This window comes from Natrix helvetica (genome assembly GCF_964273705.1).
Source record: "Natrix helvetica genome assembly, chromosome: 9".
Taxonomy (NCBI): Eukaryota; Metazoa; Chordata; class Lepidosauria; order Squamata; family Natricidae; genus Natrix; species Natrix helvetica.
Genome location: NC_138560.1, coordinates 18428011 through 18670064, shown reverse-complemented (window position 1 = coordinate 18670064; position 242054 = coordinate 18428011). Strand labels below are relative to the sequence as shown.

The following is a 242054-nucleotide window of genomic DNA, read 5'->3' as shown; positions in this document are numbered from 1 at the left end:
GGTAAGCAAGGCAAGCATGTTGCATACCAGGAAATCATCTCCACTAGAGGACCAGAATCAACTTTGTTGAGATTGGCTATAATAACAGCATTTGCTACACTCTTCCTTCTTCTTATACTGGTAGTCCTTGACTTACCACCGCAATGGAGCCCAAAGCCCAAATTTTTTGTTGTTAAGTGAGAGATTTGTTAAGTGAGTTTTGCTCCATTTTATGACCTTTTTTGCCATTGTAGTTAAGTGAACCACTGCAGTTGATTAGCTAGTAACCCTGTTGTTAAGTGAATCTGGGGTGTGGGGGGGGGGAATAGGGAAGAAAATAATAATATATAGATTCAAAAGTAAGATACAAAAGGGGGGGAAACACAATCGGGATAGATTTGAGAAGGAAAGAGAATAAGAAATGATATTCAACTATTTTTGGGTCTGCAGAAATACCACCCCAAGAAAATAAAAATTAAGAGCTGGAAGAGACACCTACAATAATAGAAAAGAGAAAGGAAAAGAGGAAAGAAGGAGATGAGAGGAAGAGGAGGGGAGGAAGAGATGGAAGGAGAAGGAGAGAGGGAAGGAAGGGGAAGAGGAAGAGAGGAGGAGGGAAGAGGAAAGGGAAAAAGGAAGTGAAAGGAGAGAGGAAGGAAGATAGAGAAGAGGAAGATGGAAGGGAGAAGGAGAAAAGGAGAGAGGGCAGGAAGGAGAAAAGGAAGAGAGGAGGAGGGAAGAGGAAAGGGAAGAAGGAAGGGAAAGGAGAGGAAGGAAGATAGAGGTGAGGAGAGGAAGATGGAAGGGAGAAGGAGAGAAAGAGAGAGGGCAGGAAGGGGAAGAGGAAGAGAGGAGTAGGGAAGATGAAAGGAAGAAGAAAGGGAAAGGAGAGAGGAAGGAAGATAGAGGTGAGGAAAGGAAGATGGAAGGGAGAAGGAGAGAAGGAGAGAGGGCAGGAAGGGGAAGAGGAAGAGAGGAGGAGGGAAGAGGAAAGGGAAAAAGGAAGTGAAAGGAGAGAGGAAGAAAGATAGAGGCGAGGAAGATGGAAGGGAGAAGGAGAGAAGGAGAGGGAGCAGGAAGGAGAAAAGGAAGAGAGGAGGAGGGAAGAGGAAAGGGAAGAAGGAAGGGAAAGGAGAGAGGAAGGAAGATAGAGGTGAGGAGAGGAAGATGGAAGGGAGAAGGAGAGAGGGCAGGAAGGGGAAGAGGAAGACAGGAGTTGGGAGAAGTAAGGGAAGAAGGAAAGGAAAGAAGAAGGAAAAAAGTAGAGAAGGAAGGGAGGGAGAAAAGAAAGGGAAAAGAAGGTGGTGTCAAAACAGGCGAGGGATGGTAAATAAAGCAACCCAAATGGTATATTTTGTAACCCTGTAAATGGAATGACAAATTTATAAGAATGATGAATATAAAAAAGAATAATAACTCTGTGAATGTATATCTATAATTGTATATAGAGAACACAAAAAAAACACTTTTCCAGAAAAAAGTGAATCTGGCGTCCCCGTTGACTTTGCTTGTCCGAAGGTCACAAAAGGGGACCACGTGACTCTGGGGACACAGCAACGGTCATAAATATGAACCAATTGCCAAGCACCTGAATTTTGATCCCATAATCACAGGGATGCTGCAGAGGTAAAATAAATGGTCATAAGTCACTTTTTTCAGAGCCGTTGTAACTTTGAACGGTCACTAAACTAACTGTTGTAAGTCGAGGACTACCTGTAACATTTTTTGTCAGCCTTGTGAGACCCTCGGAACAGCTCATTACCTGCAAGTCTCTCCCCCTGGCTCGTTTTACTAGGGTTCAATGTCTGACGTCTTTTACCACTTAAGCCTGTTTACCTGTAGTTCAATGAATGAGGAAGGGATCCTTGAATGTGATCCTGCTGGTTAAGCAATCTTCTGCAGCAGGGCTGTCAAACTCCCGGCCCATGGGCCAGATGTGTCACGTGCCGGCCACACCCACACCAGGGGTAAAATCCACGTACCTTTGCTACAGGTTTGGTAGCAATGTGAGCGCGTGCTCGCATGCACCAGCCCCACCCCCGCATGAGCAGGACCTTCTGCGTCAGTGGTGGGATACGACGGGTATGCCCCAGTATGGTGCCTGCTGGGAGCATAGGTACCGTTCCAGTACGGTGCTCCGGAGGGCCCACCCGCCCGCCTGCCCGCGCTCCTTAACTGTATTTGAGCTGTTCGGGGTTTCCACACACACAGATGGAACGTTTGGCACCTGCACGACGCTCCACCGAGCAGCTGGAGCGTTGTGGAGGTGTTGCGGAGCCTCACGGGCCCACCCATGAGTACCGTAAATACCCATGTACATGCTGCACGCGTTCATGTGGTGGATGCCCGGCCCTGTTGCACCGTACCGGTTGCACCAGGATCCGGAACTCACTACTGTTCTGCGCATGCACAGATTGTCAAAATGACATCCAGATGGGTGGGTAGAGCCTGCTACTGAGCACGCCTGCAAAGGTAAGTGAACAGCGAGGGAGGGGGAATCCGCTGTGCCACGCAATTTAGATTAGCTAGGAAGCAGGAAATCCTGCAATTTTTTTTACTACCGGTTCGGGCAAACAGCTGTCATCTTTACAACCAGTTTGGGGAAACCGGTCCCAACCAGTAGCATTTGGCCCATGCCCAGTTTAGCAAAGGTGGAAAAAGTCCCAATATGTCATGTGATGATGCCGCCATGACGACATGAGTTCTATAGGTAGTTCTCAACTCTACAGGTAGTTCTCAACTTAAAACCACAATTGAGCCCAAAATTTCCACCCCTAAGCAAAACATTTGTTAAGTGAGTTGTGTCCCATTTTTTTGTCATAAATACATGCCGGTTGCCAAGCGCCCGAATTTTGATCACGTGACTATAGGGATGCTGTAATGGCTGTAAGTTTGAAAACTGGTCGTAAGTCACTATTTCTTTTTTTAGTGCTATTGTAACTTTGAACAGTCACTAAGAGAATGATAGTCTTTACTTGGTTTCTGTGTCCTTGAGGAGCTGCAAATAAACCAAGAACTACTGGGAAAATAACATGCCGAAAGTATTATCGGTTATGAAAGATCAATAAAATTTCTGGCAATTGTAAGTTTCTTTTAGAAGGAACAAACACCAGATGTTTTGAAAGCATCACATAAATATGATGTCCAAGAAGGCAAACCCAGGCACACCAAAATAGAATCACTTTCCATGAGATGGGTGGCCATATAAATTTAATTAATACAAAGATAGATAGATAGATAGATAGATAGATAGATAGATAGATAGATAGATAGATAGATAGATAGATAGATAGATAGATAGATAGATAGATAGATAGATAGATAGCAGGCAGGGGGAGAGAGAGAGAGAGAAATGGTAGGCAGGCAGGCAAGCAGGCAGACAGACAAACAGACAGATACATAGATAGATAGACAGACAGACAGATGAGAGGCGGGGTGGCGATAACATATCTTTGTTGTTATTGATGGGAATATTCCAGTTTTTATTCTGGAAGATTTATGAACTGATCGCTACAAACGATTTGCTATAAATAATTCATTCTAACATACTGCACGTAGTGCTTCCAGAAGGAAAAATTATACTATTCAGATAGAGTAATATTTTACTAACTATCTCACTCTTTTATCTTCTTTGAGGTTTCAGTGGCTATGAATTATCCATCATGTCTGGAGGGCACCAAGTTGGGGAAGCTTAAATTATAAAAATGGCAGGCATTGTTTACTATGGAAAAGATGCCTCTTATAAAAAAAAATGTTGTTGTTGGTTGCAAAGTCATTTCTGACCCATTGTGACCCCATGGACAATGTTCCTCCAGGCCTTCCTGTCCTCTACCATCCTCCGGAGTCCATTTAATCTCCTGCCGACTGCTTCGGTGACTCCATCCAGCCACCTCATTCTCTGTCGTCCCCATCTTCTTTTGCTCTCCATCTTTCCCAGCATGAGGCTCTTCTCCAGCGAATCCTTCCTTCTCATTAGGTGGCCAAATAAAACTGAGGAAGGTGTATATTACAAAAGCAATCATATATTAAAAACATCTGTTTAATTCAGTTGGGCTCGGACATTTTCACAGACTAGACAAATATTCCCATCCATTAGAATAAGATTACGTTAAAGGAAAATAAAAGATAAGCAGTATTGTTTATGATTTAGAGGTTTCTGGAATATTAACTGGAACTGCATTCAGCTTATTTCAGTTTTTCATTTCACTTGCTGTTCCTCGTTTACTTGATAACTTTTTAATGGAATATGACAAGACGTAATTACAGAGCTTCTTCTTACAGCTTTAATACAATTAGCATATTCTGCTTATTTTAAATAGATATTTAAACCAGATATTATACATTTGTACTTGTTTTCAAGACAAATCTTTATCTTAAAGTTCCTGGCCTGGGCAATGGGTCATTTTTCAAATGAAACGGAAGAGTTCAAAATGCTGCAGCCAGCAACGTGGCCATCAAAAGGAGCTGGAGAAGAAATATGTGAAGGAATTTTTGGGGGGTCACCCAACTCTCCATGACCCATAATTCTTAATGCCGGTTGCACTGGAAACGACGTGTGAGAATAATGCTCGGAATGCATTCTGGATTAATGGGGTATTAAACGGATAAAGATCAACCTAGAAAGATTCCAGCAAAAATATCCAGATTGGACATGTTCTCAGTGGAGGAAGAAACGGGGCAAATATTTCGTATCTGATCCATGGGAAACGGTGGGATGCCCCAGGGGAACTTCACTGATTTTGGATAACTCGTCCCCGACAGACTCAATGAACGCTAAGGGACACAAAGTCACAGTTGCCTTATCATCAAGCATTCTACTTGGTCTACAGAAGACATGCCCTAAATTGTGAGCTGATCCTTTGCCGACCTCACATCTGTCAAAGAACAGAAAAGCATTAAACAGCAGCCAAGGTCATTCCTGTCCCAAAACAATGCCTCTGCCTCAAACCGGACGAACATTTCTGGGAAGAATGAGACTTCGTGGTATCCCAAGCAGAACAATTACTAGGTTCTGTAAGAGCTTTGTACCATATAGTATCAACATGATTCACTCTCAAGACTTTTTTCCCAGTATGTATTCAAAATGGACTGTGTGTTGTAGCCCGCCAGCAGAGCTGGTAGCAGATTCGGACAGTGAGGAGGTTGGGAAGGAACATGGGCCAGTTCTGGAATCTGGGGAAGGCTTTGATGAGGGCTCTGTGTCGGAGGCAGAGAGGGGGCCAGAGCCGTATGCCAGTTATCAGCTGCTTTCAGAGTCAGACATCAGTGAGGCAGACAAATAGCTGGAGCCTGTTTCCAGTGGGCGCATGTGCAGAGTTGCCAGATGAAGGGAACAGCTAAAGAACAGGGGTCGACTTGGGAGTAAGGCCACAGGTGGACGATGAATGGCCCCTCCCAGAGGAAATAAAAGAGGAGCGAAAGGGGAGTGGAGTTTGCAGGAGACAATTCGTTCACTTAATTGGCTCGTGACTCTCAAAGGCTCCTTGTCAAGTTTTGCAGATATCGGCCTGTCAGCTCCCCAAGCCAGATAAAGTCTGTGACTGTAAATCCTCCCTTGAAAGACTTTGCTGGATGTGAATGAGCAGAATTCACAGTAATAATAAATTACTAAAACATAATTAATAAAAGGGTTTTTTGCCAGGACAAGACCCCAGAATCAAATGAAGGACCTTGAATCTTACCATCCTTTTCCTTGTAGGAATAATTTTTCTAGGATTTTCAATAAAACATACTAAGGGCGATGTTCTTAAATCTCTGACTACAGGTAATCCTCAACTTACAGCCGATCCTTAGCAACTATTCAAAGTTACAACCGACCTTCCTGGAGGTACTTATGACCCAGATTCGGAGTTCTGATGGTTACCTCTGCCCTACTGTCATGTGACCACGCTTTGGGCACTCGGCAACGTGGTCACATTTTGAGCTGTTACATGACCGGGTTTTAAGATGGTTTTGCCAAAAACCGACATTCATTTTTGGCAAACCACTGATTCACTTAACAACCATAATGTTCACTTAATGACTGCTGCAAAGAAGGTCTTAAAATCAAGGTCAGTCGTGTACGTGACCTGATTTACAACCATCATGAATTATGATCATGACGGGCAGGCTCCATTACCATTGTAAGTTCAGAGCTGCCTGTATCTACACCTTCTAATTCTAGTATAGGGACTCCTGCTTGAATAGGGGGTTGGGCTAGAAGACCTCCGAGGTCCCTCCCAACTCTTATTCTGCTAATCTAATATTGAGCGAGCGATATTTGATACTTTCTTCCTTCTTCGGTGTGGACAACCTGCACACATGGACCATTTCTAGCCCTTCAGAGCAGGGGTGAAATCAACTTACCTTTGCTACCAGTTCGCATATGTGAGAGCATGCGCCAACTCCGCGCATGCTCAGGACCTTCTGCGCATGCACAGAGCATCAAAATGGGATAAGCCTGCTACCGAGCGTGCCTGCAAAGGTAAGTAGAACAGCGAGGCGGGGGGGGGGAGGGATTTAGATTAGCTAGAAAGCAGGAAATCCGACAATTCTAGCTAATAGAAATCGCGCATCACAGCTGATCGTCAGAAATATTGGTTCGCCCAAACCAGTAGCATTTTTATTACTACTGGTTCGAACCGGTAGCAATTCACCCCTGCTTCAAAGGCTCAACTCCCATTGTCTTCTCTCCCTGAGCTACCAAATTTCAGCTTCCCGTCACATGGAGCACAATCACAAAACCCACAGCATTGCTCTAAAATAGGATTAACAGAGTTGTTTAACATTCAGACCCACACTCCCTTCTCCAAAATTATACGGTGGAGATTAAGTTTGCCAGCCAGCCTTTTTTCACTCCTCCTGTCATATCTTGTCTTCATTGCACTTATTACCATATTCCTATTACTAATCAGATCTGCCATGCTCGCTTCAATTCTGGCTGAAAAGGCAATGTTTATTGCTTTGATTTCCAGCCAGCCTTGGATAATATTTCAAGTGTTGCTGAGTGTCTGATATTGGACATCAGGGTGGCTACGTGGCTGAGTGGATAGATTAACCGAGCTAAACTTGAGAGGGAAACAGAGCAGGAGCCAGTTGTACTTGGCAAGCTCGGGTCTTCAACTGGGTGGGAAAAGGGTAAGGAGCGGGGCAAGTTATTTAATTCTTTCCTATTTGTTTCTCACATTCTTAGCAGAGAAAGGAGTTCTCTTCCTACTGATTAGCCAGACTCGACTCCAGCTGCTTTTTCAGTGAAAAGGAAACAGGGATAAATTATCAAGATACCCTCTGCATGTTCTCTAAAGCAAAAAAAAATCTCCTAGAATCCTAGGGCTGGAAGGGACCTTGGAGGTCTTCTAGTCCAGCGGTCACCAACTGGTGCTCTGTGGACCACAGGTGGTCTGCAAGAAAATTTTGGTGGTCCGCAGAAAAATTATTTGCCTTTTTTATATTGCACTAAATCAGGGGTCCTCAAACTATGCCCCCTGGGATGGATAGATGCAATGAATGTTTGTGTTACTGCAGAGAGTCTCCCCCTTCAGGGTCTTTTTGTGTGGGTTGGAGGGGGGAAGAAATTCCGACTTGGGGTCTGCTTCAGCCTCCTGGTGGGGGGCTTTGGGCAAAGGCTGGAGGGAAGCACCATTGGTGTCGAAGAGCCGGAGGGCCTCATTCCAGTGGGATTGCATCAGGGCCTGGAACCGGCCGACCATCTCAGCCTGCTGAGCCTCCAGGCACCGGTACCTGGCCTTGCACTTCCACAGGTCTTCCCTCTGCTTGGAAAGCCTATGCTCGTAGTCCTCAGTGAGGTGCTTCTGCTGAGCCTCCTTCTCGGTCAGACCCAATTTGAACTGAGCTGTTTTGCCAACTCTTTTCTCGTGGTGGCTGCTTAGCTCCAGCAACTGCTTCCTGTTGGGGCCCTAAGGAGCCTGGGTGGGAAGGCGAGGAGGGGCTGGGAGGGGAGGGGCGAGAAGAAGCTGGTGAGGCACCCCTTGATGTGAGTGATATTGAGTTGGTCATGCCCACCCAGTTACATGACCACCTAGCTATGCCCACCCAGCTGGTCATTAGGCAGATCATATTAGTGGTCCAGGGGATTTGAAGTTATGAATTTAGTGGTCCCTGAGGTCCGAAAGATTGGGGACCCCTGTTCTAGTCCACAACTCTGCCCAAGGCAGGAGTCCTTATACCAGTGGTTCTCAACCTTCCTAATGCCACGACCCTTTAATACAGTTCCTCATGTTGTGGTGGCCCCCAACCGTAAAATTGTTTTATGTTTTCCGTATTTTTTCGAAAATATGTGTTTTCCTATGGTCTTAGGTGACCCCTGTGAAAGGGTCGTTCGACCCCCAAAGGGGTCCCGACCCACAGGTTGAGAACCACTGCCTTATACCGTCCCAGACAAATGGCTGTCCAATATTTTCCTGAAAACTTCCAGTGATGGGCCACCCACAACTCTATGAGATCAGCTGTTCCACTGCTTAAGAGTAGTTCTCAGGGTAAGAAAATTCCCCCCGATTTCCAGTTTGGATCCCCTTCAGACGACCTTCGACCTGCTTCTTCTTCTCCGGCTCTCAGATGCTTTGGAGAATGAAGCAATGCCTGCTTCCCTCTGACAGCCCATCTTGTATTGGAAGAATGCTATCATTGGGGGCTGTGCCTCGAACTGTTGCTAACAATGCAGCAGTAAGAAGGGATCTAACAAGTGCGGAAGAACAGGTCCATATGTTAAGGTTCAATTAAACTGGTTCATTGCTAAAGACCTACGCAAAGGAATCTTCTCAACTAATGGTCAGTAGAGTTGGATAAGGGTCAAATATCAACAACCCCAGATATGAAGTTGATACCACTGTAATGGCAGAAAGCGAAGAGGAACTAAAAGAGCCTCTTGATGCTGGCGAAGAAGGAGAGGGCAGAAGTTGGCTTGAAACTCAACATTAAGAAAACTAAGACCATGGCATCCAGCCCTCTCAATTCCTGGCAAATAGATGGGGAAGAAATGGAGGTAGTGACAGATTTTATTTTCCTGGGCTCCAAGATCACCCCAGATGGGGAATGCAGCCAAGAAATTAAAAGACACTTTTTCCTGGGGAGGAAAGTGATGGCAAATCTAGACAGCATCCTAAAAAGCAGAGACATCACCCTGCCAACAAAAGTGCCTATAGTCAAGGCTATGGTTTTCCCAGTTGCAATGGATGGCTGTGAAAGTTGGACCATAAGGAAGGCTGAGCGCCAAAGAATTGAGGCCTTTGAACTCTGGTGCTGGAGAAGACACCTGCGAGTCCCTTGGACTGCAAGGCCATCCAACCGGTCAGTCCTAGAGGAGATCAACACTGACTGCTCTTTAGAAGGCCAGATCCTGAAGAGGAAACTCAAATACTTTGGCCACCTAATGAGAAGGAAGGACTCCCTGGAGAAGAGCCTAATGCTGGGAAAGACTGAGGGCAAAAGAAGAAGGGGACGGCAGAGAATGAGGTGGCTGGATGGAGTCACTGAAGAAGTAGGCATGAGCTTAAATGAACTCCAGAGGATGGTAGAGGACAGGAAGGCCTGGAGGGACATTGTCCATAGGGTCAGACACCACTTTGCAATTAACAACAATAAAGGGTCAACAGCCCTCAAGTGGCTGGACTTAATTGTCTTGTGGCTACGTGGGGATTCTAGGCTGATGCCCCTTTTCACTCCTTCCTCCAGGTTCTGACATTCCTTCTCTTAAAGGATCACACCTCGACAGCCCCACAAGAAGCTGGCTTTGCCCTGACCTCCTCAAATCTTGTTTGGCAGAAAAAACCTGCGATTCGGGAAAAGGATCCACCCTCTGCCCATTTCAACAAAAAGAAGGGAAGTCTTCCCCCAAGGTGGTTTACACCCACCACTTCCCAGGGGACGAAAGCTGTGTGGGTACGGTTAAGCAGGAGGGAACTGGCAGCAAGCAGAAAGCAACCTTTCCAATCCGTTCATTGTTTGACATACTGGAAGGCGTTTTTGCCAAAACTACTGGATGTTTTCGTCTGGAGCTCCCTCCCTTTCCACCCAATTGGGTCCCTGGATAAACAGTGATTGAGCGCTTTGGGTTTGCCAGAAATTCAACCGAGCTCCTCGGGGACGTAAGGAAGACAAAAAGAGCGAAAGGCCAACCTGATCCTTTTCTATGGAAGCAGTAAGGCTGAGCTTCACGTCCATCGCCAACTCCTTCCCTTCGAGGCGAAGGGAAAAGGAGAGAAAAGCAGAAAATTTATCCAGCTAATTATCTAAGTTTCACACGAGGAAAGTTTCATAATAGTGGATGAAATGTGTGTGCCGCCAGCAGCTCTGGGCAGTTAGGAACAATCCAAACAAAGACATTTCAATAATTTCCTTTCAGTTAGACAGCACTACGCGGTTATGCCTTGCAGACGTTAAAGCTGAGAGCGGGGGTTAAACCCCGGTCAATCAGGGGACTGTTCCTTACGTGTAGAATGAGAGCCCCAGCATTTGAATCTTTCATGATCTGCCCTTCATTACAACCCCGCGGAAATGTACATTACTTAGGAACGGTCCCGCTGAATTCAGCCAGACGTCTGCAAATACCACTGACATCAGGAAACGATATGTATTTCCAAAAGATTCTGTGAGGTAAGATGACTAAAATTCTTCCAATTCCTATAAACTTTCAAAGCTGGCCTCGTTAATACAGTTGACCTGAATAACATCATGCAGATGGTTCCCTCGGTGACTTCCACAGCAGATCCAAGGAAGAAATTTGGGGGCATTAAGCACACTTGCCCCAAAGTTCTTGCGCAATTATCTGGAGAGCCCCAGTTTTGAAATAACCTACTTATTCTTACATGAAGCCCCAGCTCTCTGGGGGAGGCTCCAAAATCAGTGATGGTATTCTGCTGGTTCTTACCGGTTTGGGCGAACCGGTAGTGGCTGCTGCTGGAAGCTCCGCCCACCCGCCCCGACGTAATGCACGACCTTGTGTACACGCATGCGAGCACGCTCAGATTTGCAAACCTGTAGAGAAGGTAAGTGAATCCCACCGCTGCTCCAAATGCTGCAAAAAGCAGGAGGAACAAGAGGAGGAGGATCAGCAGCAAATATGGATGGACTCAGTTATTGGGGTGAAGGAGGCACCATCTGATAGACCAGGTGAGGGACAGATTGTTATGGAGAAAACCTGTCTAGGAGACAACAGTCGAAAACAAGTTAATGGTACCTGCAGGTAGTCCTCAAGCTTTCAAAATGACAACAGAGCTACCCTGGGGCTACTTACAACCTGGATTCCAAATTCTGATAGTTACTGTTATGTATTGAAATGAGTAGCTGAAACTAGTTGCTGAAGTTCTCATTCAGGTCCGATATCGAAGCGTAAAAAATACTTTAATCTGATTGGTTGACCGGCTGACAGCTTCCTATAAAAGGAACACTGTCAACCAGGCTGTTGCTGTTGTTCTTATGAGAGAGAGAGAGAGAGAGAGAGAGAGAGAGAGAGAGGGAGAGAGAGAGAGACTTATTGTGTCTATGTTTACAGATTTTAATGTATGAAAAAATCTGAGCTATTTTATGCTTTGTTGTTCCCATCCAAATATGACCAGGAGATCAAAAATAGCCCTATCTCGTGATGGAAAGATAGATATGGGTGGGTGGGTGGGTGGGTGGATAGAGAAAGAGAGAGAAAGAAATGGATGAATGGATAGATAGATGATAGATAGATAGATAGATAGATAGATAGATAGATAGATAGATAGATAGATAGATAGATAGATAGAGGTGGGTTGATAGAGAGAGAGAAATAAATGGATGGACGGACGGACGGACGGACGGACAGACAGACAGATATGGGTGGGTGGGTGGAGAGAGAGAGAGAGAGACAGAAAGAAATGGATGGATGGATGGATGGATAGATAAGAGAGAGAGAGAGAGGGAGAGAGGGAGAGAGCAGCCATGGGATTGAACTTTGGGCATTTGAAAGCATGGCTGCATTTACGGCCATTTGCACTGTCCTGCAGTCACATGACCAGGTTTTATGACAGTGTTGCTGAAAACCGGCAATTATACCGAGGTTTTGGCAAAATGGCAGCCTTAGCAAAACACTGGTTTGTTTTACCAACAAAATTGCAAAATCAGTTTTATGGTCATCACAACTTATGACCACAATGAGCCGCGATGGCGCAGGGGTTAGAGTGCAGTACTGCAGGCTACTTCTGCTGACTTCCGGCTGCCTGCAATTTGGCAGTTCAAATCTCACCAGGCTCAAGGTTGACTCAGCCTTCCATTCTACATGAGGAGCCAGATTGTTGGGGCAAGAGGCTGACTCTTTAAACCGCTTAGAGAGGACTGTAAAAAGCACCGTGAAGCGGTTTATAAGTCCAAGATAGTGCTACTGCTCTGATGGACAGGTTGCAAGTCAAAGACTAGCTGTAATCTTATCCATTTTCCCTTAGAATAAGGATTGGATTCTTTCCTCACTTTTGGGGAGCTCCAGATAATTAACTCTGAAGTTACTTCAGAAATCCGCTTCTTCCTAGGCAGCCTCTGAACCTCCCCCAGGGATGGACCCTCTCCCTGCCCACTTTTGAAACCTGGTCCTCAAATACTACACAGCGGAATTCCCAAATGTTTCTGCCTTTGTGGACTAGCAAGAGGGGAAGGGATGGTTTCTGCAAGTGGCTCGCAAGTGCGTGCGCAGCCCCATTTGCGCAAGTGGCATGTATGCATGCCAGTGACGTGCGGTGAGGTTTATGACTGGTGAGGCACTGACACAGTGCTGGGTTTCAAATATTTTTAGACTTGTGGACTTCAACTCCCAGAATTCCACAGCCAGGCATGCTCAGTTCCAATTTAAAGCGACAGCATTTGTTTTTCTCCTTTGCTCCTTCTTTCTTTTTCTTTTTCTTCTCCTTCCCCTCCTTCCTCCCTCTCTCCCTTCCTCCCCCTCTCTCAAACACACACACACACACACAGAAGTTGGATTGGACTATCTCTCCTACCCCTTCCCTCTCTCACTCACTCTCAAACAAACCCCCCCCACACAAAAGTTGGATTGGATATCTTTTCCAGTGGCTTGAAAGCAGCTCCTCTGCCATCCCCCCCCCCCCCCATTCCCCTGCTGGCTTTCCCAAAAACCTCCACCATTGCAAATGCAGCCTGCTGTCTGGGTGGGAAATGCCTGGAACACAATAAAGCCCACCCACCACCTCCTGCTGGCAGGCTGGGGTGAGAGGAGAGGCAGAGAAGCCGGAGGGGAGCCGAGCCGAGCCTTCCAAAAGAAAGAGGCTGGGGGGGAAGTGTGTGTACTACAGCATGGCTCTTTGCCTGGCTTCCTGCCTCCTCCTGTGGTCTCCTCAGTGCTCACTTGTGCTCTCCCTCCCCAAGTGTAGTTTGATTGCAGGTGGAGCCACGTTGCCTTTTCAAACTTGTAATCAGTGAAGCTGGGCTAGATTTTTATATAGTTTTATCCAGCTGTGTGTGTGTGAGAGAGAGAAATGAATGGGGGCCTGGGGAGGAAGTCACTACACTTGGGGAGGGAGAGCACCAGTGAGGTTAAGCAGAGTCATCCACGGTGAGGCAGCAACTAGCTCAGCTTTTTCCTTTTACTTTTTTTTTTCATGATGAGAGTGGTGAGGCTGTGCCTCACTTGCCTCACCTGACTGCACATCACTGATGCATGCCTGCCACTCGTACAAATGGAGCTCATACACCTGCGCAAGCGAGGATGCACAGGTGTATGCGTGTGCACACTCACCAGCTGTTTCCACGGCCCGGTTGCAAACCCCTCATGGCCCACTAGTGGGGTGTGGCCCACAGGTTGGGGACCCCAGCTGTACAGCTTTCATGCTGCTGGGAGCTGCAGGCTGCTGTTTTTAGTTTCTTTTCAGGTCTTTTTTGGACATAAAAAAGTCATTCTAGAGATTCAGCACTTGCTTTGCACGGTGCCAACTTCCGATTCCTTTCTTATCTTCAACTTTTAAATAGTCCAGACAAGAAAACCGGGTGGCCCAAAGACGTAGCGTGGATATCCAGGGAGGTGCCTTCGGGCACAGCGGCCTTTGCTGTCGTGCCTCATTCTAGATTTGGGGCTTTCAAACAGCAACGCTGGCAGAGCCTGACATTTTATCTTGAAATACTTTTGCTTACAGCCGGGCAGCCCTTCCAACAGGAAGGAAGTGTCTGTCGGCACTGCAGCAATTAAGAAAGGGAAGGGCTGAAGGAACATTTCCTACTTCAGGGGCCAGCTTGATAAGGATAACATGTTAAGCACAGAGCCAGGAAGACATTTCCTTGTAAACTAAACATGTCTGGACTGACGGCCTGCTTGTTCTTCTGTTTAAAGCCAAGAATCTCTCGTCTGTTTTCAAAGCTGGGAGTTTGTTTCGCTCTATCCAATACAGCCACGTGAATGTAGAATATCTCCAGCAATGAATAAAGCAGCGAAGGAATAAGCACAGCTCCTTGCAGACAGAAGTGTTTTGTTGACATTCTCCAGGTATCGACTAATCTCAAAGCCGGGAGATGAAAAGCCAAAAAAAAGCCCACTGATTTGAAAAACAGAAGGAAGAGGCTGAAGATTTCAATCCTAGAGATGACAGAGGCAACCATACACACATCCCATGCAGAGTTTGAGTCCTCTGTTTATTTTTGGTTTACAATAAAAGAGCGATGCTCGGATGTGGAGTGTCTGCCGTATAGTTTCTGAATTTCGGAGGAGGAGGAGGAGGAGAAATAGGAGGAGGAGGAGAATTCGTGGCTTTGAGGTGAACAGCAAGCATTTCTACTCACAGCTTCCAGCTGGAGTATTTTGCTTGAGAAGGGAAATGTGGGATTTGAAGTCCATCCACCTTCAAGTTGTCAAGTTTGAAAAATTGTTTTACTTTAGTTTGGTCGCGCTGCACTTTCAAATGCTTTGCCTGGTCTAAGTTAGTACCGTGTGTGAATCCACTCATTGTGGTTTGAATTACACGTGAACCTGTAACTTTAGGAAAATGGTAGTCCATACTATGGTCTGCAGGCTTTTTTCCTTGTTAAGTGAACAAAGCTGTTGTGGACAGAAAACTGCCACTGTTATAAATGGTTAGGAATTTGAGCAGGCAAATTTCTGTGGGATCATTGGTGCTCTCCAGGCTTGGCTGTTCTCTTGCAAACGTTTCCTTATCCAGCTAAGTAATATCATCAGTGTATGATGTTGGGTAAAAACATCTACAACCAAGCTCAGAGACCAAGGACTTCAACGTTCAACCCTGAGCTACAAATATTCTGTTCTAAAACAAATTTCTTTCCTCGTTTCCCTTCCTGCTGTCCTCACCTCCACTTCTTCATTACCAGTTGTTCCATAACCTACCAAACTACATTTCCCAGTGCGTATTGAAGGACAAACTATGTGTATAATGCATGTATGTATGTATGTAAGTATGTATGTATGTATGTATGTATGTATGTATGTATGTATGTATGTAAGAGGAACCGGCAGAGACCTCACATTGCTCCTGGAAGCACCAAGCCGGAAGCACCAACCTGAAGATGATGAATGAGACTTCACCAAAACGTCGTGAAGATACTTCCAATTCTACGCGGGGAAAAACCTGAACAACCAAAGAGGTATGTATGTATGTGTATACACACACATACAGCCCTGGTTCGAATCCCAGTAAGGGTATGGCTAGCTGATGAGAGCTAAATAGCTTGAAATGGATCTATACTAGTTTCCCTTTATTTATTTATCAGCACAAATACAACACAAATATAAAAAGACAACATTAAAAATAAAAATATGGTTTTCTGCCTGGATGGTCTTCTGTGATGAGCCGAATGACAGAAAGAGGGAGTAGTGAGCTCCCTCCCATATTTGGGCATACCAGGGGTTGTAACACAAATACATACCTATTTCCCTGGCTCAGCTGATAAGGAGGAGAGCCTGTGGCTTAGTGGCTAATATAACTGCCTAATATGTAATACAGCCCTGGTTCGAATCCCAGTAAGGGTATGGCTAAGAAAAAGAGATGAACACCATGCCGTAAAATTGGACACAGTTGGACAGGGGAAACCTTTACCTTTAGCCAAGTAGAAAGATGGAATATAAGTGGTGACTCAATTCATCAAACTGAGTTCTGTAACATTTTCCTGAATCTACATACCATAATTATTACATAAATCCATATATTTATGAAAAATTCCTCATTGCTGGAAGAATGGAAGACTATATTGGGGGCATTCTTCAAGTGACCAATGCTGAGAGACACTGCTGTAAAAAAAAATCATAAAGCCATCATCAAATCCCTGATGTGATAAGGGTCAACGGCTAACAGAAACATCTGTCCAACCACACCTTTGGCATGTGTGGACATGTTCCTCTGCCAGGCATGACCAACTCATTGCATCTGCCACTTCCTTCCTGCTATGGGTGAGACCAGGACATTGGTTTCTCTTCCCACAGATCTTTGAACCTCTAGATGTTGCCAACGCATCAGAGCAGATTCAGCTGAACCTCCATTTAGCCCAGCATCCTGTTTTCAACAATGCCTGGACAGATCAACCTACTATGAAGTCAACACTGCCTTCCTTGTTGAATAGGAGAGAGTCGGGGTCAAGCACCAAGAAGATGCTTCTAACCACACAGGTTATGGTACACCCAGTCTGATAAACTAGTGGTCTCCATGTTCTGGGCTGCATCTCCCACCACACCCAACCAGATGTCCATCAGGATTGTGAGAACCGTATTCCAAAGCTTCAGAACTGCCCAAGTGCCTTGTCTAGAACACAACTAGGTAATTGAACAAACAAAAAGTTACATCAGATATAATATCAGAAACCGGGAGTAAGCCCACCAGGGATTACTTAAGAACTCTGAACCCTAACTGCTGGATTGATGGCAGACTCCAACTTTCCCCCTTCCTCTCTGGTATCCACCCATTCATCTTTTGGGTTATCATATGTTGCATTCCTGTTTCATTGTTTATTTTATTGTTCTATTGTTTTACTTCCGCTCTGTTTACACTCCTTTCATGTTCTTCCTTCTTATTATTGTAAGCCACCTTGAGTAGCCCCATGGTGAGACACAGTACTGTAGGTGGGAAATAAATAAATAATATTTCTAGAAAGGAACGTGGTGGCTCAGTGGCTAAGACGCTGAGCTTGTTGATCAGAAAGGGTGGCAGTTCAGCGGTTTGAATCCCTAGCATCACCTAATGGAGTGAGCTCCCATTACTTGTCCTAGCTTCTGCCAACCCAGCAGTTTGAAAGCATGTAAAAAATGTAAGTAGAAAAATAGGAACCACCGAAAGAATATAGGCGTTTTGAGACTAAAAATGGAAAACAATGCCTCTTTTCCTTTACAAATACAAATTTGTATTTTGGCATACTTGTTAGCCATTTGGCTTAAATGTGCAGCATTTTGCAGGCAACAACCTCTTTTTCTCTATTATTTTCATGACGGTGCACATTTTTTTGGGCAGACTTTTCCCTTAAAGTGCATGATTACTTTGACTGACAAAGTGCATGGCAAAATCCAGAGGAGCACAGATGTTGAAAGGACAATCTGTTCCAGTGTGTGCTTTTGGTTCAAAAATGTAGAAGAGGTTAGCTTGGAACTTGAATGAGAAATAGATAATTTTTCCTCTTAGCTCTATAATATAGAACAATGTCACAATAGAAAGGAGCTCCTGCCCCTTTAAGCAAACTGCACATATTTAGATGGTTTTATTTGTCTCCTCTTCTTTCTTAGACGTAAATATGAATGCATTTATCCATGAATACATCACTTTTGCTCATAATAACATTTTTCTCTTAGAGGAAACTTCTCCACAATGTCGATGGCCAAAGTTTTGTGGTAATGCCACGGGGGGGGGGGTGTGTGTTCAAACTTGGATTTCCAGAGCCGCTTCCCTTACTTGCTCATCCCCAAAATGCTTTTAGTTCTGTAGAAAAGGGAACTGTGTTTGGATTGAGTCCAGGGCTCAATGCTCAGAACTGTGGTGAACAAAGAAATGGATAACTTTATATGTACCTCCCAGAACATCTCAGGAAAAAATTAGATTACTGCTACGGAAAAGTGATGCTTTCCACAACATCAATTTCAGGAGGAGATAGGGTCTCAGCTTCCCATGCAAATGGGTGGGATTGAAAAAATTTAGCAACCGGTTCTCTGCCCAGTTGCTGGGTGTGTGGCCATCGGGGCATGGCCTACTCGGCCTCCTGTAGCACGCTGGCTGGGGAATTCTGGGAGTTGAAGTCCAGGCATCTTAAAGTTGCCAAGTTTGAGAAACATTGGTTTCAATGGTTGCCTCTCTCAATCCACTGTCCTCTGAATGTATTTCCTGCCCTCCATCCAAGGGCCAAAATATTCCCCGTTTGCATCCTAGCCACGAGGCTTGCCAGGGCTCTGCGGAGGAGGCATCCTGCCTTTTGCCATTTGTTTCTGATCAAGAGCACATGGGATCATTTAGCTATGCGCTGAGAGCGCCGAATTCTGGGCACAGGCTCCCTCATCTGCCATAAAGCGACTTGTGAGAAGAGACATTTAATTTGCTTAATGTGCTTTGGGATGCTTATATTCTCCTTCCAAGAGCTGCTTTCGACCCACAAGTAAAGAATTCCGAAGGATAGGAATGGATGGGGAAAGCTGGCAGAAGGCAGGTGTGTGTGTGTGTGTGTGTGTGTGTACGCGGGTGCGTGCAAATCCTGTTTTCCATGAGAGAATGGTGTAAACCCAAGGCTAGAAGAAGAAAGTTTCCCTTGTGCCATCAGTCTGCTGAACACCTAATTCTCACAGTTCTAATGTCTGTATAGTGTGACTGTAGTATTATTACTATTATGCAGAATCTCCAAGACAAGCTCTGCATTTGGCAGACTACTGACCAACGTGTGGGACAGTGATGAAATTCAATTTTTTTTTACTACCGGCTCTGTGGGTGTGTCTTGGTGTGCCTTGATGGGTGGGGCAGGGGGAGGATACTGCAAAATCCCCATTCCCTCTCCACTCTGGGGCCAGCCAGAGGTGGCATTTGCTGGTTCTCCGAACTACTCAAAATTTCCGCTACCGGTTCTCCAGAACCTGCTGGATTTCACGCCTGGTGTGGGACCGTGTTGAAATAAGCCTTGCTACAAAGCTCGAAGCCTACCGAGCGGCAGCGCTAACTACCCTGATGTATGGCAGTGAGACTTGGACCATATACAGGAGGCACGCTAGGCAATTGAATCACTTCCACTCAACTTGCCTCCGTAGAATTCTGAGGATCCGGTGGCAGGACAAGGCGCCAGACACAGAATTCCTCTCCAGAGCAGGCCTGCCATCGGTTCACACCCTGCTGATGAAAGCCTAGACATGCTGGGCAGGCCATGTTGCAAGGATGCCAGGCCATCTCATCCCCAAACAGCTCCTCTATGGTGAGCTGTCTCAAGGAAAGTGATCGCACGGGGGACAAAGGAAGCGATGCAAAGACACGTTGGAAGCCTCCTTCAAGTCCCTGGAAATCGACACCACCTCCTGGGAAACCCTGGCACAAGATCGACCCACATGGCGCACACCGATCCACCAAGGCTGCCAGGCATCTAAGGACAGAAGGACAACCACAGCACAAGAGAAGCAAGGCACTCCGCAGAGGCAGAGCTGCAATGCTGCAACAATGGTGCCCATGCATGTTGACCCAACATATGGCAGAACATTTCGTGCCCGTATAGGTCTTACCAGCCACCTGTGGACACATTGTGGACAGCCCACAACCTGTTAGATGTCAAGGTCCTCTTCGAACACAATGGAAGAACATCATCAGTATTATTGTTTATCCTTTTTATTACATTCTTTACTTCCCCCTTTTATTGTTGTTGTTGTTGTTATGGTTCATCACATGTTCAGATTGGATTTGGCATTATTGTTATTATTAATATTCTCTCTGTTGCTTTGCATATATACTGAGAACTTTTGCACCAGAGACAAAAGTCTTGTATGTCTAATCACACGTGGCCAAATAAAGAAGTCCATTCCATTCCAGTAGATCAATGTTTGGAGACATCTCTGCATGTCTCTTTCTTTGCTCTTGATCTTGCTCTGCTGCTAGCTGCAGACTTTGTTTGCAAATAGAAATAACAACAAGGTCAACTTGTGACAATAAGGCCCCTTCAGCTTGAAATCTTGTGAGTTGAAGGTCCCTATCCTTGACATACTCTTTGGTAGCTCACCTTTGCTTACTTACTAATTGGGCTTATTATTCCCAATTGTCTCTTTGACTAACAGCAGTTCTGAAGAGCCAGTACAAAAATATCCCTTGTGCGCTGAGATTGTGTGTCCTATATATAAGGGGGTCATTGAAACCACAATTCCTGTCCTGCTATATTGTACCGTCTATAAGAATTCACGGAGCCATTTTATAACATGTTACTTGGTAAAATAGCCTGGGAATCCTAATCTCTTATGTAAAATAACAATATGCTATGTACAATGCTATGTACTTAGCTCAGTGGCTAAGATGCTGAGCTTGTCGATCAGAAAAGTCGGCAATTCGGTGGTTCAAATCACTAGCGCCACGTAATAGAGTGAGCTCCCGTTACTTGTCCCAGTTTCTGCCAACTTAGCAGTTCGAAAGCATGTAAAAGGCAAGTAGAAAAATAGGAACCACCTTTGGTGGGAAGGTAACAGCGTTCTGTGAGCCTTTGGCATTAGTGATGCTGGCCACATGACCTCGGAGACGTCTTTGGACAGCGCTGGCTCTTCGGCTTTGAAACGGAGATGATTACCACCCCCTAGAGTCAGGAACGACTAGCACATATGTGCGAGGGGAACCTTTACCTTTATGTACAATAGCTGTTACTATCAGACGCTGTGATATGGTGTCTTTGAACAGTGCTAAATTTTGCTATACCGTCAGCAAAAGTGAAAGAGACTGTGGACACCCATTGATGGCATCACCGCTATCTGTAATGGGCTATCTCGTTCAGTTGTGTTTTATTCTATTTTAATGCTTTAATTTTAAATTCTGTCCTGTGACCATAATAAAAGATTGATTATTCCCAATGGAAGGGGGGGAAAGCTTTGCTTTTTCATTTAATTGATCAATCAATCAATCAGAATAGAGCTGGAAAACACCTTGGAGGCCTTCTAGTCCAACAGCAGGAGATCGTATACCATTTCAGACAAATGCTTGTCCAGTCTCTTATTAAAAACCTCCAGTAATAGAGCACCTGGAGGTTTCTGGAGGCCAGTTGTTCCACTGGTTAATTGTCCTCATGGTTGGGAAGTTTCTCCTTGATTCCAAGTTGCTTCTGTCCTTGATTAAAAAAGATGTGGAGACTCTAGAAAGAGTGCAGAGAAGAGCAACAAAGATGATTAGGGGACTGGAGACTAAAACATATGAAGAACGGTTGCAGGAACTGGGTATGTCTAGTTTAATGGAAAGAAGGACCAGGGGAGACATGATAGCATTGTTCCAATATCTCAGGGGTTGCCACAAAGAAGAGGGAGTCAAACTATTCTCCAAGGCACCTGAGGGTAGAACAAGAAGCAATGGGTGGAAACTAATCAAGGAGAAAAGCAACTTAGAACTGAGGAAAATTTCCTGACAGTTAGAACAATTAATCAGTGGAACAGCTTGCCTCCAGAAGTTGTGAATGCTCCAACACTGGAAATCTTTAAGAAGATGTTGGATAGCCATTTGTCTGAAACGGTATAGGGTTTCCTGCCTAGGCAGGGGGTTGGATTAGAAGACCTCCAAGGTCCCTTCCAACTCTACTATTGTATTGTATTGTATTGTATTGTATTGTATTGTATTGTATTGTATTGTATTGTATTGATTAACATACAATCCAGAAGTGGATTCCACCGGATCGGACTGGTTCGCCTGAGCCGGTAGCGGAAATTATGGGAGGGCCAGCCCACCCGCCCTGGCTCTATGTTGTCTTATTTAGGGATGTTTTTCGAGCAAAGCACATGCGTGGAAGGCCGGGCGCATGCATGGATGCGCACACCCACATTTGCAAACCGGTAGGTAAATCAAACCCCCCCCTGGTATAATCATATACACTATAAAGCTAAAATTATTTACTTGATTCTTTGAGAATTCGAATACAATTCTTTCCATTAAAGTTTGAGAGTTCAATCGCTGTGCCCATAAAGCAGGGGTGTCCAAACTTGGGAACTTTAAGACTTGTGGACTTCAACTCCCAGAATTCTGGGAGTTGAAGTCCACAAGTCTTAAAGTTCCCAAGTTTGGACACCCCTGCCATAAAGCTAAAGTTGGGATCATCCTGCTCTCTAATCACCTTGTAGAGAAGATGGGCAGCATAGAAATTTAATGAATAAATACTCTTCCTAAAATTAAACACAGAATACTTACCATACATCCCCATAATCAGGACCCTCTTCCCCCCAAAGTCAGTAATACAGGTAGCCCTCAACGTGCAATTCTAACTGAGCCTGAATTATGGTCATGAGTCCAGAAGGTCATTAAGTGAGTCATCACATAACCGTGCTTGATTTTATGACTTTTGTGGTGGCCATTAACAGAAATCACTATTTGGCCCTGCTCCCTCAAGACTTCGGCTGCTTCAAGAGGAGCCGAGCGCGGGGAGGTGCTGCTGGCACTCTGGAGCTTTCCCTGCTCGAGTCAGGCCGAGCTCTCCTTGTCTGCCCTGATAAGGCAGCCGGCAGCCCTCCAAGCCAAGCAGTCCAGCAGCCAAGAGGAAGCAGGGCTGGTGATTTAGGAGGCGGCTCCAAAGCATAGCCAAACCAATAGACGGAACAGCTTTATCGCTCCATCCCACAGGAGCAATGGAGAAGATTTTTGGGAAAGCTTTGAAGGCGCTTCCTGGCCCAAGTAGCCAACGGTTGGCTCATCTGAAGCCTTGGCTCAGGGAGGAGAAACCTCAGCATCAGAATGGGCAGGGGAAAGTCTACAAAGATTATGTTAATATATATATATATATATATATATATATATATATATATATATATATATATATATATATATATATATATATATATATATATATATATATATATATATATATATATATATATAAACCTCAGCATCAGAATGGGCAGGGGAAAGTCTACAAAGATTATGTTAATATATATATATATATATATATATATATATATATATATATATATATATATATATATATATATATATAAATGTTTTCGTAGATTTTCACGGGTGTAGGTATGCTGGTTTTGTTGTATTCGGGTCTTTTCCCGTGTAAGGTTGAGAATGTCTTTGCAACGTTTCGGCAGGATCACACCTGCCATCTTCAAGCTGTGGGCTTAAAATGGGAATGGAGCTGCCGTCTTTCTGTAAGTCTTGGTGGGAGGGGATGGGGTGGTGGCTTTGTTTCAGTAAGTGGAATGATTGGTTGTGTGGTTGTATCATGATTGGTAGATTGGTGCTGATTGGTGCAGGTTGTGTGTGCATTGTTGTTTTGTATTTTAACGGCTTGGGTGGTGGGTGGTGTTCGTTTGTTGGCTAGGGCTGGTTTCCAGATGTTTGGTAGGCGGGAGGTATCATCACGTTTGTTCATGCTGTGGGGGTGTTTCTCTATTTCGATGGCTTCCATGATTATTCTCTTGTGGAGGTGTTCTGTTTTGGAGATTAACCTGGCTCCTTCAAAGTTGATTTCGTGTCCTGTAGCTTTAAGGTGCTGGAAAAGGGAAGAAGTTTTTTCTTTTTTTCTTACTGCATTTTTGTGTTCTGTGATGCGTGCATTTATTCTCCTGTTTGCTTGTCCTATGTATATTGCTGGGCAGATTTTGCATGGTATTTCGTAGACTCCTTGGTTTTCTAGCTGGTTTTCTATATATATAGTGTAGGTATGCTGGTTTTGTTGTATTCGGGTCTTTTCCCGTGTAAGGTAATCTCAACCTTACACGGGAAAAGACCCGAATACATATATGATTGTGTGTATGTGTGTGCGTACGTTCTAGTATAACTCTGGAGCAATTTCAATCAAACTTGGTACACAGATGACTTACTCTCTGGAAAAAAATACTATGGGGGTAAGACACACCTAACAGCCCGCTGTGTGCATGTGTGTGTCTGTGTCTGTGTATTCCAGCATAACACTGGAATGCCTGGCCCGTTAAGGAAAGTAAGTGTGGCATCCTAGAGCGGCAATTGTTTGTGATGTGAGTTCCTTCGCAGCTTCCTTTGGAAAGCCAGCCATGACATTCGCCTTCGAAGCACCTGATGGATTTGGGGCAATGTGCCAGGATCGTAGACAGGGTGGGAAAGAGGAACGGGAAGGAAGAGGGCAGGGATGATGGGCATGGGAGTAGGGGGAAGAAAGGCTCCTCTCAATGGCTCCCTGTCAGACAAACACTTCAACGTCTTTAAATACCCAGGCAATGCCGGGTTATCAGCTAGTCTTATAATAAAAGTAGAATTAGTTCATCTGGTCCTGTTTTCTATCTGGACTACAGGTAGCCCTTGGCCTATAACTACAACTGGACCCAGTGGACCTAAAATGTCCATTGCTAAAGAAGACAGTTGTTAAGTGTGTTGTGTCCTGCTTTATCGCCTTTTGTGCGACAGCTGTTAAGTGAATCACTGCAGTAGCATGATTGTTTTGTGAATCTGGCTTGCCCCTTGACTCTGATGACCAGAAGGTTACAAGAGGTGATTGCATGACCCCACAACACTGCAACCATTATAAACACATGCCAGTTGCCAAGCTTCTGAATTTTGATGCTTTAATGGTCTATAAGTGTGAAAAGGGTCACAAATCAATTTTTTCAGTACTTGTAACTTTGACTGGTCACTAAGTCAAGAATTACCTGTAACTTGTAAGGGTGACAGTAAATGGCAGATAATGTGGAAGGAAATCTGATTTAAACCCTTTTAACTCTTCCTCGTGCCAAAGAGTGGTGGCCTTTGAACTCTGGTGCTGGAAAAGACTCCTGCGAGTCCCTTGGTCTGCAAGGCGATTAAACCAGTCAGTCCTAGAGGAGGTCAACCCTGACTGCTCTTTAGAAGGCCAGATCCTGAAGATGAAACTCAAGTACTTTAGCCACCTAATGAGAAGGAAGGACTCCCTGGAGAAGAGCCTCATGCGGGGAACGATGGAGGGCAAAAGAAGAAGGGGAGGACAGAGAATGAGGTGGCTGGATGGAGTCACCGAAGCAGTCAGCGTGAGCTTAAATGGACTCTGGGGGATGGTAGAGGACAGGAAGGCCTGGAGGAACATTGGTCATGGGGTCGCGATGGCTCAGACACAACTTCGCAACTAACAACAACAACAAACTCTTCCTCAACACTCATCCATCCTCAACTCAAGTAGACCTGCTTAATTCAAAATATCGTAGCCCCAGCAACATTGAAAAGCCTGACAAAAATTGTGCCTTGCAATGTTTTGAGTTTTATGAGTGATGCTTCTGGCCATTCCTAATTTTGAACTGGCTGACTTTGAAAGTTTCTGGGTGTTCGACCAACTCTGAGCAGAGGGACCTATATCACAGACATGTTTCTTCTCACTGGACAGTGAAACATTCCCTTTATCTGCTGCAATGGCAGACGATGCAAGGGCACCCCCTAATGTTCCAATGAATATGTAAGCCATGAACCTTTTTGGAATAAGAGAATATTATTTTCAGTGTAAAAGGCTGCAGCAAAAGCTCAAAAAGATGAAGAGATGCCCAAACGATCTACCGCTTGGCAGAGTTTGAATGACGTGAAACGACTGCCCAATATTAGCCAGATTCTTTTGCTTTAGTAGTAGTACTTTAATGCCAGGAATGAGAAGAGGTGCTTGCAGGATATCTGTTTCATGGTCTTCAGTATCTCAATTGGAGTGGAGTTCGGACTACCTCGACTTCAGCAGTGGGTTAAGATCTAACTCTGGATCTGCCCAGGTCAGTAAATATTTCTGGTCAGCCCTGTTTCTTGGTACAAACGCAAGGGTAAAGGGTATTTTGTAGTGAAAAGTAATTTGTTTTTTAAAGTACATAGAAAACTATGCATGAAAAGCATTCCTGGACAGTGTATCTCACCCTTGGCATCTTGAAGATGTGTGGACTTCAACTCCCGGAATCCCTCAGCCAGTATAGCTCCACCACTGGAGGTTTTCAAGAAAGGACCGGAGAGTCATTTGTATGGAATGGTATAGGGCAGAGATGGTTAACCTTTTTGCTGCCGAGTGGCCAAAGCGTGCACGTGCATGCCCCAATCCACAAAATGCAATGCAAGCACACACACCTGCACATGCGCCATGCCCCCACTCATGTGCCCCCACCCCGTGCCCCATTTTGGCTTCCAGGTTGGTGCAGGAGGCTTTCCAGGCCCAGGGAAGGGCCTGCCCCCTGCACATGCGCACCAGAGACCTGAAGACCAGCTGATTGGTGCGGTGGAGCTGGACTGGGGCGACGGCTAGTGTGCCTGCAGAGAGGGCTCTGCATGCCACCTGTGGCATGCGTGCCATAGTTTTGCCATCATGGATATAGGGCAGAGGTGGGTTGCTCCCAGTTCAGCCCAGATCGGGCGAACCAGTAGTAGCGGTGGGGGGAGGCTCTGGCCACCCGCCTAGACGCTTCTGCGCAAGTGCGTGTGCGAGCGCCCCAAAATGGCAATCCACCACTGGTATAGGGTCTCCTGCTTGAGCAGGAGGTTGGACTAGAAGACCTCCAAGGGCCCTTCCAGCCCTATTATTCTATGTTGTATCTCAAAACATTTAGGCCTAACCACTTTTGGGGAATTTAAAACAGTACTGGTTGCATCCAATCAGAGATACTTAGGGCGTGTATGTATGCATTCTTTTAACCAAGCAACCCAACCTACTCCAGAGGTTTTGAACCAATGTATAAGACTTGTAAGTCAACAAATAAAGAAGACATCAGATAGTCCTTAACTTATGACTACAATTGGCACCAGAATAAGCAAGGTTCTTAAGTGAGTCGCACCCGATTTTATGATTTTTTTTTGACATGGTTATTCAAATCACTGGGGTTGTTAAGGGGGTCATGTAGTCATTAAACAAATCCAGCTTCCACCACTGACTTTGTTTGTTGGAAGCCGGCTGGGAAGGTCTCACATGGTGATGACCTAACCCTGGGACATTGCAACCGTTCTAAATATATGCCGGTTGCCAAGTTCCCAGATACTGATCACGTGATCACGGGGACGCTGCGACAGTCATAAGTGCGAGGACCAGTTGTTCTGTGTTGTGGTAACTTCAAATGGTTGATAAACGAATGATGGTAAATTGAGGACCGGCTATATGATCACTTTAGTCTTCAAACAATCCTGCCAGAGAGATAACCCATCATGATTTCCTACCTGACTATTTGAAATGAAGATGTCTTGGTCAACCCCCCCAAATTTTCTATACATGAAGCCATGGTCCATCCTGCAGGGTTCCTGGTGAGGAGTAATGGGAGTTGTGTTTTAGCATCACCAACCATTCCTGGCAGCCATCTCAAGAGGCCAGCAACAAGGCAGAGGCAAATCAGAGCCAGACCTTTTCTCCACAAGTGATACAGTAGCCCTTAGCCTATGACCAGTGGTGAAATTCTTTTTTTTTTTACTACCGGTTCTGTGGGCGTGGTGTGGTGTGGCTTAGTGGGCATGGTGTGGCTTGGTGGGCTTGGTGTGGCTTGGTGGGCGTGGTGTGGCTTGGTGGGCGTGGTGTGGCTTGGTGGGCGTGGTGTGGCTTGGTGGGCATGGCAGGGGAAGAATACTGCAAAATCTCCATTCCCACCCCACTCTGGGGCCAGCCTGAGGTAGCATTTGCCGGTTCTCCGGACTACTCAAAATTTCTGCTACTGGTTCTCAAGAACCTGTCAGAACCTGCTGGATTTCACCCTTGCCTACGACCCCAATTGAGCCCAACGTTTCTGTTGTGAAGTGAAACATTTGATAACTGAGTTTTGCCCCATTTTATGACCTTTCTTGCCACAGTTGTCAAATGAATCACCACAATTATTAACAATACATTGTTAAGTGAACATTGTTAAGTGAACCTGGCTTCCTCATTGATTTTGCTTGACCCCGGGACCCTGCAACCGTCATAAACATGAGCCAGTTGCCAAGTGCCATTTTGACTACATGACCATAGGGATGCTGCAATGGTCGTAAGTGTGAAAAACTATCATGTCCATTTTTTCAGTGCTGTTATAATTTTGAACAGTCACTAAATGAATGTTTGTAAGTCTATTTTCAGGTGGAAGGGAAGCTTTCCTTGGTGTACCCCATTCCACCCCAGAGAAAACTGGATGGAAGCATTTACTACAGGTAGTTCTCGACTTACAACAGTTCACTTAGTGACTGTTCTAAGTTACAACGGCATTGAAATAAGTGACTTATGATCATTTTTCACACTTATGACCATTGCAACATCCCCATGTTCATGTGATTTACATTCGGTTGCTTGGCAATTGGTTCATACTTACGACAGTTGCAGTGTCGTCCCTGAGTCATGTGATCCCCTTTTGTGGCCTTCTGACAGGCAACGTCAATGGGGAAACCAGATTCACTTAACGACGGTGTTACGAATTTAACAGCTGCAGTGATTGACTTAACGAAATGCGGCAAGAAAAGTTGTAAAATGGGGCAAAACTCAATTAACAAAGAAACCTCTTAGTAATGCCTGGGAAGGATGGGCTTGAACAAGCACTAGGGTTGGGTGTGCAAGTTGACTGCCTTTTCTATGCCAGGAAATACTGCCTTTTCTATGCCAGAATACGGCTTTTCCTCCCATTTTTCAACTTTCACAAAGGAGGCAAAATAGAAAGCAATTTTTTCCCCAGGCGTCTTTGAATGTGGAGCTTCAGCAGTGGCAACGGCGGCTGCCTCGCCAGTGAAGCAATGATGGCAGTTGAGCAACTGTTTTCTATCCTTTTCACAAGATCCCCACCAGAGCAATAAATCCTGCCTGCTCCTCCTATCTAGAGCCCAATTCCGCCTCCCTTCCTCAATTACATTTGTTTTGTATTTAAAACTTAAGTCTCTCCCTTCCCCTATATGGCCTGACCTTGAATAACCCACGGCAGTGGGATTTTTTGAAATGTTGGTGCCTAAGTGCTGCCGAAATCCAACTTGTGCAACAGCAAGAAGCTTTTTTTTTTTTTTTGAGATCCCCATTTGGTATGTGTGAGACAGGTTTGACAGTTGTCGAAGCAAGGCCAGTGTAGAAGAGACAAATCAATACGTTGCTCCCAAAACTGTTCCTTTCCCACATATTGAGTAAATCCAGAGGTGGTATTCAGCCAGTTCTAACACGTTCGGAGAACTGGTAGCGGAAATTTTGAGTAGTTCAGAGAACCGTCAAATAGGCTGGCCCCGCCCCTGCTGCCTCCCAGCTGATCTTCTTTTGTTGCCTTGAACTGGAGAACGGAGCTGGAAAGCAGTTAGTGCGTTGGGGACGGAAAGGGGATTTTGCAGTAACCTTCCCCCAGGAGTGGGGTGGGAATGGGGATTTTGCAGTATCCTTCTCCCGCCACGTCCACAAAGCCAGGCCCACAGAACTGGTAGTAAAACATTTTTGAATCTCACTATTGAGTAGATCTTGCCACAAAGGATTGGTTGCATAGTTCAGACTTTCCTCTTTCATTAATTTGCAATATTCATCAAGTTTGTTGATGAAGATTCTCAGTTCTCTGGCTGGATCTTTCTAGGAGTCGAGTCATGGCAATTGGAGCTTTCTTTTTGGTTTTGAGAAAAAGAAAAGAAGCCGTGAAATGCTTCAAAACAAAAAGGAAAGGAGTCCAGTTGTCAGGACTCAACTTCCAGATTCACCAAGACTGTTTTCCAGCACTTTACAAAACTGTCTTGCTTAAATTTCAGACATTCATACACTGACATGCAGTGGCATGAAAATTAATTATTAGTGTTTCATTACTGAGAAGATACTGTTGCGTTTCTGATAAGACAATAAATGTAGGATTCTGAAATTGGGGTTAAGTTTGGGGCATGTTAGATATTGTACTCTGATGTTGTACTCTGTTCTAAAATAGCTTTCTGCTTCTTCTCCGCTTTGCCAATAAGAGGATGGCAAGATTTCTTCCTTGGGCCAAACTCGAAGGAATAAAAAAATATGCAATTCTTTTTGAGAAATATGTCTATTTAGAACTAGTGGGAGCCATTTGGCTCAGAATTCATTCCACTGAAATGTTTCACTTCTAAATGATAGGAAACTCTACGGGGAAATACGTCGAGAGGATCAGAGATGATGTGGGGAAGTTTTCTGTAAACAGTTGACTTATTAATTCATTAAAAGCTGAGCATGGAAAAGCAGTGAGGTCCCCCAATAGGGTGTTCAATTTTTAAAACAGCATCAACCATTCAAAAATAAACAGCATATACTGTAATTGGACAATTCACCTCCCTCTTCTCAGTAAGCTACAAAGCACAGACTTCTGTCTCTATCACTGGACATGCAGGGAGTCTCTCCAGTTTATGCAGCCGGAACAAATTTGGTTACTATTAGCATCAACCATAAAAAGTTTAGCTATCCATCATTATTAAGGAAACGTCTTCAACTACTAGCTGAAAACCCAGAGAAGAAACTCAACTTACCGCCACCACAAAATGTTAATTACAATGAAGAAAGCACCCTAGTATAAGACATCACATCACATTATGTTTCATAGAAAGTACAGTAGTGGTGGGAAATCTTTTCCTACCGGTTCTACGAGTGTGCTTTGAACGCGTGCTCGTGCCTAACACACGCTTTGCACATGCGCGCACAGCACTCAAAGACCACCCTTGGTGTCAGCACTGGTTTTTTAGCTCAGCTGGGGCACGACAATCCGCGTTGCTGCACGAATCAGCTGAGCTAAAAAACAAGGGGAAATATGGGACGGAACGGCAGGGTGGGGCCAGTCAGAGGTGGTATTTGCCGGTTCTCCGAACTGTTCAAAATTTCCGCTACCGGTACATCAGAACCTGCCTGAACCGGCTGAATACCACCTCTGCAAAGATCCACCTTGAAGCTAAATCACTTTACAAAATACATTTTCTATGGGGAGATCTACAGAGCCAACAGAGATGACTTCTGGAAAGCCAAAATTAGACTGGTAACTATGAGAATATAAAATAAAACCTTAACGCTACAGTTTAAACGTCACCAAGCATCAGCAATTAGGAGTTTAAGTTGGAAAAGAAATGATCTAAATTAGAAACATACTCTGATTTTTTGTTTTATGTTAATTGAGACAAGTGAAGGGAGGGGGTGAATCTGTTTTACAGTGATGTTTTTGTTGTCCTGGCACAATCCAGCATGGCAGGGTTTAGGTTTCTAGCTTCCCCTGCTAAAAACTGGAATCTACAGAAGTATAAAACAAGAATACAGAAAAAAGACATGGCCCACTTCTTACTATCTGTTTCAATGGTGGATTGCTAGCTGGTTTACTACCGGTTCGCTCATGCGCGTGCTTATGCGCATGCGCAAAAGCATCCGGGTGGAGCCTCCCGCCACTGCCACTAACGGTTCCGCCTAATTTGGCCAAACCGGGGGCAACTCACCTCTGATCTGTTTGCATAAATAGCCACAGAGCTCTCTTTCCATCCTTTTCAAAGACAACAAGACCAGCTAAAAGGTTTACCGTTAGCATTAGGGACAACTTTATATTAACTGAATGGACATGACCTCCTCAGTGGGGATTAGGCTTAGAATAATAACCCTGAAACCATTTCTATCCACCTTGGCAAGTAACATCTCCCAAAGTTATCACTCCATTATTTACGACCTCTGATATGGATCTTTCAATTTTTAATGCATCTTAAATTTTAAATTGCGCAAAGAGGAGTACTGTAGAATGACAGAGAGTATACAAATAATGCATTCCCCTTTCTACCATTACCAGTTTTTTGAAAAAGAAAAGTAAAACTTCTGTGGTGCAGAGAGCAGCCAGCCCTTCCTTCCAAGTCAATCCTTCTAGATAACTAGGGACATCTAGTGGAAGACCTATACAACGAGAGAAAGAATTCTGCCACTGCTTACCCTAATTTACCCTGGCAAATCATGTTTTTGTGTTTTGGCCGTCCCAATTATTAGAAGCAGCCGAATGGTGTGCTACTACTGACCAACTTTTGGGATAACTAGCACACGCTTTCCACTTGTTTCCACAAAACCTGAGTGGCACAATCCAAAACTTGATTGTTAAAAAGTAGAACAATTAAATATCTTTTCTTGGTTCCCTGACTTTGGTCACCATTGTTTCTCAAACCCTCCCCAGGTTCTTGTACCCAATCAACCGAACTTCAGGGGAGGGGCTGGTTTCCTGCTTTTAAAGGCCGTGTCAGTCTGTAATAAAGCCTCCTTTGTGTGCAATCTAATCATTGATGAGAGGCTAACTTGGCATGCGCTGCCAAGATCTGGCTGGATCCAGGAGGGTGGTTGTGGTGGCTCTTTCAGAGACGTGCCCAGTTGGGTTTCGGGTATGGCATGAGACAAGACTAAGGTAGGAGTGCAAATTTGATTATCATCATCCAGCAATCTCTTATGTCTTCCAAGGGGCGCTCTCCACAGGTCACTGGATGTGGGATCTTGTCCATTAAGTTGGGCTCTAGGGATCCCTTGAGATTGTGGCCGTTGTACCAGCTTGCCTGCCACACACAACATCCCTGCCTGAACTCCATTTCAGCACTGGCAGTGGGATTCCCCAGTCTTATGATCTTGGAGGCTTCAATCTGTTTGAGAAAGTGGTTGGGTGACAGCTTCAAAGGACCTTGGAGCAAGCAGATTATCTGGAATCCTGGATTCAGGAATAGCTGTGGGACAGAAACAGCACTGGTTTTACTTTTGGAAGATCTTGGTAGTAAGCATGATGGTGGTAGTGTGTTGATCCTTGCTCTACTTGACCTCTTGGTGCTTTTCGATCCCATTGGCCATGGTGTCCTTCTGGAATCGCTCAGAGGATTTAAAGTAGATGACATGAGGATGTGCTGGTTTGCCTCCTTTCTCTGGGGTTGATTCCAATAGGTGGTGGTTGGAGAGGAGAGGTCCTGCTCTTGGCCCCTATTTTATGGGGTGGCACAGGGTTTGGTGCTCTCCTCTCCTTTGTATCATCTCTATGAGGCAACTGGGTGAGTCCATCTGTTGCCATGGGGTGAGGTATCATCAGGACATTGATGACACCCAATTATGTAACAGTGTGTCAAGCATGCCTCCTTCAATATCCAAGAAAGGAAAACCTCAACCCCATTTTAATAGAGATAAATTACTTTTACTAGATATGAAGTGAAAACAGCAAAAGGAAAGCAAGATCTGAGCTAGAAAGGTGGGAACATATACATATCAAATGATTGCCCAGCCCCCTCCCTCCAGTTACCCCAGCCCAGTGTCCAATCTGCAACTCCCTAAGGTGTCATGTGGGGTGCATCTTCAAACAGCCTCATCAAGTTGGTATGCGAAACGGTTGGCCTTGATCAAGTCCAAACATCAACCACCAGCATGCGCAGAAGATAGTGAGAACAAGACTCCTCCAGTACAATATAATTCCCTTCCCCATTACTATGCACCCCCCTCCCCCGTTCCTATGGCAGCCGATAGCAAGCAAGCGTAGCAAGCAAAACAGAGGCTGACACAGTGTCCCATCCAAATTAAGTAATGCCATGAATGTCTTATCCTATGGCCTGGAGACTTTGAGGGTCTGGAGAGGGAGCAACAGGCTTCAGCTCTACACTGCAAGACTGAGTGGCTTTGAGTTTTGGGGCCTAGTGGTTCTAGGACTATTCAATCTTTTGTGGTAGATGGAGTTGCACTGCCCCAGACAGATCTGGTTCACCATCTGGTGGTTCTCAAAGAGCAGGTAGCAGTCATGGTTAGAAGGGTCTTTACAGAGCTTCTTATTGGCTGCCAATTGTGCCTGTTCCTGATCAGGGGGCTTTGTTCAGTTACTCATGCCCTAATCACCTCCAAAAGAATAATGCACTCTACATGAGGCTGCCCTTAAAGAGTATTCAGAAGTTTCAATTGTGCAGAATGAAGCAGCATGGCAGTCATGTGTGGCCCCAGGACAGCACGATACGCATTGGCTGCCAGTTTGCTTCTCCAACCAATTCATGGCACTGGGTTTAACTTTTAAAGCCCTTTATGGTATGGGACCTCCCCCAATTATATCAGCCCATCCCACTAGACCCAACAGAGAAGACACGCAGCAGGTACCATCTGCCAGAGCAGAGGTGGGCAACTATGGTTCCTTTATGACCTGTGGACTTCAACTCCCACTCACATGGCTGGCTGAGGAATTCTGGGAGTTGAAGTCATAAAGAGGCCATATTTGCCCACCCTTGTGCTGGGGATTTATAGGAGGGGGAGAGCTTCTCTACCATGACATTTGCCTGGCTGGAATATTCTCCCATGCCTGAATTCAGGTTAGCTCCATCCCTCTTAGCGTTCAGGAAGATCCTTAAGGTCTGTTATGTCAGCAGGCTTGGGGGTCCCAGAGAACCAGTAAGATTGTAGGATGGCTCCACTAATGTGGTTGATATATTTTCTCTCTTTTACTCTGTTTTGTGGTTGTATATTTTAACGTTTAATAATGTTTAATTTTAATAATGATTTATATTTTTATAATGTTTATTTTTATATAGTTATTTTATTTGATTGCTGTACAGTATACCATCCAGACATTCCTTGTGAGATAGATGGCCATAGAAATACAATCAATCAATCAAAAATCTATGTTGAAGTGTGGAAAAAGAGAGGAGAGTGAAAGTGGGATAAAATTTAATAAAATTAACTATGAATCTATACACCTTAATTTAAGAGTGTCTTTAATATAAGAGATTCAAAACAATACCTTCAAAAATGAAGCACATGTCATACCCCATATACAAATAAAAAGCTGTAAATTGCATCTAACTAATCAATATTCACCAATCAGCTGTAGATCAGCGTAATTTTTTAAAACTATGAAAAATTACAGAAGGAACAAAAATGATTTTCTCAGGGCTAGACTCCTCCAACAGTCAGAATGAATTACTCCAAAACAGGTATGCTGAAATTTTTATCCATTATGATGCAAAAAAAATATTGTGTCTATGCTTCTGCAAAGCAACTGAGAAAAATCATAGAAGAGCGCGGGAAAATGTGACCAATATACCCTTAAAAATGGCCCCACTGTCTTCAGAAAGCAACTGTTTGGTTCTCATTTTCTTGCAATTAGGTAAGCCATTTCATTCTCCTGCTGCACATATTACCCAGAGCATTATTTACAAGACCAAGTCATCAAATAATTACAGCTCCCTTTGCCAACTTTTAAAATACCATTCAGTTGATGCCCACACAAGTAAATCATAAAGCCTCCCAACCACCAATTAATTTCTCTAGCGAATGAAGTACTGCAATCTTTTCACCAACATCAGCATGGGATAATGGATTCCATTATGCTTTAAGAAGACAGAGATCACTAGAAGCCTCTTGTGCCTCTTCAAGCGTTGCAGACATTTCTATGTTTGAAGCATACATTCTCCGTGGTATCCTCAGTTCAAGGGATTTCTGCCATTTAGTACAGATTTGTCCATAAAATGCAACAAGGGCTGTTCTGTCCAATAGAAAGCTTAGAACCTCATAAAATACACACGATGACAAACTCAGTGAATATTCACTTTTAAGCTCTGCTAAGATACTCTTCAAATTCCTTTCAATCATCCAGCATTTGATACACTGATCAATCTACCACACAAGGCTGTTTATACCCTTCTCTCTGCAATCTTGAGAGCCCTTTTTCTTAAGAAAAACTTGAATGCACGTGAAACATGCTACTACCATCTCTATCCTCTCAGCACGGATGCCCAATGACAATATTTTTGAAAACAAAGCTGATGTGAACAACTCTTCAATTAGTTACCAGAATCAAAGATGTGCTAAAGAAGAGGCCCTCAGAGTGAATATCATTTTTCTAACATTATATAAACATTTGAAACTTGAGCCCTACATCATTGGTTCATTAAAACTATTTCGGCCAACCAACTAGGAAGACAGACGAAACTGGAAACACCCAACCAACTGGGATTCTGTTGCGTTTCAATGGCCCACTTCCTTCAGGACTGTCAAAATGGATCCAGCTTTTGATTCAACATGAATTTTAATTGTTTTGTTGAATGGCAAAACTAAAAGGACAAGTCCAAATCCATTAGGAGCTCTCAATTCTTTCAAATCATAGAATACATTCTGTGCTATCAGGAATGGCTTCCCCATGAAGGAAAACTGACCAGCATACACACAGGACAATAATGCCGGAGTTCTTCACATACTGCAGAACGAAAGTGGCATCTGGAATTATTCCAAGGTTCAAAATTACAGAGTTTTAATATCCTGTATTTTTGCATGGAGCTAAGCGTGGTAACAAGGAAAAGGGTGCCTTGTTTTTCTGATGAATATGAAAAGAGTTCTACATCCTACAAAAGCTTTTAATAGAAATCTGTCGAAATAAAACAGACTATTTCAAATGAATTGACTTCTTAACCAGTCAGTGTCTCAAAGTACACAGGGTACTGTCTGCGAATGAAGCTCCGATTCAGTGACTTCATCCCTTCCAGTCCAGTATGAAGGCTGCTCAAGACTCACTCCTCTCCAACTGGGAGGTTGTCTTCGATCCGCCTGATAAACTTCATCCTTATTTCTGTGACTCCATCCCCTTTCAAGGTGTCCAGGAGAAATCTGACATCCACAGCCATCTGTACCTATGATGAGAGAGAGGAAAGTCCACACTTTTGAGATGTTTCCCTACAACAGCTCCATAAAGTGTCAAACCCCTTTGAAAAGGACAGGTATTCATGCCACGATACATCCCGTTATTTATGAAAAGTCACCCTTCTTCCACATTACAGCCTTTCTTGTACTGCCTTTATCGACCTTCCTGTCTTGTAAGCGATGTGATTCCCCCTTTGTATTGGGGGTTTGATGGACTCACGAATTGTTCTTAGGACACATGACGAAAGGTTCCAAAGTCATCCTCATAGATACCGCAGCTATCTGACTGTGAGCTACTTAGAATCCTTAAAAGAGATGGCCCACGAATGCAATACAAAGAGTTGATCCAGTCCAGATAAATGAGAACACTATTTTGGCCTTCACAATACTAAAGTGTTAACAGTCTGAAAACTAATCTTTTTATTAACACAAGTGCACTTGAATATATGGAGGAAATTTTAGAGAATTTTTTTTTAGATGGAAAAGTTGGAAAATACTTAAATTGTTTCAATTGATGTCCTCCGACTCACAGACCTAACGGAAATCTAATATTACCAAATGAATACTATCCATTACTTTAACATACTGTTGATACTTTTTAACATAAACCCATGTACTTAATGTCCACAATTTATTTTGAATTTTGCATTTCATTAAAAGCAGCCACCAGGGCCATTGGTTCAACTGGTCTCCCCTTCTTCTCACCATTTCCAGGGCTCCCCGGAGCACCCCACATAAGAGGTTAGAGTAAATAAGAGAGGAATGGCTGTCTGGTAATTCCACAAAATCCACCAGTGGATTGTTTTCCAAGATAAGGGAGAATTCGTCGCCTGCCGGACTCCAGTTTGTGATGCTTGGTGTGATACCCAAGTACATTTTAAATGCTACCTATTAAGTGAAACAGATATGAGAGAAGAACTGGATTCAAAGAGGGGAAGATTTAGCAAGCCTATTTTTTACACATCAACGAACAAACGACCACAGAGCAAACCCCAGCAATTCTTCAACATAACATACTTAAGTAAACTCTTTTCCACACACCAGATAAGACAATACTGAAGTTGTCAGAATCCTAACAACTGATTTCGATAAGTAATTCTCTGCATTATGTCTGATGCCTTCCCCTTCTAAAAACAGTGGTAACATTTAGACCAGGGGTGTCAAACTCAAGGCCCGGGAGCAGCATCCGGCCTGCAGGGCCGCCCTTGAAACAACAAAGGAACAGCCTGTGCAGGTGCCTCTGCCAATGAAAACCGAGCTCAATTTTAGCTGGCAGAGGGTTGCAGGAGGCCATTGCAGCCAAAAATGGAGCTCGGGAACCTGTTTTTGCTGGCAGAATATTTGGATCACCACGGGCACCCCCTTACACAAGACACGGCAAGCTGGCCATGACCACCCTGGCCACGTCCACCCCGGCCCCTCAAGGTCAAACACAACCCTGATGAGGCCCTCAATGAAATCGAGTTTGACATCCCTGATTTAGACCACTGTCTTACATTATTGAATAGGAGAAAAGCTGATTCTGATTCCTTTTTTTTTCCTGTTAGAAAATTATCTCATCTTACTTAGCTTCTTGGTAAAAAGTCAGAGATATCCAGCTTTGATAATAAAAACACTTTTAGTTTTTTTATTATTATTGATTCACTTCTGTTTTATTTAAAGGTAGGGACAATTCCAGAAAACAGCTGAAAATTAGCCTTATTTTCAGCTGTTTTCTGGAATTGTCTCTATTTTTAAATAAAACAGAAGTGAAACAATACTAATAAACTAAGAGAGTGAAATTTGTTTTGTGCTGAGAAAATTGTGTTTCTGACACACAGCTATAATAAGTTCAAAGAAAATAAGATTTAACAGCAACAGAAGCAAACAATAAACATGCAGAAACAAAGCCGAAGAGTCAAAAAGAGGCATCACCTTTGCAATCACATCTGCCGTTTCTCGAAAGTCATGGCATCTCCCAACATTGGATCGTGCTAGAAAGTCTTCCACAAGTCGAACACCTATGTTGTAGCCCCTATTAAAGCAGCCAAAAGCAAGATGCCATGAAACTGTGGTCACACCAAGCAGGTCAGACTGGAGGGAAACACTCTGAGGCTTTAGGAAGGAAATCCATGCCCATTTATTTTCCCAAACTCCAAGGAATGGATAAAATTAGTTTTATTCTGCAAAGCGAATAACCCATGGAAAAGGGGCTTCAGACATTTCTAACCTGTTGTTTCTGTTACTTACATTTTGTCAAGCTGCTTGTTGACATCTTCATCATTCTCGTAGTCCTTACACAGCTGAGTGACCAAAGCCCCATACGTCAAAGTGAAGAGCTCCGAGCTCTAGACAAATTCATAACATATTTAGCATATACCAGACAAAAAAGGGTGCAAATATTTAGGGGCTGACCCAGCCACAGCTTAGTCTGTCACAAGAAAAAAAAATGAACAAGAAGACTTGCTTCACCAGAATAGTGAAGAGCATGAATACCGCAAGGGCCATACGTTTTGAATGAGGGTGAGAAGAATAAATAAAACAACTCTGTCCTAAAGATATGAAGAAGAAATAGAAAATGGGGAGAGACTTCTGCTTTTCCTTAGCAGCAGTGATTCTGCTATGACTTGAAGATAGCTACCAACAGATAGCCCATAAAGTCTAACCCAATCCCTTAATATTCTTGGCGTAACAACTGCTCCTGTGTTCATTAATCAATACTTGCTTGAGTGAGAATAGAATTTGGCATACAAGTGATACTTCCATAAAAGAGACAATTAAGCTATTGGAACAATGGAGTCACATGCTCCCTGTGGCCAGACCTAATCAATAGTTTGGCCCAAACATTGGATCAGCGGAACTTTTCAGAGCAAACAATTTCACAAAATTGAATTCCTTGGTTTCAAGATGAAAATGGTCACTGACAAAAAAAGAAAGACATTTGGTAGATTCCAAGTGTCCAGTTCTTATAAGAAGGATTTTTTTACTTGCATTGTTCAATAATATTCCACTTAAAAACTCAAAGGAGCCACAAAGCTAATAAACTTTCAGCAGAAATGTAGACACCATCAACAAAGACAAAAAATATACTTGCTGTATTTTCCACCCATCCCTAAAACTTAAAGTTGAATAACCAATCCATCCGTTATTGGCTACACAAATGCCTTCCTATGAAGAGCTGAAAATGTAAAGGTTTTAAAAGGTACGGCAGTATATATTAACAAACCCTGCTTAAGACTTTAAGATTTTATTAAAATCTCATTTCATTCAGCAGAATGTCTAGTCTCAGATTAAGAAACCTAAAACCTACCATGAGATGCATAGATGCAGAAGGTGAAATGAATGGCAAATACCAATACTACAGAATGAAAGCAGCAGGCAAGCAGAAAAGGAGAAAAAAAAGACATCAGAGTTTAGTGAGACAATAGAAATCACACCACATTCTCACGTGCTGACACAAAGCAAAAGCACAGAAGAGACAATCAAGTCATGTGTGAAGTTAAGGTTCATTCAACATGATGCTATTTCTACAGAGTAGCAATATTGAGGGCAGCAATCCAACAATCCACACCTCTTTTTCTGAGGGGTTGCGTTTTGCATGGTTTTAGATGTTTTGCAACCAATGTCATCTGTCAAGGCAGCAAAGGGGGATTCAGGCTGAGAAAAGTAGTGCATGGCAGAAGCCTCATTCACCGCCCCCCCCCCTTTTTTTTTTTCATCTGTCACAATAACCCACAGTGGTAGAGCTTGCACCACAATACTGCTTTTATTATAGTGAGAGGGGAGGAAAAAGCAAGATCCTCTGTAAGCTACGGCTTGGAATCCTGGTATCAAATGGATCCAGAGACACCATAGCCATCAGTCAGCAGAGGATACCGAGAGTTGAAGGTTAATAGGAGATCCATACTGGCCAAAGCTGCTTTATAGAATTAGCATTATAAAGCTACATAAAGCTGTTTTGCAGAATTAGAAAGCTTGGAAAGGGAGCCTGAAGATTTCTGTAACCTAGCTGATAATTGCAGAGTGGAAAAAAAGTAAAAAGTAAAAGAAGGGTTAGTAACAACACCACATATTTTAATAACCATTGACAAGGCAAATGGGAAAAAAAACAGTGCATGGCAGAATGGAGAATGCTCAACAGCTAACAGTTTGTTTCTGAACAATTTGCCCATCTATAGCTATTAAAAAGAGAGAAATTGTGGTTATTGTTCATAAAGGTTCACTGTTTTGGAGTAAAACCAAATGGTGGCATTGACTTAGAAGCTGCCATTTAGGCTACTGATGTTTATTCATTACAGGAATCCAAATCAAAGCATCTGACCTGGACTTGAACACATCCAACAAAGGGAAGCTCACTCTTATGCAACATTATTGGTTCCATGGAGAAACTGTTCTTACTATTAGAAAGTTCTTCACTGCATTCAATTGCAATCTATCTTCCTGTAAATTAAATCTATTAATCCACGGCCTATTTTCTAGGATAATAGAAACCTAAACAATTTGGACTTTGAACTAGACACGCTGAAACCATTTTCCACAAGATAAAAATCTGTCATAATTAGTAGCAAAGAAAGCAAAGGAAGCAGGTTACACATGCTTGAGAGATCTGGTTGATTCTTATATGTCCTAATCCCATTATTGTTGAAGTATAGAAACACTTAGATTTTTATAAAAATGCACCTCAGCTCAAGAGAGGAGTCAATAAAATCAGCATTACACCTTAACGTTAAAGAACTAGAACGATCCCAACTGGCAGGACTGCCCACCTCACGATGGAAATCTCCCAGAGTATCCCAGAATCCACCAAATCCATCAATTCTCTCTCTGGAATCCACTAGGTTTACCAACCTTCCCTCCCTCATCCATATCCATGCAGAGGAAGAAGGCCCCACCAGGCCCAAAGTAACCAAGAAATAATGTGAGTTGGGAAAAATAGTTTTTACAAATCCCTGTTCAATCACTCTACAAAAATATGAAATCCAGGTGGGCCCTTCAACATTTGTGTTGAGGCAACTTCAGGTCTTAAACGGAGATGTGGACATAGCAATGACTAAGTAGGATCTGCCCAATTGTCTATCTAGTCCAGCATTTCATAGACACAGTGGCTGACCAAATGCATTCATGAAACACACAGGCATGGACAGAAAGGAACAGTCCCTTTCCAATATGTTTCCTCAGCTCCTATAATTTAAGTATACTGCTAGGATTCAGGAGGCACTACTTAATTCATAAGACTAGACGCAATTCATTGCCTAAATCTGCAATGCATATGTCTAAAACAATCTGAATTGGTGTCCACTATCATATCTGATGGCCTAACTATGTATTACATATAGAAGTTTCCTTTTACTGGTCCTGAATTCCTGATTTCTAATGCTGTGTGAGAGAAAAACGTATCTTGGTCTACATTTGCTACACCAAGCAAAAATGTTTATTCGTCTACAATGTCTACCTCAACTTGTCTTCACTCTGCAACATGTTAACACTTCCCCAGTATTATAGTTTTTCGATATGGGAAGCTGCCACATCTCAAGCATTTTGATCACTCTTTTGCCCCCTGATCCAGATGGCATTTGACACTTGACTTCATCTCAGTTTGATTATAGTTTGGTTTTCTTAATTTTATTGTATTCTATGTTTTCATACTTATTGTTCCTTGCGCATTGTCTCTTGTAAACTGTCAAGATGAAACATTTTATTTTATGCAGTCATACATCCTGCCAACATTTTCTTTCAGATTTGATATATCTGGTGAGTTTTACTTTGTAATATTTTATAATTTTAAAAGTATTTCTGCAGCATTCAGACTGTTCATCTTTTCATTATTATGAAAATGATCTTGTAAACCAGAAAAGTTAGGAAAACCTGCCTATCACTTTAATCAACATTTCTAACTGTATAAACCAAGTCACTAGGTTTCCTAGTGTAATTTTTTGCTTGATTTTATTGTATTCTGTTTGCTTGTTTTTGTGAGAGACCCAGCGTTGTTGAGATTGAAGGGGAGGGCGTGTTTAATAAATAATAAAATTAATAAATAAAATACCCTAATTACCTAGATGTGGAAAGGTATACAATATTCATATTTCATGTGCATCCATTAATAGGTGATAATGAAAATAATTGCAATTAAAAATAGGAAAAGGACCCCAATTCCATAAATAAGAAAAGGCATAGGGGATCAAGAAGAAAAATGCAAAATATACTATTATTATTATTACATGTTTGTAACAGTATAATAGGATAATATCATAAAGGACAATAATATCATATAACTACATATTAATATATAAATACAGCATGTAAGTCAATCCTATATGATGGATATGTGTGTGTGTGCGCGCGCACACGCGCGCAGGACGATATTATTATATATAAGGGATAATATAATATAATACATCATACAGGGCACTATTATTAAATATAGTAATATATAATACAACATATAGCACAATATGATTACATAAAGCTTGATATTTTTCCTCTTGACCAAATATGCTTTTCTCCATCTAGCTACCTATCTACCTATCTATCATCTATCTATCTATCATCTATCTATCTATTTCATCAAGCATGTATTAGATAACATATATAAGTATAAACATGATTCTGAATGCATGAAATGGATACCAATAAAAGGGGATGTTAGGACAGGGATGGTAGGCACATTGGTGCGCTTATGCACGTCGCCTTTACAGACCTCTTAGGAATGGGATGAGGTCAACAGTAGACAGTCTAAGGTTGAAGCTGTGGGGGTTTGAGGATGTAATGACGGAGTCAGGTAGTGCATTCCAGGTGTTGACCACTCTGTTGCTGAAGTTGTATTTTCTGCAATCGAGTTTGGAGCGGTTTACCTTGAGTTTGTATCTATTGTGTGCTCGTGTTCTACTGCAGTTGAAGCTGAAGTAGTCGTTGACAGGTAGGACATTGTAGCGGATAATTTTATGTACTACGCTTAGGTCAGACCGAAGGCGACGTAGTTGTCTAAGCCCAAAATTTCCAGCCTGGTTGCGAGCAGAGGAGTGGAGGACTCTTCTAGTGAAATACCTCTGGACTCACTCAATTGTATTAATGTCTGATATGCAGTGGGGATTCCAGGCAGATGAGCTGTATTCGAGAACTGGTCTAGCAAAGGTTTTGTATGCTCTGGTTAGTAGTACAGTGCTACCAGAGAAGAAGCTACGCAGGATTAGGTGAACAACTCTTGGTGCCTTTTTGAAAATGGGCCCTTTCTGACTTTTTAGGAGCCTCTGGGCTTCCTCGGGGTCAGCCTCATCCCCACCACCTCTTTTACGCGCCTGCTTCTTTTCCCGCCTGGCAAAGGCACCAACATTAGCAGGGAAACCCTGACGCGCAGCATCTACTCACGGTGGCCATTACAAACATAGCATATTTCCCCCTCCTTCAAGGCCCGCCAGGCGAACGCCCAACGCCCGCCTTCCTTCGTCTCCCCCGCCCCGCCAGCGGCCTTTACCATTTTCTTGCTCTCGGAGCCTCCTCGGCTGCCCTGACGTGCCATTTTGCCGTCGCCGCCTCCGAGCTGCTCGCCCGGCCGGGAAGAGGAGCTCCGGGAGAAGCAAACCGCCCTGCCTCAGCCTTGTCGCTTTCCTGAGGCAGAGGACTACGACTCCCAGCGTGCAGCTGGCGACAGGTAAACGCCTACGAGGGAGTCTGCGCGAGGGAGGCGGAAGACGATTTGTTGAACCACGCCTGCGCGGGCTTCCTGCAGCCACCATTCCTTCCTACAATTCCCAGCATGCTTGCGCGAGCTTATTCCAAGGCAGCAGGGAATCTTAAATGTAGGGGTCCCCCCATGGATGAGATCCACGTTCCTTGTGTCCCAGTAGGTGTCAGCACTTAGCTGCTCTCAAAGATCTGTTTTATTGATCATAAAAGAATTTAAATTGTTGATAAATTATTTATCTTAAATTATGAAAGATAGGGTATATTAATATAAGATAAACATAAATTAAGAGAGATGGTATGCGAGCAGGGGAATTGGCAATATTATTTCCAAACCACTTGTGGCTGAGCGGAAATGTTTGTTGTCAGTGTTTCTCGACTTTTAAGTTTGTCAAAAAGTTTAGGACTTACCCTCCAGATAGCAACCCACATGGACAATAACGAAATGGTAAAAATCAGACTCTTCCCACGATGCTGTTTGTATTCAAGTATATGGCATCTATGAAAAACTTAAAAATATGCTCCTTTTGAATGTGGAATGAACAGGGGTTGGGGGGGTGTATATGTGTGGGCTTCAGCTATACTCTAGTTCAGAAGTGTTCAAACTTTAAGACTTGTGGATTTCCAACTCTCAGAATTCCCCAGCCAGTGTGGGAATTCTGGAAGTTGAAGTCCATACATCCAAAAGATGCCAAGGTTGGACATCTCTGCTCATTAGTGAGTGCCGTCTTGCCAGTTTGGACCACTCCCATAAGGGCACCACTGTTCAGACATCTAAAGGGGTCCATCATAGTTGTTTAATACAAGACCACTGCTGAAGGAAAAGGAGATGTGGATCTGATTAGTATCCAAGATGTGGATGTGTGTTTGCTATGTTCATATGTGTGGCAGATAGTTTGCAATCACCAATTTCTTTCTGGAAAGCAAATTGGAATATTACCAGTTGCTAATTCCCAAGTACAAGAATGCCTCCATTTTTACCCATCTTCAGTTCCCCATGTGATATGGAATTTTAGGCTTCATTATTAGCATTTTAATAAAAGTGACACCAACGTTTTAGCATGGCATCCATGCCGCCTTTTGAACTTTAGCACACCATGTTTTTCCTGAGCCAAAGTGAATTCCTTTGATGTGCAAAAACTAGCCCTCCCAGGAACAATCAAACAAAACAGGGCTTATTCAGAAGTCCCTGATTAAAGTTGCAAGTATTGAGAAACAAATCCAGGTGCGAAAGTAAAAGATGCAACATATTTTAAGGATGTCTGTGTTTTTTCAAATCTAATAAAAAATCTCTTTATTATTTGATCTGTTGCTTTTCGATTCATCATATATATTGAATGTGCATATCTTTTGTTTCTGTACAAAGGTTTCATCCTAAATAAAATGGATTGTGCTTTGCCTGAAGCTCTTGAGGGGGTGTTTGGGGGGAAAAACACTTTGCATGGTTCTTTCCAGCTCTAGGCCAGGTTGAGTGCCTGAGTTTTATAAGCAAGACTCAAATTTCAAAGTATGATGAAATTCTGGGGAAAAAAGTTTAAGTACCTATGGAAGATATAAATAATGGCAGTTGGGTCTGGAAATACAATTTTGCTTTAAACAACTAGAAGTGAGATGATGGTCAGTCTATTTTTCTATACCTTAAAGCCAGATGCTTCTCTGCCTATCACTCTCCAAAGCAGGGGTGACAAACACAAGGCCTGCAATGTGATCAGATCTGGACCGCGGGGCGTCCTGGAAAATGTAAGGGGTCAGCCCCTGTCACTTCAACTCGGTCTACCCAATGAAAAGAGGAAACATCAGGCCAGTGTGGCTTTAACCCTAACCCTAACCCACTCTGTCACCCATGCCCACCTGTCCCACCCTCCCAAGGTCAACCACAGCCCTGATGCGGCCCTCAATGAAATTGAGTTTGACACCCCTGCTCCAAAGGAAGCTTTCCAGATGGGATTAATTTTTTTTGGGGGGGGGGGGTCCCTTACAAAAGATCAGATAGGAATAAAAGCTCGACATAACTTTCTTCAAGTATAACTTTCTGCAATTTGTGAGGAATGCTGGATGCTGCAGTACAGCAACAATTAGAAGGTCAGCAGCTACAAGTTAATTAAAAATATGCCCAATTAGAATACAGGTTTAGATATTCTTTTCAAATGTAACGCTTGTAATAATGTAATGATGACTCAACACGAGAGCAGCAACTAAAACCAGAAAAAAAGCTTCATGCTTCAGAAATTATTTTTAAACATACAAATTTGACTAAATGTGAATGTATTAAAATTTATTGGGTTGCAACTTTATTTTGACATGAGTTTGTCACTCAAATAGACACTGCACATTTAGAATTCTAATATTGCGAAATCACCCTTTTCTGTCGATTTAATAATACATTATTTCAACATCTTTATAAAAATTTGGACTTCACCATTTCATCATGGAGTAATGTGTGTTAGCATTTTGGTCCTTTGGATATTGTGATCAGAAAACGCTTATGTTCATTTAATATAAAACCATATCCTACCTGCTATTAAATACCCAGCAATGAGTGATCATTGGGAAAGTACAGTAACTGACCCATTCACAACAATATATGATCGAATTACTCTGAACTCAGACATCACAGTGCATACTGAACAATTTATTATTAATACATTGTTTTTTACATAAGGTTATTCAAAAAAAAATAATTACAAAATAGCAGAAATTAATGGGCAACACACATGTGGATTAAGGCAACAGGCCAAAATGATACTTGCAATAGACTCAAAGCTTCCATGACTCTGGAAAAAAAAATTAGTGGAGCTGAGTTCCTTTCTCCCAAAGGGAAGAAAATTGGCATTATGGGCATGGAGAAACATGGCTGAGCAGTGGGTAGATATACTTGCAGGCCACGACATTTACTCTTGCTAAACGGTGGCATAATCATAAACAAAAGTAGGCTGCTTCACCAGAAATCCAAATGTTTTCTGTTTTCTATGCTTAAGCATTTGCCAATGGCCCAAAAAATGAATTGGTCTCTTCTAAAATTCAGTGTTGCGCTGACAGAATCTGTCTCATCTTAACTGATGGCTGAATACAAAGATGTCCCAGAATGCCGAAAATTGATATTACATGGATTTAGAACACAGGTAGTCCTTGACTTACGATCACAATTGAGCCCACAATTTCTGTTGTTGAGTGAGAAATTTGTGAAGCGGGTTTTACCCCATTTTACGACTTTTCTTGCCACGGTTGTTAAGTGAATCATGATAGTTGTTATATTAGCAACACAGTTGTTAAGAGAATGTGGCTTCCCCATTGCCTTTGCTTGCCAGAAGGTCGCAAAAGGGGATCACATGAAAAACACCTCACCCACCCCCGGGTACACTGCAACTGTCATAAAGATGAACCAGTTGTTAAGCACTGAAATGCCAATCATGGGGATGCTGCAATGGTCATAAGCCACTTTTTTCAATGCTGTTGTAACTTTGAACGGTCACTAAACGAACTGCTGTAAGTCAAAGACTAACTGTACATTTTCCTTTGCCCTGGTAGCCTGTCCAAATAATCCTGGTTTGTGAAAGGGCAATTTCAATAAGACCAACCCCCAGCCTAGCTAAATTTCCGGCAAAAAAAAAAAAAAGATTACGGCATAAACACACAACATTGATGGCCAATAAACTAAACAAAATAGAAGTCAAGATTTCTCTTGAAAAATATGCTCCTGATATCAAAGATTGTTACCGGTTTGGTTCGATTTTGAGGCATTTACAAGTAACTTTTAGAGGGCGACCACAATGTTGTTAACGGTTATTTCTGCAGAATTACACCTGCTACTGAGATGCTTGGTATTAATTACTTCCCCGCTAGTAGAAACCTCAAAAGTAAATAGTATTGGAAAAGTTAAAAAAAAAAAGAGAGAGAGACAATGTCTCAGGGTTAATAGGCATACTCAGCACGAAAAGGCTTTTTTTTTTGCCATATTATATCTGCTACTGCAATCATTAGAATAATAAAAAAAAACACTAAGTAAAAGCTGGAATTTCGAAAATGTTACCCGCTTTGAGGTACACAAAACTTCAGGAGTGTATCTGCTTACCCCCAACTTCACCGTTGATGACTTTTGAAGTGACTTCCAGAGCTTACAGTATCTTGAGCTAACCTATCCTAAAATATCTAAAGTATAATCCACACAGTGGAGTTTTAATCATCTAACAGTACCATTCCTTTTCCCAAACATTGTATGGTCCATAGTTATTTGGTCCTGGTTTAAGGGAAAACGCCATGTAGTGCCAAGCACCACGAGGGATATTATGAAGAACTTGGCATGTTTTCACTGAACGTTTTGATTCTGCCGCCGCCCCCCCCCTCCCACCCCCATATACAACTTTGGGAACAACAAAAAATCATCTACAGCACCATCTTCTTAAAAGGCACTTTGAGGACTGTTTTGCTTTCAATAAACCGACCGCTTCAAGATGGCGGCACTATCCTGCGAGGAAACAGGTCTTCGGCGTGATCTATAGGCCAGAGGTAATTCAGACATAGTTCTCATATGGATATGAACTAGCAGTACACTGGACAAAGATCTCCTTTCTGTCAACTTTTTTTTTATTATTTACCTCCTATAGAAGTGGTTCTTCAATTTAGTTTAGTTTTTCCAAAGCTCTCCCACTCCATCTGTAAGCCTCGGTGATCTGCTCAGCAGATTCCCACTGGTTACTGAGTTCTAACTTCAGGATTATCAGCAAAACCAAGACCTCAGCATATCTATGGAGAAGTGATGACAGAGTGCCCCGAGTTATCCCCATTTCATTTTTATCTGACGGTGGCATTTTATCTTTAGGTATTATTCATAAATACGTATTGGTATATCTGCAAGAAGTCCAGGAGCTAATTGCCCAACTTTGCAGAAACGTTTAAGGTACACATTGCATATCTAAAAAGTAACTTGTGCCTAGTGCTTGACTTGGAATTTTTATATAGACCAGCCATTATTTGCATCAATCCAGCAAACACACACATGCTAACTGCTTATGGATAGGAAGCAGAAGTTATGGCAGGATTAGGTCCTGCCCTGACCATCCCCCTGCATACCAACAGCTAGCCCTATTATCAATGTCAATTTAAAGTGCCATATTTGGAAAACTGAAGATGATAAACAGAGCGCTTGGGGTTCGGATTGGGTTTATACAGATTAGAAATATAGCTTCCCCACCAACGCGCACACAAAATTAATTTCTAAAGCGACTTGTGGAAAAACCAGACAACATAATCATCAAAAAAAAGCAGTCCCCAGAAGAAAGTTACAAGGAGTTAAAAGTTAAAATCTTACCCAATGCCTCATCCCTAAACAGAAGAAACACAAGTTGTCCTCAACCTATGACCGCAATTGGGACCAGAATTAAATTGCTAAGCAAGGCAGTTGTTAAGGGTATCGCTGCAGTAAAGCGAATCTTAAGCAAATCCAACTTCCCCTGTTTGCCTGGGAAGATCACAAACAACGATCACATGACTCTCGGACACCGCAATTGCCATGAATGCATGCCTGTTGCCAAGTGCCTGAAATTTTTATTATGGAAATGCTGAGATGATTATAAGTGCGAGGACCGGTCATAAGGTACTTTTTTCAGTGCTTCCCCCCCCCCCCCCAGTGCCGTTGTAACTTTGAGCAGTTGCTAAATGAATGGCGGCAAGTTGAGGATTACCTGCATATTTATTACCTAGGCATTTATATTGCTCCAGTCAAACCATCTCCGAGCAACATACATTTCCTCCATATAATATTTCATTAAAAAAAACACAAAAAGGAAGTCTTCTCAACTTGCTTCCACAAGCTGGCCCTACGTCCTTTGGACCAGTGTTTCTCAAACTTGGCGACTTTAAGTCCTGTGGACTTCAACTCCCAGAATCCCCCAGCCAGCATAGCTGGCTGGGGGATTCTGAGAGTTGAGGTCCACAGGACTTAAAGTCGCCAAGTTTGAGAAACACTGCTTTGGACAAATAAGCATTCCAGGATTCCCTTCGGAACCAGACTTCCCATTCTCATTGGAAAAGGGAATAGAGCTGTCTTTATCTCTATTCCTAAGGAGGGCTGCCCCTCCTCAAGAAAGCTTATCCTCGGGACCCCTTTTAGGTTAACTAGCGCTAGTCCAGAGTTAGAACTAGTAAATCCTGGATCTTATTGGACAGGCAAGGTTCTATACTGAGTAAGCAGTCTAAAAACTATATCCCCAGTTCCTAACCTCAACCCTAAAGCTAGCCAACATCTTAAATTGCATCTGGAAAGTGACCGCAAACCAGGGAGTAACATCTTCAATAGATGTTAACATAGGCAAACCACGGTGTGTCTAATTATTACTCAATTGCCGCGTGGTAAATGGTCCTCAAGAGCAGCTCAGGCAGCTCCAATAGTTCTGAGAGAACTCTTGTTCCATATCCAATTGCAATTAACACACAAGATGAAGTTAGGCAACATCTCTCCTGGCCACTGCTTCTAACTGCTCGTTGAGTAGAAGCCATGATTTCAAGGAACCACCCAAACTTAGAACCCGCTATCCTATATTGCTACCCACTACTTCCAGAATCTGTTGGTTTCTGAATCAGCAGCCACTAATTTTCTTTTTATGGGATGATGTCTAAGCCCATTTCTTTCTATTCAGATTTTAAAACCATCTAGGAACTAAGACAGAACTTCAACAGCCCTGTGGGTAAATATATCTTAAGTATCCTCTGGATGTTGGATATTTCACCCAATATTGATAGGTGATTCACCCACAGCTTCCTACAGATATGAAGAGAGAACTGAGCAGTGTAGTTCCTCACAGCTTAAGACCTGAATACTAAGCCTCCACTCCAAATCAACTGAACCAGCCAGAAGTTTATTACACCGTGCCCCCTACTCCTAACCTTCAAAGGAGATTGTGATGTTGCCATCTCCTTCCCCAGTATCAGATCATCAAGTACCATCAATGCAGTGTCTGTTCCATCCCCTGCCCTTTGCCCCATCTCCTGAACACAAACAAAAGAAGGAACATTGACTCCCCACCAACAGTTATACCATAGTGGGGTCAAATAATGGCTTTCCAAGGAGAGGTGGAAGTGAATGTATCCTTGGAAGAGGGGGTGATGCCACTTCCTTTGGAAAGACAATGGTGCTCTTCTCCCAAGGATGAACTAGCCTTAACTCATACCTGCTATTTCCCTGGTAGCTTTCACCAAATGAATTCAGCCCACAAGAGACATCGCAGAAGAGCTAGTCCACTTCTTTGGGATCAACAGGGTTGAAGTGGCCCCAGATAACTTCACAAAATGATCTCCAAGTCATCGCTACTGGACACGGCCACCTGACACCAACCTTGAGAAAATGTGATTTTTAACCTTCCAGATGCCTTGCAAATTCATCATAGCAGCCTACTAACTGATCATCCAGCCCATTTTTCCCTTAAAAGACCCAGGAAATCTTAAAATAAGATTGCTGGAAGTAAACCACAGATTTGATCAGCAGAGATTATAGCTACGCTATAAGTTTGCACCTAACCTGATTGCCGTGTTGAGTCAGAACTGCTCTTCATTGCTTTTCAGTATTGTTCCAGGCATCTCTTCTGCCGCTTCATCTCCCAGAGCTGCTCAACATTTCAGAGAAACCTACTAGATCAGCAGAGAAGCTGTTGAGGCACAATCCCATCAAGGATCACTGCTACTGCCTTGTTCTAGAGGTTGACAGTGCAGTACCCCCCCACCAGGTCAGCACAACGACCGCCAAGTCCCTGAGGAAGTCCCCAAACATCCTCTGGAAACCAAGCAGACCCACCAGATCCACAGGGGTGATGATCCACAGAATAGGGACATACAAAAATAAAGACAAAGAACATCTTGAAACAGTTTCATTTGTAATTTTAATGCATTTTTGCAAGAAACTGTCTTGAGATGCAATCTAATAAAATAGACTTTAGGTGCATGAAATGCAAAATAACCACCACATTTTGTTTCAAGCCTACAATAAACCCACACATTCTGTGAGTTTTGCCCAACCGTTTCAGGTCAGCCACAGTCAACAGAACCAAATCCCAAAACGCTTGGGTTACTATGGATCTGGGGTAAAATTAACCAAGTTCGTTGTATTTAAGTACAGTGACAATAAAGATTATACTTATACTTAAATGAAGTCTAGACAGGGCAAGTAGAGCATAGCTGGTGTGCATCGTCCCCTCTTGTCCTTGGTCCCTCAGCAGGTCCCAGCGCATGGTCTCCCATCCCCATGCCCCCCCCCTTTTGTGTCCCTCATCTCTCCATTGCAGGCTCTGTCTAGAATGACCTATTTTACTGGCCTGAATTGTCCCCCAATTTTTTAATGCCCTCCCCTTCACCACTTTTTTAAATGAGCTGGGCTTTTCCTGTTCTTCCCCTCTTACACACACTTCTGCCTGAATCAGCCCTGTTTCAGTCCACCCTCCATTCAGTCCCTTAGGATGGCTGCCCATCTTAAAATGCAACTCTGGGAGGCTCAAGCAAAACAGTCCCATCTTGCTATATGCAGAAACTAAAACACCTCAAATATGCATGCTTCAAGTTTGGACACAGACCACGGAAACCAGCTGATCCAGGTGCCCCTCAGCTGTTAGCAATATTATTCATCTATGTGGTTTTTTCCTTCAATCACTCAACTTCACACAACCAGCTATTTATCTCAAATTCCATGCCCAAAAGATCCAACAGAATGGAGCTTTAGGATGGATATCTTTTGGTAGTACATCGTTCAGCAACTCATGTTTAGGTAATATCATGCTTGGCTGATGTGATCCTTTCTGCTTCTGACATTTTGGTCATCAGAAGGAAGGAAGGATCCCTTCTCATGCAGCCAAACTGGAATAAATGGACACTTTGCATGACCTATTGACCTATGGCACAGAGAGAAAACCCCTGTCCCCTATAGCATATTTCCTTAGCTATATTTTCTTGGTGGACCTTCCTTCTCAAGTATCTGGATTGGGTTTGGGGAGAGGACTGGAGACAGAGGCACTTGCATATACAGGAAGGATCCATAGGGTTCTAGAGCCACCATTTTCGCCAAAAAATATGCATACTAAAAACAAAAGCCAAATAATGGATATTGAAGACACTTACCCCTACACTCCCAGTTGTACACAGGTTGAACAGGCAGCTCTAAGACTCTATAGGCTAAGATTTCCATGAAAGCACATTAAAATTCAAGAAAGCTTTTAAAACTAAGAACATGTACAAAAATAAGTCCATATACTCCTGTGAAAAATATACTGGAAACTGCCACCACAGATGAGGTACCATTTATTCCCCACCCACCCTCCCAGCTCCATTGCAACGTCAAAAAATATCTTAAGTCTTTTAAAAAACAAAAGAATAATATCTGTTTTATAATCTTGGTTAAAACAGCACCCCTTGTTATATCATACCATTACAAAACAGAAAATCAGAATCTCACATCTTAAACACAAGCCTGAAATCCTGCTTTTCTCTGGCCTCGTGCAGTCATTGTCCACCTCCGTTTAAATAAATATAGCAGCTATAGTATTGTAAGAAGTGTGGCACCCAACGCCAATACATTGATATTGTACTATGAATGTTTATCGGCACTTTACAAAGATAGTTTCACAACTCTTAATGTTGCCAGGTTTGATTCTTAAATGAACAGATCCCCTCCACATGAAAACCATTTCACTGCTTTAGCACTCTGCATGAATTGAAAAGATGCTTTTCCTGTGGCCTTTGACTTGGCAGGAAGGAGGAAACTGACAGGCAAGGTTTGCAAATTAATCTGCTTAGCAGTGGGAACAGAATAAGAAATACATATCATACGGCATCAAGATGTAAACAATTTTTCCCCCCAAAGGAAGCAAAACTCAAGTGTCTAAAATAACCTTTTAAAGCGCTTCTAAAAAGCTAACTTGGAAAATAGTTAGGGCATGAATTCCCACTGAAGTGGCAATCCCTAAAACAGAAAAAAAAAGTTTTAATGTAAGCGTTTATGAAAACATGCTATCGCCTTACCATACGTTCACCCAGAACAATACAACTGTGAGATTCTTGGTGTCCTCTGAGCTTGGCTGTTTCCTTGCAGATGTTTCATGACCCAACTAGGTAACATTGTCAGTGCTAGAGAGGGAGGGAACTAGATGTGACCTAGTTGTGTCATGAAATGTCTGCAAGGAAACAACCAAGCACTAAGGACCCCACAGTTCAAGCCTGAGCTCCAGGTGTCCTCTTCTGTTGGTATAATAAAACTTACATTGAACTCCAGTGAGGTTGGACAGCCTGGGTTGATAAATGGGGCATGTCTTCTTTTGGACAAAGAGATGATAGACAAACATGAAGGCATGTCCCAAAACCTGAACTTCATAGGTTCTTCCCTGTGCTGACCCTCCCTGGAGTCATGCTGAGAACGCAAAGGTAAGCGCAGTATGTAACACATCCTCAGCTAGGACACTTTTCAGGCCTGGGGTTTACTTGTAAGCTGAGTGAGTTGCTTCTCTAATCAAAGTGATTTCAAGTGCATTCATATTGTGCCCCTTTCCTGCGAGTTGGAATAAACTCTGCTAGACCAGATACGTAGTAAATGCTCTTTGAGACACCATTCTACAGAAACCCAAACCTATCCTTCAAAACATGGCAGAAGGTTAAAGGATCGTGACTGGGGGAGCAAAATGGGCTCAGATTAATCAGCTCTCCATACAAGAGATTGGCAAAGAGTGGGTTCTTTTAAATGCAACATGGAGGTCAGTAAACATTCTTCCACCAGTCAAATGGTTTTCACGTGGAGAGTGCTTGGTTAGTTTCAGCAGGGCTGGGTTATTTAACAATGCCCAAAGGAACCATCTGCAGTACGCATCTCTGCATATATAATATAAAACCAGTGCAAATAAAGCAGACAAAAATGCAGTTTACGTGTTTACAAAGTGCAAAACGTTTCCCCAAACCCTGCCATTGAGTCAAAATGTTCACCTCCGACAATAAAATACTTTGCTTCGGATGTCAAGTGGAATGAAACAGAGAGAGGCCCACCTACCAGATTCACATCTAGTGATCTCGTTTCTAAAATGTATCCCACCAAGCAAAATAGCGCACTCAATTTCAAAACAAAAAGCCTACACAATCAAAAAAATAGCTTCTTAAAGACTCCCTTCCCACCCACCTGCATTTTAGGCTTGGCCTGATTTCATTGGGACAAGAGATAGACTTCTGTAAAAAGCTTTGCTGTAGAAGGAAAATACTCATAAAATAAAGGTTCAGCAAACAGAAGTCCTGTATTAAAAGGCAGCATTAAACGCTGGAGACAAAGAGCAGCACGAAGGAGCTTGCCTTTTTGATTTAAATAATAATAATAATACTCCCCTATTGTAAGGCTTTCCTTTCAAAATTGAGGCTAATTTTGTCTGTTTAAAAGCTCAGATACGTCCATTTTTCCATCATGAAAGGTGTAAAATGCTGCTGCAGCAAAAATGGACAGATTATTATTATTTTTTCCTTTAACGGCTTATTGCACTAAAAAGATAGCAAAAACAGGTTGTCAGTCCCTTAAACAAAATAGTTATGTCTCTAAACATAAAAAACCAGGTTGCCGAAACACCCACTTAAATTAAAGCATTGTTATTTGTCTAATAAATATAAAAGAGAGAGGGTGGGGGGGAAGTACACATATAGATATGCGCGGTCACATTAAAGTGAGAGGAAGCCAATCAACTCATCTGTCTCCTTTTTAAAAAAATACAAAACAAAAATAACTCTCTACTTCATCACGACGTGCCACCTAGAGAAACGAAGGAACATGTGATGTCGCCAGAAGCTCGGAAGATACAGGTAACAACACACAAGAGGGAAAATTAGCTGAAACCTCTGGACAAGCAGAAAGCAACAACACCATTAATCCGGCCAGCCTGTACCAGTACTTCTGGGAGAAAAGTACATGGCGAATTTAGTTCCATGATGGAAAGCAAATGGAGTGGTGCGACTCCCAAGCTACGCAGACAGACATGAAAGGCAGCAGTTGGCTAAACTACACAGGGAAGTATTAAGTGCAAGTACGCACACTCTTTCCCACAATAGTGATGGGGGCCCGTTCACGCAAAGTAACACTTGTTCTGCTTGCATTCAAGCACAGTCAACCATGGAGGGGGAGCCGGATGCCACCCCCGCAAGGGTACAAAACAGACAAAAACACTTTTGCACACCCATCAACCCACTCCCACCTCAACATCACTTGCATTGCTCCTTTAAGTTTTAATACCCTTTGTGTTGTTGTTGTTGTTGTTGTGGGTTTTTTCTTTTTTTTGTTTTGTTTTTTTGCAGAAAGAGTTGTGCTGCTGAGCAACTTGAGGTAAAGGCATAAAAAGGATTAGACTACTCCTCCCTCCCTCCCAACCCCCCCCCCCCAAAAAGAAACACAGAGATCCAAACGCACAAAGGAAAAGAGGATGACAACAGCACTTCCCATAGGAAGCTGCTCCGAAAGCAGTTGGCTGGTTTCATATTGCATAAGTGGCGTGTTCTTGGTGAAGTAAACAATCTTCCTTGCATCAGGACAAGGATAAGGCCTGCTCCCCGTTCCCACAAAAACAGAAATCAGCCTCAGCAAGGCAGAGCTGCTCCCTCCCCCATTCACCAATTGCTCTGGAAACATACACTGTATGTGACTTAATTCTGCAGTTCTTTCTTTCGTGAACAGGTTCCATCTTGTTTTTTTTTTTAATATATATATCTATCTATCTCTATTTTATATTTAGCTAAGCAAAGTACATGGTGCGTAAGGTGTCTTGGTGAATCTGTACAGCCTTAGCGAGGGCTTGGGGATCTCTTCCGTTGCTCTGTCCAGAAACATGGCTTCCTTCGGCACTGTAGGAAGAGGAAAAAGGGAAGAGAGGATGAATACATTCCTGAGGATCTGCAAAGCCCCAGTTCTGCTCTCTTTCCTCTTGGGTTTCTCAATGGACAAGGTCTGGAATCAAAGATCTCTAATATTTTGTCAAACAGACATTAGATCCAGTCGCCAGCAAAAGTAACATTTTTATCCAATATCCCTTTTACTTCCCCCAAGTTGTCAAAGGTGGCATTTTAATATTAGAATTATTGATGGTAGGTTAACAAATGCAAAATAAATCTCTAGAACCAGAGTTCTAAGTAATTCCTTGGGCTATATCTAATGTTTATCGAAATCTGTATCTAAGGTGGTTCTTTGCAGACATGGTGGGAAAACTTTTCATATAATACTGTTGATAGTGAAGGGCAACATAGTGTTAACTATGTAACATGATGTTAACTATGTAACACTAGCAATGTGCTTTCCTTCCTCCCTACATTTACATGCATATGCAATGCCTGTTTACGTATGTTGCAGATCTGTGCAAAGTACCTTGTGTTTGAAGGATCTGAAGCTTAAAACCAATTGTTCTGAACTTACATGCTCTTACAATGTGCAAACTTTACAAAAATGTTCTAATCTTGAAATGCCCCACTTTAAATAAAACTGGCTTCAAGGCTGGGGCAGCACTGAAATGGTTCAAGGGAGACGAGAATATGGCCTTTCAAAAGGGTTAGATGGAACCTGAAACGAATTTCACAGTTACGAGTCTGCTATAATCTATAATTAATCCTTGAATCCACACTGCTTGTCAGGAAAAAATGGTGTAATAGATGAAAGACTATGAGGGGTCCTACACATGCACACTGTGGAATGCCCCATGCTAGATGGGGAACTTTGGGAGTTGAAATCTACCCATCTTAAAGTTGCCAAGGTTGGTAAACACTGGTATATGGAAAACACAATCTCTATTTCAGTACTGATTTCCCAAAGGCCACAGAACCCAACTAAAAGAATGTGCAATGAAGCTGAGCGACTTCTATCCCAAGAAATCCTTTTAAAAAGCCAATGTTGCTCAGAAAATTCTGGAAAACAGAACCAACCTTTGGCTTTTAGGTAGTCATTTAGCTGAGGGAGCAAGACAGGCATTCATTCTTACCTGTCATGTTCTTTGTCCACAAGGTGGTATCTTGCTCTGAATGCTACCAGGTGAGCATAATAAGCTGGTGCAGGTATAGACACGGATCGTGTGCAGCGTACATAGGTGTGGCAGAGCTGGTAAGTGAGCAGCTGAAGTTCATCTGCCGTGAAACAATTGTCATCCCACAAGACGTGATAGTGTGAGGGGCGGCTGGTACCCTAAGAGAAAGGAAACACGACCGTAGTTCAACTCATTAATTTTTGACATCACATTTCTATAACTATGTTTCTCAATCTCAGCAACTTTAAGATGAGTGGACTTCAACTCACACAATTCCCTAGCCAGCAGAGTTGACGTCCAGATATCATAAAGTTGTCACGGTTGTGGTTGAGGTACCCTATTGTATAGCATTCCAAAAGTGCAAAACTGTTCTTTAAATTTATCAGGACAGGCATGGCAATTATAAATGATTCCGAGCCATCTGAGAAAGGGCTCTCATGATGTATTTTAGCTGCTGTGATGCAGTCTGGGTCTCTTCTCATCAATTGGAACTTAAAAGAAGACTCAAAAACTATCTAAAGCAGTGGTTCTCAACCTGTGGGTCGGGACCCCTTTGGGGGTCGAATGACCCTTTCACAGGGGTTGCCTAAGACCATCGGAAAACACATATTTTCGATGGTCTTAGGAACCGAGACACCAATTTTAGGGTTGGGGGTCACCACAACATGAGAAACTGTATTAAAGGGTCGCGGCATTGGGAAGGTTGAGAACCACTTGTCTAAAGGGGAAGGTTTCCCCCTACCCAGTCATTTCTGACTCTAGGGGCTGGTGTTCATCTCCACTTCTTAGTCAAAAGGAGCCAGTGTTGTCCAAAGATATTTCCATGGTCATGTGTCCAGAGTGACTATATGCCAAGATGCCAAGATGTTCAAAATCTATCTGCATCTCTAAAAAATGAAGAAGGTTTATTCTGTCTGTTATTTCAGAATAACCATTTAAATACAAACTTACAATACAATACAATACAATACAATAGTAGAGTTGGAAGGGACCTTGGAGGCCTTCTAGTCCAACACCCTGCCTAGGCAGGAAACCCTATACCGTTTCAGACAAATGGCTATCCAACATCTTCTTAAAGACTTCCAGTGTTGGGGCATTCACAACTTCTGGAGGCAAGCTGTTCCACTGATTAATTGTTCTAACTGTCAGGAAATTTCTCCTCAGTTCTAAGTTGCTTCTCTCCTTGATTAGTTTCCACCCATTGCTTCTTGTTCTACCCTCAGGTGCCTTGGAGAATAGTTTGACTCCCTCTTCTTTGTGGCAACCCCTGAGATATTGGAACACTGCTATCATGTCTCCCCTAGTCCTTCTTTCTTAAGACAACTGGATAGAGATACACGTGTTATGTTGAAATAACTATCTTTTTTTCTTAGGGTTGTTAGGGAATAGATTCCATTAGAGATCATCACTCTAGATAAGAGAAAGCTTCTGTTTTATAACAAATCAAGGTTTTAATACTTATTCTAATAAATGAATATGTATTTTTAAAAATAGCTATGATAAATTAGTAATTTTGCTTTAGGTCAGTCTTTGCTGATTTAATTTTTCTCAATCAAAAACTGGACAAATATGATTTTGTTCTAATCTACTCAGTGACACCAAATTTGGATAGGCATGACCAGAAACATTGGTCCAGGAACTGAATGCTTCATTTTTCACCTGTATTCCTGCATGGCTACAGAGGTAAAAATCAAATTCATAAGGATGCGTGATATCTGTATCTACTGTTGTTCCAGCAGGGATGTTTCCACTTCTTCCAACCTGGAACATAAGTAAATTAAATATTAAATTAAAATGTGCTGTTTTTTTATTTTAAAAAAACTGGGTATATTTCTCAATTCTTGATTCTAATGTCCACATTGCACAAAATATCTTGAGAAGCATTAAGCCTTCCATGTAGCAGTCAGTTTTCAATGCACATTTTGTTTTTTAAAAAGTCAAACTTTAAGCTAACTCAAAGCTATTGATAAATTAATCATACAAACCAAAGAACTTCAGCTAGATCCACAGGTACCTGAGCCACCCACTAGCCAATGCTAGTTGGCAATTTGGGGACCTGCATTTCCAATACAGATTGGGGAAAGGTAACTTGAAGATGAGGGGCTAAAACCTTTTAACAAAACCTAACCAGGAAGTCTCTGCCAGAAATCTTACTCTTGTCATTATTACAGTGTCTTTGATCCTTCCTCCCACCCTCTCCTCCAAGGATATATGGTAACAGCAATTATCTACTTTATAGATCTGCTGCAAGAATGGCAACCAGTATGAAACGCTGCAAAAACTCAACTACTCTGTTTCTGTACTAAGAATGACAACTACAATTCTTGTTTGGGGGGGGGAAAAACTGCTTGGAAAGGACAAGTCTTACCCTTTCTGTCCTATCAGCACAAAACAGCCTCGTATGATGCCTCTTCTGAACCACGATGTATGTTATGCCAGGCTGATAGTCTTTTTCCAAGCTGATACAAGCCTCTCTAATTGCCAGCAGCTCATAATACAACACCTACACAAGAGAGGAATAAAAGGCTTGGTTCACTCGAACAGCGATAAGCATGGGAACGTAAATCAGATTTCTGTTCTGACAAACAAACACACAACATTTGTCATTTTTCAGGCACAACAAATTTAAATGGCACTATTATTCAACTTGGCAACTTACAGATAGGTGGACTCCAACACCCATCTGAAAGTTGCCAAGTGTGAAAAACACTAAGCTAGCAGAGAACAGGATTAAACTTTCTGTTATAACTGGAATTTTAAAAGCTTTTCTGCATATTATCCTTTTTACATGTTTACCCCACCTTTTCCCCTCAAGGGTGAAACGCATACAGGATTACCATTTCATCCATGTGAAGTACCATATTTTTCGGACTATAAGATGCAACGGTGTATAAGATGCACCAAGATTTCAAAGAGGTAAGTCAGGAAAAACAGTTTTTATCCTCCCTGGTCCCCAGGAGCACCCTGCACTCAGCAGGGCTTGGGGAAGGGAAAAATGCCCCCATTTTTTTGCCCCTTTTCCACCAAAACGGGGGCATTTTTCCCTTTTCCCCAGCCCTGCTGAAGCCTGCAGAGTGCTTCTGGGGGGTGGGGGAAGGCAAAAATGCCCCCGTTTTTTGCGGAAAATGGCCTGTTTTTCACAAAAATGGGATGTGGGGGGTGGGGCTTCGGGAGGTCAAACATAGCTATATTCAGTGTATAGGATGCACCAACATTTCCATGCTCTTTTAGGGGGGGGAAGGTGAGTCTTATACTCCAAAAAATACGGTAGGTTGGGTTAAAGGATAGAGACAGATCCGAAGTCACCCAGCAAGATTCATGCTCAAGTGGGTCTTGAACCTGGGTCTTCTTGGACTCAATCCAAACATTTATAGCAAAGCAAATGGTAAAGATTTTCAAAAGGAAGTTCCTAAGCTGAAGGCATGGAAAGTGATCCATGATCAATGGAAGGCCGAGCCCTATTCAACAAGGTTCATAGTAGATTACATAGAAATCATTCAAGCAATGCCCTTATTGATAGATTTTAAGGACCTTTTTGTGGCAGTGATGCTGATAATATTCTTATTCTGGTATCTGACCATCAACAGTAGGGGTCTTGATAATATTTAAGGGCTCATTATGATTTTCTTTTCTCTTGTTCTTCTTGTTCTGAACGCAAGACTTAAGTTCCTTGGCACTCTGCCACTGAACTAATGTTTGAATTTTATTGTTAGCTGGTTTGAAATACCCCGCTAACTATGCAGGACATAAGTGAGATATAAACAGATATTAAGACCTGTCGAAACTGTCCTTCTGAAACTCCGTCACGATAGAAAATGATTCGTGTGGGTTTGAACCGTGTTGATTTGTAGAACTGGATGAGAAGTTCTCTAACCATGGAGGCCAAATCTTGGATGATCTCCTGGCGGGGTTTCTGGACTCTCACTGTGGCACAGTACCTGCTTGGATGAGCATCCATGCTACCTACAACCTGACAGCGAAAAAGGGATGCATGAAAATGAATGAAGATTCCACAGAGGCCATGTTTCAAATGTCCTTTCTTTATACCAACTGTTCAGCTAATAATAATATTTTATATGGCTGTTGCTTACATTTGTCACTTAAGTTGATTTTTTTAGAATGTTTTGTTTTTGATTTTGAATTTATCTTTTCTTTTATAATTAGCACAAACTCCCTCGCAAGTTTATCCTTCCAACAATATCCCAGTGAGTGTTCTGACCCAGGCTTCCTTAAAAAGCATGAAACAGAGTCTTGGTCCTGGCAAAACCTCTTTTATTTATACGACTGTGAATTCCTTTCATTCACAGTCAGCAAGGCTTGGCAAACAGTCTTCCAGAGGAATATTTATCAACATGAACCTTATCTCGCTTGGAGAGCTGCCAGATAATTAGTTTCCAAATACAGGGCAAGGCAACACTTGGCACAGAGGCTCTTATACTCACAATCAGAACTTTCCTCTCTTGAAATGACCGAAGGAACAAAATTATTCCCTGCAAAAGCCCACTCCCCGTTCACTCCTCTTTTGATCCTATGAGAGGGGCCAATCACCTCCAAGATGTGGCTTTACTCTTAAATCGATCCTGCTTTCTTAGTTGTTCTTGTCTTCTGACAGCTCTGTGCATGCACACACTGGGAACAGGCTCCAGCTGTTCCTCTGCCTCAATGCTGTCTAGCTCCCTCTTTGCCTCCAACGCAGAGCCCTCATCTGAGCTTTCCTCAGCCCCCAGGACTGGCCCATGTTCCTCCCCAACCTCCCCAATGTCCAACTTTGCTGCCAGCTCTGGTGGTTGCCGGCGGGCCACAACAGTGAGAGACATAGAATTAAGACACAGGAACTGGCTTAAGTCAATGAATGACATTTAAGGCTTAAAAATAAGCTTGAATCTAGGATTTTCCAGTCTTAGTCTGGCATCTTATAAGATTTATTTTCGAAGTGGAATATTTTTATTTATCTAAATATTTATCCATCAGAATTATTTTGGGGGAAGAAGAACTACACACCTACCACGTGCTTCGTCACCACATAACAAATGCCTTCTCTCCCTTAATAAGATAAATGGACAACAAAGTTAAATCCAATGATTCCCAGAACCCAGGTATGTAGAAACTACAAGTAGCCATAAAAAAATATCATTCCCCTTTACCAGAGACGGTTTTAATCTGCACACAATGAACAATTAAGCAGAAAGAATGGCTGATAAACCCACGAGACACAAAGAACTGGATTAAAGCAATCAAAACAAATTCATTCTGTCTCAATCCAAGTTCCTCAGTTTTCTCATTCAAATTATTTAGGGAGGGGGGAGGGAGGGAGGGAGGGAGGGAGGGAGGGAGGGAGGGAGACCCATGAATACAACATAGCTTACAGCAGCAATGGAAGGCTTCTTTCCATCCCCAGCAGGTGGATGAGTAACATCAGCTCCCAAGAAGATCACTGGTTGTTGGAACACAGAAGGTCTTTTTAAAAAAAAGGGACAAATCAACCCCGGTATTAATATCTAAGTGACGGTCAACAGGCCCTGGGTTACATGCACCTCACATTTGGAAGGAAAGAAAGGCAGATGCTTCTGGCATGTAGCCAGGAATGTAACAAATCTCATGACTAACTCCTGCATATTACAGAATGTGTTTTCTTTGGGGGGAAAAAAACCACATTAAATTTACATGTGAAACAGAGAGCATAATCAGTCACTATAGAGAATGCCCCTTGGGCTAAAGTAAACATCAATGTAGAGCAGGGGTGTCCAAACTTGGCAACTTTAAGACTTGTGGACTTCAACTCCCAGAATTCCCAGAGCTGGCTGGGGAATTCTGGGAGTTGAAGTCCACAAGTCTTAAAGTTGCCAAGTTTGGACACCCCTGATGTAGAGTATCCATTTCTTGCTTGAATGTGCATCTTCTCAGATCTATAATCAGAATTTATAGCAGCATACAGGTAGTTTTCTATTTACGAAGAATTGCTTAGCAATCGTTCAAAGTTATAATGGACCGTCCATGGTATTTACGACCCGGTTCTAAAGTTTCGATGGCTGTCGCCAACCTCATGGTCATGTGACCACCTCAGGCACTCAGCAACTGGTCTGCATTTAAGGCCATTTGCAGCGTCCAACTGAGTTTTATGCCGCCTTTGCCTGAAAACCAGCATTTGCTTCCAGTTTTAGGCTAAAACACCCCATAATGAACCATGGGCTTACTTTACGATCACCAGGCTTGCTTTAAGTTCACCATATTCACTTAACAACCACCTCAAAAAACGGTCGAAAAATTAGGTTAGTCACATGAGTGACCCATTGTACAACTATCACAACGGTTAATGGGCAAGCTCTGTTAGGGGCATAAATTAAGGACTATCTGTATCATTTTAAAAATTCCTATTTGATCACCAAAAACACTTCAAAGCAACCAACTTGATTTTGGCTATTAAAGTAACCAAGTTTCGGAGCCGTGTTTATTACATACATAAAAATTTGTACGTAACATATTGCCACATGAAACATGGCGATTCCACAGAGCTTTGATGCATGTACTCTATATGCCAAATTCTGTGAAACATTAAGGAAGGATTCTTACCGTTGATGAGGTACAAGAATGTTGTTGATTCCTCCCAATTTTACATTAATCTTTAGGCACAAGTTTGAGAGGGTCTGAGGAGACGTTTTTATGACATTCTTGACTTGAACACACTGTGTAGCCATCCCTAGAAGTGTGTCCCCCACACGCTTCACCTCCGCTAAAAAAAAAAAAGGATTGATATGAAGAATCTTCAAAGTTCTAAGGAACGGTTCTAAAATCTAACATTACAGTAACTGTTATCTGCTTACTGGAAATCATGTCCAGTTTTTCTGACCAGTCAACGTTAGCCTTTCCCAACTGATGCCCTCCAGATGGGCTGGATTATCTTCCTTTCAATCATGGGAATTTAAATACATGAATAAATAGACACATCTAGGGGACAGCAGGTTGGGAAGCATCTCGGTCAAAATCAAGGGTGTGCAAAGTTGGCAATTTAAAAGCTATGAACTTCAACTCCCAGAATTCCTTTGTCAGCAGGTTCTGCCTCTGCTGCTGTGCATTTTGCCAGGACTATTCTTTCCTGGAGGTTTTGAGGAATAAGATGGAACAAAACCAAGGAACCTTAGCTCAATGAGGGAGATCAATAGCAGCAGAAAAATCCCATCTAGTTCCCCCTCTAGCCCTTATAAAAACATCCAAAGCTCTCAAAGTCAGAAGTCGTCAGAGGAACAAAGTCCTGAAAATACAGATTACTTTCCAGTATTTATTCCTGTTGTTTTTTTCCTTGCTTTTATCATCTATCCACACAATAGTCTATGAAAACATTAAAGAAATGTTGCCAGTTTGTATTTGAAAAAGTTTTGCAATCCATGTGATGAGAGTAGAAATGGATGGTGCCAAGAACAAAACATATGAGAAAGCTTTTCTTTCTCCCACATGATGCAAAGTCTTTACCACAGAGGGTCTTCTTCCAATCAAGAGGTATATTTCACTGACCTCCTGAAGAACCTTATCCCAAAGCCCCTCCTCTTCTCAGTTCCCATAATGTAACAAGAAACATGAAAAGCTTGCATTTCCATTGTTACCCTGATTTGCCATGCCCTCATTCACCCTAAGCTTCATACAGAACCTACTATTCTAAGATTATTTACTTTTTTACTCAAGTTTTCTTAAGCCATTTCAAAACAAGTAGAGCTCACACAAAGCGTTTGGATATTTATTTACCATACACCGGGGTCTTTCCTGGCAGGATGACGATGATGAGCTGGAGTCCTGAATATGTGTTTTTAAGGTGCCGGAACATGGGCTCCACACTGTCAGCACCTTGGGCGTATTTACAGAAGCAAGGCTGGCCCTGGATTGGCATCCCTGCGTCCTTGGAAATTTTGCGCAGCTGGTCTGTGAAACCCCTGGCAACAAATAAAAACTGGATGAAATGGGAATACTAGCATCCACACACATAGAGGTCATTCATGTTTGTTCCCATTTGCTCTAAAAATGAGAGTTAATGGTACACCTAGCTAGTGTACAGAGAATGACAACCTGAATGACAATGAAGGCTATTATCATTAATGTGGTACAGGTAGTCTTCGACTTACAACTGTTCATATAGTGACCATTCAAAGCTACAACAGCACTGAAAAAAGTGACCGATGACCACGATTATTGCAGCTACGTGACAGCTACGTGACCAAAATTCAGATGCTTGGTAACTGACTCATGTTTATGACAGTTGCAGTGTCCCAGGGTCATGTGATCAACTTTAGCTACCTTCTGATAAGCAAAGTCAGTGGGGAAGCCAGATTCACTTAAACAACCGTGTTACTAACTTAACAATTGCAGTGATTCACTTAACAACTGTGGCAAGGAAGGTTGTAAAATGGGGCAAAGCTACCTTAACTGTGTCACTTAACAACATCCATTTTGGGCTTAAATGTGGTCATAAGTCAAACACTATCTGCATTAATGCGTTTCAGCAAGTTTTGAAGTCAAATTCTGAATAACAAGAATAATATTAATTATAATATTATAATTATATATCATTATGCTTTTTTAATAGACTGGAATGAGAGAGTTGAAAGTATTAAGAAAGAAAATGCAGATGGATTATATGTTTTAGGAAACTGAAATGAAGCAGGGGACTGACATCAATTCTCTCAACTCCCGCAAATACTTCATAGCTTACACTGTTTTCAAACCAGCCAAAATGATGTCTGCACACATGGATATCACCAGATAGAGAACACAGAAATCAAATTGACTATATTATTGGTAAAAAAAGGTGGAGAAGATCAATTATAGGATCAAAGAGATGGCCGTGTGCCGACTGTGGAACAGATCATGAATGGCTCATATGTAAGTTCCAAATTAAGCTAAAGAAGAAGAAAACCAACTAGTTTACTCAATTGGATTTTGAGCATATACCCATAATTTTCAAGGACGACACTTTGGATTCTCAAGCCTCATTGATAAGAGAACCAGATAAATTGAGGAATGAACTGAAGGAAATTGTTAGGGACGAATGTGAAAAACGATTGCCAAAGATGGAGAAACGGAAGACAGCAAACTGAATGTCAGAACAAACTGCAGAAATTGCGGGGAAAAGAAGCCAAGCCAGAAAGATTAAAAATTCAGGGGAAAAAAAACCTTTTGAGTTTTAGAGAGCTCTTTAAAAAGATGAGCGGCGATATTACAACATCTGTAAAAACACTGAAAATGGAAACAGGCATGGAAAAATAAGGAAAGACTTCCAAAATGTCTGTGAAATCAAAAGGAAATTCCAGACCTTAAATGGGTATGCTGAAGGAGCTAGAAGGAATACACTTAAATTATGAACAGTAGATGTGTCAACATTCAAGATAAGATAGAAGACATTTCCTATTTACAAGTATCTCCAATACTAAAAGCTTCTAACCAAACTATGCTTACAAATCTGGAAGCTAAAAGTGGCCAATTTACATTCCGATACCAAAACACAGAGACTTAATTGCCTGTGCAAACTATTGTACAATGTCCTAGGCTAGCAAAGTCTTGGGATCATCCAATGCCGGATTAGAGACCTACACACACACAAAAGTAACATCCAATGTTCAAGATGTTTTAGAAAAAGCCGAAGAACATGAGGCATTTCAGATGCGTAGTGAATAACTGAGAAAGCCAAATAGTAACAAAAAGAAGTCAGTATGTGCTTCATAAATCATAGAAAAGCTTTTCATTTTATGAATTATGTCAAAACAGTGGCATGTACTTAGAAAAAAGGCAGTCCCAGAATATCTCTCTGTCCTTATGCAAAGCCTATATATAGATCAAATATCCACAGTATATGTCTATGGAGATTCTCAGTCATCCAAGTCAGGGTTGTCCCAAAGGTGCTTTTTTAAGAGGCAGCTGGACTTTCTGTTTTTTCTTTGAAGTTTTGCTTCTCATCCAAGAATCTTCTTCCTCTGAAAAGCTGAAGTAGCTTCTTGGATGAGAAGCCAAACGTCTTCAAAGAAAAACCAGAAAGTCCAGTTGCCTCTTGAAAAAGCACCTTTGGGAAAAACCAGAGTATAGATTGCACTTGGCAAAACAGACTAGCTCCAGGCAAAGGAGTGAGGCACAGGGTTGTATACCTTTCCCTTATTCATATCAACCTCCAGTATATGCTGAATGTAGATTAAGGGAAGCTGGATAGGAAGAAGGTGAGTGTGGTTTAAAAAACTGGATAAAGAAACACCAATATCCTGCACTGTGTTGATGTGACTCCTCTGTTAGACAAAAGATCTGCAACATCTAGTCATAACAGTCAAGGAAGGCAATGAAAGAAATGGGAGTAAAATTAAATATAAAGACCAAACTAATGTTCACAGGCACAACAATCAGCCACAGAATTGACAATAAAGATACTGAAGTGACTGACAGCTTCTGCTATTTAGGAGCAACAATCCACAGTATAGGAACAAAGAAATTGAGAAGTATGTCACAGTTGCAAGCAGTTGACAGAATACCAAAGAAAACTGGACTTTGAAGAAGGAAAGAAATACCATCAACCCTTTTGAACGTGTTGGAGAAGATTCTTGAGTGTTGGAGAAGATTCTTGAGTGTTGGAGAAGATTCTTGAGTATATCATGGTCAGCCAAGAAAACAAACTGATGGATCATCAAACAAATCAATTCAGAGTTCTTACTTGAACTCTGACTTGGTTCAAATTCTCAGACTCTGGGAAAGGTGAAACAGAAAAGGAGGACCAGCAGCAAAGTGGATAGACCCAGTTACAGCAGCAACAGGTGCACCACTGGAAGAGCTGAAAGAGCAGGTTAGGGACAGATCATCAGGGAGAAAATCTATCTATGTGGTCACCAGGAATGGCACATAATTTCATGGCACATAATCATATTTTTTTTGAGCAGCAAAGTATTTTTAGAGATCAAGTATAAACCAAAAAGCACAGAATCGACAAAGTAGCCATGCTATCATTTGATTGCTTATTTAGTATCCTATGACTATCACTAAGTGTTGTATCTTATGATTCTTGATGAATGTATTTCTTATGTACATTGAGAGCTTATGCACCGAAGACAAATTCCTTGTGTGTCCAATCACACTTGGCCAATAAAGAATTGAATTGAATTATATTCTATTATCAAAATACATCCATTTAAGGCCAAAGGGAAGCAACTCATATCTTGAACAATAGGCTTACTTTAGTATTTCTTCGCGACATTGCCTCTGTGTTGCAAAGCAAGCAATGGCCCACATCTTGATTTCCACACCTGTGTGAAACTGTTTCCCCCGCATATCCCATACACCATGGCTTGGTGTCGCTACTGTTCGATTCTAAATAAACAAACAGAAATATCAATATGCTTGCAGTTTACACAATGAGCACTAGATGTCATATCAAAGATGCATAAACTTAAGACGGGGACTAGGGAAATGAACTCACTAACCAAGATAGTCCAAAACTACAAATCCAATTATATGAGAATAAATCCAGAGAAGAGTTTCTTACCCGCCCTCCGTACTGCAACATGGGAGCTGGGAGCACACGCCCCGTCACATGAGCCATCTCATCACGCACTTTAAACTGGAATTCCTGAACAAATGGGTCAGCATCGTAATTTGCACTTCGCACCTGAGAAAAGAGGAGATAAAGAGGGGACAACATGATAACTCTACAGTAGCTGACTTCAACACTTGCACAATAATAAACTGGTATAATTAAAAAAGAGAGGGGACATTTGGGATATGAGGACCCAAACATGAACAAGCACAATGGATCCTCAATGACCCCTCCAGCTGGCTTTATCTATTTTTCTAATTCAGAGGCAAACTAACCAGTCTGCTGATTTCTTCTTGTCTGTCAGGTGCAGATCTGGCTGTTGCTTTTATCATTGTTGATGTTTGATTGTCTGTAAGCTTCTTAATACATCGCTGGCCTGCCACGATGTTACACACCTGCAAAAAATATTGTATGTTAATCTTATGAACAAACGATTGAGCTGTACAATTGTCAGCAGCATGCAATGTTTTTTATATACCAGGTGAAACTCCACTTCCTCCAAAATAACCTGCTACAATAATGCTGTCCAAATGGCACTCTGTGCAGATGTATGTTTAATAGACAGAATTTCCCAGGGGATATGAAGACCTTGGCTGAGAAGTCTGGGAACTGAAGGTCACCTAATTTGAGAAGGATCAATAATACTTTTATGAATTGGTTGGATAGTATTGCTTAATTGATTAAGTGCCATCAGGCCTGGTTCAATCCTTAACAACCATATACCCTATTTTTCGGAGTATAAGATGCACCAGAGTATAAGACGCACCAAGGTTTTGAAGAGGCAAATTTTAAAAAAAGTAGGTAGGTAGGTAGGTAGGTAGGTAGGTAGGTAGGTAGGTAGGTAGAGAGAGAGAGAGAGAGGGAGGGAGGGAGGGAGGGAGGGAGGGAGAGAGAGAGAGAGAGAGAGAGAGAGAAATACAGTAGGTAGGTAGGGAGAGAGTGTGTGTGTAGGTAGGTAGGTAGAGGGGGGGGAGAGAGAGAGAGAGAGAGAGAAATACAGTAGGTAGGGAGAGAGAGAGTAGGTAGGTTGGTAGGTAGAGGGATAGAGAGAGAAATAGAGAGGAAGAGAAATACAGTAGATAGGCAGGGGGAGAGAGAGCAGGTAGGTACGTAAGTGGATAAAGGGGGGGGGGGGAGAAATACAGTAGATAGGTAGCGAGAGAGAATGTTTCCAGGTGTGTTTATCCATGTGCTGGAGAAGGAAATTGCTGGCAATCTGCAGCATCTAAGACTTTGTTTCTGCTGGCACAGCACTTGATCAATCTAATTCTCATCAATCACTTTAACTAAAGTGCTTTCCAAAAAAGGGGGGTGGGGAGATTTTGCACTCTGCAAACCTCCCCAAAACAGCCTGTTTTTCACAAAAACAGGCCCTTTTTTAAAAAAAGGCATGGGGAGGCTTGCAGAGTCCTCCTGGCAGGGTGGGGGTAGGGCAAAAAAAGAGCAAAAAATAGCCCATTTTTCGTGAAAACGGGCCCATTTTTTTGTCAATAAAATTACATGTATAGCCTTATGGAGGCTTGTAGAGTGTTGCTGGGGGCTGGGGGAGGCAAAATTGAGCAAAAAACGGCCCATTTTTTGCTCATTTCTGCCCTTCCCAGCCCCCAGGAGCTCTCTGAAAGCTCCATAAGGCTCTGCCATTTTGGTGAAGGGGGGCGGGATTTTGGGAGGCAAAAAATGCTGTATTCGATGTATAAGATGCACCCAGATTTTCTGCCTCTTTTTTGAGGAAAAAAGGTGCGTCTTATACTCTGAAAAATATGGTAGATTTCCTCCAGGATGATTAATCCCTAGTTTGGTCTTTCAGGTCTTTAAGTTTTCTTCTTGTTGTTGTTGTCCCATATCCGTCATCAGACATTGGCGATCATGTTGGCAATCCAATTTTTGTCAAGAGCCGCATGAAAAAGCGCTACTGAGTCTTGTCCAAACCGGTCCCTTAGGTTTTGAAGCCATGATGTTCTTCTGCCTGAACCTCATTTGCCTTCAATTTCTCCCTGGAGGATTAAGTGAAGGATGCCATATTTTTCCGGGTGTCGCATCATATGTCCAAAATATTCTAACTTTCACTTTTTAATGGCTTTGATTATTTCCCTTTGCTTTCCCAGGCGTCTTATCACCTCCTCATTTCTGATTTTGTCAACCAGCTTATACATAACAGCCATCTGCAAATCCACATCTCAAATGCTTCTAGTCTCTTCAAGTGGCTTACTCCGTAGAGCAGGATAGAAAAGATGTAGCATCTGACAAGCCTCATTTTCAGTCTTAGGCTTATGTCATGACTGCAGAAGACCTTTTTCATTTTGAAGAATGCTGTTCAAGCTTTCTCTGTCCTTATCTTTTCTTCACTGATTGTGTCCCAGCTTTCATGTAAATTAAAAGCGAGGTACGTGATCCATTCAACTTTTTCTAGTGGTATTCCTTCCGAATTTATCAGTGGTAAATTAATGGGTTCTTTGCTGATGACCGTGATCTTGGTCTTTGAGTGGTGAGATACTATTACACTTTTTAAAAAAAATCCTGAAAGCTTCTACAGCCAGTGTTTTTCAGCTTGACACTGGGCCCAAAGAATAGTGACTCCCCATAAAGTTTCATGAGCAAAGACAGCTCTAGATTCATGGTTATCTTTAGTTCACAGGAAAGCTTACATATACAGAATGAATGCATTGTTGAAAAAAAATTAACTTTTTCAAATCTGCAAATGAAAGATTCTGGGTCTTCAAATGTTTCAGAGATTATGATATTAAATACATTACTTCAAGAGGCAGATAGGTATGTTTCTGCTCCTGTCCCACTTGTAGACAAGGAAGGTGAGGGTATTTCAGCTGTAGGTTGTACTTTTCTCTGAAATACTGTGCTACTGTTCTCTCCACAGTCTGACCATTTTCTAGCTGCAATGGAAATCTGGAAAGCAGAATTGAAGGAACAGTTAATTTGCACGTCTGTGAATCTATGATCTTCTTCCTCCCATATTATATACAGGTAGTCCTTGAATTACAACTGTACATTTAATGATGGTTTAAAGTTACAACAGTCTTGGAAAAAGTGATTTACAACCGACCCATTCTCAAAGTTAAGACGGTAGCATCCCCTCCACTGGAGTCACATGATCACAATTGGCTAACATTTACAACAGCATCTTGCAATCACATGATCACGATGTGACCTTCCCAGCCAGCTTCTGAAAAGCAAAATCAATGAACGACAATGTGATTTGCTTAATACCCACTGGGATTCACTTAATGACCACAGTAAAAATGGTTGCAAAACTGGGCCTAGTCACGAGCATTTGCTTAACAACTGCATTGTTTAGCAACCAAATTTCTGGTCCCAGCTGGAGTTGTAAATCAAGAATGACCTGTATATTATCTTGTAGCCACATATGTTAACTGTGTGGTTTAGCCATGTACTTACGTCTGATGACTAGCAGGTCTCCGTGTAACATTACAGACACGATATTTCCGCCTCATCGTTCCACAATGAGTCACTTCAACCTTCAGACCTGAATAAAAAAAGAGAAAGAAAATACTGACGTCAGAGAATGCTTGTATAGACACAAGATGTTTTGTAACAGAACTTATTCATCCCTTCCATAAGATTTGCTATAATTTCTACATATACCGTTGGAAGAAAAAAATAAGAACGGTTAAACATTCCTAATATAATCCCACAGATTTGTGGCCCCTAAACCTTCACACAAAACAGGACTAGGTGATATTTTACAGTGGTGCTTTGTTTGCTTTTTCAAAAATTTCCCTTTTGTATATTTTTTTCAACCTCAAGAGGTGATGTCACCGAAATGAAACAGAATGATGGTTCTTCCTCTTCTCTCTTAATTTTATGGGATTGCTATGTTATTGCTGCGATGACCGACATGTTGAGCCAAAGTATTTAACACACTAGTATTATTCCTTTTATATTATAAATGAAAACTGTGCCACTATTTGGTTTCTAAATTTCAATGGCCCAATTTTGGAGGGCCCCTGGGTTTCAAAAAAAAAAAAAAAACCATGGGGGGGGTTGTTAGCCTGATCAATAGCAATTTAAACATATCTTTTCTAAGCATGCCAAATCCAAAAACCAATTTCATGAATGTCGATGTGTTAGCTTGAATTTTTCCAAAAGGTGGCCCAACTAGGCTCTGATATGTAGGAAAACCCAGTGGGCTATGGAGACAAATTGATTTGGATGTCAGCAAATGGCATTTTCTTTCTCCCCCCCACAAAGGACACAGACAGCACCTGAAGGCATTTTTCCCTGTTGATGCTTCCTTCCTGCTTGCCATATCTGGGAAAATAAAGCTCTAAATATATAAAAAAAAATCTAGGCAAACACAGGCATCCTGTTATCTCCTATGTGCAAGGAATACAACTTTTGGGAGATAATCATGTTTCATTGAGAGGTGTCTTTTCCTCCATTTTGTGAACATTCATATAATTTTTGATGAGTGAGCATTGCGGAGAACAAGGATTTCCTTCTCAAAATCTGTCCATTTCCAGGGTGGAAGGAAGCCATAGCCTGTGAACGCTAAAAAGAAATGAAACAGCAAATGTGATCCAAGTCAAAGAATCCGTATTTGTGCTTCCTCTTCTCATCCAGCAGAATTGGCCCAGACAATATCCACACCAGCCAAACGGACACGTATCTTTAAAAAGGCTACACTTTTGCAAGATTTCAAGTAAGAACATGCAAGACCTTGGAAAGGTGGTACACTATCAAAAACATAAGATTTTTCTGGATTTGCAACATTTGGGGGCCTTTTTTTTTCATCCCTCTTCGTGCAAGATCACACCATGGCACACTGCCCAGGAAAAAAACACTGCTGATGCTTGCCATAAAGGAACCACAGCTGCTACTCTGAATGCCACTGCGTAGCAGCGATTATTAGAACTGAAATGGAGGCTAATCAGCAAACCTGCTTTGTCTGAAGCAGTGACACATATCAAAAGAATATGTCTCCCTTTACCTTCTTTTTTGGGGGGAGGGGAAGGGGGGAAGCTACTTTGCACTACTATTAATTTAAAATATGCATATGCGTCCTTTGATTTAAAATAGGCAAAGTAGCTTCAGGTACACACAAAATGTATCTTCACAAGGGGTGTCTTTCTTCCAATTGTAATATGGCAATATTTTCATTTATTTATTTATTGGTACCTCTTGCCTTTTCTCCAGGAGCTCAAGATTGCATACATGATATTTCTCTCCCACCGTCCTCCATTCTTCAAACAACAATGTCCAATAAAGTTGGTTGGCTTGAGGGGAATAACTTTGCCAAAGCCATCCAATGTGCTTCCATGGCTGATATTGGTTCTGAATCTAGATCCCAGTCTATAGACCAATATTTTAACCATGGCAGGTAATCCTCAGGTTATGACCATAACTAAACCTGAACGTGTAAACTAAACATTTACAGTTGTAAGTCATAATGGTCGTAAATCTGCTTATCACATGACCAATTTGATTTTAAAACTTTTTTTGTGATAGTTGTTAAGCGAACCTGGTAGTTGTTAAAGAAACCCATTGTTTGCTATAGGCTGGGGTTTGCCAAAAACCAGAAGCAAATGCTAGTTTCTGGCAAAAACATCCTAAATTGTGGTCATAGGATCACGGGATGCTATAAATGGCCATAAACATGGGCCAGTTGCCAAATGCCCAAAATACAGTCACATAACCCCAGAGGGGTTAGCACTGGACTTTCGGAAGGGTTAAGCAATCAGTTGTAAGTCGGCGACTACGCAAGAACTGATATTTTGATACTGACTGAAGTCAGTAATAAATGAAACAAGTCGAAATACAAATGGGGGGGGGGTCCTCGGTGCTCTCTGAGCTTGCTTGTTTTCTTGCAAACATTTCACTACTCTAACTAGGTAACATCATCAGGGTTAGTAAGGAGTGTTGTTTGCTGCCAGTTTACAAGTATAAATATCTCAAACAATACTATTTGAACATATTAACCCAATGCTTCCTATGTCTTACACTTGGTGCATTTGTAAGGTGACTGATTGGCTGGCATATAACCAACCTAGTTTTGTCAGGAAGCTGCACTACGGCAGCTGAAAGAATACAGTAGTAAAAGTCAATCAGAGATGATGCACAGCATGGCTAGAAGGCAAGAGATAAAGACGCAGCACACAGTTCTGGCAATGGAGCCTTTTTGGCAACGCAAACTGAAATCTCTACAGTCCAGGCAGCTGAAAAAAATCCTTTCATTGTTTATTACATTTTCAAGAATACAAATCCATTGCCCATCAAATAGATGCCACGCTAATAAATCACTATGTGGCACCAAAGATAATGTAGCATTGAATGTTTTTGATGAATGTAGATGTCTGAGATCTAAGCAAGCACCTCCTAAAGCAGCAAGATTAGTACTGTGTGGATTAAATGTTACATTTTTTTTTAAAACTCACCCTTTATCTCTTTGGTGAATTTTACACGGTGAGAATCAGTCAGAGGTCGTGGCTGTTCATCAATGTTGTGTATATCAAGAACTTCACACATGAACTGAATTACAGGTTGTGCTTTGTAGAAGGCAGTGGCAGAAACTAGGGAGGGAAAAAAAAAGAAAATTTAACGGTCTTGAACGCCGTCACACAATCACTACCTAAGATAAAAGATCTCATCAACTGGAGAGTCTACATTTTATCCCGGGGATTCTTTAGAAGCATTCTGATAACAAATACCTTTTCTGATTGACATATTTTATTTAAAAGCTTAAGATTTCATGAGTTGCAGTTCATAAAAGCTCCTGCCTTTTAATAAAATCTGTTAGTCAGAAAAGGTGCTATCAGACTCCTCCTGACAGACTAACACTGCTCTCCTCCTCCAATGCCCAGGAGTTTTTTTGTTTTTCCTGATTTATTCTGATTCAGACACTGGTATCAAGACAAAATGCAGTTGAAAACATGACATCAGGTAGGGCAAATTTGTGGCACTGGGAATTTTGAATATGTTTGGCTGCGAGAGAATGATTATAAACAAGATTCATATGCCAGTTAAACAGTTCCCTTCACTGACATAATCACTAAGGAGGAAAGTTGTCTTATATCTGAAGTGGCAAACCCCACACTTCAATTATGTCATGAATAAATGACTTTTCCGGTACTAAGCAGATTCCTCATGCTCTTATTAACAGTACACACAAAATATTTGAGTGTACACACTGCATTCTTTCCAGCCCCAGCTCCAGGAGATGGAAATAGTCTTCGACTTAGGACTGCAATTGAGTCCGGAATCATGGTCATAAGTCACTGTGTTTGTTAAGCAAAGCACATGACCTGATCCAATTTTATGACAATTTTTGTGGTGATCATTAAAAGAACACAGCAGACATTTTATGAATCCATTTTATTCAATGGGAAGTTTTTGCCAGAAACCAAAAGTAAAGGCCAGAAACCAGCAAAAACACATCAAAAATTGCATTCACACAACTGGGTTGCTGCAAATAACTGTAATGGCAAGTCAACCATCAAGTGCCCAAATTGCAATCATGTGGCTGCATCGTAACTTTGAAACTGGATCATAAATAGTTTTTTGAGAGTCCATCATAACTTGTCGCAAAGAAACCAGTCATAAGTCGAGGACTACCTGTATCTGTATTTCAGGCTGGCTGAAAGAGTTTTATGCTTTAAAATATCCTTCAATTGATTTAAATGGATTTTGTTTTCATAAAATTTCTAAATAAATAGAATTAATTTAATCTGGAATCTCAGCAAACGCTTGTGCTTAATATTTGGAAATACAAAATCATATACTCAACTCCTACTTAATCATGGAGCAACCTGGCAAATGTTTGACCAATTGCTATATCTCAGCCTTTCTTCCTTCACAAGATGTTATGAAAATTATTGATTTAAATTTATTGACTACCAACCTCCAGTGGACTCTGGTTGGCTGCAAAATTAAAAATATTAAATCAACAGCAGGCTAAAGAAGGAACCCAGGCTAAAATAGTCTTGCTAACAAAATCCACAAAGCAAAACAGAGGCAATTAAAGCACTGGTAAAGATCAACACAAGCCTAAGACCAATACTGGCGAAAGGGGTGCCGCATACTACGCTTTGAATTTTTGCTGGTAAGGTTAGACACAAACACAACCAATCAATAAAAACTATTTCCACATGAATTTTAAATTTTGGAGTAATGTTAAACATTTTCCTTTGGAGAGAGCAATTTAAAGATTGATTACCCTGTGTGTTGGTTCTAAATTGTGTTCAATTAAAAAGTTTTCTTTTCAAAAAAATGCATTTTCATATCCATGCACAACATCAATATCTTTTACAAATCCTCCCTGCCATTTCTCAAAACAGAACTGGGGGTTACCATCTATATTCAGCATCATTTTCCACATTGCTGGCCGAACAGACTGATGAAATCCAAACCAGACTTCCCTGCCACCTCCCAATGGATGATCATAGCCTTCAGGAGCAGAAAAAAAGGAACGGCCTACAGGTGTATACCTGTATGTAGAGAAGGAACCAAGTGTTTATTGATCTGTTTCACATGTCACCATATTCTGGATTAATGCCTTGTGGCTTTTAATAATAATAATACAACAATAATTAAAAATTAAAGACAATACAGGTAATTCTCGAGTTATGACCACAATTGGGATCAGAATGTTCATCACCAAGAATTGCAATTGTTAAGTGAGTCATGCTTGTTTTCACTACAGTTTTTGCTACATGATCGCAGGGATGGTGCAACAAGGGTAACTTCGAGGATGAATCAGAAGTCACTTTTTCCAAGACCACTGTTAAGTTCCAAACATGATTAAACAAATGGTTAGTTAGGGGCATGGTGACCTAGCAGTTAAGATGCTGGGCTTGTCAAACCAAAAGTTGGCAGTTTGAGAGCCAAGGACCATGTGACAGGGTGAGCTCCCGTTTCTACCCCACCTCCTGCCAAACTAGTGGTTTGAAAGTATGCAAATGCAAGTAGATGAATAGATACCACTTTGGTGGGAAGGTAACTGCATTCTGTGCGCCTCAGCATATAGTCATGCCGGCCACATAACCACAGATGCATTTTTGGACAACGTTGGCTCTCTCAGCTAGCAAATGGAGATGAGCACCGCCTCCTAGAATCAGGCACAGCTGGACAGGGGAAACCTTTACCTTCTTTTCTCCAAGTTGAGGGCTACCTGCAGTTCTTCACTTATGACCATTCATTTACCAACCATTCAAAGTTACAAAGGTGCTGAAAAATATCCCTTAGGGACCAATTCTTGCACCTGCTTGCACCTACGACCATTCCCACGGTCATGCGATTATGAACCGGGTGCTTTGCAACTGGCTTGCATTTACAATAGTTACAGCATCCCAGGAACAAATGAATGCCACTTGTGACCTTCCTAACTGGCTGTAGAAGAGCAGACAGATCTTGGGGTGGGGGTGGGGGGGAGTTAAACACATCATCAGTTTAGAGTGCTAGAATTGCCACAAGAGATCCAAGTCCAGTCTCTCCTGAATTCCATTGACCCTTATCAAACACCAATTAAGTGCTGTCCATTAGTTGACTAGATTCTTGCACATTGGTGTCAATCAATCATCTATGTTGCAACCTTATGAATAGTCCTGATTCTTTACACCTGACACTAGCTTCCAACAAGCAATGTCCATGGGAGAAACTAGATTAACTTAAAGACTGTGTGATTTGTTTAATGACTAGGGCGAAAATGGTCGTAAAATTGGGACTGGTCATATTGACTTGCTTTATGACCGCATTGACTTATGACAGAAGTTCCAGTTCCAAATGTAATCTTAAGTCAAGAACTACCTGTACCTGCAAAGCAAAAGACAGCATTTCAAAATCCTCACTTAGCTTAAAAGGGGTTGCTAATTGTAGGATCTCACTTTGAGTTTGCAAATAGAAAACACACTTTTAGAAAGATCTTCTAATAGAGCTGTCCTCAGCTTGATGCTCTATGGTTGAACTGGAGATTATAACATCTGAAATCTAATCTAATATAAATAGAATGAATCAGAAAAAACCAGGAATGAAAAATAGCTAGATTTAGCACCTTCAGTCTACACAAACAATTTATCGCCTGCTATTTATTACCTCTCTTTTTCAAAATGGAGAAAGAGAATATTCTAAGAGAAAATAGTTTGCTTGAATTATCTAATGAATTCATCATGGAAGATTTTTTTTTTAAAAAAGAACATTTTACACCTCACCTTCCCCAGTACCACTAAATCTGGAGTTTTACTTTCCCTCATAATTTCCCACCTACAAGGGTCTGTCTCCTTTTTGGGATAAGAGAATGTTGGGGTCCTGAAAACCAGGTTTGTAGAACATTTAACTTTGAAGGCACTGGACTGAGGTTAAACAGGTTACCGTATTTTTCAGAGTGTAAGAAGCACCTTTTTCCCTCAAAAAAGAGGCTGAAAATCTGGGTGCATCTTATACACCAAATACAGCATTTTTGCCTCCTAAAACCCAACCCCCTTCACCAAAATGGCCGTGCAGAGCCTTTAGGAAGCTTTTAGTGCGTCTTATATTACGGTGCGGCTTATACTCCGAAAAATACGGTAAGTGTATAAATGGATTTCTTTTCAAATTTTCAACTTTCAAAGACCAATTTCCATTATGAACAGCCGCTTCCTGAAAGTATATCTTCATATAAAATTGCTTTAAAAACACAGATTTTGTAATGCCAAGAAACAGTCCTAATATACAAGACAAGCAACACAGCTGGCATTTATCCTGCTTTAGTGTCTGTCACTTGGTTTTATTGTCTGTCACTTGTCAAATTCACAAGTTTCTCATTGCCTTTGATCTTCGCTTAATGACATCCTTGTGGAAAACCTTTCCAATGATTCAAGAATTTTCCTATTCATTTCTACCAGAACTAATCTGCTCCACAAACAGAACTGAGAAACTTTCAGTGATCTCACTAATGCATGCTCTCCTCATCTCCCAAACCTTTCCATGCAAGTCTAAAAGCAAAAGTCCAGGAAAAAAATTTCTCTGGAAATAAATGGCATAGAGCCCATTAGGAAACTTACTTCATGGAGGGTAAATGTCGTAGCACCACATCAACAGCATGAACAGGGTTAGTGCTGATTGGCTTGTCCAGTTCCAGAGGCTCAGGTAAGGTTCGTCCAGTCAGAACTTCATGCAATAGGTGCCAGCTTACCCGGGAAACAAATTTTATGGACACCTTGAAGGGACGATCTTTGCCGCCTTCTCCTGGCAACGTTACATCCAAATCAACCTTTTGGGAGAAAAAAGTCATGGAAGAGGAAGTAAAAAAAGTTTTCAAGCTCAGTGTGAAAAGCCAAGAGGTTTGCATACACATTTTAATTTTATTTCTTTGCTAATCCATTTCAATTACATGATTTAAAGCAGCTTTAATTCCCTAGCTGTTAAATCTATGGCTATTCAAGGAAGAAATTCCACTATACTTGAAGACAAGGAAATGGCAGCAAGTTAAATTCAAATATGGAAAAGAAATATTTAAAACACCATACTGAATTTAGGAATCTGGGATCCTCTTGTAACCAAGCATTCTCCCTTTTAAACTGTAAACTCAACATATTTGAAAAAAAAATTCAAATATATCTGTATTTGCACATCACTGAACTTGAAATCCATAATTTATCCTTACAAAAAGTAGCCTTATTTACTATGGCAAATGTTGAAAAGATTGTATAGGTTTAAGTAAGGTAGAATTGAGATATCACCAGCAGTTTAATTTATGTTTATTAATGTTTAATTAATTTGTTTTTGATAGTCATTTATTTAACTGTCCATTTTACTGCACATCATACAGATTCACATTTGTGAGAAGGGCAGCTATACAAATTTGCTAAATAAATAAATAAATATCAAACCATTCATAATACAGATTTAGAACTGTTCTCAGTGGGAGCCTATTGCTACAGGTGCTAAATAGAAATTTAAAGCCTTTTCAACAGCTGCTCCTATTCTCTGGAGCAATTGTGTGGGGGTTAATTCTCTTTGTTATTATACACTACCTAGAATCACACTGAGCTGGGCAGCTTCAGAAATCTACTAAATAAATAAACTATGCCCTATGGTGGTTTTCTTCAAATTTTGCACTGTAGCCTGAGAAAGCTGTTTTAAAAGATTACTTAGGACTACATAAAGAGTATAAACCATTTTGAAGTTAGAACATCTGAAAAACACTGTCAGGATCAGGCTTGGCACGTCAGCAGATAAAAGCATCCCTTCCAGTATTTTGCAGTCACACAAAATACTACATGAAATACGCATCAGCATTTCATAATTTCATATTCTGTGCTTTTAAAGGGAGATCAGGACGCAGAAGGATGGTCCAAGAGATAGTGTAGAGAGAGAGACCACCCATATTGTTCCTATTTGCTAATTAAAATAATTAGTTTGGAGCAAAAATGCACATTGGGATGTTGGGACTTTAGGCAATGACTCTTCAGTGCTTCTTTACATTATCCTGTCTTCTGCAAACAGCCTATGCTTAACTCCCCCACTCGCCTATCCCTTCCATCGCTGCCCTTTTGACTATTCTGTACTGAAATGCCTATCCCTACTGCCTACCCCCATTGCTGGCCTGGGATCTAGGCTCTGGGCAAAGCTTTGCCATCCTGACAGACGCACCCTGGGGCCATGCCATTGTCCAGTTCCTGAATCCCTGACCAGTTGGCAAAAGTCAGCTGGGTTCAGTGGGGCAGTGGACTGAAGGGCAGTCAAAAGGGCAGAGATGGGGGGAGGTAGGTGGGGGGAGGGGATTTGAAGCAAAGGCAATTCATGCAGGGCAGGAGAAGCATGAGGTCTTTGCCTAACAATCACAATCAAGACTGCCAGAACTGCTGTCGCTAAATGGCACAGTGACCTGGTGTTTTTGCTTAACAACCGTTTCACTTCAATTCTGGTTCCATTTAAGACACGGATTAACCGTCTACCGTATGTTCATACCAACATGTCAGGACCCACCCTGAAATTAAGAACTACATCTCCTGCCAAACTTTAAGAACTCAGCATCTCTTGCAGAAACATGTGCACAGTCCCAGCTTGATAGGTCAAAAAGTACACTTTTGCCAGGAAGTGGATTGACGACTCATTGTAGCCTATCCAAATGTTATGTACTAAAATTTAAGTCTGTGGATGCTTCTGGAATATCATTCTCCAAGAGGTCTGAGTGACCCTTCCTTGTGGCATTCAGAAAAGGCACTGAAAACCTGCCTTTTCAAACAAGCCATGGTTTAATGTTTTGTGATTTCACCAAGGGGTAACTGGTGAGGGAATGGCTGAAATGGATCCCACCTTTTGTAACAGTTCAACTGGGTTGTGTAGTACTCCCCTATTTTCCCCAGAACAACAGGTCTGTGAGACTGGTTGGGCCAACAAAAAGTAACTGTCTGAAGTCACCTGGTGAACTTCTCTGGTTGAAGATGGACTAGAATCTGGGTCTCCTCACTTCAAATCACTGCCCTGTGAGGGAATGTGCATCTGAGAAGCTGAAGTGGGGGGGGGGGGGAATCTTGGCCACACCAAGCATCCCTAGGGAGGAGGCAGCACATTCCAGAGAAAAACCCCAAATAAGAGACTGTGTAATCTCTAGCTGGATGGGGAAGGAAGGAAGAGGTTTGGGGTAGCCACCTCTAAGAATCTCTCTGAATATATCTAATAGGTTAGAAGGTTATAGCTTTAGTCTGGCAGATTCTGTCCATTAAGTGCAAGCAAATAAAGGACTGGACTTGATTGATTTCACTATGTTGTCTTTGGGCTTGGGCCTGACCCTGTTTGCTATATGCCTTACAAATGATAATGATGCTGACGATGACAAATCCACTTAATTGTACTTGTTCAACCGTCCCATTATGTCTGCCTCTTCCCTACTCTCAAATCCTTCTGCTGTCACTCTCATTATCCAGAGAAAGCTTGTTAATTCCTAGTAAAGGGCTTCCTTCCTTCCTCTCTCTCTCTCTTATGCTTCTTTGCAAAATGTTTTAAATATGTAGTTTTTATATTTTAAAATGAATTACTAATATTCTATAAATAGGTCTGTTGTCCTCATTTTTTAATTGTTTCTTACCCTTTTTTATGCCTTTGTTGTAAACTGTTATCAATTTGCTGAAATTGGTGGCTGAAATTGCTGGTTGTCAGTCAAATTATTGGCATATATCACCAATGTCAAGTTAAATAAATGAATAAAATCCCCATGTATACGGAAGTAACTGAAATATATAACAAGCAATTGAAAATAACACTGAAGCAATTTCTTGTAGCTTTAGATCTGTCAAAAATAAGGAAACCATGTAACTATCTTACCCCAGTTGTTGCTACAGGGAGTGGATTGGCAGTATAAAGGCTTCTTTTACCATCATAAACTGGTCTACGGTCACCAAATATTGTCACTTTAAAATGCTGCACCATTGAATCTACTACCTCCCTAGGAAAATGAAAGAGGAAAATAAGTACATTTGCACATTTAAATTGGATGGCATTCAGAGAGAAGAAAGAAAAGCTCATTACATTAAATGTAATTATTAAACAGAGGGAAGCTGTACTATATCAATAATAATAATAATAATAATAATAATAATAATAATAATAATAATAATAATAATAATAATAATAATAATAATAATAATAATAATAATAATAATAATAATAGCAGCAACAAAAACAACAACAATCTGATCCCCACATAAGGGAGATGGAAGAGGCTTACAGGTATATTCTCAGTACTCTTATATAGCTTTTTAGTTTGAAAAGACACGATACAGTAAAAATAATAAATAAAAATAACTTGTAGCATGTGTTTAAATGCCAGACAAGCCTTACCGTATTTCTGTGTTTTCTAACTTTCAATTCCTTTATGCAAAGTGGTTATTTACATAAACTTTTATTTCTTATTACAGCCACTTCAGCTGACTGGTTTCCTCTAAACCACAAACTTTATATTTTTTTTAGTGTGGGTAGATTAGAAACTATATTCACCCTGATCTGATCATTCATTCATTCCCTTCCACATTAAAATTGCTGCTTTGTGCTTTAAATTCTTGGTACAGTATTGATTTTAAAAAAAACAATCTATTTTTAAAGTATTTTAAACATATTCTTAAAATAAATATTTACAATCTTTTTAAAATAACCTGTCAGAAGGAAAGGCAATTTTAATGCTGTGAATTTTATTGAGTAGTGCATTTAACACATCAGAACAAAACAGGTCAGACTTCTAGTTAAAACTAGTATTTTGATCCCACTTCAATTACTTTGAATCAGATGGGGGCGGGGAGAGATCAAAAGTAATAGGTCTTTGGTAGTACACCACGTCATAAGTAGTCATATAAGAGAAACAGGGAACCTGTTCACCTTTTCATATTTACATCAAACCCTGCATTTTAGGATTAGGTAATATGACTCCATTAGTTCCACTCATATTTGGCTATTAAATACTTCAAGGTGATTCTAGGAGGCTCCTGTTCTGCCACATCATTTATGGGGTGCTTTCTATTTTGTCTTCTGAGGTTTAACAGCTACTATAAAGCAGGCGTCTCCAAACATCATCACTTTAAGGCTTGTGAACTTCAACTCCCAGAATTCCCTAGCCACAAGTCTTAAAATGGCGGTTTGGCGACCCCTATTAAAAAGGAATGGCAATCCCCTTGTTGAAAGACAGTGATGAATATCTTTGCATGTCAGCTCTGAATTTATAATTCTCTTTCTATGACAATGGCCTCAAAACCCATTTACCAACTTTCAAAAATGTATAAGCCAACATGCCACTTTCTTTAGAAAAGTGCCTTATTGGTGGAAGCTTGAAAAATCAAATGGCTTGTTATAAAAAAAAGAGACTTGCCAATTGGCGTTTGAAACAAACTGGAAGTCAATGAAGGTGTCAATACAAGCAAAACACTTGCAGTGGATTCTATTTAGCTAGACTACAGCAATGTGGACCATTTGATGCTTCTGAAACGTCTTTCAAAAACAATAATTTTTGAAATTAACAAAGCATGTTTAAAAAGGTATTTAATGCTACCTTCACTTCAGCAACAAAAAAAATGGATCTAAAACCTCTAACCGAGAGGTTCTGCGGGTTTCCATAATATACCTCCTGCCTTTTTCATTCAAGCCAGCAGCTTTTTCGAGGTTCTCCAGAGATGACATTCCTTGAATGTTTTCAATTATTGACACTAGGTGATGCAAAGTATGGTTTCTCAGGAGCTTAGAGAATTACAGGGGTGGAAAGTCCAACTCCTAGCTCACAGCAAGAATTCAAATTAAAGCATCCCTATCAGAAAGCTATCCAGGAGGAGCTCACCAACAATCTTGGTAATTGGTTCTACAGCTGAAGAACCCTTACGGTGATATTTTTTCTCTAACACACAGGTAGATTGCTTTGTGATGGATTCATGCTGACTTTTGTAATTACAGTACTGTTTTTCAAAATCACTTGAGATTAAGTGCTCTCTGAATCTCTCCACGTTCTAAGGTATTGATGACAGATAACCGGCCTACAGCTTTTGAAAGGGGAATATTCTAAGTCATTATGGAACAGCAGACTTTTGAGTTTAATATTATTCACCTTGAAACATCAAGATATGATAAACAAATCATTAATCTGTTGTATAATCTCAAGAACTGTGGTGGGAAAAATGGAGGGAGAGAGGTCAGTCTTGAATAGAAAGTGAATATAAAACTAACAATATAAATATTTTATATCATATATAGAATAATAGAGCTTAAGGTTGCAAAGAGCCCTTTTATATAAAACTTTAAAACATTACTTATCTAATTATATAGCAACACCATTGCTTAAAATTAACAGGCCTCTGTTAAGATCTTAGGATCTAAACACAAGTCTTTCATTTTTTCTTTGACACACCAAATTCGCTAAAGTTGCAAAATGCATATTTTCATTATCTCTTAAAGACAGGTGTTTAAACAACACAGATAAATATTACAGCAAAAATAAAGGAAGCCTTGTGGAAAATCTAGCCAAGGATACTTACTGCATAGCATATAAACAATAGCTGATGAAACTCCTGAGCAAGTATGAAGTCAGTCAGCTACAAGACCATGACTTCACATCATATGGATATTGCAGAACCAAAAACAGTTTGAATTCCTTTTAATTTACCCAAACTAAATTACTTGCCTAATGGACAAATTACACAAACCTTCAATAGGAAGAACAACATACACATCTGTTATTAAAACTGAACAAGACATTCAAAGGACTTCAAAATTCTACTGAAGTCAAGCTAGAGTTAATTATCTATTCCCAGCATTTACAGATCAAGAGACAAGAGTTCTTACCTTTAATACATGAAAAAAGCTACCCATGTTTATAGTTTCCAGTTAATATTAATGAATGGCTTAATAAAATATAAATCCAGAACTAGAATTGCTTATAGAACACTGTGCTTAAATTTGTTTATTACATCTCAAATGAAATTGTAAGATTGACGAAGATGCAGAAAGGAACAACAAAAAGGTCCAAATGGTAGGAACAATTCCCATGTTTTGGTTTCGTTTGATACAGAAAATAGTCAGGTTGGAATCATGGATAGCACAGTGAAAGTGAATGAAAAGTTCATGTATAAAATAGAATAAGTTGTACAATGAGGCAGAAGGTAATTGACTGAAGACAGGCATTGTGTTTTAACTGTATATTGTTGAGCACTGACATTTGCTATTCCAGGACTCAGTAACACCTACCAATCTGTACAGTTTCATTTGATGCAAAGCACTTCATGACCTTTAGTCAAGATGATTGCGGTATAGTATTGCTAGTAACTGTGGTAATTTGCCTCTAAAAGCCAGGTTTTGAAGTTACTATTCTCTTATGTTCTGTTTTGGGCTTCTCAGAGGCATCTCTATGACCCCTGTGGAAATAGAATACCAGTTTAAATATACCCTGGGCCTGATCCAGCAGAGCTTTCAGCCTATTCAAATCTAATCTGCAACCGGTTGATTTTGTGTTCTGATTAATACATTAACAAGCATTTTTGTGAGTAACAACACCCAAAAGTTTCCTGTCCTACCAAGAAATAAGAATCATCCAGTAAAGCAATTATATGTTTTAAAAAATGTTGCTCTAATAGCACTACCATGAAAACTTGGCCTTTCTTGGAAACCCAGTATAATTTCAGTATTAAAAAAAGAGTGCTATCTATAGAGACTAAAGCCAATTCATGATGAATGTTAACTTTCAAAAAGTTGTGTTTAATTTCAATTTGAATCCTACATATGCCCAAATTACTTAAAGTGCTAATGACTCTTAAAAACAAAGAAGTTACTCACTTTCATTGAGTTCTACTTGCTCTGTCAATGCTAAAGACATATGCCATTTTTACAAATGAATTTTAATTTCTTTCCGGTATGTGGGTGTCCATGTAAAACAATGTATGATCAAGTTACAAATTTACTCCTCGATCCAAGAATAAATAATATGCTCGCGGCATCAGCTATTTTTTAAAAAAATTCAAAGGCTATCAAATGAAATATTTTCTCCTCAAACAAAAACGCTGACCAGCACTAGCTATTGAAAGCATCTCACTTGATCAGCTAATCAATATTAGTAAGGTAAAGTAATATTACCCATTATAACTTACCTGTTCACTCTCCTAGGACACTTATCTGGCTTAATATCCACCTCATAGAGGTAGACGTCAATCTTTGGGATTTCAACTTGGAAGCAGTTGGCCAGCAGTTTAATAGGTTTTCCCATGGTGCCATAGCCAGGTCGTCGGGGCACCATGAGTAGGGGCTGAGCCCCAACGGTTCCTGCCAAATAAAACAAGGGTACAACTTAGAGATGGAACCTGAACCTGTTTTAGTGATATTGGTGCAAAGAAACATCCAGAATTATCCCCTCCGTTACATTTGCACAAATACTGCGCTAATTTCCATCTGCAACAGATAGACTGAGCTAACCTTGGCTGATTTGCTAAAAGCTAAGCAGTGAAAACTGGTTAGAAGTAAATTGAAAATCATCAGAAAATTCCAAGGCTGTAGCTTAAACGGAAAAGTTTTTTAAAAGCCCACCATCCTGAAACAAGGCAGTATCAGGTCATCTTTTGCATTGTTGACAAGAAAGCATTAATCAAGGGATTTTTCCCCCTTCTTTTATATTACAAGTAGTTCTCAACTTACAATCACAATTGAGCCCCAAATTTCTGTTGCTAAGCAAGACAGTTGTCAAGTGAGTTATCCAATTTTGCGATCTTTCTTGCCACAGTTGTTAAGCGAATCACTTCAGTTGTTAAGTTAGTAACATGTCTGTTAAGTGAATCTGGCTTCCCCATTGACTTTGCTTGTCAGAAGATTGCAAAGGGTGATTAAATGACCCTGGGACACAGCAACCGTTATAAATACATGCCAGTTGCCAAGCACCCAAATTCTGTTCATGTGACCATGGGGATGCTGCAACAGTTGGGTAAAAAACAGTCATAAGTAACTTTTTTCAACGCTGTTGTAACTTCAAATAATTACTAAACGAATGGTTGTAAGTCGATGACTACCTATAGTTTTATTCCACTCTAATTAGCCATACCTTGAATTAATTCTGGTCTGAATTCATTTTGTTGCTTATATTTTTCAGTTCAGCCATTACCATGCATATTAAAAATATTCATTGCTAACATGAATATTGAATTTTAAAATCTAAACCTTATAAACCTATAAAACCATTTTTATAGTCCTTTTCTCCTAATTTATCAAAATTCTGGGCATACCTATTTCAGGTTTAGGAAACCACAGCTTTTCCCTTATCAATCAATCAATCAATCAAACTTTAATTTATAAACCGCACCCTTTCCTAAACAGGACTCGGGGCGGTGTACAGTCATGTTAAAACAGTATTAAAACAGTATGAATACAAAATATAGATATACTTAAATATACAAATAGGTAAACGGAGGAGGTAGGATATGGACTGTACAATATTAAATTAAAATACAAATAAACATTAAAATTACCCTTAAAAACTACCCAATAAGATGTTTGCCAGGAGTATCACTCTCTATATTCACTCAAACCAGATCTTAAATTTGAAGCTCAGACATTCAAATGCTAATTTCAGATATCTTCTGCTCTTTAGATATTTGTTGTATTTTAATAATTCTACTGAATTTATAAATAAAGTAGCAGAAGTACATGTACAGTGCTACATAAATAGAGGGATACAGGATCAGTTCTCAAGTCGTAAGAACAACCAATTGCTGCTAAAGAACACACAGCTGCCTTTATTAGAATACGAATATTAATTAGCCTCCCTTCTCCTCTTTTATAACCATGATCTAATTCAAACTACCCTGTTTTCCCAAAAATAAGACAGGGTCTTACTTTCTTTTGACCCCTGAAATAAGCACTTGGCCTTATTTTCGAGGAGGTCTTATTATTTTTGAGGTGCAGGAGGCGGTGAACGTGGTCACCTCATGGCTGCTGCTGTGTTGCAATATTTTTGGGGAGGGCTTATTTTCGGGGGTAGGGCTTATTTTAGCGCATGCGCTCAAAAGCCTGATTGGCCTTATTATCCAGGGAGGTCTTATTTTCAGGGAAACATGGTAGTTTTCTAAAGTAGTTAACCATGAAAATGTTTAGATTCCCACTCCCAGTCCTACTAGTAACTGACTTAATTCAATTTGTATTTGTTTTGCCAGCACAAATATTTTTTCAATTTAATTCATGATAAGCACAACTGCAATAGTAGTATCCATCTGCAAAAAAGATTGAGAAAATAATAGTAAAATCAGACGTGAATTGGTATGAACCAGAAACTCCACTGCTTCAGAGTTGAGTTGCTCCTGGTTCAGCCGAACTGGTAGTGGAATTCAGGCCTGGGTTGCAGAACCGGCAGCGAACCGGCCGGCAACGCCCCTGAACCGGTTCTCTCGCTGCTGCTGGGCCACTGCCATTTTGGTTTTCGGTGACTGCGATGCACAGTTAATTGTAAATTGTTCTGCACATGAGCGAAGCAAGTCACGCATTGCATGTGGGTTGCAAACCGATAACTGGCAGGAACCCACCCTGCATTGGTTGTTGTGGTCAATTTCAGTACTTTAAGAATTTCACTTGGAAAAATGGGATAGAGATAGGGAAGGATAGGATATAGAATATAGAATAGAATAGAATAGAATAGAATAGAATAGAATAGAATAGAAAATAGAATAGAACAGAACATTCTTTATTGGCCAAATGTGTTTAGACACACAAGGAATTTGCCTCCTGAAATATTTTCACTCTGCACAGTCAACACTCTCAATCTTGTGTTGCATCCAAAGTTGCAGCAATGCTTCTTATAAAGATCCCTTGCACCTGCTAGCTAGCTAGCTAGTGACATTTTCATCCCTCTATCTGTGCCAGTCATTAATGAAAAAAAATAAAGAAATTAAAGAAAAGGTGAACATTACTCTGGGGTTTTTGGAATGATTCATAAGACAAATGTCATCACTTGCAGACGCAACACAATCAACCACAACCACCACTTTCATACACCCACACATAATAGAACTTGTACATATTCCCACTTACTGATGATAATGTCAGCTGTTAATATCACTGATGCATGGTAATAAGCAATAACGTAAATAATGTAAAGGATATTCTGCCCATGGTTTCAAAGGCTATATTGCAATATATTAAACTTCATGAGCTTTCAGAAAATTCTAATAATCACAAGAGGTTAACAGATAAAACCAGCCATCAAGTCATTTGAGAAAATGCTTTTACAAAATGAGTTCCTGTAATCCATTCTACAGATATTTATGTATTTATTTAAACTAAGCAATTCAAACTACCAGAGCTTTAAGCAGTTCTAACTGGAAGAAAAGTATCAACTCAGACAAACATGTCCTTTGTTACTCTATGGCTTGTGTTTACGAAACATTGAAGGAAGTAAAGTTGCAAGGATTTTAAGTATTTTTTGCCTCCTCCCTGAAAGAATGAAATCCCCTTGGAGGGAGCTCTTCTATAAACCATCCAAACTCCGTACTGGACAAGTAGATTGATCAATTTATTCGTTAATTTTGTTGTTTCATATTCACAATTTATCTGAAATTATCTAAATTATAAATTTATAATTATAAATCTAAATTATAAATCTAAAATGTTTGAGACAACAGGATTATTTAAAAACTACTGTTCCCGAAAGAAATTCAAAATGAAGTTCAGTATATAAAGCAATTTCATTACAAATTATTACAAGATAATGTATAGCTATGGAGGCTGTACTTGTTCAAGCAGATGGGCACTCTTTGAAATGGTTTGGGAAAAGTGCTTTGGAAGTTTCATGAGCACAGCATTTTTCGACTCCTAATTAAAACAGCTGGGGAGTTTTTCCATTTGAACCTGGAAAACATGCAGCTGCTTTAATTAGTATCAGGGAGATAGTAAGTTCCAACACAATTCTTTCAAATCATCTCAAAGAATACAATCCTCTAATAATTATAGAGAATATTCACACTAAACAGAATTGGTTCCACTTTTAGCAATCCAAAATTGAAATATGAAAATAATAAAACAAAATGCATACAAATCATATAAAGTAGCAATGAATGTTCAATATAAAAAAAAATTCCTTTGTATGGCGATGGTGCATGCTTCACCCATGAAAATAAATTACAGTGCTGAGTTGAGTTAGAGTAAAGAATTGAGTTATGCTGAATACAGCCTTTTTCTATAGAAACCATTAAAGAACAGAACACACAATAACAGGGCTGGGAAAGGGACCTTGGAGGTTTTCTAGTCCAATACCCTGCTCAAACTGGAGACCCTAAACCTTTCCGGACAAATTGCTCTACAATTTCTTCTTAGAAACCTCCAGAGATGGAGCAGCCACAACTTCTGGAGATGACCGGTTCCACTAATTAACTGTTCTCATTGCCATAACATTTCTCAATTCTAAGTTGGATCTCTATTTAATGACCTCCCGTCCATTATTTCTTGGTTTGCTCTCTGGTGCTTTGGCGAATAGGTTGATCCCCTCTTATCTGTGACAGTCCTTCAAGGACTGGAAGTTATTCGTGTCACCCCCAAGTCCTTCACTTTGTTGGACTAGATATATCTAGCTCCCTAACTGTTTATACGGTATAGCCTCCAGATCCTTTAATCATCTTTGTTGCTCTTCTCTGCACTCTTTCTAGAATCTCAACATGTTTTTTTTATCATGGTGACAATGAGATTGATTCCCTCACGATATGAAACTCAGGGGCTGCAGATATATACTGGGACATATTTTCCTGGAAGCTATGCCAATGAACACTAAAGCACAGTGTTTTTCAACCTTGACAACTTTTAAGACTTGTGGATTTCAACTCCCACACTTTTCCCAGCCAGCAAAGAGAGGTAGAATTAGTTGATTACCACACCGCTTTAAACAGGGGTCCTGTTTTGTCTTTTTCAAACCATCTAGGAATACTAAAACAGGGTAAACTCTCATTAACAATCCCCAGGCTAATTTAGCAGCAACAAGTCAGAAATCATTCTTTGGATGGCACTCTGGTTGGGTTTGTCTAATTTTCTGAAATCATATTATCCACAGAACCAGAAAATAATGAGACTGGGCTCAACATGCCAAGCCAACAAAAACAAAAGACAATTAAAATTAATGAAGTTTAACATACTATGTGAATGCAGCCACTATGTTTTTAACTTATTTGGCTAAGCATGCCAGCACACAAGTCATTTGGCTAACTAGACACTACAAAAGCAAACAATGTGCGGGGAGAAAAAACAACCAAAAAAAGTTAGGTTATGCAATCTTTGTTTTTGTCAACTTACAAGAGAGGTTATAAGCCACTGTAACAACACCAACTTTATTCATCAAACTTGTGATTTTATTTTTAAATGAAGCTAATAACCACTCAGTTCCACTCCCTTTTCCAACATACAGTATGGTTTATTTGTTCAAGTCTTTTCATTTGCTACACCATTCCTTTAGATATGCCAAACTTAATACTCCTTGATCACCATTCTTTCCTATTATTATCATCATCATCATCATCATCATCATCCTAAATAATATAAGATGACCCGTATGCAGATGAGGGTGATGAACATGTAGAGCATATTTTATAGGCTAACCATGTTTCAGCTAGGGTTAAGCTGTAAAATGACAATTAATAAAGGACTCATGCTGTACATACACAAGGCACGATAGAAATATAGAAGGCAGCTTTCATCTTAGTTTTTTCCATCTGCATAAACTAAGCAATGCTTGGATAACATTTACAATAACATTCTTTCACCATGGAAGAAAAGCTGGATACAAAGGTATAATAGCAGGAACCTGAAAATTACTCAGCCTGTTAAGCAAGCAGAAACAAGATCACAAAAGGCCAAATGACTCACAAGTCAAATTTATATGAATGACAATTCACATTTTGGGAGAAATAATAAAGGCAGAGTTTAAAAAAATCTAAATATAAAACCAATGTCCAATAGGAAAATTACTGTGTTGTCCTACTGCTCATACTATCATGTACAGCATATTTATTGAGAAAATACATTAAAATACATATGATAATTGTTAATTATTAATACCGTACTTTAATTATATAACCTATAATTAAACTTTATCTATCTGTCTGTCTGTCTGTCTGTCTGTCTGCCTGCCTGCCTGCCTGCCTGCCTGCCTGCCTACCTAGCTGCCTACCTACCTGACCTATAGACATACTTGTTTCAGAAGGCTAACTAGAGGGCCAAGAACATAATAAATCCCATAGTCTAGATTTCCATACTGCATGAAATCATTAATTATGGTTTACTGACTAAACCTCAGTTGATCAGGTTTAAACAGATTTAAACTTCCAGCGGAGGCAACGCAAGCTAAATGTGTCTCCATGAAATGCAGAGGCAATGACCACTGCAAAGACCAAGGATACAGTGAGAAGACTGGTTCTTCAGACAGGACAGAAGATTGCGCACAAGTACTCTGGATGGCTATACCTCATAAGAAGATCACAGGATACCAGTCTCCAGCAAGTCGGAATGCCAGATGAAAGGATTAACCATCAAGCTCACATCTACAGCTGGCACCTTTTAAAAGACATTAAGATTGCTATCCTCCCTTCTAATCATTTTTGGAAATTGCTTATTTAAATATATTAAGACTATTTGGAATGACAAATTTGAAGTCTCCCAGTGACAATATCAACAATATCAGTAACAATGTGTTATGCTATGGACAGACTATGTTTAAAGGATGTTAACAAATAATAGATGTGAAAACATTTTTGCTTAATACAGAAATAACAGGATCAGAAATACGGATTTTAAAAAAGTGGGGAGTTACAAAATAAACAAGGCATTCAATTGGAAATAAACAAGGCAAGAAAAAAATGTGGATTACAAGATAGAGAAGAACCAAGAGAAGGATCCTGATAAGGAGTTTTTACTGGTAAACAAAAGAAGTTCGTTAACACTGTGAAAATCAAAGGGGAAAATAAAAGACTAACCAAGATTTTACACTAATGACTTTACACTAAAGATTAAAGCCTTTGGAATCTTTGTGATGGGAAAAAGACAACCTCTAAATGAATTAAAAATCTAGATTGCTAGAAGTAAAAGAAAGGAATACCCTTTTACAAACTTTTTGCTGAAGCCAGCGCTGAAAAGTTGATGGTTTTGCATATAGAAGGGATGGGATATGGGGAGAAGAAATAGGTGTTCGTAACTTTATAGGGGTGACAGTTTTTTTTTTACTTGTTCTAATTAAGATTGGAAGTCATTTCTTCAGATATTTTTTCATTATTCTATTTCTTTCCTTTTTTCTAGTTTTCTTTGCACTTTTTATTCTCTTTTTTCTTTTTGAGTTTAATTTGTATTTACTTTTACCATTTACTAAATACTATTGTGTTTTAAATCTTTAATTAAAAAATCTAAGCCATTAACTATGGATTAATACTAGTAATTAAATTCCTAGAACAGATTAAACCAAAAAGCAACACATTGTGGCTTAGTATGATGAGTGTAGCCACTCATTTTATAGATAATAAATACAGACCTACTGAGAGAAGGAAGTACAGACCTCAGGCGTATCCCAGGATTATAAGTACAGATCTGTACTTATAACACTTTTGTTCCATTTAACAACAGCCACTAAGGAGGGGAAAGTTTCCCAATAACTCCAATATAAAGCTAAAGTGTTCTAAAGAAAGAAGACAATGGAATACTGATAGATTTAAACATTATAGTTCTTTTTCCCTGGATATAATGTACATATTTACTTTTTAATATAAAAAGCTTGAGAAACAGATTTCATCATGCTATGCCACTGTGTCCCTTGCCAAAGCACTGAATTGTTTACAGTTATATTTCAGGAAGCCAATTTTGATCCAGAAATAAAAATGTTCAAAAACAAGGAAATTACTTAACTGAGTTACTTAAGCAAAAGGAGATATTTAAATTCCTCTTAAATCTATCTTGGTTTTTGTTTGATTGATATGTTTCTACATCTCTGCTATGTACACCTTTTGCAAAAACACTTTTCTCCTAAACATTTCAGGCACCAACCAAATTACTTTAAAAAATACTATTAATACAGATTAGTAATTATATTAGTGACTTATAAAACTCCCCAGAAAGTTAAAATACAGAGCCCTGCTTTGCAAACTACTCCAATAACAGTAGTGGTCATAAGCCCAGTGAATACTGCTTGGACTTGAATCCTTTGGTGGCTTCATCTTATATCCTGACTCCCGTTTCCTGGCAAGATCTTCTGACATGTTAGGTAGAAAACATCCTTATTTAAGATCCACAAAACTCAAGTATACACTTCAGTGCAACCAAATTTTTATCTCTCTGCAAATGGCATTTAATCATAGCCTCAAATGCACAGAAACACAATCCAATAATCAGGGAAAATATGGGGGAAGAGATGGAAACTCCATTATCACAATTTTACCAACCATTTTCCCAGATCAGATATAAGTTCATTTCCAGATATTAGTTTCTGCAAAAGAAGAATTTTTGTATATGTGATGGACAGAAGGTAAGAAATCCAAACATTATCTTTAGTGTTTGAAAACTCTCTTGTCCCTAGCAAGGAGCTTGTACAACTCTTGTGCACAAGCTATTTTGAAATACGCAAACGTTCATCTGAGAACTACTGCACATTATCAATCATTCTTAATTATCTTCCGTACTAATTTTACAGAGAATCCTCTACTCAATGGCTGTTTAGAATCCAAACACTGAGCCATGAACTAGCCAATCACATTTAACTGCATCATGTAAACCCAATCTGTGTGTGTGTATTGTTGAAACCGGATTATCTGAAAAAAACCATGATTAAGTTAATCACAGTACATAAGTCATGTGAATACAGTCAGATCCATTTACCATTAAGGTTGAACCAATGCCAAGACATTTTAAAACATGCTGCGTGATGTGTCAACCTAGTTCAGAGTGCAACTTTTGTAGATTTACTGGGAGCATTAAAGGCTATAATAATAATAGCTGAGTGCCCGTTTAGTGCAGTGATTAAGACATCAGCTAGAAACTGGGAGACTGGGAGTTCTAGTCCTGCCTTGGGCACAAAGCCAGCTGGGGGATGGTAGGCCAACCACTTTTTTTTAAGCCATAGGAGGCGGTAATAGAAACCACTTCTGAAAAACCTGAACAAGGAAACTACAGGGACTTGCCCAAGCAGTCTCTGAGAATTGAACAGTAATAACAACAGCTAATAAGGATTTGAAAGAAATGATGGAAACTTCTGCAGAAAGGAAATTTGGATAGAAAAACCCTTATAACTATTTATGTACGGTATATAAAATAAGCATAAAATGGGGGGGGGGGTGTTTCTAGTCACAGGTGGGTTGCAATTGCCTCTTAGTTAAGCAGCCTAATAAACTCACCAGGCTACAGAGTGACAATTCTAATAAAGTTAAACAAATTCTGTTGATTTTCAAGATATATTAAGCATGTTTTATTACCATTTTTTAATTTGTATAGGAGCTTTATCAGCTCTAACATTTACACCCATATGCCATGATTCATACTTATGTGCACTGGAGCCATTACTATGATTAGGCAGGGTCCATCACTGGTTATTTTAGGTTTCAGCCTCTACACTTCCTGACACATCTATGTTCCACCTACATTTTTGCAACATAGTTTTACAGACACAGTATTAAAATTTACCTTTGGAATACCTGTAGATTTTACTGTTTTATAGTGTTAAACATATTTATGACTATATGTACATTTTACTACTTTATATTGATTTATATATGTACATAATGCCAGTTGTACAGATATATTATAAAACTACATAGTTGATTATTAATCTTAATTATATTTGTAATCATATTAACCGGCTGCCATCACTTTGGCAATTCGAGTCTCACCGGTTCAAGGTTGACTCAGCCTTCCATCCTTCCGAGGTAGGTAAAATGAGGACCCAGATTGTTGGGGGCAATATGCCAACTCTGTAAACCGCTTAGAGAGGGCTGTAAAGCAGTATATAAGTCTAAGTGCTATTGTTAGATTGATGTTATATTTTTGTTAGCAGTTTACATTTTTATAGCATTTAGCTTAAATTGTTTGGCACAGTGTTGTTTTAATTTTAGTATTGAAATTATTTTTTTTTAAAAAAGTCAATTGGACTGAGATGGATGGCTACAAAAATTGAATAAATGAATTTTGTTGGCCAATGACGAAAATGATGTAAGAAGAGGAAGAGGACTCTAGCTTTATTTCAACCATCCATGTGCATGGAAAAGTTGTGGGGTTGTGCACTTTTCCTAAAAGTGCATTTTAAAAAATAAAATAAAGCCAAAGTACAAATCTAGTTAGGAAATTATACAGCAAATTCTGGATGTGACCCAGCAATGTCCTAAAGCAGAGATGTCAAATTTGTGTCATGTTGTCATCACGTGATGTATCGCAACTGTTTTCCCCTTTGCTAAAACGGGGTGGGCATGGCCAACATGTGACACATCCAGCCCTCGGGCCATGAGTTTGACAACCCTGTCCTACAGTATGAAAAAAACAACAACACATATATAGTGCAAAGGTTATCCCTCTAGATGAGATCAATGGCTCCTCAATACAGTAGACTGTGGCCTGATTCATACAATTTGTTATGCTACATTATAATATGGATTGTTGATTTTCACTTAGTGGTGTTTGCAAAATATTGTTTATGGATTAATGGGTTGAATTAGGTCATGCAGTGATACATTTTTTTAAAATGTGACTCCCAGTTAGCTGGAAATAGTTACACTAAATATGTATTGTATTGTAAGGAAAACTGACTTCAAAATATTTTAACTGCTGTGAATGAACAAATATTAAAAGGCCATCCCTCATTGCAGAAAAGGATAACATTGAAATCTATGATGAAGATCATGAATTGAAAACAAATGATGTGACTGATGATCACAACTGAAAATTTAAATATTTGCTTCTATTAGCCAATGTTGCTCATAACTAACTTGGACTATGTGATTAAAATAATACTAAAGATTTGTAATTGCAGGAATAATTACAAAGTTTCAGTTTTTGTGCAACTACCGGTACATCAACTGTCATGTTGATAACTTAAAAAGCTTCCGTCTCTTCATTAAACAATCGATTTAAACAATGATAACTGAAGAAAGCAGTTGCCATCTTTTTCATTTATTTCATTATATCTTGAAATTTATACTGGTATCAAAATTTTCAAAACTCACTCAATAAAAAGTCAAATAGTTCTAGATAACCAATAATAGGTATATTATTTCTAAACATGTTTGAGAAGCAGAAAGATAGAGAATAGATTTACTGTCACTTCAAAATATCTCAAGTCAGCTAATCAAAATATTCCTAAATTTTGAGCTATCGTACCTAAAGCAATTAAGCAGATTTCTCCAACTTATTTCAGTTAGGCAAAATTAGCTTTTATGTTTCCACAATATTTCAGCGACCTTTGTGTTTAGTATAGTACTGGTGTTTAAATGTACTATACTGGGTTGACCAATACCTATGCCTGCCAATATGTAACAGAAAATGCAATTTTCTGGGGGAATAAGTAGGTTTCTCCCAATGATCAACCACCTCATGCAATTTTTATATCAGAATAGGCAGTAAGAAGCTGTAGCATATATTAGAGAATCTATTTCACAATAGAAATAGTTTCTTCCATAAATATTTCAATTCTCATCCTTTAGAATAAAGATAAGATACTAAGTGCCCCACACCATAAAAATCCAAGGATGCTCACTGCCACAAAAATACCTCATCTTCATTCTACTGAAATGATGGACCAGACCTCTCACACACGTCAAGATTTACAATAATGATTGGTGTTTGGGTATACCAGTGCTTTTCAACACCATACTGGAGGAGATACTGGCAATTGAACTCTATTGCCCACTTTTAAGTTGCAAGGTTGAAAAACAGTGCCCTCTACCAATCTACTTCCAAAGCACACAGAAACCCTGATCCCCTTCTTCATTCAACAGTTCCAAGTCTGCAGGTCCATAAGTACTGGAACATGCCATTGAATAAAAAGGTGTACAATAGTAATCTCTATTTCATGGCAATGCAGTTCCTTTAACAGGTAAGATTACCTGTTCCACAAAACCTGAACAGTCACCTTTTCTCCCAGTCCAAACATAAGCATGAAACTCTACCCCCTTCTCGCCTGTTCTACAGTCCCCTGTAAGAAAACTCACCCAACATCCCATTTTATCCCTTTCCCAAACCTGTGACCTCTAGAAGGGGAGAAGGCTAGACCACAATTCCCATAGCTCTCAGCCAACACGGTAGAGGTTTGTGAGACTGGGGAGAATTAGGGAAGCCATAGCCCCAACAGCTGGATGGCCCCAGTTTGGGAGAACATTTAGGTCAGGGCTCATCTCTTCAATCTCTTCATAAAGTTCCATATGGTTTATTGACCCCCAAACACACAAAAATAATTTTAAAAATGCTATTTTAATAGTACTAATTAATGCTGGTAGTAATTAATAGACACCTCAAGACCATTCTTGCTGGCAGTTGTCCTGGGCATCCCACTACTAGGCACCTCACCTTCAAGACTAGTTGTTGTTAGTCCATTTAAGCTCACACCTACTGCTTCAGTGACTCCATCCAGCCCCCTTATTCTGCTGTCCCCTTCTTCTTTTGCCCTCAATCTTTCCTAGCATTAGGCTCTTCTCCAGCGAGTCCGTCCTTCTCATTAGGTGGCCAAAGTATTTGAGTTTCCTCTTCAGCATCTTCAGTCAGGGTTGACCTCCTCTAGGAGTGACCGGTTGGATCGCCTTGCAGTCCAAGGGACTCGCAGGAGTCTTCTCCAGCACCAAAGTTCAAAGGCCTCCATTCTCTGGTGCTCAGCCTTCCTTATGGTCCAACCTTCACAGCCATCCATTGCAACTGGGAAAACCATAGCCTTGACTAGGCGTACTTTTGTTAGCGGGATGATGTTTCTCCTTTTTAGTATATTGTCTAGATTTGCCAAGACTAGGGAGTGGTCCTTATGGGGAGACCCTAAAAGATTCACTGACCCCAATTATGTATTCATAACCCACCAATATATTTTTTATAAAATAAATGACAGCTTTTGACACTTTTGACTCCTGGTCATACAGTTCCTTTGGACTGTCCCTTGGTAGTCGATACTGACCTATCTTGGAGCCCTAGTTGAAGCCAAAGGGCCCCACTTCTGCCTCGGTTCTGAAGAGCAGCCCAGACATGGAGGCAAATTCTGCCAGAAGCCAGAGATAGAATTCTTTATTGGCCAAGTGTGATTGGACACACAAGTCATTTGTCTTTGGTGCAGATGCTCTCAGTGTTGCTCTCAGACAAGATACATTCGTCAAGAATCATAAGGTACAAAACTTAATGACAGCCATAGGGGCTTCATGCGGCTGTTGATAAAAATAGGATCGCCAACGTCGCATGACGGATATGCCACAAGAAGAAGAAGAAGAAGAATGAACGAGGCCCTGGGAAAAGGCCTCCTCACCTTCTCGCCCACTTACCGAAGCCCCCCAACGGGCAACCCCCCCCCCCTCCGTCGCCTCACCTGCGCTGCCGATTTCCATTCATGGACTCGGCGCGGCCACTCTGTGGGATGGGGGCCGCTCCGGTTCTTTCTCCTCGTCTTCGTCTTCTAGCGCCGTCCCGGTCCGGACCGGCCGGGCCTCAGGGGGCGGCGGCGGTGGCGACGGAGGATTCTCCTCCTCCTCCTCCTCCTCTTCTTCTGCCTCGCAGTTTTTTTCTTCTTACGCTGCTTGCCTCCTCAGCCCAATCCGGCTTTTTCGGTCAGTTGGAGGACTCCGGAGGTGGCCGAGCAGGCGGAAATTGCGTGGCCGCCCGCAGCCCAGCTCGCCCGCTGCTCCAGCCGCTCACCGACTGAGAGGACCCGAAGGAGCCCAGCTATGAAGAGAGCGGTCTCCGGCGTTTGAGGGGGCGCGCATGCGCCACCGCACTCTTCCCCGCTCGTTCCGGAAATTGCCCCCCCTTCTACTTCTCGACTCTTTGGTTAAGAGCCATTCTTTAGTCTTCCTGAACGCCTGAAGACGGGGGGGCGGTCTATACGCCTTACGCTCACCGGCTCGCGCGCAGGCGTGTTGTAACTTCTGTCCCGGGCGCCGGAAGTCCCTCCCCGACTTCATAGACTTCTGCTCTCTATCATTCCCTCCTCCCGCGCAAGTTCGCGCTTTGCTCGCTTCACTCACTACGCACGCGCGAGTGTGTTGCTGGGCCGCTCCTCCGAAGGCGACGAAGGGGCGCAGCTCCTAGAAGAGGAGGATGAAATGGGTGGGTTTTTTTTAATCATTTGTTGCTTCTTAGGCGGAGGGATCTAGTGCTTGAGAGTCCCGAGTTCGAATCTAGCTTGCCCCTGAATTATTTACTGACGACCAGCAATAACAAAAGTTAAATGAGCAGCCGGATTAACTAATATTTGCTTTTTTAAAAAAATAATCCTAGCGGTATCTGCGAGAATTTAAGTTCTACAACCAGAATTGCTTCTCTTTTCACACGATAGCTGGATGGAGTAAGTCAATTTAACACATTGCATGAACCAAGGAGCCTCTTGATAAGGGTCAAAAAGGGGAGTGCGCGTGACACACCCACCCACGCCCGCACAAAAGCATGCATGTCTCCCACATGCACCCCACCTACCACGCATGCGCCACAGAGACCTGAAAACCAGCTGGCCGGTGGGAGGTGCACACATGCGAGCTGGGGCGCACATGCGGGCATGATGAGGTGCACACATGCGAGCATGTTGAACTGGGGCAATGGCTCGCATGCCCACAGAGGGGGCTCTACATGCCACCTGTGGCACGCGTACCATAGGTTGGCCATCACAGGATGAGGGAGCAAGGTATTGACTAAGGAGAAAATTGCACTTCTGTAAACTCACCTTGCTGATTCCTGCCCCATCCTCTGTGAAAGGTCCTCCCGAATCTTCCTACTGTTTCGTAAGGGGTTGCTCTTCTTTGGAGTCATATTGGATTGCCCACTGTGAGTTAAGAGTGGATGCAAAACTGAATATCAGTACTTTTTGACTTACAACAGTTCTTTTAGTGACTGTTCGAAGTTACAACGGCACTGGAAAGTGACTTGTGACCATTTTTTTGACACTGACAACCATTGCGGCATCCCCACGTGACTTACATTTGGATGCTTGACGACTGGTTCATATTTATGATGGTCACAGCGCCCCAAGGTCATGGGGTCATCTTTGGCGACCTTTGGACAAGCCAAGTCAATGGGGAAGCCAGATTCACTTAAAAACCGTTCAACTAATTTAACCACTTCAGTGATACACTTAAGAAATGTGGCCAAAAGTCGTAAAATGGGAGGGAAACTCACTTAACAAATGTCTCACTTAGCAACGACTGGATACATTCGGGGCTGAGTTGTGATTTTAAGTCAAGGACTACCTGTACAGTTTTTAGGTGCATTAAGAGAAAGTACAATGTCCACATTACAAGAGTTAGGAGTTCCATTTTATTCTGCTTTGGTCAGAGTCGGCTGCATTGTCCTTATTTCTGAGCCTGCTATTTTAAGAGCAACGATTCAGAAAAATTGGAAGAGATTGGGAAAGGGGAAATGAAATGATCAGGGCCTAGGAACGGCCATTCAAGGAAACAGGAATGTTAGCCTCAAGAAGAAAAATGATAGCATTCTTCAAATACTTGAACAGGCATCAAACAAGAACTCAAGACTTATTATGCTTTATTCAGAGTGCACGACCCAAAATAATAAGATTTTGAGTTTCAGGAAAATTCCAACAGAACGTTTGAAAAAGCTTCTTCTGGGGTAAGAACGGGGCATCTAATGACATGAAGAAGTGGACAGACTCAAACAGACACTAAGATAGCCATGTGTTTTAAGATTGCCAAGGTGAAGAAACTGTGCTGCACAATAATAAAATAATATTCTTGGAATCCCACAATGTTTCTTTCTTCATTGGATCTGCCTTAAAAGTTTTATATCAGTTTTGGAAACCCTTTTATTTTATTGCTTTTCAGAAGATTACATCAGGTTTTTTTAATGCTATCTTAGTGTTTAAAATGTCCATATGCTGCATCTCTTCCATTGCGTTTTCCTATATTTCCTGAATTGAGCATGGTGTGTTTCAGAGGGAAAAAAATTTCTGAGAAGTGAAGGATCAAATGAGGGGAAGGGAAGGAGAAAGGGAAGGGAAGGAAATAAAAGGATTTTTAATTTGAAATAACAAAACTTTATGCAGCTGTCACCAACTGATGGTCCGTGAGAAAGGTCTGGTGGTCCACAGAAAAATTATTTGGATTTTTTACATTGCACTAAATCAGGGGTCCTCAAACTACGGCCCCTGGGATGGATACGTGCAATGAACGCTTGGTTTGCTGCAGAGTCTCCCCCTTCGGGGTCTCTTTGTGCGGGTCAGGGGGGAAGGGGAGAAATTCTGACTTGGGGTCCGCTTCAGGCTCTTGGTGTGGGGCTTTGGGCAAAGGCTAAAGGGAAGCGCTGCTGGTGGCGAAGAGCCAGAGGGCCTCGTTCCAGTGGGACTGCATCATGGCCTGGAACTGGCTGACCATCTCAGCCCACTGAGCCTCCAGGTGCTGGTACCTGGCCTTGCACTCCCTCTGCTTGGAAAACCTATGCTCGTAGTCCTCAGTGAGGTGCTTCTGCTGAGCCTCCTTCTCGGTCAGGTCCAATTTGAACTGAGCCAGCTTTTTTGCCAACTCCTTCTCGTGGTGGCTGCTTAGCTTCAACAACTGCTTCCTATTGGGACCCTAAGGAGCCCGGATGGGCAGACGAGGAGTGGTGAGTAGAGGCTGGCAAGGTGCCCCTTGATGTAACATTGAGTTGGCCACGCTCAATCACCTAGCAACTTCCACCCATCCAGTCATTAGGCAGATCATATTAATGGTTTGCGGGATTTAAAATTATGAATTTAGTAGTTCCTAAGGTCCAAAAGATTGGTGATCCCTGCTTTATAGGATCAATCCATTTTTTCTTCTTCAGGTTGCAATCACTCTAGAGCTTAACTCCTAATCAAGTGGACTGAGACAATACTAGTAACTCAATGAAGTCTAACTTGCAGTTCCTTTCTGATCTACGGTATTATAGCTGATGGAGTTATTGGCCTCTTGATTTATACTACATCCCAAGAGACCCCCAGAGAAACTAGAGTAAAGAATGCTGCTCTCTTTGAATACATGGATTTTATAAATAGGTTCAATTTTCAGGATTGCAAGAGAGCCAAACAACTTGTTTTTCATTCTCTAAAAGTCCTTTGTCAGGGGAGCACTTGCTTAACAGCTAACGATTCCCCTCACACATATGTGCTAGTCGTTCCCGACTCTAGGGGGCAGTGCTCATCTCTGTTTCAAAGCCAAAGAGCCAATGCTGTCCAAAGACGTCTCTGTGGTCATGTGGCCGGCATGACTAAATGCCGAAGGTGCACGAACGCTGTTCCCTTCCCACCAAAGGTGATTCCTATTTTTCTACTTGCCTTTTTACATGCTTTTGAACTGCTAGGTTGGCAGAAGCTGGGACAAGTAATGGGAGCTCACTCCGTTATGCGATACTAGGGATTCAAACTGCCAACCTTTCTGATCGACAAGCTCAGCGTCTTAAGACACTGAGCCACCCCGTCCCCTGAGCCACTTGTTAATACCGAGTGTAATTTACAGACATTCCAAAGAGAACGAGGTCATTTGAAAACACCTGATGCAAAAGTTACACACAGACACACCAAGAACAGACTGTGCAGAAATATTCTTTGATATACTGAACCAGGGGTGGGCAACTATGGCTCCTTTATGACTTGTGGACTTCAGCTCCCACAACCCCTGAGCCACCCATGCTGTACTAGACCAATTGTGCACCTCAGGCACGATGAGACTACAACTCCCAGCCAGCACAAAGCTTCTGGAAATTGGAATTCCAGCGCTACCTAAAAAGCACTAGGTTGGAATAACTGTCCCAGAAGAAATTTAAATGAAAATAAAACTAACCCTTCACAATTTATCAATATAGCATTGTTTCCTCCCTTTGTATGTCCTGTTTCACCCCTTATTGTTGCATTTCTGATATTTATAGGAAGATATGCTGTTATTCTTTAAAAAATCAAATTAAGCCCGCAGTTTGTCAATCAAGGTGTATGCAGCAATAGTTTAAACCCGCTTAATAAAACAGACCATGCAATGCTCAATCTATATATATAAAAATGTTTGTGTGTTCCAGCATAACTCTGGAATGCCTTGAGCAATTTCAACCAAACTTGGTACACAGATGACTTACTCTCTGGAAACAAATACTGTGGGGGGGTAAAGCACGCCTAACACCCTTTGGAGGGTGGGGTGTTGTTATGATACAGCCTGTTGTATCTTCAAATGGCTTCTACTGTACTGCCGTAAAATGACTTCTACTGTACAGCGCAGTGGAGTTGCCATGATAATGGCTTCACTGTACTCCACAAGGGGAATCCTTCTGGTAAGGGGGAAAATCAAACATTAGAAATTACATTAGCTCCGAACATATCCCACCTATAAATAAATAGCCGGACAATGAGGGGTTATCAGGTAGTTTCAAATAAATACACACACACATACATATCCACACAAATCAAAGCTACACAGACAGATGTGTTTTGTGAACATTCTGTATTTACACATCCACGCTTCCTTGTAACAGGTTAAAAAAAACTGTTTTGAACACAAGACTAGAATTGCCATCAGTTTAAAACTTTCACAATTATTTAGAAGTGCAAAATTACATGCGCACGTGTGCTACGGGTTTTGTTTCTTTTATTATTATTGCTGTTCTGCTGCGTGGCTCTCACGAGAGAGAACCGGCACAGCAAGTTTGCACTGGGCTGCCAAGATGCTTTTAACACTTCTTTATAAGGGAGGGAGGGAAGAGAAGGAAAAACAAAACAAAAAAGGACTGGAAGTTGCATCTTTTCTACAACGTCGGCTTTTTATGGACAATAGTTGCTTCGTTGGTCCCAAAGTGATAAGGAGAAAACAAAGAAGCGAAATTGGAAAGGGGGGGGGGGGAAGGAAGCATCGCTAACTTTTCTTTTGAGAACAATCTTTAGGAGAAGAAAGTTTTGTACAATTTTCAACAGACGGGGGGGGAGGGGGGGAAACAGCTCTCCCAGATAAAAGCTTGCAGTGGCGTTTAAAGGACGTAGAACTAGATCCCAGAAAGTCATTTGCACCTAATGATGGATATTTTGATCAGAAAGCAGAACCTGAGAAGGTTCTGAAGCATCCACCAAATGGGGTGGGGTGAAAGTCCATATGCTTCCACTTTTAAATTCTCAAGTACATTTTGCCAGGTCCTTAGGTCAGGGATGGGGGGGCCGGGGGAGGAAATTCTCACTTTCCAGGTTCTGCTGACTTCTAGTTCTCACAATCCCCACCCAGCGTAGATCATGGCGTTGAGATGACGTACGTCAGAATCCCAGCCACTCCTAGTCCAGGGAAGGTGGAGGAGGCCTCTTCTGCGGGCTGGTTTTCCAAACGTTTCGTTAACAGGCTAGGTAACGTCTTCAGCGGGATTTAGGGAACGCCAGTGTTGCTGTTCTTGGGCTTTTAAGGGGGGTTGCGTAGTCAGTAGGTCTGGTGACGGGACCGCATGAAGGAGGAGCAGCAGAATGCCAACACTGACATTCCCTAAATTCCGCTGAAGTGACATAGCCCGGTAACAAAACATCTGGAAACCAACCCATAAGGTGGGAGAATGAACCTTCACCCTCCTCCGGACGCCCCAGCTACACATAATCGCCACTATTGAAAACCTAGGTGAGTGTTTCTCGACCTTGAGGTATGGACTTCAACTCCCAGAATTCCCCAGCCAGCATAGCTGGCTGGGGAATTCTGGGAGTTACAGTCCACACCTCTTCAAGCTACCAAGGTTGAGAAACACTGACAACCAAGGCTGAGAAACACTTGACATAATGCTTGAAATGCACCATCTCTACTGAAAACATCCAGGATGCAGAGAAAGATGTCCCCCTATGCCAGTGATGGAGAACCTATGGCGCACGTGCCGGAGGTGGCATACACAACCATCTCTCTGGGCACGCCAGCCATCGCCCGTTGCTCTTCTAGGTTCCGGTGTGCACATGCACCCCAGCCAGACGACCTTTGCACGCGGGAGCATCGGAAACTGGAATAGCAGCTCCCTGGCGAACATGGGCACCCCAGGAGCACGCACATCTTTGCGCGTGCATACACACCAGAAAGTGCAAGACCAGATGACGGGCACACATGTGCATGCCGGAAACCAGAAGCTCAGCTTCCTGGCTCGCCCATGCATGCCAGGGAACTGCACTTCCGGTTTCCGGCGCTTTCGTGCATGCACGCTGGGGAGCTGCTCTTCCTATTTCCGATGCTCTCCCGCGCACTCTCCTGTTCCGGCACTCGGTGCAATAAAGGTTCGCCACCACTGCCCTATGCAACTGGAATCCTTCAATCCTACAAAGCCAGGCTAGTTCTGTATCCAGGTCTTTGCGATGCCAGATTCCGATGTGGCATCGGGGCCCATCGCTTCAAACCACTGGTCTCCCATCTTCAACCGGGTCTCATTTTTACATCTCTCCTTGCATGTGGAAGTCTCCACCCGCCCACTTCCTTTTCCCTTCGTTCAGACCTAAGGAGTCCATCAGAACAAGCAGCAGTGCAGGCAAAATTAAAAATAATCCGAATAAAAACCCATAACCGACGGCTACATTTGTATGCTGCATTCACACACACCCTCCCTCCCCGTCCCCCCATCCAGCCACACAGCCTGTGGGAAGTCAGCAACGTTTCCAGCCACAGAAGGGGTGGGGGAAAGCATATCACAAGGAATACAGGTTAAGGTGCAAGGCGAAACATCCTGAAACACTTTTTATTATTATTATTATTATTATTATTGTTTTGCGGATCTCACAAAAACACCCATGCCATGCCCAACAGCAGCAACAGCCACACTTAGTGACGGAGGAAGAAGCTGAAGCAGAGAATGTTTCTTCTTTTGGGGTGCAATCTCTGACCCTCCAAAAAACAGAAGACAAGTTTTGCCCAAGTGAAGCAGGAATGCAACAGATAGCTTTTGTTATGTAGCACATGCAGGGGGGGGGGTTATCCCAGTTTTTAAAACATCAAAAAGAAAGAGGGGTGGGTTGGAGAATCACCCCAAACTTAGAAAAACATGGTTTCAAAGAGGTTGCAGCAATTACATTATTTACGGCACTTTGTGAAAACTTTGCATGCACCAGGTGGGGAGAGGGGAGGAAGTGGGTTGGGGTGGGGAAAGTGCTGGCCACTCAACATCCCCTCAATCATGCCACGTCCCCCTCCTCCTCCGTTAAAAACAGCAACCTAACTGTGGAGTGCAAAAAATAAAAATATAAAACTACTGAAAACGGGATCCACTGGTAACAATTCAAGTCTTGGAGGTGTTGTGTTGGTTTTAAAGCCTTGGTAGTTGTGGTGGTTTTGTCAAAGCGCCAAGTTTCTTTCGGATTCTCTTCTCCCCGCACCACTTTCCCCTTCTGCAAATGCCCAAGTTGCTTATTCTTGCTCAAAAATAGTTTAGAATCGCAGTCGCAGTGCTGGTGTCAGAAGTGAGAATCTACTCCAAGCAGAAAGAGGCAGACGGGGCGAAGAGACACCAAGAAAAACTCAAAAACGTCCTTCCGGGTTTTTGTTTTGCAAATGCATTTTCACGCAAAAGCTGAGAAGAGGCGAGGCAAGTGGTAACTGTCTACAAGGAACTTCGATGAAGGCTGGTAGGTGAGCTCGCCATGCAGGCACTTGGTTAAGCAATGTTGGCTTTCGGTCTTGATGCTTCTGTTCGAGAGCAGGTGCCCAGGGCAAGACAATGCCAACTTTGAAGGGTTCAAGGAAGGAAGGAGGGAAGGAAGGAAGGAGGTAGGTAGGTAGGTAGGTAAGATGGGAGGAGGAAGGGAGGGAGGGAGGGAGGAAGTAGGTAAGTACTGTGTTTCCCTGAAAATAAGACAGGGTCATATTTTCTTTTGACCCCCGAAATAAGCACTTGGCCTTATTTTCGGGGAAGTCTTATTATTTTTGAGGTGCGGGAGGCGACGAGTGAGGATCACCTCATGGCTGCTGCCAATATTTTCGGGGAGGGCTTATTTTTGGGGGAGAGCTTATTTGAGCGCATGCGCTCAAAAGCCCAATTGGGTTTATTATCTGGGGAGGTCTTATTTTCGGGGAAAGGAAGATGGGAGGGATGGAGAGAGGCAGGAAGGAAGGCAGGAGAATGGGTGAGAGGAAGGACGCTGGGTGGATGAGAAGAAGGAAGGAAGGAAGGATCACTGAACCCACAACCTGCATTATTCGTGTTTCGAAGATCAGCCAGCTCCACCCCCGTTAAGTACTCCAAGAGACAAGTTGCTCAGAGGCCATCCGAGATAAAGCATCGTGTCCTGAATTTCCACCTCCTCTTGATGCATGCTGTCAGGCTGGTGCATTCCGATAGCAGTTGTTAGCCTTGTGGTTTAAAGAAGACAGACTCACAATCAAATGGCAAAGCACCCAACTGGGTCCCGTTCTGAGTGGCCTGTTGGTTTGCATAGCTTTCAGATGGGTTAACATTCTGCCCTGAAGTGGGAGATGGGGAAGCCGGGGAGGGCAGGGGAAGGGGGCCGGGAGAAGAGATAAGGCCTAAAAAAAGACAAGAAAATTGAACTTGATGTTTGAAGCACACAATTCACAAGTCTCACCCCGCAAGTGTTGCCTTTCCTTGGGGGGGGGGGATTGGGGAGGGTTTTTTCCCACAAAAACTACAAGAGAGTTGTGCAGCTTTTTGGGAGAAGAGGGATCTTTTGCCGTGGCTGATGTTGAAAACTCACTTTGGCACTCGAAGATACAACGATGAAGCGACAAAATATGGTTTGGAGACAACATATGGCACGGGCTTCCTTCTGAAATCGGTTTGCGAGGGGTCAGCACAGGCCAGGATATTTCCTATCCAAGGTGTTTGTTGCAGGAAGGAAAACCGGAATTCACAACCATGGGACTGGTTTGTTTTATCCCTAGAAAATCAAGATCCATTTCTACAAACAAACAGCAAAGTGCGTTTTAATGTTCTGATCTCAAAGCAAGCTGGAGAAACGGGCTTGGTTTAAGTCCATCTTCCCTATCATGTTAGATAGAAAAACACAGCAGAAGGCTTGAGAAGACACTGGGGTTACACAACTGCAGTAAATGAAATAATCATTCCTTCACTATACAGCACAAATATTCAGGAGGAGCTGGGCAGCTCCTGGGAAAGTCAGTCCCCCGGAAACCTTCTCGATATAATTCCAATTTGAGTTTTTGTGGTGATCCAGCCATCTACTTGGTGCGCTGTAAGAATATTCCCAAAATGTCGGACAAGAGATAAAAGTAGGGAAGATGATGTAAACAAGTGAGAATTTGAGTGTAAGTTTTGGCAATAGACTCGGCATCGTATAAAAATACTTGATAATAAAAAAATTTCATCCATATATTAAAAAAATCAGGGCATGGATTGATAGCAGAGTTCTTTTTTTTTCTTTTTTCTTTTTTTTTGTGCTTGCAGGGCAGACAAAAACACTCTTCCTTTTTTTTACACACACACCCTGTTCGTCAGAAATGCAGCGTTCTTTAAATTAAAAAGGAGGAGGGGGGGGGGGAAATCACCACACAAGAAATATATCAGAAGCAATTCAATCAATTGCAATTCATCATATTTTTTTTAAAAAAAAAGAAAAAGCAGGGTTTTTTTTTTTAAATCATCATCAACTCTCCGAATTTCTATGTCAAGATAAAAGTGCACAAAATTGTAATCCACCATGAGGCTGTGAGCTAACATGAAATGGTATGCTTGGTGAACATCAACAAAACCCCAAAACTTTCAAGCTAGAGATCTGGACCACGATCAAGTCAAGTCAAGAGCATTGTTGGTTTCCTTTTTTTTTTTTTTTTTTAGCCCCGAAAGGCGAAAAAAAAAATGTCATCATTTTGTAGCGTTGAAGTAAGGCACTCGCCCACGGTGTGTTTCTGCCGCATTAAAAGGGCAGCAGCCAACTCACTTTTTAAACAGACGGAAGACAAGTTTCCTTTTGTGGTAAGTGCTGCAGGTACCTTACACCATAATTATATAGAAAGGGGAAGGGGGAAAATTCATATTTTTTTCTTTCTTTCTTTCTTTCTGTGGAGAAGGGGGTAACTGTGTTAAAATTCATCTATAAACTACTGGCTTCTTTTCTTCTTCGCCAATTAAAGCATTTTGTATCCTAAAATATTAGTTTTTATAAATCTAGTCATCTGTTTTAAGGCTCTACAAGTCCCGTCCCACCCACCCACCCCCAACCCCGCCCTGAACCAATAAGAAACAGCATTTTTGATTGGGGGCATTAAAAGGACTGGAACTCTTCTTCTTTCACAGTCGGAAGTCTAATATTGCGTCTCCTGCCTCTCCTCACCATCCCAGTCATCAAAACCTGTTTTGTTTTTAAATTGAAAGACAGTTTCCCTCCCTCGGTTTCAATATTTTTGCATTTGTTTGGTCAAGTAACTGGAAAGCCTGAAAAAACAAAGTCTCTCTTGTTTTAATACTACAAAGGTGAGTCCATCCAGTTACGCAGTTCTCTTGCATTGACTCTGGAAAACGAGGGTAGTTTCCTAGAAATGTTTTCTCCGCGGCCTGCTGTGATCTCTCCATTGGATAACCACAAGGTGCACCAATGCTTCTTTTTTTCTTTCTTTCTTTCTTTCTTTCTTTCTTTCTTTCTTTCTTTCTTTCTTTCTTTCTTTTTTTTTCTTTCTTTCTGTTTCTTTCTTCTTCTTCTTTCTTTCTTTCTTTCTTTCTTTCTTTCTCTTTTTTGTATGGCTCCTTCAAATCTGAAAGCTTTCTGGAGTGAGGTAAAAATGTTGGGCTTTCAAGCAAAGTACATCGTACGTAAAGTGTCCTGATGAACCTGCACGGCCTTGGCGAGAGCTTGAGGGTCTCGCCCGTTGCTCTGGCCGGAGATGTGACTGCCTTCTCCACTAAAAAGGCAGAGGAAAAGGAATGAAAAGGATTAAAACAGAGCATTATTAGTTAGAATGCGGAAGGGATGAGGACGGCAGATTTCTCTTGACAGGGAAATCACTGTCAGCATAAAACAACACAGATTAATCCCAGGGAATTTTAAGACTTCAATGCTCAGAATTCCCCAGCCAGTATCTTAAAGTTGCCATAGTTGGAAACACTGCTCTAGATCAGTGGTCCCCAATCTTGGCAACTTTAAGCCTGGCAGACTTCAACTCCCAGAATTCCCCAGCTGGCTGGAGGATTCTGGGAGTTGAAATCCGCCAGGCTTAAAGTCCTCCAAGCTTAAAGCAAAGAAAGCTGGGGAATTCTGGGAGTTGAAGTCCCCCAGGTTTAAAGTTCTCCAAGCTTAAAGCAAAGCCAGCTGGGGAATTCTGGGAGTTGAAGTCTGCCAGGCTTAAAGTTGCCAAGGTTGGAGACTCCCTGCTCTAGACAAACTACACACCTCTGTAATATAAAAAGTTTGTGATTTTTTTCCTCCCTCTTCCATACGTCTAAGGGCACTGGAGACAAACTAAAGGGACAAAACCTTTTCCAGGCTGGGGGCAGCTTTTTTGGGCTTTGGAGTTGGTGTGGAGGGCTGAACAATTTTTTGAGCAGAGATGCAGCCTTTATTTGATTTAAGTGAGCCATGGTGGCGCAGTGGTTAGAGTGCAGTGACTCCTGCTGACTGCCAGCTGCCTGCAATTTGGCAGTTCAAATCTCACCAGGCTCAAGGTTGACTCAGCCTTCCATCCCTCCGAGATGGGTAAAACGAGGACCCAGATTGTTGGGGGCAAGAGGCTGACTCTGTAAACCACTTAGAAAGGGCCGTAAAGCGGTATATAAGTCTAAGTGCTATGGCTGTTGCTAAGTGAAATACAGGTAATCCTTGACTTACCACAGTTCATTTAATGACAATTTCAAGTTATAATGGCACTGGAAAAAGTGACCTATGGCCATTTTTCACACAACCATTACAGCATCCCCATGGTCACGTGATCAAAATTCGGGTGCAAGTTGGCAATTGACTCATTTATTTATGACGGTTGCAGTGTTCAGAGGTCACGTGATCCCCTCTTGCGACCTTCTGACGAGCAAAGTCAATGGAGAAGCCAGATTCACTTAACAACCGAGTTACTAACTTAATAATTGCAGAGGTTTATCTAACAATTGTCGCAGGAAAGCTCATAAAAATTGGGCAAAACTCACTTAACAAATGTCTCACTTAGCAACAGAAATGTTGGGCTCTGTTGTGGTCGTAGGTCGAGGACTACCTGTACTGTTAATATAATTTATTTCCTGAGATACTTCATAATTCCCCATTCATGCACCCTCCCTCCCCAATGTAAATTACAGCTTCCAAGATTTAGCTGCCATACCTATTTGTCTCTTTTCTAAAGAAGGGGTGGTATTGTTGGATGACTTTTTCTTACCAGACCAAGTAACATTATCAGTTACTGTATTTTTCAGAGTATAAGATGCTCCAAAGTATAAGCCGCACCTACCTTTTGGGAATGAAAACAAGAAAAAAAAAATCTGCCTCTGCCTCCCAGCAATTTGCCTCCTTGCAGCAAACAGCCCCTTTCATTTTCGGCATAGCCTGATTAGCACAAGCAGCTGATTGTCGGGCCTCCCCAAGATCAGCTGTTTCAGGCTGCAGGGATTGTCATAGGTAACAATTGTCAATGCCATCTCCACACACCCCATTTTTGGCCTCTGTATCCCGTTTTCAGCTTCTGTACACCCCATTTTTGGCCTCCTTGTGCCCCATTTTCTGCCCTTTCTAGGTGGCGGGGATTGGAATGGGCAGAAGAATGGGGCACGGGGAGGCTGCAAACAGGGTGCATAGAGGTCAAATATGGGAAGCGGAGGCCAAAAAAGAGGCGCACGGAGGCAGCAATAGGCAATGGCAATCCCTGCATCCTGAAACAGCTGATGGTCAGGAGGCCGATCCAACCGACAATCAGCTGCTTGTGCTAACCAGGCTGTGTTGAAGCTGAAACTGAAACCAGCTGTTTGCTGCAAGGGGGTAAATTGCTGGAAGACAGAGTCCAAAGAGTGGGAGCCGGCGGGGCTACATTCGGTGTATAAAACGCACCCAAACGTGCGCCCTCTTTTAGGGGAAAGTGCATCTTGTACTCTGAAAAATACGGTATATCAGGTAATAAAAGCTCTTCAAGAAAATAATCCAGGTCAGAGAACACCAGAACCTTTAACTGCCTAGCGCCAGCTAGTGGTAGTACTTTGGGCTCTTCAAGGAGCATCTTCATGGGGGCTGGTGGGAGGTGCCACTACTCACCTGTCATGCTCTTTGTCTACAAGATGATATCGTGCCCGGAAGGCCACCAATCGGGCATAGTATGCTGGTGCTGGGATAGAAACAGAGCGGGTACAACGGACGTAGGTGTGGCAAAGCTGGTAGGTGAGAATTTGAAGCTCATCTGCTGTAAACCGGTTATCGTCCCAAAGTACATAGTAATGGGAGGGTCTGCTGGTACCCTAGGGGAGAAGGAAGGAAAGAATGGAAGGAGTGGAGAAACATTACCAGCACAACGATGGAAGGCGGGGGTGCAGGAAAGAAATCGGTACAGGCAGTCTTCCGCTTACAACAGTTGACTGAGTGACCGTTTGACATGCCAACCGATTGAAAAAAGTGACATTATCTTTTTTTTTCCACACTTACAACCACCGCAGCATCCCCGTGATCACATGGTTAAAATTCAGACGCTTGGCATCGGACTCATGCCGGTGGGCAGTGTTCCAGGCTCACCTGACCATGTTTTTACAACCTTCTGACAAGCAAAGTCGGTTAATGGTCATAGGTTGAGGACTGTCTGTACCCCTTGGAGGATGGGTGGCATGTCTGAAAGGTCTTCTGAGATTATGTGTCAGGGTTCCAAATAGCATCCAAAAATATATCAGAGTCCAAGGCAAAGTATTGCTCAAAGTTCCAATTTACTAAGAGAGCCACGTTGGCACATCTGGGGAAACCCGAATCTGAAAGCTTCCCAGTTTTCCCCACCTAGTTGAAAGTTCAACATCTTGCCCCAACATCCACCAGTCCATCACATGGTTCAATCTCCCACTGCCATGCTGGCAGTTCTAACCCATCCAGTTCCGGCCAGGTGCAGAGACAAAGGATGACCTTGGCTTTCTAGAAAGAAATTTTGTTATGGCTATATAGCATCTCACTCCTTACAATCCCTCCCGCCCCATTTTCCCACAATAGAAAATGCATAGTAGAATAATAGAAAGCGTAGCAGGCCAAAGATCCAAAAGAAAAGATGGCTGCAGGTCTGATATTATGGGTTGGTTGTTCCGTTCACCGATTCAGTTTGGCCGTCGTCGTCGTTTCCCCCCCCCCCCCCCCCAAAATGTGGCCTTCCATCCCTAGACTTTGCAGTCATGGCAGAGAATGCTAGGAAATGAAGTCCACCACATCATGTAGGGCTGCCTTACCCATCTCTGCCAGGAAGCTACTAAAAAAAAAAAAGATACCTGAATGCCGGCATGACTGCACAGGTAGAAGTCAAACTCAAAAGGGTGAGTAATGTTTGTATCGACAGTAGTTCCTGCTGGTATGTTTCCACTTTTGCCAATCTGCGGAGAGAGAGAGACAAAGAGAAAGTTATATACCAGTGATGGCTAACCTTTTTGTCATCACATGCCAAAAGCATGCGCAACTACCACTGCCCGTGCCCCCCCACTGCACATGCACGCACGACGCCCCCATACCCCGTTTTCGGCCTAGTAGACCTCCCTACAGCCTCCTAGGACCAAAAATGGGTTACGGGGGGGACCATGCTCCCCCCAACCCCATGCACGCACACACGACCCCCGCCCTCATGCATGCACGGGTGATCCTGCGCATACGTGCACATCTCCTGTATGTGCCTCTCCCTCTGCGCATGCGCACGCAGCAGGGACCCGAAAATCAGCTTGCCGGCAGGAAGCGCGCATGCACGCATGTTGGAGCTGAGCTGGGACAACATGGCTCTGCGTCCCACGTCATCATGGTTATATACAACAGCAATGGCCAGGCTACCAGACAAAATGGGAACAGGTTTCCATAAAAATTGCCAGGATCTTTCATTCTACCATTCTGCAGTGCGGTTTGAGTTATAGGTAGTCCTCAACTTACAATTGATTTAGTGATCTTTAAAAGTTACAATGCAGCGGAATAAAAGTAACTTAAAATCAACGTTTTTCACACTTAACAACCGTAGCAGCATCCCCGTGATCAGGTGATCAAAATAGGGATGCTTGGCAACTGACTCATGTGTGTGACGGTTGCAGTGTCCCGGGGTCACGTGATCCCCTTTTGCGACTTTCTGACAATCAAAGTCACTGGGGAAGCTGGATTCATTTACCAACCGTGTTACCAGCTTAACAACTGCAGTGACTCACTTAACAACGGTGGCAAGAAAAATGGGGCAAAACTCGCTTAACAACTGTCTGGCTTAGGGACAGAAATCTGGGGTTCGGTTGTGGTCATACGTCAAGGATTACCCATGTAGGCATGGTCATTTATTTAACATAATGCATGATTGTGGTGTTGAACGATGGTGATGGAGAAGACTCCTGCGAGTCCCTTGGACTGCAAGGCCATCCAACCAGTCAGTCCTAGAGGAGATCAACCCTGACTGCTCCTTAGAAGGCCAGATCCTGAAGAGGAAACTCAAATATTCTGGCCACCTAATGAGAAGGAAGGACTCCCTGGAGAAGAGCCTCATGCTGGGAAAGACTGAGGGCAAAAGAAGAAGGGGACGACAGAGAATGAGGTGGCTAGATGGAGTCATTGAAGCAGTCGGAGTGAGTTTAAATGGACTCCAGAGGATGGTAGAGGACTGGAAGGCCTGTAGGAACGTTGTCCATAGGGTTGCGATGGGTCAGACACAACTTCACAACTAATAACAACAACGACATGATTGTAGGGTAAAGCTTACCCACAACTTCTAACATCTGCTGTCCTGCAACTTCAACTTTATTCAAATCAGTGTTTCTTAAACTGTTTGATCCAATTAGTTCCTTTCTGGGGCTCAAATCATTTCACTACTTCGACAAAGAGACTCTGTTCTCCACCAGCACAGCCCCAAACCGGATGTTCAATTTGCAAACAAGCAATTACAAATGGCTCCATTATTCCCAGGATATGCTCAAATCGCCCCTCCCGTTCTAGAGCCATTTGATCTCAACTTTGAAAGAGTTGAAGACAAGTCTTGATGCTCAGTTGAAGCTGTTATCAGGCCTGCAGCCATATTCCCTTTGGATATTTAGCCTGCCACACTTTCTATTATTCTACTATGCTTTGTCTATTGTGGGAAAATGGGAGGGGGGATTTGTACGGAGTTAGATGCTATGTAGCCACAACAAAATTCCTTTCTAGAAAGCCAAGGTCATCCTTTGTCTCTGCACCTGACCGGAACTGGATCGGTGGTACTGCCAGCATGGCAGTGGAAGCTCGTACCATGTGATGGACTTGTGGGTGTGAGTGCAAGATCTTGAACTTTCAATTGGGTGGGGAAAACCAGGAAACTTTCAGATTCGGGTTTTCCCAGATGTGCCAACATGGCTCTCTTAATAAATTGGAACTTTGAGCAATACTTTGCCTTGGACTCTGATTTAATTTTGGATGCTATTTGGAACCCTGACATCTGTCTAATGTGGAATGTATTTATTTAGGTAGAAAATTTATACAGGTAGTCCTCGACGTACAACAGTTCATTTAGTGAACTGTTACGGGGACCCTGGCGGCTTACAGAAATAAAACCACAATGCAAAATCCCATAAACCTACACACACACACACACACACACATCTTTGAGGCTCACCCTCTCATTCTTGTCTGCACAGAAGAGGCGAGTGTGATGTCTTTTCTGAACCACAATGTAGGTGATGCCCGGCTGGTAATCCTTCTCCAGTTTGATGCAGGCATCCCGGATGGCCAGAAGCTCATAGTGGAGGATCTGAGGAAGGAAGGAAAATAATACTAACAGGATGAATAGAGGAGACCCTGAGAAGCCCACTTGGGAATTTTCTTTTGCACCCCTTCCCCAAAAGGACCCAGAACAGACTGCAAAGATCAGGGATGTCCAATCTTGGCAAATTGTGCAACTCCTGGTGACAAAGAAGTGGATGCCCGAAGATTAGAAGTTAGGAAGATCCAGGAAAATCTCTAACATATGTGCTAGTCGTTCCTGACTCTAGGGGGCGGTGCTCATCATTTCAAAGCTGAAGAGCTAGCGCTGTCCGAAGACGTCTCCATGGTCATGTGGCCAGCATCACTAAATGTCGAAGATGCACGGGACACTGTTACCTTCCCACCAAAGATGGTCCCTATTTTTTTACTTGCATTTTTTACATGCTTTCGAACTGCTAGATTGGCAGAAGCTGGGACAAGTAACGGGAGCTCACTCTGTTATGCGGCACTAGGAATTCGAACCACCAAATTGCCAATCTTTCTGATTGACAAGCTCAGCGTCTTAGCCACTGCGTCCCATCTAACATGACTATGGATCCTCACAACCATTTCCGTTTAGTGACCTTTGGAAGTTACAACAACTCTGAAAAAAGTGGCTTAAGTGGCAGTTCAAGTCAACAGGGAAGCTGGATTGCTTAAATGACTGGTGGTTTGGTTTGGTTTGGTTTATTTGGATTTATATGCCGCCCTTCTCCAAAAGGACTCAGGGCGGCGTACAACATTAAAAAAAAACACATCCCAAAAGTTAAAAAAGATTAAATCCATATCCAAAAAAACCAAACCGAATTTAAAAAAAAAAACAAAAAAACAATACATTTAAAATAAGTTAAAATGGTTCATTTAACAAGCAGCGATTTGCTTAACCACCGTGAAAAAAGAAGTCATAAAATTAACTGCCTTGCTTGTTTTGCAACAGAAATTCGGATCCCAATTGCAGTCGTAAGTTGAGGAACGACCTGTAGTTGCGCAATAAATATTGGAAAGTTGTGTGTTGTGGCCCACCAGCAGCCAGTGGAGCTGGCAGTAGAGTTAGACAGTGAAGAGATTGGGGAAGAACATGGGCCAGTCCTGGAGTCTAGGGAAGGCTCTGATGCGGGTTCTGCTTTGGAGGCAGAGTGGGAGCAAGACAGCAGTGAGGCAGAGGAACAGCTGGAGCCTATTCCCAGTATGCGCATGCGCAGAACTGCCAGAACACAAGAACAACTAAGAAAGCAGGATCGACTTGGGAGTAAAGTCACACCTTGGATGTGATTGGCCCCTCCCATAGGAAATAAAAGAGGAACAAACGGGGAGTGGGCTTTTGCAGGAAACTACAGTATTTGTGCCTTCAATCGTTTCAAGAGTGGAAAGTTCTGTTTGTGACTTTAAGAGATTCTGTGCCAAGTGTTGCCTTCCCCTGCATTTGGAAACTAGTTATCTGGCAGGTCTCCAAACGAGATAAGGTGCGTGTGGATAAACATTCCTCTGAAAGACTATTTGCCAAGCCTTGCTGACTGTGAGTGAAAGGCATTCACAATTGTGTAAATAAAAGAGGTTTTGCCAGGACCAAGACTCTGCTTCATGCTTTTTAAGGAAGCCTGGGTCAGAACATTGTGCTCCCACAAGCATCTAAAGAAGGGAAGGTGGCTCTACCAACCCAAGGTGAACCCGAGAGCGAACTCCTCCTTCCATGCAACACCTGATGTTCAAGAAGTGTCAGGAAGTCTTCCTCACCTGTGGCAGTTGTCCCTCAGGCACACCATCCCGGTAGAAGATGATGCGTGTCGGTTTGAAGCGTGTAGACTTGTAGAACTGGATGAGGAGTTCTCGGACCATGTAGGAAAGGTCTTCAATGATTTCCTGGCGTGGCCGCTGTACCCGAACCGTGGCACAGTAGCGGCTTGGGTGGGCATCCATGCTGCCCACCACCTGCCGTCAAACAAAGAGGCAACGTCTATGACTCGCTCACAGCGAAAGTGGGAGGCAACAGGTGCTGGGTGGATCTCAAATCTTTATAAACTGTAGCATTTTGGGGGGAAGGGGAGTCTAGGAGGAGGGGAAAACATTGACTGATATAAAGCACTGAGCTTAAACCAGTGGTGGGATTCAGCCAGTTCGCACCTATTTGGGAGAACCGGTTGTTAACTTTCTAAGCAGTTCGGAGAACTGGTTATTGGAAGAAATCTCCTTTTGTTTTTTCCCCCTTTACAGGGCTAATCCTGTAAGGAAGGCAGGAAGGAAGGAAACATTCTGGTGTTGCTTCTAGCCTAATCTTTATTGCCCTGCTTACAGAAACTGCCTCTCTGGTTCACCCTTATTATATTGTAACAACTAAGGCGAAGCGCCCATTGACCTGAGTGACGTTGAGTTGGCCACGCCCACCCAGTCACATGACCACCGAGCCACGCCTACCCAGCTGGTCATTAGGGCAGAGAACCAGTTGTTAAATTATTTAAATCCCACCGTCTTAAACCATGCTTGAATGTGGATTATTGACTAAGTTGCAACTGGCTAAAGTGAAACAATATACTGAAGACGGAGATCAGGAGAAGAACATTAGGGAAACATGAAATCCCATCCTTACTTTACCAGCCTTAATAAGGAGAGAAGGGGAGGGAAGGGGAGGGGAAAGAAGGAGAAGGAGAGAAGGGAAGGGGAAGAGGACAGAAGAGGAGGAGAGGGGAGGAGAGAAGGAGAGGACTCCCAAAAGCAAGTCTTCTGCTGAGACCCTGTTTCCACCAAAATGCCAAAGCTGAAGCATCTTTGTTTTGTTTAAGGCCCCAACTTTGGAAAAGTGAACTTACAGCTGTTATGGAGGGCTTCTTTCCATCACCAGCTGGAGGATGAGTCACATCAGCTCCCAGGAATATAACCGGCTGCTGAAAAACGGCAGATCTAGGAGCAACATGAAGCAGGAGTCTTAAGGATCACCAAAGAGGGTTCTCAGATGACTGAGGGTAGATACTACAGGCAGTTTTTGACCGACAGCCATTTCTTTAGTGACCGCTCAAAGTAACAACAGCACCGAAAAAAACCTATTTATGACCAGACCTCGTAGACTTCAGGAGCTCATGATCGATTTTACAAAGGAGTTCCAAAAGACGAAGAGAGAGAAGATAATAGAAGCATGGAGTAGGAACAAGGAAAGTGGTCAACCCCGAGCAATACGTACCGCTGATGGGGCACCAAGATATTGTTAATTCCTCCAAGTTTCACATTGATCTTGAGACAGAGGTTGGAAAGGGTCTGGGGGGATGTCTTCACCACATTTTTGACCTGCACACACTGAGTGGCCATGCCCAGAAGGGTGTCTCCTACACGCTTCACTTCCGCTGTAGGGAAAGAACAGAGCATCAAAGATCAGTGGTCTTCGTAAAAGGATGATTCCTGTTTAGCGCAAGCAGATCCCTTTTGGAATACGTCCATTAACAAGGTGGAGAATAAAATCAAAGTCCCGTAAGGAAGAGAGAATTCTTGAGATGTTACAAACTTTCTAATACTACAAGTTGGTTAGATTAAGGCAGTGTTTCTCAACCTTGGCAACTTTTAAGATGTGTGGACTTCAACTCCCAGAATTCCGCAGCCAGAACAGGTAGGCAGTAAATAAAGACTATACTTCTCAAATGTGTTCTGGCCCACCAGTGGCCAGCGGAGCTGGCAGCAGATTTGGGCAGTGAGGAGGCTGGGAAGGAACATGGACCAGTCCTGTAGTCTGGGGAAGGCTCTGATGAGGGCTCTGTGTCAGAGGCAGAGGTGGGGCCAGGGCCGTATGCCAGTTATCAGCTGCCTTCAAAGTAAGAAAGACATCAGTGAGGCAGACGAACGGCTGGAGCCTGTTCCCAGTGTGCACATGCACAGTTTCCAGACGAAGGGAACAGCTAAAGAAGTTGGGAGTAAGGCCACAGGTGGATGATGAATGGCCCCTCCCAGAGGAAATAAAAGAGTTATGAAAGGGGAGTGGAGTTTGCAGGAGACAATTAGTTCGCTTAATTGGTTTGTGACTCTCTGAGGCTCCTTGCCAGGTTTTGCAGATATCGGCTTGGCAGCTCTCCAAGCCAGATCAGGTCTGGGATTGTAAATCCTCCCTTGAAAGGCTTTGCTGGATGTGAATGAGCAGAATTCACAGTCAATTAATAAAAGGGGTTTTTGTTGGGACAAGGAGTTTGCTTCATGCTCTTAGGAAACCTCGGTCAGAACAAAATGCTTTTCCTGACACCGATTCTGACGACATACCATACACCGGGGTCTTTCCTGGCAGGATGACGATGATGAGCTGGAGTCCTGAATATGTGTTTTTAAGGTGCCGGAACATGGGCTCCACACTGTCAGCACCTTGGGCGTATTTACAGAAGCAAGGCTGGCCCTGGATTGGCATCCCTGCGTCCTTGGAAATTTTGCGCAGCTGGTCCGTAAAGTTCCTATCCAAAGAAAACAGAAAGACAGATCAGAAGAGCGTAGATCAGAGGTGTCCAAACTTGGGAACTTTAAGACTTGTGGACTTCAACTCCCAGAATTCCCCAGCCAGCATGGCTGCCTGGGGAATTCTGGGAGTTGAAGTCCACAAGTCTTAAAGTTCCCAAGTTTGGACACCCCTGGCGTAGATGAATTTGTCACAACTGATATGCCACCCACTCAGAAGGAAAGAAGCTTGGTTATTGCGATAGAAATGGCTAGTCGTTACTATTTGGTATAACTAAAAAGATTAAGACATATGGACTTCAATTCCCAGAATTCCCTACCGTGTTTCCCCCAAAATAAGTCCGGGTGAGTCTTATATTATTTTTTGCTCCAAAAGATGCAGTAGGGCTTATTTTCTGGTTCGGTCTTATTTAGGGGAAAATACATTACTAATTGTGTCCGTCTGGCTGATGATCTTAACTGGGGTTTATTTTCGGAATAGGGCTTATATTATGAGCATCCTGAAAAAAAAATCATGCTAGGGTTTATTTTCCAGTTGGGTCTTATTTTCAGGGAAACAGGGTAGAAAGTCCACACATCTTAAACTTGCCAAAGCTGAGAAACACTGGCCTAGGGAATGGGGCCAGAATGGAAGCAAAGCAGGAATGTATTGTATCAATATTCCCATACTTTGTGAACTGTCTCCCTTTGGGAAAGGACAGGAAATAAGCTTCTTTCCAGCAAATCATTCTCTATGGATCTGAACATGATGTAATGCAGGGGTCGGCAACATTAAACACACAAAGAACCACAAAGGTCCTAACCGGAAGCCCCCCCCATTCAATTCTGGAGCCAACCGGAAGCCCAGCTGCCCCCACCATAGAGTCTCCTCCTAGCGCAGCAGCCTTTTCCCTCTACCAGTCCTAACCAAAAGCCCTATCAATTGTGGAGCTGATCGGCGACAGGGAGCTGCAGCAGAGGGATGAAAGAGCCATATGTGGCTCCAGAGCTACTGGTTGCCGACCCGATCTAATCCAAGTAGAGACAGAATCCTTATGTGGAGAACCTACAGTTTCAACCTGGAATCTTCTGGACATAAGCAACGTGTAAGATTTTGCACATCATCCAAAGGGGATGTATTTTAAATCTCAAAAAAAAAAAAAAAAATGAAGATGAAAATCAACAAACGTTTAATTTTACAATTGTTTTTGATGTGGAATCTTGGATAGCCCAGGTAAGAACCCAGCCGCCTTGCCACAATTGACATTCCAGCAAGGACTGTAATTCTTTTTTTTTTTCTCAAAGCTGTTACAATGGAATTATTGTTTATGGTGTCCTTGGTGCTCTCGGAGCTTGTTTCCTTGCTGATGTTCCACTACCCGACTAGGTTACACAATCAGCACTGATGATGTTACCTAGTTGGGTAATGAAACGTCTGCAAGAAAACAACCAAGTTCAGAGAGCACCAACGACCCTTCGTTTCAACCCTGAGCTACAAATATTACCTTCTACTGCAATTCATGTTTTGTTTGATGCTGGGGAAGACAATCAACACCAGGGGAGGTTTGAGGGTTAAATTGCCTCTAGGTTCTCCGTCATGGCTGACAACTTTGCACTGAATCAAGCCACCTTTTTATGCAGCTCCCACCTGTCTCTTTTAACCAGCAGCATCTGCCCAGCTTTTCAAAACAGGATGTGTTCCAGGCCTGGCTTGAGTTGACGAGGTCAACTCTTTCTGCCCCTTCTAGGACAGGGATGTCAAACTCGATTTCATTGAGGGCCATATCAGGATTGTGTTTGATCTCGGGGGGCGGGGGAGGGTATGGCTAGCTTGATGTCACTCATATCGGGGGCACCTGTGGTGGGCTGAGCATTCTGCCAGCGAAAATGGGCTCCCGAGCTCTGTTTCCAGCTACGATGGCCTCCTGCAACCCTCTATCAGCAAAAATGGAGCTCCGTTTTCACTGAGAGAGGCACCGCAGGCCAGTCCTTTGCTGCTTTCAGATCTAAGCACCCGATTCGGCCCGTTGGGCCTTCAGTTTGACACCCCTGCTCTAGGAGCTCTTTCATTTCTTCCCCCCTACCGTGATCTCTACTCACTTACTTTAGCACTTCTTCTCTGCACTGCTTCTGAGGGGCAAAGCACGCGATGGCCCACACTTTGATCTCGATCCCATTGTAGAACTGCTTCCCTCGCATATCCCAGACCCCCTGATTGGGCGTGGCAATGGCACGATTCTGTGGGAGGAAAGTGGGTGGCATCAAGAGAGGAATCAGCCTGGAGTCATCATGTTGCCACAAGTGATCCAAGCCCAGCCCCCCCTTGAATTCCACTGACTCCTATCTAGCCGCAGTTTAGTTAGCTGATTCTTGAGCAATAAATCTTCTTCTCTGTAGCTTATTGTGTGGCCCTATTCCTTTGCGCCTGACAAAATCCATACCTCAAAGATCCGAATTAGTAAGGTTTCCAAAAATAGACTAGACAAGCATTTGACTGGGATAGTATAAGACTTCTGCCTTGACTAAGATGACTGGACTAGAACAGAGCTCCCAACTTTTCCAGCTTTGTGTACCGATGGGAGGGGATGGTGCCAGGGACTGGATTCAGGCGGTTCACACTGGTTTGGGCAAACCGGATATTAATTTTGTATCCAGTTAGCTGAACCGGTTGTTGCAAAGGAGTGGCTGGCCTCGCCCAACCTATCCCACACCACCCCTCCCAGGTGGCTCCATGCGGCCAGTTCATAATGCCAGGTAAGTGAAGGGCCCGCACAGAGGCTCTGGGAAGTCAAAAAACAGACCTCCTGGAAGTCTGGAAACAGGTTTAAGGTTTAAGGTTTATTTAATTTATAAACCGCCCCCTCTCCCCGTAGGGACTCGGGGCGGTGTACAGACCGTTCAAAATCAAAACAACAAAAACATAACATAAGACATTGAACAAAACAACACACACATACTGTCTGTATATAAAACCCCAAAACCAATTTAAATAATTAAAAACAATTTTAAAACCAGTTTAAAACCCCAATATAAAATTTAAAAAGCCATCCAGGAAGGATAGTGATAGATGTTCCCAGGCTTGTTTCCAGCCTCTGGAGGCCTAGGGGAGGACGTTTTCACCTTCCTGGAGGCTCAGTAAAGCCTCCAGAGCCTGGGGAGGCTGAAAACGCACCCTGACCCGGCCGTGGTGCAGGAGGCTGAGTAGGCCACACCCACCATGGCCACCACCGACCCAGCAATTGGGCATAGTACCAGTTTGTTAACATTTTTCAATCCCACCCCTGGATGGTGCCATTAATGAAAATAGAGTCCACGCTGGCCTGCTGCTCGTACAAGTGGGGATGAGCATGCGCTCACCCACCACGTCTGTGACCCGGTTCTCAGTGGCTGAAGCTCCGGTAGTGGGGTGTGGCCCAGAGACTGGGGACCCCTGGATTAGAAGACCTCTGTGGTCCCTTCCAATCCTATGATTCTGTGATTTGCTGGGGAAGAGATTTGCATGGATTTTGTCCTTAAAAAAAGAAAGATGCTTCTAGAGAGACAAAAACTCCTTTCCCTTCTGTTATCTTTTCTAAGATCACAGCTAAGATTCTCAGAAAGCTACATGCGACTCCAATTTCTGAATGACGGTTTGATATGAGTTAGTAAATAAATATCTCAGCCTCCAGGAGTGCTTGTGAATAAAAGCAGCCCAGAGGTTCCTTACTACTCACCCGGCCTCCGTATTGTAAAATTGGGGCTGGCAAGACCCTCCCAGTCACTTCGGTCATGTCATCTTTCACCTTTATGCCAAACTCTTGTATGTAGGGGTCCAGGTTGTAACTGGCATTTTTCATCTGCAAGACAAAGGGAAGTTGGCGTTTTCAAACAAGCTAGTCTCTCTAGAGCACTATTTCTCCACGTTGGAACTTTAGGATGGGTAGACTTCAAATCCCACAAATCCCCCCCAGCCAGCCATGTTGGCTGTGGAATTCTGGGAGATGAAGTCCACCCATCCTAAAGCCGGCAAGCTTGAGAAACGCTGCTGTAGGGGATAGGCCCCCAAAAGGCTACTTCCTAGACCAGTGATGGCTAACCTTTTTGTCGTCGCATGGCAAAAGCGTTCACAAACACATGTGCAACAGCACATGCATACGCACACCCATAATGCAATGCGTGTGCAACACCAACCCCCGCACATGTGAGTGCGACCTACCTTTGCGCATGTGCACGCTACCCCCTCCCCCATGCCCTGTTTTGGGTCTAGCAGGCCTCCCTGAAGCCTCCTGAGACCAAAAGTGGGGCACGGGGGGGGGCGCCCCCCGCGCTCCCCCCACCCTCGTGTATGGGCACATCTCCGCATGCGCCCTGCCTAAGCACATGGCGGCAGTGACCTGAGAATCAGCTGGCTGGAGGCGTGCGTGCATATGTGGTGGAGCTGAGCTGGGGTGACAGCTCGTGTGCCCGCAAAGAGGCTCTGGGATGAGAGGGGGAGGAAAATGGCCCCTTTATGACCTGTGGATTTCGCCTCCTAGAATTCCTGAGTCAAGATGGGCCCATAAGTCATAAAGGAGCCATCATTCCCCACCCCTGCTTTAGATGATCTGAGCCTGAATCTCTCATAATTCTCAGATGTCTCAACACTTCTAGAAGAAGTTGGTAAAGACTAACCTAATTAAGAGTAGGCAATAAAGAGCGGACTTGTTGGAAAACGGAAGACCTATTATTGAATAATAACTTCCCTCAACCTTGGGCAACACAGCCAGCATCCCCAACTGAGGAGGGCCCATCATGTTATCCACATCCGGTTCTAAGCACCCAAAGCAGTGGTTCCCCACCTGTGGGTCGGGACCCCTTTGAGGGTCGAACGACCCTTTCACAGGGGTCGCCTAAGACCATCGGAAAACACATTCTTTCAATGGTCTTAGGAACCGAGACACCAATTTTATGGTTGGGGGTCACCACAATATGAGGAACTGTATTAAAGGGTTGGGGCATTGGGAAGGTTGAGAACCACTGATCCAAAGGATCATCTCTTCCTTCTTCAACTCAACGTACTATATTATTACCCTTACAGCAGGGGTGTCCAAACTTGGGAACTTTAAGACTTGTGGACTTCAACTCCCAGAATTCCCCAGCCAGCATGGCTGGCTGGGGAATTCTGGGAGTTGAAGTCCACAAGTCTTAAAGTTCCCAAGTTTGGACACCCCTGCCTTACAGCACCTGCTTTAATACTAAACCCTGCAAAAAGATAGGCTGAAGCCGGGAAGTTCTCAACTTAACGACCACAATTGGGATTGACGCACTTATTAAATGAGTTGCGCCACATTTTACAACCTTTTTGCTGCCATTATTCAGCAACTCACATGACTGTTAAAGTGAATCATGCTCTTAAGCAAATCTTAGAAGACTTGGAATAACTTTGTCACTTTAAATAGACAGTAATCGGCATTCATTAAAATGAACTTTCGTTGCATACAGCTCTCAAAGGGTCACAACCTCCAATGCACACTACATAAACGTAACAAAAATACAAATAAATAAATAAACACAAAATTATGCATATAGCCACATGTATTTTATGACACAAAGAAGCAACACAGTCTAGTTCGGATGTATACATGTACATGGTGAGGAAAATGAATCTTGCAAGTTTGCCAGAAGGAGGGCTTAGGGAACAAAGCTGTTACAGAATCTGGAAGCCCTGCTAGAAATACTTCGAAACCTCCTCCCAGAGGGGAGCAACAGAAACAGATCGTGAAGTGGGTGTGTGAGGTCTCTAAGCTCTAAGCTCATAGCGTTTATAAGCAGTACCCTGAATAATGGGAGGCGAGCTTTCTATAATCTTCTCCACTGTCCTTACCACTCTCTGTATGGACTTTCTATCTGAGGCCACCAAGCCAAACAGTGATGCAGTTTGTTAAAACATTCTCAATCGTGCCTTCATAAAAAGTGGCCAGAACAGAAGGAGAAATATGTGCTCTCCTCATCCGATGCAGCAAATGTAGACGCTGGTTTGCATGCTTCCCAGATTTTGATTTTGGGACAGTTACAAATAGGGATCCCATGATCCTGGGCTGCTAGAATGATTGTAAATATAAGCTGGTAGCCAAGCAACTAAATGTTAATCATGTGACTGCAGGGACACTACAACAGTTTTAAGTGCGAGGAGTGGTAATAAGTCACATTTTTCAGCAGCATGGTAATTTTGAACAGCAGTTAAATGAATGGTTGTAAAATGAGGACCACGTGTACACTGAATCGTACACAGCTAGTATGTTATTAGCCAGAGCCAAGAATTAAACTCCTGCACTTTCTTCCTTCTAAATTACAACAGCATTGAGCTGTGAGCTTCCTACCACCTTCATACGAGCGCAAAGGTCACCCCCCATTCTGGCATGGTTCTCACAAAAGGAAGTGGTACTTACCAACCGGCTAATTTCTTCTTGCCTGTCAGGAGCAGATCGCGCTGTAGCTTTGATCATGGTAGACGTCTGATTGTCTGTCAGTTTTTTGATGCACCGCTGGCCAGCCACAATGTTACACACCTGGAAAAATAGGCGAGGAGGAGGCAGGTGTTCGTTTAAAGCAGGGGTGTCCAAACTTGGCAACTTTAAGACTTGTGGACTTCAACTCCCAGAATTCCCAGAGCTGGCTGGGGAATTCTGGGAGTTGAAGTCCACAAGTCTTAAAGTTGCCAAGTTTGGACACCCCTGCTTTAAAGCGACCACCTTTCCTTGAACTCAAAAGGGGATGAAAGCAACGATGATTTTGTGGTTTTGTGGGTAGCGTCCTGATTTTGCCAAACCCTGGCTTGAGCAAAAGAAAACTAGCTGGGAAAACGCATTATCAGAGTTTGCAGCCGCAATCACATCCAGAAAGCACACGCAGGTAACTGATTCAGCAGGACTCATTAACTTCTCTTTATGTATAATAGAACCCGTGAAGTAAATATACAACACCAAAAGCTGGTTCCTCCAATGTGGTAGAGAGTACAAGCAAGCACATGCAGAGTGTAGAATAGTTTCAGTGTTAGTTCAGAGCAGCAGATTAGTTTAGAGCTAAGCCAGGCCCACGCTTCAAACTGTTTCAGCTCACATTAGCTGACCTTGTTACTAAACCCTATTCCAGTTCATGGATATACACTGACACGCATCCAGTGGTGGGATTCAATTTTTTTTTAATACCAGTTCTATGGGCGTGGCTTGGTGGGCGTGGCAGGGGAAGGATACTGCAAAATCTCCATTCCCTCTCCACTCCTGGGGGAAGGATACTGCAAAATCTCCATTCCCTCCCCACTCCTGGGGGAAGGATACTGCAAAATCTCCATTCCCTCTCCACTCCTGGGGGAAGGATACTGCAAAATCTCCATTCCCTTCCCCACTCTAGGGATCCTGCAAAATCCCCATTTCCTACCTATCAGCTGGGACTCAGGAGGCAGAGAATGTCAGTTGGTCTTACCTGAACTGCATGTCTCGAAGATGGCGTGGGAGTAGTCACACATGGGTATTAACACAGCCCTTTTGCCCTGGAGGCTGAGGTAAATCTTTGAGGCCACACCTCCGTACCTCCTCTGACCTCCCAGATTAACCGATGGTCGTAGCAAAGAACCTGAAAGAGGAAGGGACAGGTAAAAGACACTAACACACCCTTCCTGCCTGGTCCCTGACTGACCGCTGATCTAACTCAGGCCCCTGGCGCGGGGCGCCCTAACGGGGGGGAAGTGACTACTCCCACGCCATCTTCGAGACATGCAGTTCAGGTAAGACCAACTGACAGTCTCCGAAGAGGGGCGTGGGAGGAGTCACACATGGGACATACCAAAGCTAGATGTCCTAGGGAGGGATTACTGGGCCTGAGCCCCACGAGAGTCTAGGACTCCCTGAAGGACCCTCCTTCCGAAGGCCGCCTCTGCGGAGGCATAAGTGTCTAGCCGGTAATGCCTGATGAAGGGCGAGGGGGAAGACCAAGCGGCAGCCCTGCATATCTCCTCAATGGGGGCCTGGGAGGCCCAGGCTGCTGAGGTGGCAGCACTTCTGGTAGAGTGCGCGGTGATACCCTCAGGAACCTGGAGGCCTCGTGCCTCGTAGGCCTTGGAGATGGCCAATCTGATCCACCTGCTGATGGAGGCTGGGGAAACCTTGGCTCCCCGGGTGGACGTCTGGAAGGAGACAAAGAGCGCCTCAGAACGCCTGAAGGAGGCCGTGCGCTTCAGGTAGATGCGCAAGGCTCTTCTGACATCCAGTCGATGCCAAGATTTCTCTCTATCCCTGACCGGCTGCGGACAGAAGTCCGGTAGAACTATTTCTAAGCCTCTGTGAAAGGGAGAGTTGACCTTGGGCATGAAAGCGGGGTCCAGTCTGAGGACGACTCGGTTGTCTAGGAATGAACAGAGATCCTTTCTGCTGGAAAGGGCGTTAAGCTCTGATACCCTCCTGGCCGAAGTGATGGCCACCAGAAAAACTACCTTGAGGGTCAGGAATTGGAGGGAGACCTCTCTCAGGGGCTCGAAGGGAGCCTCAGTTAGAGCCTGGAGGACCGTGGGGAGGTCCCAGGAAGGGAACCGATGGACCACAGGGGGCTTCAGATTCTTCGCCCCCTTGAGGAAACGCTTTAGGACAGGGTGCTGGGATAAAGGAGGGGCGTCCACCCCCCCCCCCCAGGACAGTGGAAAGGGCCGAGACCTGCCTCCTCAGAGTGCTAGGGGCCAAACCTTTCTCCAGACCTTCCTGCAAAAAGTCCAGCACCTGGGGCACGGAGGCCGCAGCTGGGACGATGTCCCTCGCTTGGCACCAGTCCGCGAAGGCGAGCCAGGAAGCATTATAAATGCGAGTCGTGGACTGTCTCCTGGACGCCTCGATGGTCCTAATGACCTGCGCTGAATATTGGCCCCCCCTTAATTGCTCCCGTTCAATCGCCAGACGTTCAGATGGAGCCACTTCGGATCCGGATGCTCCAGAGACCCCTGGAGCAGGGTTACCTCCCCCTGAGGGATCCTCCAATGGGGGGCTGAGGACAGATCCACCAGGTCTGCTAACCAGGGGTGGCGTGGCCAGAAGGGGGCTACTAGGACCATTTCTGCTCTCTCTGCCACTAACTTCCTCAGGACCCCGGGAATGAGGGGAAGGGGGGGAAAGGCGTAGAGGAGGCCGGGCGGCCAAGGGCAGCGCATCGCATCCGTGTCCATGGCGCCTCTGGCTGGGAACCTCGAGATGAAGACTGGCAGTTGGGCATTCGCTGGGGTTGCAAAGAGGTCCACTGTTGGACGGCCGAACCTCCTGCAGATCTGTTGGAAGACGGCGGGATGGAGTTGCCACTCTCCGTTGTCGATGGTCTCCCTGCTGAGCCAGTCTGCCTGTTGACTCTCTATCCCGGAGATGTGCTCGGCTCTGATCGATCGGACGTTCCTTTCTGCCCAGCTCCCCAGTCGGAGGGCCTCGTTGCGTAGAGCCTTGGAGTGGGTACCTCCCTGCTTGTTCACGTGCGCCTTGGCTGCCACGTTGTCGGTCAGGATCAGGATGTGGTGGTCGGTCACTGCGGTCTTGAAGTGGCGAAGCGCCAGGTGAATGGCTCTGAGTTCCAGCCAGTTGATGTTGTTTTGTAGGTCTGATGTCGTCCATCGGCCCTGGGCTATCTGAGATTCCAGGTGCGCTCCCCAGCCGAACAGGCTTGCGTCTGTCGTGAGGACCATCCTCGAAGGTTCCCTGAAGAGGGACCCCCTGTCCAGAGCTGGAGTCGTCCACCAACGGAGAGAGAGGCGCACCTGGGGGGTCACGAGTACCTTGAAGGTGGCGTCGCTCGTCCCGGCTCTCTGGTGTGGGAGCAGGAACCACTGGAGCTCTCTGGCGTGGAGGCGAGCCCAGGGCACGATCCCTATGCAGGAGATGAATTTCCCGAGAAGCCTGGAAAGCAGAACTACAGGGACAGAGCGTGATTTGCGGATCACCTGCACCAGCTGAACAATGCTGTCCCTACGCTCCTGGGAGAGGGAGACTTCTCCCGACACCGAATCTATGATGGCCCCTAGGTGTTGGAGCCTGGTAGAAGGAGCCAGTTGGCTCTTCTCTAGATTGATTGAGAACCCCAGGGACCTTAGGGTATCGATGGTGAGACCTAGGTCTCTCTCGGCTCTGGCTGGGGACCTGGCTAGGATGAGGATATCGTCCAGATAGCAATGGAGCCGAACCGGGAGGGAACGAAGGTGACCCGCCGCCGCAGCCAGTACCTTGGTAAAGGTTCTGGGGGCTGAGGCCAGCCCAAAGGGAAGGGCCCTGTACTGAAAGTGGTTGCCCTCATGGGAGAACCTCAGGAACCTACGATGTTCGGGGGCGATCCTAATGTGAAGGTAGGCCTCCGTGAGGTCGATGGAAGCCAGGAAGTCCCCTTGACGGATGCTCTCTAGGATGGATTTAAGTGAGGCCATCTTAAACCTACGGTAGACTACTCTGGAGTTGAGCAGCTTGAGGTCCAAGATGGCTATCCACCCCCCTGAACTCTTGGGAACCAGGAACAGGTTAGAATAAAATCCTAAACCCTTCTCCCCCTCCGGGACCCTCTCTACTGCCCTGATATCCAGTAGATGCTGGATGGCCTTGCCCAGGAGGGCCCGTTTGGCCGGATTTGAAGAGGAGGCGAAGGTTCGGAATCTATTCAGGGCCTGCGCGTGGAACTCCAGGTGGAGCCCGAGCCTAACGGTTTGGCGGACCCACTCATCCGAGGTAACGCGATCCCAGGCATCCGCAAATAGGGAGAGGCGACCGCCGATGGGATGATCCCGGGACGGATCACTTGAACCTGCGGAATGGACGGCCGCCCCCCCCTCGAAAGGGCCGCTTGCCCTGCTGCTGGCCCCTGAACCTGTCTCTGGGAAACTGCCTATCCCCCTGCCTGGGAAACCTGGACGCCGTGTACCTCTGATTCTGGAAGTCCGACTCTGGTGGGCGATAGGTTGCTCTCCTAGGATAGGGGGCCTGTCGGTGCTCTGAACGCCTGGTCGTGTGGGGAAGACCTTACGCTTATTCTTGTCTTCCACAAGAATGGGATCCAGCGAAGAACCGAACAGCTTGTCCCCGGTGTAGTCAGCTCCTGCCAGGTGCCACTTTGCGTGAGATTCTGCCTGCCAGTGGCGCAGCCACAGCAGGCGCCGGGATGCTACAGAGGACGATAAAGCTCTAGAAGCATACTTAACCACATCCAAGGTGGCGTCAGCTGAAAACTGGGTGGCTGCCAACACCTTTGAGATGTCCTGCAACAGGCGCACTTCTGAGGCCGGGGTCCTGTCTCTTAGTTGCTCCAACCATAGGACTGTGGACCTGTTAAAGAAAGAAGCGGACGCAGCCGCCCTAATAGCCCAGGTTATCGCCTGAAATGACTTACGCAACACCATCTCCGCTTTCTTGTCCTCTGCTTTGAGACAGTTAGCAATGTCTCCAGTCACTACTGCGGAGGACAAAGCCAAACCGGCAACTGGGGTGTCCACTGGTGGTACCTGCAGAGCTTGGGCGAAGGTAGCGTTAAGGTTATAAAATCTGCGTTCATTGCCCCCTGGTGTAGGGAAGGATCCTGGCTTAACCCACTGGGCTTTAAGCACCTCTAAAAACATTTCAGGAGTAGGGATCTCCTCCTTCTCTGCCGAGGGCCTATGGAAAGGTCCCTTTTTCCTCCCCCCACTAGTGCTGGGGGTGGAAGTCGCTGGAGCAGGCTCTGTAGGAGAGTCCAGGTCCGCAGTGGCTCTGGCCTTACGCAGTAAGGAACTAAAAAGGGAGGGAGGGAACAGCCCGGTAATATTGGGAGCCTCCGGGTTCTGGGCATCCTCATCCTCCGAAAATCCCACCTCTTTCAACTCTCCCTCCTCCAGTTCCGAGGTCTCGCTGGCGGTGGAAGGGGAGGGAGACCTGGATTCCCTGGGATCAGAAAACCTGGGGTTATCCTGATGGCCTCTGGTGGGATGTCGGGAAGACCGTTTTCTGGAACTCTGGGACTGGAGTTGCATCCCAGAGGTTATCCCCTGGACTATAGCCCTGGCTAAGACCTCCTGAAAGCTTGCAGGGAGCTCTGGGAGAACAGGGTGGAGATCTGGGGGTTGTAGCCCCACCCCTGGAGCAGGAGACTGGGGGGCCAGTCGGGTCCTAGCAGGGCTGGGTGCCCTGCGTCCAAAGGGGTCTCCCCGTGTCTCCGACGGTTGGGCCGGTGAGAGGGGGGGTGATATAGCGCTAGGCCCTCTGCTTGAGGCCCTAGGTGAGCCTGGGGATCCAGCCCTGGCCTCTTCCAGGGCAGGGAGTCTGCGAGGGGAGCGGGATCTGGAAGGAGAAGGGCTGATGGTGGCCCTGAAATTTCTCCTAGAAGCCCTGGTGGCCCTCATTTCCTTAGAGGAGGTCTCCTTCCTGGCAGCTCTGGAGTGGCCTTGCCTAGCGGAGGACCTTCCTCTGGTGACTGGGGGCCCTTTGGAAGTCCCCTCTCCCGGGTCTGAGTCCCCTGGGGATCTAGGCCTGGTCCCCCTGCTCCTCGTCTCCGCCATGTACTCACGAGTTCGTTGATCACCACCTCCTCCTTCTGCCGGCCTCCTTGCTGCTGTGCGCGTGCTTCTTCCCAGCTCCGCGCTCTTCTTAGCAGTTCCTGCCGCCGATCCGCGGCCCGAGCGCCGGCTCTCCACAGCGTTTTGGCCCTCCCCGGATCACCGGCAGAGTTTAGGCCTCTAGAAGCCTCTTCCGGCTTCGGTGGAGTCTTCTGAGCACTCTCGGCGTCTGTAGTAGGCTCGCCGGTCACGCGCTCTCCCACGTGCTCTTCCAAAATGGCGGCGATGCTAAGATGGCGGCCGCCGATCTGCGGCCCGGTTCTCTGCCGCTCGGGTGCGTTGGGAGCCGATCCTTCGGCTCCTGGCTCAAAAAAGGTCCCGCGAAGCTCTCCTGTGAGGCGCGCCGCCGCCTCAGTGGTCCTCGCGGCGCGGGGCTTCTCCCCCTCTTACGCGGCCGTCCGGCCGCCTGGGGGCTCGCGCTAGCAAGCGGAGAGGCTTTGGAGCTAGCTGCGATGAGCACTGGTGAGGAGGGGTGAAGAGGCAATCCGATGAAGAAAAATGAAGCTCTGTGAAAAAAAAACCTGAAGTCTTCGAAGAGAGGGAGAGTCAGGTAAAAACACTCCTTCTGGGCCGAAGGCTGAGGTTAATCTGGGAGGTCAGAGGAGGTACGGAGGTGTGGCCTCAAAGATTTACCTCAGCCTCCAGGGCAAAAGGGCTGTGTTAATACCCATGTGTGACTCCTCCCACGCCCCTCTTCGGAGACTAGATGAGGCGGGGCAAGTCAGAGGTGGCATTTACCGGTTCTCTGAACTACTCAAAACTTACACTACCGGTTCTCCAGAACTGGTCAGAACCTGCTGAATGCCACCTCTGCACGCATCGCATTAAGAGTTGATTTGCTTAGTTTTACTTCGCTGGATGTGCTACTGTTTCTCAAGCCCACACAGCAAACCCAGCTACAAATCAGGGTTTAAAACCACAAAGATTGGATTCACACAACATGCTGAGCCCAAACCCAACATGTCACATGAAGATGGCTATCCCGCTCCAGAAAGCATCTCTTTCCCACACAAGTACTTTGACGGTATCAGCAGCAGCAGCAACAAAAATATCAATAGAAGATTCTGATTTATTTACTCGCTTGTATTTTATATTACTTCAATATAGTTCAATAATTGACTTCAGTCAATTATTATTGTACTTTTATCTCCTATATTTCATATATTCTTATTGCTTGCTATATACCTTACATTACATTTCCAAATGGGCATATGTGTTTTTATATTCACATTTTAATATATATCACTCAGTGGTGGGTTTCATATTTTGTTACCACCGGTTTGCCACACACACACACACACTCGCTTCACAGGTGCATGCACCTCTTCTGCGCATGTGCCTGCCCTTCCTCACATGTTCTTTGCTTGCGCATGCGCCTTTCGCACATGGACCTGCTCTCAAAAATGTGCCTAAATAGGACAGCATATTGCCGGGGACAGGTGGGCTGGCCCACCCACTATTTCCGCTACCAGTTCAGGCGAACCGATCCGAACCGGCTGAATACCACCTCTGATATCACTGCTTAGTGACCATATTGCTGCTTAAAGTGATTTGATTTGATACTAATGGTGAGCAATTGTTAGAGACAGAAATCTTGCCAAACTAAAGCAATTACTTGCATCATTAAAGATAGACTTTGAGAACTTCTAAGGAGGAGCTGTCTTGACTCTCTCTTAATCAAACTATCTAAATTTTGCTGTCTCTTGTCTATGGAGATTCTCAGCCCTCCAGGTCATGGTTGTCCCAAAGGTGCTTTTTCAAGAGGCAACTGGAGTTTCTGTGGGTTTCCTTGGAGACGTTTCACTCCTCCTTCTTCAAAACTGAAGAAGTGTCAGCCTCTGCTTCGCTTACTTGCTATCGGCTGCCATAGAAACGGGGTGGGTGGGGGCATGGTATTTGGGATGGGAATAAATGGTACTGGAGGTGATATGGCAAAGGGAGTTTTCTTCTCACCATCTCCTGTGCATGCTGATGGTCAGTGTTTGGACCTGGTCAAGGCCAACCGTCCTGCATATCAACCTGATGCTGTCTGGAGATGCAATCCATATGACACCTTAGGGAGTTGCAGATTGGACACTGGGTTGGGGGTCGTTAGAGGGAGGGGGTTAGGTAATCGTTTGATATGTGTGTGTTTGCGCCTTTCTGACTCAGATCTTGCTTTACTGTTAGGGTGTAACCAACAAGTTGGGTAGACAATATATTGCACAAGGCATGTTATGTATCTTTAAGAGAGGAGCTCTGCTAATTAGTAGATTACAGCCTTTAAATTGCAGCTGATGTTGTTGCTCTCTCTCTCTCTCTCTTGATTGCTGTATGATAACTGCTGCCTAACTGTTACTACTGTTGCTACTACTTACTGTGTGTAAGTTATTTGCTACTTGTATCCAAGTTATCTTGGTAGTATTGGACTGCTTTTTCTGTGTATGACTTTTTGGCTGTGTTTATGGATTTTGCTATATTCTTCAAAAAGTAAAGATTTATTTTGTTACTTTACTATCCATTATTCAGTGTGGTTGCTTTATCTATCGCACGCTGCGTATACTTTACAGGGTTGCTCTGTTATAACCTCGACCTGGGGTTCATTGCTAGTGCTTAATCGCACCAGTACCTAACATTTACTTTCACTGCTATCGTTTCATAATCAGTAAAAGTACTTTTTAATTCCACAAACAATGGAGTTGGGAGTTTTCTTTCTTGGTTACTGAAGGAGGCCCGCCTGACAAGAAGCTTCTTGGATGAGAAGCGAAAGGTCTTCAAGGAAAAAACAAAGAAAGACCAGTTGCCTCTTGAAGAAGCCCCATTGGGGCTTTGCTGTCTCTTGGTCCTCTGGAATGCAGCCCCTCCCTCCTGGGAATCCAGACTGCATTCCATCCCATGAAGATGAAAGGGGTCAGAGCAAAGAACAGTGTATGACTGCACCAGTCTGTACGGGGGATGACCCTAAAGGCTCCTAGCCCAGAACTGCCACCAACCCAACCCCAGGCTTTTTACCTCCAGAGGCAGATAGGTGTGTTTTTGCTCTTGGCCGACTTGAAGACAGGGCAGGTGAGGGTACTTCAGCTGCAGGTTGTACTTCTGCTTGAAGTATTGTGCAACAGTGCATTCCACCGTTTGTCCGCTCTCCAGCTGCAAGGGAAACCTGTACAAAGAGAACAAGAGCGCCCTTAAGAGACCCAATTCCCACCAATGAAAAGAGGCTCAGCTTCACTCCTCTGAGGCCTCCAGAGAAGAGGTTCCCCAACCTTTCGGACCTCAGGGACCACTAAATTCATAATTTTAAATCCCTCGAACCACTAACATGATCTGCCTAACGATCAGCTGGTGGGCGTGGCTAGGTGCTCATGGAACTGGTTGGGCATGGGCAACTATGTTACTCACGTTGACGGGCACATCGCCGGCCTCTTCTTGCCTGCCCACCCAGGCTCCTTAGGGCCCCAACAGGAAGCAGTTGTTGGAGCTAAGCAGCCACCACGAGAAAAGAGTTGGCAAAACAGCTCAGTTCAAATTGGATCTGACCGAGAAGGAGGCTCAGCAGAAGCACCACACTGAGGACTACGAGCATAGGCTTTCCAAGCAGAGGGAAGACCTGTGGGAGTGCAAGGCCAGGTACCAGCACCTGGAGGCTCAGTGGGCTGGGATGGTCAGCCACTTCCAGGCCATGATGCAGTCCCACTGGAACAAGGCCCTCTGGCTCTTCGCCACCAGCAGCACTTCCCTCCAGCCTTCGCCCAAAGCCCAGCACCAAGAGGCTGAAGCAGACCCCAAGTCAGAATTTCTGCCCTCCTCCAACCCACACAAAAAGACCTCAAAGGGGGAGACTCTCTGCAGTGACAGAAACATTCATTGCACGTATCCATCCCAGGGGTCGTCGTTTGAGGAACCCTGATTTAGTGCAATGTAAAAAATGCAAATAATTTTTCTGCAGACCACCAAAATTTTCTTGCAGACCACCAGTGGTCCACGGACCACCAGTTGGTGACTGTTGTTCCAGAAAGACCCACCAGGACAGCGGCCCCCAACCTTTGGGGCACCAGGGAGCAATTCCATGAAGTGAGGCTTTTCTACAGACGGAAGGGGGCGTAGTTTCGCTTGCTGCCTGCATCCTGTGGATGGGGCTTTGCTTGTTTACACGGCCTTGTTGCTGGCATGCCACGGACTGGTGCCAGTCCATGGACTTGGGGACCCCTGCATGCATCCAAAGGACAAAACCTGTATGGTGTTATCACAACACAAACTCGCCTTTCAAAGCTGCACGCACGAGTGTAAAAGGCAGAGTTTGTGTTCGTGGTACAGGTAGTCCTCATTAAGCGACTGCCTCAGATAGCGACCCTTTGCAGTTATAACGGTGATAAAAAAGCAACATTGCCACCCACATCTGCATTTATGACCTTTGCAGGTCCGCAAAGCAAAAGAAAAGCTAAAAGAAGATTATAAGCACAATTGTGGCTTTATGTTCAGTTTGCTGAACAACTGACCTGCCGGTCCCAACTGTGGTCACTAAATGAGGACTACCTGCATATGTTTCTTCACTCAACTGCCTTACGTTTGGTGACTAGCTGGACGCCGAGTGACATTGCAGACACGGTACTTCCTCTTCATTTGTCCACAGTGAGTAACTTCCACTTTCAAACCTAGTGAAAGAGAAGATTAAGTTTACAAGGAATTGTAGCGTTGGTTTCATTCAAAGCTTCCTCCTTCCTCCATTCTGTTTTATTCTGTTTTAGTTTATAAGATTCTCCATTAAAATTACAATGCAGTAGCATTTAATGAACAGAAGTTGTAAGGTTTTGATTTCAACAATTACAAGTACTTATTCTATTCAGAGATTCATTCTTGCACGAAACCCTGAAATTACAAGATTTTCTTTTATTAGAATACTTCACAAAAGAATGACTCCTTAATCTTGTTTATATTGAACATGTTTTCCTCAATACATACATAATGGCAATTATTATTACATGCACTAAAACGGAATCAGACGTGATTTTGTTCACACTCTCTTCCTTCTCCTTCCACTACATAGCCCTCGACACGCAACTGCAATGGAGTTTGCCCATTACGGTTGTATGTTGTGATGGTCATAAATCCGGTCACTCACAGGATTAACCCAACTTTATGACTCCCCCTCAGGCGTCATTAAATGAATCCTGTGGTCAGTCAGGTTTTATACAAGTTCAACACCAAGCAGAAATCTCAGCTGGAATGCTATAAAAGGTAAAGGTTCCCTTCGCACATATGTGCTAGTCCAGTGATGGCGAACCTATGGCACGCGTGCCACAAGTGGCACGCGGAGCCATTTGTCAGACGAAAAGACCCCCCCCCGCCCCCCCGAAGGCTTCAGGGACCGCCCGGAGGCTTCCCTGAAGCCTTCGGAACGCTTAAAACCACCCTCCGAGCAAATCGGAAGTGACTTCCGGTTTGCTCGGAGGGTGGTTTTAAGCGTTCCGAAGGCTTCAGGGAAGCCTCTGGATGGCCCCTGAAGCCTCCAGAGGGCCTCTGGGAAGGCGGGGGAGGCTCTTTTCACCCTCCCCAGGCTCCTATAAGCCTCTGGAGCCTGGGGAGGGCGATAAAAGCATGTAAAAATGGGGGGGGCGCGTTGTGCGCGCATACGCACTGGGGGATCGCGCGTTGCATTATGGGTGCGGCACGCCCGCATACGACCCCCCCGCGCTCCCCCCACTTGTGGCACACGAGCCAAAAAAGGTTCGCCACCGCTGTGCTAGTCGTTCCCGAATCTAGGGGGCGGTGCTCATCTCTGTTTCTAAGCTGAAGAGCCAGCGGTCTCCAAAGACGTCTCCGTGGTCATGTGGCCGGCATGACTCAACGCTGAAGCTGCAGGGGACGCTGTTACCTTCCCACCAAAGGTGGTTCCTATTTTTCTACTTGCATTTTTTACATGCATTTGAACTGCTGGGTTGGCAGAAGCTGGGACAAGTAACAGGAGCTCACTCCGTTATGCAGCGCTAGGGATTCGAACCACCAAACTTCCGACCTTTCTGATCAACAAGCTCAGCAGCCACTGAGCCCTTAATGTTGTTTCCTGGCAATTGCCAGATAAATCTCTACCGTTTTCTCCATAATTCCCCCTGCCTTTCTGATTTACCTTTGATTTCCTTTGTGAACCTCACCCTCTGAGAGTCGGTCAGGGGCTTTGGCTGCTCGTCGATGTTCCGGATGTCCAGCACTTCACACATGAATTCAATCACCGGTTGGGCCTTGTAGAACGCCGTGGCAGACACTAAACCGAGAAAGGTGCACGTAAATCCCAACCGTAATTGTCTCTTGACACTAACCAGTCTACAGCTACTTTTGCAGGGTATTTTATAATTCTTATCTGAACACTTTATATAAGAATTAAGCTCCTCAATTCTCTTGCTACACCTTTTCAAATTCTTAATACCAACAAGACAGTTCCAATGAAAAGCTCTTCCTCCAGGCACTTAATATTTATAATTATTTCTTTTAATAACAGATGCATAATTTATTCTTCTGTAATGTTAATGGCTATAAAAACCAAAGCCTATTCTCTAACTTCTAGAAGAGTTAATCAACCATATCTTCTAGAATTCATCTTTTTTTTAACTACAAGTTCTACAAAAGTCTCTCTCTTTTTTTTTTCAAAAATAAGAGGTGACATTTGAGTCTCTTTAAGAAGTCCAAATTTTGCGTTGCTGCCATGGGATTGTATCACATACACAAACACACACAACTTGGTTAGCAGATCAAAATCAAGAACTTTACCCCTGAATCACTCTAAAATACCTATGAAAAGAATTATGGAGCCTTCCAAAGAACATAAAATATTACTGAAGTTGTTTAATTAAATGTTTTTCCCCTCTCTGGTCTTTCCAGAAATTCCTCCCAAAGATTTTTCAACGCGACTTTTCACAAGCTGTCAAACAACTTGGCATTGAGATTATCAAAATAAAACATCGCAATACAACCTGAAATATGAGGGGAAAGGAGCAGTGGAGCATCCTCTCGTCCAGCGTTACCCAGATGTGTTGGATTTCGCTCATTGGGAATGATGGAAATGGACAGCTGCCTAACAATCATGCTCAACCTCAGCAGCATTAAGATGTGTGGACTTCAACTCCTAGAATTCCCTAGAATTCCCCAGGATGGAGTTCACACGTTAAAATTCTGGAGTTTGAATAATACATCTGGCCCATATTAGACGCAGGATGGCAGTACAGAACGCTGGGCTTTGCATAGACTCTTACTGAGAGATATAAGTAGCCCTCAACTTACAATAGTCTGTTTAGCGACTGTTCATAGTTACAACAGCACTGGAAATAATGAACTTATGACCATTTTTCACACTTATGACCATTGCAGCATTGCCAGGGCCACGTGATTTACATTCAGATGCTTGACAACTGACTCATATTTATGACGGTCACAGTGTCCCGGGGTCATACGGTCCTCTTTTGTGGCCTTCTGACAAGCAAAGTCAATGGGGAAACCAGATTCACTTTGCGACTGTGTTCCTAATTTAACACCCACAGTGATTCGCTTAACAAACGCGGCAAGAAAGTTGTAAAATGGGGCGGAGGTCATTCAACAGATTTCTCACTTAGCAACGTAAATTTTGGGCTCGACTGTGGTCAAACGTTGAGGACTGCCTGTAGGTATGACTTCGAACTGAGAGATGTAAGCATTATTACCATCTATGTTGAGCATCATCTTCCACATGGCAGGCCTGACAGACTGATGGAAGCCAAACCAGACCTCCCGACCTCCTCCCAGTGGGTGATAGTATCCCTCAGGGGGAGAGAAGAAGGAGCGCCCCACTGGAGTGTACCTGGGAAGAGAAACAAGGAGCTATATTACATGCTCATGAAAACTAACAACAACTTCAGCTGATTTCAGCTGAGGCTCAACAATCAATATTTTTCTCATTTTCTTATCTTCTTCTAAGAAGATGCAAATGCCCAGATCCTGTCTCCATATCTAGAAATTATTGAAACATTTAGATAATACTGGTGGTTTTATCTCATTTCAGTGAAATGTATACATGAGAATGTTGTGGCTAGCCAGTGGAGTTGGCAGCAGATTCAGACAGGGAGGAGGTTGGGGAGGAAGATGGGACAGTTCTGGAGTCTGGGGAAGGCTCGGATGAGGGCTCTGTGTCGGAGGCAGAGAGGGGGCCAGAGCTGTATGCCAGTTATCAGCTGCCTTCAGAGTCAGACATCAGTCAGGCAGACAAACAGCTGGAGCCTATTCCCAGTGTGCGCATGTGCAGAGTGGCCAGATAAAGGGAACAGTTAAAGAACAGGGGTCAACTTGGGAGTAAGGCCAGATGATGAACGGCCCCTCCCAGAGGAAATAAAAGAGGAGCGAAAGGGGAGTGGAGTTTGCAGGAGACAATTAGTTCACTTAATTCATTAGTGACTCTCCTAGACTCCTTGCCAAGTTTTGCAGATATCGGCCTGGCAGCTCTCCAAGCCAGCTAAGGTCTGTGACTGTAAATCCTCCCTTGAAAGACTTTGCTGGATGTGAAGGAGCAGAATTCACAGTCAATTAAGAAAAGGGTTTTTTGTCGGGACCAGGAGTTTGCTTCATGCTCTTGGGAAGCCTTGGTCAGAACAGAGAACTCTTGACGTTCCGGTTCCGGCGGCGGCGGCGACGGGCAGCTCTTTGCCCGCTCCGGCTCCCCGGTGGGCTTCCCCACTCCTTGGGGGGCACAGGACACCCCGCAGAGGGGTCCTGCCGGAGGGGCGGCATCGCGGAGGACTCCTGCAGCGGCGGCAGCCGGCGGGGGCTCTCTCGCGCGCCCAAGGCACCGGGGAGCAAGCTCGGAGGGCGCTTCGCGTTTCTATGCCTCGCGCCTCGCTACAAGCCGACTGGAGAATGCTACAATTGAAGGAAGCAGCTGCGGTGCAGTGAGGTTGCTTCTCTCTTCATCCCCCACCTTGCATGAAGATTTACTCAGCTTTTAGAACTTTAAAATAACTTTTGGAGCTTTTTGGAGGTGCGGCTGGAGGGAGGGGGGTTTCCCCCCCCCTTGGACAAGCGGTGAGAAACAATTTCGCTCTCAGCCCCCGGGGAAGGAGGAGGGGGGAGAGCCGACGAATGAAGCCTCACTTAGGCTGAGATGATTTTCTTTTCAATTTAATCTTATATACTACAATGATTTGAGGACTTTTGGAACTTTTTAAAAACTTTGTTACGCCTCTGTGCCCAAAACTGGCAGGGCAAGATGGCACACTTCCGTTGTCTTTATGAACTCTGAAATCTGACTCCACCTTTAAAATTCAGGCTTCCGGTCTTTGTCCCCGTGTCTCCCAGAGGAATCTCTTGTGGATTGGTATTTTTTCAACCTTCTAGGGGAAATTTTCTATTGCCAGACTTATTGGAGAGACTCTCTTCTGCCTGGTTCTTCTGCTCCCGGACTCACCTGGCTACCCTTCTTTTCTAACTGCTCACCTCATATTTGGACTGAACTTTTAATGTTATAAAGGATGGCACCTAAAAGAGCCCCTCCTGGAAAACCTGGCTTTGCCACTTCTGCTCCAACATCCGCAACATCCAGTCCAGCTACACAGTCAAAGATAACAGAACTGTTGCAACATAAGACTATAGAGATGGATTTTCAACAAATGCTTCAACAAATTCTACAGGGCCAGGAGGAAATCAAGAAACAGCTAAGGGAAATGAAAGATGAAATTAAAGAAAATCAAGCCCAAATATATAAGAACTCACAAAGACTGAATTTAGTGGAAGGGGGGGTGGAGGAGGTGAGGGGGGGGGGGTGGAAGCTGTGCAGAAAGGGAACAAAGATCTTGACACCCAACAGATGAAATTAGAATTTGAGAGAATGTCCTATTATCTTAGATTTCAAAATGTTATAGAAGAAGATGGGGAAAATATAAGGGACATCATGACAAACATTCTGGCTGACTACACACACAAAGAAAAACAACAGATGGGGTGGGATATAGACCTGGTTTATAGAGTGAACTCAGTTTATGCTAGAACACACAATGTACCCAGGGAGGTTCACATTAAATTCCTTAGAAAAAGCACAAGAGATGAAATTCTGGGTGTACAAAGGGGGCAAGCATTGACATATCATGATATGGAGATAACCATTCTGAAGCAGATCCCTAAGAAGATTAGAGAAAAAAGAAAAAATTATTCGCAATTAGCGAATAAATTATACCAGAAAGGGGTGTGGTTTAGATGGTTGATGCCTGAAGGTATGCTGATATTTTGGGAGGAGACAAGAATTAGAATTAATTCACCCATAGAGGCACAGGCCTTTATGGAAAAAAATAAAATACTCCTAGAGAAACCACCAGACACCATAACGGACACGCAGGACACGGGAGGGGCCAGAGCTCTGCCAGTGGAGGGAGATGGGGCAATAGCAAGAAAACTCAGATCACAAAAATAAACAAGAAAATCATATTATTATAAACTGACCGAAAGTGAAAATGGAATTATACTTGGATTTTATACTGAAATGTTTAATTTGACTGAATTTAATAATAGAACTAATATGCTGATTGTAATCAATTATATATTAATGCATTATATATAAATGTATACTAAGGGTATGGAGGGAGGGGGGCCTCACACACTTTGCAACTGCCAAAATTTGTATACCTGTCCATTTACCCTTTTCCCTATAAATCTTGAAAAACCAATAAAATTTTATTATAAAAAAAAAAAAAAAGAACAGAGAACTCTTATTTTGATGTTTCACCCCCTAAAAATTCTGGGAGACGATCTTCTGAAGAGATTCTGGATCTTTATTCATGGTGTGTTTCCCCCCCCCTCCTCCCAACTTAAAATACAAGAGACGGCATGTTAGGTCAACGGATTCCTGAATGGAAGTGAGTAATGGTAGCAAACACATCTCAAGCTAGTTATCGTCACCTTCTTGGTATTTGTGTTTCAAAAACAGGAAAAAAAACCAGATGTTACCTCATGGAAGCAAGATGCCTCATGGCGACATCAAGGGCCTGGACGGATTCCAAAGGGACGGGGATTTGCCCACTCACTAGAGCTTCATGTAGCAGCCGCCAACTCACAACAGCCATCCATTTAATGGAGACCTTAAATATTCGGTCTTTGCCTTCCCCTGGAATTGTCACCTCAAAATCAACCTGCAAAAAAGACCAAGGAAACAAGACGAACCTTTGAATTTTGCTTTCCTTCCCTAAATCCAAAAATGTCAACTTTGCTGTCGCCTGCTTTGCGTATTCCGGGAACAATCCAATTTTAAATCTAGAACTCTCTTGGAAAAAAATCCCAAACCTGTGATTTGTTCTGAATCACAGTCATGTATGCAAACAAGAAACAGCAAGGATGCACGCATGCTATTTACGTACAATCGTAATGGAGGCTGCCCATCACGGTCAGAACTCGTAATGGTCATAAAATGCGTCAGTCATGTGGGCAACCCTGTTAAGTAATTAAGCTCCCCGTTAGAAGAGCGAGCATGCAGAGAAGCGTAATGAGAGTGATATGGAATAACACGCACAAACCAGCATACAGAGACACTGAATAGTATAAAAATATAGTAGTTTATTATGTAGAAATATAGAAGTATTCAGAGTCCGGTCAACAGTCCAAGTCATACACGGTTCAGTCAGTCAGTTATCAATATTCTCAGTTTAACCCACAAAGTAGCTAACAGTAGCAAGACTCAGTAACTCACAAGCAGTATCAAACAGTATCCACGATCAGCATCTAACAAAACAGAGAGAGCTAACAGCCATCTGGCTCCCTCTTATAGCTGCTTGAGGTAACAAGCCAATTACATCTCTCTAACATTTAAAGTAACAGTAAAGTAATCATAGCTTATATACATTGCCAAGCCAAGCCTAGGGTTACATCCCTAAATAACCCAATTTGACAAACTTTTTTTAAGAGAACCATTGGAAGTTAACTGCCAGTTTTCAGCAAAATTGTCCTAAAACGTGGTCATGTGACCACTGGACACTGCAAACTGATGTAAGTGCAATTAGTTGTAACCCAAGGACTATCTGGGGTTATTTGTTAGATTCCCATCTTTCCTCCTTTGATTTTTTCCCCCCACATAAACATCCTGTGAAGTAAATTGGTCTGAGAGTTGAGTTTCCATGGCTGGGTGGATCAATCTCTTCCTAGTTTAACATCTTAACTATGATATCATCCTGGCTGGGACTTCGCGTGTGCAAATATTTCTTGCTTTCAAAAAAAGAACACTACGTTTTTTTCAAAATTTTAGGGCGTGTCGAATTTTTCAATTCAATTTCCAAACATTAGGGGTGCACAAAAGTTGTGAGATGCCTTGGTGGGGGATTGTAAAGATATTTTTGGTTTCTTTAATATAGTTTAGATGTGCTGGGTAAGTAACTACATGCATATCACAACATTTTTCCCCTTTAAATATCTTTTAAAAATAGCTTCCAACGATCGCCCGGCTCACAAATGAGCCGCACGATCGTGGGAAACTATTTTTTAAAGATTTTAAAAGCATTTTTCAGGTGAACCGGCAAGGAAAAATGCTTTAAAAATCTAAAAAATCAAATCTAAAAAAAAATAGCTGTGAGCTGCACGATCCTCGGAAGCTTTTTTTAAACTACCGGTTCTCGAAACAAAGGGCAGTTGTCCCTACCGGTTTGGCCAAACTGGGTTGAACTGGGAGGATTTCACCCCTGGATAGAAGCAGGCCGTTCCAAACTTACAGAAGTGTTCCAACCACATCAGAAGAACATTGAGCTCAGAGTAGATCCAGTTATGTTCAGAACCTCTCATACTGTTCAGACAACCTGGTCTGAATCTAAAAGGTTTTGTACTTGTGGTTGAACTTCTTACCCTTTCGTTTCCAATAGGCAGAGCTGTGACGGTGTAGATGTTCTTCTTTCCATCGTACACCGGTTTCCGGTCTCCGAAGATCTGAGGTTTGAAGTGTTGTACCATATATTCCACAACCTCCCTGCAAAAATAAAAAAAAGCAACAGACAGACATCGGACGGGGAGAGGAGGAAAGAAAAAGGAGAAGCTAGAAAGACAGGCTTAAAATATAATTCCGCTAGGAAGCGAAAATGATTAGAAATTCAGAGGAAAAAAACCCCACTATTTCTCAAGTCACCGGTTAAAGGTAAAGGTTTCCCTCACACATATGTGCTAGTCGTTCCCTACTCTAGGGGGCGATGCTCATCTCTGTTTCGAAGCCGAAGAGCCAGCGCTGTCTGAAGACGTCTCCATAGTCACGTGGCCAGCATGACTAAATGCCAAAGGTGCATGGAATGCTTTTACCTTCCCACCAAAGGTGGTTCCTATTTTTCTACTTGCATTTTTACATGCTTTCGAACTGCTAGGTTGGCAGAAGCTGGGACAAGTAACGGGAACTCACTCCATTACGCGGCGCTAGGGATTCGAACCGCTGAACTGCCGACCTTTCAGATCGACACAGTCAGCATCTTAGCCACTGACCCACCATGTCCCCTAAGTCACTGGTTGCAGGGGAGAAATTGAGAGCTTTGATCTAAAGCAGGCTTAAGACAATTGCCTGTTGTGCATGAACCTGGCTGGGTCAAACACAACATCTTACAACCATAATTTGGGGTTCAATTACAGTCCTAAGTCAAGGACTCCCTGTGGATTCCTGCACTGAGAAGAGACCTGGGAGTAGAATAGAATAACAGAGTTGGAAGGGACCTTGGAGGCCTTCTAGTCCAACCCCCTGCCTAGGCAGGAAACCCTATACTGTTTCAGACAAATGGCTATCCAACATCTTCTTAAAGACTTCCAGTGTTGGGGCATTCACAACCTCTGGAGGCAAGCTGTTCCACTGATTAATTGTTCTAACTGTCAGGAAATTTCTCCTTTATTCTAAGTTGCTTCTCTCCTTGATTAGTTTCCACCCATTGCTTCTGGTCCTGCCTTCAGGTGCTTTGAAGAATAGCTTGACTTTCTCTTTGTGGCAACCCTCGAGATATTGGAAGACTGCTATCATGTCACCCCTGGTCCTTCTTTTCATTAAACTAGACATACCCAATTCCTGCAACCGTTCTTCATGTTTTAGTCTCCAGTCCACTAATCATCTTTGTTGCTCTTCTCTGCACTCTTTCTAGAGTCTCCACATCTTTTTTACAACGTGGCGACCAAAACTGAATGCAGTATTCCAAGTGTGGCCTTACCAAGGCCTTATAAAGTGGTATTAACACTTTATGTGATCTTGATTCAAGGACCTCTGTGATCCTTCCAAATCAAGGACTTCAGAAAGCTGTGAGAAGCTTCCTATTTTCACATAAGCTCTCTCAGAACTCTGACCCTCTCAAGTTGAAGACTACAGGAAGAAGATATTTAAATGGCAGCCCAGCTGTCTATGAGCAGCTATTTTAAAAGCCTGGGACCACAGCCAGATCCACCCAGCTGCTGTAAACTGAACGGAGATGGAAGATCAAGGCGCTGTTTTCTCCTGAGCTACCAAGGCATGACCGGAGATGATGAGGGAGGAGAAGGGACATAAAACACTCTGCTTCGCAGGAAAGGGGGCATTGAAAAAATGTCATCTTACTCCCAGCCAACCTAAGCAAGAACAGCCGTTCCAGTCGTAGCAAAGTTGAACAGGGCCAAGCAAGCAGGTAAACTGAAAACAGCTCAGCCAAGAAGTGAGCCCCCTCAAAACTTAGTAACAGGCAGGAAAAGGTGTCTCGGCATGTCTTTTTCTCTTCCTGCTTACTCCCAGCCCATAGGTAATTCCTCTAGAGCAGGGGTCTCCAACCTTGGCAACTTTAAGACTTGAGGACTTCAACTCCCAGAATTCCTCAGCCAGCAAAGCAACTCCTCTAGAGCAGGGGTCTCCAACCCTGGAAACTTTAAGACTTGTGGACTTCAACTCCCAGAATTCCTCAGCCAGCAAAGCAATTCCTCTAGAGCAGGGGTCTCCAACCCTGGAAACTTTAAGACTTGTGGACCTCAACTCCCAGAATTCCTCAGCCAGCAAAGCAATTCCTTTAGAGCAGGGGTCTCCAACCCTGGAAACTTTAAGACTTGTGGACTTCAACTCCCAGACTTCCTCAGCCAGCAAAGCTGGGAGTTGAAGTCCTCAAGTCTTAAAGTTGTCAAGGTTGGAGACCTTTGGACTAGAGCAGGAAGGAGTGTCCAAGCTTGGCAACCTTAAAATCTGTGTCCTAAAGATGTTTTTGTTTTTCAAAAGACAACTGGACTTCCTTGGTTGGGGTTTCTTTCTTTTTTTTTTTCTTGATGAAATTTCGCTTCTCATCCAAGAGGTTTCTTCAGTTCTTCATGCAAAACCAGCAAGTCCAGTTGCCTTTTGAAAAAAGCAGCTTCGGAACAACCTTGACCCGGACGAGAATCTCCCTAGACATTTAAGAGCTATGGACTTCAACTCCTGGAATTCCCCTAGCCCAGGGGTGTCCAAACTTGGGAACTTTAAGACTTGTGGACTTCAACTCCCAGAATTCCCCAGCCAGCTGGCTGGGGAATTCTGGGAGTTGAAGTCCACAAGTCTTAAAGTTCCCAAGTTTGGACACCCCTGCCCTAGCCAGAATTTTTGGAATTGAACTCCACAAGTCTTAACGTTGCCTAGGGTGAACAACCCTACTCTTAGGACATGAGGAACATGTTCACCTGAGAGGGTTTTTTTTGGGGGGGTGTTGTGAGGGCTGGAGGGGAGAAATGGCTAAATGCTAAATACTTGCCTTACCTGTTGACTCTGCGTGGACACTTATCCGGCTTGATGTCAACTTCATAGTGATAGACATCGATTTTGGGAATGTCCACCTCAAAGTAATTGGCCAAGAGCTTAATGGGCTTCCCAACAGTTCCTATCCCAGGCCGACGAGGAGCTTGAAATACCTGCTGGAGGGGTGGCAGGTAAGTGCCTGCAGCAACTGCTAAAGAAACAAAAATTGGAAGTGGAGGAGAGAGAGAAAGAGAGAGAGAGATGGATGTGAGAACCCAACAGCTGAAAAACATTTTAGAGCATCTAGACCACGGGTGTCCAGCATTGGCAACTTTAAGACTTGTGGACTTCAATTCCCAGAATTCTCCAACCAATACAATACAGAAAAGGTGTCCCTAATCACTTTCCCCAAGATCACCACAGATGGGGACTGCAGCCAAGAAATTAAAAGATGCTTGCTCCAGGGGAGGAAAGCTATTGCAAATCTAGACAGCATACTAAAAAAACAGAGACATCACCCTGCCAACAAAAGTGCCTATAGTCAAGGCTATGGTTTTCCCAGTTGCAATGGATGGCTATGAAGGTTGGACCATAAGGAAGGCTGAGTGCCAAAGAATGGAGGCCTTTGAACTATGGTGCTGGAGAAGACTCCAGCGAGTCCCTTGGACTGCAAGGCCATCCAACCGGTCAGTCCTAGAGGAGATCAACCCTGACTGCTCTTTAGAAGGCCAGATCCTGAAGAGGAAACTCAAATACTTTGGCCACCTAATGAGAAGGAAGGACTCCCTGGAAAAGAGAAGGATTGAGGGCAAAAGAAGAAGGGGACGGCAGAGAATGAGGTGGCTGGATGGAGTCACCGAAGCAGTAGGTGTGAGCTTAAATGGACTTCGGGGATGGTAGAGGACAGGAAGGCCTGGAGAATGTGTTCCATGGGGTCACGATGGGTTGGACACAACTTTGCAACTAACAACAGCAACAATAATCACTTTCTACCGAGCCATGGTAGCACAGTGGTTACAATGCAGTATTGCAGACTAACTCTGCCCACAGCCAGGAATTCAACCCCGACCAACTCAAGGTTGACTCAGCCTTCTATTCTTCCCATGGTTGATAAAATGAGGACCCAGGTTGTTGAGGGGCACCATTCCGATATTTGTCAACTGTTCAGAGAATGCTGCAAAGCATGGCCAATAAATCATTCTATCCTATTCTATTCTATATAACTCTGTGCTATTGCTATGTGTACATCAGATCTTCTGCCTACCCCTATAGGTATATACTACCTATAGAAAATAGAATAACAGATGGAAAATAAAATGATAAATGTGGTTTATTTCTGAAGGGGCAAATAATGATATTGTTTATGTGTTAAGAAAAAATAAGTTTAAGATGGAAAATATGGGGAAAAAATAATATGGCTAAAATTGGAAATGGAAATATGATGTAAAATGAATTATGTATATGAGACAATGCTAAAGGGGAAAACCCGGGCAACACTTTGTTTACAAAAAAATCTAAAATTTGTAACAAAAAATAAAAAAAAACCTTTGTTTGAAAAAAAAAAGAAATGCCATCCCATGTTGATTCCCCTACAAAGCATTTCTGGAGAAAACTACAGTACATAACTCCCTTTCTCTTCCTGATCCATGTCTTTTCTTTGCCATGACATTGGGGGGGGGGGGGATCAAGCTTGTAAGACAAGCAGTATTAGCTTTTTCCCCCAAAAAACTGATGTAATTAGTTTATAATTGAGTGCATTGCATGACTCTGAAAATTGGATTAGTTGTAAGTTACCCATGGATAAGACAGAAGTGAAAAGAAACTCCACCTGCATTGCAAACGTTGCTTTGCATACAAAAGGTTTAGCTTCAATCCTCGTTAGCAATGGGGAAGAAGACTCTACAGATAGTCCTTGACTTACAACCATTCATTTAGTTCAAAGTTACAACAGCACTGACTAAAGTGACTTACAACCAGTCAGCCTGCTTACAAGCAACACAGCCTAGTCACACACTCAAAATTTGGGTGGCCATTGGTAGGTATTCACAACGGTTGCAGCATCCCAGAATTATGTGACTGTCATTGCAACCTTCTCGGCTGATTTCCAGCAAGCAAAGTCAATTGGGGGAGGAGCAGCCAGATTCGTTTAATGACCACATGATTCACTTAACAACCACAAAGGTTTGCTTGGCAACCCACGGTAAAAAGTTTGCAAAACTGGCTGTGACTCAATTAACAACTGCCTTGCTTAAAAACAAAAATTCTGGTCACAATTGTGTTCGTAAATGGAGGACTACCTGTCCTCTAAAACCATCAGTGTGAATGAAATGTAGACCAATCGTGCTTTCCAGATGTTGCTGAATGTTTCACCAATGTTGAGGGAGTAAAGGAGTTGTAAATCAACTATGTCTAAAGGGCTGCCCAACGTACATCATCTTGATTGGGAGCGTCTATTTAAGGCAAAGTAGTCCTCAACTTACGACTGCAAGTGAGCCCAACATTTATGTTGTTAAGTGAGAAATTTGTTAAGTGAATTTTGCCCCATTTTACGATTTTTTCTTAGCTCATTTGTTAAGTGAATCACTGCAGTTGTTAAATTAGTATAACACAGCTGTTAAGTGAATCTGGCTTCCCCCTTGACTTTGCTCGTCAGGTCGCAAAAGGGGACCACATGACTCCGGGCCACTGCAACCGTCATAAATATGAACCAGTTGTCTAGCATCCGAATGTAAGTCGTGTGACCATGGGGATGCTGCAACGGTTGTAAGTGTGAAAATTGGTCATAAGTCATTTTCTTCAGTGCTGTTGTAACTTTGAATGGTCACTAAATGAAGTGTTATAAGACAAGGACTACTATTTTTGTAATGTTTTCAATCTTTGCTGATCTCTAGTGTATTTTTTTAAAATGCATGTCAAAAAAGAAACCACAGCTGTCATGCTAAAGAAAGAAAGGAAAGTTTATTTCCTGCTACAGCTAATCCTCAAAAGAGTATGTTAATAATAACCCTACACCTTTCAACAACTGCCTATACACTCTCAGAAAAATGTTACTCAAGGTAACAAATTTAGTAGCATGGCCTTTGCGGGGGGGGGGGGGAGTTGTAGGAAAAGAGCAGGCAAAGCTGGTGGGCAGAGTTAAACGAGTCATCAGCCTGGAGTCCTAACGTTCCCACAAACATTCCATTCACCCTTATCTGGCACCAATTTAGTACTGAACTTAATGTCAGGGTTCCAAATAGCCCCCAAAGTAAATCAGAGTCCAAGGCAAAGTATTGCTCAGAATTCCAATTTATTAAGAGAGACATGTTGGTACATCTGGGGGAAAATCCGAATCTGAAAGCTTCCCGGGTTTCCCCACCCAGTTGGAAGTTCAAGATCTTGCCCCCACACCCACAAGTCCATCACATGGTCCAATCTCCCACTGCCATGCTGGCAGTTTCCACCCATCCAGTTCCGGTCAGGTGCAGAGGTGCAGAGACAAAGGATGACCTTGACTTTCTAGAAAGAATTTTGTTATGGCTACATACCATCTAACTCCGTACAATCCCCCCTCCCATTTTCCCACAATATAAAATGCATAGCAGAATAATAGAAAGTACGGCAGGCCAAAGACCCAAAATAAAAGATGGCTGCAGGCCTGACTCTTTAGCCGACTAGATTTCTGTATAAAGGCTTCAGCAATAAGTCTTAGAAGCTGGAGGAAAAGTGGCAAATGGTGATTGCATGACTGCGGGGCTAATTCCAAGCACCCAAATCACAATTGCACAACAACATGGATGCCGGGATGTCTAAAACTCCAAAGACCAGTCATAACCATCATTCATTCCATGTCATCGTAACTTTGGACAGTTGCTCAATGGGTCGTCTTTAACTAAGGACTATCTGTACACCCGAGGAAATTGGGGGTGGGGGGTGGGGGAAATGCTGCCTATAAACCTTTTTTTAGATACTTACAAAAATACTTTAATTACTGATTTTACAACATTCATTTACTTGAGGAGATGCACGCATGTTTTATAAAAGGATCACAAAGTCAAACATTAATTTTGCCTTAATGTTCCTACACGTATTAATATATTCAGGCCAGTGGAGCAGTGATGGGCTCCGGGAGCAGCAGGCACCGTTCCGATATGGTGCTTCGGAGGGCCCATCCGCTCGCCCGCGTTCCTTAGCTGTATTTGACCCAACCCGGCCATTTGCGCACGCAGCGTACGGCGCCTGCGCGACGCTCCGCCGAGCAGCTGGAATGTTGTGGCCGGTGGGTGCCTGCCCGTGGTGGACGCCCGGCCCTGTCGCAGCGTATTGGTTGTGACGGTATCTAGAACCCACCACTGCAGTGGAGAAGAGCTATTACTTCCCAACTATTACATTATTAAATCAGAGACAGGTAGTCCTCGACTTACAACCACCGATTTAGCGAACATTCCAAGTGACGATGGCATTGAAAACAGACTGACGACTTCCCCATCGCAAGACTCTCACTGATGACTCACAAGATCCATCGCAAGACCCTCACTTGACACCCCCATACCTGAAACCCTTATAAACAGCACACTGACACGGACACCCCCTAAACTCCGCTGAAGAGGTAAGTTAGCCTGGTCACAAAATGTTTGGCACCCAACCCACGATCTCGGAGAATGAACCTTCACCCTCAGACTTATGCCTTGTCCTTGCACATAGCACTGCTGTACCAACCCCATGGTTATGGGATCAAAATTTAGGCACTTGGCAACTAACATACATTTATGACAGGTGCAGCATCCCAGGCAGAGATGGTATTCAGCCGGTTCTGACCAGTTCTGGAGAACCGGTAGCGGAAATTTTGAGTAGTTCGGAGAACCGGCAAATACCATCTCTGGCTGGCCTCGCCCCATCTATTTTCTGCCTCCCAAATCCCAGCTGATCGGCTGGGTCTTCTTTTGTTGCCCTGCACGGGAGAACAGAGCTGGAAAGCAGGTTAGCGAGATGGGGGAGGGAATGGAGATTTTACAGTATCCTTCCCCTGCCACACCCACCAAGACATGCCCACCAAGACACGCCCACCAAGACACACCACTCCATGCCCACCAAGCCACACCCACAGAACCGGTAGTAAAAAAAAATGAATCCCACCACTGATCCCTGGGCATTGTGATCAGAATTTGTGACTTACCCAGCTGGCTACCAACAAGCAACATTAAGGGGGGAAGCTAAATCCTCTAAATTTTAGTACAATTCACTAGTAATTTGCTTAACAATAGTGGCTGGGAAAAAAAGTTTGTAAAATTAGGTATGATTCACTTAGCAACCATCTTGTTTAGCCACAGAAATTCTGGTCCCAATTTTGTTCATAAGTTGAGGTCTTCCTACGTATGTAGGAACAGGAGAACAGTTTGTTTAGTGACCATATGAAGTTATGTCACTGAAAGAAGTGACTCGTGACCTGTGTTTCACACTTATGACCATTGCAGCATCCCCATGGTCACATGATCAAAATTCAGACGCTTGGCAACTGACTCATATTTATGACGGTGTTGCGGTGTCCCGGGGGTCGTGTGGTCCCTTTTGGCAACTTTCTGACAAGCAAAATCACTGGGGAAGCCAGATTCACTTAACGGCCGTGTTATTAACAACTGCAGTGATTCGCTTAACAAATGGGCCAAGAAAGGTTGTAAAAAGGGGCAAAACTCACTTAACAAATGTCTAGCTTAGCAACGTAAATTTTGGGCTCAATTACGGTGGTAAGTCAAGGACTACCTGCATTGGTGTTTGGTTTGGATCCAAGTGCATGGGTTAACTTCTTTGTCCAAAATCATAGTTCTGTTTCCCAATGCTAAGCTTAGGACCAGGCTAAGGTCAAGGTTTCCCTCGCACACATCTGCTAGTCGTTCCCGACTCTAGGGGGCAGTGCTCATCTCTGTTTCAAAGCCGAAGAGCCAGTGCTGTCCGAAGACGTCTCTGTGGTCATGTGGCCGACATGACTAAATGCCGAAGGCGCACGGAACGCTGTTACCTTCCCATCAAAGGCGGTCCCTATTTTTTCTACTTGCATTTTTACGTGGTTTCGAACTGCTAGATTAGCAAAAGCTGGGGACAAGTAACGGGAGCTCACTCCGTTATGCAGGGCTAGGGATTCGAACCGCCGGACTGCCGACCTTCTGATCGAGAAGCTCAGTGTCTTAGCCACTGTGCCACCACTAGCAGTTATCAATTAAAACTCTACCTGATCTTTTAGCCTGAATACCTGCAGGATCTTATATTCACCAGCACAAGCTATAAGGACAACTGCATTGTTTTACTTGTCTCCAAAAGAAACTCAGATGAAAAGGAGAAGACAGAAAGACAGGAGGGTCAAGTGAATCCAAAGTTTAGAATTCCAATCGTGGCAAAGGAGGGGTTTTTTATAGAAAAAGAGGAGAAGGGGTTCTCCTGCTGTGTCCCGGCTCCCGGGGCCTCTGACTATCCTGCCAAACCACAGCCAAACTTTAAACCCATGGCTGGTGCAAAGGAAGAAGCAGGAGAAAAGCTGAGCTGTTAAGGGCAGGCTTCTCGGAGGCTATTTTTAGGGCTGTCAAATCCACATGTGGTGCTATGGGAGACATAATGCATGCACCTTGTTGGCCTGTAAAACATGCAATGTTGAAGAATGAGGAGGGCTCAGCTCAGCAGCACCAAAGGCTGGAGAAGAACAGAGATTTACATCACCAAGAAAAATGGGCTTCCTCCCTCTCTCCCTTCACTCCTTCCCTCTTCCTCCCTCTGTTCCTTCTTTGTCTTTCCTTTGTCTCTCTTCCCTCCCTCCTCCCTCCCTTTCTCCTTCCCATCTTCCTTCCCTCTCCCTCCCTTTCTCCTTCCCTCCCTTCCGTCTTCCTCCCCCCTCTCTCCTTCTCCCTCCCTTCCTTCTGTCTTCCTCCCTCTCTCCTTCCCTCCCCTTTCCTTCTTTCCCTCCCTTCCCTCTCCCTCCCTCTGTTCATTCCTTGTCTTTCCTTTCTTGTCCCTTCCCTCCCTCCTTCTCCCTCCCTCTATTCCTTCCTTGTCTTTCCTTTTGTCTCCTTTCCCTCCCTTCCTCCTTCTCTCCCTCCCTCACTTTCTCCCACCCACCCTCCCTTCCTTCCCTCTCCCTCCCTCTGTCCCTTTCTTGTCTTCCTTCCTTCTCTCTCCCTTCTTCTCTCGTTGTCTTCCCTTGTCTTCCCTCCCTCCCCCCCTCTTTCTCTTATACTTCCTGAAAGGAGATAACAATTGCTTCCTCTTGTGGTGTCTGATTATCGACAGGCAATTTAAGACCATAATAGATTCTTCCTAATCATGAGCTTCCCACCCTCCCCTTTCATCCACCGCTTTCCCCACCGAATCCCATGAGAAATGCACTCCCATCCAAGGTCATCCAGAGGCCAGCCTGCCCCACCTCACCCCACACTGACTGCATGCCTTCTCCAAGGATCAAAAGTGATTTACAAGCTTTAGCAAGGATGGCCCAACACAGAGAGAGAGAAGGGGAGGCCAGGCAGAAAGAGGCAGCTTCTGCAAGGGAGGGAGGGGGGGTTATTTAGCAATGGGCTGTTGGTTTTATTCTAAGGCTGACACTTTAAAAATAAATTAAAGCACAGGTCAGCAAAGACTTGCTTAAGCATGCATACACACAGATCGTTGTATGCAATAAATCTAATTGTGTCTCCTTTAGAAGTGGGTTGCAGGTAAAGAACAGGCCAAAATTCTCACCTCCTTTGATGAAATAGAAATAAGGCTATTATGGGGATATTATGTGTTGAGTACAGAGGATGAATTGGGGGGAGGGAGGTGTCTCTGAGCTTGGTTATTTTCTTGCAGACCTTTGGTTGCTCAACTAGGTAATCTCATCAGGGAAGCACCGATGATGTTAGCTAGTAGTTGGGAAATGAAACATCTGCAAGAAGACAACCAAGATCAGTGAGCACCAAGGACCTCCCAGGTCAACTCTGAACTACACATGTTCTCCTCGGTTGGAAGGTGAATTCTACCATGTGATGTTTGGCCCTCAGCTGAAAAACGGAAATTATGGTTTGAAATACAAATGTCCACAGAAAGACAATCTCATTCTCTGTCGTCCTCTTCTTCTTTTGCCCTCAGTTTTCCCCAGCATGAGGCTCTTCTCCAGTGAGTCCTTCCTTCTCATTAGGTGGCCAAAGTCTTTGAGTCTCATCTTCAGGCTCTGGCCTTCTAAAGAGCAGTCAGGGTTGATCTCCTCTAGGACTGACCGGTTGGATCACCTTGCAGTCCAAAGGACTCGCAGGAGTCTTCTCCAGCGCCAGAGTTCAAAGGCCTCCATTCTTTGGCGCTCAGCCTTCCTTATGGTCCAACTTTCACAGCCATAAATTGCAACTGGGAAAAACAAAGCCTTGACTATAGGCACTTTTGTTAGCAAGGTGATGTCTCTGCTTTTTAATATGCTGTCTAGATTCGCCTAGCTTCCCAGGAGCAAGTGTCTTTGTAGAGATCAGAGACTGTTTAAACATCAATGCCCTAAGATCTCCAGTATGTGTTTATTATCCAAGCATAATACAAGCCCTGTTTCCCCACAAGTACCACACCGTGAAATAGGCTGAAATGAGAGGAAGGGATGGTCAGCTTCTGCAGCTGAAGGCAGGCATGAATCTTGAGTCTCCCCACTCATAGTCCAGCACTTCCATCACTAACTCATACTGGTACTTGTCCTGGAAGTTTCTCTGCCCATAAGTTCCCAAGAAAACTTCCATGGGCGAAGGGGCACCAGAACCTGCGTCTTCTCACTAATTCAACATCTTAACCACCATATCATACTGGCTCAAACATTCTGGAAATATTTACAGGCTATTTTTCTTCTTCTTCTTTCCAAAGGGTTTTAAGGACATGGCGTAGAAAACGTCCAGGTTTTTATAGGTCAAGGTGATGTAGCTTTTAACCAGGAAGCTTGTGAAGCTCCTGCTGCTGGCCAGCTCTGATTTTTTTCTACCTCTGCCCTTAGTAGCAAACTGTTCTAAGGCTTCCTAAAAAGCATGAAGCCAACTCCTCGTCCCGATAAAACCCCTTTTATTAAGTTTAAAGTGAATTCCTCTCCAGCAAAGTCCCAGCCAACAGTCTTTCAAGAGATTTCACAACTACAGAGCTTTATCAGGCTTGGAGAGCTGCCAGGCGGATATCTTTCAAATGCCACGCTGTAGCAGCAATTACTTGGCAAGAAGTCAGGAATAGATCTTCACCCTAATGAACTGAACTCATTGTCTCCTGCAAACTCCACTCCCCTTTTGCTCCTCTTTATTCCCTATGGGAGGGGCCATTCACCATCCACCTGTGCCTCTACTCCCGAGTCGGCCCTTGTTCCTTAGCGGTTCCCTTCTCCTGGCAGCTCTGCGCATGCAGACACTGGGAACAGGCTCCAACTGTTCTTCTGCGCCACTGATCTCCGACTCCAAAGCCAGCTGACAACTGTCGGACGGCCCTGGCCCCATCTCTGCTTCCAATGCAGAGCCCTCATCAGAGCCTTCCCCAAATTGCAGGACTGGGGCCATGTTTCTCCCCAACCTCCTCACTGTCCGAATCTGCTGCCAGATCCGCTGGCAAGTCACAACACAACCAAGGTTTCTTTTGGTCTCTTGCCAAAGACAAATACGACCAGGCCTGCTGTTCCCACTCAACCTCCGATCGTGGGCACAGCTTCTGGAGATGACCTGCTCCTGTGTAGACATGGGCCAACTTCCAGCAGTGTGTCATTTTAGCAAGCTAAGGTGTGATCTTCCTTCTGCCTCTTACTGCAGAAAGAAAAGGTAACCTCCTTTAACCCGCTTTTGAACAGCGATCAAACGAAAGCAGAACCTTCTGACGGCCAATTTCCGCCCAAGGCAAGCTTTCCTGGTTCATGCTACTCATTTACATCTCTTCTGGGATTTCGCAGCTGTAGACGTTCGGCAGGAACCAAGAGCCATGACGAATCGAGCAGCAATGCCAGCACACTAACCTAGTGCACAGCTGGCAAATGCAGGCAAAGCCACGTCACCTGAAATGCTCTCTGACCTCCTTTTCCAGGGAGTGATGCTTGGGGGGGAAAAAATCAAAGACTCCTCTACTCTCAAGCTGCACAGCACACAGAATACTGGATAGCGTACCACATTGTGTGGTAGGGTAAAATTTCCCTTCCACACAATGCAATCCCCTATGGGGAAGGGAGGGAGAGGGACAAAAGGGCATATTTTGGGGAAAACATCCAGCCACCCCACCAGTGTCGTGGTTCATGAAAGCTTTTGAGGGTCATGCCAGGAGACTCTTCTCCACCAGGTCCACGGGACTCCGTCCCACAAGTAGGAGGAACCAGAGAAAACAGAAGTTGTCCTATGGGATCTGACCAGCTTCCAAAATTGCCATTTTAGGGGAGGTTCCCAGCAATAACTTTTAGGAACTGTCAAAGCTTACGGACCACACAGATTGCCATGCATGGCAAAACCAAATATTATTTTTTTGCAAAAATCTGAATTTTGGGAACTTTGAAAAGCACACAGATGTCTAGTATTCTGCTCTGGAAACATGCGGCAAAGGAAAAGAAATCATACAGTGAGATTAATAAGCAAAACTAGATCTGGTACACAAACACTCCTCTCTCTTTATTGTTGAAAGTCCATTGGAAAAACAAGCGATTTCCAAAATCTGAATACTTGCTGGAAGCTATTTTTAATAAACTTGTTCCAATTTCTGAATGCCATTTTGTGTACATTTTGGGTCTGTTGTGTCTTTAACTTATCAAAATGATTTCATTTATTTGAAAGCCAGTTAAACTGCAGATCCCACGCTTATTGCTTTTGATTATTTCTATTCCATATGAAATTACAATGCAGCATGAATTTGGGGGGGGTTAGGACCCTGCAGACCCCAAAGGCTTTGAGAAACCTTTGTGCCCCTGGAACTGCAGTTTTCCAGTCCTTGCGCTAAAATAATAATTGCAATAGAAGAGAATGTTTCTACCACAGGTTGAATTGTGGTATTCCTGGTGCTCTTTGAGCTGGATTGTTTTCTTGCAGACATTACCCAACTAGGTAATATAATCAGCACAGTACTGATGAAGTTACCTACTTGGGTAATGAAATGTCTGCAAGAAAACAATCCAGCTCAGAGAGAGCACCAGACACCAAAATATGATTGCAACATCGTCATTTACTAGGAGATGCGGTGCTGCCTACTGGTTTCACCAGCTTCAAAAAGTTTGGACTGGTTCATGAAAGTCATAGAGATCGATTTTGTTGTTGTTCAGTCATTAAGTTGGTCCGACTGGGCCATAGCATATCTCCCAGAGCAGGGGTCCTCAAACTTGGCAAGTTTAGGACTTGTATAGCTGGCTGGAGAACTCTGGGAGTTGAAGTACACAAATCCTAGAATTGCCAAGTTTGAAGACCTCTGTCCCAGAGTTTGCCCAAATTCACGTTCATATGGGAGTCAATAGCTACCCTGTTAATCATGATGTCGGTGGGACTGCCTCTGAAGGCCATCTCCTGGTAGTCTAGTGGACTTCCTTGTGTGATTGGTTGGCCACTATGAGAACAGACTGCTTTAACTAGATGGAGTAGATAAGATTAAATTCTTATATTCCGATCCGAAGCTGGTAGGATGAAATATCTTCAAAGTTATCTTCCTCCGAGAATAGGACACTTTATTTGGCCAAGTGTGATTAGTCACAGAATGAATTTGTTTCTGGTGCAGCAGCGCTCCGTGTACATCCAAATCAACAGAGTAATAAGAATCATGATACCAGTGAGAGAGTGTAGTAGAAAAGATGAGGAGGATAGAAGCAATACAGCCATACTACACAAATATATGTAAGACAGTACTGTGGCAATTGGCATGAGGGGGGGCGGGAACTGTCTCTGTGTCTAGTTTTAGCATGCAATGCCCCATAGCAGTGTCCCGAGGGGAGGAGTTGAAACCATTTATGTCCAGGATGTGAGGGATTTGTAAATATTTTCTCAGCCCTCTTTCTGACCCATGCAGTATACAAGTCCTCAATGGAAGGCAGGCTGTTTGCAATCTACAGTCCTAACTATTCATTGAAGTCTGTACCTGTCTTGTTTGGTTGTTGTAGCAAACCGGACAGTTGTGGAGGTAGAAATGAAGACTCAATCATTCCTCTTGTAGAACTGCACCAGTAGCTCCTTGGGCGGGTCTGAATTTTCTTGACTTGACGCAGGAAGAACATTCGTTGTGATGCCTTTTTAATGATGGTTCTGATGTTAAGTGTCCATTTCAAGACCTTGGAGATTGCAGAACCCCAAAACTTGAAGGACTCCACTGTTGATACTGTGTGGTTTAATACTGTGATCTTCAAGAAAGAGGGCCCTATCTTTTGAGTCAAGGCAGATGGGAAAGATTTTCCATGAACCCAAGAAGGCCAAAGGCAAAGCTTCAAGGATGGAAATGATTGTGTGACAGAAGTGCTTCACAAGTAAGACAGATGTTTACCTCCACCAGCTAATTTCCTTCGGAACATCAGAAGATCTCCCAGCAGTTACCTAATTAGAGTCCTGGGGATGATGAGTTATTACTTATTGGGGAAAGAAAAACGTAACTGCTGAAGAAGGAAGTTCTTCTAAGATCAGTTTGCAGTTAAATGCTATACCTTCAGATGCAACATTTTTTTTTTTTTTGCACAAACATGCGGAGATAACGTCTAATTCAGATGCAGGATCTACATTTTTGTTTAGCTTCCCATTAAATCGCTTTTTAAAAAAATCATATTTCATTGGCTAAGTCACAACTACCTACTATGCTAAGCCATAAGCACACCAACCTCACAAACCGACTGGTGAAGTTACTTGGATGAGTAAGAAAACGTTACAGATTAACAAACTTTGGCCACCATGATTTAACCTTCTTAGATACTTTTGGCATGGATAGCGATAGCAATAGCCCTTAGACTTATATACCGCTTCACAGTGCTTTCCAGCCCTCTCGGTTTACAGAGTCAGCCTCTTGCCCCCAACAATCTGCGCCCTCATTTTACCCACCTTGGAAGGATGGAAGGTTGAGTCAACCCTGAGTCTGGTGAGATTTGAACTGCCAAATTGCAGGCAGCCGGCAGCCAGCAGAAATAGCCTGCAGTACTGCACTTTAACCACTGCACCACCATGGCTCATTGTGTCTTTGACATAACCCAACAGATGATTGAGTCTTTGACATTACCCTACAAACTAGGATTTATACATCACTATGCTTGGCTTCTCATCATAGGCCAATCCAAACAAAACCAAAATCAGAAATTCCAGCACATTCTAACTCTCCGGGATCTCAGAAAGGTGCCCTTCTGTATCAGACACCCTCTTTTAACCAAGGTTTTGACTGGAGGCTCAAACGCATGTTCCACTTTTGAGCTGATGGTGTGTTCCCATTTTCCTGAGCATCTCCCAGTTCAATATCCAGCTGGATTGGGTTGAAAAAAAAAACAAAAAAAAACTGCAGGAGAGAGCTGTCTGGGCATCTCTCCCCTCCCCTGCTCTATAAGCCCCCTGCCCGCTTACGGGAAGTACTTGGAAACAAATCACAATTGAGAAATCACTGGCGCATGGAACAATTAGATCTTTGGCGCATGGAACAATTAGAACAGCAATTTCCACGACACCTTGACGAATCCGAATATCTAGACCCACGCCAGTCCGGCTTCCGACCCGGGCACAGCACAGAGACAGCCTTGGTCGCGCTGGTTGATGATCTCTGGAGGGCCAGAGATAGAGGTTGTTCCTCTATCCTGGTCCTATTAGACCTCTCAGCGGCTTTTGATACCATCGACCATGGTATCCTATTGCGCCGGCTGGAGGGGATGGGAGTCGGAGGCACCGTTTTACGGTGGTTCGGCTCCTACCTCTCCGACCGGTCGCAATGTGTGTTGACGGGGGGGCAGAGGTCGACCCTGAGGTCACTCACTTGTGGGGTGCCACAGGGGTCGGTCCTCTCGCCCCTCCTGTTCAACACATATGTGAAGCCGCTGGGAGAGATCATCCGTGGTTTGGGGGTTGAATACCATCTGTACGCTGATGATACTCAGCTGTACGTTTCAACCCCAAATCACCCCAGCGAGGCTGTCGAAGTGATGTCCCGGTGTTTGGAAGCCGTCGGGGTCTGGATGGGGGACAACAGACTCAAACTCAACCCCTCCAAGACTGAGTGGCTGTGGCTACCGGCACCTCGGTTCAGTCAGCTGACTCCAACGCTGGCCATAGGGGGCGAACAACTGCCCCCTGTGGAACGGGCGCGCAATTTGGGCGTCCTCCTTGATGCCCGGCTGTCAATGGACGACCATGTGGCAGCCGTGGCTAGGGGGGCGTTCCACCAGGTTCGCCTGGTGCGCCAATTGCGCCCCCTTCTGGACCGGGATGCCCTACGCACGGTCACTCATGCACTGGTGACGTCTCGCCTGGACTACTGTAATGCTCTCTACATGGGGCTTCCCTTGGGACACGCACGAAGACTGCAGCTAGTCCAGAACGCAGCCGCGCGGGCAGTCATGGGGAGTACTAGGTACTCCCACGTAACACCGCTCCTGCGCGAGCTGCACTGGCTACCTGTGGTCTTTCGGGTGCGTTTCAAGGTTTTGACCACCATCTTTAAAGCGCTCCATGGCATAGGGCCTAGTTACCTGCGGGATCGCATCCTCCCACATACATCCCTGCGGCCAATTCGCTCTCACAGGGAGGGGCTTCTCCTGGTGCCGTCCACTAGGCAATGCCAACGGGCGACACCAAGGAGTAGGGCCTTCTCTGTGATGGGCCCAACCCTCTGGAATGACCTCCCCCCCGACATTAGAACCACCACTGACTTCCGCTCCTTCCGGCAGAAACTGAAGACTCACCTGTTCCGACTGGCTGGTCTGGCATAATTCTTAACGTCTACCTCCTGGCATATATATTTCCTACTGGTTTTTTAGGGGACTTAATTTTATAAGACACTGGGGTTTTAAACTTTGTATATTTTAAATTATTTATTTAGCAATTACAGTTCTGTCTATTTTATCCTCCTCTTATTTATGTATTTATCCATTTAATAATGTTTAATTGTTATTATGTATGATGTTTTTGATATGGACTGTACACTGCCCCGAGTCCCTTTTGGGAGAGGGGGAGGTCTAGAAGTGCTAATTAAATTAAATTAAATTAAATTAATTAGATCCCATCTCGCAGGCTTCTACTCTCCAACTGTCTGCAATCTGACTAACAATGAAAGCAAAATGCAGCAGCAGTTGGATAACCTGGGAACAGGAAATGTGAAGCATTACTTAGATTCTGAATGTGGCAGGGAAACAGAAGAGCATGTTTTTGTTTATTTTGCATATTTATGCATACTCTAGGGCAGTTTTTCCTCATGCTGGCTGGGGAATTCTGGGACTTGAAGTCCACCCTTCTTGAAATTGCTGAGGTTGAGAAACACCACTCTTGGTCCCTGTACTGTTTCCAATTTGAGTCTAAAAAAGGCACTTCTGAATGGGCAGGAGGGCAAAGGCAGGACTTTAGCAGGGATAAGGAAATTGAATTGGTGTTGGGGATTGTGATATTGCATGGTTTGTCAAACAAACCATCACTACCTGGTTTATTCAATATGCAGCTATAGCAGTGGTGGAAAATCTTTTTGTTTTGGCCAGCCAGCAGTCAGTAGATTCGGAAAGTGAGGAGGTTGGAGAGGAACATGGGCCAGTTCTGGAATCTGGGGAAGGCTTTGATGAGGGCTCTGTGTCGGAGGCAGAGAGGGGGCCAGAGCCGTATGCCAGTTATCAGCTGCTTTCAGAGTCAGACATCAGTGAGGCAGACAAACAGCTGGAGCCTGTTTCCAGTGGGCGCATGTGCAGAGTTGCCAGATGAAGGGAACAGCTAAAGAACAGGGGTCGACTTGGGAGTAAAGCCACAGGTGGACAGCGAATGGCCCCTCCCAGAGGAAATAAAAGAGGAGCAAAAGGGGAGTGGAGTTTGCAGGAGACAATTACTTCACTTAATTGATTCGTGACTCTCGGAGACTCCTTGCCAAGTTTTGCAGATATCGGCCTGGCAGCTCTCCAAGCCAGATAAAGTCTGTGACTGTAAATCCTCCTTTGAAAGACTTTGCTGGATGTGAATGAGCAGAATTCAGAGTCAATTAATAAAAGGGGTTTTTGTGGGGACCAGGAGTTTGCTTCGGGCTCTTGGGAAGCCTCGGTCAGAACACTTTTCAGCACTGAGTGCCAAAATGGTTGCACGGAAATGTCACACGCACGCTCGTCAGGGCCACGCTCCAGAAAAACCAAACCTCTGGGTTCTAGCATGCATGCGTGCCCAACGATCAGCTGGTGGGCATGCATACAGAGGCTGGTTTTTGCGCACAAGGGACAGCTGATCGTCGCATGTGCATGTGCACCAGAAACCCAGAACACAAACACGCCAAGGCACGTATGCCGGGCGACCCAGCTTTGTGTGCCACTTTGGGCATGTGTGCCATAGGTTTGCCATCACAGAGCTCTAGCATAATGTGGCTTCCATAATTCCCTAGCATGAATGGCCAGATGGGGTATTCTGGGTGTCGAAGTCCACAGGTCTTAAAGCTGCCAATGTTAGACACCTCTGCTTTGCATGGTCCTTGTTCCCTTCCCCAGCTAAGTGGTCCCTCTTTCTAACAGGTGTGCAGCATCCCTTAGTCTTCCTGTAGGAAATTGAAAGTCACTGTCACTACGTTCAACAGTTAACCAGGTCCCTTTATAAGCCAAATAGCTACATTTATATCACGTTGGTTAGCCTCCCTGCTTAGGAAGACCTGGGACAGTAAGCGGAGGCCATGGCTGGAACATCTGGCCAGCTTTGAATTGGTCCATCAGTTGCAATCCTTCTTAGCCCAGAGGGACTCTTCCCCTTGTCATCTTCTACTTAAGCCGTTGCAATTCACCCTTCACAAGAGCTGCTCTTGACAATGACTTAGAAGCAAAAGTTGGCCCCAAATGCACTTGCTCACTTCTTGACTGGCAGGAGATGATGGAAAGGAGTGACACTTATTTGGCTAGGTCTGCAGGGGTTGATCTCCAGGCTTATCCACTCGTCTGTATTTGTTTTCCAAAGTTGGCTCTGGAGAAGACACGTTCCTGATACCAAACTACAAGGCGTTCTTCTCGCCCTACAATCTTTCCTACCTTTTCAGTTTTGTCTACAAGAACAACAACAAAAGAAAGAATATAAGAATATCCCCCTGCATTTTGTATTCGTATTTGTTTTTTGTTTTGTCTTGAAACTCAAGGGAAAACAGTGGGTGTGTAGGCAGGGATGGGTTAGGAAAATTAAAATTGATTGCACTGGGCTAGCAGCTTAAAATACGGACCCTATTCTAAAGTTTGGTTCAGCGGAACTTTAGCCTGGCAAAGAAAGGGAAGAATTGAGTATAATCAAGACAATTTCTTCATCGGCAGCAGACAAGACAGTCGGATTCCCCTCCGTATCAAACAAAAGGACAGGGCTGGTTGGTTTTCTCTCGCATTTCAAAAGCAGGGCCCTTCCCTCTGCATCGAGCGAGCCTCCTCTCCTCCTCCTCCACCACCGATCCCATGGGGCTGAGCAGGGGACTTTGTTCCGGGACTGGCAGGAGGAACAAAAGGAGTTACAGCAGGCACGCACTTCTGAAGGCTGGCCTGGAGAAGCTCCGAACCAAACACACAAAAGGCCTCTGCTGGGCTCACCCAGCCAGGCTGAGAACATACTCTGGGGTGAGCTCCCGTCGCGTCAAGGACCCACACCGGCCGGGCTGGGATGAATGGACAAGACGCAGCTGCAGACGAGAGACTCACAATGGGGACCAAACTCCCATAGATGGCCTGCGGGCTCAGCCTTTTCAATGCGCCTTCTCTTCTCGTCTACAACCCCCCCCCCTCCTTCTTCCCCTCCTCCCGCGCAAGTTGAAGGATTAGCCGGGCTGCCCTCTTGCAAAATAAATCTGAGCTTGGGACAGGTCTGGACGTTTCAATGGGTCTGAAATGCAGAGGAGGAGCAAGGAGGAGCTGCTCCCATGGGTAAGGGGGGCTGTCGAGACCCCCAACGCAAACGGTCAATTCAACAGGAGCATTCAGACAAGGGCCAGGCTTTTCCTCCCCCTCCCCACCAAAAGATTAATTAACCAAGTCAAGGAATCAATTCAGGGACCCAAAGGGGTGTCCATCAGGGACACGAGAAAGGTGTGTGTGTGTGTGTGTGTGTGTGTGTGTGTGTGTGTGTAAGAATTACAGCCGTGCCACAGGCAAGGAAACAATGACCACTGGGACTAAATTACAAATTTGGGGCCTTGCCAGAGATCCATCCTCTGGCTCTTTCTTATTTTGCCATGCCTTAGGATTGTGTGTGTGTGTGTGCGTGTGTGTGTGTGTGCGTGTGTTGGGGAGGATTTCCTGTTCTTTCCAATCATCCTTCCGGCCTACCTAGACAGGTGTTAAGCCAAGCGGAGACCTGCTTGAAGCTGCTAAAAGGTCAGAGCGATGTAGCAACCAGAGGAGGGTGTTACCTGGACCTCGAACGGTGGAGAAAATTGAGTTTCTCCAAGTTTGGGCTGTTATGAATTCAGAAAGGTATTTATTTTTATCGATTGATTAAATTTGTTTGCCATCCATCTGGCCACAAGTGGGACAGCTTGCAACATTAACCTTAGTACTATCAACCTTGGTCCAAACTGAGCTTTCGGTCCAGCCTCACTTCAAGATTAGCTAACACCTTAAGCCCGGGATGGCGAACCTGTGGCACGCAGAGCCAACTCTTATATGTATGTAAATAATATAAAAATGTATTTTAAAAAACAAAACAAAGACGACCATTGGTAAAAGTCACCTTTCTCCAACCTGGCACCCTCCAGCCAGGTGGGGAAGACCTGCCACCCCTGGAAAAGGGTACCCTGAGATAGACTGGCTCCCTTCACATAAACGGCACCTGTTTTCTCCAGGGCAGTTGCTCCAGAAAGTAATAAAGACTTGAAATGGACAGCAGCTGTAATCGCATAATCTCCTTTTTCAGCTTCACCATCTTCCCTCTCGGGGAGGGCTGGGGGATAAAGCTCTGGAGATCGACTAGGAAGTTCAAGTTCACATTCATCCTGAGTCTGCAAAGCTCCTTGAGTGACTTGAGCCAGCCTTGATTCCTCAGCCCAGCGTGTCTGTCAAGCCTCCCCAGTCACAGATCTACAGACACTTACACAGCCTAGCAAAGACTTGGCTGAAGGCTCCCAGGCGCAGCTGAGACACTGCAGTCAAGAAGAACTGTGGCTCAGGGCTCAATTGTGGTCCATGCTATGCTGCAACGATGTTCCCTGGCATGATACAGTTGTTGTTAGTTGCGAAGTTGTGTCTGGCCCATTGCGACCCCATGGACAACGTTCCTCCAGGCCTTCCTGTCCTCTACCATCCTCTGGAGTCCATTTAAGCTCACGCCGACTGCTTCGGTGACTCCATCCGGCCACCTCATTCTCTGCCATCTCCTTCTTCTTTTGCCCTCCATCGTTCCCAGCATGAGGCTCTTCTCCAGGGAGTCCTTCCTTCTCATTAGGTGGCCAAAGTATTTGAATTTCATCTTCAGGATCTGGCCTTCTAAAAAGCAGCCAGGGTTGATCTCCTCTAGGACTGACCGGTTGGATCGCCTTGCAGTCCAAGGGACTCGCAGGAGTCTTCTCCAGCACCAGAGTTCAAAGGCCTCCATTCTTTGGCGCTCAGCCTTTCTTATGGTCCAAACTTCACAACCATCCATTGCAACTGGGAAAACCATAGCCTTGAGTATACACACTTTTGTTGGCAGAGTGATGTCTCTGCTTTTTAGTAGGCTGTCTAGATTTGCCATATAGCTTTCCTCCCCAGGAGCAAGCGCCTTTTAATTTCTTGCAGTTCTCAACATATTTAACATAATGGAGTTTGCTCATTACAGTCGTTATGCCGTGATGGTCATAAACAGGTTGATTTCTCATGACCTTTTTCTCCTGGCAGCTGTTAAGCAAAATCTGCTGGTTTTTGTCAAAACCATCGTGAAAGAGGGACGTGTCGGATGCTGCAAATTGCCGTAAATGTGGCAGTGAGGCCAACTGCCCAAAGGGCAGTGACTTGACCAGGGCCGGGGGGGGGGGACAGTTGGAACTTTGAAACCGGATTGTAATTCCACTGTTCCACAGGTAGGTCGTAACTTCAAACAATCACTAAGCAACTGGCTGTAAGTCGAGAACTCCTTGTAATGAAGTAACTGCAACTAAGCTCAGTGTCAATCCAGAACCAGAGAAGAGCTCATCTGGAATAAAAATTTGATTGCAAACAGGACTCGAGCAATGCATAACAGGTGACTGCCCTCTGGCTGGCATAAAGAATGGGGTTCATGCATTTAAACTCAAGCCTTCTTCGTCCACTCCTCAAAATTAACGGATTCTTCATGCTTAGTGATGCTTCATTCTGCCTCACAAGATTATGCCGTTGATAAAAATGAGGCAACATTCTATATAAAGAATAGAATAGAATAGAATAAGAATAAGAGTAGAGTATGGAATGGAAATGGGAATGGGAATGGAATAGAATAGAGACTAGAGAATATAGAATAGTATAGTGCATGAGCTGTCCAGTAAATCCTTTAGTACAGACTCTTGAATAAAATCCATAATAATACGATACTACTATTACTATTACTATTCTTCTTCTCATCTTTCCCATTACTTATTTCCTTATCTTCTTATGACTATTGTTAGGGTGTAACCAACAAGTTGGGTAGACAATATATTGCACAAGGCATGTTATGTATCTTTAAGAGAGGAGCTCTGCTAATTAGTAGATTACAGTCTTTAAATTGCAGCTGATGTTGTTGCTCTCTCTCTCTCTCTCTTGATTGCTGTATGATAACTGCTGCCTAACTGTTACTACTGTTGCTACTACTTACTGTGTGTAAGTTATTTGCTACTTGTATCCAAGTTATCTTGGTAGTATTGGACTGCTTTTTCTGTGTATGACTTTTTGGCTGTGTTTATGGATTTTGCTATATTCTTCAAAAAGTAAAGATTTATTTTGTTACTTTACTATCCATTATTCAGTGTGGTTGCTTTATCTATCGCACGCTGCGTATACTTTACAGGGTTGCTCTGTTATAACCTCGACCTGGGGTTCATTGCTAGTGCTTAATCGCACCAGTTCCTAACAACTATAACTTTCTTGCTTGTATCTTAACATTTATATTGTTTTATTTAGCATCCTAAGATGATTTATGTTGATTGCTTATTTAGTATCCTATGTCTATCTCTTAAGTGGCAATGATTTCTGATGAATATAACTTATGATTATGATCATGATTTATCACTTGTTGTTTTACGTACACTGAGAGCTTATGTACCAGAGACAAATTTCTTGTGTGTCCAATCACACTTGGCCAATAAATAATATTGTATTCTCTAGTTTAGTGAGCTCGTCCTGAAGTAGAGATGTGAAGACAAGCCAAAGAAGAAAAAAGAAAGAAATCAGAAGTGGGTAAGGAGTGTTTTTCAGTCAGCACCCTTCTCATCGCTGGTCTTATTTTCTTTTTTTTAAAAAAAAATTAGAAAAAAGGGAAAGGGAGGAGGGTAAAACATCTTCTATTTTAAAAAGTACATAAAACAGTTATGAAAAGCAATCAGATATTGTTATTCGGCTTTTATTTCCTGGAAGTGATTTGAAAGGAATTCACAAAGGAATACTTTTATGCAGCACAGTCTTATAATGCCAAATTATTACAATTCCTATATACAGAAAAGTTCAAGTTAAACTGTCCAATGGGTTTCCAGAACCAGAAACACTGAGTCCTGGCATGCAAATTGCTTCTTCCAATGAATGCATTATGCACACATGGTGCGACTGAGATTGGCTTCGTAAAAAAGAGAGGGAAGATGTTGGCTGAAGACTTTACCTACTCAGACATGAAATCCCTAGTCCAGGGGTGTCCAAACTTGGGAACTTTAAGACTTGTGGACTTCAACTCCCAGAATTCCCCAGCCGGCTGGCTGGGGAATTCTGGGAGTTGAAGTCCACAAGTCTTAAAGTTCCCAAGTTTGGACACCCCTGCCCTAGTCCAATTTCTGGCTGATTAAATTTTTCAGGACACGCTGCTTTCCCCCCTCCCCCCAAAAACCCCATGAAAAAGTGCTAAAGGTTGTTTTTCAAAAGGCAACTGGACATTGTTTTACCCTTGAAGACATTTTGCTTCTTATGCAAGAAGCTTCTTCCGTTCTGACTGAATGGGGGAGGATGAAAGTATTCCCTCCACTATTCAGCCAGAACTGAGGAAGCTTCTTGGATGAGAAGCAAAATGTCTTCAAGGATAAAACAAAGGCAGTCCAGTTGCCTTTTGAAAAAGCATCTTTGGGACATCCTGACTTGGATGACTAAGAATCCCCAGAGACATTCATGGAAAAAGGTTTGTTGGGCAGCTAAATCCCATCCTTATAAAATATGTAGCAGCGTTCTCTTCTTCTAGAATATACTGTATATGGAACGTGATCCATGAAGGAGGGGGGGTCAGAAGATGAAGGGTGAGCACTGGAGATCTCCAAGGAAAATTAGATTTCAGAAGGAGAGCTAGCAATGGGCTCTTAAGAGACCATGTCTGGAATCATTACAGACATATGACGAATTCTTGAACAAGAAGCAGTAAAGAAGATCAAGAAGATTACTAGTTTCCCACTTCCTGTAAAGTCAAGATATTCCACTTTGTATGGGAGGATCTTAGGGTCAAAAGATTAAAATGCAATTTTTAAAAACTTGCAGCAAGTTCTCAACCATCAAGGAAAGTAGGGACAATCAAACTTTGAAGTTAAAAGTCCAGGAAAATCTTTGCTGGCTGTCAAAAAATAAATAAATTGCCCATGCAAATTTTTTCCCTCTCTCGTAGTTATGGTATTTGAACGATATTCTGTCACAACCAAGAAACTCTCAGTGGTTTATCTATTGGGAAGAATACAGTAAAGCCTCCGTGATTAAAAAAAAAAGATAATGAATTCCACAATACCACATCTTCACTCACCAACTCTGTGCTTCACACGCTAGGAGCAGAACGCACTGTTCCTACTTCACAAGATTAAGCAAATTGCCATTGGCTTCCTTAAAGATTCAGGATAGTAAAAGCAGAGGAGTTTGTGTAGCCACTCCGCTCAAGATCCAACTCTAGAGAGGCAGAAAAGTCTTGGAATAAGAGCGAGGTGACAACAAGGCTGCACCAGCAGTGGCGTATTTTGGGTATGTAGCAGTGGTGGGTTGCTAACCGGTTTACTACCGGTTTGCTCGAGCATGCGCTCACACGGGCATGCAACTCTTCTGCGCATGCGCAGAAGCATCCAGGTGGGTGGGCGGAGTCTCCCGCCATTACCGGTTCGGCTGAACCGGGCTGAACCAGCAGCAATCCACCTCTGGGATGCAGGAAGTTAAAACCCACCCCCCTCCAAGAGGAAAGAAATATTTTAGGAAATACTAAAAAGGCAGAATATTATGTTTCCCTGGATGAGAAAAGGAAAAACATGTTTCAAAGACAAAGCAGCTTCCTGCAGCTCCCTGCCCACCCCATCCCCCACAGCTCCAGGGTGATGGGATTAAGACATGGTCCTCAGGACATGATAGGATTAGCCCTCTACCCATCTCACCACATGGCACCTGGGAAGATTACATCACCCAGCAAGGCTCAACCAAGGCTGGGACACAGACAGCCTACAACGTTAAGACAGCCAATGGGATATGTTTCTTGCACAGGAACAGGAAACTCTAAGGCAGGGCCCAAATCTCTCTCTCTCTCTCCACTCCAAGTGCTTTTTGCACAGGACCTCAAACCATGTAGTCCTCTCCTCCCTTAGACCATCTTTCCAAATAGCCTCCATATTACCAGTGTCTTTCTCCCCACTTGGAACTGAACCCAGAAGGATATTTCTTCCAACTGGTGGTATCCTACTGTTCTTCAGCCTTCTTTCCATTTTCTCCAGGCCTCAATAGTCAGTCTGTCAACGGGGTAGCCATAGCGAAGGAATGAAAGGACATTAGAGGAATTGGCAGTTGGCCCAAAAGAAGCTTGTAGAGATACAAGCTTCTTTTGGGTTTATGCAAAGTGCTACACTGAAGTTGGATTAATCGTGACTTACTGAATAACCACAAACAGATCCCATCAACAGATCCACAGTCTCCATAGCTAGATCTTCTGTGGGCTTGGAAGATAAGCAGGAGCTGCTCCTGGTGAGGACTTAGGCCACAAAACTCAAGGTTGTAATTCCAACGAGTCATATACCCAACTGATTTTACCTATTATGGAAGACCACCATTTTGGAAACCGTGGTTTGCTGAATAAACCGCAATTAATGGGAATCACAAAATAAATGACAACCCACCCACCCCTAGCCAATGTTTCTCAACTTCAGGAAAGTTAAGGTGTGTGGACTTCAACTCCCAGAATTCCCCAGCCAGCATGCTACCCTATGCTTGCAAACCACATCAGTTTGATTCACAAGATTAGCCACAGACAGTAAACAGGGTTTAATCTAAGAGACAAGTTTCTATTAAGACTGGTTTATAAATCCAAGCTGGCCAGTGCCCCATCCAAGAGAACCTTCCTCCATCCACCCACCCACCCCCTTTTCTTTTCTGCCTGGAGACGGGTGAGTAGGGGCTCCCTTTGCATACTCCCACTCCCTCCACCCCAAAGCAGTCCCCCCTTTGTCATGCAAATGGATGAGGCTCAAATGAGGGGAAATGGGGGAGGAGTGGTCTTTGGGGGCCTTTTCTGCTGCCACATAATGGATTTGCAAAGCAGCCGCAACAGAAGGACCTGGGATATCCCCCCCCCCCCCATTCAGAGGGAGAAGACGGTTCCAACTTCCCACTCAAGAGGGGCCGAGCTCAAGGATAGGAGAGTGGAGAAATGAGGGTTGAACTTGGTGCCTTCTACATGCCTGCCTTCCATTGAGGACCTGCATACTGCAGGAGTCAAAAAAAGGGCTGTGAAAATATCTACAGACCCCTCACATCCTGGACATGAATTGTTTCAACTTCTACCCTCAAACCGATGCTATAGGGCACTGCACACCAGAACAACTAGACACAAGGACAGTTTTTCCTGAATGCCATCACTCTGCTTAACAACTAATTGCCATAACAGTCAATAATTTACCAAGACTGTATTACTATTCTTCTTCTCTTCCTTCCTAGTATTTATCTCTCCCCACTTATGACTATAACCATGTTGCTTGTATCTTTAAATTTTATATTGTTTCATGTTTCCTAGTACGATTTGATAGCTTATCAGTAACCTTGACTATCACTAAGTGTTGTATCTTATGATTCTTGATAAATGTATTTTATTCTCCTTATGTACACTGAGAGCTATACACCAAAGACAAATTCCTTGTGTGTCCAATCCCACTTGGCCACCAAAGAATTCTATTCTATGTCTCATCAGGAGATTCTCAATATATCCAGATCACAATTGTCTCAGAAATGCTTTTATTCCAAAAGGCAACTGGACTTTCTTGGTTTTTTTTTTTGTTCTTCTTTGTTCTTTTGGAAATGTTTCGCTTCTTATCCAATCCAGGAGTTGAAAAAGCTTTTTGGATGAGAAGTGAAAAAACAAAACAAAACATCTGCTCTGAAATGGATACATTGACGTGAGAATTGAAGAATAAAGATGAATCAGAATATTATAAGATCTGGGATAAATTTTATCGATGTTTGGAATATAAAAGGGAACGCCCAAAATAGGCATGAATCCAGATCCATAGACTGGAGACTAGAATTATGTATGAAATGATAAACGTGAGAATGTACAAGATAAACACAAACCAACGCAGCTGGAAATAGGTTACTTTTTTTTTCCTTTTTGTAAATATGGTATGGATCAAATGTTTAAAAAACAGGGTGGCTATAATGTATAACTGAATATCTTAGCCTGTATGGCATAGTTTCAGCCAGGATGGTTTACACGGTGTCCAACATTTTAATTTATGTTTAATTAAACAAAACAAAACAAAACAAAAAGGACAGTTGGCGTTTAGGAAAAGCACCTCTGGGACTTTTCCTTAACAGCTGTCGCCCAGGTCTAAATCTACATCCCTTGTTAACCGCTTGACCCACACAGACACACAGTTAGGAAGACACGAAATCAACACCTCTATTTAAATCCTGCAGCCCCCCCCCCCCGCCCCCAGCAGAATCCCAGAGTGGGGAGGGGAGAAAGAGGGAGAGAAGAGGCATAGATGCTCCCAGACACACAAATGAGCTTCTTTTCATTTTGGCCTTTTGAAGGAAGCCCTCTCCTCTCCATCCAAGCAGGCTCTCCCACACACTGTCCTGCTGTTACAATAAATTATGTGAAGGGGGGGGCAAAACATGGGGGTCCCAAAGGAAAAGGGGGGAGGGGGAAGAGCTAGCCCACGGCTAACACATGCCGTTAATCACATGAGCGCCTCAATCTGCTCCGGCAAACCTCACACAAAGGCCGAGGTTCCCATCACCAAAAAACACACACACACAAAAAGGCCGTTGGTACTTTACCCGATACGCCTCTTCTTATAGTGGGGGAGGAGTTTCCAGGATGGGTTGAGCTTGTCCTCTCATTGATTGGACGGAGTCAGATAAGCTCTTTTAGCCACGCCTTGGTCACCCGGCTCCACCCAGTTATTGGCGAAGAACTCTACCCGACTCGCTGTGTCGTCCACTCTAGACTTTATTTTAGTTCCAAACCTTTATTTATTACTTCAACAGAACAATTCAACAAACAACATAACAATTTCGCAACATACCCATAGCAGGGAGGGGCTGGATACTCCTCCCCCACTATGAGAAGAGGCGTATCAGGTAAGTACCAACGCCCTATCTCCATAGTGAGGGGAGGAATATCCAGGATGGGACGTACCAAAGCCTACACGTCCCTAGGGAGGGTTACCCATTTGAGTATATGCCCAAATTTATGCCAGGCGAGGCGTGTCCTCCGCCCTGTGAACAGCCTGCAACACCCTACGTCCGAATGAGGCTTCCGCAGAAGCAAAGGAGTCCAACTTGTAATTCCTCACGAATGGTGAGGGGGAAGACCCCACGGCTGCCCTATAGATCTCAGATAGTGACGCCTGCGTGGCTCAGGCCGCCGAAGTGGCCGCGGTTCATGTAGAATGCGCTGTGATAGAGCTCGGTGTTTGCAGACCCCGTGCCTGATAGGCAGAAGCAATACAGGTTCTTAACCACCTGTCTATCATGGTGGAAGTCACCTTGTTCCCCAGGGACCCCGGCTGGAAAGAAACAAATAGGGCTTCCGACTTCCTGTTCGGCCTGGTTCTTCTGAGGTAAATCCTCAGAGCCCTCCTCACGTCCAAAGTGTGCCACTTCCTCTCTAATGGGTGAGAATGGTCCGGGCAGAAATTGGGCAATATCAGCTCCTGCGAGCGAAGGAAGCAAGAACACACCTTGGGGTCCAACCTTAGCACTACCCTGTCCTGGTGGAACACGCAGAGATCTTCCCTGGTAGACAGAGCCTGCAGTTTGGATATCCACCTGGCGGAGGTGATGGCCACCCAAAAGGCCACCTTAAGTGTCAGGAACGTCAGAGAGACAGTACGTAACGGAGGGCCTGTCAGAGCGCCCAAGACCTTGTGTAAGTCCCAGGAAGGGTACCTGTGCACCGGGGGCAGTTTAAGTTTGGAGGCCCCCTTGAGGAACCGCCTGACCATCAGATGGTGAGTCAGTGTCTGAGATCTACCGCACAGGAGTACCGATGAAATGGCGGAGATCTGTCTCCTAATCGAGTTGGGAGGCAACCCTCTGTCCAGCCCCACATGAAGGAAGTCCAGAATTTGTGCAACAGTGGCCTGGACCGGATCGTGGCCCCTAGAGAGATGCACCATGTTGAAAAAGCCCACCCTGCAGCGTCGTAAATGCGCTCCGTGGAGGGTCTGCGAGCTGTCTGGATAGTCTGTATAATCCTAGGGGAGAAGTGATCTTCCCTCAGGATGCTCCGCTCAAGCGCCAAGCGGTCAACTGGAGCCACTGAGGGTCCGGGTGTTCTGGCGACCCCTGACTGAGAGAGATCCGCTCCTGGGGGATCCTCCAGGGCTTGTCCACTGAGAGGGATTGGAGACCGGCAAACCAAGGCCTTCGGGGCCAGTGTGGGGCAATCAGTACCACCTCTGCCCCCTCCCGCAAGATTTTTTATATGACCCTGGGGATCAGGGGTAATGGTGGATAGGCATAGAGGAGCCCCCGGGGCCAAGGGCCGTGGAGAGAGTCTACACCCTCTGCCCCCCGTGTCCGGTACCTGGAGTAAAACATTGGGAGCTGGGCGTTGAGAGGGGTGGCGAATAGGTCGACCTCTGGGCGTCCAAAGCGCTCTGCCAACTCCTCAAAGATTGCTGGCTGCAGCTTCCACTCCGAAATGTCCACCTCGGTCCGGATGAGCCAGTCGGCTCTGATGTTGTCCACACCTGCTATATGTTCTGCCCACAGCGAATGCTGTCTAAGGTCATAGGCTATCTGAGGTGCTTCTGCGTTTTCTCACAGTTGGACATCCAATTCTGAGTTTGTGCTGGGTTCAGGCATGGGGACCAGCCTGTCTGACCCTTTTGCCATGACTAGAAGGGTGCTATGATTCTATGACTAGGATTAGCTCAGAAAATTTCTTGAATGTATTATGAATTCTTTGAGTTCAATTCACTTGTCGGCCACTAGGGTGCATTGCAAGATTTTGTAGATGCAGGCGCAGTTCACGTGTCGGCCACTAGGGTGCATTGCAAAACTTGTAGACGCAGATGCAGTTCACTGGTCAGCCACTAGAGTGCATTGCTGGGCTTTGGAGATGCAGGCGCAGTTCACATGTCAGCCACTAGAGTGTGTTGCCAGACTTTGTAAATGCAGGCGCAGTTCACTAGCCACTAGTGTGTGTTGCAAAACTCAGTAGACGTCGACGCAGTTCACTGGTCAGCCACTAGAGTGCGTTGCAGGGCTTTGGAGATGCAGGCGCAGTTCATGAGTTGGCCACTAGGGTACGATGCAATGCTTTTTAGATGCAGGCGCACATCACTTGTTGGCCACTAGGCGTTGCAAGTGTTGGCCTGAAATACTTGATTGCAGTTTGTAGAGGAACCACTAGTGGGCGCTGCTTGTGCCTACTGTTTGGAGTGATTGGTAATGGCGCCTTCCTTGCTGTTAAAGGATGGAAGGTTGAGTCAATCTTGAGCCAGTGAGATTTGAACTGCCAAACTGCAGCTAGCAGTCAGCTGAAGTAGCCTGCACTACTGCACTCTAACCCCTGTGCCACCTCGGCTCTAGTTGACAAGGCTATTCTGCTGGTTAAATTTGTCAACCTGACTCTCCAATATTGGAATTCCTAAGGGTCTTTACCCGAACTCAGAACCTGTCTTGGACCTGGCTAGTTTGGTACCTTCTATAGGGGTTGAGCCCTTCCCAAATAATTCATAAACAATAGTAACCAATCCACAAGAGCATAACAATCTCTTCAGCTGAACTACATCTGACTTTTGGCCCTTTGGATGCCCGAAGGCTTTGCACACACAAGGTAAGCTGATGTTGGGATGGTTGAGACTTCTATTGCTCCTCATTGTCAGGACAATTTATCATTAAAGGTCAAAGGATTTGGGAAATCGGGTCTGGGCTAGCTGACCTCTTTCTCATTCAAGTTTCATTTCCATGGAGATCTTTCCATGAGCTTTTACAACCACTTAAGGAGTAAGGCTTGGAATCTTTCTTTGTTATGCCACATGTGTTTGGCCTTAACAACAGTCGATCAGATTACATAGGTTGGGAAGGGGTGGGGTTGCTTTATCATGCGATTCCTGGATCCCTTCCCCTGGAGCTCAATTAGATGGAAACAAGGTCGATCTTGCTTTCAAACAAGGAGAGGAAACATGCTTTTCTAACTTTGCAGGATCTGCTTTCTCAGTGTATCACAGAAGAACAAAAACAGGCTTTTCAGAGCAGATTGAATCAGCTAGGTGGTAGACACTGCATTTCTCATGCAACTCTTGGCCCCTTTTTAACATATTTTCTTAATCACAACAGAGTCCTTCATCTCAGGAGAGATCATCAGCCTTTCTCACTGAAATGGGATGTTCCTCTTTGCTCCAAGAGGGAGTGGGGGAAATCCCGGCATCTGATTTCAGTTAGACTGCAAACAGAGTTTGGGATTCAACTTCAACGTCCCTTTTACTTGAGGGGAGCTCAAAATAACCTCATCTTTACACTGTTCTGCCTCGGGTGGTTGCCCCACCCCTATGCCTACAGAGGTAGAAGGGAGGCTTGAGGAGAATGCCCCGTAGTGAGAGTGACTGCCATCCCTGGATAGAGCCCCAGATGCCTGAGGTATCAATGTGAATCCTCACTTGCTGGGAGGGATCCTTCTCTGTCATCGCATCAGGCTCCAGACCAGGGGGAGCCTTCTTGCTGATGGCCTTATGGCAGATGCTCCCTAGGGCTTTATGCCTCTGCCTTTCATATTTAGAGGCAGGTTTGGGAGGCTTGGAGCCGGAGCTTGCCTCTTTAGCCGCCCTGGAGGAGGTGTGCTTCATTTTGCTCTTTGCCTTGCCGCCCCCACCCTTGGATGGACCTTCAGGGGTAATCTCTAACCTGATTGGAGGCTGTTCTGCCCTTCCAGTGAGGCTGCCAGCGAGGACTTGATTCCTGCCTGTGTCCTCCCAGCTGCAGGAGGCCGCCATCTTGGGCCACGTGGTTTCAAAATGGCTCCCGGTTCCAAATTCAAAAAGCTCCTCTTTGCTGGAGCACGTGGAAGCGGCTTGTGCCTTTGCAGGCTGCTGCGTGGCTTCCACTGCCCCTGGGGGCTCTCTCTCGCCTCCCCCTGCCTCCCGCAGCTCTTTCTGAGCCTCTCTGGCTCTCACCTTGTTGTCTGGCGATCACTGCCAGCGCGGATGCTCCGGGGCGTTTTAAAACGTCGCGGTTTGTCGCTCAACCCCTGAGGGGAGCGGTGGAGCACTCCGACACCCTTAGAGCCTCCTTGGGCACCGCCCTTGCTGCAGCGGCCTCTGCGGAGCTCGCTCGCCTGTCTTTGGTGAGTCCTCACTTAGTGCCCTGGGTCTCGCTCTGTGACCTGGGCTGCACGCCGCCTTAGCGGTTGCTGTGCGGGCTTTCTACCCCCGCTGGGGATTTCCTCAGACTCTAGTGATTGATCAGGCAGCGTGGATGCAATTTCGATCGCTTTTGCAGCAATTTAATTTTTTTCCTTTTAAGTTTCTTCAGGATCTCAGGATGAACACAGCTGTCCATTGATGGACTGAGTTGATAACTGGGTGGAGCCTGGTGACCAAAGCGTGGCTAAAAGAGCTTATCTGACTCAGTCCAATCAAGAGAGGACAAGGTCAAGCCATCCTGGATATTCCTCCCCTCACTATGGAGAATAGTCCCCAAGATGGGCAGCAAACATTTCAGGCCCAGCCCTGCAAAGCTCCCCACACACACACACACACACATTTCCTCAGGAAAGGCAAGCAGCTGGGAAGGGTTCTACCTCTTGCATTTGCGTTTTCAAGGACAGAATTCTATTTAAACACACAAACACACAGAGAGAGATTGCCCTGCGCAGAGAGAGCTGAGGTGAGATTTCAGGAGTCCAGTGAAGGTGGTGCCTGCTAGCTTTAAAACGAATTTTGAGAGAAGCGATTTCCATACAGAACCAACTTTGGTGCATCTGTTTATAGAAGTTTCTCTAAATTTTACATATTATCCATTGAAAACATGTTTTAGAATAGAATAACAGGATTGGAAGGGATCTTGGAGGTCTTCTAGTCCAACCCCCTGCTCAGGCAGGAAAATACACCACTTCAGACAAATGGTTACACAATAACTTCTTAAAAACTTCCAGTGTTGGAGTATTCCAAACTTCTGGAGGCAACTTCTGTTCCACTGATTAATTGTTCTACCTGTCAGAAAATTTCTCCTTAGTTCTAGGTTGCTTCTCTCCTTGATTAGTTTCCACCCATCGCTTCTTGTCCTGCCCTGAGGTGCTTTGGAGAATAGCTTGACTCCCTCTTCTTTGTGGCAACCCCTGAGATATTGGAAGACTGCTATCATGTCTCCCATGGTCCTTTTTTTCATTAAACTAGCCATGCCAAGTTCAAGCCAACCATTCTTCATGTTTTAGCCTCCAGTCCCCTAATCATCTTTGTTGCTCTTCTCTGCATTGTTTCTAGAGTCTCAACATCTTTTCTACATCATGGTGACCAAAACTGAATGCAGTATTCCAAGCGTGGCCTTACCAAGGCCTTATAAAGTGGTATTAACACTTCACGTGATCTTGATTCTATCCCTCTGTTGATGCAGCCTAGAACTGTGTTGGCTTTTTTGGCAGCTGCTGCACACGGCTGGCTCATATTTAAATGGTTGTCCACTAGGACTCCAAGTTTCCTCTCCAGTTACTACTGTTGAGCAAGGTACCACCTATACTGTCCCTGTGCATTTGGTTTTTCTTGCCTAAATGTAGAACCTTACTTTTAGCTATTAAACTAGCCATTTGTCGAGAATGGCATAGGGCAGGGGTGTCCAAACCTGGGAACTTTAAGACTTGTGGACTTCAACTCCCAGAATTCCCCAGCCAGCATTGAGCAGGAGTTGAAGTCCACAAGTCTTAAAGTTCCCAAGTTTGGACACCCCTGGCATAGGGTCTCCTGCTTGGGCAGGGGCTTGGACTAGAAGACTCCAAGGTCTCGTGCTTTTTCCGTACTCTGATGTCCCAAAACTAGATAATACAGGAATTTTGTTCAAAATAATCATTTTATTGGGAGGGGAGGCCAACTGCAAGTGGGGGAGCATTTCTCTTTATTTAAATAACACCCCACCAAATAAACAGTAGCAGGCTGACAGTGGGCATCAAGAGCAGCTTTTCCCACTATCAGTGCTGTATTTAAAGGAAACCAAACAAATTTCACACACGTGGATCAATGAGATGTGGATTGGAACCACGGCTGGAAAAAAATGTGGTCTTTTAATGAGCAAAGGGAACGAAGTAGCTGAAATTGCAGATAAATCTCCGCCAGGCACTTTGGAAAGAGGATGAGATTTTAAATATATCTCATCTTTCCCCTGTCCTAACCAGCATGATTTCCCGGGAGAACAGCTGGCGGCCTCTGAGAAATTATTTCAGAAAGCATGAATGAAAATGGCACTTTGGGGCACACACTCAGCAATGGGCATTCAGAAGCACGCAGTCTGGGATACCCAGGGCAAAATATAGCTCCCAAGTCTAAGTACCGTAGCTATTAATAGCCTTATCCTCCGTGGGGATTTCTTTCCTTTTACGCTTGATCAAATAATCTCCCCGAGAAGTAGAGTTTTTTAGGGCTAAACTCCCTCACGGAGTTCTTTTCCTAAGCAGGAATCTAAAAAGCTGGTTTTGGAAGTGCTTGGCAACTCTCTAGCCAAGCCATCTGCAAGCCAACGGGCTTCACTTCTGCCGGATTCCAGGTCCCATGCTCATCAGCCAAGAAGTTCCAAGTGAGGGGAAGGGTAATACAACATGTTCAGAATGCTGCTTTAAAAGGAGAGAAATCACCTTTTTGATGCTTGGAAGAAGGGGTGTTTGCAGGCTAATATCAGCCCTGGAAGTCATCTTTTGCATTGGCCTGCAGGCCTGCCACATTCAATACTGTGGGAAAATGGGAGAGGGGATTATATGGAGTATGGGAGAGAGATATAGTCATATATAGAACATTCCTTTCTCAGGGAGTCAAGGACATCTTGCCCTGCACCCGGAGTGGCGTGACTGGGAGGCATCTCCAGTTGGGACAGTGAAGGATTGGGCCATGTGATGGACAGGTGGGTGCTGGGCAGGGGCTTGGACTTTCTTTTGGGTGGGGAAAACCTGGAAGCTTTCAGATTCGGGTTTTCCCAGATGTGCCAATAGGACATCTCTAATAAAGTGGAACTTTGAGGAAACTCAATTCGGAGTCTTCTTTCGTTTGGGGGTGTTACGTGGCACCCTGATATTAACCCGAATGAGCAGTGCAATGAAGTGCTTGCAGCCTGGATTTGCTTTTGTGGAGGTGCATTGTGGAGCTTTGATGACACCATTGTGGCTGCCCTCTTGACTTTTCTGACCATATCCTGCAGAGCCCCTAGCTTGGAAAGAAAATATGATGCGACAGTGCCTAAACTCTGCTTATGAATCTGATCTCTAGGAATCAGTTTGGAAAAGTTCCAGTTCACGGGAGGACAATCAAGAGATATTTCTAACGTCTTCTGCCTTCCGGTGCATTTTCTGAAATCACCATTTTGTGGGGGATCAAATCTACAGTCAATCAATTGGCCAGTCAGGGTACATGACTTTGGACCAACATCGTTAGTTAAAAGATCAGTTTTCCCTACGAAGTAGTCTCCCATGCGGCTAATCTAGAGAAAAGGAGGATGATACCTGATAGCCGTATTCCAGTATTTGAGGGGGTCAACTTGTTTTCAATCAGTGGAACAGCTTGCCTTCAGAAGTTGTGAATGCCCCAACACTGGAAGTCTTTAAGAAGATGTTGGATAGCCATTTGCCTGAAACGGTATAGGGTTTCCTGCCTAGGCAGGGGGTTGGACTAGAAGGCCTCCAAGGTCCCTTCCAACTCTACTATTGTATTGTATTGTATTTTCCAAAGGACCAGAAGGCGAGGCAAGAAACAATGGATGGAAACTAATCAAGGAGAGAAGCAGCTTGGAAATAAGGAGTAACTGCCTAACAGTGAGAACAATTAAGAAGTGGAACAACTTGCCTCCAGAAATTGTGGGTGCTCCATCATTGGAGATTTTTAAGAAGAGACTGGACAGCCACTTGTCTGAACTGGTATAGGTCTCCTGCTTGAGCCAGGGGGTTGGACAAGACGGCCTCCAAGGTCTCTTCCAGCTCTATTCTATTCTAGGTTTTGCCTTCAGGAGAAAACTCTCTGCATCCGGGTTTTGCAACCATAGCAATGTTAAAATACGTGGAATTCAATGCCCAGAATTTGACAGACAGCAGCATGGCTGTCCACATATCGTATATTGCCAAGGCGGGGAAACCTGCTCTACACCATCATCAGTTTGGAGTATCTAAGGCAGGGGTGTCCAAACTTGGGAACTTTTAAGACTTGTGGACTTTAACTCCCAGAATTCCCCAGCCAGCATGGCTGGCTGGGGAATTCTGGGAGTTAAAGTCCACAAGTCTTAAAGTTCCCAAGTTTGGACACCCCTGATCTAAGGTGTATGGCAAGAAAAAAAAAGGGGGGGGGCTTTTGGTTGCTATCTGCATCCCTTGGAATTCTTGACCAAGGGAGAACAAACTACCATATTTTTCAGACTATAAGACGCACCAAGATTTCGAAGAGGTAAGTAAGGAAAAAAAGTTTTTGTCCTCCCCAGCAAAAATGGGAGGCGTTTCTGCCTTCCCCCAATCCTGCTGGAGCCTGCAGAGTGATGCTGGGGGCAGGCAAAAACACCTCCGCTTTTGCAAAAAAATGACCCTTTTTGGGGGGGCAAAATGGGATGTGGGGGCGGGGCTCCGGGAGGCCAAAAATGGCTGTATTCAGATTCGGTGTATAAGATGCACCAACATTTCCACGCTCTTTTAGGGGGTGGGTGGGGGAAAGGTGCATCTTATGCTCTGAAAAATACGGTAATTGCTCAGCTGGCTTTTCACCAGCAAGCAAAAACATTTTCATTCACATCAATTCTGTTCTGCATCCTGAATTGTGATTTACGATTTTTGTTTTTAAGCAAAGGGGGGGAATTATTTATTTTTAGATGTATTTTTCAAAATTAGAATGTGATACTATTTGACATTTTGGATAATAATGAACCACAAGTATCCTCGCCAATCCAAATAGGCTAGGGAAAAAGCACACTGGCCAGGAAGAGCAGCTAAACCAGGTGTGATATTTCCAGCAATCGTCTGTTCAAACTAAACACAAGCCACAGTCTAAAACAAACCTGATTAATGATTCTGGTTTGTCTCAGAAATCAAGAATTAGGGAGGTTTTTTTTCCTAAAGGGAAAGGTTATCTCCTGGTTCTTTCCATTTTGTGGGGACCTTGGTACTCTTTGACCTTGATTATATTCTTGCAGACATCAGAGTTGAAGGTGTTACCTAGTTAGGTAATAAAACGTCTGCAAGGAAACAAGCAAGCTCAGAGAGCACCAAGGACCCCTCATTTCAACCCTTAGCTACAAATATTCTCTTCTATCTTTCCATTTTTTCCAGAGTCTTCACATCCTTAATCTGGGCAGGCTATTAACCCACAGAGGCGGTTAATCTGCAAATAAAGCATCATATAACACACTTTATCATATAACCAGCACAACGTAATGTAGAATGTTGCACATGGATTAGGGAAAATTCCCACAATCCTGGAACCGCGTGGATCAGTAATTCTCTTGTAGCTTCATCACACACTTAATCTTTGAACCCAAACCAAAAAGATGGAACATTAAAAACTATAAATAAACCACAAACTTGTGAATAATGGTTTGTAATTTTTTTAAAAAAGCTATTCACACACTGGGTTAAGCAAAACCTAAGTAAATTATGTTATAACTTAATGAATTGTGTGAATTTTCCTCTAGAGGCTAGAATAAACAACTAAGAACAATTTTCAAGTGTTAAAAAATTTTTTTTGGGAGGGTTAAACTAATTCCTGTCCCGTGTGCTTTTTAAATGAAATTCCTTCTTCAAAGCCAATATTCTCATCATCTAAAAAAAAAATCAAAAAAACATTTTTCTCATAGGAAAGTAGAATCCGAACAAACAAACAATCTTTGCAGAAGGCAAGGCCATCTCCTGAAAAGTCTTTCCTATTCAGGGTTTGGGTTGAGTTGGTAATCTCATCCAAGAAAATCCCATACCTTAGACCAGGGGGTCTCCAAACTTGGCAACTTTAAGACTTGAGGACTTCAACTCCCAGAATTCCCCAGGGATCAGCAACCTGTGGCTCTGGAGCCGCATGTGGCTCTTTCATCCCTCTTTTGCGGCTCCCTGTCACCGGTCAGCTCCACAATTGATAGGGCTTTCGGTTAGGACAAGTAGAGGAAAAAGGACGCCATGCGCAGGAGAGGAGACTCTATGTGAGGGAACCGGACTTCCGTTCAGCAGAGGAAAAAAGGACACTGCGCTTAAAGGGGATTCTACGGTGGGGTAACCGGACTCCAGAATTGAATGTGGGGCTTCTAGTTAGAACCTTAGTGGCTCTTTGAGCTTGCTTAAGGTTGCTGACCCCTGCACTAGGGGAACAGGAAGCCTTCGGTGACCTTTCCTGGTCCAAGATAAGCAGACTTAGAGTCCATGCTCTAATAACCCTTCAATGCACTCTACTCCACAGGGGCTTATCGTGAAAGAGAGTTCAGGATCCTTAACTCAAACTTTGGTTCCTTCCTAGGCTGAATGAAGATTCAGAAATTGAGACGAACCCACCAACCTACAGCCACAAGCTGGGTCTCACCAAGTTGGGAAATGTTGGGAGATATCATCTTTTAGGTACCTAGTCTAGGGGTGTCCAAACGTGGGAACTTTAAGACTTGTGGACTTCAATTCCCAGAATTCCCCAGCCAGCGATGCTGGCTGGGGAATTCTGGGAGTTGAAGTCCACAAGTCTTAAAGTTCCCAAGTTTGGACACCCCTGACCTAGTCAGAAGCCACTAAGGGATTGTAGACTATCACCAGCACTTTCACAACGCAACCGAGGTTGGCTCTTTGGTTTGTCCCTAAAGCGGAAAGTGATTCTTTCCCAGCTTTGGTCTAGTCCAGGGGTCAGCAAACCTAAACACTCAAAGAGCCATTTGGACCCGTTTCCCACAGAAAAGAAAATACCGGGAGCTACAAAGGTCCTAACCGGAAGTCCCCTGTTCAATTCTGGAGCTGACCGGAAGTTCAGTTCCCACACCATAGAGTCTCCTCCTAGCGCGGCGTACTTTTTCCTCTGTCATAACCGAAAGCCCTATCGATTGTGGAGACAACTGGAAAACCCTCCCCTTGCCATAGAGTCTTCTCCTGGCGCACTGTGCTTCTCTCCCCCCAGCCCCCGGAAGCTCCTCTCAAAATTGTGGCGCCGACCGGTGACGGAGCCGCAGGAGAGGGAGGAAAGAGCCACATGCGGCTCCAAAGCCGCAGTTTGCTGACCCCTGGTCTAGTCCAGGGGTTCCCAACCAATTGTTGGCCATGCCCTACCGAAGCTTCTCTAAAATCCTGATTACATATAATTTTTACTTTACTCAAAAAGTGAACCTCGACTCACGCGGAGGAAGCCGAAAAGGCCATTAACTTGGTTTAAACACGGTTCAAATGTCCCCCATTAAAAATCAAATTGTCCCCCTGTGGGGTGTGGGCCCCACGTTGGGATCCACTGGTCTAGACTCTAGTCCAAGGGTGTGAAACTTGACTTCATTGAGGGCTGCATCAGGGTTGTATTTGGCCTCAAGGGTCAGATGGGTATGGCCAGCTCGACATCACTCGTGGCGGGGAGCACTCTGCCCGCGAAAATAGGCTCCCGAGCTCCATTTTCAGCTGTGATGGCCTCCTGCAACACCCTGCTAGCAAAAACAAGAGTGCTGGAGCTCCGTTTTCGCTGGCAGAGGCACCGCAGAACAATCCTTCGCTGTTTCCAGGATGACTCCATGGGCCAGATCTAAGCACCCCGCAGGCTGGATCCGGGCCCCGGGCCTTGAGTTTGACACTACTGCTCTAGTTCTCCCCCCTCCCCCGCAAGTTTACTAAATCAGAGAACTTCATTCTAATCCTTAAAACACATTTTTAAGACAGTAGTGAAAAGCCCGATGCCCTCCAGCTGCATCGAAATTTAACTTCCACTATCTACAGCTTGCATGATAAGACGGAGTGGGAAGCTACGGGAATTAAATGCCAATGGTCTAGATGGCACCACCTCCAGGGAAGCTGGTAGGAGCCTCTCTGGCAACGCTGTCGGAGATAAAGCAGACTCTCCCAGCCCCTGAAATACCGTCGTGCTGATGCAATGCCCTTTTTCTGCCTAGCAAAATTTGCCAAGAGGTAGAAAAGGATCCTGAAGTACAGTAAATGGTCAAAATTGTGGAAACCTTTTGGGATAAGTGTATTTTCTAAAAATAGCTAATAACACCACTTTTTTTTGAGTGGTACCATAAAATTATATATCAATGGAAAGATAATGTAATCAAGAATGTAATGCAATAGCTTTTATGAAGGATTTGACAACATAGCTACTACATCCATCTGCCTTGAAAACAAGCATCAAATTGAACGAAGTCAGTGAAGAATCGCCTTAATAAAGTAGCTTTTCCTACTACTCTCTAAAGTACATTTTGAAGCATGCGGATAGTCCTCGACTTACAACGGTTCATTTAGTGGCTGGTTCACAGTTACAACAGCACTGGAAAAAGTGACTTATGACCGTTTTTCACACTGTTGCAGCATCCCTTGTGGTCCCATGGTCAAAATTCAGCCGCTTGGCAACTGACTCATATTTATGACGGTTGCAAGGTCCCAGGGTCACATGATCACCTTTTGCGACCTTCTAAGAGGCAAAATCAATGGACAAGTCAGATTCACTTAACAACCGGGTTACTAACTTGACAATTGCAGTGATTCACTTAACAACTGTGGCAAGAAAGGTCTTGAAATGGGGCAAAACTCACTTAACAAACGTCTCACTTAGCAACAGAAAGTTTGGGCTCAGTTGTGGTCATACATAAGTGAGCAAAACTCCCTTAACCATGGTCTCGTTTAGCAACTTAGCCAATTTTGGGCACAACTGTGGTCCTAAATCAAGGATTACCTATATTTCCCATCCTAGGACAAAATATGTCTAAAGAATACCACCCAGCAGATTCCAAGACTTTTAAAAGGGTTCTGCAAGGAAGCCGTGTTAAATAGTAGTAACAAGGATAAAAGTTATGATCGCTGCAAGAAATAATACCTCTTTATCACTTCTGTCATTGTTGTGAACCGCTCAGAATCTTCGAGAGCCAAGTGGCATGCAAGCTTAATAAACTATTATTATACTTACTGTATTGTATAGATTTAAGAGATCCATCTTAGCAAAATATTGGGGGGGGGAGGGGGGGAGAGAAAACAGATCCAGAGATGGCTTAGTCCAGCGGTCACTAACTGGTGGTCCATGAGAAAATTTTGGTGGTCTGTAGAAAAATTATTTGCATTTTTTACGTTGCACTAAATCAGGGGTCCTCCAACTACGGCTCCTGGGATGGATACGTGCAATGAATATTTGTGTTGCTGCAGAGACTCTCCCCCTTTGGGGTCTTTTTGTGCAGGTCAGACGGGGTCAGAAATTCCAACTTGGGGTCTGCTTCAACCGCCTGGTGAGGGGCTTTGGGCGAAGGCTGGAGGGAAGTGCTGCTGGTGGCGAAGAGCTGGGGGGCCTTGTTCCAGTGGGACTGCATCATGGCCTGGAACTGGCTGACCATCTCAGCCCACTGAGTCTCCAGGTGCCGGTACCTGGCCTTGCACTCCCACAGGTCTTCCCTCTGCTTGGAAAACCTATGCTCGTAGCCCTCAGTGAGGTGCTTCTACTGAGCTCCTTCTCAGTCAGATCCAATTTACACTGAGCCAGCTGTTTTGCCAATTCTTTTCTCGTGGTGGCTGCTTAGCTCCAACAACTGCTTCCTGTTGGGGCCCTAAGGAGCCTGGATGGGGAGGCGAGGAGTGGCTGGGAGGGGAGGGCTGAATAGAGGCTGGCGAGGTGCCCATTGACGTGAGTGACATCGAGTTGGCCATGCCCACCCAGTCACATGATCACCCAGCCACACCCACCCAGACGATAATCAGGCAGATCATATTAGCCATCTGCAGAATTTAAAATTATAAATTTAATGGTCCCTGAAGTCTGAAAGGTTGGTGACCCCTGGCTTAGTCAACCTGAATGGCTAAAAAATCAGAGTTGGAAGTCTACATGAAAGCGTCATATTCTTCCAACTGACTGGAAGCCTGGTGTCTGAGAGCATGGACCATCATGGCTGTCAAGAATTGCCCAAGACATCAGGCAAAGCAGAAGCAGCCCTGGATCCATTCCCATGTGCAAATTAAAGTAAAGGTAACGGTTCCCCTCACATATATGTGCTAGTCGTTCCCGACTCTAGGGGGCGGTGCTCATCTCCGTTTCAAAGCCGAAGAGCCAGCACTGTCCAAAAACATCTCCGTGGTCATGTGGCCGGCATGACTCAACACCGAAAGCGCACGGAGCGCTGCTACCTTCCCACCAAAGGTGGTTCCTATTTTTCTACTTGCATTTTTACATGCTTTTGAACTGCTAGGTTGGCAGAAGCTGGGACAAGTAATGGGAGCTCACTCCGTTATGCAGCGCTAGGGATTCGAACCGCCCAACTGCCGACCTTTCTCATCGATAACCCCAGCCTCTTGGCTACCGAGCCACTGCATCCCTTTATACAAATTATAAAAATATACAGATTGCACATCATCAAGGCAGCAATTCCAACTAACTTAAAACAAGACACAGTGCCAACCACCTTCTATCCTTTCTTAAGACCATCATCCTGGATTTTGCTTCCAAGTTAGCAAGCTGCCTTTCCTAAACTCAACATTCCACTCGTGTGCCTTAACCTAGACTTTAGGAAAGGTAGGTTTTCAACAATTAGTTCAATGCACTTTTTCTGCCTAGACTGCCCTTTGCCAATTGAGAAAGGATGTTCATTTTAGACCAGGGGTGTCAAACTTGCGGCCTGCTGTCTGGATGTGCCACATGCTGGCTATGCCCACCCCTGGTTTAGCAAAGGGGAGAAAGTCACAATACGCCATGTGACCATGTGACCACATGGGTTTAGTACCCCTGTTTTAGACAAAGATCCCCTGGACCACTGAGTCAGTGGCAATGCTTACTTGTTAGAGATGCCCCGATAGCTCAGAGTTGAACTATAGGATCCTTGTAGCTCTCTGAGCTTGGTGTTTTTCTTACAGACATCTCATTGCCAATCTTAGCAACATCATCAGTGCTACATTATCACTGGCACTGATGATGCTAAAGGTAAAGATAAAGGTTCCCCTCGCACATACATGCTAGTCGTTCCCGACTCTAGGGGGTGGTGCTCATCTCCGTTTCAAAGCCGAAGAGCCAGCGCTGTCCTAAGACGTCTCCGTGGTCATGTGGCCAGCATGACTAAATGCCGAAGGCGCAATGAACACTATTATCTTCCCACCAAAGGTGGTTCCTATTTTTCTCCTTGCATTTTTACGTGCTTTGGAACTGCTAGGTTGGCAGAAGCTGGGACAAGTAACGGGAGCTGAGCAGCGCTAGGGATTCGAACCGCCCAACTGCCAACCTTTCTGATCGACAAGCTCAGCGTCTTAGCCACTGAGCCACCGCCTCCCTCCGCCTCCCTGATGATATTACCTAGTGGGTAATGGAAAGGTCTGAAAAAAGATAACCAAGCTGAGAACACTAAGGTTCTTAGAGATGGCCAGATGGACATTCACACACTTGTCCCATCCCGACAAAAAGCTTGTAGTCTACTACTAGTTGCTATAGTTAAATCATATGATCTACAGGTAGTTCTTGACTCACAGCAGTTTAGTGACACTTCAAAGTTACAATGGCACCGGAAAAAGTGACTTATGACCATTTTTCACACTTACGACCGTTGCAACATCCCCCACTGTCTTGTGATCCAAATTTAGTTGTTTAGTAGCTGCTTCATATTTATGACAGTTGTCGTGTCCCTGGGTCACGGGATCACCTTTTGCGACCTTCTGATAAACAAAGGTCAATGGGGAAGCCAGATTCACTTAACAACAATGTCACTAATTTAACCACTGCAAGGATTCACTTAATAACGATGGCAAGAAAGGTCATAAAATGGGGTCAAATCTCACTTAACAAATATTTCCCATTTATCAACCTAAAATTTGGGTTCATTTGTGGTCGTAAACTGAGGATTATCCGGCACTGGATTAGTCAGCCTGCAAAAAGTAACAGATCACGGATTTACTCAAAAGTTCTACATATTCCTATTCGTAGCTTTACTGCAAACCTGAAAGAAACGTAATTCCACGTTTACCACGGATTCTCAAAACTGTGGTTTGAGGCTGGGGTGTCTCAGGCAATTTAAGACTGAGATGGAAGGGTTGCTTTAAAATAAAAAAAGTCTACCCAGATTTGGACATGCACAGTGGGAGGACTGTCAAGCCCACTCCAGGCATTGCTTGCACAAACCCAAATAGACAATCGCAAGGCCACAAAAGTTTTAGAATGCCTGTCATAGAGAGATTACAATGACATTATTAAAAGTGATGTACCGTATTTTTCAGAGTATAAGACGCACCTTTTCCTCCCCCAAAAAGAGGATGAAAATCGGTGCATCTTATACACTGAATACAGCATTTTTGGCCTCCTGAAACCCCCTCCCTTTGCAAAGATGGACGTGGAGAGGGTTTGGGAAGCTTTTAAAGAGCTCCTGGGGGCATGAGGAGGGTTTGGGAGGCCTGCAGAGGGAAAAAACGTTTTTTTTTAATTTACCTCTTCAAAATCATGGTGAATCTATATACTCCGATGCATCTTATAGTCTGAAAAATAGGGTATTTATTTCTTGCCCCAAGCTAATCCCAATGAAGCCGTGCATTTACTCCTGAAGGGATGGTACACACATTCATTTTAGGAAGTTGTAATACTGTAAAGATTCAGAATATTACATATATTATTCTTAACCCTCCTGCCTTCCGTGTACCTTAGAATAATGTCTCTCATCCTCCCCAGCAAGAGTGAGTAGCAGCAACAGGAAATGCTGGGTACCGTAATCCAACACTTTTGGGAAGGCATCTATGGCCCACAACGGATTCCAAGCCATTATGGGCTTGAGAATAGTTTATTGCATAAGGCGTAACCAGTTAGGTTTACAACACGCAAAGTAACAATGGCTAAGCACACTTTAATCCATGTAACCAAACCATCATGTATAATGCAGTAGTACAATGCACGGACCACATCAATCCTAATTCTTAAGGTACCACAATAACTATTGTTTGTGCTTGAAATGCAAGACACATTTACATAATTTGCTGAGCAGCTGAAAACTTTCAAAAGCAGAGCTATTAAGAGTGCCCTAGTTCACACCCTACACCAGGGGTGTCCAAACTTGGGAACTTTAAGACTTGTGGACTTCAATTCCCAGAATTCCCCAGCCAGCATGGCTGGCTGGGGAATTCTGGGAGTTGAAGTCCACAAGTCTTAAAGTTCCCAAGTTTGGACACCCCTGCCCTACACTAAGCGAAAAACCATATTTAGAAACCACAATGGGTAGCATCGTTCACTTCACTTTCACCAGGATTTGCTTTCTAAGACACCACTGGCCAAGCCCCACAAATAGTACTCTAAAGCCCGAAAGGGGTGGGGGGGTGGGGGTTCCCAACATTGGTAACTTTAAGCTTGTGGACTTTTAACTCCTACGATTGGGGAATTCTGGGAATTGAACTCCACAAGTCTTAAAGTTGCCAAGGCGGGAGACCTTCGCTTTAAGCCACAAATAAGTTTATAAGCCTAAATTGGCAAAGGTTCTGACAATAGCTTACAACCACTAGAGTTGCCATTACATAGCACATTAAGCCAGGACTAACCAACTAGGATTATGACCTAGTACAGCGCATCACTCCCACAGCGCATCACCATCCCAACTGGCCTCTAGTAAAGACACGGAGGTTGAAAATCACAAAGTCCTTGGCAAGTTTCTCACAACTCTCTCAAAACCATCCCAATATACGTGAAGAGCCTAAGAACCATAGGTTGTAAAGGTAAACGTTCCCCTCACACATATGTGCTAGTTGTTCCTGACTCTAGGGGGTGGTGCTCATCTCCGTTTCAAAGCCAAAGAGCCAGCGCTGTCCAAAGACATCTCCATAGTTATGTGGCCGGCATGACTAAATGCCAAAGGGGCACAGAACGCTGTTACCTTCCCGCCAAAGGTGGTTCCTGTTTTTCTACTTGCATTCTTTACCTGATTTCGAACTGCTAGGTTGGCAGAAGCTGGACAAGTAACAGGAGCTCACTGTTATGCAGCGCTAGGGATTCGAACCGCCAAAACGGCGACCTTTCTGATCGACAAGCTCAGCGTCTTAGCCACTGAGCCATAAATAAGTTTATAAACCTAAATTGGCAGTTGGTCTTACCTGAACTGCTATTTTGGGGGCTGGGACAGGAGGCTCCGGTAGATGGTATTGACACGCCCAATTGGCCAGGAGACTAGGATGAAGCTGAAGCCACGCCTCTGTGCTCCACCCTTTCCTTTCCAGTTTCATCTCAAGTCTGGCCAAAAAACGACACCTATTTTATTTTTCTTCTGCGAAATCTATCTCTACTGGACCCTCCTTGCCTCTGCAATATATCTCCCTGCCTGGGCCAGTAAGTTCCTCGGTGTGGTGTGCTTCCTAGCCACCAGGGAGGCTGATTTGGATTGCTGGAGGCTGGGAAGTGTCGTTCTCACAATAGCTTACAACCACCAGAGTTGCCATTACATAGTTACCGAGCCACTAGTATTATGACCTAGTACACCACATCACTCCCACAGTGCATCACCATCCCGACTGGCCTCTAGTAAAGACAAGAAGGTTGAAAATCCCAAAGTCACTGGCAAATTTCTCACAACTCTCTCAAAACCTCCCCAATGTACGCGAAGAGCCTAAGGACCATAGTTTGAATCCCTGACAATTAACTCAAAGGTGTCCTTTCTGAAGAGCTGAATAAGCCCCTTGGATGAGATGCAAAACATTTGCAAAGGAAGAAAAACCCAGACAGTCCCGTTGTCTTCTGGAAAAGCACCTTTGGGACAGCCTGGATGACTGAGAATTTCCATAGACTTACCGACAATTAAAATCCCTCTTCTGAGAAAGCTTCAAAAAGCACCTCATGCGCTCATCTTTTCCTCATCAGCTTGGAATTGCTGGGGACAGAGTTTCTTTAAAGGAAATCTGGAGGACGTGGGTTGCGTTTTTTAAAGAGGCGATAAAAAAGAAATACTCCTACGACCCTGGAGGTCACGGCTTGGGCACACAAAGAAAACCAAAACCCCACTGCCCTGGCCCAGCTCCTGCCCTGTGTCTCCCCTCCTTCCTCTTAAAGACACAGTTACTTTCCATCACAATTGCTTTCTGTTGCCTTTTACTCACACACACCTTACAAGGAGAGTTGCAAACCCCTTTGCTCTACTTGGGAAGGGGGAAGGGAGGAAGAGAAGGCAACCAGCCTCAGCTGCCCTTGGCACCCCTTGTCATAAGAGAAAGAGAAAGAAGGACTAGGGGAGACATGATAGCAGTGTTCCAATATCTCAGGGGTTGCCACAAAGAAGAGGGAGTCAAGCTATTCTCCAAAGCACCTGAGGGTAGAACACGAAGCAATGAGTGGAAACTAATCAAGGAGAGAAGCAACTTAGAACTGAGGAGAAACTTCCTGACAGTTAGAACAATTAATCAGTGGAACAGCTTGCCTCCAGAAGTTGTGAATGCCCCAACACTGGAAGCCTTTAAGAAGATGTTGGATAGCCATCTGTCTGAAACGGTATAGGGTTTCCTGCCTAGGCAGGGGGTTGGACTAGAAGACCTCCAAGGTCCCTTTCAACTCTACTATTGTATTGTATTATAACCTTTACCCATCTGCATACCTCTTTCACCCCTTCATGGATTACTGCCTTGTCGTGGGTGGAGGGGCTTACGTAGCTCAATGAAGCTATGCCATGCAGGGCCACCCAAGATGGGCAGGTCATAGCAGAGAGCTCTGAGAAAACCTGACCCACTGGAGAAGGAAATGGCAACTTTATCTTCGCCACGAAAACCCCACGGACAGTACCACGAGCCAAAAAGATATGCCGCTGGAGGATGAGCCCCTCAGGTCAGAAGGTGTCCCATATGCCACTGGAGAAGAGCAGAGGGCTACTACTAGTAGTACCAGAAAGAGTGAAGTGGTTGGGCCAAAGCCGAAAGGATATTCAGCTGTGGATGTATCTGGTGGTGAAAGGAAAGTCCGATGCTGCAAGGATCTATACTCCATAGGAATGTAAGAATGCTGGGAATGATGGAGGGCAAAAGAAGAAGGGGACGGCACAGAATGAGGTGGCTGGATGGAGTCACCGAAGCAGTAGGCAGTTTATGACCATCATGGCACAACGACTATAATGAATAAATTCCATTATGTTAAATATATTGAGAACTACTGTATCAACCCTGACTGCTCTTTAGAAGGCCGGATCCTGAAGAGGAAACTCAAAGACTTTGGCCACCTAATGAGAAGGAAGGACTCCCTGGAGAAGAGCCTCATGCGGGGAAAGACTGAGGGCAAAAGAAGAATGGGACGACAGAGAATGAGGTGGCTGGAGGGAGTCACTGAAGCAGTCGGTGTGAGCTTAAATGGACTCTGGGGGATGGTAGAGGGCAGAAAGGCCTGGAGGAATATTGTCCACAGGGTCACGATGGGTTGGACACAACTTCGCAACTAACAACAAATACTCCTTTCAGATATATGTCACAGCTCTGACGCAAGTTGGCCATCAAAGCCTCTCTGATATTTCCCCAGTGAACCTTCAAGGAATTATGGTGCCTCCTTCCATTGTCCTTTCAAACGTCTACTTCTCCCAGAAAGACCCTCCAAAAGTGAGTCACTCTCTACCTTCTCACTTATCCACCTTGGTTCCCTCCTTGAAAACTGCTGTCCACCACGTACCCACTCATGTTTTGGAAGTAACAGTCTCAGGGACTCCCCAAGCTGATGGTCTACAGTCCAAACTTTTCAGAAAATTCCAGATGGGGGATGTTAGTTTCAAGAAAAGTGGTCCCCCCCCCACTTACTAGACTGGATCCCCACAACACACTAAAACTGCTGTATGAAGGCAAACACAGGCTGCTAAGACCGGGTTAGGAGCTACAGCAGGGCTGGGGTCGTCCTCCACGTTAAGGCATCCCATACTAAATTTTATCCTCGCTTGGAACCTCCGGTGGGTTCTGTTGAATGTCAAGTCCATTTGGCTTAGGAGCCTGGTCCTTGTGACCTAGTGGCAGATGGGAGGTGAGAAGGGACATGGGTCACCCAGTCCCAGCAGTGGCCATGATGTCCCATGCAAAGAGATGCATCCGTCTCCAGTGGGACTTGTGAAGGGAGTCACAACTCCTTGGGACTCCCCCCTCAAAAACTGGGGGAATTCTCTTTCATCCTCACCACCCAGAAGGACGGATGAGTAACAAGGTGTCCTGCCCAAGTGTTGTTTACTCTCTCAAACACACCTAACCAGCCAAGACTTAGTCTCCTCATCCAAGCTTGTCCACAGTCTGGATTGCACCCTACTTCCACAAAACAGCCCCATAAACCTTGTCTCCTTGCATTACCTGCCACTCAGAGGCACTGCTACACATCCCCCCCAAAAAACTGATGCTTCCAGAGTCTGTTCTCCCAAAGGAGAATGGCTGACCCCACCGCTCTCTCGCTTACCCCAGCCTTTCCACAGAGCTAAAGCGATTCTCCCCCAGACTCATTTTTCTGATTCCTGCTTCCTCCCCATCTCTTCCCATTCATCTCAAGGCCTTCGCCCCCCACCCCATTTTGTTGTTTCTGCACACCATCCGCCCCTCATCCTTGTCCCCCCAGTCCCCTATTATCTGCAATCTCAGCCAGTCTCCAACCCCCTTTCCATCAGAGGGGCTTCTCTCCCCTTCCCCAAATTCAAGTTCTGAGTTTTGGGGAGAGCCCCTTCCCCTCTCCGCGCCATCCCTCTGCTTCCAACAAGGCCCGCGGCCCCAGAGCATCTCACCCACCTACCCATCCACCCATGGCACTCGGAAAGCCCCCCCCCTTGCAAGATTCACGTGGCCTCCCCTTCGCAGGCCTCCCTTGCCCTCCAGCCCCTTCCCCTCCTTGGCTCGCACCCTCCCCACCCCCCAGCCAGCCTGCTGGAACTTAGAGACTCCCCCTCCCCCAAACCTGGCCCCCCTCCTCACGTCCAGCTGGGGCCTCGCCTTCAGCCCCCTCCCAAACGTTGCACCCCGGCTCCCCACGAAGCCACTTTCACCCCCGCACCCCTCCATTGTTCTTCGGCCAACCTGGCGCCCTCCGCAACCCTGGCCCTCACCCCTGGCGCCCCCAAGCCCCCTCCCCTCTGGGTTCCAAAGCCCAGAAGCCCCCTCCCCTCTGCAAAAGCCCGGCGTCGCTCTTGCTCCTCTGGAGAGAGCCCCCCCCTTCCGCCCCTATATATTGCACGGGTTCCCGGAGTCGCCCGGACCGATTGCATCCCCCCCCCACATCCCCAACCCCGCTGCATGCTGCTGCTCCTCGGAGCTGGCCCTTGCCGGGCTCCTCGCAGGGTACCTGCTCCCGAGGGACCCGCTTCCATCCCATCCACGCGGGCGGCGTCCCGGAGAAGGGAGGAGGGCGCGCGCGAAGCGGCGAGGAAGAGCCGCGTCCAAAGGCGCACCGGGACCTGGGCGCCGCTGCAGCCGCAGCCTCTGCTCGGGACGAGCCCGGGATCCCGGGACTGCGCCTGCGCGGCAGCGCATCCAATCAGCGCCGCTGCAGGCTGGGAAAGAGGGGGGGAGGGGAAAGGGGCGGGGGAGGAGGAGGAGGCGAGCGAAGCGGCGCAAAGAGGTAGGGAACGAGTAGAAGTCTCGAAAGAGCCCACACTTCCGAGGCCGGAGGGATGCTCCTGGACTCAGGGGCGCCTGGGGAGGGAAATCTCTGCAGAGAAATGCATAGAACCGGGAACGAGGGGGCAGCAGGCGGCCAAAAATAGAGAATCGGAAGCCGTCGGGGAACCCCGAGGCAAGAAAAGGGAACGTCCCTAAAAATGAGCTTACCCGAGGGTTTTCCAACCTCAGCAGCTTCATCTCCCAGAATACCCAAGGGGGTTGGGGAATTCTGGGAAATGATCCACCCATCTTAAAGTTGAAACTCTCTAGGGTTATGGAGGGCTTCGGGTTGGACTCTGAAAAGGAGCATTTGAGTGTGTTTGAAAAACATAGATTTACACCATGGGTGTCCAAACTTGGGAACGTTAAGACTTGTGGACTTCAAGTCCCAGAATTCCCCATGCTGGGGAATTCTGGGACTTGAAGTCCACAAGTCTTAACGTTCCCAAGTTTGGACACCCCTGGTTTACACCAAGAGGTTTCTTTTTTTTCCTGCTCCTTTCTGTCCTCCAAAACCACCATTGCTTCCCCTCCAGTCAGTCCATTTTATGTTTATTTTTTATTTTCTCATGGCAAATCTAGACAGCATTCTTAAAAGCAGAGACATCACCCTGCCAACAAAAGTGTCTATAGTCAAGGTTATGGTTTTCCCAGTTGCAATGTATGGCTGTAAAGGTTGGACCATAAGGAAGGCTGAGTGCCAAACAATAGAGGCCTGTGAACTATGGTGCTGGAGAAGACTCCTGCGAGTCCCTTGGACTGCAAGGCGATCAAACTGGTCAGTCCTAGAGGAGATCAATCCTGATTGCTCTTTGGAAGGCCAGATCCTGAAGATGAATACTTTGGCCACCTAATGAGACGGAAGGACTCTCTGGAGAAGAGCCAGACACTGTGAAAGATTGAGGGCAAGAGGGGGATGACAAAGAATGAGGTAGCTGGATGGAGTCACTGAAGCAGTAGGCCTGAGATTAATTGGACTGCAGAGGATGGTAGAGGACAGGAAGGCCTGGAGGAACATGGTCCATGGGGTTGCAATGGGTCGGACACAACTTCGCAACTAACAACATTTTTCTCATCTCTCTTCCTGGTTGAGGAATTCAATTCCCTCTTACTTACCCTTTACCCCTTTGCTCTGACTATTCCTGATTTCTTTTGCCATTCATTCCTTCTAAACCAACGTTGTAACTTTTAAGATGGCTGGATTTCAAGAAACCCCCAACCAGCATATGGACCAACTCCACAATGAGCTGAAGTCCACCCATCTTAAAGCTGCCCAGGTTGAGAAACACTACTCTAAAAGCTGGCATGGACTTCTAAAAAATAATCAGCCAACCAACCATCTAGGGATTGTGTTGAAGCCAAGTGGACTTGTTCTCTGGGCATCCCAACAATATGGAGGTTCAAAGTGTCCTTTGACACACTTTAGGATAGAGACAGTTCTCTACTAACAGCCACAACTGGGACCAGAATTTTCATTCCTAAACTTGCATTGAGTCATGTCTAATTTTTTTTTTTTTAAATTACCACTGATGTTAAATGAATTACTGCGGTTGTTAAATGAACCACATTCGTTAAGCAGATCTGGCTTCCCCTATGATTTCGCTTGTCAGAAGCCAATGGAGAAGAGGGTTACATGACCTCAGGACATTGCAACCGTTGAAAATACATGCTGGTTGCCAAACCCCAAATTTTGATCGAGTGACCATGGGGATGGCTGCCATAGTCAAAGGTCCAAGAGCAAAGCTCACTTTTTTAGTCCCGTTGCAACTTCAAAGGATCACTTGATTGTGGGAATATCTGTATGCAGATAATAGTTAAGGGAAGATGACCCAAGAGGGGATCAAAAAGCAAGTGGTAGCTTCGTTCAACTCTAGGTAGTAGGCACTTTTTACCTGTTTTCTACATCTCTAATTTTAGTTAATTCTTTGGTTCTTTCAAAGGACAGGTGGTAGAGGATAATCCATTTCAATTTATTCCGATCTGAGTGACCTTGTTTCAAAGTTTCAAACTCTAATCTTCACCTTTTTTTGCTTTGTTAGACCACACTAGTCCTACTAATGGTTTTGCCCCACGACATGGATCCTTAGCAGCTGCAACAGGGATCTGGTGCTTTCACCATTTGAGGCAACCAGAGGAGGGATTCCATGGATTTTCCCTTCTTCCCTCTGATGGTTGCCAACAAAGGAATCCACCGCTGGTGCCCCTTAGTGGAGATCTGAGAGAAAGACAAGGAAGCCACCCTAGCTTCTTCTGTGTACACTAACCATGCATTTCTTGGAGCGAGTTTCCACATTGGAAACCTTGCTGGCACCTGTTTGTTTGTTTGTTGTCAATCAAATGAGTAGGGTGCCCAACTCTGTGACTCTGGACTAGCTTTAATTAGGCAGCCGATTCAGATTGTTGATGGAATGATTTTTGGACGTCTCTATGGTACTAATTGAAGATTCTAGCTAACAAGCAACATCGGGAATGCAATCATGGAGGAAAGCATAAAATCCATCTGTAGAACCAACACAACCCCTACAACTAAGCCTATCATAGTTGCTGTAAAAGAAGTCCAAAGTCTCTCTTGAAGAGGACACGGCTGGTCTGGTCATCATCATCACGTTGGGTTGCACCTCAACTCAAGGGATAAGGTCTTCTAGAGATGGTTACTGCAACTTTCCAAGTGCCCACACAGAGGGTCTGCAGTGGGGGCAAAAAAAAATCAAGATGGCTGCTGATAACCTTGCCTCATTCTTAATGCTTCAAGGCACACACTTTTTTAAAAAGGCGCAGCTTTGAACATGCATCAAAACTACCATTCTGACTTTTGGGGCCCACTTTTAATGAGCCCAAGTTCGGTCCAGTCCAGAGTCTTCAAATAAAACACTAAGTTAGCTGTTCTGTGCGTAAAGCCAATTTACCAAATAATTCACTTCGCTTGCTTCACATTAAGTCACAAGCAGAGTCTAAAATGTACAAGCATGAGGATATATTTTAAAATGAGCACTTACATTTCTCCATGGTTATCTCTAGCACCAAAATCTGGTAGGTTGCACCTCTTGAATGGAAGGTTATCTTTTAATCTTTGCATTAAGATTGCATAGTGTAAGTGCCAAAAATGGATGGGTAAAACCAACAGGTGTAGAATAAATCTTGTCTGGAGACATCCAAGTTGAGTGAGAATCATACTACTATGGATAATTTTGCATTGTGTGTTATCAAGCTACTGCAATTTCTCATTATTATTAGTTTAAAATTTTATATTACTAGAGGGAGGGGCAAAACTATCATTTTAAAGCACACTTAAAAGGCCATGTATTCCCTTCATCATCAGACTGGTGGTCTATTTCTGTTGCTGTTATTATACATTTTAATTCTTACTCATTTTTATCTCGTAGTCTTATCTTGCCCAAGGTTAAGTTTTGTCTCTGAATGTAAAATATAATACACAACACATTTATTATCCAGTTACATGCACATCATGAGAAGGGATTAGTTCGCTGGTTATTGCAATTGCCTTCCTCAGTAAATTCTGCTTAAGAGTTTACTTTCACTGCCAAGGTCACATAGTTAATAACTTCTTTAGGTTAGCCATAACAAAAAAATTATCCCTGGTTACCGCTACGTTAGTTCAAATGCCATCAAAGTCAAGGTTTCTGCCACAAGTATGTTCACTTTATATTTAACAACATTCTTTGCTTTTACCCAAAATGTCACTTGGTTCTTAAATATTGTAAATTTCAACATCTCAGGCATCTGGTTTACAGTCACGCATCCAAATAATATTATTTAAAATTCCATTTCATGCCACTTGTTTCTCTCATGAATCTTATCAGTAGCCCACTGGTTTTAGAATAAAAATAAAAGACAAGCTTTTTTATTGCACACCGAAGAAAAAACATTTGGCAACAAATGCCTTTATTTTTTTTTGGACACATGAACACAAAATCCCTGCAGGCTAAAAAAAAAAAAAAAGAAAGAAAAATACATTGCAATTATACACAGCCAGCATATCGCAATGAGGGAGGGAGGTACTGTTAACCTACCCATCCCAGAGTTTCTTTGAAAGAAAAAGTACCTCGTATTGCTATAGACATACATCCAGTCCAATTTAATAAAATACAATTTATAACATTACAAGTCTAACAGTATAGAAACAAACAAACAAACAAACAAAAAAGGAAAAATACATCAGTCGAAAATGAACATATGCCAACAAGTTTTACGTACAAGGTCCAGGCCCTAGACATAGAAATATCATGAAAGTGTCAATAGCAAGGTATAAAGAAACCCTTAAATTGATATCCACTTATGATCTTTCCTCCATTTGTACAAGGGAAAAAAACCTTGCAGTTGAAATAGTATTGATACAATGCCCTCGGAACTCTGCTTTACGAAAATGAAAACAGAGGAACTGCCGTGCCATGGAGCAAGAAGTGGAAAAAAGGACCCACAGCATCATCAACAAAGGTAGTTTTCTTGGCAGGAGTGGGAAGAACTGATTGGAGGTTGGGTGACTTGTCGCAAGGAGAGCCATGCCCTTTTCCCCATCATGCAAAGATTCTTGATATTAGGGTTGTAGGAGAAAACGACGTCTCTGGATCAAAGAAACATGGAACACCTTCTGCCTCTGATTTTGAAGTCTCCTTCGATGCCCTTCTTAAAATGCCCAGAAGTCACAGAAGTAAGCAAGACTCTGTTACAGAGCAAAAGCTTTTTAGAGCCTCTTTGGAATAAAAGTGCTCAAAAAAAATAAAAAATAAAAAAGGCAGAAGACTTACAGAAGGAACCACATTTGATTTTTCTATAAACACCAAGAACTACCGCCCAAATTATTAGCCCATTCCCCTCCAGCCCGAAGTTCAAATTTGCTACATTTGAAAATCTCTCATGACATAACAGGAAAAAAAAAGGAGCCAGCAGGCTTAATATAAACCAAGAATCTCCAACCAAGTTGAAATTCTGGAAGTTGTAGCCCAAAACGACCAAAGACAACACAGTTGGAGAAGACTGGGTCAAAAGGAAAGAAAACCACATTAAAAACCCCAAACTAAACCCTAAAAACCTTAAGAACTACAGCTAGAAAATGCACATCTTCCCATTGATTGACACATGCATAACCATTCAGTTCATCCCCAGGGGAAGGGGCAGTCCCAATGAGTCAAAAAGGTCTCCCAAAGATCAACAAGACCTTCCCTTTTATTAGTTTTTGAAGATCTTCATTGCTGTCTGCTTTGATAGAATTTTTCAGCTCTGAAACATACCCAAATGACATCACTGGACCGTTCAGCAATTAAGAGATGACTGAACATTTTTTTGCACAGGAAAATTTTCAACAGAGACAAGAAGGAAGAAGAGGGGGTGGAAATCATGAAAAATTCCAAGAAAGTGCAAAAGTTGGCAAGAAAGTTTTCTCATCAACGTTTTTGGGCTGATAAAAATTCATTGTGATAATAATTCACTTTAAAAAAGGAATCCTGCTTAGATATCTCTCTGAAATACAGATGATTTCAAAAGACCAATGTGGGTTGTGGGCTGTAATACACATGAAAAATACGATCAAAATCTTATTTTTTTTCCTATGATAAGAATTTTTTAAAAAGAACCATTTCATATAGCTTATACACTTTATACAGCCTCATTTCCTAATAAGCCAATCAGGAAAAAAGTTCTTCCCAGATTCATTAAGCTTCCCGTCTTCACAGTTTGGGCCCAACTACAACTAAAATTAACTGAGCCCTTTAAAATGCATGTTTTCATCCCAATGCTCTTTTTTTGTTACTATTTGGGTAGCAGTGGGGGAATCCCACCTGGCTCCCAAAATCTGCTTTTGCTGGAAATTGATAGGATGAGAGATTTAAGTCCTCCTCCAGCCCCTACTTCCCAATCTTGATCTGGAAGTGGGAGCAAAAGTAGATTTGATTGCTGAAGGTTTACAAACCTTTTAGAAAGCCTGTTTTCATTCTGCCTGGCTGGGATTTGGAAGAAGATCTCACCTGTAGACAGGTGGGTACATATATCCCTTTTCTCCACCTGTACTAGGTGCCAGGGCAACTACTGGTGTACCCAGGTGGTACAGATACCCATTTTTCTTACTTCTCTTTCTTTCTCTCAAACCATGTCCTTACCTAGTGCAATAAAAAAAATGCTACACACTAAAACAGGTGCTTAGACTCTTTTCAAGGTGCCTCAGTTCTCTGTTTGTTTGGGTCAGCAGGAGTTAAAATTCTTGCATTTTCTCCCTGAACATTAAAAGAAAAGAAAAGAAAAGCAGCAGACAAACTAAAGCAGTGGCCACTCTCCCTCCCTGTGTGTCCTGATATTGATTATCCAAGTGAGGTATTCTCAAGGAAAAGTTAAAAAACAAAACAAAACAACCCTTACCTATACTTAAGCAATCTAATATCTCAGTTCTGGACGTCAGAACTAAGTTGCTTCACTTCTTTTTCTGAATGGGGACAAACACTGCATATGCCCTTTCCCACAAACACATGCACACACGCACACGCACACGCACACACGCACACACACGGCTCTGGAAGAAGCATATAAAACTTTTTTTTTTGTGTTTTTTGAAGACTAACTTCAGTGTACTCTGACACAACTGAATAATGTTCTTGGAAATGTACATTTTCCAAGTTATGAGAAGCTCTGTTTCAACTGACTGAAGGACAATCTAAATCAGGGATGTCCAAACTTGGGAACTTTAAGACTTGAAACTTCAAATCTCAGAATTCCCCAGCCAGCTATGCTGGCTGGGAAATTCTGGGAGTTGAAGTCCACAAGTCTTAAAGTTCCCAAGTTTGGACACCCCTGATCTAAATGGTGTATCATATTGCCAACGTGAAAGTCCGGAGTTAAAAGCTCACACGGTCACAAGACTCTCTGATGCCACCCTCTGATTAGAAATCCAGAGTGCAATTATTGGCCAAATCCCAGTCTTCCCCCGCGGTGGCCATATCAACTCAGTCAAAAACTAGGAATTTAAAGCATTGTGTACTAACACTCACAAGCTAGTCTCAACACAACACTATTATTGTCTGCACAACCCCCTCCCATCCTACTTTTGGTATTAACATGTTTCAGTGGAAGAGAACCGAGCAAAATAAGAATCCTAATAGAAAAGGTTCAAGATCAACATTACAATTCACACTTCACACATGCTACTGAGTGTCGCTGTACATGCAAGAAACCTAAATCGTCGAAGGAAACAAGGATCTAAATTGCTGGTAAAAGTCTTTGATTGCTACTGTCACACTATACACAACTGTACAAATTGGCAAAGCCTTTTTTCCCGATACACAACACCCACTTTCCAAGCTTATAAAAAGGGGTAGACAGACCAATGGTGACTATAAAACAGTTAAAAATAATCATTTGTAAAAAGCATGAAGGGAGCCTCTTCTGATCCATTTTTAGTAATTAATTTTCTCTTCAGCAAAGATAAGTCAATCTACCCAAGAATGGATTCTGACTAGAAAAGCTACTGCCAGGTTATTTAAAAAAAATTATTGCCAAAGTTAAAACCTTCTATGAAAAAGAGTATTAAAAATGACTTCAATTTGTCAAACATAGCAGCATAAAATGGGCACTTTTTGTGATGTTTTAAAAATACTAAAACTAATTGTTCAGAACCTGGTTACCTATTTTTAGAAGGGGAAGCAGTTCGGCATTTTGAATCAAAAGATGGCAGTTGTAACCGTAATCATAATTATAATTGTATTAGAACTGCCAAAGGGGATTTTTCTCTGCTAACATTACGCATCCACAGAAGAAGTACCACCAAGCTGAATTCGCAGTTATAGTGCAATGGCTTTGCAGCCCAGGACTGCAGAGAGATTTACAAAAAGGGAACTAGCAAAATTTGACAAAGCAAAAAATTAAAAAACAAAACCAAAGGAACAGCCATACCTCCGAAAATACATGTTTGTTGAAAGGTGTTTTACACCAAAAATTCATTGATCAAGTCTATATGGCTCCAGACAGAAAAAAACAGCAGAATCCTGTTTTGCCATATCTGGAGACTCACAAAGCAGTTATGTCAAAGCCCAGCAGGAATTCTTCTTCTTCTTGACAAGCTTAACATGGGATGAAGAGGTAACGTAAATGGATTAATTGGTTAGCAAAATATTTCAATAAAAACCTTTCATGCCAAGTCCTTTAAAAATTGTTTAAGAGGATCAGCCTTTTGCGTTTTGAGGTAAAAATTCAGTCCAATGCAAAGACTGTTTATGAAATTTCTGTTTACCGAAAGAAATAAAAATAAAAATGGCTCAATTGTGCCTGCACGAGATGTTGGTGGCAGGTATCAATTCAGTGCAACTGTCTCAAGCTGCTGGTGGAAGGCAGCCTGAATTTAAAAAAACGAGCCCTGACAATTAATGGTTGGTGGCCTGACCAACTAGGCCGCTCCTGCCACACCCCGTGGCTGCAGAGTCTGATCAGGCAAAGTACATGGTGTGCTGGGTGTCGTGATGGATCTGCACTGCCTTGGCAAGTGCTTGAGGGTCACGGCCATTGCTCTGTCCCGACACGTGGCTGCCTTCAGCACTGAAAAAGAAGTTGGAAGGATTTAACACATAATCCCACTGAGGTTACACTCCTCCCTCAACTACATCCCAACCCTTTGCAGGTTGCCACTGTTTCAAGGTGAAAAGCCACTTGGGCAGAGGTGGTTTCTATTCACGTTACAATAATGTACTGGTAGTCCCTCACTTATGACTGAAGTTAAAACAGAACTAACTTGGGGCTACTTATGACCCAGATTCAAAGTTCTGAGGGTCACCCCCAGTCACATGACCAAATTTTGGGTGCTTGGCAAATAGGCCATATACATGGCTGGCTGTAACATCCGAGGGTCATGTTTTACTAGCTTTTATTTGCTGAAAAGAAGCATTTACCTCCAATTTTTAGCAAAAAAAAGCTTTTAGTGACTGCTGCAAAAATGGCTGTAAACAGGTCACATGACTGACCCATTTTACAATTGTCACGACTTACAATCATAATAGGCAGGCTCCATTACGGTTCTAAATCAAGGACTACTTGTACAAACAAGGTTAAAAATGAACCCTAGGCCTCTCTTACATGTGATTCGGGCATCTAATCTCTAAACTGTAGTTTCTTCTGAAATATCCAAAACATTGGTAAAAGTTTAAATTAGTTTAGCATAATGGATTAACAAAACTAACAGGCTCCACTAATACAAATTCAGAGTCTCTGCAGATTTTTTTTTTAGTAATTATATTGATAAATACATTATCTAATTTTTCTAGCCAATTAAATGGAATCTATAATTAGAAGGCAGGGTGTTGCAACTTGTTCAATAAAATATTGCCTGTGCAGCAACCAGTGACTGATGCCACCAAAAATGTGTAACTTCCCTGTGAAATTCAAATTGTTCCAAAGGAAGGAGCTTTGCATTCAGATCAAATTCAGAACAGAAGGGCAGATCTGTACATAATTTACCACTTACCCAGGATGCAATCCTAGACTCTGAGTATACTAAATCCTTGAAGGTTCTTCTCCCACATTTGCTTACCTGTCATGGTCTTTGTCTACAAGATGGTATCTTGCTCTAAATGCCACCAGCCTGGCATAATATGCAGGCGCAGGGATTGAGACAGACCGTGTGCATCGAACGTAAGTGTGACATAGCTGGTATGTCAGTAGCTGCAATTCGTCTGCGGTGAAGCAGTTGTCATCCCACAAGACTTGATAGTGAGAAGGACGGCTGGTTCCCTGAAATAAGATAAATCCAGTCAATCCACCCCTGAAATTCCCTAAAGACAGACATACCGTGCAAGAGGCAGGCAGTAACCTTGGAACAAAGAAATTGGCTCTTCTTCTTTTCTTCTCCAGGAAAGTCCTTTCTTTTTTCTTACAGAGTTTCTATGCAAGAAGAAGAAAGGAGTAGCTTCTTCAACCTAGGGGCGAAGGCTGTTCATTAATGCAGAAGAAAATGCTTCACTGGCTTTTCAGGGCCAAACTGCGGCTGCTTATACCACATTTCAGTATCAAGGTTAACCTTTCATTTAACAGAATAACAGAGCTGGAAGGGACCTTGGAGGTCTTCTAGTCCAACCCCTTGCTTAGGCAGGAAACCCTATGCCCTTTCAGACAAATGGTCATTCAACATCTTCTTTAAAACTTCCAGTATTGGAGCATTCACAACTTCTGGAGGGAAGCCGTTCCACTGACTAATTGTTCTAACTATTCTCCCAAGTTCCAGGTTGATTCTCCCCTTGATTAGTTTCCACCCATTGCTTCTTGTTCTGCCCTCAGGTGCTTTGGAGAATAAGTTGATCCCCCCTTTTTTGCGGCAACCCCTGAGATATCAGAACTAGGGAGGGAGTGGAGTTTGGTCTCAATTCATATTCTAGTCATTTGCCCTATCAGTGTTGGCTGGGAGTAGTCTCGGTGGTTCTTGAGTTGTTTACTGTTAGCTTGTTTGGCAGTTCCTTTATACAAGGCCGGTTTCACGAACCACAAAATGCTACAGAGTAACTGCTGGCTATATTATGATTACCTGGATTCCTGCATGGCTACAGAGGTAAAAGTCGAATTCAGATGGGTGGGTGATGGTGCTATCCACGGTAGTGCCTGCTGGAACATTCCCACTTTTCCCCACCTATTGGAGACAACACAGCCGTTGTGAGGCATCCGTGTCAACAGAACAAGCAGAATTCATCATTATATTTTATTTGACAGTAAATCAATCAATCAATCTGTTCAGCACACTTGATCCTTACCACTACCCTACTACTAAAGATTAAGGATCATGATTCAACGAGCAACTGGACAGTTTTCTCTGAAGATGAACTTCTTCAGCTTTGCCTGAAGTCAGCCGGATTCAGATATATCTGAAGCAACGTCCAACCGAGCATATTTTCACATTATCCTAATGCCATCGCCTGATGATAGCTATTTTGAATTTCATGAATAGTATACATGGCTATGTAATAGTATACATGTGGATTATATGTTATGAAAATGAAAAAATAAAAAACTTTATATACAGAATTTCACGAAAGAAATGGGCAGCAAAGAGCAGCATGTATGACTCGACAAACAGAAATGCACAAAACATTTCTGAATTTAAATTTGAAATATTAAGTTTAGGTTCATTAAGGTTGGAACCGCTGTTGCAACTTGAAATGAATTGTCCAACTTGAAATACGTTGAACTGAAAGTTTTCCAATAATAAGCAGGAGGAAATGAAGTGGATCTGACTTACCTGGATCTCACGGATTTCATTCTCTTAGGAATCATTAGTGCTGAGGGATGCCTACAAATATGCCTCAACGTTTTCAGCTAGGCTTTAGCTTCTTGTAGCGGTATTACATCTGACATTTAGAATCAATTTTGGATTATTATACTTTTTATTGATTCAAAATGTGTAAATTTATTTACCACCACCAAAAAAAAAACCCATCAGTATCTAGCCTTATACAAATTCATTTGCACCATCCTTACCCCACCCAGGCATTTTTCCAAGAAAAGCCACCTGGCATCTCCTGAAAGCTGCAGAATTTAATAGGATGGCTTTGCGTTCCTTCTGCAGTTACCTACCCGTTCAGTTTTGTCTGCACAAAAGAGTCTTGTGTGATGCCTTTTCTGCACGACAATGTAGGTGATCCCTGGCCGGTAGTCTTCTTCTAAACTGATACAGGCCTTCCGGATTGCGATAAGCTCAGGCCAAGCTACCTAGAAGTGTTAAAGTTGAAATCAACTCAATTCATGAAGCAATTCATGAAGTCCCACTGAAGCTGTTGTACTATTAAGTAAGAACAGGTATGAATCCAAGCCGATTTCTGGCTGATGAATACATCAAGGTCATGAAAACTCTCAAGGTAAAATATGATTTTGCAAACTTGCCATGAAGAAAATAAGACAAGTACATTTAGAAAACTGCTTGTTATGCATAGTGCTATATGCTTTGGGATTACATATTAATTTAATTTAGGATCAGGATGCATTACTGACATACAACATACCTCTGGTTTGGACGAAGAGACAATCTATCTACTTTTCCAGCATACAGGTAGTCCTTGACTTATCGTAATTGAGCCCACAATTATGGCCATAAATTGTGATGGCCATTAAGCCAGTTATCAGGTGACTGTGCCTGATTTTACCTTTTTTGTGGCAGTTGTTTAGTAAATATTATGATTATTAAGAAAACACAGTCACTAAGAAACCCACTGTTCACTACAGGGTGGGGTTTTTTTTGTCAGAAACTGGAAACAAATGCTGTCTTTCAGCAAAAACATCGTATATCATGGTTACGTTTCCACAGGAGTTCTGCAAAGGGCCATAAATATGAGTACCCAAAATGCAATCATTCATTGGCAGTACTAGGATCCACACCAAAGTCACACTTTACGGATTAATATATTAATGCTTTATTAGATCATCTAAAATTTAAATGGTTTTAGGCATCTTGACACTAACATAACCATCATATGTTACTGTTTATTATTAGAATAATTACAGTGTTTGCAAACATTGCCAGATTTCTATGGAGCTAATAAGCGATGCATGCATCGCTTAGTTTCAAACTGGATGATTAAATGTTTGCATTGAGTGCATTCGTGGCATAAACTTCTTTCCAGGCTATCTAGCAAAGGAATAGACTTTCTGAGTGGGCCCGTTCAGAGGATGAATTATTAGACCAATACCTGTTTCATCTGCCCTTCGGATACTCCTCCCCTGTAGTAAATGATCCTTGTGGGCTTGAAGCGAGTAGATTTGTAAAACTGGATCAACAGTTCTCGCACCATATTGGTCAGGTCCTGGATCACTTCCTGACTGTACAGCAGTTCTTGTGATGTCTCTTGACGGGATGTTTGCACTCGTACAGTAGCGCAGTAGCGGCTGGGGTGGCCATCCATGCTTCCTACTACAGCAGCAATGGAAGGTTTCTTCCCATCTCCAGCAGGAGGGTGAGTGACATCTGCTCCCAGAAAAATAACAGGTTGCTGGAATACTGAGGGCCTGGGGAATTGGAAATAAAAAGGCATTTTAACTAGGAACCAGCAAAAATATCCTTTTTAAAAATGTTCTATACAGTTCTAATTATCATTTTTATTTTTTCCAAGCTATTCTTCAGTCGCTGAGTAGTTTAGTGCTTATTTCTGCATTACACAACTCAATATTCCGCCTCTTTGATAGCTAACATATCCCACCTCAGCTAGAGGACAAACAATAGATATATCCCATTTCCCTGAAAATAAGACCTCCCCGGATAATAGGCCCAATCGGGCTTTTGAGTGCATGCAGTAAAATAAGCCCTCCCCAGAAAATAAGCTCTCCCCAAAAATATTGCAACACAGCAATATGTGTTGAGGTGACCACGCTCACCGCCTCCTGCACCTCAAAAATAATAAGATCTGCCCAAAAATAAGGCCAAGTGCTTATTTCACAAGCCATATGCTATATAAATATGTATAAATATAACTATAAATAAATATAAGTAAGTGGCTCCCTGTTGCATCAAACAATTAACCTTAATCCTCAATTAATTCCTGCTTTGCTTTGGGGTAAAAAGGAGGATTCAATGCATTTTTGTCCCTTCTTTGAATAAGAAAATTCAGGTCAGCCCAGTCAACAATAAATCTAAAGAATTTATTAGTATAAAACAACAATTACAAAAAAGAAAGATAAAATCTCAAGGGCTATTGGGGAAAATGGAAATTCTGCACTGGACTCCCAGAAAGCCTCACTTTCTAATGTGGAGATTATTATACAGTTTTTTATGGGGACAATTATCTAGTATAAGATATCATAGTATAAGTGAACATGTGAACGAAAAAAGAAAAAAATCTATTTAGAAACAACTAAGTTCTCATTGCTATAACTAAGGAAAACTTTAGAACCATATAAATTAGGCAAATGGCAACATTCTCAATGCAAGGATTTTCATTTGGAGTGTTTTCATCATTCTGCTTCTGAATAAAACTCAGCCATACGCCTTCTATGAAGAATAACCAAGGGTTAAGCTGACCTTTGATGTGGTACGAGGACATTGTTTATTCCACCAAGTTTTGCATTGATCTTCAGACAAAGATTGGAAAGAGTTTGGGGAGATGTTTTCACCACATTCTTCACCTGAACACACTGAGTCGCCATGCCCAGGAGAGTATCCCCGACTCGTTTAACTTCAGCTACAACGAAAAAGTTGGTTTTTTAGAACCCAGGTTTTTTAAATGCTCTATTCAACCCCTACTCACATCCCATTCCAGTAACTCGAACGGATGACTTAGATTATCTAAGGGTTTTTATTTCTTTTTATTTTAAAGAGTTTGCACAGGATTATTACAAAAAAAAAAGCACCGAATCGTAATTGCACATTCTTTCAATATGATAATTATATTATGCATTTGGTCAAATGGTCTCTTCCTTACCGTAGACGGGTGTCTTTCCTGGAAGAATCACTACAATTAGCTGCAGCCCCACATAAGTCAATTTCAAATGTTTGAACATGGGCTCCACACTGTCTGCCCCTTGTGCGTATTTACAAAAGCATGGCTGGCCCTGGATTGGCATCCCCGCATCCTTAGAGATCTTGCGCAGCTGATCAGTAAAACTCCTAGAAACACAGAATAAGTCATAGACAGCATTAACACTTTGTGCATGCTATCCCTTTTATTCCACCTGAAATGGTTTTGATAAAAGAACTGGACTGATTCTTAGAAAACAGATCTTCTCTCAAGGGTTAAGTTAGATCAGTATTTTTTGAATCTTGGCAACTTTAAGACGAGTGGACTTCAACTCCCAGAATTTCTCAGCCAGCACAACTGTGAAATTCTGGGAACTGAAGACCACATATTTTAAAGTTGCTAGCTTTGAAAAACACAGGTTTAGACCAAACTTCCTTGAATACTGTCAATGTACAGTAACTCTGGACATCAGAAAATGAGCACAACCAATTACACTGAGCTGCAAGGGTTAATACTGGGTAAAGCAATCACAGATATTTGTGTACTTTTTAGGTTGTCATTCTGAAATTTCTAATTATGGTAAGCAAGTTCTATTGATAATCCCAAATTAAGATGTCATAATTACTTTCCATTGCATTAGGCTTTGATTACATTGTCTGAGAATTATGCTTATAATAAAGAAGATATTGGATCTTCTTGAAGTCCAACTCATCTCAAAAGGCTGTTGTGTTGGAAGATAGGAGGAAGGTGTGTTGGATATGTTCACCGCCTTGAGTCATTTGCAAAAATAATAAAGGTGGGATGTACATAATAAAAAATAAATTTAAAAGGTACCAGATCTTGAAGGTGTCAGAGTGGGGAAAGCAGAAAGTGAAGTAAAGTAATTGCTTTGTGTACCATCATCTTGTTGATAACAACAACAACCTCTATTAAATATACACAATTCAAAGCTTTCCAAATATCAGTTTAAACAAGTAAACATAATCTTCTTCTAAAAAGGGAAACTACTTACTTCAACAAATCTTCCCGGCATTGTTTCTGAGGTGCAAAGCAGGCAACAGCCCACACTTTAATTTCAATCCCAGCATAGAACTGTTTCCCTCTCATATCCCAGACACCCTGATTTGGTGTAGCAACAGTCTTGTTCTAAAGAAAATCAAACACAAACCGCTTTTCTTTGACAAGTGTATAAACTAATGCACAGGCAAACTCCTTTTCATTGCATTTCCATGATCAACTACGTTTTCAGCCCCAAATTTTAATAAACTGCCAGTAAAGAGTCTACCGAATTAAAAGTATGCATTAGCCCCTCTAAGAGGTCTGTTGTGTAATCTAGATTGGGTGAAAATTATGAAGTACTTACCCTACCTCCATACTGCAGCATTGGTGCAGGTAATACTCTGCCTGTCAGTTCTGTCATTTCATTATGGACAACAATACCAAACTCCTTCAGATATGGATCAGGTCCACCAACCATACTGTTACTCTTGACCTAGAAATTCAGAGAACATTTCTTAAATATAGACGCAAAAGCTGTTGGGAATATTTCATTTGAGTAAGTGTAGCTCAACCGGCAGTCCACTGTGTGCCTTTGTTCCTCAGTTGCTGCTATCTTGTGTTGCAGTTATCTGTGAATTACGTGGACTGTTGCAAAAGGAGGAGAGGGATGGAGTTTATTATCCTATCGTCTATGTCTTGGATATACCAAATTCTGGGTGTACCATAACCTCATCAACCCAGTGGCGAGAAATGGTGCTGGATCCCAGGAAAAAGATTTGCAAAGTTCATGCAGGAAAAGTGATAAGCGTCTTCCAGCCACCATTTCACTCCATCTTAATGGTGATTTAATATATTCAAGCAGTTACTCACTAGTCTGCTAATTTCCTCCTGCCTGTCAGGGGCAGATCGTGCTGTTGCTTTGATCATAGTTGATGTCTGATTGTCTGTTAGCTTCTTAATACAACGCTGCCCTGCAACTATATTACACACCTAGAATGAAAAAGACACAGGGTGAACAAGCCTGATGCAGCAGAACAGAACTGAGGAACAGAACCGCCTAGGTGTTTACCTCAAGGGGTAAATATGTATGTTTCTGCTCTTGCCCTACTTGGAGGCATGGAAGATGTGGGTATTTCAGTTGCAGACTGTACTTCTGCTTAAAATACTGAGCTACTGTACACTCCATAGCTTGCCCATTTTCCAACTGCAGAGGGAACCTGTAAGCAAAAATATAAATTAAATATATATTCATTTCACAAGAAAGAGGTTTGCCTATGGTATCAGAACATAAACAACTATTTTGGATTCTCAACTATTTAACAAAAGCAGCAACAAAATTATTCTCCCCACAGTCATATTGCTGAAATTAATAAAAACTGAAAAGCAATCAGAGATGGATTGTGGTCTGACTGGGAGGGTAGCACTCCAAATATATGGTATCAAGCTCCAGTGAAGGGATCTTAGCATCCTCACATTAAAAATCAGGCTTAACATTTCAATACATAGGGACAGCATGATTTTAAAAAATGCATAATGTTGGTCAAATTAACTAAGTTAAAATTAAAAGAGCCCATAGTATAAATATGCATGTAAGGTGAAGGACTACTTAGTCCATATCACTGCTACATGCCTGTTGGGAAGAGGCTTATCTGTAGCTTCTCTCATATGAAGAAGCACGCCTGGCTGCCAGATATCAGGTTTTCTCCATCGTACATTAATTATGTAAATACAGGTAGTCCTCACTTAACTATGGTAATTGGGACTGAATTTCCATCACAAAATGACACAACCAAAAAGCACAAGTCATCTGGAAGTTGAGTCCTGGCAACTGGACTTCTTTTCTTTTTGAACTGAAATGCTTATCCAAGTACCTTTTTCAAGCCTGCCTATTTGGATAAGCAGTGAAATGTTTCAAGCTGAAAAAGAAAAGAAGTCCAGTTGACAGGACTCAACTTCCAGATGATTCTTATCTGGATGACTGAGAATCTTCACTGACATATTATACAATACAATACAATACAATACAATAGTAGAGTTGGAAGGGATCTTGGAGGCCTTCTAGTCCAACCCCCTGCGTAGGCAGGAAACCCTATACCATTTCAGACAAATAGCTATCCAACATCTTCTTAAAGACTTCCAGTGTTGGGGCATTCACAACTTCTGGAGGCAACTTCTGTTCCACTGATTAATTGTTCTAACTGTCAGGAAATTTCTCCTCAGTTCTAAGTTGCTTCTCTCCTTGATTAGTTTCCACCCATTGCTTCTTGTTCTACCCTCAGGTGCCTTGGAGAATAGTTTGACTCCCTCTTCTTTGTGGCAACCCCTGAGATATTGGAACAATGCTATCATGTCTCCCCTAGTCCTTCTTTCTCTTAAGCTAAACATACCCAGTTCCTGCAACCGTTCTTCATGTTTTAGTCTCCAGTCCCCTAATCCTCTTTGTTGCTCTTCTCTGCACTCTTTCTAGAGTCTCCACATCTTTTTTACATCGTGGCGACCAGAACTGAATGCAGTATTCCAAGTGTGGCCTTACCAAGGCATTATAAAGTGGTATTAACACTTCACGTGATCTTGATTCTATCCCTCTGTTGATGCAGCCTAGGACTGTGTTGGCTTTTTTGGCAGCTGCTGCACACTGCTGGCTCATATTTAAATGGTTGTCCACTAGGATATTGCCAAAGCACAAGTCACTTTTTGGGGTCCTACTCCAAATGGCTTCAGAGTTTGCTATTTTTATAGAATTCTGAAATACGTAGTTTATGAAATATTTAGTTATGCGTGACCTTCAGTTTATACAATGCTTTTTCATAGCAGAAACAGAACAAAGATTTTTCAAGATTGTTCTTTAAAAAAAGAAGCATACATACGTTTGATGGCTAGCAGGTCGTCTAGTAACATTGCAAACTCTGTATTTTCTTTTCATTTGCCCACAGTGAGTAACCTCCACTTTTAAACCTATAAATCCAGTGAAACATAAACACACACACACCAAAAGCCAATATGATAAATTGAGAAGGATCAAATATCAAAACAAACTACTGGACTGTCCATGATTATTCAACCCAAGTTAAATAGTTTCTTCTAAATCTATTCATCCTAAAATTCATGGAGAAAAAATAATCTTATAACATAAAATGAAAAAGAAAAAGTCCACTGAAAATACTACAGAAATGCATCATAATACTGTAGTCAGAATTCCAAGGGGTTTTTTTGGGTGGAGGGGGGAATAGTTAATTTGGATTTTGATAATGTAGTAATTAAATACAGAGCAGAGGTGAGTTGTGATAATTAATAAAGGATAAAAACATATTCTAAATTGTTTACTTTTTTGTTGAATATTTCTGATTTAAAAAAAATTAGAGACCAACAAATTAAAAGGTACAGAGCTGGCTTTGAGCCATAATTGCCATCCCTCATATTTTCTTCAGCAAAAACTCCCAAAGTATTGGTTTTCTAAAAGACAAATGGGGGATGTCAGAGAAATATCTACACAATGACAAAACATCCATCTGTATAACCACAAGCTTGTCCTTTTTATTTTTAAATGTGTGATATTGGGAGATGAAGAAACTCTAAGCAGTTACTAAAAATGTTCTCTCTAATCAAAACCAGCCCAACTTATAATTTTCTAAGGGTGGAAATATACTGCAAAATTTTCAGAAATCAAGTTTTTCATTTCAACATACATGATAACTTATTATTTTAAAGTAGTACCTCTGATTTCTTTGGTAAATTTAACACGCTGGGAATCCGTAAGGGGTTTTGTTTGTTCATTGATGTTCTGAATATCCAGGACTTCGCACATGAATTCAATAATAGGCTGAGCACGGTAGAAAGCAGTTGCAGATACTAAAAGAAAAAAAAGGAGGCGGGATACTGAGAAAAGAGTCTCGCGAGAGATTTAGGGTAATTTAAGGAAACAGGTTTCTTCCATACCATCTATATTGAGCATCATGTTCCACATGGCAGGCCTGACAGACTGATGGAATCCAAACCAGACCTCCCGACCTCCTCCCAGTGGGTGATAGTATCCTTCAGGGGGAGAGAAGAAGGAACGCCCCACTGGAGTGTACCTGGTGGAATGGGAGAATCTATTCAGCTTTATCAAGAAGTTACAAATCAGGAATAACTGAGGTATTGCGTAGAAAATATTATAAGTATTAAAAATCAGACAAGTGGATCATTTTTAGAACAATTTGTCCTGGATCAGGGTATTCCGTCACAGCACTTTTGGCAAGATCATCATCAGTGTAAGTTAAAGCACATGTGTATTGAGTGGATATTAGATCTGTCACTCAGAAAATTTTAACATAGAATACTACCTTTCAGTTTAAAACTTCAGAGACAGAGAAGGATTTCTGGTGTGAGTAAAATAATGGATCTAAGCAAAAGTACTAAGGAAGACCAAGGAGACTAAGGAAATCCTTCAACAAATTCTGGAACATGTATTAATTGCCACGGAAGGCAAGTATCAGTAGCCAATCGTTCTCAATGCTAGGAAGAAAGCAATGGCAAACCATTTCCAAAATCTTGCCAAGAAAACTGAAGGGACTAGTCCACACAGCCACTGGGAGTCAACACTGACTTGAAGGCACAAAACAAAGAAAGATAGTTTGCAAAATAGAAATTGTTTTTCTGCAAGAGTTAGAATATTCTAAACTTTAATTGAAAAGAGACAGAGTTACAATTTATTTAAACTGTATTTTAAATATTCGACTCTATTCAAATGTTATTTTAAAAAGTGACTGCTGTTCCATACCTTTCCTATATTCTACCAAGTCAAAGATAGGTAAGAAAAGCAAAAACATTTAGTGAGAGCAGAACACAAATATATCCTTTAGAAATATTGCATATTCCTTGCGATGACAGTTCTCAGTTCTGAAAGGAGGAATATCCGCAAGTGTTACAATGGGCTACAACATGCATAAAAGATTCAACCAGCGTCTGCTGGGAAAACTACAATCCAAGAGAGAATGAGTAAAAAAATATTCACCTCATAGAGGGAAGGTGCCGTGTGATGACATCTAGTGCCTGCACAGAGTCTTCTGGGACTTCGTTCAGATGCCCTGCCAAAGCTTCCAGGAGCAGCTGAAGGCTGACTACAGACACCCACTGAACTGACACTTTAAAGGTCTGGTCCTTCCCTTCACCGGGGAGTGTGACCTCCATATCCACCTGAAGACACAACAGTGAGGATTAACTGTGCAGATCTTTCTCAACTGTACAGAACATCTGTTGAAATTGAAACTGTTCATGAGCTCAACTTGTTTTCCACTGATCCTTGACTGAATTCAGTTTAATCTCATTATTATTTGGGTACAGCAGATACCCATCAAAGTCCCAGATCATTCTTCCCTAGGATAAAAATAAGCTATAGTTCAAGGATAGTTTTCATGCACTTTAAAACATGTCCAAAGGCTTCATCTAATGCGGGACACTGCAATTTGGGCATGACAAAACAACAAATATTGAATGCTATTTAATGGGGTCAAAGCAACGCCAAGGATGCAGTTTTATCATTGCTTGTCAGGTGCAAGCAATCACACGTGCATATTTCAAGCTAGCTATTTTATTATATTCTGCCTATATAACACAGGCATCTCCCCAGATTGCTTGCTCCCCTTAGGAACGAATAGATAAGAATCTATGGAGCTTGGGGGAGGGGAGGGTGTCAGTCCTGGATCTCTTGCAGCTGCCCAATGATTGAAGGCTACTTCCACCTCCCTGCCTAGCTGGGCATTTCCCAACACTGCTATTCTTTATATGGCATTGCTTTAAAACAAAGTCAGGGTATCACTGACCCTCCAGGTGTCACAAATATACACTTCTGGGTTTCTCTTAGCATTGGACATGCTTTCTGAAAAAGCTGGGAGTTGCACCTTAGCAATGCCACTTTCAAATCCAAAACTTCTATTTTGATAACTTCATTATTTGAATAGGGCAAACGAGAAGGCTCAGTAGGACATTCTTAGGAAAGATGGCTAAGTTAAACTCTGAGGGCTATTACTGAAATGACTTACCCTGTCCCTTCCAATAGGCAGAGGATGCGCAGTATACATATTTCTTTTGCCGTCATAGCCAGGTTGTCGATCCCCAAATATTTGCATCTTGAAGTGTCTCACCATGGTATCTACTACCTCCCTGGAAAATGAAATGAGAATTGAAATGAGAACAACTTAATGGTACAATAGCATAATGTTCTCGATTTGATTTTCAAAATATGATTAAGTTCAAGTACAAATGGTCTCTACCTTATGAGACTGCTATTGCTGAGGAATGCTCCATGTATGCACACTGTATTGTTTTATTTAAAACTGCCAATTTATCAGCAGTCAGAGAACCATTAAAATTAGGCTTGAAACTATACCTGTTCACTCTCCGGGGACGTTTTTCTGGTTTGATATCCACATCATAATGATAAACATCAATTTTAGGAATCTGTACTTGGAAATGATTGGCTAAGAGACGAATTGGTTTTCCAACTGTTCCCAGGCCAGGCCGACGCGGCGGCTGGAAAAGAGTGGCTGGTGGCCCTGGAAAAATGAAAGCATGTTTGATAGGTATGCCTACTCTAAAATTGTAGTGTTCCATACAATTTTAAATCAGTTTTAGGTCATATCCCATTTCGAAGTAGCTTGCATTTACATGCCCACATCCCATTTTGAAGTACATTACATACAAACTATTAAGGCAGACAGATCTAATACATGGATAAAGTTGACTGATAGTTTACAGGTTACCAAGAAAAGAGACCATTGATATACCCATGGCTAGCTCCTTTTGTTCACTCATTATATTTTACTCACAAATAATATAGATTACTTATTCCTAGCATATCCCATCTCCCCCCTCCCCCAAAGATAACCCTACTGTCGTCCTTTTCTGAAATGGTATCTTCAGTTGTTTCTTTTTCCTTCCGCATTTGAACTGAGATAGCGTAAGATCTTCAATGTATCCTCAAGTCCCTTCACCTTCTTTAATAAGCTATACCTTCAACCTCTGCACAGATCTAAGAGTTCGATGATTTTCTTTTAAGCCAACACATCTGAATAAAACTCAAAACCGTCCAGCTTTGATTTTTGTAACATTCTCTTCACAATCTGTATAGTCCTTTCTATTATCCTATTTGAATGGGCATAATAGAGACTGGAAATAGAATCTGCAAAATCCCAATCTTTGGCAAACACTCTGAATCCCATTAAATTAAATTGTGATCATATTGTCTGTTATGACCTCAAGGATTCCATGTGTTGAAGAGACCCACAATGCAAAATTTATTTATTTAAATGGGCAGTTCACAACTATATAAAGCCAAAATAATACATGAAATAAAAACAAAGAAGCCAGGGACCACAACCAAACTGCTTTGATGCATTCAACAGCACTGTCTTCCAACTACAACTTTACCCTCTACAAGAGGTTGAGGGAAGAGCTAGCTCTTTAGAGCTTTCAGGAAATTTAGATCATTGGACCAATATCGTAACAGCAGTACCCGTCTCATCTGGAGTAGTTATGTATGGGTATTATTAATATACTGATGATACTACGGTACATCCAGTGCCATTTAGTTATATCAGCTAATGTTTCATGTACATATTGAAAGAAGGGATGGGAGATCTGAGCCTTGAGGCACTCTACACTATAGGAGTCTGGGGTTGACCAGAACCTGTCCCAAAGAAAGAAGACCACTACAAAAAATATCAAATAAAATTTCCAAACTAATTATTTTTTCCCTGAAATTAAAATATATCAAACACAATTCCTGCCATAATCTCATAGGCAATTCAAACATGATCAATTCAGCTTCTTACACATGCATCTTGCACACTTCAATATCTCTTCCCCCACCAAGATCTCACCTCTTAGTCTTTCATGTACAATTATTCTTTCATTCTTGAGAAGTAATATTCAACTCCTCCTAATAATAATTCCAATACATTTTAAATGTTCTTTGCTAAGGCCAGCCCATCAAAATAATTTTAATAATTGACTAGTTAGCATTTTTAAATTGTTTCAATTATATTATCAGATACAAGCAAGTATAACTACAAACCTACTGCAACATTAGAATACAGTAATCCACATATAAGTCATCATTACTATCTTAAAAAGCTCTTAGAAAGGCATCTACAATCACCAGTTCCTTCCTAGTTCTTTAAACCAGGGGGCTCCAAATCGAGCTGCAGCCCATTCAAAACCAGACTATAGAGTCGTTGGGCAAGCAAACACATGCAGCAGGCAGGTGGGCACAGTTCCATTGGTGCATGCGGCGGGCGCATGTGCCCACCACTTGTGCAAATGGAGCTGCAGGCATTCTCTCCCGCCGCCCCGCTCCCATGCCAATCCACAGCCAGAAAGATCTGAGACTGTTGGTTTAAACTACTCCTAATTGATATTTTGGGAAAGTTAGTAACCAGCAGTTTAATCCTGGTTTTAAATGCACGTGTCACACAAAATCTTTCTTGTAGCAATACCACACTTAAACCAGATGCACTAGTACCTGTTGACACTGCTACAGGTTTACTCAAATCATATTTTCCTACAGGTAAACTTATCAGTAAATCTTTCAATTCTTAATATGTATCTTAATATTCTGGCATCCATATCCTGTAAGTGTCATCACAATAAGAGTCGCCATTCCTGGAACAAATTTTGTCAAATACAGGTAGTCCTTAGTTAATGATGACAATTAGGACTGGAATTTCCATCACTAAGTCACACGGTCATGAAGAATGACATGTGATCAAATTGCTTAGCAACAACACTTCCAGTTGCTGTCATTAAGTGAATACTGCAATATATGATCACTGTGATCCCCCACTAGTATCCCTATTGACTTTGATTGTGGAAGCTGCCAGTGACAGTTGCAAATTGTGATCATGTGATTGCAGGACACTCCAACATTATGATTATGATCCAGTCATTGAATGCCTGGCTTGTGATTACATGACCATGGGGATACTCTGGTGGCCAGGAATCTGTCATAAGTATCATTTTGTTCAGGTCAGCACTATCGTAAGTTTAAACAGTCACTGAACAACTGACTGTTCTCTTTGTTTCCTTATAAAAAATATGTCTCCCATATATAGTAAATTTTCTTGCTGCTCAGTGAGCTCCAAATATGTCAAACAAGCCTTATCAGCAATAAAACCCATATGGGGGCTGCAGCTGATGCACACAATATTTGTGTGTCCAAAACTACTAAAATAATATTTACAACTAAATCAATTCGAAGTATTATGTTTTCTTGGTAAGCCATTTACCATTATTCCTGCTGCCTTTGCCACTGTCACTAAAGTCATCACCTGTCTCTATTACTCCTGCCAGATAAAAGAAGTCAGCTTCCTTTAGCTGGGCAGTGCATGACCTTGACGCTTTGGAGACCATGCTGGGAGCATATACTCTTGCCATACACTGCAAGAGTAATTGCCATGTCTATTGAGCAGCTTTGACGTAGAAACTGAAATTTTCCACAAATATCACAATCAAAACTATTTCCAACAATAGCTAGGGAGACTTAGCACTAGGGATAATTTCAATTCAAAATATAAATACAGTAGTTAAGGAAAGTATTTCTTGGAAAAAAGGCAAGGGTATTGCTACAAAAATCAACAATTAAGCTTTCATTGCTATGTATTCCTGAAAGTAATCTTCGAATCTACATGGATGCTTCAAGATTTAATAATAAAAAAACAGTTTTTCACTGTCTTCTTGGGAGTTGTTTGTTTTTTAAAAAAAGAATTTCCCACTCTATAACCTCCAATTTTCTTGGTGATTCCCCACAATCATTTACCAACCAGGTTTGATTCTGCTTAGGTTTTTTGGGAACTGGCCAAAGTACTATCATCCGTGATATAATTGTAGTAATATGAAACAGTTCCCAACTGGCTGTGTATATTCCAAACATATCAAACACGTTTTCACTTCATCTATCGCTTTTCTAAAAAGTTGAAAACAGGAATAATTTGTTTTATTTTGAATCTACCTGGCATTTAAAAGGAACAGTTGAAAGAGCTGTACAGTCCTAATTGGGTGACACAGCCTGGCACAAGACCAGAATGGCTTGCAGCTGCTGTCTTTCTTCCTTAAAGTATCTTGGCACTCCTCCCAAATGCAAAACCTACATAGACCACCACTCCCTACCTTTCACTGCCAGAGCCACACCCTCTATCTAGTCTTTTCTCAAGATTTAGATCTCAAACACATGAGCAAGTAGAATGATAATATGGAAGCTTCAAGAGAGATGGGGTGGGAAGGAAAAGAAGAAAAAGGATAAGCTAAAATAGATTTATCTTCAAATAATCTCTAGTTACTACAGAAGCTCAAACTCCTGCTCTGACCAGGAGCAAGAAAACAAAAATGTACTTTAGTTTAGTTTAGTTTATTGTGATTGCACCTCATACAATGAAATTAAATGCCATCTCCAGTGTACATTATAACTATAAAAATAAAACAAGCGTGGAGGCCGCATGCAGGAGACACGCACATATGCACGGGGGGCACATGTGCATGCATGAGGGTCACACGTGCACGTGTGGGGTGCATGTGGGGGGGTTGTGCATACATGCACAGAGGGTGGAGCACATGCGGGGCGTGCACACACATTGCATTATGGGTGGATGCACACACGCTTTCGGCACTCAACGCCAAAAAGGTTAGCCATCACTGCCCTAGATATCTGAATCATTGACTCCAGAACCTGCTTATGACATGCTAAAAAATAACAATGGCTAAGCCAAAACTAAGTGGCCACAAGCCAGTGTGGTTTGTTAGTTATATTTAATGATTAGCATATTGTACACAGTCAAAAAGTATCACCACCAATGTAACTGATACACACATATATTTGTACTTATTGTATCTAATCTTAGAGTCACAATAACAAGTGTTATATCTAAAAACTACTGCACTCTTTTCATAAACTTCTGCAATTTCTTATTGTAACCAGGAATCAGAATTGTCTGGAATTTGTGGACAGATTTTATACTTTAAAAGTTGATTTTTTACAAGTATTTCAATACAGACATAAACAAAGATATAACTAGCCCCTTCCATATTACTTGAAATATTATCTCTTGGAAAATTGAGCCAAAAGTTAACGCCTAAATAAATAACTGAACAAAACAAACTAAATCGCTATATTCTCTCTCTCTATATGTGTGTGTGTGTGTGTGTGTGTGTGTGTGTGAGAGAGAGAGAGAGAGAGAGAGAGAGAGAGAGAGGTGTGTTTTCTTAGGTTTCCATAAATTCCTAAAGATAACAAAAAGCAGATTAGAAAATAACTAAAGCACAAGGTAACTTGGCTCTACAAAAGTTAGGTCGTAACACTGTGCTTCTTCCCCCCCCCCCCCCTCTCTAAATAATGCAGCCAGAGACTGAATTCACACTTCATCCGAGGCTATATGTGGTTTATCTGTCTTGGGCTTAGCAAGGAGGTCCATAAACCTTGGCTTACAGTTTAGCATACTGTGCAAACTCTGGTAACTGTGTTTGTTAAAACCAGGTTTCAATCAAGGCATGAAGAAAGAGGATAGGTGAACAAATGTTTCCTTTGTCCACTGCATTCACATCGTTGTGCAGTCCTCCAAATGACCACTATTGCCCGCTCCGGATACACTGAATTATATGGTCTGCCTAGAATAGAATAGAATAGAATAGAATAGAATAGAATAGAAATAGAGTAGAATAGAAATAGGAATAGAATAGAAATAGGAATAGAATAGAAATAGCATAGATATAGATTAGAAATAGAACAGAATAACAGAGTTGGAAGGGGTCTTGCGAGGTCTTCTAGTCCAACCCTCTGCTCAGGCAGAAACCCTACACCACTTCAGACAAATGGCTCCAACCTCTTCTTTAAAACGTCCCGTGTTGGAGCATTGCTTGAACCACACATGATGGTTGCTGCGGCGGTCTTTAAAAAGTTTTTCAAAGGGCAGCAGGAGGCTGGGCAAAAGCGTTGCTCCGACTCTCAAGAACGTAAGCAAATTTTTAAACAGGCTCCTGAAGGCATCACGTGCTCTGTGTGTGTTTACAAACACTGGCAAAGTGTTCAGCCGCACGCAAGGCAGCCGCCGCCGCCGCCGAGGGGGGAAACTCCTTTGTAGGCCCACATGGCCTCGGGCAGAGCGAAGTCAACGTGCCCTGAGAGCCGCCAGCAGCACCTGTTGGCGGCTTCCCCTCAGAAGGGAAGGGGGAGAGGAAGGCTCCGCGGGAAGGAAACCCGAGTCCCTCCAGCCCCGCCCCAATTAAAAGGGCGAAGCAAAGGGGCCATCTGGGCAGCCCCCTCCCCTCCTCCGCCCCGGGCCCACCCACACCTGCAGGCAGGCCTCTCACCTGGTCCCAGCGCCTCCATGGCGACGGCAGCGGCGGCCTCGCCGCGGTCCCCCCCGGCCGCCGCCGCCGCCGCCGCCGCCGCCACGGGCCCCGCGGCTCCAGCCGCCGCCGCGTATCTCTTGATTTCGGGAATATTGGCTTCGGGGTGAGGGTCGGCCGGGAGGGAACGGGGGGCGGAGAGCAGCGTCTCCGCGTCACCAACAACGCGCGGCCGCGGCGGAACCAGCCCGCCCGGCCGGCCGGCCGACCGACCGCGCTCCTTTGCTCGGTTCCAACGGGGACCGTCGTCGGCGATCGCTGCTGCTGCTGCTGCTCCGTCCGCCTCAGGCTCTCGCCTGCATGCGCGCGACTCCGCCCCGCGAGCGAGCGAGAGAGGCGAGCGGACGGGCCGGGGCTGAAGAGAGGCGGCCGATCCGGAGCCAAACTCTCTCCAATGCGCGTCGTTCGTCGTCGCCTCAGCGCGGTGGACCCCGCCACAGCCGCCTCGAGCTCGGCCCCCTGCAGCTGCGCCTGCGCGCGCCTGCGCGTGGTTAAACCCACCCACCCAGGACATTCCCCTCTCTCGCCGCCGCCGCCGCCGCCCCGCGCACGCGCGTGCGCCAGCTAGCCAGAGCGCGAGGACCGAGCGGGGCAGCTCACAGGCTGTCACCACTACCACCACCCGGGCGTGCGCGCTCCAGCCCCGCCCCTTTCTCCTCCTTTTCACCCCCTCTTCGGCCCACGTGACGAGGGAAAGGAGAGGCAGGCGAGCGCGGGGGGGAGGGGGGAGAAAGAGGGGACGCCTCGGGGACGCGCCGCCCACTTCGCCTCAGCGGCGGGTGCGCGCGCTGGCTTCTCCCTCGACCCCCCTCGCGCCGCCTTATTTATTTATTTTTGCTTCTCTCTCTCTCTCTCTCCCCCCCCCTCGCTCCACATAGAGAAGCGGTGGCCCCTCCCGAGCAGAAAAACCGCTGGGTTTTACCCATCCCGGCAGGCTTAAAAGGAAAGGTTTATGGATGGACATTAAGGCCAGCCAGTGTTTCATAACCTTGGCAAATTTTAAGATGGTTGGACTTCAACTTCCAGAATTCCCCAGCCAGTTGGGGAGGGTTTCAGCTCCCCCTCTCCTTCCCCTGTGCACAGGCCTGAGGAAAGGGTGTGTGTGTGTAGCGGCTCCATTGTTTTGGGGCCCATGGAGCTCAAAGCCCCCCCCTCCCCGTGAAGGGGAATTAAAAAAAATTACAAAACCATTTTTTAAAAAAAAGAAAAACAATATTTGATATATATACTTCATACTCTGTACAAAACCGCCCTGCAACCTTCATTAATCTGGAGCTCAGGGAACAGTTACGTAATTTATTGAATTTTAATTTCATTACTTATTCATTTGCTAGTTTAGTTTCATTTCGTTTTATGAATGCATTTTATATTTCAGTTTATGAATGGTGATGAATGTCACCTCAAAAATCTGGAGCTCAAAAAGGCAGAACAACTAGACACAAGGACAGTTTTTTCCCCCATGCCGTCACTCTGCTTAACAACTACAGTGGGGCAAAAAAGTATTTAGTCAGCCACCAATTGTGCAAGTTCTCCCACTTAAAAAGATGAGAGAGGCCTGTAAATGGCATCATAGGTAGACCTCAACTATGAGAGACAAAATGTAAAAAAAAAACCCAAACAATCACATTGGCTGATTTGGAAAGAATTTATTTGCAAATTATGGTGGAAAATAAGTATTTGGTCAATATCAAAAGTTCATCTCAATACTTTGTTATATATCCTTTGTTGGCAATGACAGAGGTCAAACGTTTCCTGTAAGTCTTCACAAGGTTGGCACACACTGTTGCCGGTATGTTGGCCCATTCCTCCATGCAGATCTCCTCTAGAGCAGTGATGTTTTGGGGCTGTCGCTGGGCAACATGGACTTTCAACTCCCTCCAAAGGTTTTCTATGGGGTTGAGATCTGAAGACTGGCTAGGCCACTCCAGGACCTTGAAATGCTTCTTACAAAGCCACTCCTTTGTTGCCCGGGCAGTATGTTTGGGATCATTGTCATGTTGAAAGACCCAGCCACCTTTCATCTTCAATGCTCTTGCTGATGGAAGGAGGTTTGCACTCAAAATCTCATGATACATGGCCCCATTCATTCTGTCCTGTACACGGATCAGTCGCCCTGGTCCCTTTGCAGAGAAACAGCCCCAAAGTATGACATTGCCACCCCCATGCTTCACAGTAGGCATGGTGTTCTTTGGATGCAACTCAGCATTCTCCTCCAAACACGAGTTGTGTTTCTACTAAACAGTTCTATTTTGGTTTCATCTGACCATATGACATTCTCCCAATCCTCTTCTGGATCATCCAAATGCTCTCTAGCAAACTTCAGACAGGCCTGGACATGTACTGGCTTAAGCAGGGGGACACGTCTAGCACTGCAGGATCTGAGTCCCTGGCGGCGTAGTGTGTTACTGATGGTAGCCTTTGTTACGTTGGTCCCAGCTCTCTGCAGGTCATTCACTAGGTCCCCCCGTGTGGTCCTGGGATTTTTGCTCACCGTTCTTGTGATCATTTTGATCCCATGGGGTGAGATCTTGCGTGGAGCCCCAGATCGAGGGAGATTATCAGTGGTCTTGTATGTCTTCCATTTTCTAATTATTGCTCCCACAGTTGATTTGTTCATGCCAAGCTGCTTGCCTATTGCAGATTCAGTCTTCCCAGCCTGGTGCAAGTCTACAATTTTGTTTCTGGTGTCCTTCGACAGCTCTTTAGTCTTCACCATAGTGGAGTTTGGAGTGTGACTGTTTGAGGTTGTGGACAGGTGTCTTTTATACTGATAGCAAGTTCAAATAGGTGCCATTGATACAGGTAATGAGTGCAGGACAGAGGAGCCTCCTAAAGAAGAAGGTACAGGTCTGTGAGAGCCAGAAATCTTGCTTTTTTGTAGGTGACCAAATACTTATTTTCCACCATAATTTGCAAATAAATTCTTTCCAAATCAGCCAATGTGATTGATTGGTTGTTTTTTTAACATTTTGTCTCTCATAGTTGAGGTCTACCTATGATGCCAATTACAGGCCTCTCTCATCTTTTTAAGTGGGAGAACTTGCACAATTGGTGGCTGACTAAATACTTTTTTGCCCCACTGTATTTGCCATAACACTGTCAAAAATTTACCAAGAATGTATTACTATTATTCTTCTCTTCCTTCCTAGTATCTATCTCTCCACACTTAATGACTATAACCATGCTGCTTTTATCTTCAAAGTGTATTGTTTTTATTTGTTTGATTTGATAGCTTATTAGTAACTTTGACTATCACTAAGTGTTGTTATCTTTTTATTCTCGGTGAATGTATTTTATTCTCCTTATGTACACTGAGAGCATTTGCACCAAAGACAAATTCCTTGTGTATCCAATCACACTTGGCCAATAAAGAATTCTATTCTATTCTACTCTTACACCATCCTGGACAAATAGTTGCCCAATCTTTTCTTGAAAACTCGCAGTGATGGAGCACCCATAAGGGAAGGAGACAAGCTCTTCCATTGATTAATAGTTCTCACTTCTTATTCCCAGGTTGAATTTCCCTCTGATGGAGCTTCCACCCATTGCTGCTTCTCCTTCCCTCAGATGCTATGGAGAATGAATCCATGTCCACTTCCTTGTGACAGTTCTTCAAGTATTGGAAGATGGCTAACGTTTCTCTTTCTCTCTCTCTCTCCCTCTCTCCCTCTCCCCCCTCTCTCTCTCCCCCCCCCCACATCTTCTCTTCCTTAGGCTAAACATACCCAGTCCCCTTTGCCATTTATCATATGGTTTAGTCTTTAGATCCTTTGCCATCTTTGATACTCTCCTCTGCACTCTTTTTAAGGCCTCAGCATCTTTTTTGGTAGCAGGATTTCCCAAAATCTTAATGTTATAATTGGGAAATCAATTGTTTGTAAGCTGCTTAGAGCTGCCTCTAAGTGAGGCATCATAGAAGTTTAATAAATATTAAAAAATATATAAATTCCCAGAATTCCCCAACCAGCTTGGATGGACTTCAGTTCCCAGAATTCCTTAACCAGGATGGGTGGACTTCAATTCCTATCATAATAAATGATGATAACTAATAAATGTAATAAAACTCCCCCAACCTTGCGGACTTCCCCAGCGATTCCATGAGAAATTCTGAGAATTGACATCTGCCCATCTTAAAATTGAGTTAAGTAAACCATGTGGTCATTAAGCAAATCCAGTTTCCCCCATTGACTTTGCTTGCTGGAAGCTGGCTGGGAAGGATGCAAATTATTGCAAATATGTGCCAAGCACTCAAATTTTGAGTGACCCTGAGGATGCTGCAATGGTGGTAAGTGCAAGAACCAGCTGTAAGTCACTTTTTCCGGTGCAGACGAATGGCTGCAAGTGAAGGACTACCTGCATTCAGATCTGGAATGCTTTTCCCGCTCCAGATTGGAGAATTGCAGAGTTTATATCTCCATTATTCATTCCATCGTTGTTATTCTTTCTTCTAATGCTGCTTTAACTCTTCTGGTACTGTGGGTAACTCTGCTTTTTCTAGGTATTGTTTTATTTCAGTATCCACAAAACAAAACAAAAAAACAAATGGACTTAAAAAAAAGCATAAGTTGAATTTAACAGATAAAGAAGAGTTAGCACAAAAAATCAAAAGGTCTAAACAAAAAAAAAATTGAAAACACAAACAAGCCAGGAAGACAGTTGGCATATAAATTGAAAAAGGAGGGAATAAAATAAATTGATTTATCGACTAATAGATGATGAAGGGGACTTATTGCTATTGAATTGACACTAAAAAGAAAATAATTTAGGATTATTATGAAAAACTATATGATCAAGAGACAATTGCATAGTTTATATCTCCACAGGGTTTTTTCCCACAATTCATGTACTAATGAGGTCCATCCTAGCTTACCCTCACCAAACATTTTATAGTTTTCCCTCTCTTGACAATTCATCCTTTGATAAGGCTTGACTGAGGTTTAATAGGGCACCTAGCATTTGTAAGGTATGCAAGGTAAGATCTCTTTTCTTTTGATGTCAACTTACCCAAAACAATCTGAACGATAATTACATAAACCCTAGCACAGTATTACCTATTTAACTTTCAGCTTTTGGAATGTTTTTGATGAATGATTACTAATCCTGTGGATGCTTTTGCATGCCAAAGGTTTTGACACACAAAAGCAGAGCAATCACTGCAATTAAAACAGGGAGGAGTACCCAAAATATTCTTCCTTGGCACTTGGGAATTCTCCTTTTTTCTCATGCCAGGATCTTTACCCAATCATGACTGTGCTTTCTGGACCCTGGATTCCATTAAAGTGAATGGAACTGTTTATCATCATTTCATCCAAATAGCTGTGGATTATATGGAATACTTCCATCATCTTTGATAGCCTGGCAACAAGTAGGGTAGATTGAAACTTAATGATTGTAACAATCTTGATCATATACAGGAACTCCACTGCTAGGGTAGATTGAAACTTAATGATTGTAACAATCTTGATCATATACAGGAACTCCACTGCTAGGGTAGATTGAAACTTAATGATTGTAACAATCTTGATCATATACAGGAACTCCACTGCTTTTGATCACAATTAGGATCTGAATTTCCTTTGCTAAGCGAGGTGGTTAAGTGAATCACGTCTGATTTGACAACATTTTTTGCCACAATTCAAGTGAATCACTGCAGTTAAGTGAACCACATAGTCATTAAGTAAATGCAGCTTCCCCCCTTGGCTTTGCTTATTAAAATCTGGCTGGGAAGACCACAAACAGCAATAACACTAGCACTTAGATCTATATACTACTTTACAGCCCTCTTTAAGTGGTTTACAGAGTCAGCTTATTGGCCCCAACAATCTGGCTCCTCATTTTACCCAACTCTGGAGGGTGGAAGGCTGAGTCAACCTTGAGCCTGGTGAGATTTCAACTGCCAAATTGCAGGCAGCCAGCAGGCAGCAGAAGGAGCCTGCAGGACTGCACCCTTAACTACTGCGCCACCACAGCTCATAATGATAATCATGTGACCCTGGGATGCTGAATCCATTGCAAATACATGAGCTGCAGTGGCGCAGTGGTTAGAAAGCAGTACTGCAGGATACTTCTGCTGACTGCCAGCTGACTGCAATTTGGCAGTTCGAATCTCACCAGGCTGAAGGTTGACTCCGCCTTCCATCCTTCCAAAGTGGGTAAGATGAGGAGCCAGATTATTGGGGGCAAGAGGCTGACTCTGTAAAACACTTAGAGAGAGCTGTAAAGCACTGTAAAGCAGTATATAAGTCTAAGAGCTATTGCTATTGCTACATGCTAGTCACCAAGCCTCTGAATTTTGATCACATGACAGTGAGGATGCAAGTATGGCAGTCATAAGTACAAGGAGGGATTATTTTTTTCAGTGCTGCTGCAACTTTGAATGGTCACTAAATGAATGATTGTACAGGTTGTACAGTTCATTTAGTGACCATTTAAAGGTAAAAGCTCTGCAAAAAATGCCTTATGATTATTTTTTCACACTTACAACCGTTGCAGCATCCTGATGATTAAACTCAGGTGCTTGGCAACTGACTCATTTTTATGACTGGTTGCAGTGCCCCAGGATCATGTGATTCCCTTTGGTGATTTTCTGACAAAGTCAATGGGGAAGCCAGATTCACTTAACAAGCATGTTACTGACAATGATTCACTTAACAACTGTGGCAAGAAAGGTCGTAAAATGGGGCAAAATTCACTTAACAACTATCGCACTTAGCAACAGAAATTTTGTGCTCAATTTTGGTCATAAGTTGAAGAGTACCCGTATTTATAATGCTAAGTCAAATGTGTGGCATAGGAATTAAGTGCTGGATTAGGAGCCATAAGACACAAGTTCCAGTCCACCCTCAACTATGGAAGGAAACTAGGGCAGTCACACTTTCTCAACTCAGCCTTTCTCACAGTTGTTTTGGGGATGAAATGCTATTAATACCACCTTGAACTCTTGAATGAGACATACCGACTGTGAATTGTTTATTTTTGGCTCAGCGTGACATGGAAACGAATGCAGATATAAAGTAGGCTATTATAATTTGTGCCACAAAATATAATTAAAAAAAGACAACATATTGACGTTCTGTTGCTTGTAATGTAATGGAGCTTTAAAATTAAATTAAAACCTTCAATTTGGTTTTTATTTCACATTCCTGTCACTGTGGATTAGGCACTGTTATCAGAGAGCACGTAGAAGAAACCATCTTTGTAGAAAGCCCACAAAGAAAATATATTTGTACAGTATATGCATTTTCTGTAATTATAAGACCTTAGAAGGCAAAATAATAGTCCGATATAACCAAATAGATTATCTTTGTATTTTCCTCTAGTGCAGATTTCAAACTGGATTATAAATTCTGGAAGTTGTAGTTCCAAAATATCTGAAGAGTGCCCAGACAAAGAAGGCTAATCAAATATTTGCTTTTAAGCATATATCATTTTTTGAAGAACAGTGCTGCCAGTTCTCAAGCAAGAAAAGACAAGCTTTTGGCTCCCTTAGGAAAACTTAATAACATTACATCTAATTTGTCTTTGCTGACAAACCAAATATGATATTTATACTCTAATAAGTACACTTTTTTTCAAACAGGATCTATAGAAGGCTTTCCTTTGTACATTCCCTGGTTTATTTAACTACAAAATGTCTTGGCAACTTCCACATTTCTCAAATCTGCTTGTCAGTGTATGGTCTAAAGTTGTATTTAGAAAAAAAAACAATTCCTAGTTGCTTCAATCTATAGTCAGACTTAGTGAAAAACTTAGCATGCCTGTCCTGTCTGGAAATAAATCAGAGCTTGGATGGATTATTCTTTATGACTTTGTTAGAATATTGTTCTCAGCCATAGTTTGTTTCATCATGATTTATTGTATAAATAATAATTGACTCAGTCCACTCAACATGTTAAATCATAAAGGAGGGCCACTTTGTGATTTAACATCTTGCAGAGACACCACCCTGCCAACAAAAGTGCGTATACTCAAGGCTATGGTTTTCCCAGTTGCAATGGATGGCTGTGAAGGTTGGATCATAAGAAAGGCTGAGCGCCAAAGAATGGAGGCCTTTGAACTCTGGTGCTGGAGAAGACTCCTGCGAGTCCCTTGGACTGCAAGGCAATCAAACAGGTCACTCCTGGAGATCAACCCTGACTGCTCTTTAGAAGGCCAGATCCCGAAGATGAAACTCAAATACTTTGGTCACCAGTGACGTGCGGTGAGGTTTATGACTGGTGAGGCACTGACACAGTGCTGAGTTTCAAATATTTTTAGACTTGTGGACTTCAACTCCCAGAATTCCACAGCCAGGCATGCTCAGTTCCAATTTAAAGCGACAGCATTTGTTTTTCTCCTTTGCTCCTTCTTTCTTTTTCTTTTTCTTCTCCTTCCCCTCCTTCCTCCCTCTCTCCCTTCCTCCCCCTCTCTCAAACACACACACACATACACACACACAGAAGTTGGATTGGACTATCTCTCCTACCCCTTCCCTCTCTCACTCACTCCCAAACAACCCCCCCCACACACAAAAGTTGGATTGGATATCTTTTCCAGTGGCTTGAAAGCAGCTCCTCTGCCACCCCCACCCCCATTCCCCTGCTGCCTTTCCCAAACACCTCCACCGTTGGAAATGCAGCCTGCTGTCTGGGTGGGAAATGCCTGGAACACAATAAAGCCCACTCACCACCTCCTGCTGGCAGGCTGGGGTGAGAGGAGAGGCAGAGAAGCCGGAGGGGAGCCGAGCCGAGCCTTCCAAAAGAAAGAGGCTGGGGGGAAGTGTGTGTACTACAGCATGGCTCTTTGCCTGGCTTCCTGCCTCCTCCTGTGGTCTCCTCAGTGCTCGCTTGTGCTCTCCCTCCCCAAGTGTAGTTTGATTGCAGGTGGAGCCACGTTGCCTTTTCAAACTTGTAATCAGTGAAGCTGGGCTAGATTTTTATATAGTTTTATCCAGCTGTGTGTGTGTGAGAGAGAAATGAATGGGGGCCTGGGGAGGAAGTCACTACACTTGGGGAGGGAGAGCAGAGTCATCCACGGTGAGGCAGCAACTAGCTCAGCTTTTTCCTTTTACTTTTTTTTTTCATGATGAGAGTGGGGAGGCTGTGCCTCACTTGCCTCACCTGACTGCACGTCACTGTTGGTCACCTGTTGGACTCCCTGGAAAAGAACCTGATGCTGGGAACAATCGAGGGCAAAAGAAGAAAGGGACGGCAGAGAATGAGGTGGCTAGATGGAGTCCCCGAAGCAGTAGGCAAGAGCTTAAATGGACTCCAGAGGAGGGTAGAGGACAGGAAGGTCTGGAGGAACATTGTCCATGGGGTCACGATGGGTCGGACATGACTTCACAACTAACAACAACAACAACAATAAGGGCCACTGACTTGAGTCAGGACTAAAATAAGGTTTAATTTAAAGTAAATAAACTAATAGGATTGTCCTGAATGTTTATATATTTTTTCTTTCTGTCAAATTCAAAATTATAATTCGGTGGCAACTTTTAGCAGGATCAGGGGTGTAGATCCATGCAATCTTAATCTTAGGATGTGTATCCATGCTATGAAAAACATGGTGGAAGGAAGCAAACCCCACTATCTCAGCTTACTTCTGTTTCCCTAACCTAAGTCTAGAAGTGAACAGGAACTCAAAAGCAAGACAGAGGAAAGGATAAATTCTGCTCCCTGTTTTGTTCCCTATTCCATTCTACATATTGAGATAATAATTAGGCTGGACACTTCAATTGAATACAGGTAGTTTTCAACTTAAAATCATATACTGACATGTGCCTCAAGCCCATCCACTCAGATCTAGGAATAACTTTAAGGCAAGCACAAATATTCTTGGGGATACACAAGAACAAAATCAAATTTAAAGATTGAGGAAGGAGACCATCAAGCAAGGGATAACATTAAAGGAGGATATGGCTGAAGGATTTGACCTCCCTTATACTAGTTGGATGGGACAGGGTGGCTCAGTGGCTAAGACGCTGAGCTTGTCGATCAGAAAGGTTGGCAGTTCGACGGTTCGAATCCTTAATGCCGCTTAACGGAGTGAGCTCCCGTTACTTGTCCCAGAAACGGAGATGAGCACCGCCCCCTAGAATTGGGAACGACTAGCACATATGTGCGAGGGGAATCTTTACCTTATACTAGTTGATGGACCCTGAATATATTGAGGATTGGAGCCGGCCTGGCCCATCTGCTTCTATGTTGGCTACCATCAGAAATGTACTGATAATGACTTATTTTTGGCCAACAACAAAGCCAAGAAGGTGGGTTCATTCTGGCAGTTTAAAGTTTGATCTAAACACAGAAGAAGAATTTACAGTCATTCATTTAGTGACCGCTTGAAGTGAAAAGCACTGAAAAGACACCTATGATTTTCTCATGATCATTGCAGCATCCCCAAGGGGATCAAAATTTATGACAGATGCAGTATCCCTCGGTCATGTGATTGCCATTTACAACTTTATTTCTGACAAGCAAACTCAATCGGGGAAACCAAATTTGTTTAACTAAACTGCATGATTCACTTAACAGCTGCAGTGCCCCTTGTTAAAACCATGGCGAAAAGGTTGTAAAGTTGGGTGGAACTCACTTGATTGCCTTGCTTAGCAACAGAGACCCTGATCTCAATTGTAGTCATTGTTGGAAGAAAAATCCAGGTCCAGTTCGAAGTTGGGTGGAACTCACTTGATTGCCTTGCTTAGCAACAGAGACCCTGATCTCAATTGTAGTCATTGTTGGAAGAAAAATCCAGGTCCAGTTCGAAGCTGGGAATAAAATGGAGGCTGCTTAAGAAAGAAAAGTCCGTTTATTGGTGAACCAAATCAACACACACACAGTGTGCTGTTATGGAACAGCTTACAAAATGGAGTTGAAAGTGGGTGGGTTTTAACTTCTGGATTCCTGTGCAGTCATGTAGGAGTCATGGCTAGCTCTAGGCAAAAGGAGAAGTGCAAATCCTAGGTGTTCGTCTGAAGCAATCTTGTCAATCTTTGGCTTGTTGCTTATCTAGTGTTTCGGTCTGACCCAGTCTTTCTGAATGGATTACCAAATTTGCATTTCTAAAAGCAGGGCTCCTTAGTGTCTGCTTGGGCCAGGAAGACTGGGGCTGGTTTCTGCCCCCCTTAAGATTTCCCCCCATTTCCCTTTTAGGGAAAATATTGTATAGATGTATAGATTTCAATCTGTAGAATTCTCCAATGACACATCTTATAGTTGCAAAGATTGAGAAACACTGCCATAGAATAATGGGGAGGGCATTTGATGGCTGACGACTTCTCATCCCCCATTGAAATTCCACGTATTTCTACTAATGCAGTAACCCCTAAGCAGGATGGTGCAGAAAAATATCCTAATGAATAGGAAAAAGAAAGGGCAATATTTGTATTCCAACAGAGCACCCAGAGGGAAAAATGAAGCTGTTGGGGAGTAAGATGTATGTAGTGGAAAGTAGTGGAAAAAAGACTTATGCTTATGGAAGGCATGGGACTAGCTGGATCTAATACTCCAGTTTGAGGCACCTGATCAATAACATTGGATTTAAAAATTAAGCTAGCAAGTGCCCAAAGATATCCATTTTACAATATAACTAGGCAATTATGTTCCATTTTTTATTTTATCTGTTCTGTTATAAGTGGAGACATCTTGTTGAAGGTAGATGCACACAGAGGCCAAATTCAGAGCTCTTAGCAGTTTTGGATGTCCTATAGCAGGGGTGTCCAAACTTGAGAACTTTAAGACTTGTGGACTTCAACTCCCAGAATTCCCCAGCCAGCCATGCTGGCTGGAGAATTCTGGGAATTGAAGTCCACAAGTCTTAAAGTTCTCAAGTTTGGACACCCCTGTCCTATAGCAATGTTTTTCAACCTTGGGAAGTTTCAGCTATGTGGATTTCAGCTCTCAGAACTCCTCAGCCAGCTCCTGCATGCTGCATAATGTTGGGTATTGAGGTCCATACATCCTATACTTCCCAAAGGTTGAAAAACGCTGCCCTATAGAATTGCCATAATCTTTCTTTTACAGAATAACCTGAGTTGGAAGGGACCTTGGAGGTCTTCTAGTCCAACCCCCTGCTCAAGCAAGAGACCCTTAGAATATAGCACTACAAACAAGTAACTGTCCAGTCTCTTCTTAAAAACCACCAGTGGTGAAGCACCATAATTTTGGGAAATAAGTTGTTCCACTGATTTATTGTCCTCACTGTTAGGAAGTTTCTCCTTAATTCCAGGTTGCTTCTCTCCTTGATTAGTTTCCATCCATTGCTTCTTGTCCTGCTTTCAGATGCTTTGGAAAATAGATGGGAACCCCCCCCCCACTTTCTTTGTGGCAGCCTCTTAGATATGGGAGCATACTGCTATCATTTTCTTGCTAAAGTCTTGCTCAAACTCCCTAAAATGACTAACAATGCATTTTTTTTTATTTTGGTAAAATAAAAACATAAATACGGATTCTGCATTCCTTGTCCACCTCCACTTGGATATTAATACAATTGCACAAAAGCCGGGTTTAACATATTTAATACTTTTCTCAAGAAAAAACCGTTAAAAGGGGCGAAAACATCTTTTTTTAAAAGACAAGTTTTATTGTAATTTTTTCCCCATTATACATATTTATGGACAGAGTGTGGATCAGGTGACATCTTATGCATCATATTTATAATAATAGTTTCAATATGTATTCTAATCTTCTCACTTTTATCAATATTCATCTCTTTTGTATAATCCTTTATATTTTTCCATTAATTCATTTAATCTTACATATCATTACTAAACATCCTTTTCTTTTTGTCTTCAACCAATTACTTTTAATTCATCTTTACAAATTAACCATCTTAACCATAGCTTTGCTATTCCAACTTCCATTCTTCTCTTCATTTCTTATTCAATTTTTACACATAGTTAACATCACTGTATGCCCTGTATTCCACCTTTTTTACAGTTTTTCCAGTTATTTACCCAGAAGAGAGGTAT

The 242054-nt window shown here is 43.4% G+C and overlaps 4 protein-coding genes across 9 annotated transcripts; all 4 read right to left on the bottom strand.

Moving 5' to 3' along the window:
- Positions 1 to 34608: 34608 nt before the first annotated feature.
- Positions 34609 to 44155, bottom strand: TRAPPC3 (trafficking protein particle complex subunit 3). The gene is made up of 5 exons (XM_081961582.1): positions 43997 to 44155; positions 38776 to 38873; positions 38461 to 38560; positions 37252 to 37434; positions 34609 to 36536 (listed from the first exon to the last, which is right to left on the bottom strand). The coding sequence occupies exons 1-5, from the start codon at positions 44039 to 44041 to the stop codon at positions 36417 to 36419; spliced, it is 546 nt and encodes a 181-aa protein (XP_081817708.1). The 5' UTR covers positions 44042 to 44155; the 3' UTR covers positions 34609 to 36416.
- Positions 44156 to 46471: 2316 nt separating this feature from the next.
- LOC309396687 (protein argonaute-3) lies at positions 46472 to 102269 on the bottom strand. 3 transcript variants are annotated; one of them, XM_081962019.1, is made up of 20 exons: positions 101720 to 102269; positions 88326 to 88497; positions 84034 to 84154; positions 80769 to 80977; positions 78082 to 78218; positions 76170 to 76304; positions 73174 to 73261; positions 72516 to 72663; positions 70038 to 70157; positions 69712 to 69834; positions 69403 to 69536; positions 65946 to 66130; positions 64779 to 64938; positions 63575 to 63665; positions 61984 to 62178; positions 60577 to 60711; positions 59868 to 59969; positions 58167 to 58366; positions 56947 to 57042; positions 46472 to 48948 (listed from the first exon to the last, which is right to left on the bottom strand). In XM_081962019.1, exons 1-20 carry the CDS (start codon positions 101736 to 101738, stop codon positions 48825 to 48827), a joined length of 2694 nt encoding a protein of 897 aa, XP_081818145.1. In that variant the 5' UTR covers positions 101739 to 102269; the 3' UTR covers positions 46472 to 48824. The 3 variants fall into 3 exon arrangements, with proteins under 3 accessions (XP_081818145.1, XP_081818147.1, XP_081818146.1); XM_081962021.1 differs by lacking the exons at positions 88326 to 88497; positions 101720 to 102269 and adding an exon at positions 86294 to 86313; XM_081962020.1 differs by lacking the exon at positions 46472 to 48948 and having other exon boundaries at positions 54040 to 57042; positions 101720 to 102268.
- A 4514-nt stretch (positions 102270 to 106783) lies between these two features.
- LOC309396688 (protein argonaute-1) lies at positions 106784 to 201170 on the bottom strand. 4 transcript variants are annotated; one of them, XM_081962022.1, is made up of 19 exons: positions 200992 to 201170; positions 151774 to 151963; positions 148914 to 149034; positions 147036 to 147217; positions 143771 to 143907; positions 142207 to 142341; positions 140647 to 140734; positions 139095 to 139242; positions 129958 to 130077; positions 127264 to 127386; positions 125655 to 125788; positions 123386 to 123570; positions 122325 to 122484; positions 121957 to 122047; positions 120887 to 121081; positions 119025 to 119159; positions 116692 to 116793; positions 115493 to 115692; positions 106784 to 113168 (listed from the first exon to the last, which is right to left on the bottom strand). In XM_081962022.1, the coding sequence occupies exons 1-19, from the start codon at positions 201014 to 201016 to the stop codon at positions 113060 to 113062; spliced, it is 2580 nt and encodes an 859-aa protein (XP_081818148.1). In that variant the 5' UTR covers positions 201017 to 201170; the 3' UTR covers positions 106784 to 113059. The 4 variants fall into 4 exon arrangements, with proteins under 4 accessions (XP_081818148.1, XP_081818149.1, XP_081818150.1 ...); XM_081962023.1 differs by having other exon boundaries at positions 151774 to 151960; XM_081962024.1 differs by lacking the exon at positions 200992 to 201170 and having other exon boundaries at positions 148914 to 149030; positions 151765 to 151896.
- A 4012-nt stretch (positions 201171 to 205182) lies between these two features.
- Positions 205183 to 229579, bottom strand: LOC309396925 (protein argonaute-4). The gene is made up of 18 exons (XM_081962505.1): positions 229067 to 229579; positions 223098 to 223263; positions 222751 to 222871; positions 221724 to 221905; positions 220667 to 220803; positions 220445 to 220579; positions 219598 to 219685; positions 217800 to 217947; positions 217601 to 217720; positions 217095 to 217223; positions 216744 to 216877; positions 215696 to 215880; positions 215296 to 215455; positions 213971 to 214286; positions 212862 to 212996; positions 211819 to 211920; positions 210832 to 211031; positions 205183 to 209843 (listed from the first exon to the last, which is right to left on the bottom strand). The coding sequence occupies exons 1-18, from the start codon at positions 229083 to 229085 to the stop codon at positions 209735 to 209737; spliced, it is 2586 nt and encodes an 861-aa protein (XP_081818631.1). The 5' UTR covers positions 229086 to 229579; the 3' UTR covers positions 205183 to 209734.
- Positions 229580 to 242054: the final 12475 nt, after the last annotated feature.

What these genes read in the sequence shown, in the direction of transcription:
- TRAPPC3 (XM_081961582.1), bottom strand. Translation starts at nt 44,041, where the DNA reads ATGGCACGTCAGGGCAGCCGAGGAGGCTCCGAGAGCAAGAAAATG. An exon ending in CGGCAGATGTGATTGCAAAG is followed by an intron (nt 37,435 to 38,460) that starts GTGATGCCTCTT and finishes TTCACTTAATAG; the next exon opens with GTAGCATTTAAAATGTACTT. An exon ending in TCCGGGGAGCCCTGGAAATG is followed by an intron (nt 36,537 to 37,251) that starts GTGAGAAGAAGG and finishes CTCTCATCATAG; the next exon opens with GTACAGATGGCTGTGGATGT.
- LOC309396687 (XM_081962019.1), bottom strand. An exon ending in ATACCTATCTGCCTCTTGAA is followed by an intron (nt 70,158 to 72,515) that starts GTAATGTATTTA and finishes TATTTTTTGCAG; the next exon opens with GTGTGTAACATCGTGGCAGG. An exon ending in AGAAGCCTTCCATTGCTGCT is followed by an intron (nt 62,179 to 63,574) that starts GTAAGCTATGTT and finishes TTTCGCTGTCAG; the next exon opens with GTTGTAGGTAGCATGGATGC.
- LOC309396688 (XM_081962022.1), bottom strand. Translation starts at nt 201,016, where the DNA reads ATGGAAGCGGGTCCCTCGGGAGCAG. An exon ending in AAGAAGAAATTAGCCGGTTG is followed by an intron (nt 127,387 to 129,957) that starts GTAAGTACCACT and finishes TTTGTCTTGCAG; the next exon opens with ATGAAAAATGCCAGTTACAA. An exon ending in AGGAAAGACCCCGGTGTATG is followed by an intron (nt 122,485 to 123,385) that starts GTATGTCGTCAG and finishes CTTTCCCTACAG; the next exon opens with CGGAAGTGAAGCGTGTAGGA.
- LOC309396925 (XM_081962505.1), bottom strand. An exon ending in CGTCCCCGGAGAGTGAACAG is followed by an intron (nt 222,872 to 223,097) that starts GTATAGTTTCAA and finishes TTCATTTTCCAG; the next exon opens with GGAGGTAGTAGATACCATGG. An exon ending in GTGCAGACAAAACTGAACGG is followed by an intron (nt 211,921 to 212,861) that starts GTAGGTAACTGC and finishes TGTCTCCAATAG; the next exon opens with GTGGGGAAAAGTGGGAATGT.